Raw genomic sequence first — 227,918 nt, forward strand, 5'->3', positions numbered from 1 at the left:
TATATAGAATTCTATAGAATTAATAAATAAAGCTTTAAGTCTAGTATATTATTTAATTAGATTCTATTTTCTAGATTTATTAATAAAAATTAATTTAATAAATAAGATTCTTAGAATCTAATAGAGTAATTTAATTAATAGAATTATCTATCTATTATTATATAATATTAAATTAATAATAATTAATAATAAAATTAAAATCTTAATTAAAATTATTTAATATTTCTTAGCTTTAGTTTTAAAATCTTTAATAGAATCTTTATAAAGCTTTTAATTTAATAGCTTTAGATTAATTAGAATTCTAGCTCTAGATTAAATATTATTAGAACTAGATTTTATAGAGCAGTAAAATAGAACTAGTTCTCTAGATAAATTGGGGTCTATATAATTTTAGATCTTTTTAGTCTTAGCTATTAATCTAATATATTGGTTTTATTAAAGCCAATTATTTAATTAATTAAACTAAATAGAGGCCTTTAATTTAATTAATATAGTTATATAATTCTATATATATATAGACTATATAGATCTATATATATATATAGATTAGATTAATAATTAATAGATAGAATAGATTAATATTAATAAAATAGATTATAAAAATTGATATAAAAATTAATATAAAAATCTAATATATTTAATTAATATATAAGATAATAGACTTATATATATATATATAAGATTAATTAATATAAAAAAGTAAAGACGTTATTAATTTAAGATTTTAGATAGAGCTAAATTAAACTCATAACTATTAACTGCTCTAATCTTAAAGTGGAATAGTCTTAGAGCTAGCTAGAATAAATAGAAAAATTAAATAAAATAAATAAATTAAATAACTAAATTATATAAAAAAGCTAGGATTAATTAAATAGTAATTCTAGATTAAATAGTTAGATAGGGCTTAGATAATCTAAACTCTAGATTAAATAATAAAAATAGATAATTAAAGCTAAGATAGTTAAAGCCCTAGATTAGATATAAATAGAAAAGATTAAAAAAATAAATTAATATCTAATAATTAAATAGTTAAATAATAATCTACTTAAAAAAATTAATTTAATTTAATAGAGAATTAAGTGGCTTTTTATATTAAATTAGATTTACTTAGACTTATTAAATTAGAAATTTATCTAATATTTTTTAATTTAGTATTTATCTAATATTTTCTAATTAGAATATAATTATTTAATATTTTCTAGTTAGAATTTTTTGTCTAATTTCTTCTAGATAGATAATATTCTAAAAAGATTCTAGATTATTATTTAAAAGGGGAATATTCTAGAATAATTCTAGAATATTCAAGAATATTTCCTAAATAGGAAATATATTTCTGACAATTAATAAAAAGAAATCGCTTAAATAATAGATTCTATTATTAAATAAATATAGAGTATCTCTCTAATCTATATATATATAAAAAATAGTTAATATTCTATTTTTAAAGTATAATATTATTTCTTTTTTTATTATTATAAAAAAGAAATAAATATATAACTTTACTAATTATATATCTAGTTTTAAATTTTATTTTATATATTATTATAATTATTAATATATTAAAATAAAGAATTCTAAAATTTTAAATATTTAATTTAAATAAATAAATAAAATTATTTAAAAATATAATATAATATTAAATAATATATATAATTTTAATATAATAAAATTTATAATAGATTTAATAGCTATAGCTAAAATTATTATTAGATCTAATATATTAAAGAAATTATTTTTATTATAGCTAAAAAACTAAATATAGATTATTACTATAAAATATATTAATTTTAATAAATAAACTTTATTTTTTTATATTATTTTTAAAAATAAAATATATATAAAGATCTAGTATAAAAATAATAAATTTTTTTTTAATTAAAAAATTAAAATTAGTTCTAATAATTAAATAAATAATAAAATTAATTTATATTAATTATAGAATTATTTTATATTTTATATTATTAATTAATTTATAAAAAAATATTATTTATTTATTTTAAATAGCTATAATAATTATCTAATATTTTAATTTAATTAAATTTATATAAAAAATAATATTATATTAATTTATATATTTATATATATTTTTTATAAATTTTAATTATTTAATATTATTATTTTTTTATTATTAAAAAATTTATATAGAGATCTAATTAAATTTAAAATATATAATAAATTTAATTATATTAATAAATTTAATTTTTTAAAAATATATTTTTAAATTTATATAAAGATTTTTATTAATAGTAATATTTATAGTATTTTTAAAATTATTAGTCTAGTTTTTTTAAGCTCTAAATATATTTTTTTTAATTAATAATTTAATTTAAAATCTTTATATCTTTAGATAATAGATCTAGTAGCTAAAATAGTTTAATATTTAAAATATTTTATATAATTAAATAATTAAAAAAATTAGAATCTATATTTAAAAAATTATTTAAAAATTAATTTTATAATTTTAATTTATTTATTAAAATTAGTTTAGATTAATTAATTAAAAATATTAAATAAGCTATAAATAATATAATAATATTAAAATATTATTTAAAGTAATATTAGACTATATATAAAAAATAGTTTAAAAAATAAAAATATTTTATTAAATAGATTATTTTTAAAGAAGATATATTAATATCTAAAATCTAAATTTTTATTAAGTATTAAAATTAGATAGATAAAGCTATATAGATAAATAGATCTCTATCTATTAAATTAATTTCTAGATATACTCTATCTAAATATTTTAACTATAATATATAAGATTATAAAATTATATACTATCTAAATTAATAGAACTACTTATTTTACATAGAAGTCTAAATTTATAGTATTTTAATTATTTTAAATTTTTATATAGCGTATGGTACGTCACCCGCTTACATGCGTCGCTCGCTTACCGATTACATTATAGCACAAAAGTGGCGATTACGTACTCGCAATTTCAATTGATGCTGATGAGTATCTACGATTTGAGTAACCTTTGCCAATGCTCTCAACCAAACTAAAAGATAACAAGTATGTACTCTGGAGTACCATTCCCGGTATACATTGCCTCTATAGGGTCGTGAACTATTGTGGATACTGGACCGAACTACTTTGTAGATAGAGCCTAGATATCGTTCGGGTCAGGACACCTGTCCAATCAACACACGTCATTGAGATTTCCTCACAGTGCCATCACTCTCAGTCAACTCCGCTACGTCAGACAGGCGCCCTGTCTAAAGGGTACCTCTTGCAGTGCAAAAGTGGCTGCCTAAAATAATAGGCACCCGGACATATCCTCGCCTTGACATTCTTTTCAGGTGGTGGAATCCTGCTAATTGAAAGAACACACGATATATCCTATCCGCACCAGTTTTGAAGCCCATGCGGTCATTTTTCAACAGGCCTGCGTGGGCAACAACGGGAGATGATGTGCTGGACTCCAATGAATTCTACCGTCGTGCTGGGCAAACGTACACAGACATTATCGCTGCAAGTAAGGTAGCTCGAGGTAGTCCACCATGTCGTTCTGGCAGTTCCACCACAGAGGATGGTAAGGTTTGTAAGCGTCGACACATCTCACAGGAACCGTCGTCAAGAGAAACCGCATCCCGAGTTATTCCTGGCGACGGCCAAGAGAAAAGCGATATACAAGGCGTATCTCCATGCAGCTCTGATCCCTGCAAGACTTCGTCAGACATAAGTGACCGTAACGACTGCCGGATGCCCATGCAATTGCCAACAGACAAAGTTAGCGCTGCTGACTCGAAAGTTGATTCCTTGAACACGAGAGATATTCGGCAAACTCACCTTAGACCCTACCCAAGTACCAATGCAGAAATAACGAAGACGAAAATGGCAGTCGGCAAAACCCCCATTTCTTGTGATACTCGAAAGAACCAGCGAAGGGCTGCAATCCATACAGACCAGCACTCTGATTCTATGAAATATGATCCGGTTGTTCAGATTCTTATCACCTCCAAAATTGAAAGCACGAAGCCGCTGATAGTCCACCGAAAAATGTCACAGTCGCTGCGAGATGTTCGTCTTGCATGGTGCAACTGCCAGAGTATACCGAAAGAGATGCAGTCATCCATACTCTTGACTTGGAAGGGCAGGAGGCTATTTGATGTCACAACATGCAGGAGCTTGGGAATTAGCGTGCCAAAAGGCCTCGCCGACAGTCCAGTACATGGCGATCATGTTCGGTATGGCAGTAAAGAAGACATCCGTATTCACATGGAAGCTGTTATCGAAAACAATGTAATGGCAATGGATAATTGGCAGGCCTCGCATGAAAGTTACTTTGCATCGGCCCAAGAGTCTACAGCTACAGATGGCAGCAGCAGGCTTCTATCAACAAGGGTGGTTTTGAAGTGCCCAAGGTCCGGCGACATGGAATTAAATGTTAATCCAAGAATGCAAATCTCTCGACTTGTCACAATCTTTCGAGATGCAAAAAAAATACCGGAAAATCGGGAAGTGTACCTAGTGTTCGATGGTGATCGGTTAGATCCCTGTTCTTGCCTGTCGATGCACGACATGGCAGACGGCGACTTGGTGGATGTCGTGGTCAAATGAGATACTGAACGCTGCGGACGTCGTTTCCCTTCATCCACTCATTGAAGGGAACAAGGCTTACTTTATTGGGCGGTCAACAGACCCATTTTTCTATCAATACAATAATGGCTATGATATATCTTATTAGCTTGAGATAGGGCGATGCTAGATGATGCATAATGTTCGATAGGTGATATGAGACGAGGAGGTGAATTCGATAATATGGAAATAGATTGTTATATGGACTTTATTAGCAAATACACACATCGTGAATGGCCAGCAATTGACTGTGTACTTTGGTTGGGAGTTTAGGAGTTTACATTACCGGTGAAAGTACTATTCACGTTGGAAATTTTTTGCAGTAGATTTCTGTTTCCTTCCGCTGTGAGATAATTTGCCCCCCCCTCCCAGCAATATCCTCTACTGTCTCTGCCCTTACCTATTCCACCCTCAACTGAACAATCACGCCAGCATACTTATAGTGCAAAGAGACTTAATGAAGCTGATTACTGCCAATTTTTTGACCTGTGCCGTCAAAGGATGCAAGGCATCACCGGCGTCGTTCCCACTTCATTTTAGGGATGCGGAACTTGAGCTGCAGGAGCTTGATTTTCAACCTGATTTCATTCGTAACATTGTCCCTCGGATTGATTGGCATGCATTGCAGATAATGGCAAATGAGGTAAGTAAATGGATACGCTGCTATGCCACGTGTTCAAATAAGGAAAGCGCTCACTCATTACAAGCTTGGGTTCCCCAAAATTCTGGATAAGAAGCCCGAGGGCGATGAGCTCAAGGATGAGCAAATATTAAAGGAGCTTCATCGATTATTATTGGAAACGCATATTAATGAGGGAAAATTGACTTGTGGTAATTGTGGGCATGAGTACTTGATCAAAGAGGGGATCGCAAACTTCCTTCTACCGAGTCATTTGGGTCTGTAGCCTCGTCATCTTTCCATACTGCACTCTCTGACTTCTCTTAGTCTAAACCTTCTGCATATACTGTCCCATTAATCACGGCAAACTGAGTGTCAGATTACAATAGCATGGGAGATCTTGTTCCCTATCCTTGCCTCATTAGTATATCAAGTACTATACCGGAAAACGTTCCATGTTATATGTCACGACCCCCGCCAACCTCTATTGTGCCTGCTCGAATCGCATATATCATGAAGAAGCTTATGTGTGACGAAATGCCGAGTGATGGAAGCTATATGATACATGGTTGTTGCAGTTGATTCAAGAAATAATATGAAATACAAAGCATTGCCACGATGGGAACCACATACAACAATGGAAAAGAGAAAGCAGAAAATCACACACAGGCCAGTTTATGTGAACAGTTGCTAACCCAAGCCTCAGCCAAGACGCCATAATACCAACGCTGCATCTGTCAAACAAGTCCGGATATTATGCTATGTTGAGTGAAAGAAATGGAACATAAAGAGGGGGCAACAGAGGCAGGCAGACAGAGCGAGAAGTCCCGTGCACAGAGAGCATGCGCTTGGGCATCTCAGTTAAGGAACCCTTTGCACCCGGTTGAGCCACAAAGGCATGGGATCCTATCATCGCTGTCCCACTCTCTTTCGAATTTGTAGTCATACGTCAGCTCCTCATCTGCAGAGATAAATAAGTTAACTTGTACACCCATCGCGATATTATGCGCTTTTGCCAAACTCACCTCTCTCGATGTCTCTCAAGGCATATATAACAATACGCTTGCTACCATCGACTTTGATGATCTTGGCAGTGCAATTCGGTGTACAGCTATGGTTGATAAACCTAGCAATGCCCCCTCTCTTTGTAGCATCTATAACTGTGTTCTCATCAATGCGGAAAAGGTAGCTGCTGCCGATCCCACTCTTAAGGTACTGCCTCTCCCTCATGTCCGCAACCTGCTGCCGCACTTTTTCACCTACATATTCAATTATCATGTCATTTGCTGATATATTCTCTTCTGCGTAGAGGCCCCAATTATGGATAGCTGACCGAGCAAAGCGTACTGGCTTCTTTCGTTTCTTCAGCTGATTGAAGCGAAGGACGTCACCGTCTCCGGATTGAGTGGGAAGAGCCTGTTTCTGTGCATTGATATCTGCAATCAATCGGCGGTTATTGACCCGTGTAGATCTGGAAGTAGACTTAGAGATGTTCTTTGCCGCAGCAACTCTTGCAGCTTCAACCGCAGCAGTATGCGGATCATTCTTTGCTCTGGCCTCTCGTTCTTCACGTGCCTTCTGGACTTTGATACGATGTGGCAGGTATTTTGACTTCTCCGACTCCAATATTCTCTTTCTTCCTTCTGTTCGAGCTGCACCTGTTGTATTGGGCACGTAATATCCTGCGATGCCAGTCCCTCCGCGCAGGGGCCCCACATCTCCGGGATGATTGAGGGCTTTGATTTCCTTCTGCCTCCATGCCCAAGCCGACAAATTCCCAACGTTGGACTCGGAATATCCAACAAGAATATCTCGAAGAAAGTGCAGATCCTCATCGTCTTTAATTAGATTCTGCCATCCGTCGAGATCCATGATTATTGCGTCGTCGTCATCGACAATGGGCCTAGGCTCGTCATTCGACACTCGCCATCCCACTTCTGTTCGGGATTCTTCGCGCGCAGCCGCATTATCGATATCGTCAAGAGGATCTAGTATACCACGGCGGTCTTTTTCTATCGTCGAGGACGTAACATCAATACCATCAAAGTCCAGATGGTTGGCTTCTCCAGTCTCTTGCCGGTTATCATTACTCTCTTTTGGAAGGATACTCAAAGCAGCTTCTGAAACTTCGAGATTTATGTCCACGGCTATAGGAGTTGCGATGATTTGGGTGCCTTCGACTTCAGCTTCTGCAATAGGATTAATGCCAAAAAGTTCGTCATCTTCCTTTTGTCTCTTGCGCGCCTCGAGTTCTTCGCTGGCTCTTTTCCGCTTCCGTAACTCTGGAGAGATTTCGTTGCTTTCAAGCTGTGAACTTTCGCCTACCGATTGGTTGTCTTTCAGAATCTCATCGGGCTCTTTATTTTGACCTGAGCCAGCCAGTTCTACAACTGGAAGGCCCAAAGCCTCGGAAACAAAGCCGTCGCCATCATCAGACTCCGAGGTCCCTGAGCTCATCCGACTTGGGGGCCGGCTATCTTGCTCATCCGTATCTTTTGGTGTTCGTTGCTCATCATCTGAGTCGTCAACGTCATGCAACTGTTGTAATCGGTGATACAGTGGTCGGACCTCTCTTCTCCGCAGCGGCTGCTTGCGCCTTTCATCCAAGAAAGCAGTATCTGTGCGACCAAGATGACGAGCCTTTCGAATACGAGGAAGTGCAAGAATATTTGGAGTAGATCCACTGAACGGACGCCTTGCGTCTGACAACCCTGACCTCGAGTCTGGTGTCCCGAACGAATCATCAATTCGAAACATGGGCCTCTTGATCCCCTCTGGATCAGCGATACCTAACGTTTTCCTCTTCAGAGCATGCCGGTCCGGGTCGAGGTAATCATACAAGGCTGGTGCAGCAATGCGTGACTTCACATCTTCAAGAAGTTTATCCTTCAGGTCTCGAATTATGATGGTTAATACTTCTTGGCAGGGATCAAGGTCAACCGCTCGCTGCCTTTTCTCTTCTTCGATATCAAGACCCACTTCTCTTTTCAGTCTTTCTCTTTCTGCTCGCTCGCGTTGTTCTGCTCGACATCGTTCAGGACTTGGACTGCGCTCGTAGCTGGGATTGCCATAAGGCTGGCTTTCCATATTCATGATATAGGTGAACAAAGGCTTCATGTGGCACATTTTGTAGCAGCGCTCAGTTTCCTCCTCACCGCGCCTAGAATTCTCGAATATAATATAGTACCCGGTCTTGTCGCAACGAATGTCTTTCCAGTTAAACAGCTTGAGCCTCTTCTTAAGGTGCGGAACGGTTGTACTAAGGACTGGTACGTAGCAATGCGCAATGAAGATATACGGGTCCCTTTTGATCTGACCCAAAATGGGTACTTCCTCGACCAAAGATGGCATGACAGGTTTAAGAAAATTTGCCCTCGGTCCTTCAGGAATTGCAACTATAGGGCGAACTGAGGTTTTTCCTGAAGGACCTTTTGGCGCCGTCGGAGGAGGCTCGTTTTTCTTTGTTTCCGAATCAGATTTCACCTCTTCTGTAGATTGAAGATTGCTTTTCTGTCCCATCCTCTGGGACTCAATTGTCCTAGCCACAAATCTTTCTGAGACAACCCCATCGCGATCCAAGTCAACCCTGATCCTTCGTGTTCCAATGCGCTGCTCTTTTCTGCATTCGTAGTAAGCTCGCCTGGCCGCGCTTGCTGCAAGGACAGGACCGCCGCCCCGGAATGAAGCGCTGTCTTTATACTTTACTGAACATATTCCAAGAAACCTGCCAGTAATCGGATCCGTGCGGTTATTTATCTCGCCAATATCCCCGAAACTCGAGAACAGGGCGCTGATCGGCGCAATTGGAGTGAGCGGGTCGAAACCAGTGATAACTATCTGCGCAGGGGGGCCGGGCCCTATTGTCGATGAGGCATCATAAGGCCAAGGCTTTAGGGTATAGGGCGCTGGTCGATATTTCCTCTTCTGCTTGCAACCGGCACCTCGCATGTAATTTGGGATTCCCAGGCGAGGATCTGGTGGGCAATTGTTTTGCTCGCTCAGAATAATATCGACATAACGGGGTTTTCTTCGCTTCTCCTTCGAAGATGATCGTTTTTCGGTGTCAGGGTCATAGACCAGCTTGTAACCTCTGATGCTTCCAGTGCGACGGCCTTGAGACTGTGGTGTTGGCGGGGTATGGAGAGGGTTTATTCCACTTTTAGTGTCGATAGTAGTATTTGCAACAATCCCTTCTGCTATTTTATTCCGGGGTGAGTTTGCTTTTTGAGGAGGCGATGATTCTGCATTGGTAAGAGGAGTTAGGGTGTCAAGACGCGCTTCATGCGAGTTCGCGCCATGCTGAGCAACAGATAAGCTAAGGGCTGAACGATCTCCTGCTGTAGAACTTGCAGAGCCCTCGACAGACGATTCCGGTGACGTTTTCTTTAAATCAGTAGAAGATATTTGCCCTGAATCCAGAGATGCACCGCCATTAGATAGGTTGAGAATAGCTCTTGTTTCCGTGGGGCACGCTGATGATTCATCGCTATGTTCACTATCGATTTGGGCTTTAGGTCGCGGTCGCTCCCTAGTTACTTTAAATCGTTTTTGCTGGAGGACAGACGGCGCAGTAGGGAAGAAGTCTGCAAAGCCTGCCGAGGAGCGCGACATACTGAGAGATGGCTACGAGCCAAAATCAGACCAGCTGCGATCAGAAGGCAGCATCCTTAACCGTTATATTCGGCTAATACGCAGTCATGAAGCCAGGAATCTTCCCTGGTGTAAACCGTACAAGGTGGAATCAAATCCGGCAGAAGAGATCGGGTACGGACGTTGTGAGAAAAAGGTGGAAGGCGGTAGCTTATCGAAGGCAAAGGGGAGCGGTTGAATTGACGTGAGCTCGAGGAATGCGAGAGTTTGGGAAGTTCAGGATCGCAAAAAAAGTGTCCATTAGATGTGTTCTTGAATCGCCCTACCAACGCGATCAAGGACCAAAACGCGAAGGAACTCACGACTAAAGTTGGAGCGGTGGGGGAGGGGATTTCATGGAGTCTCACTGAAAATGAGTACAGTCCACTGGCAAGGAAAAGAGTTATTGTGATAGACTCGCTTCGCGTATTTTGAATGTGGGAGGAGCGGTCTTTAGTCTTCTCTTGTTTCCTTTTTTCCTTAGGGGCGAGGGGAAGAAAGTGTTGCCAATGTCACTGTTTAGATCCTGGACCTAGAGCACATGTTGCAGAGTTCATTCGCGTAAATAGTCAGTACGTAGCTAAAGTGAACACAATGAACTTCAATCATAAATATTTATTATCTCCAGTTCAATATTATTAGCTCAGAGATATTTAAGATTAGATAGTTCAGTTACTCACTGTCCTCAATCTATCTATCCTTGTCTTCCTCTCTTGGATATTCTTACTTCCCCTTTTAATGTCCTAATTGATTCAAAGAATTTATGTCACCTATAATAGCGGCCAGTTTTCTGTATATTCCCCAAGTATCGTTCTAATATTCAGCAGAAACCTGCTTAAATTCTTTTTGTGAAAAAGGTATCAATCATGGATGACAAAATCACATTAATATAATAGACACCAGCTCTTGGCTGTATACACCGCAAACTACTATCCACACAAATATTTCTAATACATTAGGGCAAAATATTTTCTTACAGACATATCTCATCAAGGGCTCCATTTATCTCAATCAACGCCACATCACGATTTCCACATGCTCTCAGGAGACGATTTTAGCAAATACATACTCGTCACTATGTCTCCATGGAGAATTGGAAGTCTGGGAACATAGTATATGTTAGAGAAAATCCAGTGACTTCTATATACAATGCTAGAGGATTGGATGCTGAGAGGTGAATTTTATTGAGCATGAAGATTATCATTTGACATAGATACAGTTCTATAGGTCTATAGAACTTGCCATGCACAGCTCTGAGCATATAAAAACACAAACAAACCATACTCCGGAGTAGAGTATTTGATTGTTGAAAGCCCCACCCACTAAATTGCATATCATTCCAAGACCGGGGGAAATTTTGGTATAACCCAGAGATAGATACTAATGTTCTCTATGTATTTAAATAATTAACTAGCCAGTATATTCTCTGTACAGTACAGAGTACATGACTGTTATTCATAGAGGAACAACGATCTTAATAGACGGTAATTCCTAGCAAGCATTGACTGTGCTAGGAATGCAAAAGGGCATTAAGATGCCTTACTCGGAAATAGCATACGGAGTAAAAGTAGATACTGTTGTGGGTACAGTAAAACTGTATATAAGGAACTCCGATATAGGGAATATACCCGGTATAAGCAATCTACCAGACTGTCTCCTATTGTTTCCCATATAAATTTGCAGAAAACCTCGATACAGGGAACTTTCAGTAAACTGCTCAGTCTCCCATACAAAATTCCTTATATAGTACTAGTGAGGTATAGTGGGTCTAACCAGCCAATCAGAGAATTTGATAGAATTATATAAAGTCACGTGTGAATATCTCGGGCTACTAATTTAGTCTAGGACTACTACCTGACAACAACAAAAATATATATAATTACAAGAATTCTTTTAATCTACCTTCCTCTGAGTCTTTGCACAACAGAAATCTATTAAGAATATTATATAATACTACAGTATTCTACTATATCCACATCCAAGAAGGATTTATATAGTGATTTTAATACAAATAATACCTCAAGCAGTTTAGGCAGTCAGCTCAAACCCTTGCTTATATCCAGGTGTTACTGTATACAGTTTGCGGTTAGCCTGCCTAAGTGTGTAACCTGTTCACATTCCACAATGTAAGGACACAAATAAGCCAATTATTTTGAGTCCCAGGTACAGCTAAAAGTGGTCTCACTTACATACTAGAGTGGCCCCTTAAGGAAACTAATTGCCCAGCTGGTATCTGGTCAGATTCTACTAATTTCCACCCCAGATGACAATGTGCTGCACCTTCAGGGATAATACTAAAACCAATGAAGTAGTTGGGTATTTGTTGACCCAAAATACACATGATGCATATCCTATATGCCCACTTCATCCTGTGTAATGTACTGTATGTACCCTTTCAGAAAATAGTCCCTTTTAATCCATTGAATGAGTCTAGAGATGGCATGTTTAAACTAATTCACATTCTGTAAGATACTACGTTTCAGTATATTGGTATATATTACAGTGCCGGTGTTTTACAGCCCTAAAGTGATAGGAAATAGTTTAAAGAGAGGGAGATGACCAAGCCTCGTAACAAGGTATAAAAATAGTAACTTCAAGAACCGCAACCCTGGGACATCATAAAAATAAAACCAATATGCTTCGCCCCTGGTACGTTGGATATGGACACTGGAACTAGATATCCCCCTCCCCCCCCCCTTTTTTTTTCTTTCCCTAAAATAAAAAGGAAAGAAGTAAAATAAAACACAAATAAAAATTTCGCCACCGAAGAAGTATCAAGGAAACTGTCTAGCGAGAGGGACTGGACTGGAACACTTGAGTATTCGGTATCCAGTTAAGGTGATTTAAGCCACCCCTTCTCCCTTCAATCCCTACCCCCCTTCAAAAAGGGGAAGAACAGTAGCTAAAGGTAGTTGCCATCAAGAACTCATACTTAAAAACACGAGGTAAGAGGCCCGTAATAGTAATTGGTTGCAAGAGAAAAGGGGGGTTATCCTTCTGAGCATCACAGTTTTGATTACGGGAAGAACCAGAATATGAACGTGGCAACAGCGGCTGTCGGTACCAGACCAGGCCTTTATTGGATACCGGAGGAGTCCCTCTTTCGTGTGTTTCCTACCCCTTTTACAGTACAATTACAACCTACATAATGTCACTGATAGATATTTATACGTGTGCCAGAAGATACTTATGGGTTAGTCAATGTAAATAGCTTCTAATTTTGATTCATGATTGAGGGGTCTAAAATTGGACTGAACCTAATCCTACTCAAGTAGGAGTTAGATGACGATGGTGAGTGTGAAATGCCAGGATTAAGGGTAGCATATCAGCCGCACAGGAACTACCGAGGGGGTGGAGGCTAACAGCCCTCTTTTTTTCTTTCCCTTTTTCCTCATTTTCCTCTCTCTTCTCCCGATGATGACGATTTGTAGATTCATAAGTTATAGAAAAATATTTGTTCTATGCACACGCTAATAGGACATAGTACTGCTTATTGTATGTATATGCCTGGTGTTTAAAGAAGTAGACTTCTTGAGTTCCGTACGGAGCACTATTTTACAATACGAATAAAAAAAATCCATGGAGCAGGGAAGGGAAGGATATAGCTAGCTAGGTCCCTAATAGTCGATATGTTATTTTTGATCTGTTAGTGGAGCCACTGACCTGTTGAATTTTTGGTAGGTAAACTTAGCAACATGTCCATGCCATAAAAGGTCTCCAACCGAGAGTCACGAGTGAAACATACCAGTAGGTCCAACAAACTGTGTAAGGTGCAGAAAAGGCACATTATTGGCCAGCTCCATGTTGAATGAATGGCTGCGCCCTGGAGCCGGTCCATAGTAGCTTCCCTGGTCTCTGTGTGGGCCGATCTCACAACATAAAACATAGCTCTTCCCCCTCCTTCCAACAGATTGTCGATCTACTCAATTTCCCCTTTGCTATCAACTTCTCCCCCTCCTCGCTTCCTTCTCTCACTCGCCACACCGCCCTTTAAGAATATCACAAGTAATATTCTAGCTGGATTATCCAAAGTGTGTTTTATGTTGTCCTTCCATGGTATCTTCCAATTCGTTTGTTGACAGTATATTCCCTTCCAGAGTGCACTTTGAAGAAACCCCACTACCGTTTACGTGACTTGCTTTCAATATCCGGAGGCAACATTTGTTATCGAAGCATTACAACGCCTAGTCATCTCATTCTACACCTTTCCACATTTTGACTCGCTCTCTCTCTTGACATACCTTAACCATGTGGTACGTTCCCGAAGACCCAGGCTTACTGAATGTTTGATGTAACTAATTGACCCCTAGCGGCATCTTCGGCTACATTAACTACCTCGTCGAGAGGGACCGCAAGTTTATTCTTGACACTCTTCTCAATGGTTGGCATTCCTGTTGTTTTCACCCTCACTGGACCTTGTTTACTCTGGTTTTGGGAGTGTTTGTGTATTCCTCTGACATATTGAAGGACTCTCCCGTCTTGAATACCGAGGCTACGACTCTGCGGGTCTTGCCATAGATGGCGATAAGAAGAATGAAGTTTGTGCTTTCAAGGAAGTGGGCAAGGTTGCTAAGCTTCGAGAGCTTATTGATGAGTGCAAGCCTGACTTGACCAAATCCTTTGAATCTCATGCTGGTATTTCTCACACTCGTTGGGCCACTCATGGGACGCCTTCCCGCTTGAACTGCCACCCCCACAGGTGAGTCCGATGTTCCACGGTTTAATCAGCTCGACTAGGATCAGGCTTGTTTGCTAATTTTCCTGGCACGCAGGTCCGATCTGAACTGGGAATTTTCAGTTGTCCACAATGGTATCATTACCAACTACAAAGAGCTCAAGGCTTTGTTGGAGAGCAAGGGATTCCGCTTTGAGACTGACACAGACACCGAATGTATTGCAAAGCTTACCAAATATCTCTATGACCAACAGCCCGATATCGAATTCACAGTTTTGGCTAAGGCTGTTGTGAAGGAGCTTGAGGGCGCGTTTGGGCTTCTCATCAAATCCGTACATTATCCCCATGAGGTCATTGCGGCTCGCAAGGGGTCGCCGCTTGTTATTGGCGTGAGAACGTCGAAGAAGATGAAGGTGGATTTCGTGGACGTCGAATACTCAGAAGATGGAGCCCTTCCTGCAGAGCAGGCCTCCCAGAACGTGGCCATCAAGAAGTCTGCGACCGGCCTCCTTGCCCCACCTGACAAATCCCTTTTGCATAGGTCACAGTCTCGCGCTTTCCTTTCCGATGATGGCATCCCCCAGCCAGCTGAGTTTTTCTTGTCTTCTGACCCATCTGCAATTGTCGAGCATACGAAGAAGGTCCTCTATCTCGAAGATGATGATATCGCTCATGTGCATGAGGGACAGTTAAACATTCATCGCCTCACAAAAGATGATGGTACTTCTAATGTTCGCGCTATTCAGACAATTGAACTCGAATTGCAGGAGATTATGAAGGGCAAGTTTGACCACTTCATGCAAAAGGAAATTTTCGAGCAACCCGAGTCTGTGATCAATACCATGAGAGGACGACTGGATGTTGCAAACAAGCAAGTCACACTCGGTGGCCTGCGGCAGTACATTTCTACTATCCGCCGCTGCAGAAGAATCATATTTGTTGCCTGTGGAACTAGTTACCATTCATGCATGGCTGTGCGTGGAGTCTTTGAAGAGCTTACTGAGATTCCTATTTCTGTTGAACTTGCTTCCGATTTCCTGGATAGACAGGCTCCAGTATTCCGTGATGACACGTGTGTTTTCGTTTCTCAGTCTGGCGAGACCGCTGACTCCCTTATGGCCTTGCGCTACTGTCTCGAACGCGGAGCATTGACCGTTGGTATTGTTAATGTTGTAGGGTCCTCTATCTCACTTCTCACTCACTGCGGTGTGCACATCAACGCTGGACCCGAAATTGGGGTAGCTTCTACCAAGGCCTACACGTCCCAGTTCGTTGCTATGGTCATGTTCGCTTTGTCTCTTAGTGAGGATAGGGCGTCTAAGCAGAAGAGGCGTGAGGAGATTATGGAGGGCCTTTCTAAGGTCTCCGAGCAATTCAAGGAGATCTTGAAACTTAACGAACCCATCAAACAATTGTGTGCAAACTTCAAGAATCAAAAGAGTTTGCTTCTGCTGGGCAGGGGTGGTCAATTCCCTACTGCCCTTGAAGGTTAGTGACTGCTGATACGATGTATTATGCTTAGCTCATGCGTCATATAGGTGCACTTAAAATCAAAGAGATCTCTTATCTCCATTGCGAGGCTGTCATGTCCGGCGAGTTGAAGCATGGTGTTCTTGCCCTTGTCGATGAAAACTTGCCCATCATCATGATTCTTACGAGGGACAACCTGTTCACGAAGTCGTTGAATGCTTATCAACAAGGTGAGTTGAAGACTAGCGGTTAAGTAGATGTGGTTTTCTTTTTTTCTAATACTTTGATAGTCATTGCCAGAGGTGGCCGTCCTATTGTAATTTGTAATTCCGATGACCCGGAATTTTCTTCGGCTCAAACCGTGAAGATTGAAGTTCCAAAGACTGTCGATTGCCTGCAAGGTCTCCTGAATGTCATCCCCTTGCAGTTAATCGCTTACTGGTTGGCTGTGTCTGAGGGTCTCAATGTTGATTTCCCTCGCAATCTTGCGAAGTCAGTCACAGTTGAGTAAATTGTCGCTATTGCAACAGCGAGGTTTAGCCTATGGAAGTTGCAGAGTCTTATCGAGAATCCTTACTATCTCTGATTAGTTTCCCGCTTTTGTCCTCTCTTATTTTCATAATTGTCCGGTAGAATGCAATGTTGCAGGCAATGATATTTCTGAAAAGATTTTTCAATGGCTTGACTAGGATACTAGTGGGTTGAACACGCTCCTTGTGTGCCACTCAAAATAGGATAATGTTCTATCCTTATTATAAGTAGATCGACCTGTATTGTCACTTGTTCAACAGTCCGCGGATAGGTACATGATTATCCAACAGTAATTACCTTAGTATTCAACAGTTACTACATATAGTTAACCTTGAGTGGACATCCGCTCCCAAGCGAGAACGCTATCCCTGTACAACAATACGGCAATATATCTGAAATGGGGGTTTTGATCAGTATGTGTAGTAACCACACACACCTCATGCCGGATAGCATAAAATAGCCATCCACTCCTAGAACGATTAATCAATTTCTTACCTAGCCTCGAAATAATTCGACAACATAGAAGGGGATACCATTAAAGGTTACGATTTACAATCATACGATGTAGAATAGGTTCATATCACTGCTGCTCGAAGCGGTACAGGCAGTGAAATTGCCACTCTTGTTCATCCAACTGACGGTCCCACCGCGCCCTTTCACAGTAGCCGTCAGCGCAGTACTGTGTACGGGGCAATCAGACAAGGTTTGATCTTTGCATAAATTTGAGTAGATCTTCAATATCTTACATTTACTGTTTCTCCTCAGATTGAGGCTATTAAGGTGACAGTGGTAATAATACGGGCGGTGGTGCTTTGAAACAAGTACAACTTGAAAACAGACTTGTGCTCCAGCAAGGTTGAACATAATAAAAAGGCGGTCATGGTGATTTGGCAGAATTTTGGACTAGTTCTCTGAATAGACCAGGAATTACGTAATCATAACTCATCTCCCACCAGTCCGCGGGGTATTCACCCCATATGATTATTCATTAATCATTGCACAAAGGCTTGTATATGACTTGCAGCTTTCTCAATAGATTGAGCCCACTTAAACTGTGAAAAACTTCAACCATGGCATCTTTGAAGGGACCAGGAGCTACTCCAAGCTTTGACGGTACGAGAGAGATATAAGAAGGGAGTTTTAGCTCATCGTTTGCTTATCAGTTTCCATAGGCTCGGGGCTTCGAATTGCAATTGTTCATGCAAGGTGGAATATGGGCATAATTGGTCCTCTCGTAGAAGGGGCAAGGAAGAGCCTTTTGGCAGCTGGTGTAGTTGAGGACCATATCACAACCCTCACTGTCCCGGGCAGCTATGAGTTACCATATGCCGCTCAGCGGTAAGTGTAACCTGTTTTTATGCCACTGTTTTACCACCAGGAGTTCATTCTGACGCCTGCTCTCTTTCCTCCTAGGCTCTACGCAGCTTCTCAGTTACAAGCAGCCAAGAGCTCGTCCTCCGGTGAGGGAATCAGTGCCACGGACCTGCTCTCTTCCTCTACCGCAGACATTAGCAAAGCGTCCCCGGAATCGCCAACACCCGCTACCTCTAGGCCGTTTGACGCCATTATCGCCATCGGTGTCCTTATTAAGGGAGAGACCATGCATTTTGAGTACATCGCAGATGCTGTCTCTCACGGATTGATGCGTGTTCAATTAGATTCGGGCGTGCCTGTCATTTTTGGGGTGCTCACCGTTTTGACCGAAGAACAGGGCTTGGAAAGGGCTGGGCTAGGCAAGAAAGGAATGCATAATCATGGAGAAGATTGGGGCAGCGCCGCCGTGGAACTTGGAGCAAGAAGAAGAGAATGGGCTGAAGGTAGAATTGCCTAGGTCTGTTTCGAAAACTTCCAGGGAATTGTTCGTTAGGATTTGATGAGACTTGTAAGTTAGTATTTCAGTAACAGGCCCTCATGGTCAGAGGTATAGGACTTACTATGTATGCGCAACAATATACTGGATTGACGACTTGCTGGAAGACTTGCTGGAAATGAAAAAGGCTTGTATTAGGATATTCTTATATTCCGTCTTTGGTTTGCTCATTCTACTCCTCCATCCGCTCGCCTTGGTTGGGGCCATCCTTTGCTACTTCCTCTTCCTCCTCGTCTTCACCTTCTAGAGACCTCTTTGCCGCCTTTTCTGCTTCTTCGAGAAGTTGTTTGGGCACTTCTTCATGCCTGCCATGGGTTGGCCCATCGAGTGAGCTAATCCAAGACATTTCTAACTCGAAATCTTTGTCCTTGCTGTCCTCATGTGCGACGTAGATGATTCGAGCTGCCTCTTTCACGGCATCAACCAAACTCAGGTTACCCGAACTTAGATCTAACTTCTCAAGTTCAGCCTTCGCAGCCTGCCTCCCCTTCCCGGTAGCGGCACCATAGTAACCCTTTGAAGCAGCAGTCAGCGCGCAGTAGCTAGTTTAAGATTATTGATGTCTGCCTTACCCAGTACAGCCCACTTGGCTCAATCATGTATAGGCCTGGTCCTCCAGCCCTAGCCCCATCAACCTTACCCCCAGAGCCTGATTTAGGCCCACTGCCGACTTGACCATCGACGGCAAGCTCGGCTTCAGAATCCCAGCCGCCCACGATAGCGGTCACACCAAAAGGCCGTACACTGGAGTAGAGGGTATAAGCTTGTACGTAGCTGCCCAAACGATTCGACAGAGCAGACACAGGGATAGGGCCCTTGTATACGCTTCTCCATGAAGCAGCCTCATCTCTAGCACGGGAAACAAAGTGTCGACCGTCTGGAACTAGACCGGCAGAGACCTATTTATTTCCATCCACACATATCAGTAAGAAGGCCCGATGACCACTGCATGGGTTATGCCGACAAGGGTCGAAGTTGGGTTGGGACATACAATACCAACGTGTCGATCGACTGTTGCTATTCTCTTATTTGCACCCGGCTTTAGGAGCTTGCTAGTAATGATCTTCTCAACAGCTAGCACGACGCCGTCCTTGCACCTTATACCAATGGCTGTTCCGCCATTTTCAACCGCTTTAGCTGCATATTCCACCTATCGATGTAGTTGACTTAGTGACTTGTCAAAGAAAAACTACGGGAAATCTTAGCTAATTGGCTACCTGAAAGTTGCGGCCATCTGGCGAGAAGACCGAATTAGAAAGATCGTAACCAGTACCGATGGACGTCTGTGTTATGATGATGTTAGTGAGTGTTTGGGGAACCTTCACATAAATGGAAACAGATACGAACCATGGTCTTTACTAGTTTCGTTTGTCACAAGACAAGGGCAATCACTGCTTTCTTTCTCGAGTGGAAATCCAACAAGTATTATGTGGAACGACAAACTGATAGGAAGAGAAGTGTAGTGAGAAGTAATGTTGGAAGCTTCTAATAATAAGCAAGGTAGTAACTACCGCAGTCTAAGGTACGGACGGTACGTATGTATGACCGCCCAGTCTAACCTAGCTCCGCGTCACGGGGTTTCTGCCTGCTAACTAGTACGGATACGGCATGGTATTATAGAGTCACATGATACGGAACAACATCCTTGATACCCCGTGACAGTGTAATCATGCCCCTCCATTTCCTTACTTGCTGTATACCTGCTTGGACTTTTTATTGGTTTTAGTCTGAACGTAAAGTGGCGCCAATGAAATCCCAGAACCTGGTTAAGTCTCAATTCAGTCGCCAGCGTAATCGCTCGCTATAAGTGCCCAATCTACCCGTATCTTTGGGCATCTACGCCAGTCTCTAATCGGTGGCAGTCTACGCTCGAGTAGTAGCATCTTCCATCCAGGGGGCTTTATACTCCCCCTCTTTCCAGCATGTTCAAGCGCTTATGATTGAACTTCTTACTCCGTGTGAAAATCTACTTCTTTGTACTGCTTCTGTCGTATATACGCTTATGAATCTTTACTATTCTTGTAGTATCTGTGACAACTTCATATTGTACGACTCATTTCTCTTCGTCTTTTTATGATTCTAGACGTCCCAAACTATGTCTTTATCTACATCGTATACCTGCTCATTCTGTGGGTACCTGTTGCACAACACTCGTGCACTTGCTACTTTTGCCGATGATTTTCATTGTAGCCAGGTAGATGGCTCTTGTTCTTATTTTTATTGTTTGGGTGTGTTCCTGACTAGCGGTCGTACAGTGCGGCTTGTCGGTATCCGAAGGTAATCTGCAAATGCAAGAAGACCTCGTGGCACTCTTCTCCAGGCAGATGCGGATGGATATACCAATATCGTCTGGCAGTCAGGAAATGCCATCGTCCACTCATGTTCCGGTCGCGCACAGTATCTCCCAACATTATCATCACTCCTCTCATGTGGCTCGCTGCACATTTCCAACAGGATCGCCGAAGCATGATGAGTCCTTGGGCCATAGCGTGACTCTAAACTCAGCACATGAAATGCTGAGGTTACAGAACATCAACCCATCATCACTTACCTCCACACAGCTACAGCTATTTGAGAATGCAATGCCGGAGCAACGACTACGCTTGATCCAGATCTGGCAAATCTTCCCAGAGTCTAGAGATGCATCCAGCAACTCAGGGATGAAGCGGGTGAATCAGTCGAACTCCGAGCTGTGTGCAAATCCTTCTGGGGGGACAGCGGTCAATGAAGGGGGTTCAAACCAATCAACTCATACGGATTCCACTGACGATCTGGATATGTGTGACTCAGTACACGACGGAGGTAACAATAGCGATGGACACCAGTATGCCGAACCGTATATGATTTCTGGCTATGAGGTTCTTGCACAGAGAGACTATGAGCTATCTGCAATCAAGAACATGCCTGTGGTGAATGAGCCAACAACGGGCTCACCATATAAACTGGCAAACGACCCCATCTACAGGGCTCAGGGCCATCGATGGTGGGAACACTCCCAGTCAGATGCGTTGGAATATCAGTACGGCACTTTGGAGGAGATGAATCGGTATGCAGGCTGTGGTCTCCTACAACCTAGATGGCTTGCGTGATTATTAGAAGGTTAGACCCGTCTTCATTAGATCGCTTGCTATCATTTCTTTTGCGATATTCATCTAGGTCCTTGTAAATAATTCGATTATTCCTGGTGGATATTAATATACTACACGCTAGGCGGTGGGTTGCATCAAATATGTGCAGGGGTGTTGGTCATGTTTATAGTAGAAGTCGCAATGGGTAAGGATGAATTATATATAGAAAGTGGGGTGGTTTTGCGTAGGTGGTGTAGTTTTACTGGAGATCTTTGGTGAGAGGAACCGAATGAGCCGCATAAGAAACAGATGGTGAACATATAACAGATATAACGATAGTAACTGATTGCTGTAACAGCTCATATATAGCTGCTGTCCCATATCATGGGGCACATATCATGGGGCCCTGATCTCACTTGTCTCCTCCCCTTTCTCCATCTTCCTACTCCTTTCTTTTTTCTGTTTTTGTAATATTCCCTTTATAGCCTCCCTCACTCATGCGCCCTGGGCCAAGGGCACTCAAACGATGTAAACACCAGAAAGGACGAAGTAACGATGACCGTAAGTAGTTCATTGGAAAGAGTGACTCGGCCATAAGCCTGCATAGATATCTGCCATGTACAATGCTCCTGCCACACATATCTTTAGAAAGATAAGGCTCGTGGGAGGGACCTAGTTCAAACACAATCAGAATCTACTAGGGGGCAACGCTTGCAACACAAAGACGTGGATTCACTGACCCTTCTAGTACTCTCCAAGATCTGCCATAGCATCCGCAAGGGCATCGGCGGAACGTCTGGCTTCTTCAACAGCCTCAGCAGCCCGCTTAGCTTTGAGGCATCCCTGACCAGGCAAGGCACACCACTTGGCCAAGGCTTCTGCATCAGGCATGGCCTCAGAAAGGGCCTCGGCAGAACGTCGAACGTCTCCACTGGCATCGGCGGCACGTTTCAGCATGTAGCAGCCCTGAGCAGGCAGGGAGCACCATTTCTGTAAAACACCGGCCTGTACACTGGTGGCTGCAAGAGCGGCAACGACGACAGAAATGAGCTTCATATTCGATAACCAACTGACTTTCAGATGACAAGGTTGATAGGAGGTTTAGATTGAGTTAGCTGAAAGTTGTGAGGATCGAGATTCTTAATCATGATATGAGATGGGCAGGATTCATGTCAATTATATAGGATCATGGAAACCGAAAAGGCGAGGAACCTTACTGATTGAACTCATGAGATTGTATTCTCGATGGAGAAATTGCCTTATTCACATGTGGAAGAGGAAATGCAAGACGAGACGAAAGACAAAACACCACAACCCTGAATAGAGCCTACCGAATAGGAGATCAATGGTATGTTCAATAAGACCCGCAACAGAGATGGGAGCAATCAGGACCATACATCATAGAGGGAAATGAATAGCATTACATACCATGGACTGCCCCCTACACTTGATTCAGCCCAAGAATAGCCAGGGCTTGGGTGCAACAAACTTCTGCAGACTCAAGCGGCATCCTGATTGAGCCCTAATTGAATGTTTCTTTTGTACATCACAGTGAGGAATTATTGCGCAACCACAGTGGTTCGAATGGTCTTTTCTACAACCAGACTGGTAACGAATAGGTTCTATTCTTCTTTCCGAAACACCATTCAATTGATCTACCATTAGGTATATGGCCATTTTCCATTGAAAGGTTATTCATAACCAGAAGAAGTCATCAATAAGGGATGGCTTCCTAGATGCACGGATATACGTCTACTACAAGAGAGACCCTGATTGACATACCAAAGGGGAAAAGTCGGCTTGTTATAATGAGGACAATGAACACCAAAGGAGCGGAACAAGTTAAAACTTGAAGTGGGGATGGGTTTCCTAAATCTTCTTCTTTTTCCTCTTTAGTCAACACAAAGAAGAAAACAAGGTTCAATGATACTAATACTATCTCTAGTATAAATTTGAGAGTAACGAAGAAGAATTAGTTGCTTTCAGCAGAATGTAAATATAATCTGATTGGAGTTTTTACAATCTCAAGACCAAGAATGCATCACTCATTATTTTTAAGAGATTCTATAGAACGTAACTGAGCTGATTGATTGATTATAGATTAATTGAGTGATGGGACCCTAAAGATAAGATCGGCCCGGATCTTTCTTGTCCAAGAACAGGTTGGCTTTCATGGATGCCGAGACGATCCGCCGTTTTTTCCGGCGTCTCGTGCACTCCCTGTCCTTAGCCTTGGCCGCCTTTCTTTCCCGTCCTCCGTCTCTCTTCCCTCTGCACGCCTTTTTCTCTCCTCTAGCTAGATTCGCTTTTCGCCTCTCTCCTCTCCCTCCCTTCCCCCACCCCCTGGTTCATTGTTAAGATGTTTTCCCTAAGGACAGCGCAGCCCGCGCAAGTAAGTATCTGCACATACCCGATCAATGGCTGACTTTGAATTGTGTTCTCTTTGTCCTTGGGTCACCCTTGGCTATTTGCATATCTTCCTTCTGCCCGATAGAAATCGGACCACTACAGGCTCTAATCCCCCCCCTTCCCTTCCCTTTTCTCCCTCCATGCTCTTCAGTTCTGGTATACTTCTAATTCGCATACCTCGTCAATCTCTTATTCCTAGAATTATTACTCTTATATGTCCTATTTCACGTGTGATTTCCCCACCATTTTCTTCGTTCGCTAACTTGCATCCTGACAGTCTTTCCTTCGTCGCGCTGCGGTGACAGCTCCCACCGTCCGCTCCTCCTTGGCAGCAAGATGTATGTCGTCTATATCTCCTCCGTATGGCTGGTTTTTAGATGGATCGTATGGCTGACTCGCGAGTTTTAGCCTTCGCTAGCGTTCAGTCGGACATCTTCAAGCCGACCAAGTATGGCGGCAAATACACGGTCACGCTTATTCCAGGTATATCTACATTCTCATATACCCCTTGGAGTCGCCTATATACCTGCTAACGCTGCCTACTTATCTTTTGAGTAAAGGTGATGGAATCGGTGCTGAAGTTGCTGAATCGGTCAAGACCATTTTTAAAGCCGATAATGTGCCCATTGAGTGGGAGCAGGTAGATGTTAGTGGTGTTGATGCGGGCAACAAACACTCGGAAGAACTTTTTAAGGAATCTATCGCTTCCCTTCGCCGCAACAAGCTGGGTCTCAAGGGTATCCTCTTCACTCCTGTTGAGCGCTCGGGCCACCAATCATTCAATGTTGCTCTCCGACAGGAGCTTGATATTTTTGCCTCAATTGTTCTGATCAAGAACATCCCGGGCTACAAGACACGCCATGAGAATGTCGACCTTTGCATCATCCGTGAGAACACCGAGGGAGAATACTCTGGCCTTGAACATCAGTCTGTTCAGGGTGTCGTCGAGTCGCTGAAAATTATCACTCGTGCCAAATCTGAGCGTATCTCTAAATTTGCCTTTGGCTTTGCCCTGGCAAACAACAGGAAGAAGGTCACCTGCATTCACAAGGCAAACATCATGAAATTGGCCGACGGTCTGTTCCGTAGCACTTTCCACAAGGTTGCCGAGAACTATCCGACTCTGGAGGTCAACGATATGATTGTTGACAATGCATCCATGCAGGCCGTGTCCCGGCCCCAGCAGTTTGATGTCATGGTCATGCCCAATCTGTACGGCGGAATTCTTTCTAATGTCGGTGCAGCCCTTGTTGGCGGCCCAGGCGTTGTCCCTGGCTGCAACATGGGTCGCGACGTTGCTGTATTTGAACCCGGCTGCCGTCATGTCGGGCTCGATATCAAGGGCAAGGACCAGGCGAACCCTAGTGCTATGATTCTCTCCGGGTCTATGCTTCTGCGCCACCTCGGCTTGGATGATCACGCAAACAGAATCTCCAAGGCTGTGTACGATGTCATTGGTGAAGGGTGAGTAGTTCGACCCGTTTATGGGATACCTTGCTCCCTTACTGATAATTTCTCTCATAGTAAAACGAGAACCCGCGACATGGGTGGTCAGGCTACCACCCATGAATTCACCAGGGCCGTTCTGGACAAGATGGAGGCTGCTTTGTAAACTGCGGGACCTTGTCCGGCTTAATTGCTGTTCTCACGATAATGAAAGCTTGTATAAGCCAGTAGATTACTCAGTGAATGCTCCCTGGGTTTGTGTCTTTACTGTGTATTATCTTTCGCTGAAGCGACATCGAAGGCGTCCTACTCACAATTGATGCTTATCACAATTTTGCGGAGCTAGGGTGTGTAAAATTACATACTAGGTTTTGAAAATAGAAGAAATTTCGCTTTAATTATTAATCAGCAGGATACTTCCATCTGATCTCCCACAAGCTTGCATGGGGAAGCCGTCTTCGCGTCTCTCATTTTAGGGCACCTCTTTAGATGTAGCGGGCTTTAAGAGCCAACCCAATTTGGCAAGAGGAGAATACCGCTGCAAGGTCTATTCCCATGATTCACGAAGCTCTTAAGGACCTAGAAGGGTAGCTGGCGTTTGGTTCCTACACGCTGTAAATGGATCTGCGCCTGGATGCAAATAGTCACAACGCAATCATTAGATCCATATCGTTCGTGGCCACGGCTCTAATTTGCCCTTCTGCTTTATTGTTTTCTGTTTCCTACGCAATGAGCCCCAACACCAAAGGGATATCGACTTGACCAAGCACAGGAAGCCAACCATGGTTGTATGATTAGAAAGCTGGACGCCGCTTCCTGCCAGTGTACCTAGAATTCTGTTTCACAACCTTGCCCTTTCTCTCCATCTGCTCCTTTTTTCGCATAATCCAGGCCTTATCGCCTTTCCGGGGCAGTTGCATTTTCCCATGCTCCATTGCCTTTCTTCTGGCGTCCAAGATATTAACATCATCCATTCCATTCACGACGCCAGTAATATCACCCTGCAGACCACCGCCTCCGACAGTCAAAACAAGGTACAGCTTGCTGTTCTTTGTCCCGGGATCATCTTCTAGGATACCAGCTCCGAAACCGGCCTTGATGGCAGCACCGCTGATCATATTTCGCTGTGCATCGTTTTTAGGATAGAATTGGCAAACAGCACGGCCCCCACGCCGTAGGCTAGCATAAAGGCCTTCAAAAAAACGCCGTAGGCGCCCTTCAGGACTAACATCACTCGTTTCAGCGTTGCAGAGCCACTGAATGGCACTGATACTGATAGCTGCATCAAACGTGCCTGGGCGAAATGGTACTCCTTGTCCAATATCAGCAAGAAACAAATCACCTTCTACATCTCGTTGAAGGGCGATATCAAGCATGCTAGGTGAGATATCCATGCCTATCCAGGTATGAGGCCCCCCATGTTCAGGGGGCACTGCAGAAAGAATTTCGCCGGAAAGCCCAGAGCCACAGCCGATATCAAGAACCAGTGATGGAGATCGAAGGTCAAGTAGTTCAAGCGCTCGATTGGTCATATCAGACTGTATATTACGAATTCGCGAGGACGTGGTATATTTGCGAGATTCATTGTCGTCATAGAAAAGATCAGGGGGCCTTTGATCAGAGACAAACGAATGGTCGGTAAGATGTTTGCGCAATTTCTTCGGATTGGGATCTTACAAGACATCCTCCGGACGTGACATAGCTGCTACCTTAATTTAAACTCCGTTACTTAGCGAAGTGCTTTAGAACGTATGCCTTATTTTTGAATCAGAAGGTTGAAGGTGAAATGTTCAATAGAAAATCTTAATAAGATTAAGACATAAGTCCGAAAGAGAAGAGTTAAAGGACAAGACGAAAAGAACTTGATATAGACCCTTGTTCTTTTTCCCTTTCGGGACTTTCTTTTTTTTCTTTCCCGGACCCATCTCCATTCTGCCGGAGGGGAAAGGTGGAGTTGGTGCCTTGTACGGTAAATTGACGCCTGAGGCATGAAAACATCAGCATATGTGGTACTCCATAAATCATTGACCGCGCGTTTTATTCAAGTCATCCAACATCCGTCAATTTGCCCCTCTAACGGCTCCTATTTCATAATCCAATTGATCGAACCGCTTTTTATCATCGGATAGATTTGCGATTGTCTGGCTTCATTTGTCCGCTTCTTGAACCGCAGAACATCTATTATAATAACTGGAGCTAGACTGATACTTTGAGCTCGCCAACATGTGGATCCTACCCTTACTAGGATATTTGGGGGTTATTGTGGGGTTCTCATTTCTTACTTTGGCCATAGGTAAGATATGTGTGTTGCCTCATAACGGGTGGCAGCTAGGGGCTGCTAAGTTGGGATATTTTGCCAGTGGACGTGAAGCGAAATAAATCGTATACAGCTGTGTTACGGCTCAATTGCCAACAAGCGGCTTCAATCGTATTGAGACTGCATTGGACTGACGAATCTTTAGCTTCTGGGCTCTACTATATGTCGGAGCTTGTAGAAGAACACACTGTTCTCACCCGTCGCCTTTTGACTCGGTTGATATACAGCATTATCCTCATCCAGATCCTCCTATTCGTATTTGACCGGTTTCCTTTCTCTCTATCCCTTCTCGGCATCGGTTCGCACATCGTTTATGCAAGCAATTTAAGACGGTTTCCTATCGTCAAGCTATCGGATCCCTTTTTCATTCTGTCATGTGTTCTTGTTGGTCTAAACCATTGGCTGTGGTTCCGTCATTTCTCAAAACCTCTACCTGCGTCGCGAGCTGCATCCAGCTGGCGTCAACCATACCAAATTAATGCGGAGGACATGCCGACTTTCACTGAAGTTGCATCTTATTTCGGACTTTGTGTCTGGCTGGTCCCTTTTGCGCTCTTTGTCAGCCTTAGTGCGGGTGAAAATGTCTTGCCCAGCATAGGGTCCGAATATGCTACTGGCGATCATGTTTCAGCCCCAGGGTTTGCTCGTAATACTTTGACTTCAGATGGGAAATCCAAGAACAAGGGCATGGCAAAGGTTCTGGTGGATAGTGTTCGGGACTGGGTCAAAGAAAACGGCGAATTGATGGGATTTTGGAGAGGTGAACGCTCGAAAAGGTTCTGAGGCGCTACAAAACTACGTAATGAGCATTATTCTGGTCTCCTAGTCTGGTTAATGTATTTGTCCTACGATCACCGTTCAAAGTGACAATAAATCGAAGAGCAGCATGAGCGGGTTACTTGGCTCTGATCAGACTTCACGCACCTATATAAACCTAAGTGGGCGGCAGAAACTTTGCATTGTTGAAGGTGCTAATAGATATTGATGTAAGTACAAGCGGAGGGGTATATAACACTTTGAAATTTGTTCTGCGGCGCGATTGAAACCAGACAAAGAGAGAAAACGGCGAAGGTTGAGAAAAAAGGGGGACAAGAACACGATTTAAGCAGCCGGTAGGAAATAGGTATGTGCAAGTCATGTCATAACCGATAGAAGCATACGAGAGCCCTTCCCTGCATTGAGTACGACCAAAAGATAGCTGTCGTTTAAAACAAGGACGGGCTAGTGTGGGAGAAAGTTCAAACAAAAATGTAGGTTGTGTAAGTAATGTGAGATTAGAAAAGCAAGAGCCATCTTTGGTGATTATCATTGGTTGTAGATGTTCCCCTTTTGACGCTTGGCTGAATCTGTATGCTCGAGTCATTTATAGTTCGTTTAAATCATGATGGCCTCGGTCGTTGAAGCAATGTCCGTTTGCAATATCAACGACAAGGTGAGGTGATTGTGCGGGTGGGATAAAGGCAGAACATATATATAAAGTGGACCGCTCAGATTCTCCTCGGTGCAGCTGGCTGAGCGGACAAGACGCAGGCGATCAGGCTAACAATCGTCAATCTCGTGACTTTAGCAAGGAATAGTCGAATCTACTCACCATCATCATCGTGCGCAGAAGGAAAAGGAGACCTAAGATTATTAACCTCCATGAAAAGTAGAGAGCTTTCTCTTCTTTTCGATTTGATGGAACGCGAAGCTTCAGGATTTGGTGTTAGCAACCTGCTCGTTGTGGGAGGACTGGTATGCTTCTCGTTATTACTTTCCAAGAGATTGCCAGAGGACTGATCGTAGCTCGACTGGTATGGCATACATTCATCACGGTCACGAGGATCCCCCTGTTTACGGAAAGTTGTTTTTGTATGCAAAGTCGGCATCTCTGTCAGCATCTGGCATGGCGTAAAATGAGAAACCTCTGGAGATGTAGGACTATCTATGTTTAAATCCTCAGTGTCGGAACACATGCCTAGCAGGTTCTCGAAGATTCGCTCGAATTCAGTAAGAAACATCGAGAAAACTGGTGCTGGGATGTTTAATGTTGGAGCAAAAACTATGCCAACATTTCTGACCGTCATTTTATTGACATCAGAGTTGTTCACGATGATAATCAAAAACTGGACCAATGCTCGCAGTAAAGCCAAGTTTGGCCTCGGAAGTCTGTGGACAAGCGAGTTGAATGCGGCGATCTTATCCTGCCTTTCATTAAGTTCTGGAACGAAGACCATTAGCATCAATATTCGCAAACATCACTCCACATCAATATCCGTGCTTACCAAGTACTCGCAAAAACTCGATATGAAGTTCACGAGTAAGAACAGTAGTGGGCAACTCTCGCAGATATTGTTTGAAAAGCGAGGCCACGGCATGTACATCGTAATATTGATCACCGGCGAGAAAGTCCACATCCCCTTCAGTATTGAACCTTTCTTTGAGCGCCTTGACAACGATGTTTGACCCACTCAACCGAAATATCCCTTCCTCTGATTCTGCACCCTTGGCCTTGAGATACTCGATGCAACGGTAGACTACAGCAGGCAAATCAACGTCGACGCCCCGCGGCGCACAGAACTGCACCGCCTCCGCCAATGGGATACCGAAGACTGGCCTGACAAGGTCCCTTCTATCACCCGAGGTAAGGTTTTGTGGTTGAACTGATGGAGAGTCATAACTGGCTTGTAGTTGTGAGGCAAGGTCGACTGACGATCTCGTGCGGAAGCCCCAAATGCTACGTTTTTTTTCTTTGGTACTAGTTGCCGATTTGTTGCCCCAAGCTCCCGCGTCCTGGATAACAGCTCCATTTGTGGGTCCAGATATTATTCTAGACGAGAGCTGGCTAGGGTCTGGCACATGGTTCGTTGCTTGGGTTGCATCTGTAGGGTCGGTTGGTGACATCTGGGAAAAAGTGGGTGACCTAAGTGCCTGTTGTTCGTAAGGTGGTCCGAACACTGGTGGTTCGGCAGGGACAGCATCCTCGTAACTAAATCCTTGAACTAGATCGAGGCCATCAAGATCCGAACTGTCGGTTGTTCTGTTGTTCTTGTTTCCGTTTGAAGGCATTTTGGGGTTGACTGTTATGTTGGCAAGGTGTACACCAGAAGCCTGACCCCTGGAGGATCCACTATTCGATCCTTCGTTCTCGGACTGCCCTTCTACATATTCCAAGAGTGCCTCTACCCAAGAATCCCTCTCTTCGTCGCTTTCGGCACACAAAACATGTCGCACAAGAGCCGAAGAATCCTTTTTCTTTGGTTCCAGAATGAGAAATGCGTGGCGGTATTGATTGTCAGAGTCATCTTCAGCTCGTGTAGGCGGGCTATTATTTTGACCGTTTGTGCCCTGCGATTGCTTGCCAATCTGGGCATTGTAAATTTTGATAGTTCCCAGGTGAGGACCACCTGGCGATTCAAGGTATTTCAACTCGGGGCCATGCAGGACAAAATACCGAGCCTTCCAACCGCCAAAATTCTTGCCTCTTTTTGTCAAATACCCTTCTTTTCTGGGCTTACCATCTGGACCACGTAGTATTTCGGAGCTCACATGTTGACTACCTTTTAGCAAACTTGTTTCATCGTCCCGGGGCTCAATGGCATCGGACGTGAGGAATTGGCATATAACCAGAGCCGCTTCTTCATCCATTGGCGTATCGAGAAGGGCTTCGAAGTATGCATTTATTGCGGCTCGCCTCGCATCCACCTTTGCTGGGGAATGCCCACTGAATATGGATCTGTCTGGTAACTTCCCACCGTAGCTAGACAACTGTTTCAATTGTTGATCAAGTTGTGGGAGTGCCGCGATGACCTTTTCCACACGCCAGAGCTCCTTGTTTTCAGAACGTGAAGTGACGCTCAGTGTAAAAACAGGCTCCTCTTCTGAAGGCCTAGACGCTAAGTAACTGTTTCGCGAAGGGCGGAGCCGTGATGACGACACCTTAACTAGCACCAAAGGTAGCGCATTTGGAGATAACAGATAGCCTGGGTAGTCTTCCGAAACTAATCCACGATAAATACCATTGGTGTTTGGCACTGTGGACCTAGTACTTTCGGCTCTAACAGCCGCGTCTATCGAGGGGATAGATCGACTGGCTACATCGATTGGCAAGTAGGAATGTGTAGCGCTGAAGGGGGCCTGATACTTGCTGACATGAGGTGATAGAGCCAATCCCGAAAGGCCACTTCCTGATGCTATCGGTAAAGAAGCCATATTGTTGGTCATGTCTCTGGGCAACCGAGGCAAAGGAGAATTGGGTGGGCGATCCTCAGGCCTTGGACTGACAGGCAAGCCGGGGCTCTTCGGCGGTATGATGATAGGGTGATCGCCGGGGGTCATGCGGGGGCTTAAAGGGGCTGTTAAAGATCCAGATTGTTCAATGATTGAAGCTGCTTGTCGACGCAAATGATCTGCAGGTGCCTTCGTCGAATGCGAGGATTCGTTTCTTGAAGAACTGAGCGTAATCCTTTCTCGTGCCAGGACAGCTTCACGTTCTCGATCATCGTCATCGCGCGTTTTTCTTCGTCCCCGTTCTATGGGTAATTCATCAACTGCCAAAATATCCTCATACTCAGATTCAGAGTCATAGATATCTGGATTGCCCAATAAAGTGCGTTCGCCTTGAACAAGATTCAAGGGCGCAGGTGGAGGTTTGCGCACAGGATGTGGGACTCTTTGCTGTTTATCTTCACCTGGCATAGTATCATTAACAGGTGAGCTGGAGCTTGCCAAAGAACTTGGGCTCGCAGCTGCTAGTTCTTGTTGAGAATACACTGATGGTGGGGGAGGTTGCGAGCCTGATCGCCGATCCAGCCCGCCTTTATGACCGGTAGAACACTCCTTAATCAGATTTTCCGATAATTCCTGTGCTGCCACGTTCTGCGATCGGATAGTGCTAGAGGATAGATTTCGCCCGATAGAATTGGGACTAGGTGCTGACACGCCTTGATACTGCGACTTTCCTGGCTCGGGGTTCCCTTGCCCAAGAGATTTGTCTTCACTTTGGATGGCTTTATGCTGGAAGTGAAGTCCATTATTTGGTGGTAAAGATGGCGCAGGGCTCTGTAACTCCTTGAACTTCTTCCTATATCGCTCTTTTTCTTTCAAAGCACGTTCAAGATCTTTATTTAACCCAAGGATAAGTGTTCTTTGTTTATCAACCAGTCTCCAAAGTTGCGAATTCTGAGATGCTGCATGGTGTTTTTCCTTCAAAAGATGTACGATTACTGCCTCGGCAGACCCTGCAGTGGTGATGAGATTCCCAATATCAGCTTGGCTCAAAGCTGTAGCATCAAATGAAGACTTATGTGACTGCGAGGCTGAAGAGAGAGATGATATCGCAGAGTCGATTGAGGAAGTGCGGGGCATGATGCGCTGCCCGGACCGCTCCCCAGGCACCGAGACAGATGATATAGGCGAAGGTGTTGAGGATTGGTTGGCTTCCATTGCGTCTAGAGGCTGTCGAGATTTAGTGGGTGTTGTTTGTTCGGTCAAGTTTCGATCATGCTGGTCAGGTCTATCCAACGGTAAACTTCCAAATACGCTCAATGAGACTTGGGTGGCACCGGATGGAGGAACCGGGAACGTCGCATGAGCTATTTAATGACTGATAGAGCGTTTTGAAAGCGCAAAAGTGCAGCAAACTAACCTCGGCGACAAGAGTAGCCTTCGTAGTTAATTGCGGGGTGACTGGACGTGACAGCTTGTATACAGGGAGGTAATGTACATTTACGGAGAGTAGCAATGGCCACAGCCTCAGCAGTGTACGTCGGGATCGTGGTCGCAGATGGTCACGGGCAATGAAATAGAATCGCAGATCAATGTTGAATGCGTAGGCAACCGGTGTCCTGCTGAATGTGGCCTTGGAGGCCCTGCAAAGAGCTGGTTGAGGTTGAAGTGTTCTTGATACACTGCCGCGGAAGCTGCTGCATAGCAGACTGTGTAGGAGTTGGAGCTCGAATTGGAATTGCGGACCACGAGTGGGCGCTAGACTCGGGCGGTTAGTTGAGTGGGTGATTGGCGCCGGTTCAGGGGTAAGATAGTATCTCTACTACTTCAAGTTACTGTTCTTAGCATGTAACTCCTTATTACTGCATACCAGTTAACGTAGGTTACTGTGACCAAGGAAAACAACGAGTATAGGTAGTTCAAACTTACAGCACCAAGTACAGGGCACTCTCATTCCATACCAGCTATATATGCTTGACTGTTTACTATGTGCAGTGGTTACGTGTGAAGTGCATACGAATGGTAATACACATACACGGCGAATACGTATGTAGTAGGTACATACAGATCTGATAAAGTGGCAGATTAAAACGCGAGTGGAGAAATCGGAAAATAAAAGTGAGATGTATCCGTACTTTGTACGGAGTATGGATAGTAGTACATGATATACTGTATATGTAGGAGTACGGAGTATACTACAGAAAATACGAGTGAGGAAACGGAGGCCCGGAGGGACTAGCTTTGGCACTTTGTATGTTATTTGGCTTGCCCCACATACTAACTACTAGTAGTAAGTACGTAGTGTTACCTACCTAGACTATAACTAAGTAGTACGGAGCATGTACCACTAATTCAAATGACTATCTCATATAATCTATTTTCCGAATCAAACAAAAATCTATGCAATATACCTTGGTTAGGTAGTATGTAGTTTACTAAACTGTTCCGGAACTCAGTCTAATAGCGCGGTTCTATGTATGTTGAGATGAGTATCACCCTTGCAATCCATTTCTATATTGTCGGGCAAAATATTCAAAACGTAGTATACAGGTTCAAGGGCTAAATGGCAAAAGAAGTAAGCGGAGGTGAATGAGGAGAGATGAAAGAAGGAGCCCAAAGCCTCGCCAATGCTACCTAAGAATGAGGAGGTGAGTATGTCAAACAGGAGCCGAGGGAATCGCAACATTTATTCCTCGCCTCGGTAGATAATTTTAAAGCGCTTTTGATTCCTTGAACACCTTTATTGTCCAGACCTTGAAACGCCAGAGAATCACACATAGAAATACAAGGTCATGCTATATTTCCAGCCATACCCATAAAAATAGCCTGGGCTGCTAATTGGAGGGACCAAAACCCTACCTTCTTGAAACGTCGCTTGCGTGCTTGCTCATCCACAACATCCCGTGCAAATGCGTCATAAACCTAAAAGACATCAATGAGAGTTCCAATATTTTTTCGGAGAGAGATGGTTGACTTACCGCTGCCGAGAGATCATCCATTAAGCCGCTATCGAATATAGTCCAGCTGCCGTCGAAATCACCAACTCGTTTGACAAGGCGGCAATTAACAGGGATGAAAGTACGTCGTGAATTGATGTATGCCACAATGGGCCTGATGAGGGCATTGTTTATATATGAGAGATCTCGTGTGAAGAGAGGGACAACTGCCCTAACATTGTTTAAGTGTAGCCGTAAGTCGGTGACTAGAAATCGCCTGTCGTTCTCACTAGGAGTTTCACCAGGCTGAGCTGAGTTTTCCAATAATGCATCACGGTAATGAGTAGATGTGACAGTTGCTTCTAGTCGATCATAAATGTCAGCCATTACCTTGGTTAGGCTTTCATCATTATCTGTTGGAAACATAATGTCGGCAACGATGTCGACGGTTCCTTCATGGATCCATGAAAATGGCCCTTGTACTCCGCGGTTTAGATGATCGATATTCAGACCATCAATACGTATCCTGCTATGTTTCTTCCAATGGCTCGCTCTGCCATCCTCTCCTACCCCGTTGTCTAGTTGTGCTCCGGTGAAACTGTGAGTCTGCCGTGGATGAATAGTGAACAACGAATTGTCAAAAGACCCTGACATCATATTGGCTGACATGAAGTCATAAAACAGCCATTGTTTTCTCAGTTGTGGCAGGTCGCAAGAGAATATACTAACAGAAAACGGTCTAAAATTGTCTGGCTGGTATACCGTGACTAGCACATCGCTCATCTTGAAAGAATCGATCTCGAAGTCTCCGGGGTTGTGCTCATGCCGGTAGGATTTTGGGTCGAAGTCGTCTTCTGACCAATAAACATACCTGCGATCAACAACGCCCCGTATCCCTTGAACCTCGACATCTCGTAGCAGCCCTTTGCCATTGATCCATTTTGTAAATGATAATGTAACGTTTACTGTCTCGATTGCCAGGTCAAATTGTGTATAGTTCGTATCCTCTTCCACCGATGAGAGTCGTTGATCCGACAGGTCCAGGTTAGGCCGATCATTAAGTGCTGCAGCCGCAGCCACAGCAGCTGCAGTTTTAGGTGAGCCTTTACTAACATGGCCTGCTCCCTGGCCGGGTCGCCTGGAGACAAAGACATTCTTGAACGTTATCACGCCATCTCTCCACTTGGGGACGATCGCTGACTCGAACACAACTTTTACCCCTGAAGATTTCGTGAGATAGTTACCTATCCACCCAGCCAAGGTTTCTGTATACCTTTAGTAGTAGATCAAATTACGGATATCCAGACCTCAAACATACCTTGAGCGAAAACCGTATTGATTGCGATGATCAACAAGGAGAAGAATGTCGTTGTGCCTAAGACAACCCAAACAACATGCCCTAGAAGTACCCATGAAAAAAGTGCTGTTATCTCGTCGAGGTTGAAAGGTCGAACACTTCGAATCGAAAACCACTTGAATCGTACTTTAAGCCGAGACCAAAAGCCGTTGGCTGCAGCCAATAGCTCCTCTTTGGTGGGCCGGTGCAATTGTGGCATGTGTGGCAAACGGTCAATCAGATGGCGGGTCGATGGTCCTGGTTGTTGCGGTCTAGGCATGTCCTGCTTTGACCTTGTGTCTTTCGTGTTCATCTCATATTCGGAGGGTTTGACATTCTCCAAAGAGCTTCCATTGCTATATCTCAGAGATTCCATATGTGCCTCCATCTTCGGTAGATCATCCTTGCTCGTGTGGGAGCCTCTTGGTGGTGATGCATTTCTTGATGAGCCGTGAAGAAACCTTCTATCGAACTTGTAGATCATATGCGTAGCATGGGATATAATCTTTTCTGGGGCTACAGCACAAGTTGTCCCAGTCTCTACTGCGGTCGAGTTTGGGGATATTCCGATTACAAGAAAACTGCCTGAAGCGAATCGTCTGGTGATCTGTGTAGTCTTCCGGGGAGGTAAGGAGGATATCTTCCTCGTCTGTCTTTTGAACAAAAGGTCGCATATGATGTTATTCGAGTTTGTTGCTGTATCATGAAAATATGGTGTGCGACTTGCCCAGAGACCGCGTCCAAGGAAAGGATTCGCTGCTTCCCAGAAGCTGGTGTACAACCTGCGTCCGAAATTGCTAGACATTATTGCCGTCACATGCTGGAAATTATATAGCGATGAGGTGAAACAGGGACCGTTTCAGTTATTTCGAACCAAAAATCCAGTAGCACTTTCCAAGACCTTCGATGAATATGTGACAGGCAACGTATGCCCGTGGGCTGCTGAGGTCGAGAAGTGTTAAGTGGTAGTTCTCGGACAAAATATGCATGAAATCATCAACCCGCGCCTAAAGACGTTTGTCTTGTTTGCAACCGAAAACTCTAGATTTCCCACTACATCCACCATCCATCCTTTTACAGTTCCCGAAAATCATTACTAGCAACCCAAGCAAAATGCCAGCACCGACAGCACTCAAGGGACTTGATCAGACAACAACGGCCGGAGTGCCCGTCACTCAGGCTGCTATCGGTATGTTTTATTTACTCGGACTCGTTGGTCTACACCAACTATTTAACTAACTATTAGTTCAAGATGACGAGGTTCTAATCGATGCTCAGACATCAGCGGAGGAAAGTGTACCGGTGCTTGCCCCCCTAGGCGAAAATGCCCAAGACACCGACATGCGCATTGATGAGGAAGGTCGGCCAGTTTTTACACCCGCAAAGGATACCAATACTGTATATCGAGTAGAAACTCGGAAGGTGCCTGTCCCTCCTCATAGGTTTTCTCCTCTCAAGGCCTCCTGGAGTAGAATATACCCTCCGCTAGTTGAGCACCTCAAGTTGCAGGTGCGCATGAATATCAAAAGCAGGGCGGTTGAGCTACGTACTTCCAAATTCACCACCGATACGGGCGCACTACAAAAGGGCGAAGATTTTGTCAAAGCCTTCACACTTGGGTTCGATGTTGACGACGCTATTGCATTACTCAGATTGGATGACCTCTATATCCGATCATTCGAGATTCGCGATGTTAAAGCATCGCTTCATGGAGAACATCTTAGCCGCGCCATTGGACGGATTGCGGGCAAAGACGGCAAACTTAAGCACTCAATAGAAAATGCTACCCGTACCAGGATTGTCCTCGCAGATCAAAAAATACACCTATTGGGTGGCTATCGCAACATCCTGGTTGCACAAGAAGCTGTTGTCAGCTTGATTCTCGGAAGCCCACCGGTATGTCTGCCCGTCTGTCTCCCAGGATATGCAAATACTAAGTCACAACAGGGCAAGGTATATGGTAACTTACGCAAAGTGGCGTCACGCATGAAAGAGCGCTTTTAATGCCCGCGCACAGCTATATGAACTATTCATTTTCCTTTTAGATCTCTTTTGACCACGGTACTGGCGTTAAAGGTTGAAAAGAAATTGGTTTCGACATAATTGACATGATGGTGAAGAAAAAGTGGCTTACACCAGAATTATCCTATCCATGCTTTCATACCATGAGTAACGAAATATCGGAATGAACTTGATGAGACATAACGTCGAGTATAGCCTCCTTCTAGTCCTTTTTCAGTGGAGTGTAGATCTCTTCTATCCCGTTTTGCGTAATAACCATCATTTGCAACCCATCTCCAACTTCGATATGTCGCTCCACAGCGCTGGTAAACGCGTCACGCACGAGCTGTTCGACGGTCTCCCTGGGCAATGGCTCAGGCTTCTTAGGTTCGAGGGCATGCCCGTCCCCACTGCTGGGGATGTATTGATTCTTGAAGTTAACTTGGTTATCCAAGAACGGCATGATCAAACTGGCGGCAGATCCGGCCGCTCTGCACTGCTCTCTTTCGTATGAGCCTACCGGATCGTAGCTGTACAACGCTCCTTTGCCCTCTTCATCCAAACCGGCCAGAATAGCATGCACATAATAGGGGAAGAAACGCTTCTGGTAGAGAATAGTCGACAATCGCTGAGCGCATGCTCTGACAGACATGGGCTTCCCGTGTTGATACTTGTACATCTTCACCACTGCGTCTAATCTTTCTTTGAGTGCTTGACCATCCGCAGCGAAGCCCACGACCGACAGAATAATATGGGCACCCTCGCCAGTATCATCATCACCGCCAATTTTAAAAACCTTAGGAGCATAGCGAGAGTTGATGTTATACCCTGCCACCGACCGAGTGTCTCCAGCAAGGATAGCGAAGTCAGCACCTGTGATACCCAAAGTGGAGCCACCGTTGTCAGTGTACCTATGTAGGTCAGTTCCAGCGCCCAGACTACTTATAAGAGTTGGGTACATACGGGTAAAATGAGTGTTCTTTGTTCGGGGCGTTTGTTGGTTGAGAGAAGGTGTAGCCGACGGCCTGGCTCTGAGGTTGGTGACCCATGAAAGACATCATCTTGTAAGGAGTATCTCAATATCGACCAAGGGTTAGGTGATAATTCAAAGTGAGTACAGGTGGAGTGTAGGGTGTAGTTATCGACTTGGATAACCCAGAAGGCTTCGGGATTTGAATGAATCTCGATTGGGGAAAGAAGTTGTAGTTCTTGGGTGGAGCTACTTCAACCAAGTAGTAGTATTATCACCGTGACGCGGTGCAGCTGCCTTCGGCTTATATAAGCCGATAGCTTTCACTTCTCCACTGGAACATGAACTGTCTTTCCACTGCAAGCAGAACAGCACAGTACCTATGTATTGGAATTATAAAGCCAATTCAGTCTCAGGCTTGTGGCTGTTGCTTTGACTGGCATTTAACGGTAGAACAGTTCAGCCTTAACCATACTCTATAGCTTGCAAAACGAGAGTGCGCGCACTCAAACGAATGATCAGACCTAAGACTTGCAATCATGTTAGGCCTTGGAGCGTATGAAAGCAGCAGCGAGGATGAGGTCCAGAAGAGGGCCCCCTTAGCAACGAAGGTGATATACACAAACTCATTGTGTACATATTCTTAGGCTAAGCGGTTCAGTTCGTAAATAAGGTGCAGCCAGTTGAAGTTTCGAAATCAGCGCATGCGGGTATGTTCACATTGATCCTTCCTGTTGCTCACGTCTAATCGTACATTGCCTCTAGTGCCTGATAAATGCCCAAATTTGCCAGAGACGGCTACTAGCCGAGAACCCAGGGGTCCTATCGTTGGGCCATCACATGAAGAAGCACAGCCAGGACTGCACTTCAGCGAGCGATCCCGCTTGTCCACTTCCCGTACACTGATTCATGACTTAACATTACCACCGGTTCCGAATTTAGATATACCTATTTCACCTCCTGGCTCACCCGATGCCAACGCGAATGCAAAATTTGCCCATTTCCTATTGTTGAAGAAACAAGGCGTTCATTTCAACGAGAAGTTAGCTTTCTCAGCATCCCTAAAGAACCCCAGCTTACTCAAAAAATTGATGGACCATGCGGGAATTGATGGTCAGATGCAATATTCTACCTCCTTGCCATCTGAAGTATGGGACATGTCGGGTCTACCGAGATGGGGTTTCAAAGAAGAACTATTGAAGTCACAGAAAGTGTTTCACCAGAAAACCGAAGAGCAGTGGAGTGCAGGCCAGAGAGATACAGTTGACTTTGTTGCCGCCACAACTGCTGATTCTACTGGTGTGGGGTCAACGACCAGTTCACGAACAAGACCGTGTTAACTCTTCGTTAACATAATCAGATCCTGCCCATGGGGAACTCTTCTTAAGGGGTGTTGCGCCCGATGCCCAAAGGGACAATTTTTTACCCCAGAAAAAGAATATCATACAACTGGTCTGCACAAAAGAGCACGAGAGTTTTCTTCGTACCCCATCGTAATCCATGAGTACTCAAAGGCAACTGTATATATCTAGTATTCGTGGAGTTTAACAAAGGAGCAACAGTACCAGCTCCGGTCTGTAATATTTTCCTTGCTACATTCAAGGGAAAAGTATTTTAGAATTAAAATTTGATTGGGTTGTTGTAAGTGATGTGACAATCAAGGTACAGAAGGTTGTGTATAGTAGAGTACTCCGTAGGGTGAGACTCGCTAAGCGCGTGGACAGTACCGGTTCCGATAAGCGCGCTGGCAGTGGGCGTTGCTAACGTAACAACGAGCTCCGTCAGCTCTCTACTGCCTAGCTCCAACCAAGTGCTTATTACCCAGTTTACCAACTCAACTCTTCAAGCCGCCAAATCGAATTTAACTAAGCCCTTTACTCTGACTCGCCTCTTCAATATCACCAGCCGGCGTATTTGTTCTATAGATCATAATATTTGACCTTTCACCATGAACCACTATCCTGAAGTCTGGGGTCGGGTAAGTCCTCTATTACATGAATGCTCCTACATCTCTAACCATCTACCTCAAGCCTAGGGATGATATTTACGGGCCTTACAACTCCTCATATCTTCAGACCACTGGCCCAAAAACCCACACCCAGTCTCCTGCTGTGACTGGGACGTCGGTAATAGCGGTCAAGTTCAACGGTGGTGTGGCAATCGCTGCTGATAACTTGGGTATGGTTACAAGCCTTTGACGTTAAGTGGGAAGTTCGTAATGAAAATATTGACCTTTTCCAGCATCGTACGGATCTCTCGCTCGGTTCACCGATGTCAAACGCCTGCGCGTATTCGGCGACTCTGCTGTGGTTGGCTTCAGCGGCGATGTGTCAGACATGCAATACATCGATCGCCTTCTGGAATCTCTTGACATCCGGGAAAATTATTCGACACACGGCAATATGATGAACGCAAAAAATCTCCATACGTACCTTTCTAAGGTCCTTTATAAACGTCGCTCCGAATTCAACCCTCTTTGGAATCACATTCTCGTTGCGGGATTTGATGAAGACAAGAAACCCTTCCTCAGCTCAGCCGACCTTCTCGGTACTACATATTCAGCTCCACATCTCGCGACTGGGTTTGGTGCGCACCTTGCTATCCCCATCCTGCGTCGGCTGTTCCCTGAAGAGAAGCCCCTTGAGGAAATCAGTAAAGGCGAGGCAGAAGCGGCCTTGAGGGAGTGCCTTAAGGTTCTGTGGTACCGTGATGCGCGGAGTCTGGATAAATATTCAATTGCAGTGATCACGGCGGAGGGGGTTGAGATCAAGGAAGACCAGGTGATCGAGGCCCAGAGCTGGGCGTTCGCTGAGTCTATCAGGGGGTATGGAGCTCAGGTTAATTAGGTATAGCTTTGGACATCCGCAAGAATTTTACTAGCAAGGCCTTGCAATTTCATGACTAAATAAGCTTCAAATCGGCAGAGAGAATCCATAGTTACTATGTTTCCACAGCAGACAAGGCAAGCTGTACAGTCTCGTAGCACCTGCTAATATTTTATCCAACTCAACACCACCTCTTTCATAGCTTCGATGGTGGCTTTTCAAAGGCGACTCGGTTAACGCATGAACCCACATCTTCCAGAGAGACCTCTACCTGATCGCCATTTGTAAGCCAAGCCGCAGGTTTCCGGCCCATCCCAACACCCTGTGGCCTATGAAGGGACATGTAAGTATTTAGTCTTTTTTTTGGGGGGGTGGTGGGCAGAAAAAATGAATGGGTACTCTGGAAGAGAGATAAAACTTACGTTCCGGTGAAGATTAGGTCACCAGGCAGCAGAGTGGTGCCTTGGGAGAGAAATGATACTGTCTGGGCGACCCCGAATATCATATCTTTGGTTGATGATGACTGGACTGTTTGACCGTTGACTTTAGTTGAGATATTTAAGGCATTGGGATTGCGGATCAGCTTTGTAGAGACGATGCCTGGTCCAAAAGGTGCCCAACCATCGAAGCCTTTGCCCAACCCCCATTGTCCTCCGCCACGTTTGAGTTGCCAATCGCGATGGGAGATATCGTTTCCCACAGCATACCCGAGCACATAATCCAATGCTTGCTCCTCGGGAATATTCTTGGCTTGCTTGCCAATGACAAGAACCAATTCGCATTCATAGTCTAGTCCCTCCACGTCTTGCGCCATAGAGCATATAGGGATATCATCATACGGACCAGTAATGGCTGTGATTGGCTTGTAGAAGAGGACCGGATACTTTGGAATGGGGAGGTTGGATTCTCTCGCATGCTGCTCATAGTTCAATCCCAAACAGCGCACCGTTGCAATGTCCTCCCTCGCCAATGGTGCGAGGAGCATTTTAACCTCAGCGACTTGGTCTGTGACTTGATACTGGCCAAAAATATCCCCTCGAATCACTTGTGCCCTAGTCACCTTTCCAATGTCACTGGTACCAGCGGGCATAATGGCATCACCATAGTAGATGTGACCATCTGTAGCTAAAAAGCGAATGAGACGCTACATGGTGGAGGGGGAGAAACAGTCAGCCTACGTGGTGGTGAATGAAGATGAAACAGGGTTTGAAACCAAATGACATGGTGATATAGCCGAGGTCAATGGCAATATCTTCGCGCCATTTACATGGGACAAATATGGCGTATGGGCGACAACCCCAGATATTGATATGGGTAGGGTATAGGTATGAGTATGGACGTCCGACGGAATATATTAGATATACTTACAGAGAAGGTAGTCATTTTCTTATGGGTGTGCCTTTCAATCATATGGAGAAGAATGGAAGACGACAGGAGGATAGATCGTACTACTTATATAGTCCCGACATAGGTCGTTCATTTTCTAATTTAACTTAAATTGTATATATCTTAATAGTATGGGCTATCTACATATCTCTCGGCCGGGAAAAGGAGATACCCGCTCGCTTTCTCCCCAGACTGGCGGGGACCGGAGGCTAGCGCTAGCCACATTCGCGACTTACCCGTGATTTTCCCTTGTCCGTCTTCGAAACATCCGCCCAATGATGCCCTGAGCAAATTACACATTCATTGCCTTTCGTGACATCGTGCGCAAAAAGTCATGGCCCGATTATCAGGTCTCCAGAGGGAGGTCTTGTCTCTCTATCGGAAATGCCTGAGAGAGATCCGAAAGAAGCCCTTAGTAAGCGACAGGCCTCTCTGAATTATCATATAAATAAACATACATATAGACTAATACGGTGTCCTAACCTGGCTCAGGAGACAAGAGGTAATTTTAAGACTTATGCTAGGTATGTCCCTGCCTAAATGGCAATGGTGTTCTAACCCGCCGAACGTTTTTGTGGAGGAGTCTTCTCATGACATGACACAGGATGGAATTTCAAAAATATATCTCCGTCAACAAAAAGGATTTCAATGCCATTGAGTATTTACTGCGCAAAGGACACAGGCAGCTTGAGATATATTCCTCCCCTGGAATTCGCAATATCCGATAGCTTGGATGATCAAGCACTATCCGCAGTCATAGATTGGTACGAACCGGAGGGGAGGAAAGAGAAGGAGGAGAATGGCCAAAAAAAAAGATAATGTAATAATGTATGTAGAATTGCAGTATCTAGTAATCTACATATAATCAATAGAATGGACATTTCGAGTCCAACCCTGTTTTAATGATGTCATGTGATCTATCTTTTACCGTTACGGAAGGTTCGGGCAACTTCTCGTAACATACTTAAGCACCATCTTGAGCTGACAAGGCGTTCCTTATCTTATCAATCGCTATCGCAAAGTGAAGGCTCCAGAGCTATCTGGGGATCTTCGTAGAATATACTCGACTTTCCCAGAGCATTCAGTTTGCTTATACGTACAAAACAAATAGGATATGGTAGCTCCTTCTAGAATGAAACATTGTAAATATAAAAATGGGTAGCTATATCGTATCATTCACTCATCGTCTTTCCAACTCCACGAAATACATTAATATTTACTATCATTGACTTGACACTACTAAGTGCCTCCGAATCACTTCTGATACACCACCAAATCCTCAATTATTACGCGAGTCACTTCAAAACATGGCTTTCTTCTCCAATTTCTCCGGCGACTTTGCTCCTTTGTTCCATTTACTTGATGACTATGATGTCCATCAAGCATACCGCCCAAAGCCAAGGACTACAACTGTTCGCTCCTTCACACCTCGATTTGATGTCTATGAACTAAACAACAATTACCATCTTAATGGAGAACTACCTGGCGTTAACCAAGCCAGTCTCGATATTGAGTTCACCGATCCTCATACGTTGGTCATAAAGGGCCGCGTGGAGCGCAAGTACAGCGACAGCACATCCAGTACCAACGAGCATGCTGAAGTTCCCAATGATGCTTCTTCTGTCAAGTCACTCCAACCAACAGTCGAAGATGAAGATGAAGAGGCAAATGATGCAGCATCTGTTGGTTCATCAGCCCAATCTTCAAAGCAGGTGGCCCTCCAAGAGCAGACCAACCACAAATATTGGATCACCGAGCGCCCGGTCGGCGAATTCCATCGAGCCTTTACCTTTCCGACGAGAGTAGACCAAGATACAGTCAAGGCTACTCTGAAAGATGGGATTCTTTCGGTCATTGTCCCAAAGGAACCTGCCCCTACGTTTAAAAAAATTCGCGTCGAGTAAATTGCCAGCTGTTGGGCCTTTACAGTACCGATGATGGGGCTCGTCCGATTTGACACCGGACTCTCTAATATAACTCCATTATAAAACTTGGAAGATGTCTATAGGAGACTTTGAAGACGGTTGACTGAGTACGTTGAGTTGCCATGCTACGGTTGGTTTGAGCATTAACGGGTTTGCGGGTCATTTGGTTTTGTATTTGGGATTCTATGTATCCTCGTTGTTGTATGACTTGTATTATAGACAAATTTTATGACAGTTTAATAAAGAATTGATATACTTTTGACCGGGGTTATGGTTTTATCTCGTTATTATGACTAGGTCAGTAACTACCCTAAGAAACGTCAATAGTTCGACGGTATGCCATTAGTGGAAAACCCCCTTGCTTCTTGCAAAGGATCTGGGTCAATGTGCATATACATACATACATATCACTGTATGCAGTGGTATCATTATTATCATATGAGTATCCATACGGATTTGGTTATAACCCAAAGGTTGGATATTAACGTGGCGTAGCCCATGATGTTGTGAGGAGCTGCAAGAAGCAAAACATGATGTATGATATGATAACTTTAGTATATGACCACGTGTACGCTGCTTAAAAGTAGATCATGTAGTACTGTCTATCTTATTATACTTATTCTCTTGTTCTTTCATCTTCTTTGGAATATAGATGGAGTAGCTAAGAGCAGGGTTTCGCCTCAGATGGTGGCGCGGTTGTTGATCGCTGCAGGCCTGTTCATTGATGAGACACTACCGGGCAGGACTGAAACCCTAAGCGATGTCGTCTGCTGGATATATCCATTTTCGCTTAAACTGCATGTTCGCACTTTACTACTATCTTACCAGGCGGTTGGGTCCCCAGGTTGGGTACTGCATCTTCCTTCTCGATCTACCCCACTTAGAATGTGAATTGTCAAACGCTACCTTGGGAGTGTCTAGCTCATGCAGTGCACGGCTATAGTAACCAATTGCTACCACATTGCTTCACCGCTATGTTGCCTCGTATCTTTTACTCCGAAGCTCACACTTATGGGCCTCCTCGCATCGTAAAATCATATCTACAGAGAGAGAGAAAGGAGGAGTTATGAAGGAAAAAAAAAAAAAAGAAAAAAGGAAATGCCAAGCAAAAAAGCTTTTGGTGAATATGGGCCTCACAGTCATGTTCCTCCATATTAAACCTTACGAGGGAAGGGCGACAAAGAGAAGGTCAACAGAATAAAAAAATAAAACTAAATAGAATGATGGGGTACGAGTTTCTTGACTGCCTATTGAAAGCAGTAGTAAGAAAGATGGAAGAAATAGTGCTTTAGTAACAAAAGTCGTCGACAAGGGTATATCCAGAAAGCAAGCCAGAAACGTCACAGTGAAACATTTGGCAATATATTAACGCCACACAAACACACACATCAAAAAGAAAATAATAAAGAAAAAGAAAGAAAGAAAGGTAAGAGGAAGAAGAAAAAGAAGAAGAAGATGATGAAAATGATGATGAAAGGGATTAACGATGGATTAAAGGTGATGCTATCGCGTACACATCTGGTCGATTTTGCTGTTTTGCTGATTTGCTGACATGCGCCGCTCAGTATCGAGAGTTCGGCATTTTGTTCTGCCTCTCAAGGGTTCCGGATATACGCGCCCTACGTCCACAGCCCGTTCTGGGCGTTGTGATGTGGGTGCCACAAGTGCCTCAATCTCTGATTCTAGGTACTGACTAGCTGCATTGGCCGCAATAGCTCGCGGGTTTTGATCATGCGCCACATTCGGAGTTTTCTTGAGGATCCTTTCCCCTGATTTTGACCTATGCGAGTCGAACGTGTAGGACTTGTCGCTGTTGAGCGCAGCGTCAGTTGTCCTTTGGTTCGAATTCTCTAGCACTGTGTCTCGACCATAGCTGAACCTTGCATTACGGGTTGCGAAACTTTCACAGAGCTGTTCGTTGGATATGGTATCATCGGCCGTTGGAATTGCGGCCGTATCTGGTATACGCTTCGAAGGAAGCATGGCTCTACTAGAGGATGCTTCCAAGTGGCGTAGCTGAGTGCAGTACGGAGAAAGTGACACTGTGTGACCAGGGTGTTGTGATGAAGTAAAGGATAAGCTTCTTGGGCGTTCACTGGTTGATATCTGTGGTGTCTCAAGGCACATTGTTGCCATGTTTGTTGACCAACCACGTGTGACCCATATAGGGCTCATTCTAGGTCCTTGAAGACTTAGACGGCGGTTCATAGGAAGCTGCTGGCTCAACTTCGAGTGATTTTCTACATCGCACAACTCAGTACCCCCGAGTGTAAACCTGCGACATCCTGAGGGCCGTTGCGTTGATTCTTGGGAATCAAGAGAAGCCCCAGTGCGATTGTCTTGTAGAGAGCGAACTGATGCAGCGGAGCTGTAGCCGCTATCTACTTTTCTGTGCGAATGCGAAATCTTTCTTCGGCGGGGAGCTTCTTGATAAGTCTCCCCAATGAAGTCGAAGGGGGTTTCCTCATCAGATACACATATAGCTTCGTCTTCCGCTTCCTTAGCGTACAACCCAAGGGATCTCGCAATAATCGGCGATTTCTCAAAAGAGAATGGACTTGCCGGAAAATCTTCATATCTCGTAATGTCGGGGAATGACGGGATCTGTACGATAGTAGACGGTTTATTTCCGAAGGGACGCGGCACCTGCCCATTACTCGATGATATCCCATTGTTGGGGCCATCGACACTGGCGTACTCCGAGACTGGGACGGCCATAGGACCCCGAATTTCTTCAGGTCCGCTTTGATAGTCACTCATGCCCGGAGAACTTGATGTAGCAAATTCAGATGGATCATCTTGAGTCAAATGATCTCTGCTCCAACGTAGCTCTGTTGTATGTATGGCACTGGTGTCCTGAGTCGGGCTGCTTGGCCTGAGTCGGCTTCGGTCACTGGGACTGGGGGAAGCTGAGCCGTTCACTACCCGTAAAGACCCCAGCTTAAGGGCTCCCAAATGGGTGTATCCGAAGTCACCAGGCGTTGGCGGGCGAACCTCAGCAAGCGAGTTAGTATGTTGCAAGACAGTATCCTCGCGGTCTATTAGTGGCCACTGGAATAGCTGGGGTGACTCGTCTGTACAGCTGAGCGAGAACCCTAGCTCTTGTCCAATTGGCGACGGGCATCGACGAGTCGCACCTCTTACTGATCGTCTCGTGGCGATTCCAGGGCGCGTAAGTAAAGAACGCCGACGGATCAAGGAGAAGCCTGGGCTATCTATCATGAAATGAGTGTTCGAAGACGTGGCTTCTTCAAGGCTGCCTTGGTGCATGGCGCTTCTTGTACCCGGTGCAGGTGAATTGACTGAATAAGATCTCCTTGGCGGTCCTGGCCGAACCGACGGAGATCGAGGCTCACTGTGTAGGGTAATTGGCTGCCTAGATGGCTGAAACGAAGCTCGCCTGCACAAAGGTCCCGATATACCTGAGTGAGAAGTGTCTAGGTGGAGGCAAACATGATTTGGCTCTCTGGATAAGGACTGGCACTTTCCAGTTCCGTTGACACCTGCCCATGGCGCCTCAGACTGTAGGGATACCGAGGGGATTGACTGCGACCTTCGGTCATTGGATTCAGGGTCAGGCAAATCTATAGAAACGGAAGCAGTAGTCGAAGAGTCTTGCCAGGGAGCATGGTTGGGTGCCACAGGAGAATTGGCGCCAGCACTTTGACGAGGTGCACGGCAGCTTGCTGAACGGGAGGTGAAAGTCGATGGTGGCTTTGACAACCGGTTTGATCGGCGCTGTTTGTTTCCACTTTGTATAGAGAGGAAACTTCCCATGACTTGCGGGCAATAACAAAACTCAGTAGAGGCTGAGACTCCTGATACTGTCAAATCAAATCATATATGAATATATCTTAGAAAAGACAGAAGCACGACATGCGGATGTTAATAGTTTGTGAAGAGCATCCAGGAGAGCTTTTTTTTTCTTTTTCTTTTTCTTTGTTTGAGATTTCCCAATGACGGTGGCTATCTCCTCTCAATGTTGTAGTTTGACGTCGACGGCTCACTATTGTCTGCACCTGCCACTGCTTACAGATCTCGGTTGTTGACGGTCTGTTACAGACGGACAAATTCGAAAAGTTTCAGATAGTCCGCCAACGATGTAAAGGTTTCCAGATTCTTTGTTCAAAAGCTTGGTAGCCTGGAGAAGTGACCCAACGCGGAGATGAGAAGGTGCAAGGTTGTCGAAAGTGTCGTAGGAGTGTGGGGGGTTGATTGAATGAAAGACTCGTGATTATATCTAACGACCAAGGAAGGCACGCAAAGAGAAATGGCCAGATAAAGACGCGATGATGTTGAGGGACGAAGTGGCTATACACAAGGTCGGTTGACGGAATGAAACAGCAGCGCCATTGAGAAAAAAAAAAAAGAACAAGAAAAAAGAAAACACAGTTTATCCTTGAAACAAGATGATGAAAGGTACCTGAAGAAGAAAGACGAGAAGCCAACAAAGAAGCGGAATACGAACAGGGCCAAATCGGAGACAAGTAAGGGAAAAATAAGATACATAACGAAGTGGAGAGAGACAGGATTTGCCATGGTTGGAGCATGCAAAAAACACCTAACAATGACGAATGCGTTACCCACTGGCGCTACAGCTCCCGTGGGGAACGGAATTGGGAACGAGATGACGGATCATCGCGGTCGGAGGGCGATGAAGGTTGAGATGCGAGCCAGGTTGACAAGGGCCATTGTACTGGAGTATGGTGGGTATATCCCGTAAGTAGTAATGGGGGGAGAACACGACAGCATGAACGAACACGGCCAGGCCGAATGTTACAGAAGCCGAGATGCAGCCAGGTGCACCTAAGAGGCAAAGCAGAAAATCATTGATCGAATGATGAACCGCTTGAGATCATGGGAGTTCTGCTTAGTTAATTTAGTGTACCACCTAGTAGGCTAGTACTTTGTAAATAGTGGGGACTGATTTACTTAGTACCTCAGCTAGTACGGAGTAGTTGTGAGAAGAATGATGGCTACTACTGATAGTATGGCCACGCCAGGGCAGAGCTTGACAGCAATGCCGAAATGATTGGGTGGCTATGAATCTTGGCTGTGCTGCAAACAGCAAGCCATCCAAAAAGGGGGGGGGGGAGAAAAAAGGTTCAGCCACGATGATGGTCATTGCATACAAAAAGTAAGAAGAAATCATGATCGTCGGAAAAATAATAATTATCTAAGTTCAGTGTACTAGTTACCGTGGACTTCAATCCCTCTTTGAGATCTGTTATATGTAAACAAACACAAAAGGCTAAAAGAAAAAGAGGAAAGAGTGAGGACCGAGGAGGAACTCGACCAGTACAGTACATACGGAGTAGATGTACACAATTCTACTCTACACCGGCTGGGCTGGCTTACGTATTGTACAGTCATGATAGATACATATCTGATACATTCCAGAGGAATTTGAATTTGGAAAGGGATTTCCATGAACTCAGCCACAAAACCCCCACCCTCCATCATCAGAATCTATGATCTATTCATTAGGCTGGCGATCCTTACCGCTCTCTACATAGTTAAAGCCTTTCTTTTTCTTTTTCTTTTCTCTTTCTCTTGACCAAATCTGGGTTCAGTGTTCGGGTTCGCCGATCCGTACTGTGAACTCTTAGCTGGATCGGTGGGCACGTACTGCTGCCGCAAACAATCGTAAAAGATTGTTCTTAGCCCAAGAACGGCGTTGGGTCGAGACAACGCAAACCGGATCGGTGTGCATCTAGAGGAGTCAGCAGAGATCACGTCAATGCAAGAAGTGTCTGCCGCAGTTGTTCCCCGTTGGTCACTGGAGGTAGAATTACACCGCGTCTTTACCAGTCGCATGGCATCATCTTCACTCTCGAGCCAGAGGGTTTTGTCGGCCTTCCCTTTTCTCACACCAGAGGAATTCGAATGCGCCTGTCGCGCCTTCCTGGATCGTATTCATGTGTTGGGCAACTTAGATGGGGTGGGATGGTCATCGATCCGTTTTGTACAACAGGTAGCAGCTGCCTTTTCCTTGGGGTTATTTCCAACGTCCGTCCAATGACAATTGACCTGGTCATTGATGGCTGTTTCAAGATCGAATGCGGGGCCTCTTCTTTCTCTTGCTTCCGCGTCTACTCCTATCTATCTAACTAGTTCTTTTAGGCAACCGGTCCAGTTCTGAAAATATCGCAGAGCATTCATAATACTAGTATTCCATACTACGACAACGCCCTCTCCGGATCCGTAGATACTGAAGAACCGCAAGTGGAAATTTGCGAAGATGATCCTGTCCGTGGAAAATCATTTGTGCCATTGTACATGCTTGCTATCATCTGACCAGTATCTCAACAGGAGGCCCTCATTCGCGCATCCAACTCTAGCAACTGTTTACACATAGAACATGACATTATTCTCTCCCCAACATACCAAGTCCCTGTTTTGTACTTCACGTTACGGCGGGACAGTCATCCCGGGCCGTTAGGGATAGACGAAGTCTACCAATATCTGGTACCAGACCAGTACAGAAGGGAACTTTCAAATGTTGGTGTCATGGGTGGCATCAGTTTCGGAGTATGTGCGAATGACTCTTGGAACCTTCCGTCTATTGTCGCTTATGATTCGTAGTACCATCCACAATCCGGAACTCCGGCGTTCTTCGTTCACCCATGCAATACCGCAGACGCTATGAAGCAAATAGCAGGCCAGCAGCGGGTTACACCTGAGGCGTATCTTATTATATGGCTCGGTATGGTTGGCAATCGCCTGAATCTCCCTCTGCCGCATGAACTTTTTGCAACGGAGGGCGTGCAAGAACCCCAAGGTCTAAGTTAAATTATTCGAAGCAGGCACAGTCTGGCGGGTTCTCTGTTCTTCCCCACTCTTTCCCGGCCAGTTTGTGGTCGGGAAAGCTTAATCTTCGTCCGACGAATCTTCCATGGGCACATCACTTTCCTCGTCCATTGGGGCTTCTCCTTCGTCACTTTCCTCCTCACGGGGCCGTTTGACTCCCTGAGATGTAGCCTCCCCATTCGTTTCCCCAGTGGGTCTTGAGGGTAATGTGGTTGAACCAGGAGGCCCGCTGAAGATGGACTTCTGAAGATCTGTTGAGGCACCTCCAGCTGGTGCAGCAACAGTCGAAACATTGTAGGCCCCACGGAGCTTAGCAATCACATCCGATGTACCTTTAGCATAGACAATTTTCTAGATCCCAAATGAGTGAGCATGACATGTCATCAACGGCACAATATGGAGTGAAACATACCAACTGTTTCCCAAAGAATTCAAACCCCTGAAGAGCGCGCATTGCTTGAGTACTTGCTTGGACGTCTTTGAATACAATATGGGCTTGGCCGCGCATCCTTTTTGTTTTCATAGCCACGACATCTAGAACCGTACCGTAGGTGGAGAAAAGCATATAGAGAGAGAGGCGTAGGTCATATTTGGGAAGCTTATCCGGAAGATTGGCACAATAGAGGCTGGAAGATTGTCAGAAGCTCTGGTGTTGAATCTGGGACGAAGGGGTTTTCACTGACGTTTGATTTGGAAGACCAGCGGCTGAAGCGGGTTTGCTTGAAGGATTAATGCGCGTAGGGGCTACTTTCGATGCCATTGCTTGTCACTTAGAAACTTTGCAATTTCTTAATACGAGACGAGGTAGTGGGCAAGACCAGGCAGAGGGGGGTATTCTTAGGAGCTAAGATTGAAAAATAAGGGCGGTGATACTTGTGCTGGTACGGAGTATCTAGCGTGCTATTGGACCAGCCTGAGAGAATATCATGTGATAGGTTATATAATCACCCGCGCGCGTCATCGATGGTTACGACGCCCCTCGGACACGATAACCAAACTGCGTCAACAACTTCAGAAGCAATCGGAATTTAATATTGACCGACAGTAGAGAGCTCCTCCTGTCGTCTGGACTACAATGGCTGCTCCGGAAGTTCATCACCTCTTCCATAACCCCATTGCTGATCACTCGTTTTCCCCTGACAAGTCAACACTTGCAGTTGCTCGGGACAGCAATGTGGAGCTCTACCAGAAAGCGGGTAACAAGTTCTCATTGACCGATGAACTCAAAGGCCATGAGAAGATTGTAACAGGTGTTGATATTGCTCCTAACAGTGGTCGGATTGTTACCTGTTCGCAGGGTATTTGCCTCCATTCCCTTACTTTCTAAATCCACCTCCTGACCCATCACGAAATATAGATCGCAATGCATATGTTTGGGAGCGAACCCCCGCTGGCTGGAAACCGACTTTGGTCCTGCTTCGGATCAACAGAGCTGCAACCTTTGTGAGGTGGTCTCCATCCGAACAAAAGTTTGCTGTTGGCTCAGGGGCCCGTGTGATCGCAGTTTGCTACTTTGAGGAAGAGAACGACTGGTGGATCTCGAAACACCTGAAGAAGCCTATACGGAGTACCATCACTACACTCGCTTGGCATCCGAACTCTGTTCTTCTGGCTGCAGGCTCGACCGATTCCCACGCGAGAGTCCTTTCCAGTTACATCAAGGGTGTTGATACCCGCCCCGAGCCGAGCGCCTGGGGAGAACGTCTTCCATTTAACACTATATGCGGAGAGTTTCTGAATGACTCGGCAGGATGGATTAAAGGAGTATCCTTTTCTCCAAGTGGAAACGCGCTTGCATTCACTGGACATGATAGTAGCGTCACTGTTGTGTACCCAAGTGCGCCGGACCAACCTCCTCGGGCTATGTTGAACATAACCACCCGCTTCTTACCGTTCAACAGCTTGATATGGAACGGAGAGAACGAGATCATTGCTGCTGGCCATGTGAGTTTGCTCGATATACACTAGTAAAAGCTCTGTTATACTTACTCGAGTAGGATTGCGAGCCGTACCGCTTCCATGGAGATGAGAACGGATGGCAGCTTACAGGAACTATCGAAAACAAGTCCGGTTCTGGTGTCGGTGCTGTTCGCGAGGAGTCTGCTCTGAATTTGTTCCGTCAAATGGATCTCAAGGGACAAACCCAGGCTGATACTCAACTGAAGACCGTCCATCAGAACACTATTAATACAGTTCGCGTATATGAGGAGGCCAACGGAAATGTCAGCAAATTCAGTAGTAAGTTTTGGGACCGTCTGCATACGTTGTTTCATAAGCCAGTTAGTCTTGAAACTAATTTTTCCAACAACAGCGAGTGGCGTTGATGGTCGTGTGGTTGTTTGGACAATAGGTTAAACAAAATGAGTCTGGTACTCGCTTATCATTCGACATATGACCAGTTTCAAGGACGAGGTACTCTCGATGTACATACATGAACATGGGTAGCTAAGCAATACAAAGTAGAGAAACGCCTTCCGATCCAGCTTGTAACCTGTAATCGTGATTACGGTACTATCTAGCGGGTATATGAGATGGAAATGCTATCAAAATTACAGGGATGTTGACAGTTGCACATACCTTATGTAACAGATGACACAGTGCGCCACTGGTCTATAGTACCTGCGCAATACGGTGGAACTTCAATACAGGTTCCGGCTAGTCTCTGATTGGCGTAGATTTCCCCGGATTCTCGACGTCACTCCGATGATCGATCAGAGGTCACGAGCCGCATTTCTCCAGAATTGGTGTGCCTTTACTGCGCTTTCCCAACAAACAATGGCAACGACTATGAAGTCCAAAGACAGAGCTACACTTTATAATGATAATGGCATTTGATGAAGTTGTTACAGTTATCCTTGTTGTCTTATCTATCCTACTATACGGAACGTGCTCAACTGCTAGTCTCATTTCCTTTGGAACAAGCGGAGCTTCTACTTACGACCAGAGCGACAGAAAAGACAGCACCGTCTCGCGCGAAACTTTTGCCTCTTTAGAAGAGCTCTCGCGCATTGTTGACGTCTCGTACTGTGTCGGCAGTACAGGAGTACAGAAACCGTTCCGTTGCTTGAGTCGGTGTAATGAATTTCCGGGCTTTGAATTGATCACCGTGAGTTCTATGACCTCGACTGCCTTTTGACACCACGGCGCAACTAATCCTTAATACTGGCTAGACGTGGAGCACCGGCCCCCTCCTCTCGGACTCGTGTGGCTATATCGCGCTGTCCCATTTCCCACATGCGAAGCGCATAATTATTGCTTTCCGTGGCACCTATTCAATCACAGACACTATAATCGACCTTTCAGCCTACCCGCAGGCGTACGTACCATATGACCCTAATGGTCGGGACGACCAGGAGTTGTTAAGATGTCGTAATTGCACAGTTCACGCGGGATTCCTGGCCTCGTGGCTGAACACTCGCCCGATCATCCTCAAACATGTTTCGGCAGCAAGGAAACAGTATCGTGACTATAAAGTGGTGCTCGTCGGTCACTCGCTTGGTGGGGCAGTTGCAGCGCTGGCTGGGCTTGAGATGCAAATGCGAGGCTGGGAGCCGCAGGTGACGACATTTGGAGAGCCTAAGATCGGAAACAAGGAGTTTGTCACGTTTCTTAACGAAGCGTTCAAGCTCGGTACGGTGTCACCATCAGATGATGCTCAGCAATGGAAATTCCGGAGGGTAACTCATGTAAATGACCCTGTGCCTCTCCTGCCACTAGAAGAATGGGGATATGAGATGCATGCAGGAGAAATTTTCATTTCAAAGGCTGTTCTCCCGCCCTCCGAGTCCGACGTGATAATTTGCGATGGTGACAAAGACGCACGCTGCATCACTGGCGAACAAAATAACATGAGAGCCATGTTTCACGAGATCAAGTTGAATGCGGCGAAGCACGAGTGGCTTTATAGCGTGGCGGACCTCACAGATCAGGTGGTTTTGGCTGAGAGTGACACATCTCCATCGGCAATGGGCTTTCCAAGCGGCGCTGAAAGGCAACAGATATCGCTTCGCCTGCCGTGGAATCTTATTCCTTCTAGATACCGACTCTGGGAGCTATTCTTTGCTCACCGAGACTACTTCTGGCGGATAGGTCTCTGCGTTCCTGGCGGGGATCCAACGGGCAAGGAAAAGAATTATCAATCCTAGGTGTTCTAAACATATTAGATACTATGATTAATGGGCAATACGCAATGACGGGGTGATAGAGACGAAGAGCCTTCCTAGTCTTTGTCTTATTTCTTATAGATATTATTTTATTGTTCACGATATAGAGTATATGGTTTTACGACTAAGTCAGAGATTCTCTTTGCCGACTAGATTATCTGTATGCTTGATTGCTTGTCCATTGGCTGGGAGAACGAGTTGATGACCCTAAGCATTGGACAGAGACGCAAAGGTGCTGTATAGTATGTAGAGAATATGATTCCTGCAGTAGCCTGCACTGCATGCCTTAGTTATTATCATAGGACCAGGTCCAATGTGTTTTGATCGGGACAGCGAGCGAATTGATGAGATAAGAAAATGCAGACAGTGTGACGTTGTAAAGACTGGGTATTCATAGGGCGAGCCATTAAAAACGCAGAATTCGAACTTGAACCATTATGTGGATACGTGAGATATACATCTGAGAGTTTCAAGGGTAAACGATGGTGACTAGTAAGATATGTCATAATCATGTCCAGTAAGCATAAAGGGATGCAGACCCGAAGGAAGAATAGGGCAAAGTGAGACTGAAAGGAGAAGGTCCTTGTTTTCATTTCCCATGTCCTAAGCTTGGGATAATGACCGGCCCATATTTGACAACCGTTCCATAGGATCCGTCACCCTGGACCATAAAATCCACGGCAAGATTCAGCCTGCCTCCATGGACCACGGGTGCTTGGCCATACATCGCATTGACCGTTTCAGGATCATAGGCTACAATGGCAGCGTAATTCCGGCGACCCATCAGCTTACGGTGTTCGCGAGCCTGCCCCGTGACGTCTGTTTGGAATATCTCCATCATGTCCTCCTTCGTATCAGTAGGCTGCGAAGGAGAGGAGCGCTGCCCATTTGCTGGAACGTAGAGCGGTTTGTTACTGCTGTGAAGAAGCTTGATAACATATGAAGGCGGGGGATTGTTCACGACAGCGGACGAAATGATTTGATACATGGTCTTGTAGTCAGAGGGATGGGCTGGATCGTGGACCAAGCCTGCGCCGCACACATTGACAGATCCGGAAAGGAACGTCATACGAAGAAACTTTTGATGTGCAATACCCTGTAGAGTGCGAATGAGGTACGTTCGCTCCAGATCCTACATGTACATAGAACTATTAGAGCTGAAAAAGAGCGGGGATCAGGAAACATCTTCAGACGCACCTTGGATTCATGAGTCCACTGATCTCGGAGCTCGTCCATCAAGTCGAACTCTCCGAACGGGCTTAATATGCCTCCCATAAGGCCAGACTTGCCTACAGCACGCTTTACGGAATCAAACCCAGAACCTACCACTTCTTTTGCGCCAACCACACCCGCCACAGAGCTCGTAACTTTGCCAAGGACATTGTATGCACCCGTAACAGCTCTTTTACCCGAAGCAACAGTGTTTGCAATATGTTCTGCAGTCTCCAAGCGTGGGTAAATGACAGGCACGGAGATCATCCACAAACAGTGCTGTACGGAAGGAGGCAGCATTGCGACTTTGGGGAAAATACCTTGATATGTAGGTCCAGCGACAACTTGGTGTGGGTTGCGCTCCGACCGGCAATCAAGGCCAACGACAACCACGGCCGGTCCAAGGAACTTAACAAAATGCCAGCCGGTGCCAGTAATAGTGAATAAGTCCACGTCGGTACTGGCATTGTGAAGCAATTCAAGCGTCGTATGGTGCTGGAAAAGCAGATACATCTCAGTCCCAACGCGTCCAATGTTTTTGAACATATTCGAAAACTGCATATGTTCAGGGTACGATCCATAACCGTCAAATCTACCGGGCGTCAGCCGAGTCTACAGTATTATTCAGGATAGACGGTCACTCACATGTCATGATCATCAACTTGGCAAACATAAGGAATCTGGGCGAACGACTCCCGTAGGTAAGGCTGATCGAAGTGGCTAGTATAGTAATGAAAGTATGCATGAGAGACGTCTTCCTCATGTGCAGCAGTCCAAGGCATGGTCCTTCGAGCCTCCTTGCCGCGAATTACAAGCCACTGCTTAAGCGAAGGAATCTCTTTCCACATTCTATCCGCATAGATCTGTCCGCCTAAACACAGTTGAGCATGGAACCCCCCGATTTCATTGTGCTTCTGCATGATGTCCTTCCACATAAAACTCACGCCTCCAAGACGAGACCGCTCATTAGCGTTTACATTAAGTGAAAAGTCATTCCCCGAAGTTGTGACGAAACGCCAATTCGTTTCATGTCGACCAGCGACCAAGAACTCGTAGCGCGTGCAGCCCAGATGTGACGTGATTGCGTAGGTCCATTTGGCGGGACCGGATTCGTTCATTTGCAAGTCAACGTCGTACTTGTAGAACGTCCACCTTTGATGAACGGCGATAGCGGATGCCTTCAATTGACGCGGGTTCGGTGACAGGTCGACGCTCTGATGGATATGGATCGTTGGAGGCTGCGCAGCGTCGGTAACAAGTAGAATGGAACCTAACCAAATACCGCGCTCTAGATTCATATTGACATAGCGAAGGTATGGTCCAAAGTAAACACCATTCGTTGGCGCAACTTTGTATAAGTCCACCCCACTACTCGGTGGGGGACCAGTAAACCCTGCAACAACTGGCGACTGTAGACTCTCATAGCCTGGAGTAAGAGGAATCCCAGGGGAGGCCAACGGTTTACCAAAGGCCGATAAACCCGGTGAAGCGAGGGGATGGCTGCTATATATGCTCCCTACCGGTGATAGAGGAGTCTCGTTGAGGTTTAACGGTGTGGGCCCCTTTGGGAATTCCCACTGAGTCGACTGAGTAGGGAGGTGAATGTAGTAGTACTGGCCTGAGTTGGGGTCCATATGAGCAATCCATCCTTCGGGAAGTGGAGGGGGGGAGGCAGGTGGGATTCCTGTAGAGGTAGGTAACATTGCAGCTTGAGACTCTTGAACTATCTGCTGCTGCCCATCCAGGACGCCGGTCTGCGTGCCATTCTGTAGGGATTGTTCTAATGGCTGTTCTTGCCTTGGGTCATTCGCAAACGCCGGGTGATCCTGAGCCGAAACTTCTAGTGCCGCAGAATTTGTGGCTGCATTGATGGGCGCCACCGTCGCGGGATGCACCGCTGATGCAGCCTGCTGCCCTGGAGTTGTCTGAGCGCGCTGCTTTTCATTTGGGTAACCTTGCGACGTAGCCGGGCCAGATACACTTGAATATGCCGGCGGAGGGGAAGAGCTTATGCGCATCCTTTCTAGATCCTGTTCCAGAGCATTTGATGGGATCCTTGGATGATGCAAAGCTTGCCCTGCCTGCGCTGAACTTGCTGCTGATTGGGGTGGGAAGGGATTCCCAGGGAGGTTCTCCGTAGATACAACTTCCGCGCCTTGATATACTGTGGGAGGCCCATGAGGTTGGCTCCCTGGCTGCTCCGTCGGCGTCCATGGCCTCTGGACGGGCGGTTGGCTCGTTGCTTGCTGACCCACATACTGCTCGGCTCTTCTGTGTGCTGCAGAGCTTTGGGCTTGCAAGCCTGCTAGAGCTGAAGTACCTGCGATACCAGAAGCCGCATAGCGTGCCTCGATATCCGAAGCTGGCGGTTGGCCCGGCTCAACAATTGGGGTTTCTGGAGGTGGAGGGGAGCCCCGCTGGGCGCGAGTTGTCGACGTCGATGCAGTTGAACTAATGCGATTGATTGCACTGCTAGGAGTCTGTAGGCTTTGTGCTGTCGGCGGCCTCGCTGACGGACCTGACGAGGTTGCGGCCTGAGGAGGAGGGTAGTACTGCTGACGGTAGTTCGGGTGAACAGTCCCATCAAGTTGGGTACCGTTGGCAAGCGCCGGCGGAGCAGGAGTTCGCTGATATCTCGTTACAAACAGGCCCTCTTTGTCCGGAGTATCACCCGCAGGTGACTCAGGCAGGGGCTTCGGGACATTGCCTCGTCGTTCTGCCAAAGTAGCAGGTTTAGGTTCGCGACCATCTCGCGGCCGTAAAGCCGCCGGATAGTCCGACCTGGATGGGCCGGTGTTAGCAGGTATGGAAGGCATGTTATCTGGATTCGTGGGGGAGCCGCCTGTGCGTCCGCCATCAGCCGTCGGAGTTGGACGGCTGGTACTTGCGCTGCGCATTTTCTGGGGGTTTTGTCGGTCATCAGGGTATGGAAGGGGAGCACCCTGTGGTACAGGTGATGGTGTGTCTCTCTTGTTAATCCGCAACGGTCCAACAATGGGGGGCTCGACCGGCGATCGTCCCGGAGTATGGATGAATAACTCCTCGTCGGAGTGATTCCCTTGACGGGCCTTGCTGGGATTCATTATGTATCCTGGTACGAATAAGCTATGTTACGTCAATTCTGTTGTCAAACATGGTCAATGTGATTTGAGGTAATGAGGGGGATCTTTAGGAGAAGGAAAAAGACGCGCTGTAGAGATGCGGGGGAGGGGACAAAACCTACCTGGTGGTGGTAGTAGTTATAGTCACTTTCACCTCAGGCCCTCAGCCGACGAGGACAGGAAAAGGGCGACAAATGTGAATCCACGAAATGAGGTATATTCTTGTGGAAAATAGGCAGCTTCGTTCCAAATGCTTCGGCGATCACCTTGCAAAGGTCATAGTTTAGCCGCCGAGGGGTTTCTGGTGTAGACGCTTTCGCGATCATCATTGGCTCAGTCAGATGGAGCACCACTTTCTGGGGGGGTTTTTGAGAACAAATGATATCGCATAATTCCCTTGTTGCCCGAACAGACTTTATGTTCTAGCAGACCTTTTCTAATTATAATAAATAGACTTACGGAGTATGTTCCAATTGCAGGATCGGCCCGCTTCTGAGATCCATGGGTCACCGCATTCAATGCTTGCCTCAGGTTGGTATTTATATATTACGATCATTCCGTGGTCTCGACCTTCACGAAGACATCAAAGATTAATTATATGTATATATGTCATGACGATGAACAAATAAAACCCAGTGAACATAATGCCATCGAAAATTCCAACCTTCCTCCCTTCTCATCCGTAACTGACTAAACGAAAGCCACGTTCAGCCAAGAGTTCAACCCAGTCAATCCATGGGAATGGTCTACCACTATTACCACTGGATCGCTGCATCTGGCACTCATACACCAATTGGAGCATATAGCACGTTGTAGACGCATTATATCCGATCTCATTTTCCTCGATGTTTGAGAGCAGCTCCCATGCCTTGACTTTGAGGTCGATCGTCTCCGCCGCAATCCCCGCCAGGAATAAAGGGAAGATGATGAAGTGCGGTAGACTGCCTTGAATGTTCATGATCGTCGCCTCTGCGTGTTGTAAGATCATGGTCGTGTGGTGATGCACCCTCTGCTCGGGGATTTCGCCCAAACCGATGCTCTGCCCAGGGCACGGGCTGGTGGTGTAGTAACAGAGAAGTGAAGTATGGAAGAGTAGATTCATCTGATGAACTAGCCTTAGCTTGGAAAACCGCGATGTAGTACAACGAAAAAAATGGACCAACCTGCTCGAGAATGCTTTGTAGTTGTTTTGGCAGCCTCGTTTGCTTCTCGGCCCAGAAGCGAACCTCCGAAGAGTCCCAAAGTTGCTTCAAGTCTTCATGTAGATTGATTGGGGCGTATGGATCAGATGCGCCCAGCTTCTTCCTGCCCGCAATAGCTAACCCTAATTGGACAGCTAGCCCGAACATGTCTCTGTACAGCTGCAACAGTAATGTTGGGTTGTCAGGCTCATGCGATCCGATGACATCGGTCCCACAAGAGTCGATAGAAGAAAGAGAAGACCCGGGCCAGGGGAGCAGGTCGCTTCCTAAAACCATCTTGACATAGTCTCCTGTACCTGCGCCACTGAGAAGGGCATACAAGTCAATGTTGCAGATCCACCAGATGACGAATGGAAATCGCTCCACTCCAAGAGCCGACTGCCTCAGGAGAGTAATCTCGAGCATTTGGGATATATAATGAGACCAGAGACTCGACCCATCTGGCTTGGCAACCATGACCTTCAGAAATTAGACATCAGCCTTCTTTTGCGTCCGAGATCTCCGATACCGAGGTTGCAAGAAACCTACCTCGTGTATGAGCAGTAGAAATTGCGTAAGAAATAAACCGTCCGATAGAAGATTGTCGCTGTGGTGGAGTATATTCTGTGGAAGTGGGAAATCCTGCCGGTGAAAATTCAGGGCGCTCATATTTATACAGCTTCCTTGACGGTCTAGACCGAGCTTAGATATTGCCATTATCGCATGAAAAAGCTTTATAAACGGTGGTTAGCCATTGTACACATAATAGGATAACTGGAGAAGCGCGGCATACTGGTGGGCAGATACTGGCTTCTTGTTCCAAAACTTCGACTCCCAGTCTAGGACCGTGTGAACCGTCGGGCCAGATCCCTTGGGGGACTAGTTTGGGCCATATCACATTGCGAAAATGTGAGAGTAGCATAGCCTCATAATCCGTCAGCGTGGTTTGTTCCTGTGCGTTGTAATCATCTAGAGCGCTCAAATCAGCTGAATATACTGAGACTGTAGATGAATGTGAGGAGTCTTGAGGGTCAGACTCCAGCGTTCGAGTGGAACCTCTGTAGTCTGAACACAGGTATCTCCTAGCATCAGGAAATGTCTTGAGTATGACAACATTTGGATCGTTCACCTCTGGATTGTCATTCCGTTGGCTACTTTGCCCACTATCTACTAAGGGGCTTGATGTTGAGCTCCTGGATTGCTCCCCAGATCTTTCATCGGCATGTCCAGGAAGATAAGAGAAGCTCTCCGGCATTACTATAACAGTATAAGTGCCGGGAATGGACGACTGAGCCTTCCTTTCCCGTTCCTCGTCAGAGGTGAGTGTCGCGAAGGAAGGCAGCAGATCGGGTAGTCCGTAGTCTGCAGATGGAGGCCTAACACTTCTACTCGTATGAGCTGTTTATATTATCAGAATTAGCGTATTGTACGTAGCATTAGGCAAGAAGGAAATGGAAGATGGTCTCACGGTCCCAAACAAGATTGCCTACTGTTTCCACGTCTGACATCCGTTCGATTACTCGACGAGTATCGTCTCTAAAGGACAAGCGTGGCCGGTAATCACAATCATGGCCTAGCCTGGTACATTGCTTGCTCAGGGCAAATCAGCCTGTGATTCCGTCATCCAAGAGAAGAGCTTTTTGTTTTCAAGTACATTACACCGAGGATGCTTCTCGTCACATTTGACTGTACGTCCGTTAAGTCACTACAACATTCATAGGTCTCTTCTTGTTGAAGTAGTATTCAAGGATCATCTCACCTTTGCGACTCTGTTACATTCACATTAGGCAAGTTAGCATACTAGGCCAAGGGGCTAGTTTGTATATAAAAGGAACTATGGCGATGGGGGTATCGGCGTACTCTACACGTCCTAGAAGTAAAATGAGCTAAAAATTTCCACCAAACCATCAGAGTCCTAGCGCAACGAGCGTACCAGCAACCTGTCCGAGATCTCGGTGGAAACCGTCCATGAGAGCGCGGAATTGAAGTCTTCACGGGCACAGCGGGGTTGACACCGGAGCTCGAGGTTGCACCCTTTGGAGCGATTATGGGTAGCCACAGAGAGCATTTTCTCGATGTCTTGCCCCGTTTGTTCGGCCGGACTAAACTTATGACGGTCATCGTGGCGATCTGATCTTCTATCAGTGAGAGTCAACTCCCGACTCATAGAGAAACAGGTGGATACGTCTGGGAAGCCCGCGTTCTATCTATGCAAAGCCCAGGCCAAGGAGAGCATGAAGAAATCGAGATATGGTAACAGTAGAAGGATATGAAGATGAAGCTAGAATACAATGCCAGGTAGACCGAGACCAGAATATGTATGATGGCTACATTTTTTTTTTTACCTTTGATCAGAGGTGGCATGAAGAGGCGAAAAAGAAAACAACAGTCATAGCACGCATTTCGACTGCAAGACAAGCTTAGGCATCGAGAATCAGACAAGGCCCAGAAAGCCCCCTTCATCAGCCAGCCTTGTACTGGTGGCGGTCTTCATGTACCTTACGGTCTCAATTGAGAGGCAAATCGGAAGGTCGTTAGCAACTCCCATTTGGACAGCCCAATGTTTGTTTGCCCCTCTAGAAAAAGAAAGATTGGATAAAAGAGATTAGTTTTGGCATCCTAGTCAGCATCTACATTAGCGCGAGAGAGCGAGCAGGACGAACGGTGCATTCCGAACAGCAGATGCCAACCATGTGGGATGGATGAAGAATCTTGCGGGTCGGATGATGACCTGGTGTCTTTTTTCGACTTCTTCTTTCCCCTCACTCTATTTTGCTTATTTTTTTATTCTCTCTCTCTCTCTCTGTGTGTGTGTGAGTGTGGGTTTCTTTTTTTCTTTTTCTTTTTCTTTTTCTTTTTTTTTTTTTTTTATAAACCCAAGAGGTCAACATCACTTGTGATCAAGACGATGCTTCAAGGGACCAAAAGTCAGCCGGTCATCTGACCCAATGCAGTAAAGAAAGGCGATTCCCAGAGTCAGCATTTCGTCCAGCCTACTAAGACTAAATTAGCATCTGGTAATGGCCCGGCAGTTGGGTAGGTTTTAGTTCGTTAATGACATGACAGTTCGGAACTTTATCAGGTGCCCGAGATCCAGTCAGTCAGTTTCCTCCCAGTGCAGCCACCACGACTTGGGAAGATTAAATTTCTTTATTATTGCACTATGCAACTACTCTAGTTGATGCTTCTCGTTCCTTGAGTCTATTCCCCAATATACTCCCCTAATGCTCTTCCTTTTTCTTCCCTGTAATCTATTCCTTCTGAGCGTGTTGGATGATTTCCTAAAATTTTCTTCCTACTACGTAGTAGGGTCAACTCTGTAGTGGTGGGGTCTAGCCCTAGCTAGTACAAGGGAATAATCCTACTTCATGCTGACCCGCAGGTACTAACGGACTACGCTAATGCTACAGGCACAAAGACATGGATAGCACCGGCCACTCAGAAATAAACCCTGTGAATTGCGGGATCCCCAGGCCCTCAGAGACACGCGCCTGGGCCGGTCTGGATCTTCTTCCCCAAGCGGATATGGTTTTTAATTTGCATAGCCTTCTACTACTACTACTAGTGGGCCTAAATAAAAAAAGAAAACCCACTTCTAAACCAACAGGATCTAATAACTCATTCCCATGTATGATTGGCTGGCAGGCTCAGCCGAACCATTCACTCATGGGTGCATGTTTGTATCATGAAGGATTTGGATTTTGTATATGGGACTTTTTTTTTTAGGGCATCTCATCCTCATCGAACGAAGGCTATCGGTCACTTTAAGTTCCTCTGATAGGCTGACGCTTACTAGTTGAATAATGTCGTAGCCCTTTCGGATGCTTCCGGTAGACCCTAGCTGCTACCCATGCTCGTTGCGACGTGGACAACTCGTGCCTCATTGCATGAGTCTCGCTAGGGCTTGGTCTAGTGCTTGCTGCACCGGCCCGGATCTTTCGCCCTTCCTCCAGGATTTCAGTAACTCGCAGAGTTCCCCATCGATGTCAAGCCCAATATCAAGTTGTCTGCAGAGCATAATGTATGACATTGCGGCCTGCGCACGTTCTCTTCGGATTGCTTCTGCAGTCACATCTATCTGGCGAGACAACATCTCACCTGCCAGGGCCGCCAAAGACTTTTGTACTTTGCGCAGCTTAGGTTCCTCGTCGTGTGATTCTAAAGCCCCTGTTGTTACTCTACTGAAGAACATGCGGAGTTGCTCGTACAGCGTGATCTGCACATTTCTGCCTCCACTATCCAATGTTTCGTGCAGAAGTCGCTTTATGTCTGACATAGAATTATTGGTAGCTGTGTATGTAGTCAGCAAAGCCTATATAACGGCAAAACGAGGGAGAATTGACTTACCTTCAGCTGATGCGGCGCATGTTAGATTGATACATTGCAAGAGACATTTGACACAAGCTACCAAAGTATCCTCTCGGGTTTGTCTATTGGTGGTTAGTCATTGATAGGATAAAGGGATGTCACGGTTGTACTTGTTCTTTTGACCGCTGCCTGAGTCGATGTCCATTGAGTCCTCTCCCTCGTCAAATTCACTGAGCACCCGAGAAACAATATCAACGGCATCTGGCATCAAATTGAGATCTTGGCGCGCTTGAGCAATCCCACCAAAAGCAGTGATAGCATGTGGGCGATATGTTGGGTTAATCCGTTTAGCTTCCCTGATGGCGATGGCCTGAGAGGTTGGTGAGCACTTCAGGCCAAATACTTTTGAAGAAAAAAGGGACGGAAAACACAGAAAGAATTTACCTTCATTGTATCACCAATTCGAGGCTTCTCTAGCCATAGCGTCTTTGCTTGGCTGGTAAATTTCGTAAATGCTTTCACGACAACTTCTTTACCATCCCATGTTTTACCAGCCAATGCTTTCTCCAGAATAGGCCATAGGTACTCGCTAGTGGCAAGATCCAGTTCGGAGTCTAGTGCCATGATGCTATTCGCAAATCCCAATGCTGCAGTATGTTTGACGATCCAGCGAGGAGAATCGAGATTGTCTGAAACAAGGCTGGTGATCTCTTTTATATATAGCGATACCGCACGGTTACCGCCCACATTATCCTGCCATGTCTTCTCAAATGCTTCTTGAACGTGTTCATCAGTATCGTACTTGGAAACAAATATGAAAGGCAAAGCAGTTGCAGCAAATGCCATGAACCGGTCATTGGACAACTTAGACGTAGAGTGTAAAATCTCGGCTGCGATGATTCGCTGGTTTGCGTCTTCTGCCGTTAGATACAGAGACTTCGCATGTTCAATTGTTTTCAACACTCGGTCATCTGAAGCTAGTCGCATGAGGTAGCCTATTGATGTACAATAAGACGCACTGACCGTGTCATTGCGGTCAACGACGTATTTTATAAGAAGCTGGATGAAACGATCCGCATATGGGCGGAACAGGACTGTTCTCATGCTCAGGAGAACTAGTACACGACTGCAGCCCACTTTCGTTGGAAGCCCAACTGCAGAGCGAAGCACGCTTTCCAGATTCCCAGCGAATTCCCTCATGCTAGTTTCGTCGAGCATATCTATCAGATACCGCTCAATAACTTCCATCATTGGAGATGTGCGTATGCTGGACAGCCTCATTTTGTCGATTTCTTGGCCTGTTAACCCATACTTGTCTGCATTAAGATGGACATAGTTGACTGCTTGTGGCTCTAGGGAACTTAGAGAGTTCAAGAATTGTTCCATCACGCGGGGAACAAATGGGCGCAACGGTTGACCAGGGCTTTTCTTTATTATCTGGATTAAAGCTCCGAGAGCAAATCCTTGAACCTCTTGAACATCAGATTCCATACCTTTATCGCTCAATAAAAACGTGATAGTGCCTGCTAGCATAGTGCCTGCTCGTCTTGTCTCGGTATCACTTGTTTCCAGAGTACGGATCACCGCGTTGGTTATTGTCTGGCAAAGCTTCAGAGCAGCCGCTCGAACTGACTCCTTGATATCATCTATAAGCTTGAAGGCCTTTAGAAAGATTTCCTCCATATACTTAAAGTATTTCTCTGGCTGACGCCCTTGAATCAAATCCGCAATAGCAGCACAACTTGCCTGTCGAACGCGCCACTCTCGACCGGCCAGCATGCTTCTCAGCAGATCGTCCATAATTTCATCAAAATGATCGCTGATGATTGCAGCAGGATCCTTGACCAACGCCTGCCATATTGTGTTCATGGACCGCTGCACATTTGGGTTCGGATCAAACCGGTAGCGAAACAATTTTGGGTAGATTTTGGGATTCTTGGCCAGGTAGCCATTGGCGCTGGAATCGGAGAATATAGTGCTAATACCTAGCTTGCTAAATGCTGCACGATTGGTCCAAAGGGCATTATTTGACGCCAAGGACATGAATCGATACACAAGTGTGGGGTCGCCAGCCTCAGAAGCTAGGTTCATAATATCTTTGTAAGTATTGACTGATGACCCGCCTCCAGTTGGTAGAGCACCTGGCTCAAATAGTTCGGTGTCTTCGCTGACTTTGCCCCCCGCAAGATTGGAGCCAGAGGCCGTGAAAGAGTCAACTAAGTCGCGTACTAAGTCATCCTTTAACGTCTGGTCGCCGATATCGTACACAAGGCTTAGACCTTGGGCCCCAGTCTCTTGCACCACTTCATCTCTATCCGCGAGCAGACGCGTGAATGTCCTCTGACATTTACGCAGGCGGTCCTGCATTTGTTGTAGGTGACCACAATTCTTCACCAGACATAGTAACCATATCGAAGACGCTTTCCTCAGAGAAGGCTTTGATGCACCGCAATCAGAAATGATCTTGTCGCACATTTCGGCCAATACCGCATCAGAGAGTTGCCAGGTGGGGAGTTTTTCGTCGACGTCAAATTCCGTGGCCATAGATTTAGAGGTCCATCCCGCTGCAGCACTACTCAAAGCCTCGCCGATAGTAAAATGTGTCTCTGGGCTACGGATTTCATGCAGGTTGTGTAAGCAGTTCAAGAATTTAGTAAACTGCGGGTCTCTGTGGTCGACCTTTGAAAATGACAAGGATAGGAGGCCTATTGCTGTGATCGCTGTTTCACTCTCAGCCTTCGCGTCCGGCTTCAACTTATCAACGATAGTATCCCACTCGTCGTTTGAAAGGACTGTAGTAGACAAAACTCCGGAGAGACTGAGCTGGCCGATGGCCACCTGTGCAGACCGTCGAAGCAAAGAATCGCGTGCATCCCTAATGATATCAAAAATCGTGGCAATGAATAGTTTGACAGTCGTTTCCGGTGCTTTGTATATGACGTTGCGGAATGCCAGTCGGCTTAAGATATACGCGAGCGCAAGGACTGCACCTCGAATTTTAAGCACAACTTCGCCAATGGCAGATTTCCAACTTTCGATAGGGACTGATAGTTCTGAAAGGAGTTCTCTCAATTTGTTTTCTGAAAATGCAGGGTGAGAAGCGAGAATTCCAAGTGCGCGTGCTGCGAGGTTCTGAAGTTCTTGATCATTACTGTAAAGGGAATTTTTCAACGTGATAACCATTGATACCATGGGCTCAACGATGTCGTTCGAAGCTAGAGAGCAAATGCCGATGAAGTTTTCTCCACACTGCCACAGACCTTTTTGGGCCCCGCCACCAAGGCCAGAGAGAGCACTTGTCAAGAATAGCAGCACGGCTTCTTTGTCGGAAGTTTCGATGTAGCGTTTCACAGCGCACCGGGCTTGTTCATCGGATGTAAGAAGCACGTCCAATTTGATATCCCAGTCTTGCTCTATTTCCATGCTTATATTCGAACCCGAGAATGATTCCCAAAGCAGAATGTTGCGAGGAAAAGTAATTGTATAATTGAACGCCTCCTTATAGGGACCTGATAATATTTCTGCTGCAGAAAGACCTGGTACCACAGTGGACGCAGTCGAACCCAGGAGAAAGCGCGCTGTCTCTGGAAAATTCGGAAATTTGAACCATGACGAGCGTGAGTCAGATGTCACCGATGTAAACCATACCTTGTCTTTAGTGGGATTTAGAAGACGATACCAATACGGGTGCAGCCCTTTCTTGCCTTCTTCTACGACTTCCTGATGTCTTTCAGATCCGCATGCGACAGCCATGAAGTCAATCCAACGAGCCACAACATCACTATACGGCAAGAACCTATTGGCGAAACGTACAGCAGCATACTGAGTTCGGCGAACGACCTTGAACCCAGTTACAGGGTCCTCTTCCCCAGGGAGGCTATTCATCTGACGAAGCAAGAAAGGTCGCAAACTTTCTTGGAACTCTTTATCCCAGCTATCCACCGAGGAGTTAAGAATGCTTCCTAATGCTTGTTCGATACTCACAAAGATTTGAGCGCTGGAATCGTCAGAGCTTAGTGATATGAAAAGCCACCTAATGAGTTCGAAGCCCGAGATAGCAGTTTGCTCATCTTGTGATTGAAAATCCACCTTCGGCACCAATATGCCGATGCTCTCGTAAGCAAGACCTCGTAAGCTTAGGTCCGTTGCAGGCAGCCTCTGTCCACTGGACCCTGGACTCGGCCACCCTTGGGAATTGATAAAGTCTCTAAGGCCCGCTATAACCTTTGGCGCGATTTGCTTGAGGTCTGTGGGAGATCCGATGCGAACTACCCACGTGGTAAAAGTGAAGATCTGGGTTCGCAACTTCGAGGCCTGCAATCCTTGTGAAGATCTTGCAACGTCCGAAAGAAGGCCCTCTTCAATCAACCGAAGGACATTAGCTGTCTCCGTTGCAGCCCTGAGTGATTTTCCCAAGTAAACTAGAATCTTAATTTGTAGCGCAGTGCGCGCTGGGCTTGCGCCTTCAGGTTCCACAGAACCAAAGTACAAGGTAAACAGTCGACGTACAACATCTATATTTTCAAGAGCTGGTATGAAGCGCTTCAATATTTCCTCGCCAAGATCAGCTAGGCGGGAATTTGGGTCGGCAGACGCCACCAGAGCAGGGAAAAAGCGCTCCGAGTCTGTGAAGGCTCTGCTACAGAGAAACCTTAGAGCCGTAGCCTTCGTCTCGGTAAGATTCAAACCCCCATGTGAAGATGGGTTCCATGTTTCGGACAGGGAAGCGCCCTTGTTGAGGAATACGTAATCTGCTGGGGACAATCCCGGACAGGTGGAGGCGTTCTTATCCGCAGGGAAGAGAATCAATAATTTTTCAAACCATGACGACAAGAATTCAGTGTCCTTGTCGGATAGACCTAGCCGAGATTTCAGTTGTATGTCTTCGGTGCTGTCCTTCGGCGGAAGCTTTAAGAGAGGTAAGAGCCGCAGGACAAGGTTAAACACAACAGCCGCCTGTTCGTCGGTCGATGTTCCAATTTCGGAAATCCCTTGGAGCAATGGAAGCAGAATCTCGATCCTCGCACTGGCGCCTAAGCGATCAATGCCTTGTTGGATATAGATTAAGTCGAAGTGTCTAATGAGCTTGGATTTCTGCTCCTTAAATTGCTTCAGCAAAGCTGCAACTGGAAGCTTAATGGACGGAGCTTGCACTCTGTTGTTGATATGCTGACACACTGCAATTACTTTGTTGCGGACTGCAAGGCTCTCAGAGCCTAACTTTAGCAGTAAAGGAGCCAGATACTTATTAAGTAAAGCATCGAGTTTCTCATCTGTATCTGCTAACGCGATCCTGAATTCGACGTTGGATATTAAATTCAGCTCGCGAGCCTCAGAACTTGCTGACGCGGCTTGTGCAGCCATAGCAAAAATGAAATTTTTTTTAATGAGAACGACAGACACAAGGTCGTCCCGGCAGTAGAGTTAGGAGATAGGTGGACTTGAGATAGTCTGATGTACTCCGTACTACTAAGTAGTACCCCACACGCCTCACCCAGGCAGAGACGCTCACGTCAGTTACAGTCCTGAGGCCGGCAATAAGCTTCTTCCCCAATTAGGAAATGTTTGTATTGTATTAGTCATCATGTATTGTAATTACCTAGCTAACCGGTCAATGAGACAGCATGACCCTAAGGCCCTACAAGAGTCAAATTCAACTAGGAGCGTTTACTTTGAGACTTATGGGCTGGTATACGTGCATATATATATGACATTGTACATCGCCCCCTAACGCTAATCAAAAACCTGCTCCAGCTCTTCTCCGGTGCTCTGCTGCCTCATCTCTTAGGAACCTTGCTACCTCTCCGCTGGCACCTGCCTGGAAATTATTGGCCTCCTTCTTTGTTGGATTGCCAAAAAGGCACCTCCATAAGTCGTCCTTTTTAACGAGTTCCCCGCCAAATGCTCCTCCAGCCATTAAATTCGACAGAGCTGCATCTCGGATTTCTAAGGAGTTTGCCGAGTCTATAGCCGCCTCAGTAATATTATCTGTTACAGCTCTTCCGTTTTCGACATCTGCACATAATGGCTCCGCTTTTTCCTTCTGCACTATATGAGCTAGACGACGTGACACGGAGAGTTCGTAAATTGATTCTTCGACGGTGTCAGAAACTAGATACATCCAAACGGTGGTTGGTCGGTGCTGACCAATACGGTGTACACGAGCGATAGCCTGGAGCTCGATTGCAGTATTGATAAGCGGCTCGCAAAGGAAAACGTGGGTCGCGTTCACTAGGTTGAGCCCTGATGAATGGGCCCTCGCGTGCAAGAAAAAGCATTCAATCTAGCAGGGATACAGTTGAGTACGACAATTCCCCGAGCTACTTGGGAAGACCGGGGTCATGAAGCTTACCGATGAGTCACTCTTGAACTTTGATATACCGTCTTTGCTGTCAACACTGCTAAAGCCAATCTTAAACCTGTGGAACGCAATGGCTAGAACCTCTAAAAAGTCCTTATATTGCGAGAATATCACAGACTTCCCACCAGGGTCATGGTGGCGCAGCCATAGTATATGACGTGCTAGCGTGTCAATCTTCGTGCCGAATGAACCGTCTAAATCGACGGTTTTAATCTCTCTCAGAGTGCCGGAGCTTATATCAGTATATATCGAGTTCTTTGGTCGACGTTCAGGCTCAACTTTGGCTGGCGGCTTCTCCTCTTGCACAAGAAACTCCTGCGGCTTGTAAGTGATTTGATAGAAGTCATTAGCTTTCAGACGCTTTTTGCATGTCGGGCAAGTTCGATGTTGATGCCACCACATGCGCAAGCAATCTTTGCAATACTTGTGGCCACACACTGTTAGGACACCTTGATGTTGTTAGCTAGTCTTATAACATGTCTACAATCATAGTACCGTGCTCACCAACTTCAAAGCCGGATTGGCAAATGACACATATCTTTGACGAGTCATCTGAGCCTGATTCGTCTCGGAGGTGGATTAGGTAACGATGTTTTGCTCTCAATGCGGAAATCTTTTCGTCTATTATCTCCTCTTGCCTGAGCTTTGCAGAAAAAAGCGCCTCATTCAAGGGTTTACCAGCGCTTTCTTCGTCGTACGGGGCCACTGTATCGGAGATTTGTTGAAGCTGACGATAGTATTCAAGTCGATTGTTCATAGTATCTCGAAACATTTCCACCTCCTTCTCCATGTTTGTTGCAACTTTAGCTTGCTCAGAAGCCATCTGACTCGCATTCTGAAGAACTAAGCTTACAAGTTCGAGTTCAGCGCGGGCGCGAGAGTTCCCCCCGCTTGCCTGCCACTCAAGAGAGGTCGCAAGACTTCGAAGCTCACCAATGATGCCGCGAAGTGAGCCCAGCTGTGGGTCGGGCTTGATTCTACTACGAGTGTTCATCATCTGTAGAAAGAGAGCGGGTGAAGGTCCTTCTCCTTTCTGTGCTTGGACAATTCCGCTCTTGACTTCATGGGCAATGAGAACATTTTTCTGTCCAGTCAAAGCATCGTGGCGATCAGCGAACATTGCACGCAAGGCCTCCATGTAAACATACACCTCATCTTGATGCTTTGTAGACTTTTCATATTCGTCGCCCTCCAGCTCTGATTCATCCTCTTGGTCAATGAGTGACTCGGAAAGAAACTTGATCATGGTCTGACGCCATTCATCGTACTGGGCAGCATGTTTGTTCATACTATCACAGAAATTTTCAAGTTTATCGAGTATGCGGTGGGATTCAAGCCCTTTGCTCCATAGCTGAGGTTTCATTTTGGGGATATTAACAAACTGATTCTTTTGTGCTCTTTCTCTGATTATTTTCATGAAGTGGCCAACCTTTCGCGAGATCTCAGCCAACATCTCCTTTCGAATCAGCTTTGCAGACTCGTACGCCTCAACTTCGCGTTTTTCGAGTGCTCTAGACTCTTCGGAATCGGGCCTAGTGAGCTTGGGGTCTGTTTTCATTTGGAAATAGGCATTCCCGGTAAAGAAAACACATATATGTTGAACTTCAAGAGCAGCACGCAGCCTCTGACGCGCTCCTCCTCGAGTGTTCTTAGCTGCTTCTTCTGTTTCATCCTCGCTTGCTGTGTCAGCAGATGTTACATCTCGATCCACGTTGACGGCATCCATCCGACGTTCCATACGCTCTGGGTGCAACCGATCCCGACACTCCTTGACAATTGCATTAGCCCGCTCTAATGACTTTGACCAGAGGCCGAGTGCTTGTTGCCGGTGTTTCGCATTTTCCAGCAACTGCCCCCGGCGCAATTGTGAAAGAAGTAAAGAGCGCTCCTCTGCGTGTATAAGTGCGTCATTCTGATCGATCATGACCTCAAGAACTTCAGCCACGGAGCGCAGCGGTCCAGTACCGGTACCTAGCCCACGAAGAGGCTTTCCAGCAGGATGGAGACAAGTTCGGCGAAGTTTGGTTAACCAACTTCGCATTCTTTCGATTATCGATAGGTCATCAGGATCCCAATCACCATTCAAGGGAGCGCCAGATAGATTGAGACCACATGCTCCACACATTTCTTCAAACAACTGTCCGTAGCGTTGTTCCTCAACTGCCGTAAAAGGGACCGTGATGACGATTCTCTTCTGAGGAGGTATGTGGAGTTCATTGCGAACATGAACCTTACTATGTCGGAGGGCAATCATACTAACAATGTTCGCTAATTCAGTCCTGAAGCTCCCGCATAACCTATGCCAGATAACACCACAAAATGGTTCGTAACGGAGGAATAGTAAAAGACCGAGGAGGTCAGATATATCTTTTCGGAGCGGCGTCCCTGTCACAGCCCAAGCATTTTGACGAGGAATCAAACGGGCAACCCTTGCTGCATTGCTGACTCCACTTTCAATCATCTGAGCTTCATCGATACAGACCCGCCACCAAGAAATCCGAACCAACGGTGTTCTCCTTGGTTCAAATCTCTTCTTATGCCGCAGATTCCTCTGTGGTACATCGCCAGAATAGTGAACTTCACGCGCAAGAATATTATAAGTAGTAAGTACGACATCTTGGTCTGCGAGCAATTCGATTAGTTCTTCATCCGACAATGACTGGTGACGCTGGATACCAGTGTAGTGGAAGACGCTGAGTCCAGGTGCATGCAGTTTGATTTCCTGTTCCCACTGTTCAAGAATTGCGGGTGGTGTTATTATTAGGGTTGCACCTGATGGCCTCAAGCCATCATGACGATGGTCTGGGAAGGTTTCTTCAGGGGCTAGGTGTCGGCGATTCAGACAGATTAAACTTATGATTTCAACGGTTTTCCCAAGTCCCATTTCTTCGGCGAGGATTCCACCTCGGAGATGGTTGCCCCCGTCAAACCAGTTCGCAAGGTCAGTGGCGACAATCATGAACAGTTGGCTGGCAAAACAAACTCGTCCATCTGCATCAATGAATTCCCGAAATGAAGCGGGCAGGCCCCCTTTCAACGTATCTCTGACAGGAACCACTTGCCCGTCAGCCTGAAGCTCCACGCCTTCCCTTTGCAATAGCCACCTGACGGCCCTCCTTTGGAATGGGAACATCTGACATTCGATCAAACTGCATTTAACCTCTGCTGATGATTCAGGTGTGTCTGGAGGAACGTATACGTGATCATAAAAGTCGCGGGGGGACCACGAAAGCTGTCTCTGACTGTGTCGTTCCTGCTGTGAAGCAAGATCCTCTTGCTCCTGAAAGACATATCTAGAAAATACTTTTCGTGCTCCCTCCACCAGTTGATTATTACCGAGAATATCCAGAGAATCCTTCCACAAAATAATTGTTTCAAGACAGAAGGAGCTCTTTCTTTCGGGAACAGTATATAAAGTGGACTGATAGCACACGATGGGAATCTTTCTGGGAAGGCGATCAGCACAAACAAGGCTACTGGCGAACTCCAGGTCCTTGCTGAATTTTATAAACGGTGGGTCATGTGATTGATATTCAAAGACAGTTTCTCGGTCTACCGTCGTTGCTAGCTCTAGCTTGAACCAGTCAAGTGTAGTCGTGCCGACGCAAACATTTTCTGCAGCAAAAATATGGACGGGTAACTGGGAGAAATTATCAAAAGATCTACCTGGGTCATCCTGGATCGGGCTTGCGGACGCAAAATCCTAATCAAGGTCAGTGAATCATCCGAGCTAAGCCCTTCACGCATTAGCTTGGTGGCATACCAAGTACAAGTGAAAGCGCGCCAAGGGAATGGAACCTCGAGGTACTCTAGTATCCGAAAGACCATTAAGCTCTCTGAGGCTCTGAATACCCGAGGTCAACTTGCGACGCTTGTTTGGGGGGGCATCACTGTCGAGGTCTTCCGGGGACCTCCGCGCAAGAGCAGTTATCAAGATATCTGGCACTGCGCCTGGAGGTGTTGGTGAACAATTAGACATTATTTCCTACAAAAGGCTAAGACGACAGATGATATTACCTGGACAATAAACTCTATCCTCCGACACAGCCATACTTCACCCTTTCGTAACGCTACCTGATCCTCCCACCACAAGGTAGTCGTGGCGGAATCCCATCTGGAGTTCATCCTATCGAGAAATATCACGTGCTGATACTGTACATACTACTACCTAGTATTGTATCCCTACGGGTCGAACGAGCTCCGATTGGCCACAGGATCAGTCCAAGCAGGAGGGTATCCACCTTTGACCCTTGGATCAAGCCTCAAGGTGTTAAGGTGTTCATACTGTATTGTAGTAAACATATTCCAGAGTGGCGAATGGGGATAACAAGGCCGTCTCTGTAAGATGGAACTTAAAGCTTATTCGATTGCTACACCTGACTGCATGGATCAAACAGACATTGTGATACGAGAATGTTCTTAGTCAGCCCAGTCATCTACCTTCAATTTTCCCATGCATGATCGCGACAAGTATTCTAGCGAGATCATACAAGGAAACCAATTTTTAGACCGGATTGACGGATTCGATCTCCTAGGTACTCTAATGAAATGACTCGAGAAAACTACAGTGGTTGGCAACTAAAGTACCTAGCACTTGAAGCTTTCAACTTGACCTAGAGACGAGTGTAACATAAACAGATGTTCCGGAATGCAGCATAAATCTATTACTTCAAGAAAGAGCTATGGTCGCTATAGTCATTTGACTTTGATGGCTGGTCATCTCTATCATCTGTATCGGATACAACGCTCCCGTTCACTGCTCGAACTGACCTTTTGTAGTGACCGAGGATACTGTTGCTCTCAAATACATCAGTTGTATCACCAAAAGATATTGAGCTGTTATCCGTGGGTTGATAGAATGCTTCGCCCCATTGTTGAGTGTGCAAGCGTGATGGTCCCGAAGTGAGAGTATAAGTAGAAATACCGGTTGCCCCTGTTGTTTTGATGTCGAGACCCCTACTCATCCAAGCGTGGATAGATTGCCCCGCATCGGTAGGGCGATACGTCTGATTCACAGACAAGGGATATTCGAATTGGACCTCATTTGATGTTTGGTTAGCTCCAAAGGCTATGATAGTAGACCTTCCAGATGTGTGTTGATTGGTCGATTGGCTCATGCCTTGCTGGCTAAACAGACCAAAATTGGAATACGTGAGGTTTTGACTCCATTGAAATGCGGATGATTTTATAGAAAGGGTCCTTTCACCAACAACGGAGTACGCCAGAGAGTCATTCCCTCCAGTCTGATTCTGGACAAGGCTCCGCGTGGCTTTGAATTGCGGAGTAGGTGCATCAACGTAGGGCTTCTCCGTTCCGAGGCTTGTACTATCCAAGGCAGAATCACTCAGATACAGGAAGATATTTCCCGTCACAGCCCAGTATGAACCGACGCTGTCGGAGAGCGTAACGGTCCCGTTTTGTGCAACACTCAAGCCGACAATCTTAATCTCAAAAGAATGAGGCTGTCCGTCTTTGAGAATGGGGAGGAAGGGCGAGATATCGATTTCAGGTTGTCGCAGATCAAAGGCGTCTATCCCAACAATCGGGCGCCAGAAACCTGGTGCAACCCCTCCGGTGAAAATTACAGGGAATGGCCATATAATACCAGCAAGGATATCATCGACATAGAGTTGGACTTCGCGAAATGGGGAGTAACCATAAAGCTCGCCCATTGTGGTATTGAAAGCTTCCGTATCGTACGAGAAGACATTGGACCACCAGAACTCCTCAGTAGACTGACCACATGCGGAAATGGACACAACTGCACGCGAAGTATTAGGAGGTATCTGGTACAGTGTCTTTGTATTATCTCCAGGAACAGTAAAGACACTCGACAAGTTGGAGGCTGACTTCCTAGCGGATATTGGGAGAATTACATCTGCGGTTCTGGCATGACCCTCGCAGGAGAAGTATGCAGTCAGGGTCACACTGAAAGGGCCGGTATATATATCATTTATGATATTTCCAAGGTCGAAAATTAGTTTTTGCTGTATCTGCCATAGTGCGTTATACTGCGACATATCTTTTATATAGGCCCAGACAATTCCGTCGGCCGTAGGTTCCGCTGTCGAGGTTCGGAATACCTCTGTATCACCAAGAAAAAGAATTGCTAACCGATCAAATTGGCGACCTTGGGAGGTAACCGTAAGGTTAATCTTAACCGTGTCGAATTCACATTCAGGGGGGCTGTAGTATCCTATTAAAAAAAATCAATATATTGTAAAACTGACTGCGCTTGATGCTCTATATACCTATAAAGGGGTGTCCATAGCTCGAGGCAAACACATGCTCCATCAGCAGCACATTTTGGTTACAATGTGTGCCGTCAACTCCACCGTATTGGACAGGCTGATAAATTTGAAATACTTCTAATGTGCCCTCGGAAGGAGCAACTAAAAGAAAGCAAAGCCATAAGACTGTGCGAAGCAACATAGTTCCGACGTAACTGCCTCTAAATCGTGTTGAAGCAGGTCTGGATAACAATCTTTTGCGTTCAGCGTAGTTTCAAGAAGACACAATGAATCTTTTCAACTGAAAATTCAGACTTGCAATTGAGGAGCCCCCTTAGAGGTTATCTTGCTGTTAACTGCCAAGTTAGGCACATATAATGGCGTCGTCGAGCATTATAAGCTATCAGAGTACTGTATTCAAGATTAAAACCGCTTGTAGCCAGGGTTAGTGAGATAACAGGATATCGATCATGGAATGAGGGGGCATGTCACAATATAAAAAGCGACCAGTTAGATACTCGTAGTACGGCTCCATTTTGCATAAATACATTAGCGTAGAATCAAGCCGTAGTGCCCATTAGCTGCAGCCAGATATAATCTCAACAACGGGTATTATGTCGAAGAGTCCTCGGCTGAGGGCTGAAATGGCGGGTCTGCACGAATCTCAATGCTTGTTCCGTGTCCCCTATAGCTGGAGGAACTTTTCTGCTAGTTGTCAAGCAAGTCGTCGGTCTACAAGTATGGTTCCCCTGCTATGGACACAATCCATATTCCGTACATATGGCTGATTGGAAAATCTGACCCATTGAAGAGATGTGCCGGACGATCATCGGAGTCCGATAAGCCACCCCAATCTAGTCCAATAGTACCGCGGTCCGTGCAATTTGACCTTTTGCATATCTTCTGTGGTCTGCTGCAGGGGAGATACCGGAAGATTTGACGATGTCCGTAATTGTGACACGACTTACACGTCAAACCAACTTGCTTGTTCAAATACATCCTTTCTAGAGGATAATAAAGCTGATGTTGGTCTCATTACTAGATTGAACCACGAACTGTTTATAGCAGCATCTCCATGAAAATCTAAAGCAAACGACACTCTCGATACATCTGTCATAAAGATCTGGAGCGTATCTAGTATGCTTAGCTGAGTCAGCTCCCAAAGCTGTACGTAGTCGCACTCTTCGACGCTTTCGCCGATTATATAAATATCAAGACGCACCGTTGAACTAGCCGTTGCGTGGATCAGATGGCTCTTCCGTTTCCCCGTTTTGTGCTCGACCACGCTACTCCCACTGCTGAGTAACATATTCTTGATGGAAGGATCCATCCCTAGTTCTTCGCTGCTATAGAACGAGGGGCTCCATGTCAAATTAACAATACAATGAGCCCGGGCTGTCGCTCATCGAAACAAAGGGAATGGAGCGAAGGACATGCCTTCTCTGGTCCTATAGTCCTGCGTATAGGCTAGCAGCAGAGGGCAAGGTAGTTCTAATTTACATTATGTGGAGCTCCTGAGTCCTCACCCAGCCAGAAAAGAACATCAATAAATTCGTTTCCCCCCTTCTTCTCCATCCTAATCTCAAACAAGCCTTCAACTCACATGAAAAGACGCCAGGCACCAAGAATCAAAGCGGCGGTACCGGTGCATACACCCCTGAAAAAAAAAAAAAACATGTATTAGTACAACACAGGGCAAGTTCCAAGGATTCAAGGTGACATACATCAGCCACTGTAGCGTAGAGAACTTCACGGCTTCTACGCGTTCTCGCAAACCCGCCACCTCCTGCTCTATTCGCGTTTCCGTCTCCTTTATTCGCATTTCTTGGCTATTTGCTTCTTCTCGAATACGACCCTTTTCAAGGTTTAGGTCCAGACGAACGGATGCTTGCGTGCGCCCAATCTCATCCCGAAGTCGTGAATTGAGCTTAGCTAGATCTGCAGCAATCTTCTCATGTGACGAACGTGTTAGTTGCGCTTCGGTTGAATCCGCGTTGAGTAGTTCTGAGCGAAGTTTGGCGAAATCGACTTTCTGAGTATACGTCGATCTTTCGGTGTCTGTTGCGAAAATCATTAGCTTCAGAACCTAGGAGGTGCTATGCGGAATGTGCAAATGCCTTGATGCTATTTGACAAGCTTCCGCCGAAGGATTGAGGAGCCACTCACCTTCTCTGAGGACCATTGTCCGGGTTAAATTCTGAATAGACTCTTGGATAACATCATTTAGGACTCGCATCATCGCGACAGCCTGTTCCTCACTGAAACCTTCCTCTTTCAACCGCTGAACGAACTTTAACGTATCGAAATGGTGGTCCCTTTGTTGGGTGGCGGAGGCATGGAAAGCGCGCCGAGCTGGTTTAAATGCAGCGACGTAAACACCATTATATCGGATAGGATTACCTGTGGGTGCTGCCGGTCGACTGGTTGGACGACTCGTTGATTCTGGTAATCGTCTAGATATTGAGGATAAGGTCGGCTCTCGGACTGTTGCGGAAACAAATGTAGAAGAGTGAGGAGAAAAGGTCAAAGTATGTAGTTGTCGCCCGGCAGAGTTCCAGCTATGTATGCGTAGCGTTCTCTGTTGTTGCCTTGCTGATAAAATGTTGCTCTGGGGAGGAGGAACAGTAGTCCGAGCAGAGGAGCCGTTCCATGTCAAGCGAGGGAGTATAGACCGTGGCACTTCGGTAACGGACTTTTGTGGTGCCATTTCCTTGCGCGGTAGAATAGCAGTGTTTTATGCGAGTCAGGCGCAATCAGTTTGTCGGAAGGGCTTCCAAAAATGAATGTGTTTGATCAGCTTCATAAAGTCAAATGACGATGAGGTTCCTGCGATCCGGATGACTAACTTAGGGGCTCTCGTACTCTCATTCGATGATCCGAGACGGAAGGCATTAGTAGCGAATTCAACTCCGCTGAGTCCCGTCATTGGTCTCGACTTCCCCGAGTCGGAAAACTGGGACTTTCCCGACTCCGGAGAAGACTAGTCAACTCCGTAGTACGGAGTATGTACTGGCATTACTGAAAAATAAACAAAAAAAATAAAAAAATAAAAATAAAAACTGGAATCAAATTCGGTATTGCGTCATATCACGACCAACCATAACCTACATTATGACTCGCTGAAAAGTACTCGATTTAAGGACACAAAAATTATATGTAAAGTAGGAACGATGGAAGTAAGATGTAGTAGGTGGTATTAAAAAGGCTCTAGGCCTTCTCTACTACCTTTATAGGCGGGTGTTCTTGTTATTCAACTATCATCTACGTACTCCGTATTCAGCTAAGTAACCACATTTACTGGCATCGTTTGATAAAAGCAACGTGGCCTTTTAATAACTTCGGCTTAGAAAGTTAAGATAAAGACTCGCTACTCAAGGCCATGAAAAATGATTTAGCCTGTCATAGACATCTCTACAGGAATGGAAGCCGTCTAGTCATGATGCTTGTTTAATTCAGTGAAAGATATAGGAGGATTCTACTGAATTGATCAGAGCTGGACATTTAGGAGGAAAGTGCGTGTTTCAAAGCGATTTAACGCACATCATGGTCTTGGAAAGATTAAACTATATATATTTCCACAATTAGGCACTTCGCTGTAAGGCATACCTGACATTCTCACACCATAAACGGAGTCGGCGTGTAACGGCGTAACAAGTATTGATCCTGTTTTGAGCCAGTAAATTGGAAGATATAACCTTAATTAATCACAGGGTTATAGCTGGAATATTTCTTTCAGCTGCTTCATGGTATCGTCAGGGTCCTTGACCGCATGCCCAATTGTCCTAGAATCGGTATAGATCTCGTAATCATTACCTCCGGGGAAAGACTTGTCCCCGAAGAAATGAATAGTCTTGTATTTAATGCCCGAGATATCTTTTTCGGCTTCAATATGGCGCAGGCAGTAGGTCTTGTCCCAGCCGGCTGGGAAAACGTCGAACGAGATCTGGCCACCAATTGAGTAACTACAAAGACTATCGTTAACATTGAATGCTGGATGGCATGAGCCCGAAATAATTACATCTATGACTTACCTAAGATTGTAGTCAGGAAATTCCGTCTTGAGGGCTTCTACGAAGCTCTTTCTAATGTTATGCTGTTTGTCATAGCTGTTACCTTTATAAGCCAACCATAGTAATTCAGAGCAGGAGTGAGCTCCGGTACGTACGCTTCGAATTCAATCCTCTCATCCACACTTGCATTGCGGCCAACAGGGCTGACATTAATCATTCCGTTGCGGAACTCGACGAAAGTACCACGCTTCTTTGGCAGCTGCAAATCCGCGATGTACTTAAGGCAGAAATTAGCCAATTTTTGGTATTTCTCTTCCCCAATCCACGCGATAAAGCTGTTGCTGGCGAGGAACCTGCCCAATCGAATTGCAGTCAATCCATTTTCGGCAAAGCAAAAATCAAAAAGTGAGGAAACTTTTGTCGAGGATGTGCCTAGTTGCTCTTGCTGCTTGGCAAGATCAGAGCCACCAACCTGTGCACTGTGAGGCTGCGGGCTGCTTTCCGAGAATAACGGGGACTAACGGTTCCAATGGCACACTTATGGCGCAATTGAGAGAGGAGCTGGAGCATTTCGGGAGAGATAGTCTGCGGTGTCCAAGGACCGGTTAGTAAAGCTTCAACCCAAAATCCTTATAATGAGACATATCATCGGCTTTACAACCTACCCTTCTCGCAGGGGTCAATGTACCGTCGACATCGAAAAGACAGATCGTGTCCTTTACAGGACGGTCCTCCAGAGCTGGATACACACCTGCGGCTTCCGCTGCCATGACGCTGTGCTGAGGAGGTGGGAAGGTACAGAAGGTTGAGATACGTAGAAAAGATGGCAATAGCTAGAGGGAACAAAAGTCAATCCGGCGTTTGCGGAAATTAAGAAAACAGGCTCCTTATATATCCACGAAGAACGAGTCCTGACCGCATGCGGCGAGAGGAGGGATGTACCAGGTACTAACAATAATTTACCTGTTTTATAGGGAAATCTAAACACTGTACCAGGCATTACAGCAACGAATGAAGGCGGTCAACTACTACCATGATACAAGTACTAATCTGAGTATTAGTATGTAGTCCTAGTTATTGCGACTGCGGAGTAAGTACTACTACGTATGTAGATATCCTGGTCGGCGTGGGTCCATGCTTATCGATAACAACTTGAACCTGGGGAAAATATGCACCGATAAGGATTACTCCGTAAGTACGGAGTATATATGATAGTATAGCACCGTATCTGGTCATTCGATGTCGAACACCGAAAAGACAAACAACCTCTTGAGTATCAACTCTAGGGACCATCGATGTAATGAAAATTGTATAACTATCCCTGAGTTATACGTTGATTAAACGCTAGAGCCTCCGGCCTGGAATGCCTCCCCATCAGTCACACACTGTTGGAGAGAGAGAGAGAGAGAGAGAGAAATAATAATAATAGTGCCTACTAACATAGATTAAAACAAGAGGCCACTATGCAGTTATCGTCCAACTGTGGACTGGAAAACTTTGGCTGCCAATTCGCTTAATAACCTGGCACGGTCACCTTGTGGAAGATCTAGGAAGACCTCGTAGACACTTTTGCCCTTCGCATCACGAACAGCGCCGAGCCGATTTCCTGCAACGGCACCAGCGAAAGCACCGGCAGCATTGGCGACAATGAATCCGAGTGCACCACCACTTATTCCACCAACAATAGACCAGAAGCGAGATGTAGGCCTGGTCCGCCGACGGCCATCAGCGTCAGTATCATCACTAGCGAGGCCCTCTTCGCGTAGCATCTCCTCAAACACCGAGCCAAACTGTTCAGAGGCACGTTGTTCACGGTCGCTCGTGCCAAACCCAAATGAAGACCATGAAAATCCCCCGGTGCCACCTAGGGGTACTTCATCCTCGGTTTCTTCTTCCACTGGCCTTGTTGCGTCGTACTCTCTCCGACGTGACTCGTCTGACAGGGTATAATAGGCATCATTGATTTCCTGAAATTTGCGCGTTCGGGTAGGCCGCTCAGGAGAATCGGCAGGTACACGGTCAGGATGTGATTTCAAGGATTCTCTGGAAGGGTCAATCACACACAATGAGGAACGTTCAGGTATGAGCAGATGCTGATAATCACCTTTTATATGCATTGCGAATTTCTCTTTGGGTTGCGTTAGGAGACACGCCTAGAACCTTGTCTGTACCCTAGTCAAAACAAACACTATCGTTTGGTCGGGTGGAATCGAGAATAATATTTACAATAATCAGGTTGTTCTGCACACTAGAAGTATTAGTGCTCACACGCTCTAGACGAAGCCTTGTTGGCAGACTTACTCGGCATATTTACTAATATAACGATCTATGAATGGATATAGATTGCAGATTTGACGTGTAAGTTTAGATCGTGGCCTCCAAATATATTCGAAGTAAGATTATTACGCAGAGCGGGGATCATGAGCTAAAACTTGTACTTAACAACATAAATCCGCAAAGCAAATGAAGTGGCACGGGAAGGAAAATGACGTAGCCTACCGATGCCCCCGTTGATGCCTTAGGCAGAGAGTATATCTATGTTAAGTCGATAGCGCAAGTATTCAATCCTGGCAGTATCACGGCTTCCAGAACTGAAAAGCGTTATTTATGGCTTCTACTATATTTTTAGCATGTTGGTTAGTTATCATTGTCTCTACGATATACACACTAATAAGCCTTATCGCTGGGCCACTTAAACTTAGAAATAAATGCGATATCGACCGGGTACGTACAACGTGGGTTTGGCCTGGACAGAGTTGGAGACAGAAATAAGGGAAGAAAAGTATGAGCAAAATACTTTAAAAGAAAAGAAGCACGCTTAAAAGCTCAGGCTGCGTCGGAGAGGATAACATCGGCTGCCTTTTCGCTGACCATGTAGACGGGCAGCGCGATATAGTATCCGGGTATCTTAGGGAAAACCGACGCGTCTACTACTCGGAGACCATCGACACCCAAAACCCTAAAGCGAGAATCTAACACGCTATTCTTGTCAGTGTCAGGGCCGATAGGGTTGGTACAACAAGCGTGATGGCCCCATGCCTCTCTCTTGATGAACTCCTTCAACTCTGCTTCAGTAGTGACATTGGGCCCTGGCCATACCTCCTCAAAACTTCCATCTAGGGGCACCAAATTATCAAAAATCTTCCTCGAAAATTCCATAGCTTCGTACACGGCCTGTAGGTCTTTGTCGTCGGCATCGTTTTCTGTGATGCCGGTATCGAACGAGTTGAAGTTAATGATCGGGGTGTCTTTAGGATCTGTAGATCTGAGCTCCACCGTGCCTGCATTATTGCGACTGTGTGACTTCAAGGTAATCCAGGTCCAATGCTGAGCGTCTTTCAGGGCCTCATAAGAGTAGCCGGGGAAATATCCTTGGAAGTTGGCAGGGGCTCCGGATATGAGGAGATCCGGCTCTCCATCCGAAGTAGAGGACTTCCGGATGATGGCAATCGCAATGCCGTTAGTTGTATATGTTCCTTTGTCCAGGGAATTATTTTGCCACTGTTCAAGACAAGGATCTGGCAGACTATCCATGAATGTGCACTTGGTGGTAAGGGTAAAATCCGTGGGCGTCTTCCCAACTAAGCCAGTCTCATAGCGATCTTGGAGGTTGGTGCCAACACCAGGAAGGTCAACAAGCACCGAGATGTTCCATCTGTTCAACTCATCCTTGGGTCCAATGCCACTAAGCTTCAGTAGCTGAGGGGTATTGAACGTGCCTGCAGACAAGACGATTTCGCGGGCCGCATTGACATACCCGGGAGTACCTACAGATGCACTTTCTGACCGTGGATCCGCTCTGTACAAACTTCGACCCCTGATATAGTCCACCCCCGTTGCCCTAGGCTTGGTACCAGATGTCTCAAAGCGTACATTGGTCACAAGAGTGTTCAGCTGGATATCAAGATGGTATTTGCGCGAGCCATCGGCATTCACAGCATTGACCGTGTCCATCAAAAAATCACGGGGACCTGTGCGTCTATATTCAGGAATGTCTACAGCGAGAGGCACCTGGAACAGACCGACTTGCTGATCACGAGTCGCACCATCGTTGTTGAGGTCTCGGAGCAGAATATCACTAAGGCCGGTCACGGTATCGACAATCTTGCCTAGTAGATTCTGACCAGCAGCTGTAGCTGCCGCAATGACCAGGGACAACAGCTTCTGATCCTCAAGAACAAGCTTCAGCTGTGTTAGACTGGTAGTGAGCCAGCCATTAAAACCATGTCCAGCAATACTGTTCGGCAAATAGCGATTACGCTCCAGCCGTTTGAGATATTCGCGCATCTTCTCGGCTGACCAAGAGTCATCACTCGTAGCAGACGCAATGCTATCCCAGTCACTGTCATAGGCAAGGATCGTGCTATCTAATTGTTAGAAAGGATGATAGATTTTATATCAATAGCTGGGGAACTTAAGAGTCTAACATCATGGCATTGTGTGCGGAGCAACCTCCCAAGGTGCCGGCTCGAGGATACAAAATTCCCAGTGGTTCCGAATTAGCAGGGGGGCTAGGACCAACATGAATGTCTCCAGATGGAGTTCTATACGTTATTTTTGAATCTTCCTCCTGGCGGGTCAAGTTGGAGTAGTGGTTGACGAAGTAATCCCAACGCATTGGCTCATACTCAGTCGACTGCAACTGCAATGCGGGCACCTGCTGCTTAGTTGCATTGCCTTGATCATCCCCGGCGTCGATAAGAAGGACTCTGTAGCCTGCAATGGCTAATCGTGCTGCCAATGGGCCGCCTCCTGGGCCCGAACCGACAACTACATAGTCATATTCTGTAGGGTTGTCGGATGCTATATAGGAGCTATTCACGGACCGCGTTTGAGTGTCGTGAAGCCATTGATGATTGGCTTTGTGGCCACTATTTTATATAGCTTTAGTACCCGGTCAAAGATCCCCCAACGCAGGACAAGTAAACAGAACGACTTACGAGGCTAGAAGGGGAGAGAGGGCCAAAGATAAAACAAAGCTCCTGAGAAAGATCATAGTCAAAGAGACAGAGGGTACTCTAGCTAATAGTATATGGACTCAAAAGAAAGGGCTTTCTAAAGCCGTGTAGTCTTTCATTCTTATACCCAGCTATCAAGAGTAGCAGATCCTCCCAGGAGAAGTACTCCTGAAGATATGCTTTGAATGCGTTATTATCATATGATAATGCAGCATTGTAAATGATCGACATGTGGTATTCTACTTGCATAGGTCAGTTATTGTGCAGAGTATCCTTAGTATTTTAATGACATTTACTAAGTCCCAACAGAATAGCCCAAACCAAATGATCTAAGCCACTAAGACTGTTGCCCATTCTATGAAAGGAGGGCCTGGATACCAACGGAGCGCTGTCTCTTTCTTGCATTTTTATTTAATTTCCCCCCTTTTCTCTAATTAATAATTGTCTTATTGGGCTCATATTGTAATTTTACTTTTTGACTCGAATTGGTATGTAGGACTGAGATTTGCAAACATCATAGTTAACAAATGTGAACATATACAATCCAACGATATATCTAATGCAGATTGTTATATCTTGATTCTCACTGCCCTCTGCAGCCTTCACTGTTGACAATAGCCGGTCATCAGTATACTCTCTTCATATCTCGCGAAGTGATTACGAAAAGGAAGACTAGAAACACCTGTAAGGGTATAATGTTGAGCTGGTATATAAACCACCAGCATATGGATATTTGGCTATAGGTGGAAATGCATTCCCCACATGGGCCGTATGTTGAAGTCCCACGTCTGGGCCAGGCTATGCTGTCCACGATCGGCATTCAGCACCTCTCCAATCTGCTTTAAGACAAGGGATGTAAAGAACAAGGAAAAGGAAAAGGGGCAATATCCACCCAAAAGTCCATGGAAGTACTCCGTAAAAACCACGAAGTTGTCTGCTCGGCCGAGACAGTTCAGTGCTTACTCCTCTGGCGCAGGCCATACTAGAGTAGTAGAAAATAAGCCGGTGTTCTACCATAGAGTGTAGCTGGTGACGATCATTTGTGCTATCTCACGAGGAACCTCGCTGGATACTATCATTAACCCCGAGCATGTTAAATTATAATTAACGTACACTAGCAGTGGGTCAGAAAGTCTCGGCCCGGGGGCCCCAACTGTTGGGTATCAACTTCAGCAGCCAAATTAGGCATTGCACTAGTAGAGTATAAACTGGACTCAGAAGCTCGGGTGACCTCCGTTCAACCGTTGAGAAATTGGGCCTAGATTCATACGTAGTAGTCATTTTCCATACCGTGTGTAGGGAAGTGGAATCTCCTCATATATGGCATTTTGTGGGTTTTGTGCTTCTACGAGTCATTCGACAACCTAATTTATTGGTTTGATGTAATCATCTTACTGTTAATATCTTTTTTTTTTTTTTTCTCTCTCTCTCTCTCTTTCTTTCTTTCCTTCTTTGTAGAGCAAGCAATCTTCCCCTATTTGCTTGAATCTTAGCAGCTAAGACATTAAGTAACAGTCTAATCTTTACTCACTTCGGGGAATGGCGGGTGACAGTTAGGGTTAAAGTTGACTACGCCCTAAAACAGATAATGATCTACCTTGTGGAGATACTTGTGCCTACTAGCAACCTTAAGATTGTCGGACACGACTAGTAGTAAATATTTCCGTTCTCTTTTGACAGATTCTAAATAAGGTTATGGAAGTCTGAACCCGAGGGCTAGTCTACCTTCCTCCGTTGTTCTATGATACATAAGTATTAACCTTGTCATAAGGAGAAGTAATGTGAATGAAGGGTATATAAAGGTACAAAGAGAAGAAAAAGCAGATTATCCTGGGGGAAAAGAACAGAAAGCAAAATATCCAATGAAAAAGAAATCAAGAACAAAGAGATAAGAATCTTTGAAGCATGCCAGAGGGTAATTGAATGAACGGCCATACATCCGGTAAGAAAAAGTAAGGTTTTTAAGATCACCAGTGGGTTTGCAGGTCAAAGTGGCTGGAGTTGTCCATGTCTACAAGAGGAAGGAAGTCCGAATCATCTCCTTTCACTTTGGGCTTACTTTGCACCACGCCTTCGAGTCGAGAGCTGGCGCCCCCCGACCGGCTCGTGCTGGTCTGAACCCTCGTGTCGCCGAAAATGCTGGGGCAGATGCGGGTCAGCAATGAGCGAATAGCCGGTAGACAGGCACAAATAACTCCCACGTGGACCTCGATGGTGCTCCAGTATCCCACTTGGACATAATCCCCTGTATTATCGAATAGTTAACTATGCACCAGCATTCCTTCAACAGGGCAGTGTGGACTCACAGGTCAAGTTATCGGTATCTGCAAAATGAATGAGTGATTTTAGCCGTAGTATGCTGACCAGTGTGACACTGTTTTGTATGAGTAACTTATTCATAGTAACTCCATTCCAAACACTTACAAGATACCAAGGCTGAACATACACATCACAAGGAGCTTCTTCCGCAGGGAAAGCTGCAGGTGATAGAGCTCACGGAGAGGCATTATCATGACGACTAAGTCCAAAACCATATTGAAGACGGCTGCCGCCCAGCCTTGTGCGTTGATGTCGTTGCACTGATACTGATCCTCTTTATCCCAGTGGAGCCAGGCTCCATCGAGCGGCCGGCATTGAAATACCGAAATCAACACAAATGCAATCATGTAACAAACATTTAGGCCGATCACAGTGTACACAGCATTCCGGAATGAGCGCTTTGGAAAAACCCTCAGGTAAAAGAAAAGAATCGAAATCTTCGTCAATGGTAGAATACTAAGGTATAAGCACTCGTCAAAGAAATATATCTGATACTCCTAGTTCAGTACACCATATGCTGCAGAGACATTCATCTTACTGACCTTGAGAATACGGGTAATGTTATCAAAGGGAAGCGTCCAGATATCTTTACCAAGGCCCGTATCAGCCACTATGTGCCATGGTCAGTATAATTGCTCCCTCCTGAGTAAACATGGTGCACATACAAACGACAGATAGCGATGAGAGGGCAATGACAAGCAGCTGGAGTGTCCCAGTTAGATACCTCGCGCCTTTTCTGAATATCGGGAGAGGTCATACCATGGTCACCGCCATTGTCCAGTCGTCCAACCCAAATTCACCACCACAGCACTTCATTCTTGCCATTATTCGAAGAAGAAATGCTACAAAGGCTATAACTCCTCCCACGACGCCCGCGATGGACACTACCTTTGTATGGTCTCGCACTGGTTGACCGCAGGCTGTCATCGACACATTTTTGCTCGCTACATACAGTTAAACGGGAGATGTTAAGGGCCAAGAATATCAACGTACTCAAAGAATCCCGAACTGTGCAATTTGCTGCAACACATATCTCTATACTGGTGGTGAGAGTAGCATCCGTGCATATACAGGCCTGGTCTGTAGCTGCACAATTAGACACTGCAATGGATGAGATCATGCAATTGAGCTGGACAAGTCAGTTTTTCTTCATACCAATGTGAAACTGTATACTTACACCACATCGTGGCATTGCAGCTGCTAGTTCCTGTAGATTTGCCAAAATAAGCCCAGGAAATGCTACTGCTAGCAGTATCATTACAAGAACCAACTTCATCCTGGGCGGCACTACTACTGTGTAGTTGAAAAAAAAGCAACAACGAAGAAGAAAGAAGCAGATCGTAAAATCTTTAAAACAAAGGAATGACTAGATGTAAACATTGAAGAGAAAAGACAAACAAGCATAATCAAGGGCGCTTGGTCGTTTATCAGGATATGGATAAAATGACTCCCGGACGGTTTAGTTGAATGTATAAAGTGGATGATGTAAAAAGTGATGATCAGCATAAAAAATAAAAGTAAAGAAAGCCTCACCTTTCCATGTTGTTGGTGGGCTTAATCTGCCCATTAGACATCGTTATCACATCGATGATGTAACGGCTGCTCCTGATTGTGATTGATGAATAGAAGCAGCGGCAGGATTTACTTTTTCTCTAGTGTCCATTGTCTATCTTTTTCTTAGGTTAAATTCTCACAAACAAGGATAAGGGGTTGCTAGTACTTTGGTTCAGTGCCTCATCTTTTGCTTCCGAATATTTGCCCACTTGGAGGGGAGGGGATAAGGGGGAAAAATAGAAATAAAAACTAAATCGATCAGGCTCACGCGAGTCCACACTGAATGTGGGCAGCCTTGGAGTCAGTCTCTACTACTCATTGCTCATGACTATAATAGTTCCAGGTTAATCCCCCAACGGCCGCGATACTTGGGAACAACCTCGAGATTTATCTATTTCAGTGATAACTGACTGCTGTCGTAGTTATTGTCATTTGCCTACACTATAGAGAAGAAGTTCAAGTTGAGTAAAAACAATAGCTTAGCACTCTAGACTATTAGTAAACAGTGATTGCAACCCCACTAGGTGCTCGACCGTTCTCTGGGCCTGAAAGTTTGTGTAGTGTATACTCTAGATGTAGATAGATTGCACACTGTAAGAAATTATTACTAGTTAGTGCCAGGCCAAAGACCTGCCAAAGACGTGCGCAGCGATCTAATCACATGACCTTCAATTACTATCTAAATTAGTAAGCGGGCAAGCGACCAATAATGTCCCGGATGAATTGAGAACCAATGAAAAGCCAGATACGTGAGCAAAGCATGGACCAATCAGAGTCGAGAAGCTGAAAACCCGTCCGTATATTGCTAGCTCCGCTTCGCTCCGCTGCGCAATCACAAATATATATCTTTGGAGTGCTGTAATTTCCAGGAGCCACGAAGGAATAAAGCCTCGTCAAATGTGGGTAGACGTTCCCGACCCGTTGGCTGTAGCGCGGCAGTGGCACTTGGGAAACGCGCGACGAACCCTAAATCTACAGTCCCCATCTTTAGTTTCCGTGTAAAACGCGTCATCCGCGACCATGCCGTTTTTTCTACCTATTTCTTATTTCTTCAACAAATGGCTCCTAGAACACCTCTAGGGGTAATAGACCCGAATAGAATAAAGAAATCCAAATTAAGTCCCTATACTAGGGGTTTTATATGTGGTTTAGCTCATACAAAGATTTCTCAAGCCAAAATTAAAGAATCACTTCAAATTTCCGCGTCAACCATTCAGTATACCATCAAAAAGAAATCGCTTCGAAACAATAGAAAAACAATATATCAATCAGACAGGCCTCCTGTACTTAATAAACATAACAAGTACAGAATTCTAGCTATTATACACTCCAATCCCTTTATTACCTACAATCAGATACACTTCCAAAATAGAACAACTACCTCCAACTCTACCTTTCTTAGACTATTTAAGACTTCGGGATATAGCCACTGGCGCGCTCAAAAAAGACCTAAATTAAAAAAAAAAGCATACTAAAAAGCGTTTAGAATAGGCGTTGGCCCACAGTTATTCAGGCAAAGAGCTAGTATACTAAATACTAGTCAGCGAAAAAATCAATTTTTAAAAATATTCATTATTTTTCTATATAGATTTAAATTTACTAGTAAATTTCTAATAAAATAGAAGAATAATAGCTGTTTTAAAAAACTAGATCATTTTAATAATTCAGGGGGGAAAGGCGCTATACACGGATACTTTTGCTCTAGAACTGTAAGACAATTAGGATCGGCATTCAACCCTGCCAACACAAGAGACATAAAGATACACTCTGCCTAGCTAAATTGGAGAAGTATTACTCTAGCCCTTGGATGGGACGGGTTATCTCAGCCGGTTCACCACGAAATAGACCCCTAGAGCTCCTTCAGTTATTGTATGTAATCTTCAGTCTTGAACTATCTGAGAGTTATGATACTGTGACACTGTCGTGATTCTTGTCCTTCTACCATATAAAGGTGGTGTTTCATGTCTACCTCCATCCTATTCATATACATCTTCTAAGCTTAGCTTCTAGTGTGGGAGAATTATCTTTTATAAATCATAGCTTAAGATTCAAAACATTTAGCATATCTACTAAAGCTATTAGTATGGAATAGGGTTATCCGGTTTACGTTAAACTACCAGTAAATTCGAAAAGCTGTTAAGCTTCCTAATATTCTATGCCCCGCTCAGTTCTGTATTTCTTAGGGTAAAACTAGAATTCCACGATGGCACAGACAGTCTCACCCGAGTGCCGCGACCCGCTACCAGTAAACCTAGCGTACTTTGGAGTAACTAGGAGTTGGTGGTTGGTAGAAGGGGGAATCGTTGGGACAGGTCAGGGGCAATTATACTATTAGTACTTTGATACTTTCTCTTGGGAAGCCACTCCGGGCTCAGTACTGACGAAGACTCAGGGGAAGGAAGTTAGTAACCAAAAGTCGTCCTTTGACTTCCAGTAAGCGAAATAGTATGTACGTACATAATATAAAGGTCTATGCTCTACCAATCTATATACCATTGAGAATGTGTGTTGCTGCCCTGTTCACATCTTTCTTATACGTTCGGCATTAACTTATGACCGCTAAATGCAGTACATTCCTTTTCTTGCCCTCGAACCAACCATTTGTCATTCGAGCCTGTCCACTTAGTTCCTCGTTTCGAATTTTCTGTCGTTGTTATTTCCTCGAATCATGAGGACGTCTAGAACAATTCTGCCCATAATTACTCTAGGGCTGGGATCCCTGACCACAGGCCACCCTACAGAAGAAAATTTGCTCGAGATGATGAGGACTGTGGAGCATATTGACAAGAGATGCCCTTATTCAGATATGCATCATCAATTCAGGGCGGGTGTGCATAAGCGTTTGCTGATGGATTCTATGAATTCTCCAATTGATAGTACGTCTTTCCCATACGCACTATGTATGACTGTGGCTGAAGGATTATTGAAATAAAGTCACAGGGGACCATGCCTTCCAGCCTCCAGACTTTGAGAAAGGTGACCAGCGTGGACCTTGTCCTGGTCTGAACGCCTTGGCGAACCATGCATATATCCCTCGCAACGGTGTCGTGTCTGTAAGTGAAGGCCTGCGTCTTTAACGACCCACAGGAGTCCATGCCTGACAATTCATAGTTCACCAATGTAGTTGCTGCCACCAATGAAGGTAGGTTTATTTTCATTTCCCAGGCACCAAATTTACCAGACTGACGACTATAGTATACGGGATGGGAGTCGATCTTGCGACGATCCTCGGCGCGATGGGTACAGTTTGGACAGGAAATCCACTGTCTTTAGACCCCAGCTTTTCCATCGGGGGAAGGGATACAGGCGTGAACAATCTTCTAGGAAATCTTGGGGGTCTCCTTGGTTCGTTCGTCACCGAGAATACTACTGTGATCTATCTCTAAACTGTCGCAGGCGAGCCACGAGGCCTTATTGGCTCCCACAATTTCATTGAATCCGATTCCTCCAATACGCGCGATGACCTCTATACAACCGGCAACAACCACGCTCTCAACATGAGCAAGTTTATGGAATGGTATAACATGTCTACGGACGGCACATTCAGCATGGACCTGATGGCAAAACGAGCGAAGATTCGTATGGACCAAACCAAGCAGAGCAATCCAGAATTCTACTACGGGCCAGTGACTGGATTGATTGCGCGCAATGCCGGTTATCTATTCCCGGCAAGACTTTTTCGAAATTATTCACAGGAGAATCCAGAGGGCGTTTTGAGTAAGATCTAAGGCCGACGGTCAACCCTCGAAGGCTTGAACTAACCGTTGAATAGCCAAGGAAATAGTTCGTAATTTCTTCGCCATCTACGGCGAAGAAGGAAACTTTACCTATCGGCAAGGATGGGAGAGAATCCCTGAGAACTGGTACAAGTCTCCAGTAGACTATGGTCTGGTGAAACTTAACCTTGACACCCTTGACTGGCTCCTGAAGTATCCCGAGCTTGGAAGGTGAGTATCTGCTTCTGTCGACAAGGTTATCGACAAGTATTAATGATAATAGTATCGGAGGAAACACTGGAACCATCAACAGTTTCACAGGAATCGATCTCTCTGATGCGACAGGTGGCGTCTTCAACCTAACCACCCTCTTAAAGGAGAATAACCTCCTCTGCTTTGCGTTTGAAGCCCTGAAATTCCTCAGCCCGAACGCGCTGGCGGGGCTGTACAAGACCTTGTCTATACCGCTGGATATGATCAGTGTTGCGATATCCACATCGCTGTTGAATTTCTCGTGTCCCGCATTCAAAGACATGCAGATTGGTGGAAAGCCATTCTGGGAAGCTATCCAGAATGACTTTCCTGGGGCTGCGAAAAGCGGTGGCGCGTTTTGACTGTGCTAATAATGATGGTGCCTGTAGTAGTACTCAAAGAGAGCTCATATCATCTTACTCCGCACTATCGTTGAATCTCTTTTTTGTTTGTTCCTTTACGGTTAAGTTCGTGAACCCGCGCACGGGATGAGGTTCCTGGGCATCACCACCAATGAGAAGCGCCCGAAGCCTCCAGCCACCCACTTTGTTGCATAAGTGTATGTCTTTTGCTGAGAGTCAGTGTGTCCACTGTCCACATCAATTCCACTTCATTCCAATCTAATTTCTTTCTCTTGCCTCCCCTTACCAATCTCCCGACTTTCCCGCTCTCAAGACTTTGGTTCCATTGAGTCCGGTCCCAACATCTTTTGGGAGTCTTGTTCTCGTCTCCGTATCACTTCAGTGGAACAAGTTCCTGGATTTTCTCCGCTAATTCATCCACATAGCCTAAGCAATTCTGGACTCCAGCGGTGGAGACAAAGCCACTGCAGCAAAGAGCCTAGATTCTGGAATTGTGCGCCTCTGCAGCAACCCACTCCGCAACTAGCTACTGCCTCATCGCCACAATTGAGCTGCATACGAGGACACGCACACACAGCCATTTCCACCCATCTTGCCCTCAGGACAAGGGAAGCATCTCGCACGAGCTCAAATTCCCCCAGTTTCTTGCATACACAGTAAGCGAGCCGAAAGGTCTACCGAAAGAAAATGGGCTGGTTTGATACACAATCTTCCGTTTCCTCTTCTCACTCGGGACGTAAACGCTCTCCTTCTCGCCGGTCAACGTATTCCACCCATCATTCCCGGCACTCTGCTCCTTCAATCTTTAGTTTCAACGGCGGAGGCAGCCGCAGCCGCGCCGGCCGATCCAGTCCATCGGCCTACTCGTCCTCGTCGCGACGAGCACGACCTCGGTCTGGCTTCGTCCAAAAGGTAGTCCATATCATCAAAAGGCTGCTACGTGACATCTACAAATATGCCCGTGAGCACCCAATCAAGGTGCTGCTCCTAGTTCTCATACCGCTTCTTACAAGCGGTGTTTTGCAGAAACTGTTCGCCATGATTGGCATTCGTCTGCCCAAGAACATCTTTGGCGGTCAAGGTGGACAATCCCGAGATGGTGGCAAGAAGGGCATCATGGAGCACTTGAACTCGTTCATGAGCATTGCTAAAATGATCATGTAAGGAGTGAAACGCTCTATATCTCAATCTAGGCTGTGCGGTCTAGCGGAGCGCTTGGCTGGGAAATGACCATTGTATGATGGGTGTGCGGGAAGGTAAAGACATCTACGATCATGATGACAATGATGACATGATATAAACTTGGTTTTCGGTAACTTGTTAATCGCTTTCGTTTTTCGTGACTTATTATATGTGATATTGGAGGGTTAGCTGCAATTCTACCGAATTCTTCTTCTTTTTGGGCGTGTATAGGTACATCTAAATTGGTTTGTTTGAACCGTACAATATCTACTCCCGACGTGGTGCAATTGACTGCGAAGGGCTCAATGGTATGCATTTCTATACCTCAAGTATTGCACATTTATTTATACATGTTTGGGATGACGACTCTCCTGGAAGACAAGCATCGAGGATCCAAATTAGAAGATCATGAGTAGTCAAACAGGAAACGGGATGCTTTCTATATCAGTCTCGTCAAGACTTCTGAGAGCGCTTTCCTCGTCTTCTCGATACTCGACTTTTAGGTGCCACGGCAGAATCGTTGGCTTGCTCAATAGTCTGTTCCGGTACCTCGGACGGCTCCTCATCGACGATCTCGCCACCTGCGGCGCTGGAAGCTCCGAGCAATCTGCCAACAGTTTTATGATAAAACCAGATGGGCACGCGGAACAACATAGTGTCGCGCACCGTGGGGCGCTGTATTTCATCGATATCAAGTAGGAATTCTTGCTTCTCACCATCTTCCGTTTCTTCCTCCAAGAACACTTTGCCAACGGAATCAACGATCAGGACCTTCCCATTCTCCGCGATCACCCTTTTCCTCTCTCCGGACGGCTCCGTGGACTCGCCTGTCGGGGTCGCAGTACCAGAGTTTCGGGAACTTGCCCGGTTTCCTTTTTTGCTTTCCTTGCGATTCTCCTTCTCCATCATGCGTTTCTGGCGGCGATTGATAGGCACTGCACTCGTTTCCGCTTCGGGTGTCGGAGCTGGGGCAGGTGCGGTAACATTGGCTGAATCCACGCCTGGAATACCACGAACCCCTAGCTCATCTCCCCAGGCAGCCCTCCTCGCCTGACGGATATACCGGTCAACGAACTCGCGCTGGCGTTTCCAACCAAGAAACAAAGCAGCATAATGAGCACCACCACCAAAAGCCAAAAACAGGCCAGTCAAGACGGATCCTAGCCCCGGGCGAAAGCGCGAATAGTAATAACCGGTACCCTTCCACTTGGGGAAGCCATTTTTCAAGAAGTAGTCGTAACGCTCTCGGCCCGGCCCACGAAGGATATTTGCAACGGTATTCAAACGGGAAGCACGGTCATGAGCCTTCTTCACGGCGGCGTCAATTTCTCGCTTACTCGGGCCCTGATTGACGTGGATGCCTGGCTTCTTGTTTTTGGCTCGGGATTTATCCTTGGAAGCATTGGCGATGAAGGATCGCTTGACTTTGTCCGGGTGTAGGAGGCGAGATTTCTTGCGATATGCTTTGTTGATGTCGTCCTGGTTGGCATTAGGTTGGATACCGAGGAAATCTGTTGGTATAATTGTCAGAGCATGGTACAGTACGGGAAAGGGGGAACAAAAGGTAGCGCACCGTAAAATGTCACATTTGTACCCTCCGTCGCGGCAACTTCATCACGGAGGGAGAAGATTTCATAGTCTGGAGATGAAATGCGGTTAGGAAGATATTGGTCATACAAGGGGAAGTAAGTAGGGTAGCTGACCGTCCTTAGTCCAGGCCGTCGCAAGAACACACAGGACAGCAAACACGACCAAGCGGAGTGCTGTGGACTTCATCTTTTGGCGATGAGGGGAGCGGTCAAGCCGCTGGACCCGAAGTCAATTGGAAGGAGAGTAGCGCGGGAGAATTACTCAATGAGGCCAACACACACACACACCCACTATGAGTTGTGGAGGATTATTATTTCCTGGCGAACAATTCCTATTCGACTATGTTACCCTATCATTCTCAGGCAAATAACCTAAGCTATGATCTGTCATCAGGCACCAAGGCGGTCAGGTAACATATACGGTACGGAAACAGGAAGGTGAATCATGGGTGATCCATGGCTACCCAATGTGACGAACCCGGATTGGAGGACGATCCACCTTCCGCAGGGCAACGACGTGGACCAATGATGGTTACATAAATTTGTTGACAAGTAAGGCGAGAGTTGAGGAGGAGAAAGACAGTTGGATAGTCCGAGCGGGAAATTCATTCGCTACTAGGGATTCTGAGGAGTGGGAGGGGAGAGTGTTGGGTTTACAATAAATGCAGCGTTGTCCCTGTTCAAGTTTGTTGTTCCTTTCCCCTTCTCTAACTGTACCTGTCTCGTATGTATACCAGTACCGAGTACCAACCAGTACCAGTACCTTAAGTACTGTACCTACTAGTATATCACCTCCAGAAGTGGGTTGGAAGATGATGGAGTAAGAGAGGGCGCCAAATCGAAGTGACGAGATGGCTGTCGCTCTTACTGCAACGTGAAAATCAGCTCCTCCATCTCCTCTGGACCGTGGTTGGAACTGGTCGTCTTCGTCTTTGTCTCCAAACCCAATCCGGTCTCAGCCAAATCCACTTCTATTCTTAGCGGTGAAAGGCCCATGAATCCGGGGAACCACATCTACATACTATTTTCCTCTCTCTTTATGAGTCAGATGTGGACAAGATCTTTCTTCCTTTCTTTCATTGTCGTCCTTTTTTCTCTTACAATCGACTTCCTCTCTGAGAGAGACTGGCCATCTCTCCCTTGATCGCCAAAGGGTGATTGAAACTTCCAAGTTGTGGCTGCCTTGCAAGGCGGCTGGATCGTCTGTGCTTATTTGGCTCGGTCCATTTAAAAGTCCAGACAAAAATACGTACTGACCGAAAGGGTTAAACGTCTTTTACTTTTTCTTCAGTGCTTTTCGGGCCAACTAAACCATTACCATTACCTATACTTTCCCCTTTTTCACCCTCGGAATTCCTTTCTTCGGTCTGCCTTGATCACTTTCTGGCTCTCCTTCGCGCACGCGTCCCGCAAATCCCTTTCGCACGATCTTAAAGTTCCTATCACCTCCTATTCAATCACCATATTTTCCGTGATTATCCTAATTCCTTCGCAATCACCATAATGAGCCCAATTCAGATTCCCGTCGATGCGATCACCTCGCGCTTCGGTGAGCGCTTTAACAGCCTCCGATCACAATCCCTAGGCTCTCGTTTCGCCAACCTCCGGCCCATTTCCGAGTTTCTTGACGTCAAACGGGTCTCCAAGCCGGCCAACTTCGGCGAGGTTCAGAGCCGTGTGAACTACAACCTGTCTTACTTTTCTAGCAACTATGCCGCGGTCTTCGCGATGCTCAGCATCTACAGCTTGCTGACGAACTTTATGTTGCTTTTCGTGATCATCTTGGTTACTGGTGGCTTGTACGGGATCGGAAAGCTTCAGGGCCGCGACCTTGATCTGGGATTTGCCCGGTTCAACACTTCCCAGCTTTACACCGGATTGCTGATTGTGGCGGTCCCTCTCGGCTTCTTGGCTTCTCCCATCAGCACTGTACTGTGGCTGATTGGGGCTACTGGCGTGTGTGTCTTTGGCCACGCCGCTTTTCTGGATAAACCGATCGAGAATGCTTTTTCAGAGGAGGCGGTCTAGGTGGTCGGCCGCGAACTCCTTACGGTATGCCCCAATGGGGAAGACCACCAGGGGCACAACGGGGGAGACAAACCGGGAGATGGGCGGATCCGTGGGTGGAAGGTGACCCACGGATCGAGGAGATTAATAGTGAGGACGAGTACCTTCTGCGGGATAACCGGGACTTTTACGCAAAACAATTGACTGGTATGGACATGGATGAAATCTTAGGATGGCGGAAACGGATGTTGGAATATGACAAGCTTTCTGATGAGACCGGATTTGTCGATGGGATGGATTATAACTTGCATGAAGACGGGGATAGTACGGTGGCTTATGCGGTTCAGCTTGCTTTGAAAGATAAAGAGGAATGGCACGTGGAACATGCCCTGGAACGGATTCGACGCGCGCAAATGCTGGGACAGAAAAATGTACGATTATCGAAACGAGAACTCGAGGCACTGGAACGCAAGCGAATGCAGACCGGTGGCAAGAGAGATTCTACACGTGGAAACCCCACCACTAAGGGTTCTAGGTCGAGGGATAGCCCCGCGTCAGACGTACAGCGACGCGGATCCAGTATATCGCAGGGCGAACAGACCACACCATATCGACTTGCCGGTAGCAGTTGGGCCCGCAGCTCCGATGCTCCGTCTCGTCAATCTCAACCACCTGTTCCGTCCCCTAAGTCCTCACTTCGATATTCTGAGCGGCATTCCACTAGATCCCCGCAAGCGTCCTTAAGAGGTACAGCCTCCGCATATCCTCTCCCGGATGACCCCGGCTGGGTGCCTTCGTATCAGCTTCCTTCTTCAAGAGATCGGCATTTGCATGCAAGGCGTAGCTCAGTGGATCCTCTGCAGGGAGCCTCACGGCGACCATCGTCCTACATGTCAACATACCAAGCCGTCGCTAGCCCCAGTGTCCGGGGCTCATTCACCCCTCGAAAGACTGCATTGCGATCTACGGTGGGGGGGTCACACGACGACGATGACGAGGAAAGCGATTCAGACGACAATGACCGAGTACATATCGTGGATGTGGTTGGGCGCAAAGTGCCGACGGGTCGCACAGCAGTCGGCAGAGGAAGCCGTCAACGCCGCCGCCGTTCTTAGATTCTGAAGTTTCCCAGTGTTGTGCTCCTTGTTGATGTCTAGTGGGAATTATCTCTTTGGTTTGTCTTGGGTTACTGCTTGGGTGGAATTTGGAACCATTGTGGCTTTGCTGCAACAGACGTAATGGAGTTCAGTATTGATGAATAATATAGATTTTTTTCTTCTTTTTTTTTCTTTTTTTGCCCTTCTGCCTGATAATATCATGGTTTGTCTAAAAGTTGTGAGCGAAATTGACGAAGAGTAATGCATAACAAGAACTATTTATAGCACGGCAGGCGGTAAAACACACACATACTTTCATAAATTTCGAGATCTACGGATGAGAGCTTTTATACTCCTGACTCATTAGTCTCGGGAAATGAGGTATAATATTATGCCGCGGAACCAGACACCTTTGTCACTGCCCATGTTGGAGGTTTTAATTTGTGGCCGTTTCTCGGGCATGAGGTTACGTTAACCTGTCCTGTGAGTACGTTGAGAGTTATGGGGGATCTTCGGAATTAAGAGATCTCCGGTGATGACGTCGACAGACGCCGGCACGGTGAAGTCATCAAAATTTTTCGAGTAGTAAAACTAAGTATACTTAAGTCGCTCTCCTTCTCTCCCCGAGTCGCCAATTCAAGAGGTACTCTTGTTGCATGATAAAGGCCGATCGACTAACGGTTCTTTTTGGCCACTGGTTATTGTTCGTTCGTTTCCCCCAGCCTCTACAGCTCACGGATATATAAATTCAATAAAAATAGTAGACTATCAATTGTTGTCTATCCTTTTTAAAAACCAGTTCATTCTTCCACCACTCCTCATTCATATTGTTCTTCTTCCTTTTGTTCCTTCAGTCTTTTCCCGACCGTACCCACCACGGCTCCTCGCCCGTTACTGCTACCCCTATAGCTGTATATCGCTAATAAGCGCGTGGGTTGGACAGATTTTCAACCACCCGTAAAACTGATCAGCGCCGAGAGTTGCACGCTAGGCATCATTGTGTAAGTTCCGTCTCAGCCACTTCCGCAGTTTCCGGCGTTTATGATTTACTGCCACTTACATGAATTGTTTTGCCTCCCTGCTGAATTGCTACTTTTTATTTTTTTAAAATTTATTTATTTATTTATTTTTTTTTTTCGCGCGCTACATAATCTCTAGTAAGAATATATGGACTGACTTATAAGGTTTTAAACAGTCATTGTACCACTTTCTGTACATTATAAGCTTTCTCCTTGGAATCGACGAAATACACATATAGAACGAATTAGAGGGTCAGGGAGCAAGGGGTCGTTATAATGTGGATCATTTCATTCTGGATTTTTCCGGTCATATCGGCCTTCATGTGGATAGGTATGGCCCTGTCGTCGGTTGAATGTGTGACAAAATAGTAACCATGACTAGCAATGCTACTTGCAATGCTGGGGAGTTGGGCGGTACAGGGCACGCCGGTATATTCTAGCATGGAAGAAGGACAAACAATTGCGTATGGCGTTGTCTATAATCTGGGTACGATCGGATACTAACCGCGGTTGAATAGGTACATCTCCGATATTGGCGCACAGGGCCTCAAACCTTTGTTCATCACCGGAAGTGTAATAACGGTTGTATTCCTGGATCTCTCCTTCATCTCCGAACGGTGGCTGCGACACGCCGGTCAGCTGGTGCCGAACAAGGGCAGGTTTGACAAAGCCTGCGCCGTTCTTTCGATCTTCTTCTCGATTGCGGGCGCCTTGGGGCTCATTCTCTTGTCGATTTTCGATACGGTGCGCCACCCGCACATGCACGATGGGTTCCTGGTCATGTTCTTGTAAGTCCGACACACCGACAAGACAATCAGCTGAATAAGATGCTGACGGTCATAGGGTGGGTTACATTATAAGCGCCATCCTGATTTGCGCCGAGTACCTCCGTCTGGGCGTTTTCTACCGCTCTCAGCATCGGGTCCTATTCGCCAGCTTTGTAATTAAACTCCTGTTCATTATCATCGAGATCGCTCTCGCCATTGCCTTTGCCGTCCTCGGCAAGAAAGGTCCCAGCAAGAGAAACGCAGCAGCTGTTTTGGAATGGGGTATGTGATACTTGAAGCTTGATAAGATGGACACGGGAGCTAACCACGGTTCGCAGTAATCGCCCTCATCTTCACATTCTACGTTCTTTCCTTCGTTGTCGACCTGTTACCATCGGTGCGCACTCGCCGCCACGTTCCACAGGGCGAGAAGCGGATCGTGAGGTCTGAGATGGAGAATGGCATGGCGCAGCCTAACGCCACGATTGAAGAGCCATTAACGACCGACTCGGCCGGGCCTAATATGGATTATAGCTACTATCGTGGACAGCGCATGTGATCGGCCTTGCTTGACATTTTTCATTTCTTTTTTGACTTTCTAGAGTTCGTTTGCATTTACGGTGCATTAGGGTTATGTATGTGCAATATACCTCGGTGGGGCTGATTTGAGTGATGTATGCTATCCTTGTTTGGCTTTTTATTTTGGTCTTGGATATACCTCTAATGTTTGTGAATATACCGGTTACTTCAATATAACACCCGACATGATCAAAGAACTGTATCGTCTATCATTAACATTATCTAGTAGTCCACATCAAGGTTTATCATGTACATGCAATAACAGTATCAACCAACGCCAAACACCAGTAAACGAGGAAAGACATGGAGATTAAGCAACCAGGGCCTCTCGAATCACATCCAACTTCTTCTTCTCAACCCCCACAAACCTCAGATACCCGTCCACACCCCCGTATCTCTCCTGTAGATGTCTCCGAATCTCCGTCGTAAAGCCATCCGGACACTTGGTATAGTCCTCCGACAATCCCAACTTCCGAATCTCCTTCATCCGCTCCTCCACCTCAACCACCAACTCCGGTTCTGACCGCACATAATCCGCCGTCATGGCCTCGTCACTCACAACGCCCGTCAGAAGCAGCAACATCAGAACCACGAGCCCCGTACGGTCTTTTCCCTGGGTACAATGCACCAGAGCCGGATACGTCCGATCCGCACCGTCATTCTGCGACGCGAAGAGCTCAAAGATCTCTTTCATCTCAGCCGTGCTGCTATCGAGGGTATCCAGACCCAACCCGGTCAAACCCCGCGGCGACATGACCTGTTCCCCGACAATAATCACGGCATCATTACGGTAGCCGGACGCCGCGAGAGCAAGGACCTTGCTGTTAACTTCATTAGTTCCTTGTTCCTTATCCCCAGCGTTGATCCATCATCCACGCCCCATATACCTACGGAGTGAGAAAAAGAAGAAGAAGAGGAGGAAGACAAAAAAGAATGATAGGGGAAAAAGGAAACCAAAAAGAGAAAGAGATCCATACAAGAAATTCCACCAGTCCAAGCGCCACAGCAATGATCGTTCGAAAGCTTTCCCGGTCAGACTAATCAATTGCCGGCGGACATGGGGCAATTGAAACAGATGGTCTGTGTTATTATTATTAGGGGGAGTAGAAGTTCCCGTTTCGGCATGGAGTTTGGCGGTTGCCATTTGGTGTTCCGTTCTGAGGATCATTAGCCTTTCATTTTCCATGATTTGTCATATTGCAAATGATAATATGATGTAGAATACAGGTAGGGTAACTATGATACATCTGGAGGGGGGTAGTAAATGGGGAATAACAAAAGAAAAGGACATACGTAGACCTCAAATCAATAACAGTAGCTATATGAAGTTCATCCGTTAAACGCCGTTTATCTCTTTCCGAGGCATCATCTAGCTGGAAATTGTTTACACGCATCAATAACAAGATATTGGATTTATATACGAGAGACCTGGAACGTTGATGGACTGATTTACCCTTGCGCTGCGAAATAAAACACCTTCGTTCAAGACCCTGTAGTACGATTCGCATGATAATTAGTTCAGTCCCATCAACGGTAGTTATCGTCGTCCTTCCTTCCGGCAGAGGCTCCGTTATATAGTCAGGTCATACTTTTTCCCCATGAGTCGGTTGATGGAACGTCCAACATCGCGGAAGTTGATAATGTTATCGAATGGCCGATCGGGAGAGTCCAGATCGACGCTGGAGGAGCGTGGATGAGAGGTCATCATGGGTCTAATCGGGGAAAGAATCTGATATCCAGGTGGATTCTCATATACAATTGAAAAAACCGAATGAAACGAGGGGGCACAGGGACTGAGATCAGACACAATAGTAATACATAGTATGTAGTGATTATGAGAATAAGAGGAAGTATTCTATGACAGATTGAGGTACAGCGCGCAGACCTTCATTTTAAATGCAGGGCGACGTGGATCGAATTCATTTGATTCCAACGTGGAGCCGCGCACCAAATGGCGGTGGAGGAAAAAAAAAAAAAGAAAAAGAAAAAAAAAAGTCCAAAAGGAACCCCCAAACGGACTTTCTTCGATTTCTGTTTGATCCTTTCCTCTCTCTTTCTCGATTAATATTAATAATAATAACAATAACAATAACAACAATAAAATTTATCCTAATTGGATCATCCCCCCTTCTCCGCTATGCAACTCTCATTGAACTCAATCAATCACGCATACTCCGTTCGGTCCTTCCATCCGGGCTGGAGATAAGTCCAATCCCGGTTGAAATCGAACCCACTGCGATATTTTGCATATGCCTTCAGCTCCACCTGCTCCAGTCTCGCCCCCGCGTCTGTCAACGCCCACATGCTAATTGCTAGTGAATTCTGTCCCCGGTTTTTAATCACTCCCGGCGGGAATGGGAACAAGCTCTGCGGTCCAATATGCGGGAGATAATGGCCGAACTGGTATCCATTCATGAATATCTGCACAACTGCCTCAGTGCCAGCCGGTGCGCTCAACTGGAGTCCAATGGGGACGTCTAAGTCCTCTTCCAAATCTAGTTGGAAACTCGTAGTGTAAAATCTCCCCTCTGCGCCGGACACTCCTTCCAGGGGACTGCTGTCCAAGGCCGACTCGGGGACTTGGTATCCGGGCAGATGCCAGCCCATCCGCTCTCCATAAAGACCGCCTTCGTTCATCGGGCCACGCACGGGGTCGATGTTCTTCTCTCCACCTGCATTGCCTTGGATGCGCCACAACGTAAAGTTACCTCCTCCGATCAATGTGGCCCCCATGATCCCCCGTGGATTCTGAGTGCCTATAGGCTTCTGGCTGTTCTGATCGTGGCCGGTGTAGTCCGTGATAATGGTCAGCACATTGTCGCGAGATCTGAGAGATGAATGGTTGAACTTGAGCACCTCCCAGCTGGCGACTTTGTCGGGGTCTCCTGAAAATCCTCCCACGTAAGCACCATTTAACCACGCCGCCCATCCAGCTGCTACGCCATTCTGCACCGTAACATTAGCCCCGGTAGCATTTTGTCCGTCGAATCGTCCACGGTAAATCTTGGTCCCTGTGTGATATCCGTAGTCACCAGAGTAAAGTACTGGAAGAGAAAGAGGAGCGACCGAGTTGACCGACGTAGTCTTATTGCAGATCGTCCACCTGGAGTCGTCATAATCTGGACTAATCTCAGGGAGTGTATCTTGCGCCTTCCATGAACTAAGCGAAGGAAGGGAGATCTCTATATCTTCCGCCCCGGGGACAGTCCCGATAAGACTGCCGTATGCGGTTGCTCTGGTATCAATGAGATTCCCGTTCCAGCTCACCTTCTTGACATGCTCATCGCCCGTGTATATTCTATTGTAAAAATTAGTGACGATACATACAAAGGGCTCGACGTCGCAACGTACTCTATTGAAGTCGAATTGGAATTGTCACCAACGATCTCCACAGTGTCATGCTTTATAGAAGCCCCCCGAACCAGATACGGACCGAAAACTAGGATATGCTCGTTAGGAGCAACCGTCGGGCTTGAAACAGTCGGGGGTGCGAAAAAGTTCCATGCGGTTTCCTTGTCGAGCAAGTAGACCAGCACTCCATTTGAGAACTTCACCGCTGTAACTCCCTCTCCTTGGGTGTATGAATATTGGGTGCCTTGGCTGGTCTCCAACGCACTCAAGTTTGAGTTGCCGTATGTTTGGTATTTGAGATCAGCCGGTGCATCCTTGAACACAAAAGCCCCCTTTTGGCCCGCATTCAGGTAGAATACAAGCACGTCCACGTCGAGCGTTGCGTATGTCAAGACCTCAGCAGACGAATACAGAAGAGAGGATTCGCTGCCAATACTGTAGTCTGTGACAATTATCTTGCTTTGACGGCCGTCAAGCTCAATATCCGGAATGGTCATGGCTCCTACTCGGGTCAGCGAGTGTAAAATGGGATCCACAAAAGGCACGTACCTGCAGATGTTGTTATATTCAATGAGAAAGTTGTGACCTCCCGTGATGAGCTTGTGTTATGAGCCACAACATAAAAGCCAGCGTCCGAATCCGGGTTCCGAAGGGCCCAGGTGTAAATGCTGTCATCACTAGTGTAACTGGTACCGTTCCCTTCCATGTATGTTTTCAGCAGGTCCTTCGACACTCGGGTAAACAGTCCAAGCAGTTTGGTCTGTTTTAGTTTATCACGAATCTCTCGGGTCTCTCGAAGAGGGGAGCCGTAGTCATAAGATGTGTAAACGACAGGAGCTGCACTATGGCCCCAGTTGGTGCCCCCAAACGTCATATAAATGTTGTGAAGTGTCACGCGCGAGCCGATATTATTCTTATAGTAGACGTCCGCAAACTCTGGGGAGAGCTCTGACGCACAGCTGTCATAAAACGACCCACCCCAAGGTTGAAACCAACCTCCTTCAAATTCGGCTAGATATTCGGGCTGTGTATAAGAGTAATTCTGGAACCACTGGTAGTATGTACGGAGCAGGTTAAATCCAGAGTTTGGGTTGGCGCACGAGAGGCTTCCAGGATATGAGTCAAGCCCATATACGTTAACAGCTCCACCGACGTTCTTATAGTCGGTCGACCAGCTCACTGTGCGCATTCCTTTTTCATTGTGACTGCTTGGGACGACAACCCCGGCCTCCTCGAATGCTTTCGCTACCTGCTCCATGTAGATAACTTTAGTATCATTGGAATCATATGTTGTTTCCTGGAGTTCATTCTCATGTTGGTTCAGAATAACAGGGCCGCCATTGGTGATTTGATTTGCCGCAATGATCTTGCCAACTTCCAGGATCCACGGTTTCCATTTTTTATAGTAGGCTTCATCACTCGTTCGTTCACTGCCCATCTGTCCATTTGCTGCCCATAGAGCAAATCCACCCGCAGAAGTTTCTGCATTACAGTATGGACCTGCCCTGGCAATCACATACAGGCCCGCCTGTTTAGCGTAATCGAATAAGCGCTGGATATCATGGGCACCCGTAGTGAAATCGAACACGTCCTCTGAAGCACTATGATAACTCCAGAAAAAATAAACTATACCATGTTGTTAGCACATGGCATTTCTAAGATTATGACAGGCAGTCATACCCGAGATGGTGTTAAATCCATTCGCTCGCAATTTCTGAAAAACATCCAACCACAGCTCGGGAACAGGGAGTCTCTGGTAGTGAAATTCACCAGAGAAAACAAAAAGTCGCTCGCCCTTCACAGACAGGCTGTATTTGTCCCACGCCACATCGCTGGTCTTCCCATTGTCGGTGGCTGATACCTGCGGCGTCCCCGTCAGAAGAGCAAGCCAAACCAGATAGATAAAACTGAGTAACCGCATATCCTTCGCCGGCTACAATAGACACTGCTCGTGATTTTTCCATTGTCATTAAGTGATGCAAGTGAGAGGCGTCCATAATATAAGGCGCTCTCCTCCCTCGACAGTGCCCTTCGGCCCTCGCGATATTGATGTCCCGGGCTCGGGACAGGGATTGGTGGAAGATCAATCTTTTGCGAGAACCTCCTTTTCTCCGTAATCAGGACATTAGAAATGGCATCAGGCGGGCTACTTCCGTAATCTCATGATATTTCCCGGTGGAACACACGCCTAGTGGATACAGCAGGGTGGCATAGGTTACACCCCGAAGTTGCATGATCAATAAGAAGAATACAATTAATCGTACATATAACGATAGAGGCATTGTTAGATACTTGTGCTTTTCACATACTAGGTTGTAAAGCAACTCATGGAAAAACTCAGCAAAATCGTGGGAAAAAGTTACAGTATTAGTAGTCCAGGTATGTCCCTTCATATGTACTAGAGGTCCTGTGAAACGCCTTACCTATCCATCCTCCTATAGTATTCCCGACTCCCAAAAGCACACAATCAACACCGCAGAACAAGAATAAAAGGGTCAAATTAAGTTCCAGAAGCACGACAAAAGATGTACAGAAACCTTAAAAGCGATACAATTACATCAAAGGTCTTCAGAGAACCGCGATTCACGACCAGTAGTACCGTTGCTTGCTCGCTTTCCGATTGCTGGAGGAACAGGCAATCCTTGATCAGCGGCACTCTCACGTAGTTCGTCTCGCTCAGTAGCGTGCGAAGGTAGTTCATCTGCAGCAGTATGTTCGACAGGTACAGATCCTTCATCGTCCTCCTTATTATGATCTGTAACTCCGTCCGTCTTATCTTGCGAGTTCTTCGAGACCATCTGCGAAAGTCTAGACTTCAGGCGAGATCGCTTGTCGCCATTCTGCTCCGGACTCTCCTTGGACCCTGGCTCAACTGCCTGCCCTTCGGATTTCATAGCCTCCAGTGTACCTGCATCGACTGACTTTCTCTGCATTTCTTGCAGATCATCTGCTGTAACAGGATTGGACCTAAGAGGCGCACCACGTTCGTTATCGCCATCCGCCTCGGCTAAATTAGTTGCATCAGCTGTTTCAGCCGCTTCAACTGACTCATTTGGGCCCTCTGCTGCCTGGGCTGTCTCTTCCACCGCGTTTGAGGGTGTCTCGCGATTGCCCTCCGCTACTTTCGGGGCTTCACCTGTGCTCGCACTGGGGCGGCGACCGCCTAACTTACTGAACCACGTTTTGAGTTTCGATTCTGTTCTCGTAATGGGCTCTGTAGATCCTGTGTCTACCATTGCACCTGATGCTGTAGCCTCATTCCCTGCCAGTGTGGTTTGTGGCTGCTCTGTTTCTCGTGGAGCACTCTTCGCATGCTCCTCAGCCGCACCCTCGAGTCCCTCGGTGGCCCTGGTTACGGTGTGTTTTCCTATAGTGGGCTCATGATCCTGGGACTTCCTAGACTTCCGCCACAACCATGTCTTCTCCCCTTTGCCTTTCAACTCTTGTTTCATGGCAGCTATTTCAGGTTAGCAATGTGATGTATCGAGGACCATAACCTGAGAACACTAACCCTTCTGCCTCTTTTCCTCAGCTACAAGGTCGGCCTCTCGTTGACGAGCTACTGCTTCGCGACGCTGCCTTTCCTCTTCATCCAAACGCCGCTCTAATTCCTTGGCTCTTTCCGTCTCCGCGCGATCAGTAATTTCATCAAACGTTGGCTGGAGCCTAGAACGAGCAAGAGCCTCCACGTCGGACATATCAATGAATTTCTGAGCCCCAAGGTTGACTTTCTCGCCTGAGTAATATTGCCGGTCATTCTCTTGCATATCCTTCCGCGCGCGGGCCAATGCCGCCTCCTCCCATTCTTTCTGAAGTGCAGCAGGGGCGCGCCCGGTCTCAGCATAGACGCGCATTTCCATGTCTTGCAAAACTGCGTCAACATTCTTCTTGGCAGCTTCCATTAAAAGAGCGCGATCTTTGTCTCTCTGTTCATCCACCGCATCGAGCTTCGTTCGGAGACTAGTCATCTGATGCCTGATTTCTCTGGACCGCTCTACATCAAATTCAGATGCATCTGAATCTATAGACAATCTCCTTCTGCGGGTAGGTACGCTGGATCGGGTATCTTGCTGCTCAAGTCGGTAATATTCCCGATATACTGCAGTGTCATCCTGCATGCTGGCCAGTTTCTCTGCTGCAAGCTTCTGAGCGGTCTCCTGAAGATTCACTGCCCGTTGAATGGCCCCTGCTTCTGGTCGACTAACTGATCGTTTGGGACGCACACGCCCATGGTTTGCCTGGGTACCAGGGATGGATGGATAAAGTTGCTCTGGCTCGGTAGCTTCTGTGAGGCTGTACATGTCCCGCGCCATTGACACGGCAGCTGCTTGCAGCACACTTCGCCTTCTCTGCTCTTCTAACTCTGGGGCCACAGGTGGGGTTGCAGTGAAAAGTCGACGGTTGACATGTGCAAGGTGTTGAATTCGGCTAGCCTCCATAGCGGCATCAATGTCGCCGAGTTGACCCGCCGAAGTTGTGTAGGGAGCTTCAGAAGGTGCAGATTCGGCTCTCCTCCTATTACTATACAGAGCTCCCCTGGCAGCACGGACAGCTTTCTCTCTTTCGGAGATCTCGCGACGCGCCTCTGGTGTTAAATCGGCTGCGGAGATCTCCGTGCTCGGGGGCAAACTCGATATTGAACTACGGTCCCTGCGAGCGGAAGCTCCAGCTCTATTCCCACCATAGCTCGAAATGTCGGAATGATGATCTTGGGCGTAGAACGCTGCTGCGGCCTGTTTCTCAGCTTCGAGCTGTCTATTCTTCGCTTGTGCCAGAGCAGCCACAGCTGACGCATGACTGAAGCCCGGGCGTGAGCCTGGCACTTTCAAGTCTACAAATTGTTAACTTCACATTGCCCTGCACGCTTGGAGAATGCAGAAGTTGATCGGTTATACATACTGGATAGGTCGGTCTCGAACGCCGACGGCTCGCGAGCCGATAGTCTTCGCTCAGGGTGGGTAACGTAAAGGGCCGCCGACGCGGCTATCCGCAGGCCTGTTAGCGCAAAGGTCCTATTCGGAGAAGAAGCAGATCACAACTCTGCCTAAAGGTCTCTCACCTTGGTCCGCTAACCGGGTTGACCGGGAGCGCGGAATGCTCTGAACTGAGGGCTGCTCAATGGTTGCCATGATAAGATAATGTCCGCAGCGCGTTGCAGGAAGCAAGGGATTGCAGCGAAGACAGGCATTCCCGAGAAAGATAGAAAAAGAGGAGAACAGGACAGCAGGGAGGAGAAAAGGACGAGCAATTGGGCGGAAGTGACGGGATAGACTCTAGGAAGGAGGCACCGGAAGTTTGACGAGAGTATAATATTGCCAGTGACGTAGTTGGTTGCAGAGATCGATCCACGGATGCTACGATCACCCGTTAGCTTGAGAGTGGCTTGGCGACGTAAGGCTGAGGAGATGCTTTTCACGTTGCTCTAGTCATGACGTCGATTTAGTAGCAGTGTGAGATGAAAGAAGGAAGAAGGTTACATCCCACCGACTGGTGATTCTTCCATCCCAACATTTTAAGAGAACACATTCTTTCGGCTCTTTTCCGTTTTCGTCCACCTTCCATCCTGGGGTTTTCTGCTGGTGAGACCCAAATTACCCATCACATGACCCGGTCAACAAGTTTCAGTTAGGCTTTTCTGTCTGTTGTCCTGACTCCTTACGAACTGGTGGCTGAGGCTGCACATCTTACCAATCTTTTGTCAGGCAGATCCCTAGGGCCTAGACCCTCCACCGATGTAATACCGAACATACATTGATGTACTCTGTAGTTTGTAGTAAATAGTAAATTATATGTTACCAGAAAAAACAAAAAAAAAAAAAAAAAAAAAAAAAAAAAAAAAAAAAAAAAAAAAAAAAAAAAAAACAACAAAACAAAAAGGGAACTGGTTCCTATTCCCCAAAGGAACGGAGAGACAAGAAAAGTTACCACCTAAATTGAATAGCGCGCTTCTAAATCACTAACTCTATACAACCAGTAGCGGCATTCAACACAGAGTATCACCATAGATGCAGAATCTTTAGAAGATCGTGACGTGCGAAGAAAGAGCGGTTTCGCTTGCCAAAGATGTCTAGTAAGTAGGCGTTAGCTCACCATCCTTACATCTACATGATCCATGAAACTTACACATGGGGATGCTCAACACACAAATTCCCATTTGTATACTAGATATGGCCAAGAAGGCCGGCTTAATACCGTTCGAGAGCAACCATTCATAAGCGAAAAATGTTAGTATAAAGCTAAATATGTTCTTGAATATTAGCATGCATGTGAACGATTCTATCGCAATTTGACCTGTAACTGTCAGCGAGAGCGCTCATAAATAACCGCAGTGGGAGATAGAAACCACTCACGGTGGGCATCAACGATATACAGCGCACTGGCAACCGCACCCATGACCATCCCTATAATTACCAATGCGAAGAACATATCAACCACAAGCCAGCCATATTTCCCCACATCTTGGGCCACTATTCCGAAGCCGTAAAGCCCAGCACCGCTGAAGACTAACTGAAAGACAACGAGGAAAATGCGGAACTCAGGTTCATATCTTCCTTTGTTAAGCTTGATCATGATCTTATTCATGGAGTCGGAGAGTAGGCCCGAGAGGATTAAGCCCAGAATAGAGCCGATAAAAGCGCCCGTGTACAGATATCCTGTTTGGACTTCATTGAACCACAACGGAGGCCCTAAAAAGATGGCTGCTAGTACCACACCAATGAAGACAGTCCAACCGATGATTACACCTTGGATTAAGCAAGCCTATGGCTGTCAGGGTCTGATCTCAGGATATTACCTCAGCGAGTGCTTACCCAAAGAATTGCAGGGTGAAAGAAAAGCGGAAATGGTCTGAGAAGAAGCTTCAAGAAGTTCTCGTCCGTCTTGCGCCCATTGAACGGCTTCAACGTTTGGATATATGAGGCTTTCGTAGGGACAATCGTGTTTAGACGCGTGTCTCGCTCTTGTGTTCCAGCCTGGGACTCAGTGTTGGTGAGTGACGAAAGGTGCTTTTTCTCCCCGGATATGTGGCTAGCTTCATGTTGATATTCATTGGACTGTTGTGGTGAGCACATTCTGTTTTCGGTTCTTTGATTAACGATCTGTTTCAAGTCATTGTTTAGATATTCCGGGCGCCTAAAAGCTGTCTCGGGGACCAAGAAGAAAGTTAAAGGCAGTGACGCCGCTGAGAAGATGGCCAGAAGGTAAAATGTCCACTCCCAGCCAAGTGAATGAGTAATTTTGCCGGCCAGAACCGGTGTAAGAAAAGCCGCTCCAAAGAGAGCAACATTCGATAGTGCCATCCTTTTCCCACGCTCCTACGATGCTTGTTAGGGACAAACATTGAATCATCGGAGGTTTATTCAGACGTACGTGGACATAGTATAGATCACCGACACAAGCATTGACCAAAGCTTCGAAAGGTGCTAGAGCAACCCCTTGGAAAATGCGAGCCCATACCAAACTTGTATAATTGTTGGCGCTTCCACCTGCCCAGCCACAGCTTATCACCATTAGAACATTCCCAAGAAGAAAAAGATGACGTTTTCCCCATACTCGCGCCGTCGGCACGATCAATATCCCAGCAACACCCACACCACAAAGGTGATAACCAGTAAGAAGGGCGACCGAAGTGAAGCTCTTCTTAAAGTGAAGAGATATCGTCACGGTATTGGCAGCCATAAGAGAATTTGTTGTTGCACAAAGAACTGCGACGAAGGAAAGGGCTAGCAGTGTAATATCACGCTTCCACAAGGGCCAATTCTGTGCGGCATCGTTTGTCAGTCACAGTATATTTCAAGAGCAATCTGTTGCTCGGTATCTCGCCATACCAGGGGATCATTGGGATCATCACTCGGTTGAGGAACTAGGAGGATAGGAACCGTACCCGAACGGTCGTATTTTAGGTTAGAATCAACATCGGTCTGCTCATTAAAGCATTCTCTTTTAAGGATATCTGAAGTGCCTAGGTAAAGCCGAAGCCACTAAGTATCTGCAGCAAGTACTGAAGGCTGACTGATACTTACCAGGAACCTGAGCAAGTGCAGTGTCTTCTAAAACACCTAGTCCCATCCTGATCGTGAGAGCAAACGGGCCCAAAGAGTGTTTGGGACAATCAATGTCAAGGCAAATTTATTTAATCCGGGGAATTAAAAACGACTAAGCAGGATGATAAGCCAAATAATAAATGAACCGAGCTTTACATCAAGTCCAGTTGGTGAACGCACCTTGTGCTTTGCCCGCTGGTTCATGAAACATTGGAAGAGGGGCGCCAAAATCTGCCAACACAGGGAATTTGTTCGAAAGCTTACCTACTACGAGTTAAGCATAAATCTCTTTTGAGTGGAAGATTATTGTTCGGATACGTTGGGAAGTGGGGGGGGATTAAGAAATAAACATAAATAAATGGAATTTTTAAAAAAAGAAAATAAAATAAAAAAGGAAAGGGAAAAGAAAAAAAGAAAAGAAAAGATAAATACAGCGTACAAGGTTAACATAAATCAACCTGCAAGGGCCAGTCAATTGTAGATGAAACCTGGTGAGGAGCCTAGAGAGTACATCATTGCCATTTGTCGGTCATAGTCAAGATGATCAGTGTGCGGAGAAGCACCCTGTGATGTTCCCTCCCTGTGGACCAACCTACCTACAGAACTCAACTTACCTCACGAGGTCTTTGTTATGTATTGTACCCTAGTCCTAAGGTCTATCTATTACTCCAATTGACTTATCAGTGATTTTCAGACTGATAATTTACACTCAGCTTTCGCAATTTTGTACCTACAGAAATTATGGTGTTTGTCAACTTCTACTGAAAGAAAAAGCTACAGAATTAGCTATTGTAGGACTGGGTGGCTGGCGTTGTTTGAGACTACTGGAAGATTTACACCCAATGTTCCACTTTCAGGCCGTGTTATTATGTATAACCTAGTAAACATCTCAATACAGATACCTGGAAACAAGCCCACACCGAATGAGACGTGAGGGGGTGGTATGACCGAGGCATTTGACAGCATCTGATTGACTCCCGACCCTGCCAAGATCGTCAAAGCGAACTCTAGTGGAGACCAAGGCAGTCTTCCACGAATGATGGCGAGTAAGAGCCGAAGGAGATCTGGGGATAAAGTCCAAAAAAGAGGGTATTGTGGATCTCTTTATTACACTAGGGCCGTACTACTGGGAGCTTATCCAACCTCGAAGTCAGATACTATTGGTGAGCGCACATATGTATAACCCGTACTGTGACACATTCCTCGTTCTGGTCCAGCGATTAATACCCCAGATGGCTGGATAGAATCAATGGAAACTCCTCATACCACTTGTAAGTATGTACTATATGCCTGTCTTCATGGTAGCAACCAATAGGAATACCTGTGACTGTGCATACTTTCACCCCCTTGACTTCTCCTTTCCATTGACCAGCCGTATTTTATGTAATGTGTACGGAGTATAGTTAGGCTTTTTATGACTCTTGGCTGTCAACATGTTAGGCTATGTCATAGAGACCAATCAACCCCGTCAATGAGACTAGTAGTAGAAATCAAGTATTGGAGTAAGGCAAGGATCTTCAACTGAAACTGTGAAGACCACAAGTTCCAAATCACTTTACATATGGTAGGTTTAGCCTAAGCTTATACCTTTACTTTATGCAGCTGCCCACACTGAGCGGGGAATCAGCTTTGCCCTTTGTTCTTCTTGTCCCTGCCCTTGATTTCTGATGTCCTTTATCCTTTTCACTCCCCTCCTATCCTTTACTTATAATTTCTATTTCCCCGTGCAGCCCAGAACAACCCATTTTCAAACAGACCATTTCGTCTCGCCCTGCGCTTCTTCTCTCCCCAAAAGTATAGGTAGCCAACATGAAGCTGTACTATATCTCTGTCATACTCATGACATGTCTGAGCACTGCTCTTGCTCAAGGAATGGACGGCCTCCCAGACTGCGCGGTATTTATCCCCATGATTGAAACGTTTTTACCACTGCTCCTTGTTAAGCCCCTTTTACTGAGACCGACCCAAGATTGTCTGCTGATAGAATCCACAACAGAAAGATTGTGCCACTGGCTCCATTCCCAAGCAGTGCCAGACTATCGATGTTGCTTGTATCTGCGGTGACAAAAGCTTTATCAATAGTATATCTTGTTGCGTCGCCAATAAGTGCTCAAAGGACCAACAAGATGGTAAGTCTTGATCTGCTGTCTTTTCCTGACACTGCCAATACAGAATCAGACGTACAAGGGGATTTTCTCTTGCTAACATGGTCTCGCGCAGCCGTTCTCAAATTCGCAAGCCAGCTCTGCAGTGGCGCCGGTGTAAATGACCTCCCCAAGAGTGCCAGCTGCGCCGAGGGAGGTTCGAGCGCTACCGAGACATCCTCCGATTCTTCTGTCTCCAGCAAGTCGACTACTGCGAAGAGCACGGCTACGGATGAACCGGCTACAACTACTTCGGGTTCTTCCGACAGTTCTGCATCACCAACCGCTTCCAAATCTGACAGCAACACTAAGACCTCATCCACCTCAGCCTCGTCGCCTACAACCAGTACTGGCGGAGCTGCCCTTGTACAAGGCAAGGACACTAGCCTCCTTGCTGCTATCGGTGCGGCGATCCTCGCATTCCTTGCGTAGGGAAGTGAGACGCGGGCCGCCTCTTTCCGGGTACACTGAATGGCAGAGGAATCTGACTGCATAAAGACAAGTCGGGAAGTCAAGCAGAGAGCCAGGGTCTTATCTACATCCAAGACACCGGGCGAACAATTGTCTGATTCGTATTTAATATGCTCTACTAAGTCCACATGCTAGTGATCTTCAGCGTCCACCCATGTGAGCGCACTGATGAAGTCGAATGGAATGTGCATGTTTGTTGCGATTGCTCTCGTTCTCTTTGTAGTAACAAGTTCAATTTGGGTACTCTAACACTTTCGCACAATTGAAGGAGACTACGACAATTGTTGCTCTTCTTCTGCGAATCGAACCGCGATCTCATGTCGTTCTTCGCGGAGAGTAAGGAAAATCTACAACATTTAGTTAGAGCTGAAGAACAAAGTATAATGCAGAAGGGCTCATGGAACTCACCCAAAGCCAAAACATCATTTCCATAAAGCCATACGTGAATACCACTCTGTTTTTCAACTGATTCAGGCCAGAGGCGGACTCTTGGCCATACCCATCAACTGTATGGCGAACATCCACGCCCCAATCCGATGGCTTACTCTGGTATATAAAGAAAGATACAGCAAAAAAAAGGCAAAAGCGTGAAGCAGAGAGGAGCGTCCAAATATCCGTGTAAAGCGAGGCGAGACGTGCTAAGAATGGATTCGTTCGCATAGCTCCTGCGATGGACGTGGGGGCTGCGGACCGAGCGATTTCTGCCATTGCAATGATTTCATTGATTCGGGGGACCTTTGTGACGAGGATAAGGTCGACGAGGGCATCCGCTACAAGGAGGATACCACATAGCGCGAAGGGTGATTGAGGACGCGAAAGGGATGGCGCGGCATCCTGAAGGAAATGGCTTGTCAACCTCCGACAAGGAGAATAATTCTTAGAGATTGGGCATATAGCTTATTCTTACTATTTGTAAGGTCTCCCCTAGCATGAAAACCACATCGGAGTCCGTGATGACTTCAGGTGACCTGGTGAGGTAGACGGCGAGGATGAACAGAAACAAGGCATGTGCCTGAATCAGCGTTTTAGATGATAATAGACCCATCTTGTTGTCTGTGGGACAGGTTGAAGGATGCGTAGAACAAAACAGATTGCTGTAATTGGAAATAGTGATGTTGGTGTCTGAATGTTACCTCCGCATGTTCAGTGATATTCAAGGTGAGGTCAAGTCGAGACCCATAAAGCTGCTATGATTAAACCGGAGTTATTTATTATTAACCTAATTTTCTCTCCCTTTCGAACCAAGCAAATCGTGTGGGGTTAATTGGGCGGCAGCTGTTAACTCCGATAGTGTCCGCCCACCAAATGAGAAATCGAGATTAAGAAGATGACTGATGGCAGGATAACTTGACAAAGTATCTCTGACGCATATCACGGACAACTTTCATATTATCTGCGCAAACTTCATGGTCAGTGCCCTGGTTCATAACCCATACCTTCACCACCGTTACCATGACCGAGGCCGTTTTTCAGAAGGAACGTCATATCAAGTATTTCCTACGATGCCTCAAGACGTTTTTACCGAGCTTATATACCTCCAATGACTCGAACCGCGTCCTCCTCGCTTACTTCACCGTTGCAGGCCTAGATCTCCTAGGCGAATTATATAACAAAACCACTTCCGAAGAGCGGCAAGGGTATGTCGAGTGGATTTATCATTGCCAAGTGCCCTCCGGGGGCTTTCGGGGATTCACAGGGACCGACTTTGGGTCAGAACGGCGAACACCGGAAAATGAAGCTTGGGACCCGGCCAACATTCCCTCGACATTCTTCGCATTGGTGATACTGTTGATCTTGGGTGATGATTTGTCACGGGTAAAGCGGACTGAGTGTCTACAATGGCTCTCCAAAATGCAGCGCGAAAACGGGAGCTTTGGCGAAGTCCTCGGCACAGAAGGGAAGATTGAAGGCGGCGGCGACTTACGATTTTGCTGTTTCGGTGCCGGTACGCGATATATACTGAGAGGGAAATGTGGGGATGGCCTTGAGGGTATTATGGATATAGACGTGGATAAGCTGGTTGCATTTATAGAGGCTTGTCAGGTAAGAATTGCCCCTCTTGCACTTTCTGCCACCTCTGTAGATTATGAGTCGGCTAAGGAACACTCTAGGCATACGACGGCGGCATAGGGGAGGGGCCCTTCTGTGAATCCCACTGTATGTCCAGTTTGCCATATCCCACTACGCAACGACTATCCTTTGTATATGCCGTCCTTCTAACTTTCGAGTCGCAGCTGGTCACACCTATTGCGCTATTGGTGCTCTAACATTCTTGGATCGTCTTTCGAAGAACCATAAGCCGATCGCGCTGCTTTCGCCCAAAACTGGGCCCTTCGAGTCTTTGGTCAGATGGCTTGTTACACGACAAACATGTGAGCTCGGCGACGATGAGGAAGAATCTGACGAGGAAGATGGCCACGGCGTAGATGAAATTGGACCTCTATCAGCGACAGTTGAGGAGCCCAGTTTAGACACGAAAGTCGATCAGCTCCCCGTTGTACCGCCGGAAACAGAGGATTCATTGCGATGGGCAGGATTCAACGGACGGTGTAACAAATACGCCGATACTTGCTATTCTTTTTGGAATACTGCATCTCTGAATGTGAGACTTCGCCTCGACAAACGTAAAATGAGTATCAAGCTGATAGTGAAGGAACAGATGATGAATAGGCTAACTTTGGTGGATGCGACACGGAATCGGCGATACCTCTTAGAGAAAACGCAGCATATCGTTGGTGGATTCGGAAAGGGCGTGGGAGAGCCACCAGGTGAGTCTAGCGTTTGCTCTTGGACTTTTCTCTTTTCCTCTTTTTACTCTTTTTGTAGTTTAGCTAATTAGTACGCACAGATCTGCTGCACTCTTATTTCGGATTGGTATCGCTCGCATTTCAAGGGGAACCGGGCCTTGAAAGTGTCGACCCAGCACTTTGTGCAAGTCAACGCGCAGTTCGACATCTACATTCCCTACCCTGGTGGCAGGAGACGAAAAGGTGATGACGGTTAGCAATCAAGTCGCAGTTCGACAGCGTAAACAAACAACTTCCATGCCATATACCCCAACCGTCCTACGATTGACAATTATGATATTCAGTAGATTCGCCAGATGCATGACTATAAAACAATGTTATGCAATCGTCATACGATCAATTCCAGGTACATCTGGTTCATTCCAAGGGGGGAAAGTAATCTGGTGGACTGTAGTTTAAATGAAACGCTCCTCGCTAAGCTCAACACGGGCTGGTGAATGGCGCTAGAGAGGACTAGTGCGGTATGTCATAATTAATTTCTTTTCTATATTTATTTATGTGATTCAGGGGTTAACACTAGATGAGATAGCCAGCCCGCCTGAAGAGTGAAGGAATATGATTCTTGGAATAAATAGCTTATAAAAAAAAAAAAAAAAAAAGAAGAAGAAGAAAAAGAGTAAAAGTCCTGCATTGAGATCTCCTCGTATTGATTGTTGTTTGTTTGGATTGGAGTGCGGCCTGGAAGGACATGTGACATGATCCCTCGCATGAGAAATCAAAGTTCGGTCGGAAAAGAAGCATAATAAAGAATCAAAGTCAAAAAGAAAAGCAAAGAAAATCGAATGAAATAGCACTACGGGCATTGATCCCTACGCTATGACGAACTAAAAGCAGGTTTATACTTTCCAATGACAAGAAACGGCCCACGTTTTTCACCTCAACTAATGGAGAAAATCATACGGAGTAATAAAGTCCAAGAAACGAAGGAATAGTTTTCCATCGGCTTTGAACGAGCTAATTAACGGCTCGACTGCTTATGCAATGTCCTGTTGGCTGTCGTCAGAGCCTTTCCTTACTTCATCCCATACTAATTGTCCTCTCCTGTCGCGTACCACACCACTCTTATATACACACACACATATTTGCTTGTTTGATTGACAATTAAGCCCATTGGAAGTTTGCTTGGCTGCATTTCACCATTACTTGCTCTCTTTTTTCTCCCTCCCTCTTTCTCAGGGACCCCTCTCTCGCTCCGATCCTTTCGTTTCTTATCCTTCGCAAGTCCGTTACTTTGATGGTATGCTTGCTTTTTTCCCTTTTTTTCCCCCTACTTTCCCCCCCCTCCGCTTTTCTCAGTAGTACTCCAGAGCACTTCTAGGCGATATTTATTTTGCTGGATACAATTCCATAACAGACTAACATTGTATGATTTTGTCCTAGCTGATCGTCTCCCCGGCTGCGGCTCGACCCCTTCTCCTTCCGTTCTGATATTGCGGTCCACTCCTCCGCGGCTTCCACCAGCTACGCCGTCCTACACTCTCTTTGACCAAGAACTCGGGGATAAGCTCCATTACCTGTCGATATTTCGCCCTGGATATATTACAACTCTCGCTTGATACTACTCCGTCTGCCCTCGAGCTGTATCGGGTGGCTTGCTCCTTGATTCTTAGCCTCCGCATCACGCTGCAGCCTACGTCTCGATCCCTCTCTACTCAGACAACCGTTCTTAATGCGCTGGGTCCTTTGAATGGCAGCCACACACGAACTACAATCGCCTGAAAACACCATACAAGGTTCAAGAAGCGCATTTTTCGTCTCCGCGGTGTATTATAGAACAGGCGGGGATTATCTTAACACATGCCGCCTCCCAGGACGAGAGCGGAGGTTCAAGCCCAAAAACAAAAGGAGAAGGTTCGTTGTTTTTAACCTACCAGATCGGTAGCATCATTGTAGTTATCGCCCATGCGGATCGTCTCCTGTTCTTTTGCTGCAGATCCGTATTTCCTTCATCATGCTTGTGTCCAAACATTGTTTACTACTGGTCCCATCAATCTTATATCTTACACGAAGCCTAGCTAACTACTAACTACACTACAGCTCGCCCAATCCTACCATGATCTACTCGAGTAAGCGCCTCCTTTTTCTCATTCCCCTCTACTACAGTCAGACATATGCTTACTCACGACCTCTTCTTTGTCAGGGAATTCTCCTCAAAGGATCTTCGGAGTGTAGGGAACTATACCCTCGGAAGGCTAATTGGGAAAGGTTCTTTCGGCAAGGTTTACCTTGCGTCCCATAAGCTCACTAATGGTTCCAAGGTATAACTGCACAACATACCTTGCACTTCAATGAGGTTATTGACTGATTTAATTGGGAATAGGTTGTGCTCAAGTCCTCAAGTAGGGAGGATACGAATCTGCCGCGTGAAATTCATCATCATCGCCAGTTTTTACATCCTCACATTGCCCGCCTCTACGAAGTTCTCGTAACAGAAAAGCTGGTATGGCTGGTGCTGGAATATTGTCCAGGTATGGGGCGTATATCAGTGTATCCACCACCCCACTGCTGACAGGCGCCGCTAGGTGATGAACTTTATAACTACCTTCTTCGTCATGGCCCACTACCTGTCGATAAAGTCAAGAGGATTTTCACCCAGCTTGTTGGTGCCGTGGCCTATGTTCACAGCAAGTCTTGTGTCCATCGGGACCTAAAACTGGAGAATATATTACTAGACAAACATGAGAATGTCAAACTATGCGATTTCGGGTTCACCCGGGAGTATGAGGGGAAAGCAAGCTACCTGCAAACATTCTGTGGTACGATATGTTATAGTGCCCCAGAGATGTTGAAGGGTGAGAAGTATGCAGGTGAAAAGGTCGACGTGTGGAGCTTGGGCATCATTTTATATGCTCTCCTCGCTGGGGAGCTCCCTTTCGACGAGGACGACGACCAAGTTACCAAGACTCGGATCCTTACGGAGGATCCTGCTTACAATGATAGATTTCCGGATGATGCAAAAACTCTCATAAACTTGCTCTTATCAAAGCGCCCTCTGATTCGGCCGAGCCTAGACGAAATTTTGGCACACCCGTTCCTTGCCGAACACGCTCCGGAACAATTGGCAATATTGAAAATTCCACGACCTGCCCCTTTCACTACACCTCTAGAGAAGACAACCTTGCAGCGGATGAAAAGTGCTGGCGTCAACATTGATGAGGTGGTCGACAGCGTCCTTGCTCAGCGATGTGACCCACTCGCCGGTTGGTGGGCATTACTGATCGAGAAAGAACAACGGAAGGAGCAAAAACGAGAACGTAAGCGAAGGGAACGAGACGCCGAGGCGAAGAATATTCGTCGCTTGAGTGCGGCCAGCAGCCGGCTAGAGAAAATTTCAGCCGCCCTTGTCGAGGTTGATGAGGAGGGACATGCCTCTCTGAATGCGCCTCTCCAGGAGCGCGGTCGCAGGGATCGACGGAGCTTACCTTCACAGTTTGCTGTGCCTGAGCTGCCTAGTCTACCAGAGCCAGTTCCCATCCAATCTCCAACTTCCAGCAACCCACCTCCACCCGTTGACAAAGACTCTGTTCGGTCTGCTAGTTCTACCCGACACCGCCCATTACCGCCTCCCAAAGATAGAAGACGCTCAAGCAGGCCAAGTACATTGCATGTAAGCGCGTCTCAGCCCGAGCTAGCCCAACATAATGGAATCTTCAGGCGTCGCACTGGGCGCCGTCAATATCCAATCCTCAGTCAACTGGCGTCCCTCAAACATTGGTTCGTCGAGTCTACGAAGAGAGCCAAGTCCCCCCACAGCAAAGCTGCTGGTGCACAAGGGACCCATCGCAAGTTTCTTTCAGACAAGCTAAGCCCATCCAAAGGGCAGGATACTGGGAAGAAATCTGCGCAGTCTTCTTCGCCTGTCCCTGCAACGGGTGAGTTGTCGACACCGACGCAAATAAAACGCGCTTCCAATGCTAGCAGCCTGGCCCGCAGTAGTGCTTCCTATCCCAATCATCGTCACTCTTATCCTCGCCAGACTCGACCTTTAAGCACCAATGCAAGCCACCGGAACTCCTTGTCTCCCTCTCCAATCACGCCTAGGGGTTCCTACAGGCGATCTTCTGCTGGTCTGCGAGGCCGCAAGTCAACCTCATCTTCGATTTCCTCAATTCGTAGCATCCACCATACTCACACCCATTCAAAAGCGTCATCTGTTTCGTCAAACAGTATCGGCTCAACATCAACCCCGACAGCTCGGGCCTCCAGATCACCCCATTCCTCCGTCAAAGTTCTCCCCACTACGCCCAGCGCCTCGTCCCGTTTCCCCAGCAATATCCGCTTGGTTCGAGGCGTGAATAATGGGTACCACGAGGTGGATGATCCCAATGGTAGAATGACTTCAATATTCAACGAATCGGCACCTGCGCCCTTACTGTATTCACCATCGTCAAGTCTTGTGTTTGCACGCCGCAAACGATCTGCGTTTAAGGGGCCTATGGTCCACACCACAAATCTCATGGTATCTGGCGGCATGGCTGCCCCGGAGTTTCCCCGTAGTGGTGTTGCCGTCGCGGAGACCTCAAGCGCAGCTCGACCTGTGGCGCGAAAGAGCCAAATCATAGAAGAAGACATAGAAGAAGATGAAGATATCGAAGAAGTCGACGCATTTACAGGAACGGAAGAGGAGCCTGGGTCGCCCACTGAAATGAAGACCGATGAACACACAGGGTCGGAGTATGCTAGTGACTTGTCTGGGCGAAGCTCTAAGCCAGTTCTTGCCCCAGCTCCTGACCTTGACACCAGTCCATTGCGTCCGCCACGCTCGTCTTCACTCAAGGCGTCAAAGTTGAAGGCAGCAGCTGGCAATTCTCCGAGATCAGTGCGTTCCGGGAAGAGAGCTATGACATAATATTAAGGGTTGGAGGCATCGACTACCACTCCTTTCATTCTATCGGTTGGCATTTTCGGTTTCTTTCTTGTTTTACAATTTATCTTATACCCCTGCGGCTATGCGGCGCTAGTTTCTTTGGACAATGTTCTTGGGCATCTCTGGTCTGGGTAAAAGGTGATGGATTTGAATGCTTTCGTCTCTGTGGCTTCCCACGACTCTCTTTCTCTTTCCCTATATTTCATCTGTCCGTCCCTTTCACTTCCTTCCCATTCTGGGTTTCCTTCTTATAATTCAAGTTTACATTGCCATATTAAGACGTCCATCCCTTCACATCGTGATCTCCTTTCTGTGTATCTTGTTTTGCATTATCATCCTTCGTCAGCCGTGATTAATGTCTGCTGAGTTTAATTTGCCAGTCCTCGTAGGACTGGCGTGCTTTGAGATATCCCCTATAACCTACGCAATTATTCTTTCTTCTCATTTCTTTTCCTTTACCATGTCGTTGCTTCGGAGTAACGTGCCCCAAGGCTGGATCTCGGTTGGCACGGGGAATGGCATTCATTCAGTGATCAATGCGTTATTGTTCGAATAGACCTGTCATTCATCGTTGACTCCTCGCTTTACTGTGTGTCCGTCTTATTTGCATATAAATAGAGTAGACGTTAAGCATTTATCTTGCTTCATATGTTGAAGGCCTACCATTTCCATGAGCTCAAGGTTCTGTGGAATACATGTGGAAGGGAGGGGAGATTGATTAAGTCGCGGTGTATCGAAATGCTCGACAATGGGCTCTACACCTCTTAAGCATACGCTTTTAATATAGTTTGCTTAGCTCTGTTTACAATCTGGTTCTACTTTCAAGGGTTCTGATATATACTTATTATAAGACCATTTTAAGTGAGGAAGGAGTAAAGTAACATTCGAAATCACCTTACCACAACCTCCTTTGACCGACCCATGGCCCCAATCTCGACATCCTCCTTGGGAACACCACCCCCTGCTTGAAGTCCGACATCGCTTTCCCCGGTCTTATCAACCGTATCCCGGTACGCAGGAACAAAATTTACCGCCACGGCATACGTCCATGCGACGATCATGAACATAGTCGGCACAATCATGGCAAATCCAGTGTTATTCCGCATATCAGCTACATGCCCCAGGATCGGGGCCACGACGGCACCACCGCTAACACCGGCGACGATGAACCCAGAGCCACGCTTATAGTGGCGACCAAGGCCGCGAATACCCAGGGCGACGATTGTAGGGAAACAGACAGATTCAAAGAACAGAGTGAGGAAGAGCATTGCTTCAATTTGAGATTTGTTAGTCCATGCAGCATGACAAAGATGGTCTATGGCAATGGCACTGGGGAGCTACGTACCTAGGCCGGTCTTGTATCCTTGAGTGGTTGACGCTGCTATGAATGCCACGGTGCAGGAGAGATAGACTAGGAATACCCAACGAGCCTTGACATATCTCATGAAGAAAGCACCTATGAACCGGCCGACGGCAAAGGCTCCTTGGGCGCCGGCCAGGTACTTAGATGCGGTGGAATCCCCGGTACCGGGCCACGTTTCGGTCACATAGTTGATGAAGTACCCGGCGATAGCCACTATGTGTTTTAGTTATGTTATATTAGTTCATGTCGTTTGAGTGAGATACAGTAAGTTCTGCGAGAAAGAGAGCAAACGATCTACTTACCTTGGGCACCGGTATAGGTGAACTGCGCTAGAGTGGCATGGAACAGTTTGTATTGTTTCCGGAAAGGCTGTTCCTGCTCGCCAGCATGGGTGGAGGCAACCTGGGACGCCATGTCCTCATCTGTAACTTCAGGGATGTTTGAAACGAAAAAAACCCCGGCAAGGATAAACACAAAGATGCCGATGGCAAGGTACACCCATTGGACACTTTTGAGGGCATCTACATCGTCGCTAGTATCGGCGAAGAACACGTACGATGCTAAAGCCGGGGCGACGCAAGTTCCGATTCCATTGAAAGCTTGTGCGAGGTTGATTCGAATCTCTGCATACTTTGGTGGACCACAGACTGCACAATAGGTTTAGTGAGTGTGGCCTTGCTTAAGTGTGCACCCCTCCAAGATGAGAACCTCGACGTACGTACCGGCAAGATATGGGTTGGCTGCTGTCTCGAGAGATCCTAAGCCCGAGCCAATGACGAGAGTTGCAGCGCAGAACCCTCCAAATGAGCGATTTAGGCCCGCTGGCAACATGCAGAGGGCGCCGATGCCGTAGAGAACCAATCCCATAATGAACACGGACTTGTATCCAAAATGACGCAACATATAATTCGCATATCCTAAGGATGCCAGCGGATAGGCCCTAGTCTCATGAACACGATATCCTATTCGAACTTTTATGCGACATACCCAAAATACGCAGCCTGAAGACCAGCAGAACGCGTCCGAGTGATGCCTAGGGTGATCTGGAAGTGCTTATTGAGTGTATCCAGCAGCCCATAGGCGAACCCCTAACAGACCTTAGCAAGCAGAAACGGTATTTGCACGACAACAGCACTGCAAACCCACCCATAAAAAGAAAAGAATAGTGACGAGACACAAGGGCCACAGACTTTGGCGTAAGGTGAGGGTTGCCGCCGAGGTTGTCTTTCTATTGTCGACTTTAAACCCAGATCGGGTCTGCAGGAAATGTAACAACCCCATTGTTGCAGATTAAGAAGCGGTACTCTTCAGGGTGTAGAATAGTTCAACCCAAGATATAGGATAGTGGTGAAGACACCCTGGACGTGCAGTCCGGGGTCGCAGGCACAGACCTCATCCAATGGTACCATCTCGACATATTCAACCTCGCTAAGGTCGTAGCTCGAGTCATTCCTGGTAAAAAGGCCGCGAAGAGGGGGGAATGTGGTAGCCCTCATTGGGGGTAGTGATAAGGTGATCCATCCCCAGACCTTCACCCCCGCAGAAGACCCCATCCAGTCGGGGTTAAAGATCGCCGTGTGAGTCCACCACTACTAGCACGAGAAGGCCATGTTATTATAAAGGAACGGAACTTTGGTTCAAAAATCCTACGAAACATTCGCTGATGGCTCTTGGCATGAAACCTTCGAGTCAGGGTTTCATTTTCAATTCCCCGCATGGCTTTGCCTTCTCAGGAAATGGCTATGGTAATTCGCCCACGAACTCATTTAATCCGTCCGTCAATTAGTCTAAACTAAGCCAGCATCGTCATTGATAATTTAGGTAGGGAAACGCTCTGCATTGCCTAGATTCTACTATGAGAGAAGCGCCTTCGAGCGTAGACTAGGACGTTCCCCGATGTCCCCGAAGGGGATTGAGGAGCGAATGAATTAAGTGGGTAGTTAAAAGTTTAGCAGGTGCCCTGTCGGCAGTGTATCTGAAGGTCATGTCTTTAGTACGAAGTAGCACGTCGCTCTCTTTTATACCGAAAGAGAGAGACCGTATGGCTTGCCGCTAGGAATGCGACGATCCCCCTCACTGTCTCGTGAAAGGTTGGTATTCCGTCTACACATCGAAGAATTCGAGAACCAAGTCACGGAAAATGCAACGTAACTCGGTTCTGTCACACTAGCTAGGGCTAGTCATTTCGTGTATGAGATTATTTAATTTAATAGCGAGGGGAAGGGATAGGTGGAAATGAAGGAAGAAAAAAAAAAAAAAAAAAGAAGTCCTTATTCTTTGCAACTGGAGTAAAATGGACTGACGACCCAGAGGACGTAGCTTTGATACTCCTGGTTACTAAATTCATTTCTTCATTGCTCTCTACCATGGAGAACATCTAACACGTTTCATACATGTCATGAGTGTCCAAGAAAAGAAAATGAAAACAACGACTCAAAGGGTCCATATCTATATCTATCGTACCACCCACTCAACCTCCCACCCTGCAACATCTATGCCCTCTTAGGCTTGGATGCAGCTCCATTCTGCTGTCCTATAGCCTTGGGGGTTGTAGTGTACATCTGACGCTCGACGAATTTAAGTGCCTCATCAATGATTCTGCAACTCATTAGCTAGTCAGAAACCACAATAAGGTAAAGGAAACTTACATAACGGGAGCGCTAATGGCCAAGACTGCCTTCCATTCAACCCAGTTTAGCGGTAGGATCGAGAAAAGCCCCTGTAAAAATGGAATATACAAGATGGCAAAGTGCAATGTCATCGAAAGAATGATAGCATAGACCAGCATCATGTTGTTCCAGAGAGCGAAAGTGAACAGGGATTCGCTAGACGAAAGGGCATTCATAGCGTTCAGCATCTCGATTACTACCAAGATGGACAATGAAACTGTAGAAGCAGCTCGCGACATGTCGTTCGTAAACATCTCACAACCAATTTCGGGGAACTGTGCGGAGCACTTGTGGAAATGGGACTGCAGGCGGGGTCAGTAAAGGGTAATGCGTACAAGAAAGAGGCTTGAGGGTCGTCGTCGAGCTTACCAGTTGCCAGAACGAAATCTGGGGCCCTTCTGGGTTGTAGAGGAACCACCAAACGTAGCCAAAGACGGTGGCAGCACCGACGTATGTGCCGATAACCATGTATCTGAACAGTAGCCAGCCACCAACAAGGGGCTCATCACGTTTACGTGGGGGGCGTCTCATCACATCATGATCAGGTGGGTTGAATGATAGAGCAGTCGCAGGCAAACCGTCGGTGACCAAGTTCACCCACAACAACTGCACGGGTACCAACGCTTCAGGCATACCCAAAGCCGCCGTCAAGAAGATCGACACCACTTCTCCAATGTTAGAAGAGATAAGATACCGGATGAACTGCTGAGTGTTGCTGTAAATAGATCTTCCTTCCTCAACGGCAACAGTGATGGTTGCAAAGTTGTCATCTGCCAGCACCATATCAGCAGCCAGCTTAGCTACATCGGTACCGGTACCCATAGCTACACCAATATCAGATTTTTTCAGGGCAGGCGCATCGTTGACTCCATCACCGGTCATTGCAACCACATGGCCCAAAGACTGAAGGAGATCGACCAACTTAGACTTGTGGCTGGGCTCGGTCCGAGAGAAAAGAGAGGCCGTCTTAACAGCTTCGAGTTTCTCACTATCAGAAAGGCCATCGAACTCCCTACCGGTAAAGCTTTTGCCGGCAAGATCTTCATCTTCAGCGAAGATACCAATATGGCGGCAGACGGCCTCAGCAGTGTTTCGGCTATCACCGGTGATGACGATCACCCGAATACCAGCAGCAAGGCACTTCTTAATCGAATCGGCAACCTCGACACGCGGGGGGTCAAGCATGGCGGCAAGGCCAATGAGAGTCATGTTCCGTTCCAATTGAGCGTAATCATCGGAAGTCTGGGCGTTGCGCAGGAGGGGGTTGGCTCCCACATCATCAACACGGGCGAAAGCCATCACACGAAGGCCACGGTTGCCATATTCAACAATCTCGGCAGAGAGCAGGTCAGCGTGCTCTTTAGTGATAGGTACACGGGGTCCATCAGGTCCCAGGAGAACATGTGTGCATCGCTCAAGGATAGATTCAGGAGCACCCTTAACCAAAAGACTTTGTTTCTTCTCAGTGCCAACGAGAACAGACATACTCTTTCGGTCGCGAGAAAACTCGTACGTTGCCTTCAGTGGTAGCCGACCTTCATAGTAGGCACTCGAAGCACGAAGCCTCTGAGATGCAGGTAGCTGAAATATTTTCATGTTGGTAGCGGCGTCGTCAGTTCCAATTTTCTCAACCAGGACGCGCAAGGCTCCCTCGGTTGGCTCGCCGATACAGGAGTAGACACCACTCTTGGCATCGTGGGAGAGATTTGCACTGTTACATATAGCCATTACCTCGGCCATCTGTCGGATAGTGGAGGAAGAAACCGCGAGATTTTGCAAGACCTTGCCATTCTGGGAAAGATTGCCCTCGGGCGCGAAAGTTGTACCTTCGACATCAATCTCTTGAACACCGTTGCCAGTCTTGTCCAGGTAGACGACCTTGTTCACACTCATCTGATTAGTGGTCAGAGTACCGGTCTTGTCTGAGCAGATAACGCTGCAACTTCCTAAGGTTTCCACGGAAGGAAGCGATCGAACCACCGCGTTTTTGTTGGCCATCTTACGAGTACCGAGAGCAAGACAGGTAGTGATTACAACAGCCAAGCCTTCAGGAATGGCAGCCACACCAAGTGAAACCGCAATCTTGAGGTAATAAATAGCTCCTTTGGTCCAACCGCCGTGAGACGGGTCGTTAAAGTGCTCAATATTGATCACCCACACCAGAATACAAATGACCGTTATCACTTTGGCAAGCATATCACCGAAATCGTTAAGTTTCTGCTTCAGTGGTGTTGGCTCCGAAATCTGAGACGTGATGCTATCATGGATATCACCGATGGCAGTTGATCCGCCGGTCAGAACCACCAAGGCTGTAGCGTGTCCATTGACAACTGTGGTACCCGAGAAGAGGATGTTGGTCTGATCTTGCTTGACAGCCTGCTTATCGCGAATGGCGCGAGTATCTTTCCCCACGCTCTCGCTCTCGCCCGTCAAGATAGCCTGGTCGACCCGGAAACTGTTGCTATGGACTGCGATCAGTCGGCAGTCGGCAGGTACACGATCTCCAACCGCGATATGGATTATGTCTCCAGGAACCAAATCTTCGGCCTTGATACGCTGAGTTTTCCCATCACGAACCACAGTAGCCTCATTCGCGGAGTATTCCTGGAGCGCGGCAATTGCTTTCTCCGCGCTGGTTTCCTGCGTCACGCCAACGACAGAATTGAGGATCAGGATCGTTAGGATCTGTGGTCACAGCAAGTATTAGCGGCACTTTTCTACCAATGGAATGAACTAAATATGTTCAGGACTTACCACAATCGGGTCAACAAAGGCAGTCCAATCGTCTCCTTCTTCAAAGAGAGCCAAGACAAAAGACAGCGCAGCCGAGCCTAAAAGAATGAGGACCAGTTGATCTTTGAATTGTTCCAGGATGAGCTCCCAAAGGGGGGTGGGAGGGTCTTCCGCGAGCGCTACATGATGGATGAGATCGAGTCAGTTTGTGCTTTCATTCAAACGTTAGATCTGTACGACTAACCATTCGGTCCATGTTTTTGCCTGGATTTCAATGCCTGTTCTTGCGATAGACCCGAGTGCTCTGAAACACTGAAGTGCTCCAGCACCTCTTTTGGGGAATAGAGGTAGGAATGCTCCATGATGAACCACAACCGTCAAGGATTTGACTAGGGTTGGGAGCAAGGGGAAGAGGGAAAAGAGAGGAGAAGGGTCTGGAGAAAAGTCCGCAAATGCTAGAGATCAAGACATGAACGCCAAGTGGCCGGATGATTGGTAACGAAACGAGTACTGGTAAGGTACTATCGGGAAGAATCTAGAAGGGAGGGAAAGATAGCCGTGCTCCGAAGTGTATTGCGGAGAAGAAATTGGCAACCTTTTATTTTTTTTAATTCTTTTTCCCGCCTTTGACAGATAACAACACCGTTTAGTCGAGATAATAATAATTGTTATAGTTATAACGAAGGTGATAGGACTAGGGGGGAGGAAGAAATAACCTGGAAATTGGCCTCCGGGTTAAGGTGCGTTTTGAAGCCGAGAGAGTGGATAAGTACCTGGAGTCGATGATAATTTATCGGTGTCCCTGTATTCAAACGTGTTCTTTTGCGGTCTGCTGCCATGGGTCTTTGGATCCATTGGTCCCGTTTCGCCGCCGCAAAGACTGTTCAATGGTCGGTAGTGGACCAAAATAAGCCTACAGGGCTGAACGGTAAGATAACCACATATGGCGGATGGCCCAGCATGACCGCTACTTTGCTGTGTCAATTTGCTTGTCATCGCTTCCCACCAGAAAAGTTAACATACTAGGAACTTCATAGTTACGCATGCGAATCTCATTATTCGACTGGATCCAAAAGTTATATCAGAAATAGCCTAGACGTGCGGAGGGCGAAGTATGTATCCACGTACGGTACAATACCGCTGTAAAATACGTGTAGCCGTCTCTTAGGTCAGCAGACCCACCACGCACTTCGGCGTGTTGGTCTGCCTCACCCAAACGATAATTCCCATCTAAACGATAAATTTGAAGCTATTCAAGCTCCTATACAACATCGCCTTGAGTATCTATCCAATAAGGTAATCTAGGGCCTTCCCTATCCACCTGGCCAGCTTCTGTACTAGGCAGATCCCCTGTATTTGTCGGTTGTGGTGGTTTATCGTATTCCAAAGCTCCCGTCTTTCTAATTTGCCTAAGACCCTGTAGTCTTTCCACCTCAGTACGATCCGCAATTCGGCGTTTTGCATCATATACAGTTAGTGGCCCGTGGTATTTAACCCTTTTCTGTGATTTCCGTCTATCCTGAGGCTTCCGGTATCGAAGATGCTGCTGTAGATCATCCTTGAGCTGAGCGGCTAATTCAGTAGTTTCAAGCGAGCTTTGGAATACACGGTCAAGGCGTCGTACAAAGCTTTGATCAAGCTCCGGGCTATTATTAATAAAGCTCTGCGCTTTACTAATACTTCGACGAAGACCTCGTATTGTAGATGGTGGCGATGAGCTTGATGGTGGTGGTGATGGTGTTGTAATTATCTCAAGTTCTGGAGCAGTTTCCAAAGCCTCACGTAGAGATTTCATCACCTTTTCTGAATCTAAGGGATATAGACCTCGCTTTTCAAAGGCATCCCGGATTGTACGTTGTTTGAAGGTCATCGTACGAATAGAATGGATCTCTTTTAAAAAATCACTCTTATCGTCCATCTCAGCACCTCTTTGAGCGAGCTCATTGTTTCTCTTGCGATAAAAGTGCTTATAGACTTGAAAAGGTTGTCCATCAAGAGGCTGTACAAGATGTGTTGTATGAGGAGGAAAGCAATATGGTATAATATAGTGTAGTCCACAGAATTGAAGAAATTCATAGGTAAGATGGGACTCGTGGCCATCGAAAAATAGTAATCGAACCTCTTTTTTTGTGGGGATACGGTGTTTTGTATGACGGTGGAAGTGCTGAATCCAGTCAAAACTAATCTTATCTGTAGTATAGCCTTTTGGAGATAGAGATATTCGATATTCCTCTGGAATATCTGCATCGTACCACCGCTCAAGATGATATGTTCCTTTGAATATAAAGTATGGAGGAAGAGTAAAACCGTCCGCTGCAATACACTCTATTGCAGAGATCAGTTCCCCTACTTCTTTAGAGGGATTTCCTCTTGCAGCTCGTAGAGGCATAGTAGTTACAACTTTTTGAGTCTTTCCCTGTCCAAGTTGAAAGCCAGTTTCATCGAAATTGTATATATTTTTGGGAGGTATATTCTTGATAAAGGCCTCTAAGCAGTCGTACCAGTGTTGGAGAACACCTATATCTTCTGCATCAAGACGCTTCTTATCTTTCGGCTTCTGCTGAATGAGCTTAAACTCCTCAGGAAGACGTTTAATAAAGCGATAAACCCAGTTCTTGTCAACTGTACGAGATTGCCCGTCGGTTATATTCCGCTGCAGTATTTGGTTGGCACTCTGCTCAATCATTCCGGCCGTAGGTGGACTATATAGATTATCAAGCTGACGAATCCAACGAATTAGTGCCTTTTCTTGTGAATCATCAAGTGTCTTGGTTGAGATAGGACGTGAGGAAAGATTTGCTCGGCCATGAATACGCGCCCGGAGTCGTTGGTAAGGAACATTAAATTGACGCGCTAGCGCAGAGATATTGGGCTTTTTTTGGCCTTGGGCGATTGTACAGGCCTGTACGATCCGTATCTCGATATCAGAATAAGAATCAGGCATGGTGGTGGTATATAGGAGCCTGAATAGCTTCAAATTTATCGTTTAGGTGGGAATTATCGTTTGGGTGAGGCAGACCAACACGCCGAAGTGCGTGGTGGGTCTGCTGACCTAAGAGACGGCTATTGCATCGGGCCGATCTCCACATTCAGAAATGTTGATGCCTTGCCCCAAGACCCATGCTTGATCCTGGAACCATGTCTCTTAGAGGGTAGATGGGGTCCATGCCCTGTGCTAGAGTATGCGTACTAAATGGTAAATCACTGCAGACTCTGGAGGACGATGTATGGCTATGTGGGTGGTACTGCGTAGAGTGATATTACGTTGCTAGGTCCTTTCTGACCTATCTCAGGGGACGGACTCGTCTCCGGAGAACTCCCTGATGTCTTGCCACCTTCCAAAGATTAGTAACTAATATCCTTAGGTACGACAACCGCATGGCATATCATAGATTGGACTTCATTTTAAGCCCTCCCTATTTTCTGTTTCTGAGCTTGCTTATTCAACTATCACCATTGGTTACCCTTGCCAATTGAACTGCTTCTATGCCTAATATGTCGAGCATCGAATGCCTAGAAGAAGTGTTGAATATATGTACAATTGAAAAGGTATATAGACACAGCCCAACAATCATCAATTCATTTTACTGATAAGACTTATCGAGAAATGCAGTCAGTACATTCTTCAGTCTCAGCAATTGATCTTTGCACACATACAAGAGGTTCACTTTGATAGTTGTCAAGGCCATTGTTAACGGTACATACATACACATCCATCCCAAAGAGGCGGAGCGGACTATAATGCCGAATGAATTGAAGCAACTCATGCTAGAGCAGCTGGATCGGTCTGATCTGACATCACATTTCAGGTAATCAAGTAGATGGATAGTAAGCGGATGCGCCATCGCGCAGTCCAGTTAAGGAATAATGAGGCTTTTATGCCTCAGGCAGCATAGTCCCTGTTGGGCCATGCTTGCCTCAGGCGCGCCTGGGGGCACCCTCCGGCCAAACATCACAAACAATAGGCCGCGCCCGCCTCTCGCTAAAGCTGGCAGGCCGTCACCTCACCGGTTCATCATCTGTTGCTTGAGGATCGCATCTGTCAAACCTCTAGTGAATTCCACATCCCCATTCCATCTGTGTTGTCTTTTTGTCCTCTTCTTTCCCCACACCTCTTTTCTCTTCTCCTATCAACTCCTTTCCACCAACTTACTCTGTCTTGTAATCTTCCTATCTGTACCCTATCTTCCAGCATGACTTCTGAGGTATGTTGTTCCAGCCTGACCCCTCCTCTTCTATTGTTGTCTGCCCTCGCGTTGCTGTGATAGCGGCTGGACGTGTTGATACATGCATCTCACTCTTGGAGACTCCACATGGTCTTCTACATTTTCTTTGCAATAATGTAAAACAATACTAACAATATTTCTTCATGAACAGCGTGAGAAGTAAGGGTCCAGACCGACTCAATCAACAACAGATAACAGAGATACTAACCCCCTTTCTCCAGCAAGACATTCCTCGCCCGCCTTTGCGAGCAGGCTGAGCGCTACGATGGTAAGATCCCTTAGGTGGCCCTAGTTGGACCTCTGTACCCTGTGTGCTAATTCCCTCACTTTACAGAGATGGTCACGTACATGAAGGTGAGTAGCAGCCTACTATAACGCCTGTTGTATCAATCATCTAAGACGCGATCGCTAATGATCTAACAGGAAGTTGCCAACGTATGTATCGATTCCGCTTTACACCCCTGAGATCGCTTCCCCCGCACCCCTTTTCTTGCCTTGCTGACCCCGCATCAGATTGGAGGCGAGCTTACCGTCGATGAGCGTAACCTTCTTTCCGTTGCCTACAAGAACGTGGTCGGCACCCGCCGTGCTTCCTGGCGTATCATCTCCTCCATTGAACAGAAGGAGGAGTCCAAGGGCTCTGAGCAACACGTCTCGATCATCCGTGACTACCGACAGAAGATCGAAACCGAGCTGGAGAAGGTCTGCCAGGATGTTCTTGACGTTCTGGACGAGTCCCTCATTCCCAAGGCCGAGACTGGCGAGTCCAAGGTTTTTTACTACAAGATGTAAGCCCGTTGGTTTCGGGAACGCTCCATGAATGATGCGGTTAATCAAATTCGATGAATAGGAAGGGCGACTACCACCGTTATCTTGCTGAATTTGCTTCTGGCAACAAGCGTAAGGTTGCTGCTACTGCTGCCCACGAGGCCTACAAGGTATGCTCGACGGTTCTCTCGTACTGAAGCTCCCACTTACAATCTGGACTAGAACGCCACCGACGTTGCCCAGACTGATCTCACCCCCACTCACCCCATCCGCTTGGGTCTTGCCTTGAACTTCTCCGTGTTCTACTACGAGATCCTGAACTCTCCCGATCGTGCCTGCCACCTTGCCAAGCAGGCTTTCGATGATGCCATCGCCGAGCTTGATTCGCTCTCGGAGGAAAGCTACCGTGACAGCACCCTTATCATGCAGCTCCTGCGTGACAACCTTACCCTTTGGACTTCTTCCGATGGCCAGGAGCCCGAGGGTGCTGCTTCTAAGGAAGACAAGCCTGAAGAGGAGTCTGCCCCTGCCCCCGAGGACAAGGGTGAGGAATCCAAGCCTGCCGCCCCTGAGTCTTAAAGCGACAAATTGGACGTTTTCTTTTTGTATCAAAAACAGCGTTGTGCGCTCGGCGCCTATTTGGAGAGGGTTCGGATTCTCCCTGGGAGTGTTTACGATGGTCTGTTTTAGCTGCGTGACTGGTTTGGACCGGCACGTATCTTCCACTTGTTCGGGATCGTGTGGGTCGGCCGGCGGAGTTTGATATTTGGAGAGCGAAGAAAAGGGGCTGAGCGGAATTTATCTCTCTTTACTGTTTCTATTCCCACCCCCAGAGCAAGATACAATGTGTTATTTCACCCCTTCCCCCTTCTATTTACTTTGTGCTTGCTTGCCCGCGTTATCTCTCTACTGTTTTCTCGTACATCGTCCCATAAACCCCGCGAATATTTGAATTTGAACTTAGTAGTCGTTCTACACAAAGACGTGCGACTTTATAGAGTCGACGCCTTGAAGGATGAAACATACCCCCCGTCTTTTTTAATTCGATGGTTCCATTTTTAGAAATACCATGCACACTTGTGGTTTAGTGATCGCTTTCATCGCAGAGTCAGTCTGTTTCCCATAGACTTTCCCTTTGCTCTTGTTCTCTAATACATGTCGGTAAAGATTCCGCCCAGTAATTATTTGCTGGAAAACATGCAAAACACCTAATCTACAAGGTATAGGCTCAGTGTGTTGGATGCAAGCTAGTTGAATACCGGTTTCTTTAGCGAGAGATCTATAAACTCCCATGTTAGGAATGATTTCCAAATTCTATCTGTGTGAAAAGTTTCCTCTATCCATCTTCAACTTTGTGTCGCTCGACTTGACCAAAAAATAACATTCTAGGGCAGGGCAAGTAAAACACGTCTCTATCGTATTAATATATACTACCAGAAGCGAGGAGGCAAGGAAGAGAAAGAAGAGAAAGGATGCGAAGGAACTCTTTAAGGGCGGATATACAAGAGTTGGCAGGAATCATGTCATACTGACAGGGGACTGGCGACTATGGGGGCACAAAAAGAAGCAATAAAGAAATGAGATGAAATGATCAATCACATGAAATCGTCATCACCCAATCCATCATCACCATTGTCATAATCAGCATCAAGCTTGTTATCTCTGGAAGTAACCAGTGACACCTTCGTCTTGGCCGCCTTGCTCTTCTTGCTGCCCTTGTCAGCGGCGCGCTCCTCTCTCATCTTCTCGTTGCTCATAGTAGTCATAGCACTAGCGATCTTCTTGACATCTGCGCTGTTCAGCTCCTTAACAAGCTGCTTAGCAAACTCCTGCGCCCACAGGGAATAGTGAGGCTTCTTCGAATGGGGAGTCAGGAGCGGGATAAGGGTGGAAGTCAAACGAGCGAACTGCTCCTTAGTGGTAGGCTTGAATAAAGGCATGGCAGAAAGATCGACGGCCTGCGTCGGGTCGGCCGAGTCACTAATAACGATAGCCTTGGGGGCGCCGCGGTTCCGGTTGAGGTCGATATCACCGAACAGATCTTCAGCGTGCTTGAGATCGGCATCCTTCTGGGCGCGGCGCAGACGGGCTCTCTTGTCGGCATCGTCCTCCTCCTCGCTGTCGGAATCCTCCTCTTCGGCCTTCTTTTTGCGCTCCTCCTTGTGTTCCTGTATACGCTGCGACTTGCTCTTCTTCTTTGCGGCAGCTTCGGCGTCGGCCTTAGCCTTGGCTTCGGCCGCTTTGGCTGCCTTTTCCCGCTCTACTTCGGAGTCTTCAGCGGCGTCCCAGGAGTCGAGGACCTGTTGAGTATCCCAGCTAATTAGCAAATTGTGTCTCCGGGCGATGGTCATATGTGCCATATATAGTAGGGTACATAGCAAAAAAGAAAGATTAACCCACCTCATCTTCTTCTTCATCGTCGAATCTGCGACGAGGAGCCACAGGAGGAGGGGAGACACTGTCCTCCTCATCGTCTGTGAGAGAAAAGTAGGAACTGTCAGTAAAGTGCCGTTGTAAAGAAAGCAGACTATATGCGGAAGGCCACAAATTTCAGATCTTCTTACCCCACCGTTCGGGCGCCATGACTAGTCAAGAGTGTATAAAGCGGTAAAAGCTTCAAGCTTCTAATGACTCAATAACAGAGTGAGTAAGCCGTGTATCCCAACAAGAGGGTCGTCGTGGGTGAATCAATAACCAGAAGGCGAATTTGATGTGGGCGAGTGAGCCGTCCCTCAATAACTTCACGATAAAACGATCTGGTGGTGGGGCTAGCGGGGTCACGTGTACCCTTACCATTCACGCCCATTCATTAGGAGTCAACATCATTATACATTATAAAGTAAATATCTACGAAGTATATTGGGAGACTATAGCTACTAGCGACGGTCTACATGGGCAGGGACTTTTTTTGGCACTTTTATTGCATTACTGCCACTATATCTGGCCTAATCGAATCGTCATCATAAATCTTAAGAGAATATCATCTGTAGTGCTTTGTGCAGCTCAGAGGTTGCAAGTAGCGGGAACCCGGGTATGCAGTGTGGTCCCGAGTCCAACCATCTTTCGATAATGTGTCAGGTTGGCTGGTAGACGTCATATAATCATACGGTTCATTTACAGGTTGACAGAAGTGCGGAACTTTTCGCCAGCATAGATGGCGTTGTTGCCCAGCTCCTCCTCGATACGGAGGATCTGGTTCAGCTTGGCCAGACGCTCAGAGCGGGCAGGAGCACCGGTCTTGATCTGGCCAGAGCGGAGACCGACAGCGATATCGGCAATGGTGACATCCTCAGTCTCACCGGAACGGTGGGAAACCATGACACCCCAGTTGTCAGCGTAGGAGTCCTTGGCAGCCTGGATGGACTCGGTAAGAGTACCGATCTGGTTGACCTTGAGCAGAAGGGCGTTGCAAGCCTTGGTCTCGATGGCCTTCTTGATACGCAGGGGGTTGGTGACGGTCAAGTCATCACTGTGGAGATCGTGTTAATTCAGTTCGAATATGACACTAAATGGAAGAGGATTACATACCCAACAATCTGGAAGTCAGAAGTCTTGTAGAAGTAGCTCCAGGCCTCCCAGTCATCCTCAGCGAAGGGGTCCTCAATGCTGACAATGGGGTACTTGCTGGCAAGAGTCTTGTAAAGGTCGGCCAGTTGCTCGTAGGTGAGCCACTTGGAGGAGTCGCTGTCGGGGTTCTTGAAGTCAAGGTCGTACTTCTTGACATCAGCCTTGTAGAATTCGCTGGAAGCAACGTCCATGGCAATCTTCATCTTGCCAGTGTAACCGGCCTGCTCAATGGCCTCGGTGATGAGGTCAAGTGCCTCCTCAGCAGTCTGGATATCGGGAGCAACACCACCCTCGTCACCAACATTGCCAGCAGACTGGCCGTACTTCTTCTTGGCGAGAGTCTTGAGCTTCTGGTAGACCTCAGCACCCTGGCGAAGAGCCTCGGAGAAAGAGGGGGCAGCGCTATCAGCCATGTTAGTATAGCTGCAGGGGATTATGACACGTGACCTGGGCCCGGGTACTTACGAAGGAACAATCATGAACTCCTGGAAAGCCAGACGGCCACCAGCGTGAGAGCCACCGTTCAGGACGTTCTGGAAGGGGACAGGAAGCACATAGGGCTTCTTAGTACCAGCAAGGTCGGAGATGTGAGCATAGAGAGGGACACCCTTCTCAGCAGCACCAGCCTTGGCAATGGCCAAGCTGACACCGAGGATGGCGTTAGCACCGAGGTTAGACTTGTTAGCAGATCCATCAAGCTTTTTGAGGAACTCATCGACCTTGGACTGGTCCTTGACATCAAGGTTCTCCTCGATGACGGCGGGGGCAATGGTCTTATTGACGTTCTCGACAGCCTTGAGAACACCTGTTCTCCGTCGGTACAATCAGCCTCCGTTGCACCAGACAAGCATTCGGGGAGCATCTAATACATACCCTTTCCACCCCAGTGGGTCTTGTCACCGTCACGGAGCTCGTGGGCCTCGTGCTGACCTAGTGTTTGATCGTCAGCATGATAGAACGAGGACGAGGGAGTACATAATGCGGGTCACTAACCAGTGGAAGCACCAGAGGGAACGATAGCGCGGTGCAAACCAGTCTCGGTGACAACGTCCACCTCAACGGTAGGGTTACCGCGGGAGTCGTAAACAGAGCGGGCGTGGATCTTGGTGATAGGCATTTTGACGAGCTGCGGAATTGGTCAGTCGACTAACTTGGAGGACGGAAGAAAAGAGACGGAAAGGGAGGAGAGACGACAGATATAAACGAAGGGAATGGAAAATCAAAACAATTCTGGATCGGTGTTGGAAGGAGACTAGCAGCGGGGGTTGTGTTCACCGACGACCCAAAAAGAATGATCGGATGGTTCAGTCACGGAGTACAAGGTAGAGGCAGTGGTGGGGAGATCCAATTTCAGTTGACCGAGAGTCAGGAACAGTTACAACGATATTTAAGAAGATGTCAATCAGGATAACACGATTGTGGTATGACGGCGAGACACAGTTTCCTGATCGTCCTCGTCCTCCTCTCTCTTTGCCATGGAGGGGTCATGGCTACCGTAACAAAAATAGTGGGATGGTGGGGTAGGAGGAGGTCATGATCTCAGTGGAAACAAAACAACCAAACTCACCTATGGGAGATGACGATAAGACAGAGTTACTAGTAGACTAGTAATGAGACAGTCGTCGTTGGAGAAATGAAAAATAAAATAAAGAAGAAGGAGAGAATTAAATAGGTGTCAACAATTAAAGTTGGAAAGGTCTAGTTCTTGTACCATCCTCGTCCTCTACCCCGGCAAAAGCTCTCGACCTCGTCCTCCCGAATCTTTCCAATGAAATGGTGGGGCTCATCAGTCTTCTGTGACTCTCGCTGGCTGAGCTCTCTGTCAACTGTGTCAACCCTGCCGCGAGATCTTCCGCATTCCCTCGGGGTAAAGCGGGTAAATTAATGCTTGCCCTCCATAGTTACTAAGAGATTCACATTCTTGTTTCTGGGGTACCTTGGTAGTAGACCATTTTATGTATACTATGCCTTGGTTAGAACCGGAGTCGACTTGATAGGTATACTAGTCTATGTGTATATGTACATATGAAAGGATGGACGAATCGTCGGTCTAGGGGATGATAGTTAACGACTAATATATCATTATCGGTGTCCATTGGAAGTTATTCCCTTGTCCGGATACCCTAGATTTGATTTTCGCTCTGTTGTCCCGAATGGTTCACGTCAATTGATTCAAATGTCTTGGAGACACTGGAGACTGTCTGGAAATTTCCATATTGCGTAATGACGAAAATAGTGGTACCCGCTGACACCTGGATGCCTTAGCGTGCCGGATAATAGATACTGCGCAACATCATTCAGGCATCGATTTCATGTGACCTGCCCTGGGTGTCCAGTATTGGGGTCAGGTGACCTCATGGGTTTGGTGGCTCCGTAAGCTCCTCTACAGCTTGCCGAGCTGATGATAGCATTGAGATCAGATACCCCAACGAGCCATCCGCGGTTACCATCTCTGCCATCTCTATCTCTCCCGCATATATTCCCATCCCATTCACACCTGATTTTATATATTTTCTTTTTGGATCGTTTCCGTCGGATCACCTGTGAGGTCTCACAATGAACGGCGCTGCTGACCCGGAGAGAGAGCAGGCGCTCGAGGACTACAAGAAGAGCCTGCTGGAGCTCCGAGAATGGGAGGCCAAGCTCAAATCGCTCCGGATGGGAATCAAGGATTTGCAAAGAGAGTTTGATATATCAGAGGAAAACATTAAGGCTCTACAGAGTGTGGGCCAGATCATCGGTGAAGTGTTGAAGCAGCTGGATGAGGAGAGATGTACGTTTATCAATACTTTGTTTCCAACATAAAACACTACTTATAACTCGCCATGCACGGTGGACTGCTCCAATCTACATTTAACATGGGCTAACTTTGAACCATAGTCATTGTTAAGGCATCATCCGGTCCCCGTTATGTCGTCGGTTGCCGTTCGAAGGTCGATAAGTCGAAACTGAAACAAGGGACTCGTGTCGCTCTCGATATGACAACCCTGACTATCATGAGGATGCTGCCACGGGAGGTTGATCCATTAGTATACAACATGTCTTTGGAGGACCCGGGACAAGTCAACTTCGCTGGTATTGGTGGCTTGAACGAACAAATCCGAGAGTTACGAGAAGTGATCGAGTTGCCGCTCAAAAATCCCGAGCTTTTCCACCGAGTTGGTATTAAGCCACCCAAGGGTGTCCTCCTTTATGGACCTCCTGGTACAGGAAAGACACTGCTGGCACGAGCCGTGGCAAGCTCTATGGAGACCAACTTTTTGAAGGGTGAGCGCACCATGTTTATTGGGAATACAGGACGCCTTTGCTGACCATTTGAAGTTGTCTCGTCTGCCATCGTCGACAAGTACATCGGTGAATCTGCACGGTTAATAAGAGAGATGTTCGGGTACGCCAAGGAGCATGAGCCTTGTATTATCTTCATGGATGAAATCGATGCTATTGGTGGTCGACGATTCTCTGAGGGTACATCCGCTGACCGTGAAATCCAACGGACATTGATGGAGCTTCTTAACCAATTGGATGGCTTCGATTACCTTGGAAAGACGAAGATCATCATGGCTACGAACAGACCTGATACTCTTGATCCCGCTCTGTTGCGAGCGGGTCGTTTGGACCGCAAGATTGAGATTCCTCTGCCCAATGAAGTTGGTCGTTTGGAGATCTTGAAGATCCACTCTAGTACTGTCCAACTCGAGGGTGATATAGACTTTGAGAGCGTCGTGAAGATGAGCGACGGTCTTAACGGAGCAGATCTGCGCAATGTTGTCACGGAAGCGTATGTTATTTCATTCCTTACTCTTTTGTTTGCGGTTGATGTTTCTGACAATGAGCACAGTGGTTTGTTTGCCATTAAGGACTACCGAGACGCTATTAACCAAGATGACTTCAACCGGGCGGTGCGCAAGGTGGCGGAAGCTAAGAAGCTGGAAGGCAAGCTGGAGTACCAGAAGCTTTAGTGACATAGATTTTCCCGAGGATGACATTACAAAATCGGTCATGTTTAGATAATATGCAATTCGTTTCACGAGCTTTTCACGATGCTTACTTGATTTAAGAGAGATTATTACACCCCGTAGGATAGCGCGCATAACGCTCGTTGCTGGATCTACGACTTGGTTTAGTCGTAAATCGCTTACCATCCATGAAAGTGGCAGTTGATTATCAAAGTGGGTAAAGAACACTGCAAGGACTAGCTTGGGTGAAACCTTCTCTTTTATCACTTGTTATTCTTCCTCTGGAGTGTTGATCAGTTGAAGATTCCCGGGATGGCAAAAGGATTACGAATATCTTTCTAGCCACCGCAGATCGTATCCCCGATCGCGGATGGGGAGGAAGATACTACTTTGAGAACAAGCTACCAATACCGTTTAATACAGTGGTATATCAGAAATGCTCTTGAACTACCCACACCTACTGTAGGTAGATGTCTTGCAAAAGAAAAGCTGGGTAATCGCCAGGTGGCCAAAGTATGAGAGCCAAGAAAGACAAACTTCCGCCGTCAAAGGGTCCATTTGGCTCCACTCTGCATATGGGAGGATCTTGGAGACGTACTTGGAGGAGTACTTATGTAGGTCGTTCTTTTCTCATAATAGAGTATATGGACAGACGCCTATGGTTCACGATCAGAAGGTATACACGAAGGATCAAGAGTGAAGGGCGACAGCGATTCCCCGAAATTATAATTCTTACTCGTAGTATAGTTACGTACCTTGCTTGGGACAAGGCATTTCATTGGCAGAATCGCAGCATTCACCAGCGGTCTCCACTTATTTCATGCGTGCCCTCTTACTCTTATAGTTTGAAAATCCCAGAATGAATCCCCCATTGCAATAATTGTCTAACCCGCAACTCCAAGCAGCCCCAAATCCCGACCCTCGTGCTGCGCACCTCATGAATCTATTTATCTTTTGTCCTTTCTCATGAGTAACGCATTGTAAAGCTCCACAAAACGGGTTGCATTAGGCAATCAATGCACGCTTGGTTAGTTGTTGACACCTAGCTTCAACCTGTCATTATTACTCTGTGCAACTGCTATGTGAACCATGGTTGTAAGCAATATTTCTAACGTTTCCTCCCCCATCTATGTAGGAATTATTCTCCCGTCACCAATTTGCCCTATAGATAGTTGTACCTTGTTCAAGAGTTGACACCGATCGGTGGACAGAGGAAATAGACAATTATTCGTGCCTCGCGAAGTTGAAGGACAAGCTAGCGCCTATGCCGATTGACTGTTCACTTTCTTCGCTATAGCGAGTGGGTTCCGCGAAGGCCACCTCTATCCTACACGAGCTAGAACAAAGTGACACAAGGGCCCACGGCTATGTCGTTCCACTACCCTCCCAGAAACCCGTCGCTTTCTCCCCAACCACCCCTCGAGAACAACTCCTGGCGTGCGAGTCGCAGCCCCGGACCTAAGCTAGGTGGATACGGACTTTCGCAGTCCGCTGGGGTATCTAACAATCTGACCACATTCTTCGGCGACGGTCGTACACTTCCCATGTACAAAGATAAGCCCTACTTTGCGCCTCGGCGCACGGGCCCAAAAGTTAGGCAGAGGAGGGTTCTCTACGGCGGACTTTGTCTATTCTTTCTAGTCTCGCTGTGGTATTATATGTCTGGTAGCTGGGGCAAGCCGGAGATAAAGACGTCAGAGTCGCAGAAAGGAGAAGAGCTCTGGGCTTGGGTGCAGAGTTTGGACAAGGAACCAGCCTACAATGGCGAAGAACTAAAGGGTATCGACTGGGCAGCCAGGCGAGAGAAGGTCAGGGATGCATTCATTGTTAGTTGGGATGACTACGCGAAGAATGGGTGGGGTATGTTCTCAGGTGTCGCTCTATATGCAGCCCATAACAATATACTAATGTTGGACAGGGCTGGACCAGTATCGTCCAGCTGCTAAGGATGGCAAAAACATGGTCGAAGGTGGATTGGGATGGATAATCGTTGACGCGCTTGACACGATGATAATGATGAACCTCACGTCACGGGTCCAGCATGCCCGTGACTGGATTCAGCATTCACTACAATACAATCAGGACCATGATGTCAGCACATTCGAAACCACCATTCGCATGTTAGGCGGTCTCTTGTCAGCACATTACCTTTCCACCACCTATACAGATCTGGCGCCAGTCTCGGGCGACGAGGACTTGTATATTGAGAAAGCGACTGACCTCGCAGAGCGGCTATCAGGAGCGTTCGAGTCAAGCTCTGGGGTACCCTTCGCCAGCATCAATCTCAAAAAGTCGGAGGGGATACCGGCACATTCGGATAATGGCGCTTCTTCTACAGCCGAAGCGACGACTGTGCAGCTGGAGTTCAAGTATTTGGCTAAGTTAACCGGGGAAGCAGAATACTGGCGGATGGCGGAGAAGGTAATGGAAGTGGTGGATAGGTCGAAAATGGAAGACGGTCTGGTTCCCATCTATATCTACCCGGACACCGGCAAGTTCAGAGGGAAGAACATCCGCCTCGGTAGTAGAGGCGATTCCTACTATGGTACAGTCTTTTCTTGTAATTCCTCCTTCATTGTCCGACAACTGACGCATCTACTTTGCCAGAATATCTCATCAAGCAGTATCTCCAAACATCGGAACAGGAGCCGGTCTACAAGGAGATGTGGGACGAAGCGCTGATTGGCATCCGCAAACACTTGGTTGCCTATACAAAGCGCGCCCAGTTGGCGATTGTGGGAGAACGGCCCGAGGGCCTGGAGGGAAAGCTCTCGCCCAAGATGGATCACCTTGTCTGCTTCTTACCCGGAACGATTGCGCTCGGCGCTACTGGGGGGATACCGTTATCGCAAGCAAAAAAGTCACCCTATTGGAGTCAACGGCATGACGAGGAGATCCTCCTCGCCAAAGAGCTGATGAAAACCTGCTGGGCGACCTACCTCGCCACAAAGACAGGTCTTGCGGCTGAAATCACCTACTTTAAACTGGACAATCCCGCAGTCATGATGCAAGATATGTACCCAGAGTCCACTCTAACCACCGGCAACCGAAAATCTGAACAAGAAGACCTTCCCCTGAAGTCTAAGCCGCTCTACCCGTTAGACGATAAAACATTAAACTGGGAAAACGACCTCGACATCCACATGCAAGACCGACACAACCTCCAACGTCCCGAGACCCTCGAATCTCTATTCTACATGTACCGAATCACCGGCGACGAAACCTATCGTCACTGGGGCTGGGAGATGTTCAAATCATTCGTCCGACACACCGCTATCGTCGAACACGACAACACTCACGCCGATCCCACATCCGATAAACCAGCCGAACCAAGCCGGCCGCAAATCATCAGCTTCACCTCTCTAAACAACGTCGATGTCATCCCGCCCACCCGCAGAGACAACATGGAAAGTTTCTGGATGGCAGAAACCCTTAAGTACTTCTATTTACTCTTCTCGGATCGCGACTTCATTCCACTTGAGGAAAACGTCTTCAACACTGAGGCGCACCCATTCCCCCGGTTCAAGTTAGGGGGAGAGCTGAGGACGGGATGGGAGCGGAAGAGTAGCGAATCTGAATCGGTGCCGGGGTCGGCACCGCAGGAGCAAGAGCAAGCTCCCTAAGCGAGATGTAGAAATCGCTGTTTTAATGCAGCTATTTGGGTACTACTCGGATAGTCTTTGGTTGGAGTACTTTAGCGTTGGATTGGTATGCTATATATACCTTGAACTGGTATTCGTTTCTAAATCTCTTGCTATGGGCCTAACGCTTGTAACTTTTGATAGTAGATGAGATTCCTTGGGGATATTAGATTATAATCAATCTCCGTCGTTGATAGGGTTCGTAAAACAGAAGCAACCAGGGCATAGATGCTCTGACTCTAAGGATACTTATATATGAGATGCATGGGTATATAACATCACACGCAGACAGAGAGTATCAAGCCTAACGACGCTGCAAAGCCGCCTCGATCAACTTCCGATATCCGCGAACAGCCTCCTGCAGATCCCCAACAGTTATAGCTTCATTATCACCATGGGCAACATGGATACTACCGGGACCATAGAGGTAGCGACGAACGGGGCCGTCCTCGCGCTCATGGATCTGCAGATTCGGCACGTCGGTGCCGTAGTTTACCGTCGTGATGTCGAAGCCATCAACGTCTGTATCCAAGTCCTGAGGGGGATATCCTTCGGAGCGGGTATTAAACTCCGCGTACACATCGGGGTTACCATCCGTCGCATCGCGCACGGCCCGTCGAACGATATCCCGTGCCTCGTCAGGGGTGCCCGCGGCCAGACGCACGGCAACGTCAGCGCGAGCAGTGGCCGGGACGACGTTGGCAGCGACACCAGCGTCTACTCGGCCGATGTTCACGGTCGTGTTGCCATACTTCGGGCTGGAAGGAAGACCGCCCTTGTCGGCAGGGATGTTGCCCAGCTGGTCGACGCGGGAGAGGGCCGGGAGGACGGCGGAGATGGCGCTGCGGCCGAGCCAGGGGTACCCGGAGTGGGCAGCGTGGCCTTTAGCGACGATCTCGAAGCCCAGCATCCCCTTGTGGCCGGACACGAGGGCGAGTTCGGTGGGTTCGCCGAAGATCACAGTGTGGAAGGCGGAGGGAGCTGGATTGAGTGAGGATTCCGAGAATGCTCTCATGCCATCTCCACCGGTTTCTTCGCCAACGACGAAGAGCAGACCCAAGGGCGCACTGGGATTCTGCTCAAGAACATCGAGAGCAGCGAAGATTTGGGCTGCGACGCTGCCTTTGGCGTCAACGGAGCCGCGACCGGAGATACGGATCGTGGACGGGTCATTATCCGTGGTCGAGTCGGTGTCCAAGGAGTACGGGATAAATGGTGGGACAGTGTCGATGTGACTGGTAATGAGGATTTCCGGGGTATTAGACGACGGGTAGGCAAAGACGTTAAAACGCTCTTGGTTTTCTGTTTGAGAAGACGAAGTTACTGCCTGCTCAATGACGGTGAAGTTGCGGGCGCGGAGAAAATCGGCGATGAACTCCCCGACATTGTGCTCGTTGCTAGAGATAGATTCAATCTGCACAATATCTCGGTGAAAAGACAGGAAGGGCGAGGCATTGATCACTTCCTCGGCGGAATTGAACGTCCCTGTTGATGGTGACGATGTTGTCGGCACACCCAGAGGTGATTGTGGAAATGCGGGGTGCGGAGAAGCCGCCGTGAGCGCAGTGCACAGCACAAGCGAGTAGATAGACTTCATGGAGGATGTCTTTGGGTAGGCGGGATATTGCCTGTCCAGTAAGTATGATTACCCGATGGGTTTGACTGAAAGTGGAACAATGACGATGTTATCTCAAGTTCTACGTAAATGGCGCAAGTGAATTGGGGTTTTCTGTTCCGAGGGTCCAGCGCATGTCACGTGCATCCCGGAGAAGATACAGATTCCTGTTTGGGGACCACTAGACTCCGTACAGTTCGCCGTCAACACGGCCTCTGATATTGCGCAATCGTGACCGAATTGAGCGGACGAGCGCCAATGAATTGAAGAGTCAATGCCTCGTCCCTTGCTACAAACTAGGATCAATACGGTAGATCAGAATATGTTTTATCAATTGCCGAACGCGAGGCGATGATCTTCACATATGTACGGAGTACTCCGTACTCCTTGTACACAGACGATTGTTGCGATGGATAAATCGAGTCGATGTATCCACGGACTCAGCTGGAAAGTGATTACCAAGCTCACTTATCTAGGTTTGTCATGGAAAAGCTTTCCAAGCCCGAGTTCGGGGAATCGGCTTTCTAGAAGGCTGGCACCAGTTGCCAAGCACATCGAAACCAAAGACCGGCCCAGCTGGAACTCTTTCTTAGGGTTTGTGAAAGTTTGTCGGGTGGGTTTCTCGTTCCGGCAACCCATGGCAATGAGTTCGAGCCCACGAGAACTGAACCAGATTTTGAAGGTTCCCTTCTGCTGGCTCCGACCATGTGGGCCTGACGTCGGCACCACAAGCCTCAAGGGCCTCTGAGCGCGATGCGTCACCAAGTAACCAGGCTTCTCGTGGGACCTGACCCATCGCGACTGACAGTACTAGACATGATTACCTGAGATGGCAGGTGTGGAGGACATTCTCCGTCGGTGATACTCTATTCGACACATTGAATATGGCACACCTCCGTCCGCTGGAGAAGGGAGTACATACATTGAAAAGTACGTGCATACAGGATACCCTGGATAACTAACACCAGATTTTGGAGCTGGCAACATCACGAACGTACATATATACTCCGTACGTTATGCATCATTATTATCCTGTCTGAGAAATATGAGAGCGCCTTCGTCCAACTACCCTGGTCTCGGGACTTGGCCGATGGAACTGATAGGTCATGGTACTTTCGTCCAGGTAAAATGACGATGACGGTCGCACGGCGTTAGAAGGAATCCACCAGCCCGCTGGAGCTATGTCAATCCGATGGGGTCCTGTGCTCGACCAGTCGAGGTCCGCCGGAGTCTAGACAACGGTCTTTGTTCTTCTTTAGTATTTACCCTACAATTAGTTCGTCACTGGGTCCCCCTCTCGCTTGAAATTTTGGGGGGCAATGACGGTGGGAAGCCGTTGGATCTCGCGGGTAGACGGGAATCGGTTCCTTTTCTAAAGTATAAAAATTCCCCTTCTTTGATCAGATCTAAACCTTTTTCTTTTCTGATCGGAAATCGTGGTGGCTATTACATATCTACCGCGTCCTTTATCCGGTCGAAAACCAAAGAAACATAGCAAAAAAGAAAAAGGTAAAAAGAAAGAGAGAAAGAGAGGGAAGAACCGTGGCAAGGTCTCGAACGGAACCACTGTAACTCCCACGGAACTGAACGGAGCCAACTAAACTGGGCAAATTTTGGACGATCCTCCATATCTCTTGGTGGCATGCAAAGGAAAACAACATACTTGCCTGAGGTTGGGGGCTGTCAGTTTGGTAAATAAATTCAAAGAAGTAGAATAAAAAAGAAAAAAGATAAAACCAAACTAAAGAAGTAATGATCCTTGACATGGACTAAAAACAGAATGTGAGGGGAAGAAATGTGAGAGAAACAAAACCAAAGAAAAAATAAATTAAATAAATAATAAATAATAAAAAATTCCAACAGAGGGCGGGAAAAAAAAAAAAAAAAAAAAAGACCCCCAAGTGTTGGATATCAAATGTTGCTTTTCTCCCAGAATTTTCATTGGGCGATCGGAGGAGATTCGCCTCTGAACAGGGTTTGTGATTTGATAGCTATTCTTGTCGTCTTAGGAGAGCATTCAATGAGGAATTCGTGATTCCTTCAGATCATTTGGATCTTATACCTTCTCATCTCTTCTGCCTCGGGTTACCTCTTGTGTTGCCCTCTCTCTTTTTTCCCCCCCCTTCTCTTTTCTTGTGCCATTTCCAACATCTTTCTCTTCCCTCAGCTCGTCCAAGCTTTTGACTTGACTTGCTGTTTTAGTATACTTGCCTCTCTGAATTGACTCACGGCCCGTCGATTCCGTGGCTTCCCTTACCTTTACTAACTACCTCGAGATCGTTGTTGCATCGCTCGGCTTCCAGCCAAACGGGTTCTGATTGACTGCAGCGCGCACTGAGCTGTCAACTTAGTGCCTGCGCTCTCTGGCTTTGGGCCTCACGAACACCCCGCCAGCTGTTCGGCATCCACTGACGTGCTCCACGTCTTTCATCTTGCCTGCCCTACCGCCTGCGATCAGCCTGTCTCGTCCAACCGCCTGCGGATTCTTTTCTTGCGCTGACCGGTTCGTTTGAAGCACATCTTCGACCTGACTCAAACCCTGGGTCTTTACTTCAGGCGTCTGTCATTCATCCTTTCTGGATATCGATTCACCGCCACGCCACGTTTTTTTCCAACCGGCTTGTAAACAATCAAGAGTCATTCGGTTGACGCTTTAATCCATTTAGCTGTGATTTCTGTCAACTCTTTTTTTTTTTTTTTTTTTTTTTTTCTTCTCTCTGCTGCCTGAAATCTCAATAATTAAAAAGTTCATTCTGGAAGAAAACCAATGGACAATGCGTCTTCTTCCTAATTGAACTCGAACCATTTCCCCTCCCTGCGTTTCGCATTGCTTCCTCCTCACGTCCACTCTCTGCACGTGAAAAGGAAGCCTCACTATTCTGGTCCCCAAAAACTTCTTCTACAAGAACACGTCATTTCTGGAATCGTGCACCATGTTGAAACTTTCCCAACTTATAGACACCAAAGGGCGGGATAGTTCCGAAGTCATGGTAGACTCATACCGACAACCACCGCAGTCACCGTTGACTAATACTTCGTCGACGCCGGTCTCTCCCACCGTCTCCCTCTTCTCTGCCAAAGGACATACTCGCTTTTCGAGCTCCGTGTCCTCTTTGGTCTCCTCGCCGGGTCATAATAACTCGATGGAGATCGCGTCCAAGAATCCCTTGACAGGAGTAAAGGAAGAATCCTGTGGGGCCCCAGCTAGGGATCTCGAGGAGGATTATTTCCGTATGTTGTTGCCCTTGCTCCCAGCCCCCCGGTTCTCGAGTCTTTTCTCCGATTGTACTTATACAATTGTATTGACCAATACAGAACACTTCGATCAAGATCTGTCCGAGTTTGAGGGCCCGTACTTTGCTTCAGTCGATTACTCGGACGAGTACGATCTCACGGATGCCGGCATGGACATCCCTCATTCACCCAAAAAGAGACGCTCGGATAGTGTCTCCGCCAAGGGTCTCTCGCGGATCGGTTCACGCATATCGACCATTTCGAACCGCTGGAAGTCCAGACAGGGCTCCGATGGCTTCGATGCTTTGGATGCCTTCTCGATGCGGTCTCGCACCAATTCCACATCCTCTATCCTAATCGGTCCCACCATCGTTCCCGTCAGTCGCGTCAATTCCGTTACCGTGCCACCTTCACCCGCCAGGACAATCTTTGAGGAGCGACTTAGTGAGTCCGGGGCCTTGCCCATCGATATCGCAAAAGCAAATCGTCACAGCCAGGGTAACGATGACGCGAGCCCCAAAGCGACCACTCCCCTGCTACCTCCGTTCATGGGCGACCAGCCAACGTATCCAGTGACATCCCGAGTCCACTCCCCTTTGCAATCGCCGTCCGTGGCGGACATGTCGGAGGATGCTTGTGACGGTGCAGCATCCCGGGACTCGCGGTTGGCCAGCCTACCGTCGCCTCCGCTGTCTACCAGGCCATCCATCTCGTCATTCAATCGTCCGCGCGCGAGCACGGTACGACCAGCGTCGGTGGATGCACCCCCCTATCTTTTATCAGACCCGAACGACGAGTGGGCGAACAAGCTCGGTCATGCCAACTTTACGATTCAACCGGAGCCGTACGTGCCCGAGGTGTACGATCTCGAATCTTTTCGTCAATTACGCGCCCAGTGGGATTTGGCGCAATGCAATTTCACCAAGCATCTCGTCCGAACGGGCGAGCATTACGGGATCACATCCACAATCTACAAGTTGACGGAGGAGAAGTGGGATTGTGTTAATAGTGAATGGAAACACCACCACGAGATGATGCTTTCCCAACTAGAGGTCACCGAAGGACATCGTCTACACCTCATCGAGTCCCAGTGCGACCCGTGCGAACAGATCAAGCTTCCACGCCTCCATGACGAGAAATTCCCCGAGCTGGGTGATGGAGAGATTGTCGGACCCATGAAAATCGCCCCAGCCACCAGCGGATCGGGACGCTGTCGGAGTCAGTCGTTGAAACGCAACTTCTTCAGATTCTTCCAGGATCTGATGTCACGATCTTAGAACCCTTGGTCTGTCTATTCCGAGGGACCAAACTTCCTTGATGACCATAGAAATACCGCGAGAGGCATCGATGTACACCATCTAATGACTTTAACGCCTCTCGAATGATTGATTAAGCGTGTGACGAATAATGCCTTTCCTTTCCTTTTTTTTCGGTTTGCTGTGATCCGATAATAACGACTGACGATCTGCGTCTGCGACTACTGACTCGCAGTTCGCAATGCATTCCTTACGATGATTGTCTTTTCCTTTGTTTAGTATTTGTGGAGTCTCCGGGGGTCGCCTTACAGGCGCGTGTAAATGGTACCACGGTTTACGGTTATGGTCTCTTTGTTCTCTACCCTCAGCAATATTCCTTGCATAACTATGGGGAAAACCACCTGATCAATCGGGATAAAACCAGGAGGTTGGGAGAGCAGAAGCAGCTCAGGAGGAGAGGCCACCGGTGTTTTGACCGACTCATTCCTTGATATACCCCGAGACATGTTTGATTGAGTTCGCGTCCATTGTATCGCATGGAAAAGTTCGTGTCTCAAAAGCGTTATTGAGCTATGCGTCACGTGTACATAATATGCACTATACCCAGCATCTTCATAATGGACTAATGTGGGAAGATTCAAATTTGGAAGTGATTACAGACTCACTGTATGTAATGTATAGCTAGAAAATTGCCTTGCGTAAGTATACAGATATGACGTATAATGCCCCGGAAAGTCACTAGCATGAATCTCGTCACGGTGCAACATTGACATACGCAGTAATCCACGCACCAGGGTCTCAATAAAGCCCAAAAAAGTCCAGACAGGAACCGAGTCTAAATCCAGTACTGCTTCCAGATTTGCTGCGACTCTTCATCACCGCGGAAGCGGAAGTCGACCCGAACAATGTCCTTGAAACCCTCCGCCATCGTCGGCTCCTTGAACCGACGGCCGAAATCCCCGAACGCGATTCCGGGGAGTAGGGCCCTGCTTTCCGGATTCTAAAGAACATTCATCCACACATTAGCCTGCCATTATGGAGGGGTATAACTATATGTATATAGGGTGCACATATTGTCAAGATCCAAAGGTCTAGCCAGGTGTTTCGGCGGGAGAGAGGGGGGAAAGAGGGGGCATAGAGATAATGAGAACGCGCGACGCTGTGCCACCATATGTCTCCGGGTCTGTGCAACTTCGGATCTTGGGGGACATATGGTACAAGGGTGGTAGTACCAGTACATACCAAGGACTTGTTCGCAGCGCGGACAGCATTATTGTGCCGACAGAGAGCTGGGGATGCAGAGAAATATACACAACGAATGGGAATGCTGTATTCCTTTGCGATTTCGATCCAGTGGGATCTTGTTTCTGGGTCTGCGTTCGTATTGTCTAATAGAGCATTGTGTTCCTCCTCCCGAGGGAGGATAGATCAGATGGTTAGTTGTCTGAGTCTCGTACTGGTACTCATTGTGGCTGTGGCTCTTTTATTGAGGTTTAGGGATGGAAGACAAACGGCGGGGATATTGCAGGGAATTGAGAAACTAATGCAAGGAGTTTACATACCGACTACCACGGACCTTCCGGCCGTAAGGTGTTCCTTGGCGACTTTGATACATTTAGGACGCTGGCCAGGTCTTATTAGCATTCCTTTTTCTTGATCTCTTTGGCTGCCCCTGCATGAGCGATGCTCCGCTCCGGGATCCTGTAACAATGCATTGACGATTCAACGTGTGGCGTGGTCGGATTGCCAACATACCGTTTTCAAAATGTCCTGGTTCACTCGTTCATATCCCAATGGCTCCAGATAATCCCAGTAGAAAGTCGACTTGCCCGCGCCGGGACTGCCGCAGAAGATCACTAGTTCAAGAGCGCTTTGACGGGAAAAGGGGGGTGAAGCTGTCGGCGAGATGTTATTTCCTTGTTCATGGTGCAGAAGAAGCCATAGGCAACCTCATAACAGATGTAGGCTAGACTCTGCACTCCGACTTACCATCATCGGTTTGGTCCGATTGTAAATATAGAGAAGGGTCGAATGATTCCACGAGCGGCTCCGGCGCGGCGTTGAGAAAAAACTCCTCTGGTGTTTTAAATGGAACTCCGGCATTTACAGCAAACCCACTGAAGAGTAACGTCAGATTAAACTATGACCGCTGGTGGGATTTGCCTACCGATCTACCTGGGAATGGTCATTTGGCCGTCCAGCGGCATCTCCAACATAAATCGATTTTGATAAGTCCACGCCGTTCACGTCAAAATCATAGTCGTCTAGGAACTCTTTCCACATCCCGATTCTTGGCTTTCTGTAACCATCGTCCAGAGTAGCTGCGTAAACACTGAGTGGAATGTCTAGTTGTTTCATGACAGCAGAGGCCCTTTCTTTGAAGTTCGTGAGGCTTTTTGAATCGGAGCGCCCTCCTTTCATATCCTTTTGTAGGCTGATCTTCTTCTGATTCGTTATGATGATGACATAGTAACTGATGAGCGACGTGTCAGTTCCCATCTGTTTAATCAAGACGTCCCCAAATAGTGAACATCACGTAGCGATCACCCACATACCCATCTGCGCTCAACTCCTTGAGTTTAGAGGGAACCGTATCATGCCACCACTTCCAGTCGGAGGAGTTCTTGGGAAAAGTGTTGCCAGAAGCCGTCGAGACTAACGTTGAGTCCTACGGCGTGTCAGTCTCCCACACCGTCCAAGTGCTCCCAGCAGATGCATCCCCACCAAATCAAAGGCAGCAACTTTTGGCTTCTCTATAGTCTGTTTATGGTCTGCTTTCTTCGCATATTTGCCGACGACGAGACTGTTGTTCACGATGCGCCAGGTGATTTGCTCGGGCTTCTTTTGAGATGCGGGGGTGAAGAACGATGACACCGATTGCTCTGTAGGACCAGTTAGTAATTAAAACATAGTTAAGGTCTACGATAGCTCAGGTAAGGTATTGAAACGTTTACGTACTTGTCAGTGTGGATTCAATCTTTCTCTTTACCGGAGGTGGGGAGATAGTCCCAGTTGTAGACGCTGGCCGTTTGACCGAGCCGGCCATTCTGGTAAATTGTAATCTCAAAAGAATTTTGGCGAGTAATCAAGGAAGTGCAATACGTCTATGTCGTTTTCCGAGGCCCGGTTATGACGTTATGGTTGAAGGGGATATAAATGAGCCATCATCCAAAACACGCGGGCAACGCGCGTCAGGTTCACGAAGTCACATGTTCCAGATAGATGGATCCCTTTCCCTATGTAGTTTGATCAACCTATCTATACTCGTACTACATCACTCAGTGACTTTCCGCCTAAATAACCTACAGACCGAGATATATACGGTTATTGATATGGCAATAAGATGGTGTAAGTCTCTGCGTGTGAAATCATGATTCTGTCTAAATGAAAGAACAATTTGTCGAGACGGCCATGAGAATGCATGTGTGCGTCGCATTTTCCGGTCCCAGTATTGATCTTCACGGCAGACATACTTGTACAAATACGGAGCAATGACCGGTATATACGAAAGTAGTGAAGCGAGGCGAATAGCATTCTGCACATTCCCCTTCATACTTCCCCCGCAAGATAATTGGTGTTACCGAAGGTCACACTGACCTGGGATATTAAATCATGCGAATCGTACTTTGGATGCGGAATGATTTAGGGCAAGAATGCAACTCGCCAATCCAGCATGGGGCGTCGAAGCGCTAAGTTAGAATACACAAAGTTTTATCGTTTGTATTAAGGGAATATCTACGGAAGCGCTGCCCGGGGTATATAATAAGCCAACCTAAGAACGAACAAGGACGTCTATCCGATTACTTCGCTCGTGTGTCCAAGGAAAGTCGATCCGCCTGTTCCAGCCGGACGGCCGACTTCAGCTGCTCACGGAGCCCAAACAGATGCTGCGACGCGGTCTTCATCATCTCCTGGTTACCTCCATCCTGGACAGCAATAGAGGCCTGTAAGACATAGCTTCCGGTTTTTTCCAGCGGAGACATCTGCTGAAAAGGAGGTAACTGTCGCCGCGGTTCATGTGATCCAGAGCTCTCTGCAGGATAATGCAGAACTCGATGTAGGTAAATGACGATATCATTCAGAATAAAGACATCCCCCTCTACCACGTACTCCGTGACAAAACTGGCCGGGTCATCAGTAAACGTAATCAATCGCACCACTAGCTGATCCTTAGTATACTGACCTATACCCCCAGGCGTTCATAGGGGTGGTAATATCGCCCTTGGGCAAACTAGCGCTGGCCATCAGCCGGGTGGTCACGGCGGAACGAGTCCCCGCCTCGGGGATATCTCTAAACTCCAGCTTCCAGGGTTGATTCTCATAACTGTAAGGGTGGTACTCAAAGTTTGTACCAGTATCAGTTCCAGACATGGGCGCATCAGGGTCACCCGATGAGGCAGCGGAAGATTGGGCACCAAAGTCGGCCTCGGAAACCGGTCCGACCACTTGTGTATAGAACATGCCACCGTTCAGCATCTTATTCAGACGCTGCATTTCATTGCCTTGCAAGTCTTGACTGGCACCCACACGGGTATTGATCAGCCCTGGTTTCCGATAGGCCTTGAAGATCAGACGCCTCTCTAAGCGGTGACGGGGCTGCATGGCCGTCAACCCGGCCAGCTGTTGTAGCAGCTCATGGTGCTGGTGCGCGGGGACCGAGGCGAAGAGCAGTAGCTCATGCATAATCACAAGAGGGAAATCAACTGTCAAGACCACCGCCCGAATCGGAGTTAAAATCGCAAGGTTTGGGAGAGCTCCGCCAGTGAGGTGGTCGGAGTGGTGAGGAGCCGAGAGGGTCAGAGCGGGCGAACCCGGAATTGGAATTGGCCCAAGCTTCCCACGCTTTTCCGAGCGGGACACACACAATTCGTAATTAATATTTTTCTTTTTACCTTTTAGGTGAGAGGCAATACCAATCAATACGGTTCCATGTATTTAATGGTATCGTCCGATAATGGAGGGTCAAAAAGTCTGGTACTCTTTTGGGTATCAAAAGGGAAATGAATCCCGTGAGGAGAACAAAAGGACGTAAAAGTTGGAGAAGACGATGTGAATCGAAAAGTTGCTTATTTTAGTAAGGACTAGTCACAGAGGTGAACTGGTAAGCTGCAAGGCCTTTTCCTCGGGGTGCGGGGAACGAGTTCCGAGAGCGTCAGAGATAAATAATCGAGGAATGTGGTCTGATGAGGGGAAGATGGAGGCGCAAGATGTATCGCCGACGGTGCAGGGTTCATGAGGAGTTGCATAAGCTTAGGTCACTGAGCACCTGTCAGGGACGAAAAAACGGCTTCACCGGCACGACGGCTTGGGAAAAGATCGGACCCGAGAGGCAATAGTGTTCTGGGGAAGGAAGATTATCAACGACCGACTATTGCATGATTTGAGATCATCGCCGAATGATCTTCTGTCATTGGCAGGTCATCCCACCGGTTTTAGTTTGGGGAAGGAAGCCCTTAGTCTCTTTTTCTGTCGGCAATCGAGGTATGTACGGAGTATGGGATGGATGTGACCATGTACATGGATTAGTAAGTATAGTACGCCGTACCTTACTAGTCGGTACACGACGGAAGCCGTGGTACATAGAGGGAACCACGCATTGTCGGTATTCCTCTGGTAACTCCGAGTCAAAAATTACCATACGACCTACTAATTTCCTACAGTAATCCTTCTCCGGACCACCAAGGAGCTTATCAATTACACCTGCGCTCCGGTACTACGCTAATTCTGCCCTCGCTTCCGCTCCGACGCCGAACGCTCTCCCAAGCCTTTTTCTACTCCTCCTCCCTCCTTTGTCCTCCCACTTTCCTCTTCTCTTTTTCTCTTCACCCTCGCGTCCAGTCTTCCAGTCTTTCGACCACTGTATATAATACTCTCGTTGCATCTCCGAGACCTTTTCGAAGACAATTCCAGGAGACTGTCAAAATTAGATTATACTCAACGGCACAACTTTAATAATTACCTATCTTGGTCGCGTCGGGCAATAGCGGAACCCCCCAATTCTCGCGCAATCTCTTCGCCTCAACCAAAATTTTTTCCTTCTGAACAATCTTGATCTCTCTCTTACACCATATATTCAAAATGCACGCCACTGCTGCTCTCCGCTCCGCTGCCCGGACTCCTCTTATTCGGTTCCTTGGCCGTCGCTCGGTGCCTCGTATGTGCCTCTATCCCTTCCCAATCGCGGGTAAAAAGAGCAATTGAGCCGAGACTAACGCAAATCCATCCAGAATCTATTGACCACACTCCTCGCCCTCACCCCGCCTCTCCTTCAGGCGCCCTCCCCGACTCGTTCGCTGCTTACCGTGTCAAGGCCCAGCAGCACGGCCCTCTGAGCCGTGGCTCGTTCGTTGAGGGCGCGATCGGCCGTAGCTCGGGCTCCTCTCTGGGCCCCGTTCAGCCCAAGCAGGGAGAATACTTCGACCGTGCCGAGCTCCCTCCTCGGTTCCAGCGTCTTCCGTGGAGCCAGGCTGAGATTGAAGCTATCGAGACCGGTGGTGCTAGTCTCTTCGCTTAAGCCCTCTTTTGTGTACATGAATGAGGGATGATGCAATGAAGACGATTACAACGATAAAAGTGAGATGATTGGGGTACTCGCTTGCTTGGAGGGTCACTGTTGAACGGAGACACGACGCAAGTAGCTCTCCGATGTCTTCGATGCGATACGAAGAACATCCGGATAGCCCGTGGGGCTGGGTTAATCTCACGTCGTCGTGGACCCTAACATCATTAGTCGACGGGGGTGGGAAGCTTTGCACCTGATGGGTCCAGGAGAATCTACATCAGGGGAATCTCGGGCCGACCCCTGCTATTTTTCTTTGATATCATTTATTCGTACCATGGCGCTGGTGGTTGTTACTTCTTCCTTAGCGGTTTTTATTTTTTCTGGCGTGGTATATGGGGTGTTATCGTCTTGACGTCGGGTTGCGGAATGTTCAGGTTTACAAACATTCGTGCATAGATGGTTTCATTTGTTGCTAAGACTTTGGTCCTCAAGGAGGACAAAGTGTTAGATGGATTCTTAAATCATAGATTCCAATAACTCCAAAACTTTCAAATATCTTCCATTTCATAGAACTATGCGAATAGGCTAGTCCTAATGGCGTGTTCGACAGTGCATTAGGGTCCACTAATCAACCCCACGACGTAGCCAAATAGAATAGCAGTAAAACGCTTGCATTTCCTTTCGCCTTCCATCCCAACTTCAATGTACTCGTCAGGTTGTGGTTGAATAAATATCCTCTAGCTACTTCCCCATATCCCGCACGATGCCAATGTGATCTTCCTGCAAACTCTTAGGTCTCAAATCGATTTCGAGTTGATTCGTTGAATAGCCCGAGGCTGAACATAAGACCAAAGGTCCACAGGCCACGATTGACAGAGCATTCCTGTCTGCTTTCAAAATAAAGCATCCATATCGACCATAGGCTCTAGAAACCCGACCACTCCGTTGACCTTGACCGGTATCCCACCATCGGCTAGATATTGGAGGGAAATCGCGATCAAGTTCCGTGTGTGAGGCCATCAATACTTTACAGGCGATTCTAAAATCTTCGCTTGTGTAAGATATTCTAAGTACCTCGAAGCGCCATCGATCAGATACAGGTATCTCGGGGCTAATAGGCACCCTTTGCTGGTGAGGTACGGTGCGGGGTGATCAGGAAGTTTTAGCAAAGATTTTGCTGCTCCGATCACATCAGAAACTTTCTGCGTCTCGAGGAACTAAGGGCGAATATGAAGCGTTAGCACTAGTTCAACGGATATCAGCTATTAGGTCGCTGTCATACTCGTCCCACATTATATTCCTTGTGGCCATAGTGGACGGTGACCTCCATCGTGTAAGGATCCACCCTGTAAGGTAAGAATCTGTGGTAATGTTTGAAGAAAACAGATGGTGGTATCGAGGGATTGATATTGGGGAATATGCTTGGTGCCTTGGGTTATGAAATGGAGAAAAAGGTCAAGCGAAGGAGATGATCAAGGGAAATAGAAAGTAGGGGAGCTCAGTGAGTTGAGTTAGATATCTAAGCTCCTGGCTGTTTGATGCTTATATTCATTTAGTCTGGTCCTCACTTATAAGAGCCTAGGACGGAGCCTTTACCTTTGGTAGGTAGGGTTAAAGTCAATGGGATTATGACTTGAACCTCACACAACTCAGCACATCTATTATGTGGTTCATTGCAGTTATATCACTCAGAGCTCATTGGGATGGCACTCTACGCTTATTGCTAATAAGGATAGCAGTCTCTGTAACGCTTTGGAAATCACTTTACTTAATACAGGGCTGTGTTGAGTGAAAAATAGGTGAATATAGCCCGATTCATCACTGATGGACGCAGTATGATACCTCGCTGTAGTAGTCGCTGATATCACATCACCAAGTGCGCAATAATCCCCTTTAGTGCTTCAGAGACCCATACCTCATATTCTGATATTCGCTCCCTAAAAGCAGAGGTACTGTATCTTTTCACGTCGTCTTCATCCAAGCACTCCCCGATACAATATCAGGCTTCATTGGAGGTCATCTTTAGCTTTGGTCTAGCGAATAACCTTAGGAAGACAACACTGTACACGTTTCAAGAATTAGTACTCTAATGAAGATAACATTCCCTAACCACGGTAGTTTATGATGAGCTCTGCGCAGTTACAACTACTGGAGTCGAGAAGGTGGCGGCCAGATCCCATCTCCTTCCCTGGTTGCATCCGTGGCCGCATGCAACCTGCTCAGCTCTGACGTATAACGATAGGGCTTCCGTCTCGCCTCGCCCTGGAGATCGCGCTGGACCAGTCGCGCAAACAATGTGGGGGCGATATGCTTAATATCGACTTTAAGAGGTGGTAAAACCCCAGGTTGAGCTCCAGTAGTAGTCCCAGTCTCATATTCAGGCTTAGATTCGGGCTCAGCTAACCAGAGATACGGCCTTGCTGTCTCACGCGAGTCGAACGCCTCCTTATCCACATAGAGGAAGGCGTCGCGTCGAAAGCCGATTGGAATCTCATTATTTGCGAGCATTGTACTAAATCTGGTCCGTAGTGCACTCGGGTCCAAGTCGTTATTATGGCTACCTGGAACAACCACCCAGTGCAAGGTGAACCGGTTTCTCGTCTCGTCCTTGATCAGCGAGACTGAATAGTGTAATCCATGGTAAATAGCCGTTCCGATCTGGGATTTATACTCCGAAAGACGATCTACTCCTCCTCCTCCTCCTCCTCCTCCTCCTCCTCCTCCTCCTCCTTCTTCTTCTTCTTTCTGGTAGAATGCCACAAGACCGAAGCGAGCCCCCGCTTCACCGGGGTTCTGACCACCTGAACTAGAATCGCCCGCTGAAGTTGAACTGGATTGCAGTACGTGCTCCTGCCAAGGAACCTTCATCGCAACCTGAATATTCCTAATATCGTCATTGCTCAGCGCCTTCGCCGCCGCCAGTTGCACCGCTGTCCATCGCTGCCGAACCCTCTGCGCCACCTCTATAGCAGCCCGGACATCCTCCGTCCTCGCCGCCTCCATAGCTCGAGCCTTGAGCTCCCGATCTTCGGGACTGAGGCGCGCCACCTCGGACAGGATGCGGCCCGATTGTCCTTGGACTACGCCGGCCGTTAGGAGCCTAGCCTCTTCATTGCTCAGGCCGAGGCTAAGGTCATTATTGTTGTTGTCGTTATTATTGCTGTTGATGGCTTTGGCGATTAGCTCGTCCATGGACAGCCCGCAGGCATTTTGACACAGGGTGTTTTCCTCCTCTGGTAGGGGGCGATGAGTGACAAGTCGGCGTTCTTGATCTGTTAGTGAGAAGGGGTCGGATATGGCGCGCTTATAGAGGGTGCGAGTCGACTCGTCTAGGGTTAAAGGAGTCCTGTCTGCGTTTATACCGAAGAGGTTGGTCTCTCCAGCACCTATGGGGAAAGACATGTAGACAGGTTGAATGAATGTTCAAAGAAGAAGAGGATTGACAGATTGGATGATTTGTGAACGGATATATAGGTGTAGCGAGTCCTTGCCGTGTTCCAGCAGGCTCAGTCTTTGCATATCCTTCATTGGCCTCCGACATGGAGGTAGAGATTTCTACCGAGCTCAAGGACCCATACTCGTGAGAAAACCAAATCCATTCCAATCTATCCCTAAAACAGTCTAATCAATTGCAAAAAGAGTTTTGCACGTTCGTGGTCAGTTTTAATTTGAGCATAAGTTAGTTAACTAAGGGCTCAGAAGATGACTAAGGAGCAACCACGTTTCCTAAATGACATACAAGCCTCAACCACTACTTAACAACATCTAATCGCATCGGTTCCTTTCCAGTCAATATCTGAGTCAAGAGATCAAGCATGGCTTCAGATGCCAACGACACAATCACTTTCACTGAAGTGGACGAGGTCAACAACCCTACTGCTACTTACATCTACTCTGGAGTTGTGGATCAGTCGACGCATCTCTCCCATCATGATAAGAATAATAGCAAGCCCACAGGGCGACTGGATGTGATAGTATGTATCTATTTTTTGTTTAATTTGAATTTCAGTTATCTGTATAGACGTTGGATGTATAGTGGACTCGAGAGCACCTCAAGTTCAATGGAAAATCAATCCCACGTTCCCATGAATACTATCACCACCACCCTTTATAGAATTATATGACTCCATTGAACTGCCTGGGATATCTCATTCTATGCCAACACCGAACATTGTATTATGCACTCAATTGACAACGTACAGCACCCCTCCTCCAAGCCCCAATCATGGTCTCTATCCTCTCTCACAAGCCTCCTGGTCGAGGTGTTTCTCCCTGCTGGATACCCCCACAGTGTCAGTGATGATTATGTTCCGTAGGTTATTTCGTACCCTGATCATTTTCTATGTGCAATTATAATATGAGCACCGCTGATATGAATTGCAGGTACCAAATCTTTGTAAGTGTCACATTGTTTATAGCCATTCGTGATTACCTCGTAGCCAACAGCGGGTCTGAATATGTCTCCTCAACGGTGTCTTTTCACCAAACAACGGATCACGAGCGTGACTAACTCATTAACGCTCAAGGACTCGCTCCAAGCGTTCAGTAGTTCTATTGCCGGCCTCCTGTCTTCGAGGGCAGTACTACAAGGTGATGATATTGCCCCTTCGTCAAGGACTACGGCGGCTTTATTAACGGTCATCAAACAGGTGTTGGAGTGGGCAATGCGGATGCTTCCCCGACAGCTGCCCTTCTGCTTCACATTCTTCAAGACACATCTGGCCGAATTTCAACCATTCTGTTTGCGCATAGGGTTGGCACTGCTCTGGAGCCAGAATGTAAAATGTACCGCCTTGCTGCCGATGTTTTCAACGATGCTGCCATGATTCTGGACTGTCTTTCCCCGATGATCCCAGCAGGATTTGGTCGGGTGACGGTTCTCAGCACAGCAGGTGTGTTACGAGCTCTGTGTGGCGTTGCAGGAGGAAGCTCCAAGGCGAGTCTGAGTGCGCATTTCTCTCGGTGGGGGAATCTCGCAGAAGTCAACGCCGTACGTTTCGCTCATCTTGTTTAAGGCTATACCAAGCACTGATTTCCTTCCCAGAAAGACTCGTCCCAAGAAACTATCATTTCCCTTATTGGGATGCTGGTAAGATTTGTTTCAACATTCCCTTGCGCGGTGCCAGGCTGACGAAGCGCAGGTTGGATCCTTCGTCGTATCTCGGGTTACGAGCTACACCGCAACCTGGATCTCACTAGTGATGCTTCTTACCATGCATCTGAGTCTCAATTACGCGGCTGTCCGCTCCGTGCAGATGACCAGTCTAAACCGACAACGAGCAAACATCGTCTTCTCAACACTACTAAACTCCGACACGGACCTTGACATTGCGAACTTCAATCCCACCCACGAAACTCACCCAACCCCCAAGCATAGCAAAGCAACACAATCCCAGAAACAATGGCAGATACCAACCCCAGCCCAAGTCTCCAAGCAAGAGAAGATCTTCGAGACGGACGGCATCCTAAGATGGGTCTCTGCCCCATCAACACAACACAAACTAGGCACCTGCCGTATCGGAGTCCCACTCGAACAATTCCTCGCCCCATCTTCGACACGCACGGGATCCGGCTCCCTCAAAACATCAACCCCCATATCCGACCTTTCCTCCCTCTTTAAATCAGAAGACTACCTGTTATTCCTGCACCGTAACCGCCAATCCTGGGACGCAAGAATCCTCCTGAAGACGAGTAGCACGACCCAAACGCAGCTAAAAGCCTGGATGCACGTATTACTGGCTGCACGAGTGCTATGCTCGTCCGCAAAGGAGATGCGGACACAGGAGATAGAGTATATCATGGACACGATCTCCAAGACATTGACTTTCCTAAACGATGGCTCTCGGACGGATCAGTACATGTCAGCTCTAACAGAGGCAGGATGGGATCTGAACGTTGCTGCATTGGAGACAAGGTCTGGACGGCGGATTGCTTGTACTTAACTACCATATATAAACCGGTAGAAATATATATTCCATCCATTATTCTCCATGTGCAGACCTCAACATCACACACAGTCATAATCCCTATACAAGCCATTCAGCACGCAAAGCACAAACTACAAAAGAAAATACATCCAAATGAAACTCCTGATACCAAACCCAGATAGAAACCACCCGACCACCACGAAACCCCAACATATTAATTCAAAAGAAGATACATAACAAGCACAAGAGTGACCAACACCATCACTCAGGATAGGCAAAGACAAAAAGATAAAAAGGAAAGGTCGTGCCCGGGATCGAACCGGGATTACAGGAATCAGAATCCTGGGTGCTAACCATTACACTACACAACCGCTGGTTGATGGAAGGATATCTCTTATTATAATCTACAACTAAAGTTTAACCTTGTACAGCTACATCCAATTCCATCTTACAGTGATCGACAGAGTGTGTTTCCCCAGATCCGGAGAATAAGTCGTGGATCTTCATCTGTACCTGGTGACGACAGTGCATGGCGGTAGGTGACTTGAAAATAACCCGTCCCATACTTGGCGATTACTTGCATCCGTGACTAGAAACATGTAAGGAATACGGAGGTGACTTGACTTCTTGCTCGCGTTTAAGGTTGGCAGGCTGATATCTTTCAAGGTTGTGGCAGGAGTTTGCTTTAATCAAGGCATCTGTTTAAGGTCTGCAGGATGTGGAGTAGTCCTCATGACTAGTGTTTAGATAGTTTCTTGCACATACAATGTGAAAAATAAGGTTGCTCAAAGAACCCATGGGTATCTCTCGTTAAATGTCAATGCTAAGTCATACATGGAAGAGTGTAGATAATGCAGCCAGTCCGATGCAGCCAACAATCATGCCGGACATAACAATAGCAGGTATGCGTCAAAATTAAACAAAGGGCGAAAATCCCCAATCGCCCGGAGAAACCAACACAGTAACGCCTCACAAATGACCGCCCATCCGTTTTGGGACCGTATTCTATCTGATTTTGAAACATAACAAAGGAAATGCTCGCTCACTGCATAATCACACAAAACGCCTGCTATGACAATGCTCCCAAAATAAACCAATGCACCATGCATTACACCGTCAACTCATGTCCAAGTCAATGCGAATGAGGCTCAATAACCAAGAAATCAATCATCGGATGCAGTTCAAAAAAATGCAAACCAGGTCGTGTCGTTCTATCACATGTTGAAAGGGGGAAAAGATAGTGGGGGGGGGTTGGGGGGTTACTATGACCACTAACCCCGCGATGTAGATGTCGGTCGTAGTGTAGTGCCACAGGCACAGATCAGGTGGAAGAGATGTTGAATGAAGTGACACATGGCGAGTCATTCGTCCGTGCCAGACAGTTTATTGCTCCCCGAGCTCCCGGTAGTCGAACGCTTCTTGAAGCCCAGTTTCATCCCCATTTTCTTCCATGGGTTATCGGTGCGCTGCTTCGGGCTGTGAGCCAGATGCAGACCGTGGGCATCACTGGATGGAGGCGTCGTCGGGGGAGTCATCGGTTCGCTGGTGCTCATGGATTGTAGACTGCCAGAGTCGTCCGTCAGGCCAGCCGAGCAGTCACCACTGCCGCTCGAAGTGTGACTGGAATGCCGGTGGCTGGATTTGCCCATAGAAGTCATGGCACTGAGGGAGAAGTTTGAGCGGCCGGAGTGGCTGGACGAGTAAGTCGGAGAACCAAAATCTTTCGAAGATCGTGGGGACAGTCGCCGTCCCTTCGAACGGGCGCGCTTCATGGCGTGTTCATCGAGACCCGGCCCAGCAACCACCATTACCCCATCCTCCTGCGGAAATAGCGGCTCTGCCAGCGGTACAACCTGGGCGCTAGCGGAGTGGGCATTCAGAAAGGGCAGGAAGATCGACTCTTCCATCAATTCGTGAACGAGTTTCACGGCGGCATCGAGGGTCTCGGGCAGCGGGGGGATGGTCGAGTTAGCCTGTCGAAGAATATCGTCGCGGACTTCACTGGAGACATTGATCTCGCGGGGGGATCCGGGCATGATGTAGGCCGTCAGAAGTCGCTGCCAAAGCATCCGCAGATGTTGGCTTTCCGGACATTCGGTGCCGATCGGGTATTCACCCAATTGCTGGCTGAGTGCCTCGTACGTTTCCCGGTACCGTTTCGCTTCGAGGGTGAATTCCAACGTTTCCAGGCAGTGGTTTTGGGAAAGGTAGGCCATAAAAGCACTGAGGGTGTACGGAGCGGGGGCGGTGTTTGCTAGCACCTCATCCAAGGTTGGACGCATGGGACAAAATGCACCCGCCGGAACGGTCAGACTCAACGGACGTGAGCCAGATAGGTCCATGTCCTCGTCTGACTCACTGTCCGAAGACGATGATGTGGGAGAGAGTTCAGGAGTGGATGTAGGAGTACTGTGCCAGAAGTGGAGAGGGGGGTATAGAGTCTTCTTTTTAAGCATCGCGTACAGCGTGCGAGGTTTTTTGGAACGTTTCAAAGTACGTTGAGCCACCCTGATTCCTCCCCAGTTTGGGATGATTCGAGATTCGGGGAGAGCCCACGGTTTGTTCCTCACGGCTTTGCAGGTACTGATAGGGCTTGTGTCCCTGACCGGAAATGAAGGGTCAATGGCGAGGGGGGAGGTTTCAGCCTAGGTTGACTCAGCCGGAGCAGGCGCTTGCCAATGAGAACCGGCGGGGATGTGAGAAGCCGTGGAGACGGGATGTGTAACGAAAGAAGCCGATTCGGGGCGTTCGGAGACAGCGTCGGGAGGGATGAGGGACGCTGGAATTAAAATAGGACCAAGATAAGTGTGGGGGAGGGACGCGCCAGAGATCTCAGTGAACGAAGGGTGAGATCTGCTATCGAGGAAAAGGACTGATTAGTCGTGTGCCGTAGCCGAGATATGGATGTAACATGTAAGGAGTTCTTGGGAGAGTCTAAAATGAAGACAAAAGACAAAAGGCAAAACAGTCAGACACCCAGTATACACACACAAAGAAGGATAATGATGACGACACCGGGGAGAAGAGAGAAAGTAAGGAAAAAGAGAAGATAAGGGGAGGTTGAGTGGTTCTCAAATAATAAGAAACGAGGCAGGCGGGAAGGTGGACAGGGTGATGTGATGCTGCGGATCAGAAGCCCTTCCAGAGTTCAGAATCCTGCACGGAAGCGTCGAGCAACCGGGGGGGGGGGATGTGGTGTGTGTGTGGTTTGGGCCCACAGGTACAAGACACAGAGAGTGGGCGAGAAAGAGGGTCCCAGAGTTCCAGACACAGCATCCACGTTGGTCGGTTGAGGAGACGAGCCAAAGGATGCGAACCCACAGGCGTGTATTTCCGCCACAAATCACAGACGACTAACTTCCCGGTCGATCAAGCGCTTGGCCTATCAGGTCGAGGTTTGCGGAGATAGAGAGCCACTCAGATCCCAGGATTTGACCCGCGCGATGATGCCAATGAGAGAGAGACTGAGAGGGCACACGCTCACTAACCTTTGTTTGGTGGGTTTCTAGTTTCCTGCCTGAAAAGGAAGGACGGCAGAAGATAGAGAGTCAAAGAGAGAAGGAAAGGAAAGAAAAAAGGGACAGCGATCGAAGAAAATCGTATCGATTGAATATAGATCGATATGAAAGAAAGATCAACGAAGAAGAGGCAGAAGAAGAATTGGGGCCAAAGCAAATCAAACTAATGAACGAAGGATTGATGGTACACGCAGGCTTCCAACAGGGCAGATCACGTCATATCAGAGGTATGCGATGCTCTCAAATCGTCTCATAGGGAAATAGAAGAAAAGACTTTGGAGTCTTTTGAGTCGTGACTCTCACTCTCTCCTCTCTCCCAAACAGAAACAGGATCTGGATGCCCTTGTGGTGGAGAATCGTGAGAATGGATCGTGTGTGTCAGTGGAGGATCGAAATTGATCTCCGTCCTGGAAGTCAATCCTGGGAAGGGAAAGTGGAGGCAGAAAAAGAAAAAAGAAAAAGATAAAAAAAAAAAAGGAAAAAGGGTGGATCCTCTTGCGAGTCGCAACTTGCAACACAGCATCTAGTGTCGTAGTTATGGTGATGGTGGAGGCACTGGAGGGAAGATTAAAAAAAAAAAAAAAAAAGAAAAAGAAAAAGAAAAGAAAAAGAAAAGAAAAAGAAATCCCCATCGATTCCAAAGTGGAGTCTGGCGCCTGTTTCTCAAGTTCGTCTCTCTCTCTCTCTCTATCATCCTTCTACCACACTACGTGCTGCCGAACCTTCCATTCCTTCCAGGCATGACACATTCGAGGAATGTGGACAAGAAAAAGAAAGGAAATCCCCTACGAAAGGGGGAATGAAAACTTCCAAAATCGGAATGGAACCAGGGAAAATAAGGGAATTTTTAAAAATAAACAAAAAAAAAGTAAAAAAAAAAAAAACATCAACTCACCACAACACTGACTCAATGCGACGTTCCGCAACAGAACATCCAAAGAAGGAACCTTTGAAGTAAGGGGAAGCCGAGGGGGAAAAATTCTGCAATGTAAAGCGCTTGCAATGACAAAATGCTGCAGGTCGAAGGCTATGGAAAAAGGTAAAGAATTCCCTCGAGCAGGAAGGAGGGAGTGATATATCTCTTTTTGCTGTAGGTATGGAAGTCTGTATGGAGGGATGGGTGAGGATGTTATGGAAATCTGCATGCACCGCGTAGTAATCGATCATACAACAAATCTCATATCACTATGATACCATGATAAATCTCCGGGGGGCGGGTTATCGAAAAGGGAAAATTCAAGACTTTCGGACCCTACAGGACTAGAACTGTTGCTTTTTGTAAGACGAGCACCTGATGCAGGAGCTTTTGGCTTATAATGTTTTAGAACAATTCCCGTTGTGGCGACAAGCCTCGTGGTGTCTGGACTCAATGGGTTTTTTATTCTAATTTAGCACCGGCGGATAATAAAATTAAAAGTAAAAGTAAATAAATCAAAAAGAAAGAAAGAAAAAACAAAACAAAAAAAAAAGAAAACGAGACATTCTTCGATTCTTTTTCTATGCATTTGGGTATGAAGGATTCCCTGTCAAGATGGTACAGTACATACTGTACATACTGCTGGAGAGGTATGCACCTCCGGACATGGTAACTTCTCAACTACCCTGTCTATAGCCATGGGCCTATGACAGCTTAAGTTTAAACACTGCTACCTAGTCTACAATCCAAGATCACCTACATTAGCTTTCCATCACGACGTGTTTTCCCATCCTCGCGGACACATGGTAGCATGGCGGCGCCTCTTGAAGATTTCCAAACCTCTGGGACCTCAATCCCGACGTGTGCACATTGTATTGTATTACCCGGTGATAACCTCGAGGGAAAGAAAGTCAAAGGACTTCTCGAATCCCAAGTCAGGGAACCCGTCTCCGTCGTGATGCTCTGAAGGCGCAAGACGGCCTGACGGGTGGTGGTGCAGAGCGGAGCATCGGGCGATGATTGGACCACCCACGTCAGGATCTGCAGGAATGCCAAGAAGGCAGTGCAGCCATTCGACTCCATACGGCAGCCTGGAGGCAAGGGGGTGTTACCTTCAACAGTAGTAGTGCAGCCTGACCCGGGAAGGCTAAACTGGGTGTGTGAAAGGAAGTCAGGGAGCTCAGGCTTTTTAGTGCTGTTCATTCTCAACCGGCAAGGCGCGTCGTGATGGTGTGGATCTCGCTCTCATCTGCAAGCCCCCGAAGAGGTTTGTGGAGTGATTTGAGGGCGAGGGGCCAAAACAAAGAAAGAAGGTGTCAAGGTGCATTTGCCATTTCCCCCCATCAAATCCCGTCCACTCATCACGTAACCTCCGGCTCTTTGCTCGACTCCATTCTGGCGTTTGTTTGATGACGGTAGCACCAGTCAGCATCCCTGCCTGCAGTTAGCTACCCCAAATATTTCTGCAAGGAGTGTGCAGACATGCAGAAAGCTGTCTATGTGTCGTTGTGTGGTTGAGTCAAAAAAGACAAATAGAAAGAAAACATATTTCCAATTGATTCACCGAGAACGGTCGTGATGATGAATTTCCCGACCTCTGGGTTAGGATAGATAAGCTTGCCCAAAGAAAAAAAAAGAAAATTCCATTTCCAGAACATCAACGAAGGCAAAAAGAATTCCAAAGAATGCAGGATTGCCCCAGTTTGACAGTAAGGGCAAAGCGACGCAACCTTGGAAGGGAATCTCAAGTGATCCACTAATCAGAGAGGGCTTCGGCCCGTTCAAGTACGTGGTCAACCTTCACCAGTCAGAGAGGGGGGTGGCTTGCGTGTACATAACTCTTAACCCGCGTGGTCCTTTCGTTGGCGAGGAGTCCAGCGAATGCCACAGGGTCCTTCGCGCTTCGTGTTACCACCCCCACCTTCACTTTCACGCACCCGAGCACACGTCCCTATGAGGGGGGAAAAAAAAAAGGAAAGCGGCCAAGGCAACGTGTGTGTTGTGTTTGCTTCGGGATCATGAGATTTCTTTGTTCGGTCGAGAAGCTTGTTGGACCGCTTCCATTATTACGTTCTTGGCAAGATCCATGGGCTCGGACTGGAGCTTCTATCTGCTTTGGGCAAGACCTATCTGACAGGTAGCTTCAAGTTCCTAGATCATATCCGTATAGTATCAACTCCTCCGAAGTAAGTACTACTTTACACACACAGCGTGCAGATATTCCCCTCATCCCAGGGTTCAATGGATTGCGCGTCGTGGGGGGGTTAAAAGGTGAGGTATTGTCCTACACCATTCTTTCTCGATGGAATGAATGAAATCCGGCCAATCCCATCGCAGAGACAGTGGACCATCTACAAAACGATAGTAACACAACAGACACAAGGACGCACAAGATCTGCCATCCCTTGCAAGATGTTCCCCTCCATCATCTGTTCAACGAACCATTAAAGAGGGACCCAGACGGGACGTGGTACGGAATACAGAATATAGAAAAGGGTAGGATGAGATAACATCACGTCATAGACAGTCTGCCGTGCAACCAAAAAAAAAAAAAAAAAAAAAAAAGAGTCGTCCCTGTACATCTGCAGATCATAACGAATCCAGTCCCGAATAAGAATATGGAGGGAACCACCCAGGACCACAATTAAGAAAAAAAAATTTGAATTAGAATCCGTTTCAAGTGGCAAACCGAGTCAGACAAAATTCGGGAAAGTCTGGTCTTTTTCCGCAAGGGAATGCAATCACTCGGGCATTCCGTTTTCTTCCGTGAGTGCCCTACAGGTGTCAGACAACGGGGGCCAAGCAGATAAAGCCACAAGGCTCAGCACGGTCAGATGCGGTGAAAAATTCTCGGATTCTAGAACATCTATGGAAGCCTTCGAGTTGTTCTTCAACGCCACTTCGATAGTTGTATGTCCCCTGTGTAACCCTTCAAGTACCTGGAACTAATCTTTGAATGGGCATTGAAGGCGAATTCCTTTGCGAAAATTTTTCTATTAAAACTTTGCCTCTCATCACAACATTAATTATAGAAAACAATATGACTTGGCCAGGATGACCGTCATTCTGATATAAACCAGCCATCCCTATTTCTCCCGACACATCAACAGTATCGACAACTATGTACTCCGTACAGCATCACTCAAACCAGCCATTGAACCAGATCATCAACTGCCATAGCAACCTGACGAACCAACAAGGAACCGCCCGACACCAACGGTGCTCACCGGCGTCTATAGATAGAGATTGCTCTGCCCGATATCGTCGTTGCTGAGCTCCACTATCTAACAACTTTCAAATATCCAACTTCTCGTCCCGAGCCCCCACAGAGAAGAGAAAAAAAAAATCAAATCGAACTGTGGCAAAAATTAAGGCTCTGATCGCTGGTCGGGCTATGCCGCTACTAGTATACAGAGTATAGTTCGATAGAGTAATATGTATCCACCTCGAGCCTGATTCCCAGTTTCTTTTTTTTTTTTTTTCCTTTTTTTTTACTCGCTACAGAAATTGAATTTCAATCAAATGGTTCTATCCGTCTATTGGGATTAGTGCGGCTATACTCCGGATAAAGTAAGAGCAACTGTGATATTACACTACTTTACTCTAGTAAACGAACCTACAAACCCAATAGACCCATTCCACACAACGTGAAAAGATATGACCTTATCATTGGGACAAATTGATAATACGAAGTCCAAAAAGATGGAGGCAGTTTAGTTTTCCGAGGAACCGGAGTGGGGACCCCCAATGGGTAGCGGAAAAGCGCGAAAGCAACTATCTCAGGTATCTAACTATCTCTTTGTTTAGTTCGCAGTGGATCGACCTTAGTCTTTTATCTGGGCTATCGAGAGATTCGGGTGTCTTCCTGCGAGATATCGAGGACGGTGTACGCAATCGCTAATTTGGATCAAGCCTTAGCCGGGTGTCACTGACTCGGTTATAGTCCCTTTATTTTTATTTTTATTTTTATTTTTATTTTCTGGTCGCTATTTGTGCTTGGGTGAGGGTTTGGTACAGTAGTGGTGGGATGGAATAAGAATATGTATCCAATGACGGAGATTGACTTATGAAGTACTCCGTATTATCATGACTTATAGTTCGTCTAATAATAATCTCTAGTGTTCAGTCCCCTCGTAGAGACACCTACAGCATAATATAGATAGCAAAAAAAAAAAAAAAAAAAAAAAAAAAAAGCAAAGAAAATAAAAGACGCATGGACAAGCTACTCCTCCCGACACTACCTAAGGTACATGCATACTGCATAGGAGCTATCAAAAGAGCTAGTGAGAGAACTCCAGCGCATCGCTACCAATCAAGCCCCGACAGAAGAAGGTTTAGTCGCTTGCAACTGTTCCAAAAGCTCTCCACCAAGTCAGGATCCTACTAAACAACGTATCACATCCACGTGTCATGGGGTCGCGAATCAAAAGAACACGTTGGAAACAGTTGGCGGACAACGGAGAACTAACGGTGTAGACGAGTTCTTTCTGGAATGGTGTGGATGTTCGTGCCCGTTGCGCATTGATCGCGAGAATGGGATATAAGGCAGTCCCCTGGTGTACATAGGGATCTCCCCTAATTTCCCTACGAGAAAGAAGTATGGGAGAATGGAAAACACTCACCACGCGATCATCAACTGATCCGCAATTTCTCCGTTCCGTACACCATCAACTTAAGTACACGGACATCATTTGCTCTCTCCCTCTCTCTCTCCACACGATGACTAAATGATCAACAGATGAGGGTTTCAAGAGTCCACGCAAGATAGGCCAGTCCCTCGTGACATCAATACCCTAAGGGCCGGCAAATCCACGGTTAACCAGGAGAGGGGGGGGGGGACCAGCCAGAAACACGAGAGAGACCAGTCTCAGAATGTTGTGGCATGATGTTTAAAAAGTGCCTAAGGGACGATAGTTACGCTAAAGCCGTTAGTAATCTACCTTGGACTCCATAATTCGTGCTGGTGACTCCAATCGACCAGTAACGGACCTTCTCAATCAAGATAAGTACAGGACCACTTCGTTAGCAGCGGATACATGATGGCTCACATCATTGGTCCTACAAAGGGAAAAACGACTCCTCGAGTCTAGACTGGGACTGTGGGGAGTTTAGAACAAACGAAGAGGGGAATAATGGGGACCCCATGATTCTGATCCCAGTCCGTTTAATGAGTACCCACCGAGAGGATGGATAATTAATCCTATTCATCCTGTGACGGAACTGGCCGACGAGAGAGACAGATTACCAGATGAAGGAGATCCTTCTGCACAGCACAGTCCAGCGAATGAGCATGGTACTACTCCTGCTACTCTCAAGAGACGGGGATGCTTCATACATATCTCTATCCATCTGAGGTTACATGCATGAACAATCGTCAGACTGAAGGCACATCCCCCTCAGCCAGATTGAAATACTTACAGATGGCCAGGAAGTCAGGCAAGGCCGGTGTTGCAAAGGTGAACCGAACCCATTGGAGGACGGCATTCATGTCCCACCGCATACCTCATACCTCATTCCTTCCCGTCTCCAATGACGTGAAGATGTCAAGCAATCAGGCCAGCAGACTCAGACGCGAATGAAGGACTCGGGACGATCTGCACCTGTCAACCAATGGTCATCCCCAAGCAACGTTTCTGCAGCACGGCAGACTAATCCCGGTGCTAACAGCCCATCCTGGAGTGACAGGGACAGGGACAGGGATGCCACTCTTAGTGCTGCGCTGAGATACCACCCTTCAGATCCATGTCCATGGCGTTGCCACTAGATTCGGCAGGCCGCGGTCTGCAACCTGACACTGATCATGCACGAGTCTTGTTGATACTGGAGTAACATCCAATAGGATTACAGATATTTGCTTCATATTCAACTACTTGAAATGACTGGCCCCGTCAGCCGAGCGGGTAACTGAATTGAACATCACTTGTTTGGTATAATTACTCTACGCTATCATAGTCTGTCTTATACACTGGCAGAGCGGATCAGCCCCAATGCAACAAATCAAAGAATGCTATCTTGAACCCACACGATCAACTCGCTGCTCAAACACATATTGAAACAAACAGTAGATTTAACGAGGAACGGAATGATACAAGACGTTGCCTCTCTGGCTCCCTTCGATCCTGCAACAACCCGACTGGCGAGTGCGACAAGATCGGCAGTAAAGCACATCGATCTCGTCTAAGGGGCATGGGATTGGGTCATAGTTGATCAATCCACTCCTTGTTTTGGCTTTTTGCTCACAATGGCCAAGGTATAGACAAGTACAAATCCAACCAATGAGGCTACATCTGAATGATCCCCTGCAGATAAGACACAGAACGTACGCAGACAAGAAACAAAAGCAGCAGAAAAGAAAGAGAACAACAAAAGAAAAGGAAATCAAACAGCCACAGGCTGCTTCCACGTAAACTCCTTGACCGATGGACCCATTTGTCCTGCGACGTATCCCATGGGGCATATTCAAACATTTATAGTCTTAAATGCTTTGTAAATAGGTCACTGCTGGTTGAAGCGCGAGGACTCTTCCATCAGATGCCAAACGCCCTTCCGCCACGTCATTAATATTACCATCGAAGAACCAGCCACAATGAACTGAGAGCATAGAGACGGCGAGAGGTGAAAGAGGTCGAGATGGTCGGAAAAGGGATGAGGGCAGGGCAACGATATGTAATCTGAGACACAAGAATCTAGTATTAAATGGCTCACACGCCAGAATGCGAGAAAGGGAAAAAAGAAAAGGAAATCGCACAAAGCAGAATAATCGCAAAATTCGCCGTTCCGAGCCATAGCACCATGAAAAGAGTGTCGAAGATGACGAGTGTGATGAGACGTAGAGGTGTGGAATGAGGGTCGCTCCATTCGTGACCGGTCTGCTTCGAGCTGTATTACTTTTGCAGCGTCGAGATGAAACCGGACGGGCGAGCGGTGTGCTCGATCCGAAACCCATTCCATCGTTGACAGAAGAATAAGGAAAACAATATACCCGCCCCTATCCATCTTGTGCTCATCTGCCAGCAGTGTCTGCAAAAGCCTTCCAAGCTTGGTCCAAGGAGATGGGGGGCGTCTGGTTTATAACAGAGTATAATTGCATGCTGTCTTTCAACCCTCCCAGGAGCGCGAAGACAAGAAAGAACGAAAGAAAGTCGAAAGCCAACATGATGTAGAATTACATTCCCTGTGCTCAACCGGGTATCAACCTGGAAAGCTGCATAAGCGAAATGGCATGACACCTGAGCATCAGCGTGGTCACCTACCGCAGCATAATGCTTTCATCACTTTCTGAACGAAAGTGGGCTGCGGCTCATTGATCCCTTGAGCGCCCGGGCCTTGCTGGCTATTCTTCGTCGGGTTGGCTGGGCTTCCCATGCGACCCGGAATATTTGCGTTCGAGTTCTGGAACTGTGCCTGAGTGGACACCGTCGGTGTAGTTTCCATCCCCCCGCTCTGGCGCTTCGGTGGCATCCCGCCTTGGACGTTTTGCCGCTCGCGCGTCTTCCCCGCTCCCGGCTTCGCCGGAGAAGGGGGCGGGGGCTGCGCGGCGTTTAAACGGTCTGCTGTCACACCGGGCCTCTGGCTGCTGCGTAGCTGCTGAGCATGGAGCTCACGAGCAGACGAATTGGGAAGTGCATTGTTGTGGAGATGCTGCTGGGACGAGTACGACTTGTACTCCCATCCTCTTCCGTTGTTGAGCTTCATCCAGTCATATTCGCCGTCTTCGACCTCTCCTGCATTTTTCAGGGCTTGCGTGAGCAAGTCCCTCAAGTAGTCGTAATCAGGTGTGTCTTCGAACCCAAGGTTGCGGACATAAGTGAGGTACTTCGTAAACTCTTCTAGAGTTCAACGGTCAGCATGACTGTGCTAAAGCAGAAGGGAAAAATATCGGTGAATAATACCAGGAAATCCTTCGCACAGGTCCTTGATCGCAGTAGTTTGTTTCTTCTCGCCAATCTTCTCGTACTTCTGCTTGTTCGTCGCGGCTTTCAGCCCTTGCCATGGCAGACCTCCTCTCAAGAAGTACATGAAAACGTGACCCAAAGCTTCCAGGTCATCTCTCCGGGACTGCTCCCGGCCCAGGTGGGTGTTGATACTCATGTAGCGGGCTGTACCGGACAGCGACTTTCGCTCACGATAAGGGATGTGTTGCTTCGTTTTTGGATCACGGTATTGCTTGGCCATACCAAAGTCGACGACATGAATGACGTTGGCGGCCTTGGAATTAGGGCGGCCGATGAGGAAGTTGTCGGGCTTGATATCACGGTAGATCAGATTTTTCTCGTGAATCGTTTGGACGCGAGAGAGCTGAAGATAACTGTTAGACATTATGCATATAAGATAGTCGGTACACGCACCATCTGCTTAGCCACCATCACAACTGTCTTTGTCGAGAAGCGACGATTACAGTGATCGAAAAGATCCTCAAGACTCGGACCAAGTAGGTCGATAACCAAGATGTTATGTAGACCCTCCTGGCCGAAGTAATAGACATTGGGAATGCCCGCTGCATTCAATCAGAACCACGTCTTCTATTATGAGTATACTCGTTCAGTACTTACGACATCCGACCAGAATCTTGTATGTCCGATACTCATCGCGGAGTTGTGGTGCATCACTTTTCCGTGGTTCCTGGGATTGTCAGTATGTCGGATCTCCAGCTCCTCCATCGAGACGGTGCACGCACGAATTTGATGGCCACTTGCTGATTATTCAAAAGGTTCGTGCCCTCAAAGATTACACCGAACGATCCTTCACCAATTTTCTTTCCCACCCTGTAGTGGACACCCACCACGTTGGACGACGACGATGACATGGTTGCAATGGGTATTGGGTGACGGTAAGCGGAAGGCTGATTTCACCAAGGGACAGTTGGGTCAGGAGACTCGATCCGCAGGCTCGGCACGTGAAAGACTAGTCTGCGAATAGATCGAAACAGTCAGCAAGGTAACAAGGGGAACGTCGATTAACACCGATCGACCGGAATGGGATGATTATTTGCATTGGAAGCAAAAGAAAGGGAGGAGAGGCTCACAGAAAGCCTGTTTGCAATCTAGACCATTCATTCACGAGTTTGATGTATGCTGGAACCGGCACAACAAGACGGGGGCAACGGGCGGAGGCAAATCGACGGCTATCCGAAGAAGTCGCACTGATAGTATCAGGCGAAGAGATAATTGTATACCCTTTGGAAGCGGTTGATGGGGGAAAAGTCACGGAAGTGAAGTACAGGCAATTATCTCCGGTAGGCCGACAGTCGGAGCTGCAGGTTGACAGTTTAAGGTGCGCTGTGGAAAAGGGAGGATCGTAAAAAGAAAAAAAGTGGGTTCGGTCGAGGAAGGCAAAAAGAGGAAAGAAAAAGGAAAATAATTAAAAAGTGAGAATTACTCCCTGGTACTCACCAACTGCGTCGCAGTACGATTAACCGCACTGAGCAGTGGTTTGAAAGGATTGGGAGAACGGAGAAGGGAAGGGGAAGGAAGAAGGGTGAGGTTCCAAAGAGTAATGGAGGACGAGGGAATGGGGAGCGATGGGGAACTATGAGTGGATAGAACGGACTTTAGGTGAATAGGGAACACACCAGTGGTATGGACACCTGAGCCTACGGGGAGAGGGAAAAATTAGGAACAAAAAAAAGAAAAAATGAGGCGGAAAGAGGAGGAAAGTCAAGAGGGAGGGAAGGCGATGGTTGGACGACGAGCGGGCGACTTGTCACTGGTCCGTCAACTTTCGTTCCGTACCTGAAGGCTGAGGTACCATTCAACTTCCATACATTACCCGGCTGCCTGCCTTGAGGGTTAGCGCGTATGGGAAAGGCAGTGTCGGTATTGACTAGCGGAAACATAATCTCTGAAGATCCTTTAGGGGAGAACCGTGGTAATTTTCAGAGATCCCTCAGTCGTTGTCATAGTATATACTAGGCACCATACATCTACCAAGTACAGGGAATACAATTTCGAACAGGACCTACGGAGTGTACACCAGGAAAAACGTCATCAGCATCTGAAGAACTGCGAAATCAAGACATCGCCAGGAGGAACAAGGAAAACAGGGAATTCCGTATGGGACCTCGACTCGCCCTAGTACAGGGACTGGAGTCACTGGACTGTCTTAGTGGCTCCCTTAGCGCTCGGGCTGTTGGGCGATGAACGGTTGAAGCCCGGACACTAACTTCCTAGGGAGATAGTAAGTGGATTTCGGGGTCGTTCTGGCCAGACTGGCAGCTAAGATTCCAAACGGGGAGGGATTAGCTCGAATACATGGGAATGGATGTATGTATGTATACGATCCAGGAACAATTGTTCCAGTCATTGTTCGTCGCGTGCTTCCCCATCGTAGATACCCAAGGATCAAGACGTCCATTACCTGGGGTGGAAATGTTACATGAATCTGGGGAACCCAGATCAATAGAAGATTTCAATTGAGAGACATTCATTGTGTAAGGAGACCCATGTGGATATGCGCAGGTTCCAACTGTTACTATGGTTACTCTTTTGGTTTTTTTTTTTTTTTTTCATTTCCGTAATACCCTGTCGGCCTATGTACCTTTTACTACTAAGTAAATGATCCTCGGCCATGTGCAGGGTAAAATTCCCGTATGATACCCGTGATATAATACATACCTTACCTTACAACAAACCTTCAGAGTTCAATTGGGGAGGGTCATTGATTGGCTTTTCATTTCCCATCGTCGTTCGGCCCCCTACCCAAAGGTAGTACCTCAACTTCGTACTGTACTGTACCACGGAGGACCACCCCTTCCCCATAAATAAATATCCATACCTACAAGATAAGCGAACAATCCAGGTGCATACTCCGAACATCTAACGAGAGCGGATTGTCCCTCGCTTTAACCTCAAAGTCTATAGCTGCAGGACAACATACATGTGTTAATTTTTTTTAAAGCCAGGTACGGAGATCACAATGCTAGCTGTCAACCAGCTCCTACTCAAAGCAGTCGTCGGCAGACGCGGACTAAAACGACGACTAGTTCATTGCTTTGCTGGCGGTGCCCCTGACCAGTCTATACCCTGCGGCATTTTAAGGATCAGTTTCTTTTACCGTTTTCATCGTCTATAGTACTACATGCTCCGAGGAATACTCAATAGTGGCTTTGTTCGCTTCTTTTGTCAAAAACATATTAACTCGATCGAACGCGCCGCTTCGATACTCACCCGCCATTCAGGGGAGCACATCGGCTTTTGAGCACGCGCCCTTTCGCCGGGTAGCTTAGATTTCCGAATTTGGGAAAATGGGACCAAAGCCACTCCTTAATCAGAGGGTGCCACTTTTTCTGAAGAGAAAGGGAAAAGAAAAAATTTGAAAAGAGAAGAGAAAGGAGAGAAGCACGACGAGCAAGGATGTCGAACCTCGGCGTATCGTTGAGCTCTGGAAAGAAAAAAGTTCATACCTAGTCTTCATATACAGGCATATACAGGTACACCACTCGTAGACCGTGTAAGACATATATCGCCCCTTTTCAAAGAGGACCCAGAGAGGTACTACTGGTAGTAGCCAGATAAAAATCACGCCACTAGGAACCACGGTCAGGCTGATTTTGGATCCCCCCTCTTCCCTTTAACCTGACCTACATTATTTATCAACACACGATTGATGGTCCGTGGTTACAACAGCCACACCGATCGTTCGGCAGGCATCGGTATTGCGAAGCGTCCTGTTAGTGGACAATCCTCTCTACTTCTATATCGAAGTCATCATGGGCGATCTCCCTTAACTTTCAATAAATATATGCCAGCTGAACCCCTAGAGATACTCCACCATGGAACATCCGCCAATGATTCTGCATTTGTGGCTCCGCGGGTTGTTGGTTCCCCATCCCACTGGACCATAGGAGCTCATTTTGATCTCTGGGAGTTTGAGAAATACATCCATAGTACATAATTTCTCTGTTGACAATTGGATTGATATTAATAATTGTATTGGTTTGCGGCGGTGCCGATTCTTACCCCATAAGTAGATCATCATAAGTTCTACAAATATATATATATATATATATAAAGGTCGCTCCTAAGCCACAAGAAGGGCTATGCTTTATCCACAAACCCACGATACCACGTATTTTCACCGTGATAGGTATCCAATAGACCTTATAGGAAGTAACATAGAGCGTCAGGAATATAATCTACGTCCTACCGGCGAAGGATGCATATCCTAGTCACTACAAAGCGCGGGGTCTTGGGAGACACCGTCAGTGCGTAGTGAATGGCGCTGTTGATTCTCTTGATATATCAACCAAGGAGTATAAACCTTGGTGATATGCATAGCAACAAGCGGCATATACAGTTGAACAGCCACCCAAAACATTGAAAAGCTCCACCTGACACGTAGGTGACCCACCAAACAGCCCTCGCATGTATTTTCTTGTAGGGCAGTGGTGCGCTTCCCGGCGGTTGAAACCCACACACCATGCCGCCTTGAAACGGTTCTACGTGGAATGGAGTGATTGGGCTGAGGCCTCACATCTGATCATGGTTTCTGCAGGGGCACTGCTCGAAGGTCTGATCCATTTGTAAAGTGTCTCATCGATACATGCCGCACGACGAGTGAGAGATGGAAAGTATAAGCTGAAGGTGGTCAAGATGAAACATCAACAACCCACGCCTGACTGGTCTGACTTGCAGAGTATTAATGCACCGAGATGAATATGACATCGCAACCATGAAACGTCCGGTATTTCGTAGAGTACTTTAATTAAGTATGACAAGTATTCCGTCACAGCTGGCCAGCAGGGATATCCTCCGCCTCGCTTCCAAGCTCATCTGCGAGAAGGTCTTGCCCGTCCTCCTCCTCACCTTCATCCTCATCGCCGTCCTCATCAGAGTCTTCCTCGCTGCTGGAGCCACTACCGTCGTTGCTATCATCGCTGCCGGGATCATAGTCTTCTTCGTCCTCATCTTCCTCGTCATCTAGCTCGCGCTGCGCCTTCTGCAGCTCGCTTTCTTCCTCAACAGGACCATCCGCATCCATAGCACCTTCCTCCCCAGTCTTCGCTCCATTAATATTATATCTCTTCGCACGTCGGGCTTCTGCAAGACTAGCATCCTGTAGACCGTGCTTCTTGATGTAAGCATCGATTCCGGCAAAGTCCGCCTGATCGATCATAGAAAACTCCAGTTCCTGCGTTTCATCACTCGAAGTAGGCCGAGCCACAATGTTAAGGTTCAAGGTTCGCTGGAGCACAGAGGTGTATGAGATCGAGTCGATGTTCTCGAAAGCAAAAAAAACTAGGGGCTTCTTAAATCCAAACAATATGCCGGTTGACAAAAAGAAGAGATAGCCTATAGTAGATAATGTGTTAGCTGAAGACAAACCAATATCGGCGTCCGCTGATGGCAACCGTACCTTCCTTACTGCCACGGAAGGCCTTGACATGATACGCTTTCTCTCCCTTCCGATGCGCCTCAGGCATAGCACTGACAAATTCCCTCTCATCTGGACGCACCACCTTTGTCTGCGATAGGTTCTCATTCAGCATTTGCCTTACAACATTCTCAGCTGTTTGCCCGTCGTTGCTTCCCATCTGTTGTCCATTGCCCGAGAATGCAGCCCTGGGAGGACCGTCATTGACCGTCCACACCATCGCCTCGGGGGCAGTTTCGCCCTCCGGTGGTGAATTTATGCCATCGCCATATTGAGGGATAATGCAGAAGTTGAACTGTTTCTGATTCTTTTCCGGGACAGGAAGGCAAAGGACATGTTCTGTATCGACCAACACAGTTAGCGCCAAAGTCATGGAGACTGGTCACCAAACTTACGTATTTTGTCCACGTGGATGCCAAACTCCACTGCCTTCGACGTCTGATTCCTTGCGCGAAGAAAACCGCGCCCGGCCGTAATCTCGAGTGTAAGCTTTTTCCGTTGCGGAAGAGCGAAGGAAATATCCTGCATATAGAATTGTAAGGGCGCATCGGCTTTCAAATCGCCTGGCGATTGTGCCTGTCCTGCAGTATCTCCATTCTGTAGCTTTCGTTTCTTCGCCGCAGGACCGTCTGTAGGCGTCTCTACAGGCTGAACGGGGGCGCTCGCATTCCTGACCAGCAGGCTGGAGGTATATTTGGCAATGTCCTCGAAGAGAGGTATATACTGCGGGGTAGTCCCTGTAAAGCCGTAACGGGCACCAGTCAATTCTCTTTGGCTCCTGGACCCGGGTCTGGTGTTGGGTTACGCACCGATCGCATCGTAGACTCGTTTCTTCAAAGAAGGTTCGGCGGCGAAAGCATCTTCAATGGCTGGAATCTTTTTCGTAGCCGATAAATTTATTGCGGCGAATGCCATAGTTGGGAAAGAGCAGCCCCGGGTTAACAAAGCCGAATATAATGTCTTGAGAAATGGGGCTGCGTGAAGGTTGTTGAAGGGAGAGATGGGGGATGGAAACTTCGGGCGCGGAGAGATGATGGATAAGAGAGATTGCGAACCACTCCCCTGGCGGTTGTCGACCAAAGATAGTCCAAACGCAATCGGGGGCTTAATAGCGACCAGTCATTAGCCCTATTGGCTCTTCAGAGACATCCCAATCTAACCAGGTTGCTTCCTTCCTCCGTAGATTCACTCTCAAGCCTGGAATGTAAGCGAAAACCTAACATGGTAATCTTATCTTATACAATCATATTCTATGCTACAGTGGTACATTTGTATACATCCAAGATTCAAACAAGTAAGAGGGAGAACAGAAATTATTCCTCTGGCACACGTCCCATCACACCTAAGCTGATTACGCTTTGTTCGCCACCTTTTCTTTCAAGAAATTCTCAATGAATCCGGCCGTTTGGTCGTCCATGAGCATATTGCCATTGGCATCCCTTCTCGCATCCAGGCGCTCCTTCTTCTTGGCCTGTATCATGGCGATCAGTTCACCCTTGGGTGTCAACAAAGACCTGCTTTGAAGGTACTCCTTTCTGTAATCTTCCATCTTCTTCGCCTCAACCCATTCTGGATCGTGCCGTGTACGGTATTTCGAGAACTTATTCCGGAGCTCATCCAGAACACTGGGAGGGAAGGGTGCATAGTGCAGCGATGGTGTCCAAGTCGGCGTTTCAACTTCCATGCGTAGCGTATCCCACTCTTCGTCATTCAAAACTGGAGGTTCACGGCGAGGCCATGGGATTTCGATATTTTCGCCGGAGATGTATCTGGTATGTCTGGGGGTTTCTGTGCCATGTTCCCGTTCAAGAATTGGCTCTCCACCGTGAACGTGTTCAACCAAGACGTCTCGTGTTTGTCCAGTAGCTGGATCGTCAAGGGCAACGACGAGGCGGACATCATCGATGGGAATCGGCAAGGCCATCGCGTTGACAGTGCCCTTGTTTCCGTATTGTGAGTTGATCCAACTGGGAAGGTGCACATCATTCTGCGGAATGTCAAGAGTCAGTCAGAGGCGAAGATACCATGAGGATAGTGGGTGTAACCGCAAAAACATACCATGTTGAGATCCCTCACGTTAACCGTCTCGTTGCTTGTATCCACACGGACAACCTCATTGATCTTGCCCTTATCCCGGCCCTTCATGATACACACTCGATCTCCCACGGCGATGTTGATATATTTCCTCCTTAGGTGCTTGGGGATAGGTGGTGGGTTCATTGCCTGGGGGCTCAGGGCACCGAACGATTGACCCTCAAATCCGGCATCGCGCTGAGGTGCCAAAGGCCCGCGGAGCCAGTCTTCTCGTCGTCGTTGCCTCTCAGCGCGGATGTTATCGAGCTCTATGCGGTTCAAAGCGAACCGCTGTCTCAGGTGGTCTTTGAATTCTTCACGCTCAGCATCTTTAACAGCTCGAACTGCCTTTCGCTGGGCCTGGTTTCTTGCCAAAGCCGTCCTCCGGATGACCTTCTGCATATTGAATGGTGCGGTACCAGCAATGGCTGAGCGACGTTCCCGCGGAATCTCTAGGGACCGGGTGATGCTCCGGGAGGGAAAATTGCGGCCGTCACGACCACGTGACCATATTGTCGCTCAGGTTTCAAGGAGCCAATGGGAAGATCCGATAGGGGTGCCTCCGTATTAGTAGATGTGGAAGTAGTATATGCATACTTCGATAAATAGTAATAGCACTGTACTCCGTACACCGTACACAAGGCATTTGCCTGGCCTTTGTCAGAATGTGCTGAACCACGAGAGTGTATGAAAAATGTATAACATGGCGCTTAAGTGATAAGTCGGAATCACTCATTGCGATATATCCGTCTACATTTTAACTAGGTTGCTAACTTGATGCGTTACCCCATATAACCAACACGGTAGTACCATATGCATACCTCTCGACATAGACATAGCATGTCAAAAAATATCAAAGGATGTGTTACCGCCAGGGACGTTTCATACGAGGGGGAAAAAAACAGGATACCTGTGTGATAGGGCACTTTGTACAAATTCGAAACATGAATATTTGCCTCTAGGGTAGCTTAGAGAACTGAATCTCGACAAGGAGGTAACGGCACCTTTCCGAGGTCTAGCCTCCCCCTACCTACATTTATGCCCTAGATAGGTCAGTTGAGTAACGTTGAGTGGCTTCTGGATCCTAGAAGTGAATGCTATGTTTGCAAGGACCAGAGTTACTTTTGCGCAGGAATTTTAGGGCCTGGATTCGAGAAATTCAGCGGTACTTCAGATATGCAGAACCAAGAAGAATGGTCTAGCCTCACTGCCGGAGAGTATGTCCACTTCAGCGCCACAGACTATCCCTTAGGTCCGGACTGCACCCAGACAGGCATAAATGTATCACAGACTGCTTTAAGGCTTTGTTGTATGTCAACAAGGCCTTCTTGTTTTCTTTCCTTTTTGGGCTGGAAGCTTTCGATCGGGACTTGTAGCGAATTCCAGGGGAGTCCTGTCCTCAGCTAGGCTTTTCTGCAGATTCCACCTTCAGCTGAAAGTATGCATATGCACTCTTTACTGTGTGTGCAAGGCTGACTGGTCCCGATCATGTAGGAGTCGTAAGACGAGTCAAATCCTTCCTTGGCTTGCCTAGGGCACTGCTCTTTTATGATCAAGAGACAAATAATTTACATCACCCCCAGGAGCTTTCCCATCTAGCCTTGCAAGTACCCTGACAATTATGATGTCACGGGTGAAAGAGCAAATGCTTGATACAGTTAGACAACATATACAGGGGCGTGATCACCATTGATTGCGTCAGTCACATTGTCAGGATTCTTGTTGAGTGCTGCATAGGCTGTATGCTGCTATGCACTTTGGAATTACCATTGATTCGAAAAGTAACAATGCCGGCAAAGACAGCCCAATGAAGCCTCACAGCCAGTTAGAAAGGTGGATCAACCAGCATGGTTGCATATCGGACTGAGTCACAGCCGTTTCCCAGAGAAAAGATAGAGACAAAGATATCCGCACTTGCTGCAAGGCGTTCACTGCTCTGGGTTTAACCGTGGCTGAGGCCTTCCTGCAAGCCGGTAATAAGCGCAGACCTGGGTGGTGGCTGGTATGACAACCTGTGAGAATAGTTGACATTGGTTTTGTGGAAGCCTTCGCACTTGCAAGCAAACTGCCAGTAGAGGAGGAGAGGTTACCCCAGAGTAGTTTCATATGATGAACACGTGAGATGTATTAAGTTTGTATTGAATTGCTAGGACTAGGTGTACAGTATACTGGTTATGGTACTTTAAGGGGTGGGCGCAGCTAGGAGTGCACCGCCACGTATTGTACGGCGTACTCTTGTTTTAGGGGAAGGTCAACTCCCCAACCTGAGGGACCCATACAATTCTGATGTGATCATATGTACGGAGTATGCACATGTACTTTGGCCCGGTCTACTAGTACGAGACAAGCTCTATTCTTTACCGCAGGACCCGGGGTATTTAGGTTGAATGATGCCATTGAACAATAAACTTGCCTGATAAGAGCATGACTGCTTATCATCGATGGAATGAGAAGTTGCGATTATGACGATCAGGTCATGCTTCTTTCCCCTTTGGCCCATTATTCGTGAGCACAGTTTAGGATTATTTAGGTAAGTGTTTAGTACCACAGGTAGTATCGATTATTGCTCCCTAGGTATTTATGTATTTGGCGTTTCCGACTTTTGTCAAGCGAATCATGTCCCTAATAATACCTATAGGAGAACTAATATTAAGAATGGAGCCATAACCGATAAATCCGAGCATACAAGGTGTCCACCGGGTGTCTAGGCTCCGACTATAACTGAAGGATTGACGTGTCCACGCAATTAGTACTCCTAAGCTCGATTGCAACATGTAGTACAGATACCAGGTAAATGTGTATGTTATTCGGTGGCTGTTTAAATTCTGTTTCCATGATTGAATGCAACCAGTATTGGAACTGATAACATGTTAATGGTTCGACCATCAAGGGGATTTGGGATCTCCGGTGGATCGGGTCAATTAAGTGGGTGGGTGAAAGACTCCCGAGATAGAAAATTATCATTGGATTGGAAAGCTCGTAACTCAAAATGGCGTTGAAATTAAATTACATACCACTCGGTACTTCCTGCAAAGGCGGTAAGCGAAAGGAGTGCTACTTCCACACGGTACTGGAATTACAACCAATTGTATGACCAGCCACGGTGGCTTCAATTATGATGGGAAGCCGACAAAAAACTAGGCACCCAAGATACAACATGTGAACAGGGAGTGAAATAGAATGGTTCTGCATTGTGAGGAACAGAGGAAATTCCTGTTGCTTTACTTATGTCTTCCACTTAGAGAAGAAGAAGGATTCTTTCTTTCTTTCTTTTTTTTTTTTTTTCTCTTCTTCATGAGTGTCGGATAGGATACAAAGTTCGCAAGTTAAATAAAGAAAGAATTTGGAAAATTAAAAAAAGGAAATGAAAAAAAAAAGTAGTAAGAGAAACAAACCCAGCACAGCCACATAACTTTTTTATCTGTGTAAAATATCGGTTGTTGCTAACCGTTTCAGCGCTTTTTAGTCTGGTTTTTGGTTACTTAGTCAACTTGGGGAGCCTCACCTGAAAGGCCAACCGGGGGAACCAAACGAGAGTGGAAGAGCCAACGCCGATAACCTTCGCTCCCATACAGGCCCGTTACCCTTTACTGTCTTCCACCACCCATCCATCAATCATCCTTCATCTTAAGCTCCCCTGGAGACTATCATCCCGTTATTGTCCTTTGACTGAACCCATATCCTAAATTTCTTCTCTTGTTCCCTGATTTCTCTCTCTCCCCCGACTCAAGCCATTTATTTCCCCTCTTAACCACTTTATTCTCTTCCCTCTCCCTATAATTTAATCAGTGCCGTTGCACCTGCACCGTATGTGATAACCCTTTTCCTCGGGCGCCTGACTTGTCCCTTTCTCAGCCTTCTAACCTCCTCTCCGCCATCCAACTTAACTCCCGCAACAGCTTCCCTTTCTTCCCCTCTTGTTTGCCACTCACCTCATTTGGAATCTATCCCATTTGATAATCCTAGTTTCCATCGTTTACTGATCCTCTTCACTTCAAGATGGCCGAAATCCGTCGCAAGCTTGTCATCGTGGGTGATGGTGCCTGCGGTAAGACTTGTCTTTTGATGTAAGTGTACCTCCATCCATACGATGTCTTGTGTCTAAACAAGAAGAGACTGCTGACCGGGACATGTTTTGCACAGTGTCTTCTCCAAGGGTACCTTCCCTGAGGTTAGTTCTCACCGGATATTCGACCCGACCTGTGACATCTCCCTATTCGACCCGAACGCGTCAAACTGACCCTTATCTTCTTCAGGTCTATGTCCCCACTGTCTTCGAGAACTATGTTGCCGATGTCGAGGTTGATGGCAAGCGTGTCGAGCTCGCTCTTTGGGATACGGCTGGTCAGGAAGATTATGACCGTCTCCGCCCTCTCTCCTACCCCGACTCTCACGTCATCTTGATCTGCTTCGCGGTTGACTCGCCCGATTCCCTTGACAACGTTCAGGAGAAGGTGAGTTGCTCTTGATTCTGCATCTTGCGAAGCGGAGAGATTCCCGAAAAGGGGGCTCCAACTGCGAAGAGAGTTGTAAGCATAACTAACATTGATTTCAGTGGATTTCCGAAGTGCTTCACTTCTGCCAGGGACTTCCTATTATTCTCGTCGGATGCAAGAAGGATCTTCGCAACGACCCCAAGACCATTGAAGAATTGACCAAGACCTCCCAGAAGCCAGTCACCGCCGAACAGGTACGTACCCCATAAACGTAAAACTGGAATATCTCTAATAGCCATGCTTTCAGGGTGAGGAAGTTCGCAAGAAGATCGGAGCCTACAAGTACCTCGAATGCTCTGCACGAACCAACGAGGGTGTCCGTGAGGTCTTCGAGGCTGCCACCCGGGCTGCTCTCTTGACCAAGACTCACAAGAAGAAGAAGGGGTGCACCATCCTGTAAACTAGTTTTCGTCTCCTTCACAAAAGGTCTGTGTTTAATGCGGAGATTATATGAACGGATAAGGGTCTCGACTATTTGGTGTTTTCTTTTACTCAGAAAGGGGTCCTCCGTTGGCGTGTTCCGATCTGTGCCTGGATGCGAGTGTGGATAAAGTTCAATCACGGGCACACGAGGTTTATGGGATTATCTGGCTATGCAGTTGGTCGACTTTCTTGTTTTGCAGACTTCTTCTATTTTATTTCTAGGGAGGCGTTGTCTTCATAACCTTGTGGGTTTTCTTCTCTTTTCCAGCTCTCCGTACGCCCACGAGGCGGTTCGATCACTATGGCAGAGGATGGCTATTTCGCTGGCAGGAAAACAGGGTCATCAATACCTGGATAGTGCAGATCGGAAATAAGCTATTGAGGATGGCGTTGTCTCGTGTGTGTCCCGTCAGTCAAGGATCTCCGGGAGGTTGATAAAGAAAGTCGAAATTTCGTGATACGATAGATGATTCCTATCACTTCGGATTTCCCCAGCAGAGTTCTTTATGCCTTTGTGTGTGTTGTTTTCGGTTAAGAGAATGCATGGATTCATTTTGTCTTTGGTTTTTGGCCAGTTCCAGTTCCTCGACGCTATTCCCTTGATCATCAGAGCCTTGATGGGAAACCAAACACCATCATCCCCAACTTATTATTTACTAATCAATGCACATCCTACTTCTTTGCGAATTTGCATCTGCATGGTTTTCCTGATGTCATTGTACCCTGTTTGCTATCTTACCCCCTGATACATATTTTCGTGAAATGCAACAAGCACATGTGTTATCCCCAAAACCTCGGGATTTGGTACCGACAACCTATCAGTAGAAATACCAGTAAATCTTGGTATTGCGTCCATTACAGGAAGAGGTGTCAACTATTGGTAAGATCGTACTATTGATAGTAACAAGTGGGCGGCCCGTTAGCATTAGCACCTTAGACTACGCAGGATTGCATTAGTCCCAGTGTGCCTAAATATGGAAGTGGCAGCTACCTCCTGTCCGTTAAGAGAAAGACGAATGGAATTAGACTGACACAGGAGAATCGAAGTGACTTATCTATCCTTAATATAGTTCCCTAGGTTGATGCCTTGAGAAAGGTGGTCCCTCTAGGTTCCATGTATTGTACTAGTACTACTGCTTCAGGGGTACTCCGGAGTAGTAAGACATGCACATACGTACTTCTATACCTTGAAAGAATAGGCAGCGCTTCTTCTTTGGGAAAAACAACTCAGTATGGAGTATTCATCTCAATATTACAACCTCCACGTCCTTCAGAAAAAAAAGTCAAAAAATAAAAAAGACAACCGTCATCGACATAGAGTGTATCTTTTCATAGAATCATCGGTTCAAATTGAGTAAACTTTCAATATACCGTCTTGCATCCAGCCCCAACCCCTCAGCCAACTTGGCCGGCCCCATATCCGATAGTCCCGGCGAAGACGCACCGCCTAGATCCCTGAAGAACCGAGTCCCGCTATGGCTGCGAGCGTGCGAAGACGTCGAGACATGGTCACTTGCCTTCCGGATTAGGAAAGCCTCCTGGCGAGGGTCGTCGGGGTGAGAGATGCTACTATCGTCACTGGTGGGTTTGTACGATGGGTCGGACATTCGGACCCAAACAATCCACCAGCCACGACTTGTTTTGCAGGTTCTTTCTAGTTCGAGCGGTCGGGATCGGGTTTCTATGTAGGTGCTCAGTAGGCGGTGGTGGATGTTGAGGCTTTCGACACGCGACCAGGGCGTAGCGCTGGGATCTCGCGGAGCTTCTAGAGGAGAGAAACCGAGATCAGGGATGTTGGGGATTGAAGAGCGGATTGTTAGATTCGTTGGGTCGTAGACAAGATCGTAGAACGGTAGATTTTCGGCTGAGAATCGTTGATTGATATCAACTGCATTTCCAGATACAGAGATTCTGGCTGCGGCGTTGGCAGGTGATGTTGACTTGCTGAGTGACCCTTGGAGAGGTTGTAGTTGATGGTGGATACTGTGATAGAGAGATGGGTCTGCCAGAGACGAAGCTTGAGGGTCGAATAGAAAAGTATAGATGAACGGTTTGTGCTGTTTCCTCGTCAGTGAATGCTTGGGAATGCGATGGAAGAGAAGCATGGCTTACTATGTAGACTACTGCTCGTTGTTGTATTGTGCCTGGAGATCAATCGGTTTTAGCACTGAGATCAACAAGAGTGGAGCAGTGTAAGACTGACCTGATGGATTATCTTCTGATGGGTTTGCCAAGTACATATGTAACGTCCTTTGGGTTATTCTATCCCTCGATTTCTTGATTGTTGGATCAGTCTCTAAAGACTTGCTATCTCTCTTCGCTTTCTCATTTTTTAAACCAATGAGAAATTTACCACGGCTTTCAGGTTTGGGAGGATCCTCAGGCACAGAAGGACTTTCTTCAGACCCTTCCTGACCATCTGTAGGTGGACCTGTCTGCTTGTTCGAGCTGGCTGAGTCGTCTTCTCGCTTCAACGCTTCAACGCGGGGATGTGCGCTGGGTGTCCTAGACATGCTCCAGGATGAACCGTATCCGAGCGTGAGGTATTTGACAAATGTACCTGTTGTCACACCCATCCAGTCACTGCCTTTATCACTTCTTGCAGGGGAGGTTTCGCCGCTTGATTGTAGGCTTACTCCATCAGGCCCTTGTGGAGGCTGTGTTGATTGTGTCGTCCCCACCACAAGTGGGCGTGGTATACCTGGAGAAAAACTGCCATCTGTGTCTCTAGATTGGGAATTTCCTCTAGCTTGTGTCATTGCATTTGCATCTCTTCTAGGGCGACCTCGTTGTCTCCTTCGGTGTTTTCGACGTCGTGGTGATGTTGGGTCTTCACCCACCCCATATGCGTCGATACCGTATTTGTAAATCCACTCCATCCACTGTGAGATGCGCACCACAGAAGACCTGGAGATGGTTCCTACACCTGAGAATATAACACCGTCTGATGGTCGAGGATATGTGTCTAAGCCAAGCCAGTGCGTTTCATCGTCATCGCGTGTGGTATCTGCTGATTTATTTGCGGTTGCAGCACTCTCACCAAGCGTATTCGGGTCACCAAATCGAGAGACCACTAGATCCACAAGGCCATCTGTCCGTGCCACGAAGTCTTCAAACACCTCCCTCTCCCCGCTTCCCCATTCTTCCTCGCCGACGCCAATGCCCAGCTCGCCGCCAGCAGAAAGCTTTATGCCATTATATACATCCACAGCAGGGTTTCCGCTTAGAAGAATATCCCAGTTCCAGGCAAATCGTAACCAGAAGTTCTCTAGGAGGGGGCAGAATGTGGACCTGCCAACACGTTTGTATAAAGCGTCAAGTGTGATATCATGATGAAGAAGGAAAATGGAATGCGCCCGGCGTAGTTGCTGAATCAGATGATGGGAAGGACACATCTCCCGCGAAGAGTAATGAGAGGAGGAGGAGGTCTCTGAAGCATCGTGCTGCGAAGAAGGTCCACTGGAAGAGTGGGTTGGAAGCCGAGTCAGGTCAATTGACTATAGCAATCTCAGTATCTTTCGTCATGGCATGTTCCTCAAGGCTAAGCTTACAGCTAAGATCCACCAATTCTTTTCGAGTTCATGCAGCACAATGAGCGACTTGTCAGTCTCCACGTAGTCGACTGCCTCTCCTTTTGAAAAGTTCCTATACCGATTGTTCAGTATAGTTCTGTTGGGTGTCAAAGCAGCGGTCCCCACCTGGCGAAGCTCACCATGCCCTGCGCCAGCCCTATCTGGCGCAGTCTCACATTCCACCCATCATTGGTTTCTTTGTTTTCATTATCAGTTGTAAAGCTTCCGCTCCGTCGCAGCCGATCCGATCTGGAAGTGTAAAAGACGACTTGATCCTGTATCGTTTCGTCGGTCGGTCCAAGGAGGGGGTTGTATATAGTTAGATATGCTAGCTGCGCCGGAACTACCGAAGCAAGATCGCTCCCTGACATCGCATCATTATATCGTGAACCGTAACTCACAGTCAGCCGGTGCAATGATCAAAGGTGGGGGAGTATATCGCTGATCGCCTTGGGATGTGATGCGGTGACATCACGTGCTAGTGTTTTCTAGTGTTCGGGGAGCTTTCCGGAGCTTTAGTCTTCGCCGGCGAAGTAGGTATGCTTTGGCAGCTCCCACGCCATGTTTCTTCCGCGGGGCCCCGGGGCGCTCTGTATATACAGAAACGCTGGAACTAGCCGATATTTCGCACATCGATTCTTTGCGACAAGGTCCTATGAGCCCCTCCGAATACTCTTTTGCGGCTCCGATGAGTTCAGCATAGCTTCCTTGAACGCTCTCCACAAGGAACACCTGGATCGACCAGATCGGATATCCTCCATTGATGTCGTTTGCAGACCGGGTAAAAGGGTTGGAAGAGGCCTGAAAAAAATACGCGAGGGTATCTAACCCCACAAGTTGAAAGAGATAAGGGACTAGACTTACGTTCCTTTCGATAGTCCCCATCAAAGCTGCGGCAACCGACCTTTCGCTCCCGGTCCATGAGATAGATACCTTCAGAGGATGGACGGTATTATAAAGACAATCTCAGGCCCCTGAAGTGTTACTGACTCTGTTAGCCACCTGTACTACCTGGGGGTCCCATCAACCTTATAGTAGCAGTATCCTTCGGTTTGTTTGTGCCTCCACGGATTCTCCATGGCGCAAAGTATGGGGGTCTAAATGTGCACCCTTCTTTGCTTCCTGAGTGAGTATAAGTAAACGGTCGAGAGTGTTATACCGGTAATTGATTGGTAAACAACAGCTTCCGTGGTCCCGCTCCGCTCCATCACACTCTTTTGGCTGGTAGAACTAGGACTGGGGTCACTTTGCAGACCCTGGATCTCAAGGATTTCGACCACGGGGTCATTCTACAGCAGACCCCGTCACCCGGATTCGAGATCCCAAATCCCGAGTCATGTACCGTACCTGAACTCTTAAACCTTGTTGCTCCTAAGGGAGCCGAGATCCTTGTCGACGGTATCCGAAAGGGCCTGTTTGTTCCTCCAGTACATGATGCCGGCTGGCGTTCGCCAGAAGAACATGAATCCCTGATACATGCAGCTAAGATCAAGCCCGAGGACCGCCATATCGACTGGGCAAATTGGACCTGGTTAGATATCAGCAGGCGGATTCGTGTACTGGGGCCTTTATGGAGCAAGGCTTTGGTAATCAATGATGCGACAGCTAACCCTTCGTCCTTTCAATACCGGCGGGTGATTTTCACCGAGATGGAGGAAGTTGAACCGATGAAAGGAAGCGAAGCGTATGCTGTGGTCCCAGGCCTACCCTTTGTGGACGGCGCTCATCCCATTGAGTCTCGACAAGGAAAAGGCGTCTACGTATTCACACAAGATGGCAAACTTCTCCGCATCAACCAAATGAAAGTTGAGGGCGAACAGAATGCGGACGCCCTTCGCGCCGCTCTCAAGGCGCGGATGGTTGGTGGTCGCACATTTTCCTCGAATGGCTCGGACTATACTCCATTCTACAATCCACTGCAATGAAGACACAAATGGGAAGGAAAAGTGCGCTTTTGACTGTACAACTGACTTGTATAATTGACGTCAAGATACCAATATAATTGTTAATGCTAGCCCTGCTTTGGCGCAACGCTGTTTACGTTTGTTTTTGCGGGACATCCCTAACCTTCAGTAGAAAACCGGATCTTGAAAACTTTCTATGGTTAAAGAAGGGGAGTGTTTACTAATGAATAGACATCCTTATGGCCGAGTTGGGATTCTGAATTGATTTAGCCCGTCACAATATCGAAAGAAAGAAGAAAGCGATTGTCTCGCCATTCCACTCTTGGTTCCGTATTAGTGCCACAGGTAAAGACGAGTCTTCCTAAATTTTTTCACAATTGGCTTCTCATGTATACTTACACAGTTAAATACACTAAAAAGAGATCAATGCTGGCCTCGGGACAACCTGGGCCATACTCAATCCACAAGCATGCCCACGTATTCCGTCTTTCTCATGCCTTTCCACGCTCTTTTGCCTTCTAGTCCAGGCCATTGAACGAGGAAACGGTCAGCAAAAGGTAACAGTAGCTTGCCTGATAGACTCAAAGTTGTCACACGAGCCCATGATTCTATGAAAATCGTACGGAGTTGGTAATCAGTCGGTGCTAAATATTCACCCCCCAAGGGCTTTGTGAACGGAACAAAGCCTCTGATGAAATTATGGAGACGGAGGAGCCTGGCAGCTAGTATAACGCAAACCGCCGTAGCAGGACCATTCGTAAGAATCACATCCGGATACGGCGAAATTATTGATGAAGGAAGTCGCTTTTGGTCCGCATATTGTCCACGCAAGACAAGAAGACATGCCCAAAAAGATCTGAGGGTTGAAAAAGGTGCCGTCAGAAATGACTGATGTACGCGACGTGCGCGCGGCACAGTCACAATAGTGTAGGATTCTGCTGGGCTACAGTCGGTCGTAGTTGCTTTCTGAACTTGATTGAGATATCGAGTCTCAAACTCTACTGCCTTCGTAGCACTGAAGTTATCCCCCGAGCTCACAACATATGTGCGATATGCATACTGGGACGGATCGAGCTTTATACGTCGTAACATGGAGAACATTTCGGCTGTATGCCCGCCGCTGCCTAAGACGACGAGAAGATGGGTAGGGGTGTTTTTCGAGCGCCATTTAGGAATGTTAGCATTTTGTGATGTGTATAGGGCATAGATGAGGACCTGTAAGGAAAGTTATGAGTATTAGTCAAGGATGAAGAGAGGTGATTAGGTGTATGTCAACACCAGGAGCTTACAATGAATGCTGATACGCCAACCACAATTCCTATAGTGAAAAGCCCAAGTAGGCTTCTCAGGGACCACTGTGGCAGGAACATCATACCAAATGTTGAAAGCTACTAGGGGACCCAGGAATGCGATCAAAGAAACCAAACGTAAGTTAGTTTGCAGCTGCAGGCGTCATCAGTAACATTTGTTGACAGATAAGTGGTAAAGCACGGCCAATTGAGTAGCGTTGTTGTTAGCTCTGTCTATTGTTTAAGTTAACAATCAAGACGAGACTAGTAACGGCATGTAGCAACAACTGAACACAAGTCGGCACTTGTGTAGAAATCTTTAATTGTTTGTCCCTCGAGCGATGCTGCGGGTGATGATTAAATCGGGCACGTGGTCCGTGCGACTCGGCGATTATTTTGTCTTAACTCCTGCCCATCGTTAGATGGGAGGTTGTTGCTCCATCAACAACCTTCCCGCTATCAATGTCAACACTTCGGATATGAAATGGCTCCTCTCTTCGCAAAGCGATTAACTTGCTTCTATTGCGGGAGACGGTCTGCACAGACTGAAAAAGGCTCTATCCGCAAATGGCGCTGTAACGCTTGTGAGGCAATAAATTACCTGGATGAAGTAGGTCATTTTCTTTTCTTTTCTTTTTCGTGTCTCTCCGAGACTTGCTAACCATCTCGGCAACTATGACAGAAAGGACAAATCGCGGACCCCCCAGCAGCAGATACAAATCCTAATGTCTACGGTTCGGATGTATCGAGTACCCCTTTCGAGTCGACTGATATTACGGGCTCCGGTCTATTCTGCGCGCAATGCATCCGAAATCAGCATCTTTTCACGAGTGCTCTCGCCGCATATTTCCCGCCAACAGACGATCCAAACTATGGCGCATACGAACAAGAATACCCGAAGTTTCGGAAGAACCTTGAAGAACGGTATCCGCAAGTATGCGCCAAATGTGAGCCCAGGGTGAAAGACCGCATCCGCCAGGCAGGATACGAGGCAAAATCAGACCACCTGAGACGTATGATGGATCGTAGCAAAGCTGGAAGAGCAGCAAGGCATGCACGCAAATGGAATTGGAGGAGCTTGTTGCTTTATGCTGGCGCCATGACTTACTGGGCTAGTGTTGCTGGCCAACTCTCCTGGAATCTAGTGGGCGCTTTAGCTACTGATGAATTACTACGGGACCCGGATGATCTTCTTACACCAGCGTCCATCGTAAAGTGTGTCCAGCAAACATTAGAGACGCGCCGCATGCCAAGTTATTGCTTCGTTGATCTGGCACCTTATGCCGGCCTGTCTCTTGTAGCAGGCATAATTTCTGCCTGGTATAACCCGAAACTGCGCTTCAAGGTTGAAGGGAGAGCTGGCCGCTTCGTCGGTCTAGGAGAATACTACCAAGTCCAACTCATTGTCATGGTAGTGCGATGTGTCTTTTGGGCTTTGCTTAGAGACCCTTCGGCAAATGGTTTACAGTCGAATCTTCCCCCGACCTTGCATACGTTTATGTTCATATTCACTGCTTTGGTATGTCTCGCTCACTTGCTAACCATGGATATTAAACGGCATCAAACTCACAATAGTCTAGTCTGTTCTATTCTCTAGGCGCATTGCGCAGTATGACACTCGCCCTCTGGTAAATTGGGCCGACAATACTCCGGCAGCAACACCAGCTCGTGGACGTGGCGAGTCTCCTGTTTATTCCACTGGAAGCAAACAGCTTTTCACAAGCCCGAGCGAAAGGCTGCAACAGGGCACACCACGCTTTCCTCTCGAAAAGCTAGCGACACCTCGACCTGTTCCTGAGGAGCCAACTTTCCCTACCCCTCCTCCGGAAGGAGACGATATGGATTGGACACCTTCTGTACAGCATAATGTCACACCTACTGTGAGCGTGCACCAGAGAGAGCGGAAATCTGTTCTCGATGGACCTTTACCATTCTACGGATCTCTACCCGCCGCTCCTAAACCTCCGTCATGGAACCTGCGTAACCAGCCTGTTCAGCGCCAGAAACCCATCGAACAGGTTGTTGAGCGCAATCCGTTCCACCGTACTCCAGCCCAACCCTCGAGCCCCTGGGCGCGGAACAATGGCCCCTTTGATACTGCATTTGCACCTCCGAAGTTCTTCCCCATGAGTGATCATGCCGCCTCAACCGGGCTAGAAAGTCTGTTTGATAAAGCTTTCACCATAAAATCGCCTGAGGATGAGGATCACGGCGCATGGCAATCACAACAGCAGACGACGAATACTCGTCCCCATCAATCTGTCGACCTGCATAGTTATTTTATCTTTCAATATCTCCGACTGGGATTGCTTCTGTCCTCTATCGCTGCTTGGCTCGTATCCCAGTATGGCCATATCTCTCTACCCGGTGATTGTATTGAAGTAGCTTCCTTGGGTAGCGCGAGCCTTATTGCCGGATTTGCGCTACTTGAAGCCCTAAAACAACCTCTCGCTCAGTGGAACGGTATGGAAATACTTGTTTATTTTGCAGAGCTCGTGGCAGCAGTTCATCTTGGAGGAAATCTGCCGCACGTTTCTTACGAACGACACTACTTCGACAGATACGGAAAGCTCCTTTTGATATTCATGACAGTTCAAGAGGCTTTGGGGCTACTCTCTCTCTATCGTTTCTCGTCGGCCATCAGCAGTGGGCAAGTGCCGCAAGCGAACCAAAACCAGCCACCACCTGCCGGCCTCCCCAGCACGTCCCCTAGGCTCGAGAATAGCAGCGGTCAAGGACTTCAGTCGGTTACCACGCAGCAATCTGTGCCGCCGCTTTCTTTCTCCTCGACTGTGACTGGATCTAGCTTTTCAGCCCAGACGCCCGAGGCTCGGCGCCATCATCATTTCCCGTCGTATGACGGCGGCCACCAGGATTATAGTTTCAGTTTGAAAAGCTTGAAGGGCGACGAATCTGACGTGTCGGACCCGCTGGACCGTGACTCCGATACCGAAACTACGGTGACGACAGCTACTACGGCCACGAATGCCACAATCCGGAATATTCGCTATGGACGAAGCGGCAGCGACGCGTTCTTATCACCAAGACGGTCCGAACTTGGACCCGGCATCGGCGGTCTCAGCCTTGACGACGAACCTTCCCGGCGAATGACCCGGAGTCAAACTCAGAAGCTACGGCGCTTCCCCGGGCGTGGGAATGTCAGAACAAAATGAAACCCGACAGCCGGGCGTACTCAATTGCATGATGTGATGTGAAGGTTAGGGATTGAATATTAGCAAGCGATTGTATATAGGTGTAAATAGGAAGTGTTTTACGGTCTTTAAGTCGTTTATCTATTATTCTCCATCGCAGCAATACCAAAGCTTACTGTATCCTATATTACTTCTTTTATATTGTGATATCAGTACTACCTTTCCTTGCGATTCTGTTGATTCGTCAAAAAATATCAAATCCAACCAAATAACTCCTCCAAGACTGTGGACATGTTACTGGCTCCAGTCACTGTGCCTAATGACGGTAACCCCTAATCACGGCGGAATGTGACTGGGGCCAGTAACATGCCCACAGTATCCCAGTCCCAACACCATTATTCCGGAATGGTGTACATGCCAGCCTCCTCCTTGGGCTGCTCAGCTGGAGCCTCATTTTCCTTCTCCGCAGCAGCAGCGGGAGTAGCCTGAGTGTTCTCAGCGGGGGCTTCCTTGGGAGCCTCAGCAGCAGAAGTCTCCGTCGCGGGAGTCAAGTCGAAGCTGTAGTAGGGCAAGGAAGGCGTTCGTGGACAAAAGAAGGTTGGCTTTTGTCCGAGGTCATCAATAATCGTGCGAGTCAAATCGTCCATCAATATTTTTTAAGTTTCGAAGCTGGTAGAGCCTGGAGATGGTTAGTATTATAATGGACAGATTTAGGGAAGACATGGGATTGACCGACAGTGTCGCGCACTTTTATGCGAATTTTTGATTAATGACTGCCATTCTGCAAGACTCATACCCTCTGGTAGGCCTTGGTGGGGTTCAATCACAATCTTTATCTTCTTTAGTATCTCTCCTGCTTCTTGAATGGATATTTGGGGGCACCTTGCTTGGATGAGTGGGGTGCCTATAACAAGGGCCACTCCAGGGGTAGGTCGGCCGTTAGGTGACGAGTATAAGGTGGGAAACGAGGGGAACTGAGAGTCGAACCGGAGGGTGAGCGCAGGAAAGGATGATCCGCTTCTTGATATGGCAGTCTAGGTGTGCCTCTTCTGCAGGCCAGAAAAGATTTTTTTGCGTTGTTAAAGAGAGTTCCCGAAGCCACCTATCGTGGACTTCATTATCTTGTTGTATAGCCATATGTCATTGGCCATACCGGCAAGCAGAGGGATGCCCATGCTGAGCCCAACGGCTAAACCGGCGTGGGCAGAGAGGGATGGTTGGAATTGGTGGGCCATGCCACCGTTGATTGGCATGGCCTTGACAAGGGGGCAGCCCATAAGGGCCACCAAGAGAAGGGTGACGAAAACGTTCATTTTGAGTAAATTGTGAGGAGGTTCTTATTGGAGGATGTCTGTCAATGATTTGTATTGTGATTTCCTTAGAGGATTGGGCACTCTGCGACGATTGGGATACTGTGTAGTCCTATCGAGCCCTTTTCTCTTTGTCGAAGTCGAAGATGGCGGAGAGGGGGTCAACCGCCACCTCCCTATGTGCGCCTCCCAGTTATAATATCCCCAATCGTCGCAGAGTGCCTCAATCCTCCTTGTCTTAATCCTTGGAAGATCAAACCCCCCATCTCCGTCATCTTCTCAAAGAGAAAAGGGCTCGATAGGTTCAACCCAAGTAAAGGGATTGAGACGGTTGTTGTAGCGAGGTGAAGGGATTGCATGGAGGAGTAAAGAGGCAGGAAGTGTATTGTGTGAAGTACTAGGTCATGTGCCTGCCTATTTAGGTCTTCAGGCGCCTGCCGTCACGGGTGGACAGTGGTTGCTCCTTCTTATAATCAGTCACCTGTGACCCGGGAAGAGCCCTAAGAGGGAGTGAATTTGGGTATTATGCAATAATGCAATTAATCAATCAATCACTCTAGTAGCAGCATTCGATGAATAGATATCCAATTGACCTATGCAGTCATGGCTATATCATAACGGACGATCAAGCAATTCACAAGGCCGGGAAAGAGACACAAGGTCGACAATATTACACCCTTTCTACCCTAGTTTCTGTAGCAACTTCATCTTTATGGTCACCTTCCACTTGGGATGCACTTCTCTCTACATCTTCAGTCTTCAAATGAGTATCACTGCTAGTAGCACCGAAGAGCTCATCCATTTTCTCCAGTGAGAGACCTATCAAAGAAAAGTCAGTCCCCGTAAATAACCATTGTATGCAGGATGAGTTTGGGGGGGCGGAGTTGCAATGAATACCTTTGGTTTCGGGAATAAAGAACCAAACCCACACGCCCATTGAGAAACAAAAACAGGCGAAAATGATGTATGTCCTATTCGTATGTTATTAGCGAGTCCAAAAAGTATTTTGTTTATATGAGATGCTAAGAAGATGTGATACACAAAGGAAAAGGAACTAACCCGTAACCGTTGGCACCAACGGTCGCCAGCATATTGGGAACAGCCCGAGAAACGACAAAGTTGAACAGCCACTGGGTCGCGGCAGCCATGGCGACGTTCAGACTTCTCAGTCGGGCAGTCGGGATCTCGGAGACATAGATCCAGCAGACGGGCCCCCAGCCAAACTGGAAGCACGCGGCAAAGAGGAAGATACAGACGAGAGCGACATAGCCAGCGGGGATCACGGGCTGGCCTTCTACCGGTGGCGCAATGCGGATATATAACCCGATGTAGAGCATAGCTAGGCCCTGGGCGACAGAGGTCCAGAGCAGAGAGCGTCGACGGCCCAAAGAATCGGCGACGAAGACTAGGAAGACGGCACATGCCACCACCTTCACGATCCCGTACACTCCCGTGGCGAAGAGGCCTGTCGTAGTACCGGTGATGCCCAGATTTTCAAAGATCTGTGGTGCGTAGTAATTAATGGCGTTCGTGCCGGTCATTTGCTGGCAGACCATGAGGAAGATGCTGATCATGGCTCGTTTGCGGTTGCCTGGGATGAGCCACATCTCTTTCATAAGGTCCCAGAAGCCGGAACCACCGATGAGTTGGCGCTCATGCTCAAGTTGATTGACGATATCTTGGAACTCGTTCTCAATGTACTGATGTGTTGAGGGGAGGTTGCGCACGCGGGAGAGCGTCTTCCGAGCGTCTTCCCAGCGGTCTTGTTTTGCGAGCCAACGGGGGGATTCGTTGCATAGGAGCATACCCACAAGCATAAGAAGGGCGGGGAGGGCCTGCATGGCAAGTGGAACCATGTATTGTGCCGTGCCCTTGATGTGGAGGGAAGAGCCGTAGTTGATCCAGAAGGCGAGCATAATTCCCATTGTGATGAACAGTTGGTAGAGGCCTGTTAGACCACCACGGATGGCTCTTGGGGCGTTTTCAGAGACATAGAGAGGATTGATCATCGAAGCGAAGCCGACACCGAAACCGTTGATTAGACTGAGTTGGGCTCTGTTAGCCCTCAGGGTTCGAAAAGAGAAGCATGAGGAGCGATGCTCACCGTCCGATGTACATAGCTTCCAGGTGCCCGCTTGCTGCCACTTGCATGATAACGCCAACGATAGCAATTAACGATGCGGATATCAACCCGGTCTTTCGACCCCATTTGTCTGCTACTGGGGAGGCGATGAGGGCGCCAAAGAAGCACCCTGCCTGTAATGTGGATACAATATTAGCGGAGAGATTGGCCTCTCCTATATCGCCAAGGTTCTTTAACCCATATTTCCTATCCGTATGAGGTCAGCGATTGTTGTGTAATTAGAGAATTTAGAGATGAGAAGGCGACTTACACTTGGAAAGGATCCATCGTAAGGACACCTCCTATGATACCGGTCTCCATTCCGAAAAGCATGCCGCCAAAGCAGGCCTGTAGATGTTCAGTTTCTGTTGTAACAGAAGGTTAAAGAAAACCAACCGAACACGCGAGCATGTACACCCTCCATCCATAAATCTCCTTGGGGTCCTCTCGCATCGCCTCATTGTGGACGAGTCTTCGGAGTATAACTGACATCTTGTCAAAGTGAATCAAGTCAGTCTCGGGGAGCTTTGCTGTTGAAATAGCAGATCGGTCACCGAAACGTGGCTCGACACGTCGTTTCAAAGCCTGAAACAACGATGATCGCGATCCTGGCTCATATAAGACAATGAAATAAGAGATCTTTCGAAAATATCACCGCCGGAGCAAAGCAAACTAATATACGGAGGAAGGATCAGAAGCTCGTATGGTGCTACTATCACACGAAGCAGATATCCCTGTTACGCACATCTAGGGTGATGACATCTACCACGGAAAAACAAGACGGCCAAGATGGTCAAATGATTCCACGAATCCCAGGAGAGCATCGAAGGACTCGCTGTTACGGTTACCCTCCATGAGCGCTGATCCTTGAACCAGTTAGGAGGACTCAGCCATGGAGATAAGGAGGGGAAGGACACCTGTCTCCGTCTGGGCGCTGACTTGTGGACGGGTGATATTAATTAGCACTCGGCGTTTCTGAACTGACCGTCGTTGGGTATCCCCAAGAAACGTGGGATGCAACACGAAGATGGACTACGATAAGGTTAGCCAGTACCACGAATAAGAGCAGGTCATATAGACTCACGCGTTCATGTTGTGGTCGGACGAATAAGGGCTTTGGTGGAGTGAAGGATGCTGGATAGCCAAGACTAACGGAGCTGAACGAAGGTTTGCGGGGAAACCATATTAAATTTGCGGGGCGTTGTTGTTGATCATTTGCCAGAATTTGGTTAAAACTGATAAGTGGCGATTTGAATTAATTCTCTAACAGTGGATTCATGATGATTATTGCAAGGAAGGCCGTGTTGTCCCAAAAGGACCGTTAGAGGGTGTGTTTCCTTCGCATATTCGATATAGGTAGGGTTTGGCCATTTAGGGCTTATCACTAAATCGTCAACGGTACTGAATAGTCGCTTCGGAAAGGGGAAGACTTGGAGCTGGACAAGGAATAATTTAAAAAAAAGAAAATTCATATAGATATCTTATCATAAAGCCCATTGTATAGTTATGGAGGGAAGTAAGTACAATGTGAATGAACATACTGCAGATGCACCACGGTTTTTGTGGAATACTAGGCAGTATTGGACATATTATATATAAATATCTCTCTCCTCTAACCGTGTAAGGGTAAATCCCCATATTAAATGAGCATAATCTTTATATGATCACTTCAGCATCCCGCTGAAAGGTTTAGAAGTTGAGGAAATTCTGATATCATTGCCCGCTAGTATATATATTTTTCAAATTGGCAAAAACGACAGCATGGCTCATACTTCCCTCTTCATCTGCCAACAATATTGATAGGGTTACACTGTGATATTGTTGTATTCTTGATCGCATGTAAGCTTCCCATGCTTTTGACTCAATAGTTTTTATGGAAGAAGCCGTTTTGTCTGCGTGCCTTGGACGCTGTGATGCTCCACTTGTTGAGGACAGAACGGCCAAAGGATATATATTGAAAGCCAAAATATTAATAGCAAAACTGATCTTGCAAGACATAGATAATGAATTTCCCGAAAAATAGGCAAAAACTGAGCCTTCTTAGCGTCGGTTTCCAAAGACCGACCGGCCGATGGTAACCATCATGGAGGGTTCGGCATCTCTAGGTAAACCAACAATAATTTAGTCCCTTGCCCAGCAGATAACATCCCCTGTGTAGCTCACTGACTACCTCGGCTGCTATATAATCCTCAAATCAAAATTAGTAAGGACAATAAATCTATTGATAAGACAGTGGTTCGTCAACTTCATACGTTCTGGACACCCAAGCATCCTGGTCAGCAGTCGTGATCATGGACAATATAGTCGTTCTATTAACTCTGTGCACACTCGTGTAATAGAGTCAAATAAGCAATACATCCAGTATAAGTTCCTAGAATGACCGCCGCAACCGAATACTATGTAATCCTATAGCCGATCCATGTTCTTCCCATCAAGGTTTGTCCACAAAGTGCTGTCAACAAACCTAGAACATCTTTTCACACAGGCTAGCTGGACCAAACTTCCCATATCGAGGTTATTCCAACTAGATGCAGTATACATGGAGAAATTAGCAGGCCATGTGCTATAAATTGGGACCGGGACAGATTATCTAGAGAATCCCGACAGGGCTGTCGGCCGAGTTAGGGTTTTGGTTCCCCACGGGCTCTGCTTCGGAACAACGGTGATCGACGCGCAGTCCCGACGGGTGTCCAAGCCCGAGGGTTTGACAAGATAAGATTGGTTGGGAATATTAGTACTATCCAAGAAAGGTTATCGCTTGTGATACACTGTATAAAAGGCTCGAGTCAGGCCATGTCCTACTCTGCGTTGGGGCGGGATTTGAACATGAGGGGCATCGTGAAACATTGGTCAGAGCGCAGGGGTTCCACTGCGTTGGGTAAGTTGCTCGTGCGAATGAAAGGAGATGTGACTGACAGAGTGTCTAGGCCTAAGGGTTTTGTGGCATTTTCTCCTCTTGCACGAGCAGATCCCGAAAGAACAGATCATCGTCATGAGGCCCCTCTGTGGTCAAATCTTCGGAAGGGCTGGGAAGTTCGCAGTAGGATACTATAGGGATGTTAGGTCGTGAAAGCAAAGCCCGACAGCCGGGCGTACCGAATTGTATGATATGAAGTGAAAGGCATGATGTGAAGGGCCTGGATTGAATATCAGCAAGCAATAGCAGGTATAAGTAGGAAGCGCTCTGACAGTCTTCAAGTTCTTTATCCATCATCTATCATCAACCACAGCAGCAACAGCAAAGCTCACTCTAATCTTCATCACTTCTTTTGCATCGTGAAATCGATACTCCTTATCACACAATGGCACCAGTCTTAAAGAAGTACAAGGCCGCAGCAGTCAATGCTGAGCCAGGATGGTTTGACCTCGAGGAATCCGTCAAGCGGACTATTCACTGGATCAATGAAGCTGGAAAGGCTGGTTGCAAGTTCATTGCTTTCCCCGAGCTTTGTACGTATCTTGCTATTTTTCATGAATACTCGTAACTTTATCACGGTCTGACAACTGCCACAGGGATCCCGGGCTACCCATACTGGGCCTGGAAGGTGAACTACCAGGAGAGTTTGCCACTGCTCAAGAAGTATCGCGAGAACAGTCTGCCCTCAGACTCTGAGGAGATGCGTCGCATTCGTGAGGCAGCCCGTGCCAACAAAATCTTTGTTTCCCTGGGCTATTCGGAACTGGATCTGGCCAGCCTTTACACCACTCAGGTCCTCATCTCTCCTACCGGCGATATTCTGAACCACCGTCGCAAGATCCGCGCTACCCACGTCGAGCGTCTGGTCTTCGGAGATGGTACCGGTGACACCACCGAGTCTGTTATTCAGACTGAGATCGGCCGCGTGGGACACTTGAACTGCTGGGAAAATATGAACCCTTTTATGAAAGCGTATGCCGCCTCCCTTGGTGAGCAGGTTCACGTTGCTGCTTGGCCACTGTATCCCGGAAAGGAGACACTGAAGTATCCCGACCCTTTCACCAACGTGGCTGAAGCCAATGCCGATGTAAGTCATACTCTGCCTGACCGCTTCGTGATCTCCCTGCCTATCTCGCTCGCTCGTTCTGAGGTCTAATTGAAGTCTGCGCAGCTCGTTACTCCAGCCTATGCTATTGAGACGGGCACCTTCACCCTAGCACCTTGGCAAAGCATTACTGCTGAGGGTATCAAGCTGAACACGCCCCCTGGAAAGGAGCTCGAGGATCCCCACATCTACAATGGACATGGGCGTATCTTTGGCCCTGATGGACAAAATCTTGTTCCTCACCCTGACAAGGACTTCCAGGGTCTGCTGATTGTTGACGTGAGTTCTTCAATATGACCACTTTGGATGCAGGGTAGAAGATGCTAATCAGAACGCTAGATTGACCTTGATGAGTGCCATCTCTCCAAGTCCCTGGCTGACTTCGTAAGACCCCCGCTGATCCCCAATACTTATGCTGTACTGACATTGTTTCAGGGAGGACACTACATGCGTCCTGACCTCATTCGTCTTCTCGTCGATACCAACCGCAAGGATCTTGTTGTTCATGAGGATCGCGTAAATGGAGGAGTTGCTTACACGCGCACCGTTGATCGGGTGGGACTGTCGACGCCTTTGGAAGCTGCGACCCCCAATGGCGAGCAGGAAGAGTAGAGTCTGTTTCTGGCAGGCGCAATAAGGCGCAAGCAAAGTTATCTCTCCGCTTATTCAACTGTACCACTATTAAATGCAATACTTTTTTTCCTCATCATCCGGCCAATTAGGGTTCCGCTGTCTCGGGTAAGCTTCGGTTCTTATTATCCTTTAACTTCCGGCTAAATCGTTTTCGACCACTTTAATCCACCAATGGCCAAAGCGGATTGACTTGGATATGCAACTGTCCTCATACAATGATGATCACCTCAATGGAGAAGATATCGGAAAGAACACCGGTCTTACCCGTCGTCGGTTCTAGCAGACGGAATATATACCACCTATTTGAAACTCGACAAGACCGGCCCATGTTATGTTTTTGCGGCATATAGAACCAAGCTCTATTCAGCAGCGTACCACATAATGTCAGTGCAAGCAAACGGAAAGACCCCAGTTCAGGCTTTCAGCCGATCACCTTTTCGCACCCGTCGCGATTTTCAAGACGCATGCCGGGCACTCCTTGATCCGCTCGTCCCGCGCTTTACAGCGGGATGCAGTCGAGTCAAGATAGGATCGTCAACGACCCGTTTCGACGAAGGTGGTGCCCAGATTGAGGGCTTCGCGCGACCCTTGTGGGCTCTAGCAGCTCTACTGGGAGGCGGATATCAATACCCAGAGGCAGTGCGTTGGTACCAGGGACTCATCAACGGGACGGATCCCCACAGTCCAGAGTACTGGGGAGATATAGAGGATCTCGACCAGCGCATGGTGGAAATGTGTCCCCTCGGGTTTGCGTTGGCGGTCGCTCCACATGTATTCTGGGATCCGTTGACGATTCAGCAAAAACACAATGTTGCGAATTGGTTGGCTAGTATTAATGAGCGTGAAATGCCCAATACGAACTGGTATGACCCTACACAGCGCATGGTTGCATAGATAGTAGCCCCAGAAGACTCACAACAGAACGCATTCAGGTTGTGGTTCCGGGTGTTTGCCAACCTGGGTCTGAGGAGAAACGGAGCACCTTATTCGCTCCCCCGTATCGAAGCTGATATGGACCACTTGGACACCTTCCATGTTGGTGGAGGATGGAGCAACGACGGCCCAAAGAGTCACCATCAGATGGATTACTACTCCGGCTCGTTTGCTATCCAATTCTTGCAGTTACTTTATTCGAGACTGGCCGCCGATTTTGACCCGCAACGGGCTGAACGGTATCGAGAACGGGCGAGACAATTTGCCCTTGATTTCGTGTACTATTTTGACGCAGATGGTTTGTTTTCTCGCGGAACTGAACTGGCCCGCAATCAGTACTGACTGTATGCCCTTTACTGACAGGAGCCGCCATCCCTTTCGGAAGGTCCATGACATATCGATTCGCCATGGCTGGGTTCTGGGGAGCGCTTGCCTTTGCGGACGTCGCGCCCCCGGCACCACTCACCTGGGGTGTTGTCAAGGGCCTTCTCTTGAGACATTTCCGTTGGTGGGCAACCCAAGAGGACATGTTCAGCAGCGACGGAACGCTGAATCTCGGATATTCATACGCGAACATGTACCTGACAGAGAACTACAATTCTCCTGGCTCACCTTACTGGTGTTGCCTTTCATTTGTCCCTCTGGTACTGGGAGAAACACACCCATTCTGGGCAGCCAAGGAGGAGCCATACCCAATTGCCTCCCTCTCACCCGTTGCAGCGCTCCAGTATCCCAAGCACATCGTAGTCCACCGTGGCGGACATTCATTCCTGCTCTCCTCCGGACAAGCCTGCCACTACCCCTTAAAGGCAACTCAGGCAAAGTACGGCAAATTCGCTTACAGCGCATCCTTTGGGTACTCCGTTCCGACAGGCTCTTACCAACTGGAACAACATGCCCCAGACAGTATGCTAGCACTCTCCGAAGACGGAGGAGACATCTGGCAAACACGGCGACTGGCGATAAACGCACGCATCGAATACCACGATGATACCCCCGTGCTAGCCTCCTCCTGGAAACCCTGGTCAGACGTGGAAGTAGAAACGTACCTGATTCCTCCCCACGAAGAAAGCGAGAACTGGCATATCCGTGCGCACCGCGTTCGCACAGGACGAGATCTTATGACGTCCGAAGGCGCCTTCGCCATCTACGGGTGTCGGAGCGATAATGGCCGGATTCTGGGACCTTTAGCGGAACGGCCCTCCGAGGGGACCTTGCAGGAATCTCAGAAGGCGCTCACAGTTTCCTCGGTTGGAGTTGTGGGCATTGTAGAGTTACAGCCCGGTGTTGATCGGGCTGGAAGGGTGGTCCTCGCTGATCCTAACTCGAACCTCATGTACGGCCGCACTCTGTTGCCTTCTCTGGGGGCTGATCTGCCCTCGGGATCTGAGCGTTGGTTTGTGACTGCTGTCTTTGCTTTGCCTGCCCATGGGGATGGGGATGCATGGCGGCAGAAGTGGGAACGACTGCCAGTCATTCCGGAGTGGTTGAAGCGGGTTATGGAGAGTGGTGGTCAGTGAAACCAGTGGTCATAGATCAATAAGTTGGATCAGCTGATTCGTAGTTTTCGAACTTGTCCGCTGCATCCTTTTGCTTTTGTTTGCAACCTTCTACAGATAAACTATGTATGGCCCGTAGGCACAGCTACAATATACAAAATCTTCTATTATACATCTGTAAAACCATCATCAGAGTATCACGAGCTAGTATCCCAGCCAAGCTTACTCCCGATAAACTTAGCAAGTTCTACTAAACTCTTGTCCTCTACATCAGCACCAAGTCGGTCCAGCAAAACCTCACGCCACTGAGCCGGTGTGATCTCGTGGAGCTTACGGCCGTTTAAAGCCTCGTGCACGCGTGCAGCCTGCTCGGAAGCTTCAGACGCATCTCCAGAGGTCGAGATATGGCTCTCGATAATAGCGCCGTGTTTCAGGCGGAGAAACACACGTGTCTGAACTGATTAGCTAGCACGATCTTGATTTTGTACCAGGGGAAATCTCTTACCGCAGGCGGCAACGTGGATGGTAGAGGAAGCCTTTCACGTGGATCGTCTTCGATTGGGTACGTGGAGAAGATGAACTGAGGTGTTTGGGTGTATTTCCACTCCAAGGACTATTTTAATCGATTTTGGTCAGCGCCAATGAGTCTGGGGGAGTAATAAACCTTGATTGATTAGCTCGTACCATCAATTCATCGATACCCTTCTTAATATCAGGCTCTCCGTAGCCCTGAGATTCCCCTACCGCGCCCGCAACCCAGGTATCACCCGCATACAACTCCGGTTCAAGGACATGAGCCCGTTGCGCACGGCGCACAGCATCGGCATCCACTTGATACATCTGGGCGAACTCCTCAACAATACTAGCCATGACGCGCTCGATAGAGAAAGGCATCATAGCATCCACAAAGACAGACGAGACATTGGCCACCGGGGACCGAACACTCTCCACACCCTTAGCTTTGATATAGTCCCGAGCCGGCGATCGCAGGAAGGAGCCCAGCCGGTTGATATTTGGTGTGTCCAACAGACATGTTCCATGGTGAAGCGCGCGATGCCTGGTCAATTTGAAGGCTGAGCCGGAGATTTTTCGAGGCTGTGGTTGTCCGGTCGACATGACGATGTCGTGACGATCGTTGACACTTGTGTTTGTAGCTCCGACGCGATGCAGTGCCCGCACTACCATCTCTGCGTGCTTGTTTCGGGTGAATGTTGTCCGGGGTGAGATCACGCTGTAGTTCAGGTTGCCTTCGTCATGGTAGACGGCGCCTCCGCCGGATCTTCGGCGTACAAGAAGCGCGCCGTTGTCATTCTTCTCTCGGGTGATTGGTTCGCGATCATTCTGAAGGGCGAGGAGGTTGGTCTCATGCCACGGGTTTTGGTTTCGTCCGATCACGACACATGGCTGGTTGATGTATAGGAAGAGGATGCTCGAGTCTGGTGGAGCATTTTCTAGCAGGAAATGTTCAATTGATAAGTTGACATATGGGTTTGTTGAGAAAGACTGATAAATCTGGTGCTGGGAGGATTCGCGTCTGGCGAGCTGGGCAAACTGATCGGAGGAGAAAGAGGAATTATATCGTACGAAGACAGGGCGAAGCGCTGGAGCCAACCATGTTGGTGTTCGGAGAGATGATAGTAGGCATGAGCCTCGTCGGGGGGGGCGCATTGAGACGGAAGACCATCAGGGACTAAAGATAAGTATGCAAGTATGGAAATTAAAGTAAGGTACTGATACGTATCGTCCGTACGCAGTGTCCGTTCACCGCCCCATCATTGGTGACTCAGGCCGATGGGCCTCCGATCTCCGGACGCTAAACCAGATCGGGTCAGTGAAAAGATGCCATATTTCTCACCTTATTTTCATCATGCAATCGTTGAGTGGATTTTTCTATGATCTCTTGTTCGTTGAAGATCCTCGCGGGGTATCATTAGATCGACTTTCAGTTCAGTCGACCCTCTAAATCCTTTCTTCGATCACTTCCACGCATACCTGTCCGGTACTGTGAAAGAAACGCCCCTCCATATCGAGCTCCGACTACCCCGCCAACGCTTCTTAATTTTAATAAGAGAACCAATTGATCGATTGTTCATCATGTCGACTTGGGGTGAATACTTTAAGGTCACCACGTGAGTCCACAGCAAAAACCCGCAGGTCTGGACAACTAAATCTCACATGTTGCGCCTCCTCCAGCTACGGTGAATCCCACTGCCGCTCCGTCGGCTGCATCGTCGATGGCTGCCCTCCTGGAATGGAGCTTACTGAGGCTGATGTTCAGCCTCAAATGACCCGGAGACGTCCCGGTCAGAGCGCTTTGACGACCCCTAGAAATGAGAAGGACCGCGTGGAAATCCAGTCGGGAACGGAATTCGGTGTCACCCTCGGTACCCCAATTGGCATGATAGTCCGCAACGAGGACCAGAGACCCAAGGACTACGGTGGCAGCACAATGGACTTGTACCCTCGCCCCAGCCATGCCGACTTCACCTACCTCGAAAAGTATGGCGTCAAGGCTAGTAGTGGTGGTGGCCGCAGCAGTGCTCGTGAGACAATCGGTGAGTCACCGCGCATGCACAGAGCGGCCTAGGGAAGTCAGGACGAAAGTAATACTGACAAGATTAGGCCGTGTCGCCGCTGGAGCTATTGCTGAGAAGTACCTGCGTCTCTCCCACGGCGTTGAGATCGTCTCCTTCGTCTCCTCCGTCGGCAACGAGCACCTCTTCCCTCCCACCCCTGAGCACCCCTCCCCTGCCACCAATCCCGAATTCCTGAACCTCATTGAGAACATCAGCCGCGAAACCGTCGACTCCTTCGTGCCGACCCGCTGCCCCAACCAAGAAGCCGCAGCCCGCATGACCAAAGTCATCGAGCAATTCCGCGACAACCAAGACAGCATCGGCGGCACCGTAACGTGCGTGATCCGCAACGTGCCCGTCGGACTCGGCGAGCCCTGCTTCGACAAGCTCGAAGCCAAGCTCGCGCACGCCATGCTCAGCATCCCCGCAACAAAGGGCTTCGAAATCGGCTCAGGCTTCGGCGGCTGCGAAGTGCCCGGCTCCATCCACAACGATCCCTTCGTCGTCTCGGACGTTGAAACCCGCACCGGTACCGAAACGACCACCAAGCAGCGTTTGACCACCAAGACCAACAACTCCGGCGGTATCCAGGGCGGTATCTCCAACGGTGCCTCCATCTACTTCCGCGTCGCCTTCAAGCCCCCGGCCACCATCGGCCAGGCCCAAACGACCGCCTCCTACGGTCTCGAAGAGGGCACCCTCGAGGCCAAGGGCCGCCACGACCCCTGCGTCGTACCCCGTGCTGTTCCCATCGTCGAAACCATGTCCGCCCTCGTCATCATGGACGCCCTCATGGCCCAGTATGCTCGTGAGAGCGCGAAGAACTTGCTCCCTCCTCTGCCTAAGACTATTCCGACTCATCCTACGGTTAAGCCTGGCTCCGCATGATCGGGTTAAGTGCTTGTGATTTTTCAGATTGGGTGAACCTTGTCCAAGCTGAGATGAAATAAAATGCATGGTATGGTTATGTAGTTCATGAAGTGAAGTTTAATTTTTGTTTTCCTTTACAATTCTTTTTTTGTCCCTAAAGAAGGTCGTTTATTTCTTTCCATAGCATCATAGAATTGGGTTCTTTCGAATAATTCCATTTAATATGGAAACTGTATTCTCAATGTGTAATTGACATTGACTACAGAATTTAGCTGTAGGTATGAGAAGCAATAAGGAGTAAGTCACTTTCCCTTCAAGATTAAATCAAAGCAGCGGAGTCGGATAAACTGGTGTCAATACGGCCCGAGACACGTGCTTCTGCAATGCCCTAGGCAGTGCAGGTACAAGAGAGAGAGGAGGGTGGTCAATACAAGTATATGGGGACCCAAGCCAGGCAGGTAAGGTCTTCTCATTGCACTCGATGGCTTTGGAAGTACTTTAGACCATTTAGTCCGCCGTGTCTTACAACAGTTGAAGTATAATCCTCAAGGAAAAATCTCTTTGTCTATTCATCTATTAATCTATTCGTCTAGTCGTCTCTTCGTGAAGTCATCGCTTTCGTCAAGTCATCTCAAAAAACAAAAAACAAATGACAAAAAAACAACCATGTCCCAAAATAAACAAAAAAGAAGAAACAACAAAACCAAGTATGCTCCAAAATGGGCAACAAACAAATCCAAACCCACACCCAAACCCAAACCCAAACCAACACCAACCCACACGCACCCCAATCCACCGACAGAGGCTAAGAGGTGCCTCGCTTGTCCCACAGAAGGGGACTAAGCATGTCCGAGGGAATGTCCCACAGAAGGGGACCCAGACCCCCGGACGTCGGTGAAATGGGGTGATATAACCAGACCCCGGCCCAAACCAACCCACGACCAAACCATGTCCAACCCATACCCAAATCCACTGACAGAGGCGAAGAGGTGCCTCGCTTGTCCCACAGAAGGGGACTAAGCATGTCCGGGTGAATGTCCCACAGAAGGGGACCAAAGACCCCCGGACGGTCGGTGAAAAGGGGCGATAGAACCAGACCCAAACCACCCTCCCTCCCCCCTTCCAAGACTGGGGACATGCTACTGGCCTGTCACTGTGTCTAATCTCGGCAACGCCTAATCACGGCGGAAGTGTGACGGAGGACCAGCAACATGCCCCATCCCCAACCCCAACCCCAACACCATTCATTCCAAAATGGTGTACATGCCCCCAGCCCCGACACTGTGCCTAATCTCGGCACGCCTAATCTCGGCGTCGTGTGTACGGGGCTGGTGACATGCACACAGCAGTAAACGGCCGTCCTTAACCACACTATATTTCTGTTAGAATGCTTGTTCCTGCACACTGATCTTGGGGTTGAGCTTACCATTTTGGTGGCTTTTGGACGCTACCAGGGTCCTTTTCTGCCATAACAGGTCTTTTGATATGACAGGCAAGATGTGTCTCCAGGGGAGACCAGAAGATTCTTCGCTGTGTGGTCAGAGATAGGTCTCTGAGCCACTCGTCCCGGGCTCGGTTCTCCTCTCGCTTGGCGTTCTTGTTGTAGCGCCATATAAAGATGGCCACCAAGCAAAGAAAAGGCATGCCCACGCCGAGCCCAACGGCTAGCCCGGCGTGGGCAGAGAGAGATGGCTGAAAGTGGTGAGCCATGCCACCGTTGATTGGCATGGCCTGGGCGAGGGGGCAGCCCATGAGGGCCACCAAGAAGAGAGCCACAAAAACGTTCATTGTTATTGTGGGAAAGTATGGTTATGAGGAGATTTTTGTGGAGGATGTTTCACTGATTTGTCTTTTGATTGGAGGTTATGTAACAGAGGTTTGTTTGAAGACAGGATTGAAGAAGAAGTCAGAAGTGAAGCCGGAAACCCAGCTGAGAAGATGGCTACCTAAATTCAGTCATAATAGCATCATGATGACCAGCACACTCCCAATGTTTGCCCAACCGCCCGCCGCCGTGATTACCAAAGCCATGATATCACATTCGAGGTCATGTTCAGATATCTACTGTTAGGGCTACTGATGTTGAAGCTATTCGCGGAGGTGTTGTATAAACGCACGTGGTGGTAGCAACCCTATGGCCCATTGCTCCTTCCATTGCATAGAACGACAGCACCTGCCTCGGGGGACCCCGTAGGGTCTGCTGCCAGTTAGAGCATAGCTGACTCTAGATTGGCAGGAACGCTGGTGCTACTTACCCAGTCTGCTTCAAAGACAGCCACCTTCTACCGTTGGCATATCAGACCAACGTCAAGGTCATGTCCGGCTGTTGCTTCGACTGATGGATTCCTCGCTGATGTTATCCATATCATTGGCCGTAGCATTGACAACGCGCAGCTTCTCCTTCGGCACGGTAAAGGTGACTTGGACGCGCCGGTTCTCTGCTGCGCCCTCCACGTCCCAGTCACCATCATCGAGATCTAGCACTCCGCCCAATCCGAAGTCATCGCGTGTCGTCCTCCCCGTCAACTCACGAGAAACAATATTGCCCGTTCCCCAGTCTTTAGCACCCTGTTTGCGTCGAAATAGTTCCGCTGAGGCACTGACGGATCGCCGAGGCAGCTTGGACTCCGGTTCATAATCGAACAGAGGCCCTGCGGATCCAAGCACGGCACTCCTCCTGTCGATGCCCGAAGCTGTAGAAGCGACACTGCCATCCCCAGATGACTGAGGCCGCTTTCGAGTCATAGAGAGCACTCGTCGGACGTTGCCGATCCACTCAGCCTTCGGTTTGGAGATGGAGAGAGGCCGTGGTATCAGGTCAATCGGAGAGGAAGGTTCAGGGTCATTTGGCAGTAGATGTTCGCCTTCTGCTTGCCGTTGTGAGATCGTCGTATGGGCAGTTGAAAATGAATCAGAAGACCGGCGTTCATGGGAGATCACGGTACTGTTAGGTCGGCTCCATGTCTCCCGACTCTGGTTCGATGCAGAACTCGACTTTTCCGGGGATTCACGCCCAGTGCTTGGATGGCTCGGATGGTTGTCGATGGTGCCGCGAGATGGATGGCCTGCCAACCTCGAGAAGTCTGAAATGTTTGAATATGTTCTGTCGGCGTGCTCTGAAGATTGTCCCTCGCTGGGTCGACCGATGCTCGTTGCAAATTCTGTGGCTCCCTCAAGGGAAAGCTCTGTACGAGTCATCTTTTGCAATAAACCGGTGCTATCTCCACCTACTGCACCATGTGCCTCATCTTCTTCGTCAATCGGGTGCATGTCACCGGTCCCGTCGCTTCGCCTATACTCATTGCATTGTGCCGGAGGTCTGTATATTCTCGCATTCAGAGGCAGCCGATTGGTTTCAGTGGGGCTAGGGATTTCTCTTAAAAGGCCTGTTCTTTCAGCCATAATCTGTGAAGGCTTGTAAGTACTGCCGGCCAGATGGGACTCTTCTGGGCTCCAGAAGATAGATCGTTCTGCGCCCAAGGATAGTTCGCGGAGCATCTGGTTTCGAGTCCGGCGTACTCGTCGTCGCCGGAAGTAGAACCAAAGAAAAACAGCCGCCCCAGCAACACAGGGAATACCCAAACCGAGTCCGACACCAAGCCCAGTTCGGCGGGATACAGACGATCTGGATTCACCATCTGGCTGAAGAGGCCCGGGGTTTGAGTAGGAGGAAACCCATTTACCCGAAGTAACGTTGTACAGGAGAATTTCTGAGTTCACCTCGGTGCCAGTCACAGACCGTTTACTTGGCTGTGCGATATGGTAACCACCTGCGATCATCATCACTCCGCCCGGAAGCATTGTTGCGCCGTGTCCATAGATCCCAGTTCCCTCCGCTACCCCAGCGTCTCTGGTGGACGGGATCTTCCAGGCCCATTCGGCGCCCGTGGATTCTGCTGCCAGTTCAAGGATAGCTAACTGTGGATTGGCAGGAATGCTGGTGCTACCAACCCAGCCCCCAAAGACCACCACCTTACTTCCATCTGGCGAAAGGACGGCTGTATGGCCGGACCTAGGTTCCACTACCGAGGAATCCCGGATCGCGAGCTCCGTTCGGCCTAGGCTCTGGGTAGAATCAATAGTGACAAAACTCCAGCTGCTCTGCGGGAGTGAAAAGACAGCGACCTGGGACATATTGATGAATGCGTTTTGGGTCTGGCCTCCGATCATCAGAAAATCCTGTTGTTGTAGCAACGTGCCACTCGACGTGGACCTATATGTTGCCTGTAACGGGGTAATCGTGAACCCGGCTTCAGGGATCGGAGGTGCGCGGTCACCGGTGGCTGAGATGCGGTAGGACGTTAGACCATCGGCTTTGGGGGGTTCCAGGGCTATCATGGACTGAGAGTAGTTGGCGGCAGTGATCCAGGTAGCCTCGGAGGCGCTTGCGAGTGGGCACATTCCACCGAAGGCGTAGAAGGAGGTGTTAGTTATATTGGTGGAGGCGTATGTGAACCCGGCCGCGAGGTAATTTGGTCCATGGGGGCTGACGTTCGACTGGCCGGTCCCATTGACTTCGATTCTCTCCCATGTCCCATTGCCGGTGGAACTCGCTGCATCCGGGGTGAACTGCCATAACGCACCATACCCCGAAGTATTATGGCAATCCCCCACATAGACTTTTACGATGCCATGTTGGTCGATAGCCGGAATAAGGGCGGGGGTTTGCTTGTCAAGCTGAAATGGCGCATGGTCCAGTAAGGTCGTATATTGGGGCTTGGCGCTATCAATGTCTTGGGAGACGTTCAATGAAAGGAATTCGGTGGTATAGTTAGCACTGGGCCGTAACAGGTATGCCATGGATCCATTGTACTGCGCTGAGTACAGAAGATGGGATGGGATGTATGGAATTGCAGACACTTGGTAGCCCAGGAACAGGGCTACCAGAAGCGTGACGAAAGCGTTCATGGTGAAGAGTAAGAATGAGGGGGATTAGGAAGTGTAGAGCAGCAAGATCGCTGGCTTTTGCTGTGGGAGCTTTTCATGCATAATTAGGCTTGTCTCTTCTTCGTCAAGTGCACATTTGAGACAAACCCTAGTGCATCAAAAGAATCAGGCACCAGCCCCCAAAGCCTGGAAACCTGAGACTCGTCCTGCCGTCTATTAGTGGTTTCGATATTGCTATGAAGATATATCTATCCCAAGTGGCATAAGACCGTCAACGCCTATGCCAGAAAGACCGTTGATCGGCGTTTTCTAGATTGACTCGCAGCGGGGGTGTGTGGAGGCAGGGTAGGCCGGCATGGAGAGGAGTAAATAAATCTAGGGTGCACGTTTTGAAGGTTCTGAAGAGAAGGGATTCTGTATACGAGGGGAGGGATTAGGGCAGAATCCAGAAGTGAAGTCGGAAACGTGAGATGATCGAGCATGGTAAACAGACAGCCATCCCCAACCACCCGATCGGAGCCGAATCTACACAGTGGACTCTCCGACAAGAGTCCATATATTAACTGCGACGTCATGTTTTTCGATCCCCCTCTACTGTTAGGGCTACTGGTGCGACGTTGTGTGGAAGTTGATTCGTGGAGGGGTAATCCCAAGCGCACGTAAACACGCGGGTCGTTGCACTGGCAACTGCGCCAGTGGCCCATTTATCGCTCCATTTCATATCATAAGTTCATCACAAACCTGCCTCGGCGTCCACTCACCATCCGCCATCCCACCTGGACAGATCATCTTATGGGAAATTGGGTTGCGTAAGTCTTTTGGGCACGAGACGTTTGTTTAGGGTTTGAAACCACATTCCGGTTGATTATCGATAAGATAAACATGATTTATGGAGATCTGGTCTGCAGCAACGAGTGGAGCGGAGATACATACTATAGTGAGACATGCACATCCAGCTAACTCTTTAGCAGCGGTTTTATTTGAGATTGAAGTAGATCTCAAGATCTACTAAGACGAATAGCGGTCAGATTTTCTGGAGTTTCACGCGGGACAGCACACGAGATGTGACCGTTAAGGCTCCATGATCGCTTTCAGACTTTGGACGGCGGTGACCAAGTGGGGCAGCTCGAGTGGGGATTAGGGCTACTCCTCTACTACACCTACGGAGTATCTGTTTGTTGTGACTCCATCCAAAGAGCCATCCATATCTCCCCTTGGACCGTCTTGTGGGTGACCAGGCCTGTGATAGATTCTGCAGCGATAGCAACTCAGACCAGACAATCCCATACCGAGCTCAGTCCATAACGGCCGGCCAGGATCCACACCTGGGCGTCAATCAAAGCAAGTGTATCCATATGAAGATGGCTACAACAGCGACATGAGGTAGTCCCATGCCGAACCGACTGCAAGTCCAGTTCTTTGCGGTGCGGGAGATCTGTACTCGAACACTGAGTTTAACTTATGTAATATTGATTGGTCTTGCGGAGGCCTGCCAGATCGATAAACAACCCTTTATGGTTGAGTGGTTCAATTTCTGTCGCTTAACGCCGACGGATACGTAGTACCCTTGATAAACGGCTATTTATTGTTCGTTATTCAGCTCAATAATCACTGGTCGATCCACAGGTACCTATGTATCTTTCAGGTTTCCGTTTGCTTCAAAGTCAGCGGGCCACTTGTACGCTCTTTCATCCACCGGGATGAAGAGAATAGTCATGACTGCCCAAGCGTCTGATAGCTTTGTGTTCGCAGCAGGCCATCTGTGATGGAAGAAATGTAGAGATCGACCGCTGTTTTCCATGGTGGATAAAGAAATATTACATAGACTTGAGTCCACATTCAATAATGATGAAGGAAAGGCATGAATTGACATAGTGACCAGGGCTTGGGATTTAGTAGACAAGATCACATTCCAGGATCCGAGGAATACTCGATATGAATTTTATTTTAACTTCAATTTTAGCCTTCCTTAGCCTAGACAATGGGAATGCTTAGCATATCACTAATTTAAATATAAGTTGGGGAATGATATTTTGCATTCTCTGATTGCTGTATATTATCCAATCAATAACTATATATGTCACTCTCGACTCTTGGTACAAGTAGCCAATTTTATTCGCAGTACTCAAGAACTCTACCTAAAGGACCATTACACAGCTAGAGAGAGAATCATACGAAATAGCCAGCGTTGAAGATATATTATCTAGAAAATCATCACTATCCTCGGTACGGTCATGTGCCGTTACTGAGTCACCTGAAGAGCCCCTTGGCTTGGGAGGACGTATTCCAATATAGCCCCTGTGATATTATATTCTTCTCCAAGTCGCGTATAAATTGTGGTGAATACCTCCTAGGCGGCCGATGAACCTAAAACTGTACTATATGTAAAAGTGAATCTCACCAGCCGTGTCAACCAGCTTGAATTTCTTGATATGAATTGAATGGACTGGGCTAAGTCAGAGTGACCACATCTTTACAACATTCATCCTACAATGACTCTTATATATAACCCCCTTCGGTCCTTTCCTGTCTCTACTTTTCCTTCTTTTCCCCACTCCTACAACACCTGCTTAGCCAACGCGTAAAATCCTGGCCAGTATTCTGCATCTTAAATCTTCATCTTCGTTTATACACTATGTCAACTGCTCAACCTCAAGACATCATAAAGGCGAGTGACTGTGCGGCCCAGGAAACAAAAACATTCAAGCTTCGTTTTCACTTTTCGGCACTGTGGACGACAAAGCACAAATAGATTCCGTGGATGTGATTTTCATACTTGATTGCTGTTGGTCTCACCTGGCAACTCGGTCTGCAGACCATCGTGAAAGGGTTACGGAGGCCGTGGCGGCCACTGATTTCCAAGACCCAACCGCGAATATACCTGGCAGCAGGGTGTCCTTGACAGCACGGCTCTCGGCAGCTATTGCAAAGGCCGTAAGCCGGAAATACGAACATATCGAGTTCGTCGAGCTGGTCAGAGACTTGCGGGCAGAAGATACGCCAAAGAAGCCTACACATGGCTTACTCGCTGGAACAAGATCAATCCGGCTCAAGCTCCCGGGATCACACGCCCCATTTGCCCTCCGTGGCCCCGCTACTTTGAGGGCATACTTTTCAATACGTGTGCATTCCAGTGTAGGGCAAAGCGGCCTTGATGCCCTAGCTGATTGGATAAATCGGCTCCCTCCGCACATTGTTTTCGAAATTGACAGAGTCTTCGAAACTGAATCCCAGTGCTGGGTTGTCTACGCGGATTGGGCCCTGTATTCGAAGTTGGCAGGATTACCAGGGATCGCACTCATCTGCGAGACCAAAGGGGTGGATATATGGAATAACCGGCATAAGGTTAATCGGGGAAAGTAAGAAGTTCAGAAAAAAGTTCAGAACAAGGAGAAGAAGATACCAAGAAAGAGAATATATCAGAATACCCGAGATGATTTTCCAGTATCAGGACACAGATCAGCTTGCCCATGTTCCGGATGGGGTATCGAATATGAATGCTGGTTAGTGTGTAATTGTTTACACAGTGACTATGGCACACAGTGCTCATGGAGAGAGCCCAGAGTACTGGCTCTCTCCAACCATGAACTAGCTAAATCGTTAAGTAATATTAAAGTTCTAGAGTCAAAGTATATAATATACTTCTAGCCTTATTTTATTAAGAATTCCTAGAAAGATCTCTTATCTTTAAGGGCTTCTTAAGAGAGCCGACAGGGATTTTAATCTTGTATATTGGGGCAAGTTTAAGTCCGAGGTCAATGATTATCACCGCATAACAGCATCATTAGGTCCGTTCTTTATGCGGTTACAATCACGGTTATTTAGTACTCAAACCTCAATACCGATGGATTGTAGAAATCGAATATAACTTGCATCTCAACGTCTGTCTCAGACGATAGAGAGTTTATTCGGAAAGTACTTGTCCAATACGGCAATGTGCATGGGAATGGCGGATATTTCTTCAGGCAAGGAAACATTTCCCTCAAGTCGCATGGCCGCACCAGCTTGAATACGACATCAAGGATTTTGACTATGTTGACAGCTTTCAAACCGCTGTTCAGTGCCTCTAGCGATATACCAGTATCAAAATATACCTCGTCTACATTGCCCCTGAGCGGAGTGAGAAATTAAAAAGCCATTGTAGATGATGCAATTCCAAGTCTTATTTTTACATCTTCCTCATCCGTTTGGATATTAAGCAAAACATAGCCAGCGCCAAGTAAATCGTAAACCACAACACCACAGTAGTATAACCAAATCACACGAGACCCACACTATGCTTTAAGCCATGTCATCTGCATCATGATGGTGGGTGTTTTCATTATCGGACGCGTGGAATGCGTCCCCGAACGCCGAGTTTTCCAGGTCCGGAAGATCTAGCACTTCGTTCTGCTCCGTATAGGCCGCCAGTGCATCGCCCGCACTGTCCATATTAGTAAAGTCAAAGTTGGCCCCGTCCAGACCAGTGTCCCCCCCTGTGTTTCCAGGCGTCAACCCCTGTAGTCCGCTACCTGGCGTTTCAATCCCATGAAGAGGGGCATCACCAACGGCAGGCTTGTCGCCTTGGTCCTTCTTCTCGTCGTTGACCATCACCCAATCCCCAGTTTCACCCGCGGCGGTATTCGCGGGCGGTGCATTGCCCATGTCCATCTCAACGTCCATACCGGACATCGTCACACTTTGCTGGGGCACAGCAGCTGTTGTCTGCAGCGGCGCAGGAGCATTGATACCAGGGACCTCAGAGACACCTGGTACATGTGCCGGCGCTGCTAGTTCTTGAGCGATGGGCGCACTTCCTTGAACGGGGCCGGAGGGAGGTGGAGAGCCAAACTGATCGAGAAGATGGCTATCTGCGTGCCCCATGTCGATATCGCCATCTGCAGGAGCCTCTAGCTTCTGTTCAGGTTCAATCTTTTCTAACAGGCCACCTTTTTGGACGCAAGAAACCTTGGGCTCAGGCACAATCTGCTTTTTCCACGAGGTTTCCAACTCCTTGACCACGTCATCCACCCTATACTTAGCCTTAGGCTCGGAAGCAGGTGGTGTTTGAGTCTCATCGCCTTCGCTGGGGATCTCAATGCGGCCTTCCAGTCTCCAAATTTCAGTCCCCGTGGCGTTCGGATCTGCCGCCGCTTCCCGGAGTCGGAGTTCCGCGTCTTTAAGCAATGAGGTACGGTTAAACTTCTCCATCCGGCGCGCATGCCGCTTCTTCAGCTTCTCAATCTCCGCAGTCATGTCCGCCACCTTCTTCGCAACACGATCGGCAAACTCCTCCGCCTTCGCAGGCTCCATTTTGGTAGCCTGGGCAGAATCGGCCGCATCTTTAGATTCCCCACTAGTAGGTCCGGAAGGCGCATCGAAGAAGCCCGCCGTCAACGACTCCAACTCCCCTTTGCGACCCAACCCAAGAGAGACGGGGGTAATCTGGCTAATGGCGTACGGTGAAGCAAAGATCTCTTCCATCCATTCATGGTGTTGTTGATATCTCATCTTACTCACTTCCCGTGGGGTAAGAAGATCCATCATATCGCCTGCGGAAACATCCTCATCCTCGAGAGCAAAATCGGCAGTGGCAGCATTCACTGCAGCCGACGAAGCGCGGTGTCCGCGGGGCGCCTTGGCCGGTGCTCCTCCTGCCGGCGCGGGCACACCTGAACCAGGCTGGGGATAGAACGGTTGACGGCCGACCATAGCACTCGGGTATGCCGGTGGAACTTGCGCGAAACCCTGGGGGGCAACCTGTGGGGGGAAATTGATCGTCGGCCAGTTATTGCGGTCGTGCAGCATAAAGTCTTTGCGGGCAAGCTGGCCTTGGCTTTGCAGGAAACGACGTTGGCCGAGCATGCTTTGGACTTGAGGGAGCACATGAATTCTATTGGCCGGAATATGCTCGGTAGGAGGTGCTCTTGAGTAGTGAACGATCCATAACGACGGGTCGGGCGGGGGCATGTTCGGGTTGGGGTTCTTCGAAGGCAGCAACCGGTAGCGTCTGCGGCAATGGATCGCCATTGTCTCGTTTGGCGGGTGGTAGCCACTGCGGTGCAGCCACATTTCCACCAACTGATGCGCTCTCACGTCAGTAATTATCTTGGTCACCGGGGAGCAGCTCATTAGAGATCGGGTCTACCTACGTAGCCGCGAGCTTCGAAGGTGAAGGCCTGTTCGACATCGGCCCACACGTAACCATCACTGGCGAAGTTCGTTCCTAAATGGTTCAGGGGCTGCCAGGTGAGCATGACAGTCCCATCTTGAGGTCCATCCAAGAAAGTCCAATGCATCGGCTGCGCCTCCCGTACAATCTTAGGCGCGCCAAGGAGGTATTCGACAACGGTGTCGGTGGGCATCATATGCATCAGCGGGAATCGGTGTCGCGACACCAGGTGCATATGCGGCAGCTGCGGTAATCAAAATCCAGGTTAGACATTTGGCCCGTAGCATTGCATTGAGACTTGGATCAGTAGATTGGCCTACCAACTGCCCGGGGACACGGGTCGCTGGGTCGTCCATTGTGAATAGACGCCGTCGCAATCGGAGAGAAAAATGTTAACGCTTTCGCAACGAAGCCGAAACCCTAGAGAATAAGTAACAGAAAATGCATCCGAGACGGAAATTCCAAACGGTCGGAAAGAGACAGTGAAATGAATGGACGCAACGAGCAAATGCCTTTGCGAACGCGACGCGGAAATTTGAGGTTCCTTTCCCCGAGAAGCTGAGAGTCACGGTGGACGGTTCGGGAGGTGAAACCGACCTGAAGTGCATATTTGACACCTGAGATATAAGGCTCATAAAGGGTGGGTTTAGCTTATGGGGGTACTAACTTGAGTTGGTAAAGTGGGGAAGCGCACGGATGTATGGATCGTGACTACGGCTAAAGTCCTTGACATTAACAATCCTATGGGGTATATCAAGTGCATCTTGGCCCAAATTTTCGGCCATTGCTCCGTCAACATGAGTAGGTCGACTTCCCTACCAAGCTACGCCATTGGCATAAGGCTTCTTCATCCATGAATTGCCTTTGTCAATGTTGGACTATTGAATACTATTCACCAAACCCTAGCTGGGGAAGGACTTGCAGGCCAGCCTCCCTCTAGATAGTAGTATATTCGAGTTCCACGTCAGAACCTTTTCCTTTTCCTTCTAGTTTACTTTATTCTTTCCTTCTTTTAGATGCCCCTAACTGAGAAACCCCCCTTTACGACTAAAGTTCTTCCTCCGGACTGTTCCATAGTGCTA

At 47.4% G+C, this 227,918-nt stretch overlaps 78 protein-coding genes and 1 non-coding gene across 79 annotated transcripts; 34 read left to right on the forward strand and 45 right to left on the reverse strand.

Annotated features, from left to right (window-relative positions):
- Positions 1-5,041: 5,041 nt before the first annotated feature.
- AO090003000001 (RNA methylation protein TRM112) lies at positions 5,042-5,535 on the forward strand (the record flags this gene model as incomplete). Its single annotated transcript, XM_001819191.3, has 3 exons — positions 5,042-5,227; positions 5,292-5,481; positions 5,531-5,535. 3 exons carry the CDS (start codon positions 5,042-5,044, stop codon positions 5,533-5,535), a joined length of 381 nt encoding a protein of 126 aa, XP_001819243.1.
- Positions 5,536-6,060: 525 nt separating this feature from the next.
- Positions 6,061-9,814, reverse strand: set1 (histone methyltransferase SET1; the record flags this gene model as incomplete). Its single annotated transcript, XM_001819192.1, has 2 exons — positions 6,061-6,164; positions 6,229-9,814. 2 exons carry the CDS (start codon positions 9,812-9,814, stop codon positions 6,061-6,063), a joined length of 3,690 nt encoding a protein of 1,229 aa, XP_001819244.1.
- A 4,266-nt stretch (positions 9,815-14,080) lies between these two features.
- On the forward strand, positions 14,081-16,488 carry gfa1 (glutamine--fructose-6-phosphate transaminase (isomerizing) GFA1; the record flags this gene model as incomplete). Its single annotated transcript, XM_001819193.3, has 6 exons — positions 14,081-14,085; positions 14,143-14,213; positions 14,300-14,531; positions 14,605-15,995; positions 16,046-16,207; positions 16,268-16,488. 6 exons carry the CDS (start codon positions 14,081-14,083, stop codon positions 16,486-16,488), a joined length of 2,082 nt encoding a protein of 693 aa, XP_001819245.1.
- A 1,090-nt stretch (positions 16,489-17,578) lies between these two features.
- On the forward strand, positions 17,579-18,339 carry AO090003000004 (lumazine synthase RIB4; the record flags this gene model as incomplete). The annotated part of the gene is made up of 3 exons (XM_001819194.3): positions 17,579-17,621; positions 17,681-17,846; positions 17,922-18,339. The coding sequence occupies 3 exons, from the start codon at positions 17,579-17,581 to the stop codon at positions 18,337-18,339; spliced, it is 627 nt and encodes a 208-aa protein (XP_001819246.1).
- Positions 18,340-18,550: 211 nt separating this feature from the next.
- Positions 18,551-19,728, reverse strand: AO090003000005 (proteasome core particle subunit alpha 7; the record flags this gene model as incomplete). Its single annotated transcript, XM_001819195.3, has 5 exons — positions 18,551-18,892; positions 18,951-19,277; positions 19,370-19,528; positions 19,596-19,661; positions 19,726-19,728. 5 exons carry the CDS (start codon positions 19,726-19,728, stop codon positions 18,551-18,553), a joined length of 897 nt encoding a protein of 298 aa, XP_001819247.1.
- Positions 19,729-20,666: 938 nt separating this feature from the next.
- On the forward strand, positions 20,667-21,467 carry AO090003000006 (uncharacterized protein; the record flags this gene model as incomplete). The annotated part of the gene is made up of 1 exon (XM_001819196.3): positions 20,667-21,467. The coding sequence occupies one exon, from the start codon at positions 20,667-20,669 to the stop codon at positions 21,465-21,467; it is 801 nt and encodes a 266-aa protein (XP_001819248.3).
- Positions 21,468-21,943: 476 nt separating this feature from the next.
- On the forward strand, positions 21,944-22,442 carry AO090003000007 (uncharacterized protein; the record flags this gene model as incomplete). The annotated part of the gene is made up of 2 exons (XM_023234693.1): positions 21,944-22,007; positions 22,195-22,442. The coding sequence occupies 2 exons, from the start codon at positions 21,944-21,946 to the stop codon at positions 22,440-22,442; spliced, it is 312 nt and encodes a 103-aa protein (XP_023089792.1).
- Positions 22,443-23,805: 1,363 nt separating this feature from the next.
- Positions 23,806-25,467, forward strand: AO090003000008 (isocitrate dehydrogenase (NAD(+)) IDH1; the record flags this gene model as incomplete). Its single annotated transcript, XM_001819198.3, has 5 exons — positions 23,806-23,838; positions 24,133-24,193; positions 24,264-24,338; positions 24,416-25,319; positions 25,380-25,467. 5 exons carry the CDS (start codon positions 23,806-23,808, stop codon positions 25,465-25,467), a joined length of 1,161 nt encoding a protein of 386 aa, XP_001819250.1.
- Positions 25,468-26,095: 628 nt separating this feature from the next.
- AO090003000009 (18S rRNA methyltransferase BUD23) lies at positions 26,096-27,001 on the reverse strand (the record flags this gene model as incomplete). Its single annotated transcript, XM_001819199.3, has 2 exons — positions 26,096-26,912; positions 26,979-27,001. 2 exons carry the CDS (start codon positions 26,999-27,001, stop codon positions 26,096-26,098), a joined length of 840 nt encoding a protein of 279 aa, XP_001819251.1.
- Positions 27,002-27,524: 523 nt separating this feature from the next.
- Positions 27,525-28,401, forward strand: AO090003000010 (uncharacterized protein; the record flags this gene model as incomplete). Its single annotated transcript, XM_001819200.3, has 2 exons — positions 27,525-27,594; positions 27,764-28,401. The coding sequence occupies 2 exons, from the start codon at positions 27,525-27,527 to the stop codon at positions 28,399-28,401; spliced, it is 708 nt and encodes a 235-aa protein (XP_001819252.1).
- Positions 28,402-29,451: 1,050 nt separating this feature from the next.
- AO090003000011 (GTPase-activating protein BEM3) lies at positions 29,452-33,188 on the reverse strand (the record flags this gene model as incomplete). The annotated part of the gene is made up of 4 exons (XM_023234694.1): positions 29,452-29,524; positions 29,572-29,818; positions 29,883-33,112; positions 33,175-33,188. 4 exons carry the CDS (start codon positions 33,186-33,188, stop codon positions 29,452-29,454), a joined length of 3,564 nt encoding a protein of 1,187 aa, XP_023089793.1.
- Positions 33,189-34,614: 1,426 nt separating this feature from the next.
- AO090003000012 (mitochondrial distribution and morphology protein) lies at positions 34,615-36,484 on the reverse strand (the record flags this gene model as incomplete). Its single annotated transcript, XM_001819202.3, has 3 exons — positions 34,615-34,746; positions 34,803-36,025; positions 36,079-36,484. The coding sequence occupies 3 exons, from the start codon at positions 36,482-36,484 to the stop codon at positions 34,615-34,617; spliced, it is 1,761 nt and encodes a 586-aa protein (XP_001819254.3).
- Positions 36,485-36,540: 56 nt separating this feature from the next.
- AO090003000013 (uncharacterized protein) lies at positions 36,541-37,058 on the forward strand (the record flags this gene model as incomplete). Its single annotated transcript, XM_023234695.1, has 4 exons — positions 36,541-36,571; positions 36,619-36,723; positions 36,828-36,882; positions 36,932-37,058. 4 exons carry the CDS (start codon positions 36,541-36,543, stop codon positions 37,056-37,058), a joined length of 318 nt encoding a protein of 105 aa, XP_023089794.1.
- Positions 37,059-37,209: 151 nt separating this feature from the next.
- On the forward strand, positions 37,210-38,100 carry AO090003000014 (pre-rRNA-processing protein PNO1; the record flags this gene model as incomplete). The annotated part of the gene is made up of 3 exons (XM_023234697.1): positions 37,210-37,285; positions 37,343-37,992; positions 38,044-38,100. 3 exons carry the CDS (start codon positions 37,210-37,212, stop codon positions 38,098-38,100), a joined length of 783 nt encoding a protein of 260 aa, XP_023089795.1.
- A 220-nt stretch (positions 38,101-38,320) lies between these two features.
- prs3 (proteasome core particle subunit beta 6) lies at positions 38,321-39,158 on the reverse strand (the record flags this gene model as incomplete). Its single annotated transcript, XM_001819205.3, has 2 exons — positions 38,321-39,008; positions 39,061-39,158. The coding sequence occupies 2 exons, from the start codon at positions 39,156-39,158 to the stop codon at positions 38,321-38,323; spliced, it is 786 nt and encodes a 261-aa protein (XP_001819257.1).
- A 1,857-nt stretch (positions 39,159-41,015) lies between these two features.
- Positions 41,016-41,913, forward strand: pre4 (proteasome core particle subunit beta 7; the record flags this gene model as incomplete). Its single annotated transcript, XM_001819206.3, has 3 exons — positions 41,016-41,045; positions 41,098-41,245; positions 41,309-41,913. 3 exons carry the CDS (start codon positions 41,016-41,018, stop codon positions 41,911-41,913), a joined length of 783 nt encoding a protein of 260 aa, XP_001819258.1.
- A 175-nt stretch (positions 41,914-42,088) lies between these two features.
- Positions 42,089-43,275, reverse strand: AO090003000017 (fumarylacetoacetate hydrolase family protein; the record flags this gene model as incomplete). The annotated part of the gene is made up of 3 exons (XM_001819207.1): positions 42,089-42,221; positions 42,315-43,036; positions 43,261-43,275. 3 exons carry the CDS (start codon positions 43,273-43,275, stop codon positions 42,089-42,091), a joined length of 870 nt encoding a protein of 289 aa, XP_001819259.1.
- A 1,310-nt stretch (positions 43,276-44,585) lies between these two features.
- On the forward strand, positions 44,586-45,182 carry AO090003000018 (Hsp20/alpha crystallin family protein; the record flags this gene model as incomplete). Its single annotated transcript, XM_001819208.3, has 1 exon — positions 44,586-45,182. The coding sequence occupies one exon, from the start codon at positions 44,586-44,588 to the stop codon at positions 45,180-45,182; it is 597 nt and encodes a 198-aa protein (XP_001819260.1).
- A 5,761-nt stretch (positions 45,183-50,943) lies between these two features.
- Positions 50,944-51,500, forward strand: AO090003000019 (uncharacterized protein; the record flags this gene model as incomplete). Its single annotated transcript, XM_001819209.3, has 2 exons — positions 50,944-51,177; positions 51,327-51,500. The coding sequence occupies 2 exons, from the start codon at positions 50,944-50,946 to the stop codon at positions 51,498-51,500; spliced, it is 408 nt and encodes a 135-aa protein (XP_001819261.3).
- Positions 51,501-52,073: 573 nt separating this feature from the next.
- On the reverse strand, positions 52,074-52,773 carry AO090003000020 (U2 snRNP complex subunit MSL1; the record flags this gene model as incomplete). The annotated part of the gene is made up of 3 exons (XM_001819210.3): positions 52,074-52,364; positions 52,426-52,639; positions 52,697-52,773. 3 exons carry the CDS (start codon positions 52,771-52,773, stop codon positions 52,074-52,076), a joined length of 582 nt encoding a protein of 193 aa, XP_001819262.1.
- A 315-nt stretch (positions 52,774-53,088) lies between these two features.
- AO090003000021 (WD40 repeat domain-containing protein) lies at positions 53,089-54,368 on the forward strand (the record flags this gene model as incomplete). Its single annotated transcript, XM_023234698.1, has 4 exons — positions 53,089-53,302; positions 53,371-53,957; positions 54,011-54,251; positions 54,325-54,368. 4 exons carry the CDS (start codon positions 53,089-53,091, stop codon positions 54,366-54,368), a joined length of 1,086 nt encoding a protein of 361 aa, XP_023089796.1.
- A 463-nt stretch (positions 54,369-54,831) lies between these two features.
- AO090003000022 (lipase family protein) lies at positions 54,832-56,158 on the forward strand (the record flags this gene model as incomplete). Its single annotated transcript, XM_001819212.3, has 2 exons — positions 54,832-55,119; positions 55,184-56,158. The coding sequence occupies 2 exons, from the start codon at positions 54,832-54,834 to the stop codon at positions 56,156-56,158; spliced, it is 1,263 nt and encodes a 420-aa protein (XP_001819264.1).
- Positions 56,159-56,765: 607 nt separating this feature from the next.
- Positions 56,766-60,471, reverse strand: AO090003000023 (WW domain protein; the record flags this gene model as incomplete). The annotated part of the gene is made up of 3 exons (XM_023234699.1): positions 56,766-57,308; positions 57,374-57,980; positions 58,034-60,471. The coding sequence occupies 3 exons, from the start codon at positions 60,469-60,471 to the stop codon at positions 56,766-56,768; spliced, it is 3,588 nt and encodes a 1,195-aa protein (XP_023089797.1).
- A 694-nt stretch (positions 60,472-61,165) lies between these two features.
- On the reverse strand, positions 61,166-63,178 carry AO090003000024 (uncharacterized protein; the record flags this gene model as incomplete). The annotated part of the gene is made up of 5 exons (XM_023234701.1): positions 61,166-61,591; positions 61,653-61,957; positions 62,220-62,277; positions 62,464-63,068; positions 63,139-63,178. The coding sequence occupies 5 exons, from the start codon at positions 63,176-63,178 to the stop codon at positions 61,166-61,168; spliced, it is 1,434 nt and encodes a 477-aa protein (XP_023089798.1).
- A 2,372-nt stretch (positions 63,179-65,550) lies between these two features.
- AO090003000026 (ECM29 family proteasome component) lies at positions 65,551-71,342 on the reverse strand (the record flags this gene model as incomplete). Its single annotated transcript, XM_001819215.1, has 4 exons — positions 65,551-65,960; positions 66,018-66,100; positions 66,149-66,348; positions 66,423-71,342. The coding sequence occupies 4 exons, from the start codon at positions 71,340-71,342 to the stop codon at positions 65,551-65,553; spliced, it is 5,613 nt and encodes a 1,870-aa protein (XP_001819267.1).
- Positions 71,343-71,715: 373 nt separating this feature from the next.
- Positions 71,716-76,318, reverse strand: AO090003000027 (putative SNF2 family helicase/ATPase; the record flags this gene model as incomplete). Its single annotated transcript, XM_023234702.1, has 6 exons — positions 71,716-72,261; positions 72,331-72,788; positions 72,835-75,760; positions 75,809-75,954; positions 76,006-76,042; positions 76,103-76,318. The coding sequence occupies 6 exons, from the start codon at positions 76,316-76,318 to the stop codon at positions 71,716-71,718; spliced, it is 4,329 nt and encodes a 1,442-aa protein (XP_023089799.1).
- A 685-nt stretch (positions 76,319-77,003) lies between these two features.
- AO090003000028 (uncharacterized protein) lies at positions 77,004-78,771 on the reverse strand (the record flags this gene model as incomplete). The annotated part of the gene is made up of 2 exons (XM_001819217.1): positions 77,004-78,535; positions 78,591-78,771. 2 exons carry the CDS (start codon positions 78,769-78,771, stop codon positions 77,004-77,006), a joined length of 1,713 nt encoding a protein of 570 aa, XP_001819269.1.
- Positions 78,772-80,168: 1,397 nt separating this feature from the next.
- Positions 80,169-80,751, reverse strand: AO090003000029 (CCDC90 family protein; the record flags this gene model as incomplete). The annotated part of the gene is made up of 3 exons (XM_001819218.3): positions 80,169-80,226; positions 80,294-80,627; positions 80,736-80,751. The coding sequence occupies 3 exons, from the start codon at positions 80,749-80,751 to the stop codon at positions 80,169-80,171; spliced, it is 408 nt and encodes a 135-aa protein (XP_001819270.3).
- Positions 80,752-82,281: 1,530 nt separating this feature from the next.
- Positions 82,282-83,349, reverse strand: sec53 (phosphomannomutase SEC53; the record flags this gene model as incomplete). The annotated part of the gene is made up of 5 exons (XM_001819219.1): positions 82,282-82,531; positions 82,601-82,675; positions 82,735-83,051; positions 83,102-83,164; positions 83,245-83,349. 5 exons carry the CDS (start codon positions 83,347-83,349, stop codon positions 82,282-82,284), a joined length of 810 nt encoding a protein of 269 aa, XP_001819271.1.
- Positions 83,350-84,048: 699 nt separating this feature from the next.
- AO090003000031 (putative DnaJ chaperone (Caj1)) lies at positions 84,049-84,696 on the reverse strand (the record flags this gene model as incomplete). Its single annotated transcript, XM_023234703.1, has 1 exon — positions 84,049-84,696. The coding sequence occupies one exon, from the start codon at positions 84,694-84,696 to the stop codon at positions 84,049-84,051; it is 648 nt and encodes a 215-aa protein (XP_023089800.1).
- Positions 84,697-85,405: 709 nt separating this feature from the next.
- AO090003000032 (GMC family oxidoreductase) lies at positions 85,406-87,575 on the reverse strand (the record flags this gene model as incomplete). The annotated part of the gene is made up of 3 exons (XM_023234704.1): positions 85,406-86,942; positions 87,007-87,393; positions 87,520-87,575. The coding sequence occupies 3 exons, from the start codon at positions 87,573-87,575 to the stop codon at positions 85,406-85,408; spliced, it is 1,980 nt and encodes a 659-aa protein (XP_023089801.1).
- A 1,929-nt stretch (positions 87,576-89,504) lies between these two features.
- Positions 89,505-90,630, reverse strand: AO090003000033 (uncharacterized protein; the record flags this gene model as incomplete). Its single annotated transcript, XM_023234705.1, is given in 6 exon segments — positions 89,505-89,782; positions 89,844-89,911; positions 89,962-90,353; positions 90,366-90,466; positions 90,522-90,558; positions 90,616-90,630. 6 exon segments carry the CDS (start codon positions 90,628-90,630, stop codon positions 89,505-89,507), a joined length of 891 nt encoding a protein of 296 aa, XP_023089802.1.
- A 4,277-nt stretch (positions 90,631-94,907) lies between these two features.
- Positions 94,908-95,740, forward strand: AO090003000034 (uncharacterized protein; the record flags this gene model as incomplete). The annotated part of the gene is made up of 3 exons (XM_001819223.3): positions 94,908-95,127; positions 95,183-95,357; positions 95,410-95,740. 3 exons carry the CDS (start codon positions 94,908-94,910, stop codon positions 95,738-95,740), a joined length of 726 nt encoding a protein of 241 aa, XP_001819275.3.
- Positions 95,741-96,427: 687 nt separating this feature from the next.
- AO090003000035 (uncharacterized protein) lies at positions 96,428-96,970 on the forward strand (the record flags this gene model as incomplete). The annotated part of the gene is made up of 2 exons (XM_023234706.1): positions 96,428-96,900; positions 96,934-96,970. The coding sequence occupies 2 exons, from the start codon at positions 96,428-96,430 to the stop codon at positions 96,968-96,970; spliced, it is 510 nt and encodes a 169-aa protein (XP_023089803.1).
- A 405-nt stretch (positions 96,971-97,375) lies between these two features.
- AO090003000036 (putative endoplasmic reticulum DnaJ domain protein Erj5) lies at positions 97,376-98,698 on the reverse strand (the record flags this gene model as incomplete). The annotated part of the gene is made up of 2 exons (XM_023234707.1): positions 97,376-98,517; positions 98,626-98,698. The coding sequence occupies 2 exons, from the start codon at positions 98,696-98,698 to the stop codon at positions 97,376-97,378; spliced, it is 1,215 nt and encodes a 404-aa protein (XP_023089804.1).
- A 1,316-nt stretch (positions 98,699-100,014) lies between these two features.
- Positions 100,015-100,539, forward strand: AO090003000038 (putative COPII vesicles protein Yip3; the record flags this gene model as incomplete). The annotated part of the gene is made up of 1 exon (XM_001819226.3): positions 100,015-100,539. The coding sequence occupies one exon, from the start codon at positions 100,015-100,017 to the stop codon at positions 100,537-100,539; it is 525 nt and encodes a 174-aa protein (XP_001819278.1).
- A 188-nt stretch (positions 100,540-100,727) lies between these two features.
- On the forward strand, positions 100,728-101,633 carry AO090003000039 (uncharacterized protein; the record flags this gene model as incomplete). Its single annotated transcript, XM_001819227.3, has 1 exon — positions 100,728-101,633. One exon carries the CDS (start codon positions 100,728-100,730, stop codon positions 101,631-101,633), a length of 906 nt encoding a protein of 301 aa, XP_001819279.3.
- A 1,277-nt stretch (positions 101,634-102,910) lies between these two features.
- On the forward strand, positions 102,911-103,960 carry AO090003000040 (Frag1/DRAM/Sfk1 family protein; the record flags this gene model as incomplete). Its single annotated transcript, XM_001819228.3, has 5 exons — positions 102,911-102,965; positions 103,017-103,098; positions 103,153-103,422; positions 103,478-103,683; positions 103,740-103,960. 5 exons carry the CDS (start codon positions 102,911-102,913, stop codon positions 103,958-103,960), a joined length of 834 nt encoding a protein of 277 aa, XP_001819280.1.
- Positions 103,961-104,290: 330 nt separating this feature from the next.
- On the reverse strand, positions 104,291-105,166 carry ptyA (putative tyrosine/serine protein phosphatase; the record flags this gene model as incomplete). Its single annotated transcript, XM_001819229.3, has 2 exons — positions 104,291-104,801; positions 104,958-105,166. 2 exons carry the CDS (start codon positions 105,164-105,166, stop codon positions 104,291-104,293), a joined length of 720 nt encoding a protein of 239 aa, XP_001819281.3.
- A 977-nt stretch (positions 105,167-106,143) lies between these two features.
- Positions 106,144-109,252, reverse strand: AO090003000042 (glycoside hydrolase family 35 protein; the record flags this gene model as incomplete). Its single annotated transcript, XM_001819230.1, has 4 exons — positions 106,144-107,278; positions 107,332-107,833; positions 107,881-108,957; positions 109,012-109,252. 4 exons carry the CDS (start codon positions 109,250-109,252, stop codon positions 106,144-106,146), a joined length of 2,955 nt encoding a protein of 984 aa, XP_001819282.1.
- A 637-nt stretch (positions 109,253-109,889) lies between these two features.
- On the reverse strand, positions 109,890-112,460 carry AO090003000043 (uncharacterized protein; the record flags this gene model as incomplete). Its single annotated transcript, XM_023234708.1, has 4 exons — positions 109,890-110,788; positions 110,843-112,162; positions 112,231-112,326; positions 112,391-112,460. 4 exons carry the CDS (start codon positions 112,458-112,460, stop codon positions 109,890-109,892), a joined length of 2,385 nt encoding a protein of 794 aa, XP_023089805.1.
- An 867-nt stretch (positions 112,461-113,327) lies between these two features.
- On the reverse strand, positions 113,328-115,398 carry AO090003000044 (putative MFS transporter; the record flags this gene model as incomplete). Its single annotated transcript, XM_001819232.3, has 7 exons — positions 113,328-113,398; positions 113,455-113,622; positions 113,682-114,090; positions 114,141-114,644; positions 114,700-115,089; positions 115,158-115,291; positions 115,353-115,398. 7 exons carry the CDS (start codon positions 115,396-115,398, stop codon positions 113,328-113,330), a joined length of 1,722 nt encoding a protein of 573 aa, XP_001819284.1.
- Positions 115,399-117,182: 1,784 nt separating this feature from the next.
- On the forward strand, positions 117,183-117,949 carry AO090003000045 (CFEM domain-containing protein; the record flags this gene model as incomplete). Its single annotated transcript, XM_001819233.3, has 3 exons — positions 117,183-117,269; positions 117,370-117,502; positions 117,594-117,949. 3 exons carry the CDS (start codon positions 117,183-117,185, stop codon positions 117,947-117,949), a joined length of 576 nt encoding a protein of 191 aa, XP_001819285.1.
- Positions 117,950-118,260: 311 nt separating this feature from the next.
- On the reverse strand, positions 118,261-119,033 carry AO090003000046 (uncharacterized protein; the record flags this gene model as incomplete). Its single annotated transcript, XM_001819234.3, has 3 exons — positions 118,261-118,335; positions 118,397-118,822; positions 118,896-119,033. The coding sequence occupies 3 exons, from the start codon at positions 119,031-119,033 to the stop codon at positions 118,261-118,263; spliced, it is 639 nt and encodes a 212-aa protein (XP_001819286.1).
- Positions 119,034-119,440: 407 nt separating this feature from the next.
- cdc43 (protein geranylgeranyltransferase type I subunit CDC43) lies at positions 119,441-120,982 on the forward strand (the record flags this gene model as incomplete). The annotated part of the gene is made up of 5 exons (XM_023234709.1): positions 119,441-120,031; positions 120,100-120,145; positions 120,223-120,590; positions 120,648-120,756; positions 120,837-120,982. The coding sequence occupies 5 exons, from the start codon at positions 119,441-119,443 to the stop codon at positions 120,980-120,982; spliced, it is 1,260 nt and encodes a 419-aa protein (XP_023089806.1).
- Positions 120,983-122,592: 1,610 nt separating this feature from the next.
- AO090003000049 (non-specific serine/threonine protein kinase) lies at positions 122,593-124,406 on the forward strand (the record flags this gene model as incomplete). Its single annotated transcript, XM_023234710.1, has 6 exons — positions 122,593-122,646; positions 122,833-122,861; positions 122,936-123,053; positions 123,116-123,272; positions 123,318-123,999; positions 124,226-124,406. 6 exons carry the CDS (start codon positions 122,593-122,595, stop codon positions 124,404-124,406), a joined length of 1,221 nt encoding a protein of 406 aa, XP_023089807.1.
- A 1,547-nt stretch (positions 124,407-125,953) lies between these two features.
- Positions 125,954-128,306, reverse strand: AO090003000050 (putative l-fucose permease; the record flags this gene model as incomplete). Its single annotated transcript, XM_023234711.1, has 7 exons — positions 125,954-125,980; positions 126,562-126,932; positions 127,008-127,238; positions 127,328-127,672; positions 127,748-127,965; positions 128,013-128,113; positions 128,172-128,306. The coding sequence occupies 7 exons, from the start codon at positions 128,304-128,306 to the stop codon at positions 125,954-125,956; spliced, it is 1,428 nt and encodes a 475-aa protein (XP_023089808.1).
- A 1,211-nt stretch (positions 128,307-129,517) lies between these two features.
- AO090003000051 (calcium-transporting ATPase) lies at positions 129,518-132,789 on the reverse strand (the record flags this gene model as incomplete). The annotated part of the gene is made up of 5 exons (XM_001819238.3): positions 129,518-129,623; positions 129,674-129,996; positions 130,064-132,379; positions 132,449-132,606; positions 132,672-132,789. 5 exons carry the CDS (start codon positions 132,787-132,789, stop codon positions 129,518-129,520), a joined length of 3,021 nt encoding a protein of 1,006 aa, XP_001819290.1.
- A 3,831-nt stretch (positions 132,790-136,620) lies between these two features.
- On the forward strand, positions 136,621-138,000 carry AO090003000053 (14-3-3 adaptor artA-like protein; the record flags this gene model as incomplete). Its single annotated transcript, XM_023234712.1, has 5 exons — positions 136,621-136,632; positions 136,879-136,921; positions 137,120-137,441; positions 137,504-137,591; positions 137,644-138,000. The coding sequence occupies 5 exons, from the start codon at positions 136,621-136,623 to the stop codon at positions 137,998-138,000; spliced, it is 822 nt and encodes a 273-aa protein (XP_023089809.1).
- Positions 138,001-139,016: 1,016 nt separating this feature from the next.
- Positions 139,017-140,004, reverse strand: AO090003000054 (eukaryotic translation initiation factor 3 subunit J; the record flags this gene model as incomplete). The annotated part of the gene is made up of 3 exons (XM_001819240.3): positions 139,017-139,721; positions 139,822-139,895; positions 139,986-140,004. 3 exons carry the CDS (start codon positions 140,002-140,004, stop codon positions 139,017-139,019), a joined length of 798 nt encoding a protein of 265 aa, XP_001819292.1.
- Positions 140,005-140,535: 531 nt separating this feature from the next.
- aspf22 (enolase acuN) lies at positions 140,536-142,105 on the reverse strand (the record flags this gene model as incomplete). The annotated part of the gene is made up of 5 exons (XM_001819241.3): positions 140,536-140,890; positions 140,950-141,390; positions 141,454-141,793; positions 141,862-141,918; positions 141,982-142,105. The coding sequence occupies 5 exons, from the start codon at positions 142,103-142,105 to the stop codon at positions 140,536-140,538; spliced, it is 1,317 nt and encodes a 438-aa protein (XP_001819293.1).
- Positions 142,106-143,544: 1,439 nt separating this feature from the next.
- Positions 143,545-144,947, forward strand: rpt4 (proteasome regulatory particle base subunit RPT4; the record flags this gene model as incomplete). Its single annotated transcript, XM_001819242.3, has 4 exons — positions 143,545-143,761; positions 143,869-144,255; positions 144,310-144,766; positions 144,827-144,947. The coding sequence occupies 4 exons, from the start codon at positions 143,545-143,547 to the stop codon at positions 144,945-144,947; spliced, it is 1,182 nt and encodes a 393-aa protein (XP_001819294.1).
- A 1,364-nt stretch (positions 144,948-146,311) lies between these two features.
- Positions 146,312-148,567, forward strand: AO090003000057 (glycoside hydrolase family 47 protein; the record flags this gene model as incomplete). The annotated part of the gene is made up of 3 exons (XM_001819243.1): positions 146,312-146,804; positions 146,863-147,489; positions 147,552-148,567. The coding sequence occupies 3 exons, from the start codon at positions 146,312-146,314 to the stop codon at positions 148,565-148,567; spliced, it is 2,136 nt and encodes a 711-aa protein (XP_001819295.1).
- Positions 148,568-148,889: 322 nt separating this feature from the next.
- Positions 148,890-150,182, reverse strand: AO090003000058 (M20 family metallopeptidase; the record flags this gene model as incomplete). Its single annotated transcript, XM_001819244.3, has 1 exon — positions 148,890-150,182. The coding sequence occupies one exon, from the start codon at positions 150,180-150,182 to the stop codon at positions 148,890-148,892; it is 1,293 nt and encodes a 430-aa protein (XP_001819296.1).
- A 2,951-nt stretch (positions 150,183-153,133) lies between these two features.
- Positions 153,134-154,711, forward strand: AO090003000059 (uncharacterized protein; the record flags this gene model as incomplete). The annotated part of the gene is made up of 1 exon (XM_023234713.1): positions 153,134-154,711. One exon carries the CDS (start codon positions 153,134-153,136, stop codon positions 154,709-154,711), a length of 1,578 nt encoding a protein of 525 aa, XP_023089810.1.
- Positions 154,712-156,244: 1,533 nt separating this feature from the next.
- Positions 156,245-157,736, reverse strand: AO090003000060 (putative DNA 3'-phosphatase Tpp1; the record flags this gene model as incomplete). The annotated part of the gene is made up of 6 exons (XM_023234714.1): positions 156,245-156,391; positions 156,446-156,585; positions 156,680-156,807; positions 156,858-157,035; positions 157,351-157,572; positions 157,649-157,736. 6 exons carry the CDS (start codon positions 157,734-157,736, stop codon positions 156,245-156,247), a joined length of 903 nt encoding a protein of 300 aa, XP_023089811.1.
- A 754-nt stretch (positions 157,737-158,490) lies between these two features.
- AO090003000061 (mediator of RNA polymerase II transcription subunit 18) lies at positions 158,491-159,373 on the reverse strand (the record flags this gene model as incomplete). The annotated part of the gene is made up of 2 exons (XM_001819247.3): positions 158,491-158,812; positions 158,874-159,373. 2 exons carry the CDS (start codon positions 159,371-159,373, stop codon positions 158,491-158,493), a joined length of 822 nt encoding a protein of 273 aa, XP_001819299.1.
- A 3,964-nt stretch (positions 159,374-163,337) lies between these two features.
- On the reverse strand, positions 163,338-164,594 carry AO090003000062 (uncharacterized protein; the record flags this gene model as incomplete). Its single annotated transcript, XM_001819248.1, has 1 exon — positions 163,338-164,594. The coding sequence occupies one exon, from the start codon at positions 164,592-164,594 to the stop codon at positions 163,338-163,340; it is 1,257 nt and encodes a 418-aa protein (XP_001819300.1).
- A 1,055-nt stretch (positions 164,595-165,649) lies between these two features.
- On the forward strand, positions 165,650-166,206 carry AO090003000064 (RUS1 family protein; the record flags this gene model as incomplete). The annotated part of the gene is made up of 2 exons (XM_001819250.3): positions 165,650-165,782; positions 165,842-166,206. The coding sequence occupies 2 exons, from the start codon at positions 165,650-165,652 to the stop codon at positions 166,204-166,206; spliced, it is 498 nt and encodes a 165-aa protein (XP_001819302.3).
- A 187-nt stretch (positions 166,207-166,393) lies between these two features.
- On the forward strand, positions 166,394-167,134 carry AO090003000065 (uncharacterized protein; the record flags this gene model as incomplete). The annotated part of the gene is made up of 1 exon (XM_023234715.1): positions 166,394-167,134. The coding sequence occupies one exon, from the start codon at positions 166,394-166,396 to the stop codon at positions 167,132-167,134; it is 741 nt and encodes a 246-aa protein (XP_023089812.1).
- Positions 167,135-167,418: 284 nt separating this feature from the next.
- Positions 167,419-167,490, reverse strand: AO090003t00001. The gene has a single exon. It is a non-coding gene; the product is annotated as a tRNA-Gln (tRNA).
- A 990-nt stretch (positions 167,491-168,480) lies between these two features.
- Positions 168,481-169,461, reverse strand: AO090003000066 (regulator of G-protein signaling domain-containing protein; the record flags this gene model as incomplete). The annotated part of the gene is made up of 1 exon (XM_001819251.3): positions 168,481-169,461. One exon carries the CDS (start codon positions 169,459-169,461, stop codon positions 168,481-168,483), a length of 981 nt encoding a protein of 326 aa, XP_001819303.3.
- Positions 169,462-175,858: 6,397 nt separating this feature from the next.
- On the reverse strand, positions 175,859-176,505 carry AO090003000067 (uncharacterized protein; the record flags this gene model as incomplete). The annotated part of the gene is made up of 4 exons (XM_023234716.1): positions 175,859-175,933; positions 176,023-176,137; positions 176,240-176,346; positions 176,494-176,505. 4 exons carry the CDS (start codon positions 176,503-176,505, stop codon positions 175,859-175,861), a joined length of 309 nt encoding a protein of 102 aa, XP_023089813.1.
- Positions 176,506-178,798: 2,293 nt separating this feature from the next.
- Positions 178,799-180,359, reverse strand: AO090003000068 (casein kinase I; the record flags this gene model as incomplete). The annotated part of the gene is made up of 5 exons (XM_001819253.3): positions 178,799-179,382; positions 179,446-179,851; positions 179,902-180,050; positions 180,106-180,175; positions 180,231-180,359. The coding sequence occupies 5 exons, from the start codon at positions 180,357-180,359 to the stop codon at positions 178,799-178,801; spliced, it is 1,338 nt and encodes a 445-aa protein (XP_001819305.1).
- Positions 180,360-183,693: 3,334 nt separating this feature from the next.
- On the reverse strand, positions 183,694-185,839 carry rtt106 (putative negative regulator of DNA transposition (Rtt106); the record flags this gene model as incomplete). Its single annotated transcript, XM_023234717.1, has 6 exons — positions 183,694-183,772; positions 183,812-183,989; positions 184,357-184,788; positions 184,907-185,263; positions 185,320-185,661; positions 185,734-185,839. 6 exons carry the CDS (start codon positions 185,837-185,839, stop codon positions 183,694-183,696), a joined length of 1,494 nt encoding a protein of 497 aa, XP_023089814.1.
- A 436-nt stretch (positions 185,840-186,275) lies between these two features.
- Positions 186,276-187,399, reverse strand: AO090003000070 (mitochondrial 54S ribosomal protein uL24m; the record flags this gene model as incomplete). The annotated part of the gene is made up of 2 exons (XM_001819255.3): positions 186,276-186,911; positions 186,983-187,399. 2 exons carry the CDS (start codon positions 187,397-187,399, stop codon positions 186,276-186,278), a joined length of 1,053 nt encoding a protein of 350 aa, XP_001819307.1.
- A 3,597-nt stretch (positions 187,400-190,996) lies between these two features.
- rho1 (Rho family GTPase RHO1) lies at positions 190,997-191,893 on the forward strand (the record flags this gene model as incomplete). Its single annotated transcript, XM_023234718.1, has 5 exons — positions 190,997-191,064; positions 191,141-191,168; positions 191,254-191,451; positions 191,553-191,687; positions 191,729-191,893. The coding sequence occupies 5 exons, from the start codon at positions 190,997-190,999 to the stop codon at positions 191,891-191,893; spliced, it is 594 nt and encodes a 197-aa protein (XP_023089815.1).
- A 2,143-nt stretch (positions 191,894-194,036) lies between these two features.
- Positions 194,037-195,311, reverse strand: AO090003000073 (uncharacterized protein; the record flags this gene model as incomplete). The annotated part of the gene is made up of 1 exon (XM_023234719.1): positions 194,037-195,311. One exon carries the CDS (start codon positions 195,309-195,311, stop codon positions 194,037-194,039), a length of 1,275 nt encoding a protein of 424 aa, XP_023089816.1.
- Positions 195,312-196,027: 716 nt separating this feature from the next.
- Positions 196,028-197,413, forward strand: AO090003000074 (methionyl-tRNA formyltransferase; the record flags this gene model as incomplete). Its single annotated transcript, XM_023234720.1, has 2 exons — positions 196,028-196,080; positions 196,672-197,413. 2 exons carry the CDS (start codon positions 196,028-196,030, stop codon positions 197,411-197,413), a joined length of 795 nt encoding a protein of 264 aa, XP_023089817.1.
- Positions 197,414-199,165: 1,752 nt separating this feature from the next.
- On the forward strand, positions 199,166-200,313 carry AO090003000075 (uncharacterized protein; the record flags this gene model as incomplete). The annotated part of the gene is made up of 3 exons (XM_023234721.1): positions 199,166-199,291; positions 199,364-200,200; positions 200,257-200,313. 3 exons carry the CDS (start codon positions 199,166-199,168, stop codon positions 200,311-200,313), a joined length of 1,020 nt encoding a protein of 339 aa, XP_023089818.1.
- A 206-nt stretch (positions 200,314-200,519) lies between these two features.
- Positions 200,520-201,854, forward strand: AO090003000076 (uncharacterized protein; the record flags this gene model as incomplete). Its single annotated transcript, XM_023234722.1, has 1 exon — positions 200,520-201,854. One exon carries the CDS (start codon positions 200,520-200,522, stop codon positions 201,852-201,854), a length of 1,335 nt encoding a protein of 444 aa, XP_023089819.1.
- A 1,959-nt stretch (positions 201,855-203,813) lies between these two features.
- On the reverse strand, positions 203,814-205,757 carry AO090003000077 (sugar porter family MFS transporter; the record flags this gene model as incomplete). The annotated part of the gene is made up of 6 exons (XM_001819261.3): positions 203,814-203,962; positions 204,041-204,114; positions 204,203-205,186; positions 205,248-205,472; positions 205,537-205,613; positions 205,662-205,757. The coding sequence occupies 6 exons, from the start codon at positions 205,755-205,757 to the stop codon at positions 203,814-203,816; spliced, it is 1,605 nt and encodes a 534-aa protein (XP_001819313.1).
- A 2,810-nt stretch (positions 205,758-208,567) lies between these two features.
- AO090003000079 (glycoside hydrolase family 154 protein) lies at positions 208,568-212,373 on the forward strand (the record flags this gene model as incomplete). The annotated part of the gene is made up of 5 exons (XM_023234723.1): positions 208,568-208,623; positions 208,674-208,715; positions 210,346-210,783; positions 210,853-211,151; positions 211,217-212,373. The coding sequence occupies 5 exons, from the start codon at positions 208,568-208,570 to the stop codon at positions 212,371-212,373; spliced, it is 1,992 nt and encodes a 663-aa protein (XP_023089820.1).
- A 176-nt stretch (positions 212,374-212,549) lies between these two features.
- On the reverse strand, positions 212,550-214,020 carry AO090003000080 (putative lipoate--protein ligase; the record flags this gene model as incomplete). The annotated part of the gene is made up of 3 exons (XM_023234724.1): positions 212,550-212,804; positions 212,858-212,965; positions 213,037-214,020. The coding sequence occupies 3 exons, from the start codon at positions 214,018-214,020 to the stop codon at positions 212,550-212,552; spliced, it is 1,347 nt and encodes a 448-aa protein (XP_023089821.1).
- A 426-nt stretch (positions 214,021-214,446) lies between these two features.
- On the forward strand, positions 214,447-215,816 carry AO090003000081 (bifunctional chorismate synthase/riboflavin reductase [NAD(P)H] ARO2; the record flags this gene model as incomplete). Its single annotated transcript, XM_001819264.3, has 3 exons — positions 214,447-214,481; positions 214,546-214,907; positions 214,975-215,816. The coding sequence occupies 3 exons, from the start codon at positions 214,447-214,449 to the stop codon at positions 215,814-215,816; spliced, it is 1,239 nt and encodes a 412-aa protein (XP_001819316.1).
- Positions 215,817-217,042: 1,226 nt separating this feature from the next.
- On the reverse strand, positions 217,043-217,586 carry AO090003000082 (uncharacterized protein; the record flags this gene model as incomplete). Its single annotated transcript, XM_001819265.1, has 2 exons — positions 217,043-217,169; positions 217,225-217,586. 2 exons carry the CDS (start codon positions 217,584-217,586, stop codon positions 217,043-217,045), a joined length of 489 nt encoding a protein of 162 aa, XP_001819317.1.
- Positions 217,587-217,930: 344 nt separating this feature from the next.
- On the reverse strand, positions 217,931-220,706 carry AO090003000083 (uncharacterized protein; the record flags this gene model as incomplete). Its single annotated transcript, XM_023234726.1, has 2 exons — positions 217,931-217,995; positions 218,330-220,706. The coding sequence occupies 2 exons, from the start codon at positions 220,704-220,706 to the stop codon at positions 217,931-217,933; spliced, it is 2,442 nt and encodes an 813-aa protein (XP_023089822.1).
- A 4,260-nt stretch (positions 220,707-224,966) lies between these two features.
- AO090003000085 (uncharacterized protein) lies at positions 224,967-226,736 on the reverse strand (the record flags this gene model as incomplete). Its single annotated transcript, XM_023234727.1, has 1 exon — positions 224,967-226,736. The coding sequence occupies one exon, from the start codon at positions 226,734-226,736 to the stop codon at positions 224,967-224,969; it is 1,770 nt and encodes a 589-aa protein (XP_023089823.1).
- A 59-nt stretch (positions 226,737-226,795) lies between these two features.
- On the reverse strand, positions 226,796-227,621 carry AO090003000086 (uncharacterized protein; the record flags this gene model as incomplete). The annotated part of the gene is made up of 3 exons (XM_023234728.1): positions 226,796-227,080; positions 227,304-227,380; positions 227,504-227,621. The coding sequence occupies 3 exons, from the start codon at positions 227,619-227,621 to the stop codon at positions 226,796-226,798; spliced, it is 480 nt and encodes a 159-aa protein (XP_023089824.1).
- Positions 227,622-227,918: the final 297 nt, after the last annotated feature.

The sequence above is a fragment of the Aspergillus oryzae genome, chromosome 2 (assembly GCF_000184455.2).
Source record: "Aspergillus oryzae RIB40 DNA, chromosome 2".
In the NCBI taxonomy this organism is placed as follows: Eukaryota; Fungi; Ascomycota; class Eurotiomycetes; order Eurotiales; family Aspergillaceae; genus Aspergillus; species Aspergillus oryzae.